Genomic DNA, 288358 nt, shown 5'->3' on the forward strand with positions numbered 1-288358 from the left:
GATGGTTACCAAGTGATCAGACAGGAACCGGTTGGGGCTGTGGTCTGAATGCCCTCCTCTGACATGATGTACGGATGTGTGCTGGTGCACCCGTGTTTGCGCGCATCACGGAGCCAGGCCCTCAGTTCAGCATGGAGCCCATGGCTTCTAGGGGCAGCTCTTGGGCCAGGAGACCAGGTACAAGATTGCTGGCCGGCATGAATGAGCGTGAACTGGGCTGGGAAGGTCCCCCAAGCTGCTCTCCTGACACTGTTGAGGACATAGGTGAAGCAGATGGGAGGGTGCTATGGGTGTGGGAAACAGAAAGATTTCTCCCAAGTTGTTCACCTCGCCCCCCACCACCTAAATAGGTTAGACTTAGGACACTGCTTGCAGCTAATGGTGAAAGTTACTTCCCTTGAGGCAACCAAATGCCAGACTGCTGTCTCCTCCCACCACAGGTGGGCCTGCTCCCTGCTGTTGGGGATAATGGGCTACTTCTCCCTGAGGCTTGCGGACCTTTAGCTTGGTTCCTGTAGGTGGATTCACACCCTACTGATAATGGTGTCTATCAGTTGAGCCAGGGAACAGGTCAAACCGGCTCTGTGACACCCAAAGATCAGCTGCCATCCTCTATCTAGGGTCCGCCCATCTTGCCACATGTGCACCCCAATCCCTCCTCTTCCTATTGTGTGGATACCCCTAGATCACCCCCTCCTATTACTGTACTACCTATAGCACAACCCCTTCCTGTGATGCATGTCTTCACCTGTAATTAGGGGACTTGCATGTCCCCAGAGAATATAAAAGCCTTGGTTAGCATTAAATCTCTCTCTCTCTCTCTCTCTCTCCTCCTCCTCCTCCTTTGACCTCTCCTCAGTTCCCCCTCTCCTCTCCCGTACTCACTCCCCTGTTCCCTTTCCCTTTGTCCTTCTTCCCCTCCCCCTCTCTCCACATGGACCACCAAGTGGGGCTGAGGTGAGCATGCTACTATGAAATGTGTCTGACTCCATTATTTCAATCTCTCTTCTATCTCTCATGCTCTTTATGACTTTACTATAATCTTTACTTGTTACCACTGTATAAGTACTGATGTGCTAGGGGCTGGATTCCTCTTGAAAATCTCTCCTGAACCTCAGTGCCCAGAGACCTGATGGATTGGTTGCTCATGTTTTTGATCTTCGTCTCTGAGTCAACTGATAACACATAACATAAGGTGCTGGGGAAAGGAGGGCCCCCAACAAATCATCACAGGTCCGGTAGGTGCAATTGTACAGCGATAATAAGTAAAGAGTATAGTAAAGTCATAGAGAGCATGAGAGATAGAAGAGAGATTGAAGTCATGGAGTCAGACACAATTCATGGTTGCATGCTCACCTCAGCCCCGCTTGGTGGTCCTCGCTGGGTGAGCCTGGGGCGAGAACAGGAGAGAGCCCCAACTTTATTGTCAACCAAGGGTTATATCTTGATTACAGGTCACCACACATTACAGGAAGGGGCAGTATAATAGGCATATACATCATAGGAAGGGGATGTACAATGACAGGAAGGGGAGGAGCTAGGGGTGTACACACGATAGGAAGGGGAGGAACTGGAGGTATACATGTGACAAGATGGGAGGACCCTAGATTCATGATGGCGGCCTAACCTTAGTCACCCTTGGGCGGGCTTGACCTCTCTGGGGTCTCCTACAAGGAAAGAGACAACTACTCTCCTTTTCAGAAGGGCGTGGGCCCTACTTGCTGTGGGATAAACAGTGGTGACCTATTCCTGATGCATACCTCCAAGTGTATTAGTCATTCGAAAGCAGTTAAGTTTGGCATATATTTGGGAGAGAGAACTTGGGAGAAATCCTTCTGTTTCCCACAATAAAGAACCCATGCTAAATCAGATTTTTGGTCTTTTGGAGACTGGTATGGTTAACCCCTGCCCTAAATCACATTGCTAGACTCTCCAGCAAGACCCACGGGCCTCAGACAAACAGAGACATCTCTCTTGGCATGGCCTAGAGATGCGTGGCTTGGACCCACCGATAGTTCCGTGGAAAAGAAGACTTCGCAATCTGCTCCCATGGAGCTTGCAGCCTAGGAAACCATATGGGGCCTTTCGGCTCTCTTATACATGATCACTCTGAGCTGGGATCAACTCAACGGCCAAAAATAATAACAGATTGTTTTCCAAAAGTCAAGGGCCATGGCAAAGTCTCTTTTTGGTCCAGATAAACTGCTTGCTATGGAGCTTCTATGGTCTATCAGCATTGTTCCCGTGGGATTAAAATGGGTGGGTCTTGCAGACATGACAGGCCACATGGACAGGTGTTCTCTCTCACCAGGAGCAGAGTGTTACTGCAATCCCAGGTATTTAGGGGCTTGTGAGGAGGTGGCTAATTTTGTTGTTGGTGCCTCTCATAAGGACCATCTCCTTAGGGCGCTGACCTCAGCACTTCCTGTGAGGAAGATGCCAGGCTTGGTCTGCGTGTGGCTGGGAGGGAAGGCTCCCAGCTGTTGTAGTGAGAGGATGCAGCTACTCACCGCCCCAGGAGGAGTTGCCAGCAGCGTAGTTCTGGGGAAGGAGCAAGGAGCTGAATCATCCATGAGCATCCTGGAGAAGGCCCGAACACAGTCCTTGAAGATCCAAATCTAACCCAGGAGTGTCTGGTACCTACTCCCGACTCTTGACTCCCAGGTCCCAACTCTCAAATTCCGATTCTGCTAGTGCAGCAGTTCTCAACCTGTGGGTCGTGACCCCTTTAGGGGGGGTGTCGAATGACCCTTTCACAGGAGTCACCTAAGACCAGCAATATTTCTGATGGTTGGGGGTCACCACAACATGAGGAACTTTATGAAAGGGTCGCAGCATTAGGAAGATTGAGAACCACTGTGTTAGTGGCTACCAGCTGGGCTCTGTGAGCTTTGATTACCCAGCTTTGGCCCTAGTGGACTTTACATGTGTTTGTGGGTCTCCCCGGGGCTTCAGTCCCTGCTGTTACTCATGGAAGGTGCAGAGGAACATATCTCAGAGATGGTGAGACTCCTCTCCAGACTTTAGTCCTTGCTCCGCCATTGGCTTGGGAGAGGCCCTGGCTGAGGCGGGGTGGGTGTTAGAGGTCTTAGTCACCTAGTGCTGCTACCTCGACAGCAACAATCTGGGCAAACAAAACACAAATGTGGGTTTCTTTCAACAGAGGGGTCTTGGTGACTTAGTGGTTAGGCATTGGGGTGCCAACCAAAAGGTAGCAGTTCGAAACCACCAGGTACTTCATGGGAGAAAGATGAGGCTTTCTACTTCTGTAAAGAATTACAGGGTTGGAAACCCACAGAGGCAGTTCTACCCTGTTCTGTAGGCTTGCCATGAGTCAGAATCTACTCGAGGGTGGGTAATTTTTTAGTTTGGGGGCTTTAAAGGACAGACTCTTATTTTCTCACAGCTCAGGAGGGGAGAAGTCTCAATGCAGGCTGGCACCAGGGAGAGGCCCTTCCTCGCTTAGTTCAGCTGCTTCACTGCCAGCAATCCTTGGCATCCCTGGGCTTGCAGATGCACTTGCTGTGTGTGTTCCCCCATGTATGTGTCTGATCTGCCTTTTTAGGACTCAGAAGTGATCAGGTGTATGATTCACCTGACTCCAGCAGGATCACATGAGTATAAGGGAAGACAAACCTCATCTTCAAATATGTGAAATCTACAGGTACTAGAGCATGCATATTCAACATATGGGCTTGTGGGACAGCTTTCCATCTCTAGGGAGCCCTGGTGGTGTAGTAGATTACGTATTGGGCTGCTAACCACAGGGTCAGTGGTTTGAACCCACCAACCCCTCTGTGGGAGAAACATGGGGCTTTTCAGCTCCTGTCAAGATTTACAACCTGGGAAACCCACAGGGCAGTGTATAAGACCAGGTGGATTAGAGAAACAAATCCAGCGACACTCATATCTGGATAAGAAAGAGCTTTATATCAAAGAGTAATTGTATATTAAGAAAATGTCCCAGCCCAGTCCAGATCAAGTCCATATGTCCAATATTAGCCCATAAGTCCCTCTTCAGACTCACACAACACATGCAATGGTGCAACATGCAGGGAGATCACAGCAAAGTCTGGTGGATCCAGTGGCATGGAAGCATCCCCAGGCCCTTGGAGGTCTCAGCGTGACTCAATGTGTCTTATCAACAGGAAGGTGAAGCAGAGTCTGTGGCTCGCCTCCAGGGGGAAAGAGAGGGCATTCCCCGAATTCTCAAGAAGGCCATGCCCACAAGGAGGCATCATCAGGCCATGACCTGATTGACAGGCTAGACTCCACCCCTACACTTATTTATCAAGTTGACTTGAAATTATGTAACCTCAGGCAGTTCTGCTCTGTCCTCCAGGGTTGCTATGATTAGCTCGATGGATGGCAATGAGTTTGGTTTTGTGTTTTTCCATCTGTAATAGGGTCCAACTATGAGTGCCAAGGGACTGGACGGCCCCTAACAACTGCAATCACCCCCACCACAGCAGGGACTAAACACTGCTCAGTTTGGGTGTCCAAGGAGTCTTAACGTCTTCTTCTCGGCCTCTGCTTTGCACACTCTACCTGGGTGGCAAGCTCCTTTAGACTACCAGCTGTGCTTGTTGCCTTCGGGACCCACGTTGTTGTTGTCAGGTGCCAGGGAGACGGCTCTGACCCACAGTGGCCCTCTGCACCACAGAATGAAACAGGGTCTGTCCTGCACCATCCTCACAACTGTGCCTGTACCTGAGCTACTGTGTCAGCCCATTTCCCCGAGGGCCTTCCCTTGGTTCACTGCCACTCCACTTTACCAAACAGGATGTCCTTCTCCAGGGACTGGTCTCTCCCAACAATATGTCAACAAGGTAGTCTTGCCATCCTTGCCTCTAAAGAGCATTCTGGCCTTACTTCTTTGGGACATACGAGGAGGCTTCAAATAGTTATTGGGGAAATTCCAGTCTCTTTTAATTTTATTTTTCCATGAGTATTTTGAAGGCCCGTCTTATTTAATATTTAGCACAGGCGTTACTGGATAAGTATTGGACTGCTAACTGCAAGGTTGGTGGTTCAAGCACACTAGCCGCTCCTTGGAGAAAGACGAGGCTATCAACTCCCCTAAAGATCTAGAGCCTGCATAAGGTCACAGTGAGTTGGAATCAACTCCATGACAGTCAGTTTGTTTGTTTAATTTTAGTTAAAATTAAAAATATAGTCTAAAAAATATATAGTCCTGGTGGCTGGGTAGTTAATTTAATCACTTGGCTTCTAACCCAAAGGCCAGCAGTTTGAGTTCACCGGACACTCCTTGGGAGAAAGACCTGGCAAGCTGCCTCCCTGTGAATGTTGGGTGCCCTGGAGGCAGTTTGACTCACGATGAACTGATGCAGCGTAGGAAGAAACGGCCTGGTCCTGCACCATCCTCGAAACTGTTGCTATGTCTGAGTCCATTGTTGTAGCCACTGTGTCAAAGCATCTTATTGAGGATCCTCCTGGTGGTGTAGTGGTTCTGTGTTGTGCCGCTAACCCCAAGGTCAGCAGTTCGAAACTACCAGCTTCTCCTGGTGAAGAGTTAGTCTCTGAAGCCCACAGGGACGGTTTACCTTGTTCTATAGGGGGTCACTATGAGTCAGAATTGAGGGCATGGCAGTGAGCTCTCTACTTTACCAAGCATCATGACTTCCTCCAGGGACTGATAGCTCCTGAAAGCATCCACATAAGTGAGATGAAATCTCGTCATCTACCCTTCTAAGGAGCATTCTGGCTGTACTTCTTCTAAGACAGACTTGGTCGTTCTTCTGGCAGTGTGGAATACATCCAATATTCTCCACCAACACCATAATGGAGAGGCATCCACTCTTCTTCGGGCTTCCTTATAAAGTGTCCACCTTTCTCATGGCTCGGGCTAGGGGCACCTTAGTCCTCACAGTTTTTATCTGTCAAGATTAGAGCCCAGGAAACTTTGTGGAGCAGCTGCACTCTGTCACACGGGGTGCTGTGTGTGGGAATTGCCTCTAGAAATGTAGTCACTTAATATAGCCCCTGTAGCCATAATCTCATTTGCTACAATCCCTTTGGTGATGTTATAAATTCTAGCCTCAGTGCCTATGGTAGTGACACAATCTGTTGTCAACTTGAGACTATTAAGAGTGAAGGGGTGGAGTTTAGCCTGTCAATCAGGTCACAGCTGGATGACCTCATTTGGAAGCCCTAAGGAGATAAATAGCTTGCTGGAGGCAGGGCACACACTCACGCCCTGTGAGACATTCCTGTTGACAAGACATATGGAGCTATGCTGATGGCAGCCAGAGCCCTGGAGCTGGAGGAGACACGTGAAGACTGACACCAGTGCTAAGATGAGTTGCTTCCACCACCACTGAATCCACAAGACCTCTACCCACTGGCCTGAGATCTTGCATTCAGCATCATTGCATGTGTTCTGTGAGTCTACAGAGGAACTTAAAGACTGGTATAGAAAATATGGGCTAATATTGGACTTATGGACTTGATCTGGAACAGGCTGGGATGTTTTCTTAAGATACAGTTATTCTTGGATATAAAGTTCTCTATTACACACATATGAGTGTCTATAAACGTGTTTCTCTAGTCAAACTTAGACAAATACAGTGCCAATGGTTATAATCCATTTTGAAGGGAGTTATCTGGGACAGAACTAAGGTGGGATGCATCTTTAGATCCTATTTTCCTGGAGGTGTGATTTAAATCCCTATCCTTTGTTTTCCTCGGGGGACTGGGTATGCTGAAAGAGAAAAAGCACTCCCCCATCAAAACCTTCCCTTTTGTGTGTGGCCTCTGCTTCTTGTACTGCGTCTATAGAAGCAAGAAGACCTGCTTGGACTTTTGGGCATATTTTGACGGTGGACCCTGCATTTGTCTCCCCTCTCCCCAATTTTTGAACTTGTGAATGAACAGCACCCACAACCACAGACATTGACTTAAAGTTTTATGCATTCTTTAAAAAACTTTAGTAGCTCATCTTATTATGGTTCTTACAGCTCGTATGTCAAGTTCAACATCAATTGTATCAAGCACGTTTGTACATATGTTGGGCTTTCTACTCCTGTAAAGAATTAGTCTCTGGAGCTCACAGGGGCAGTTCTGCACTGTCCTATAGGGTTGCAATGAGTTGGTATTGACTCCATGACAGTGAATTTTTAAAATTTGTTTTGGCTGTGGGTAACTTGTGGATTACAAAAGCCTTCATTCTCTCACTTTCTCATTTTAGAAATAATATGAAGCTATATAGTAATTTTTCCTGTTTAAAATTCAGTGTGAAAGTTATAAGACCGTCCTAAAACAATAACACTACTTCCCATCCCTTCCTCTGAGTCTCGTGTGGTTCTGAAGGAAACTGAGAATGAGCTATTTTGCTTTCTGAGCATTTCAGAGGTTAGAACAGGTCCAGGCGCTTTCTAAGGCTTGTTTAAAAACAATATTTCTATTTGCACTCTTTCTGAATTGCTTCAGAGACTTAAGAGTAGAGGCCAGTTTGCTACTCGGAGTCCATTTGGGCATTCACACATTGTGAATGCAATGCAATGGAGTCCAAAGAATGGTAATAGGTAGGATTGCGTCTGTGTAGAACACTGGTTCTCAACCTGTGGGTTGCGACCACCTTGGGGATCAAATGACCCTTTCACAGGGGTCACCCGGTTCATAACAGTAGCAAAATAACAGTGGTGAAGAAGCAACTAAAATAATTTTATGGTTTGGGGGTCACAACAACCTGAGGAACTGTATTAAAGGGTCACAGCCTTAGGAAGGTTGAGAACCGCTGCTGTAGGCACGACTTACTGAGCTTGGGAGTGGAACAGTAGTTCTGAAGACAATATTAGGCCACTTGACTGGGCAGTCGCAGGAAGCCACAATAGGGTGCAACAGGTAAAGAGGCGCTATTTGCACATTCTTGCTTCATCCTGGCCCCAGGCCCACGTCACAATGGCTTGTGAAGCAGGGCTGTGTGCAGTATTCATTTTATTGTGAGGATACATTGTGTTCTTTGCATCTGCAGTCTAGTGAGGTTGGGGGTGGGAGGCAGAAATGGCTGGCTGCAAATCCAGGTGTGCTTACCTGTGGCTGCCACTGGCTTGGCCCACAGCATCCCTTGCAGGTGTTGATGCCCCTTTCTGAATCCTCTTGGAGGGAGGGAGCCTCCCCACCTCCTTTCTCAGAAGCAGTTTGGTTTCTTGCGTCTAAAGCTGTCGCTGACTGGGGCTGAGATTCTCCAGAGCAGAGCCCTTGGGGATTGCACATGGTCAGTGCACTCAGCTGTGCACGGAAAGGCTGGAGGTTCATGTCCACTCTACTCAGAGGTGCCTTGGAAGAAAGGTGTATGGAACTACTTCTGGAAAACTGGTCACAGGAAAACCCCGTGGAGCAAAGTTTTGTTCTGACTCACTCGAGGGTGTCATGAGTCAGAACCAAGTCAACAGCAACTGGTTTTTGGTTTGCTTTTAAAAATGTTCTTCTCCCCTGAACTAACTACAAGCTTTTCTCTTGTGAAAAAAAAAAATGTTCTTCTCTGAGAGCTTTAGGAGAAGTCAAGTCTTTGTTGGAAAATGCTCGGAGGGGCGGGAGCTGCTGTTGTTGTTGGGGGCCAGGGTCACCTCAGATGCAGAGCATAGCCCCCCCTGAGAAGGCTGCGTGGGTGGGAAGACAGCCCAGAAGCAGCAGACCAGCCCCCCTCACTCTGTAGGCAGCTGGTCCTTCAGAAAAGTGGCTGTCACCTGTCACCTTGCCTCCTCATTCGGCTCAGCTGGAGGCCGAGATGGGATCAAAGAGCTACACAGCAGGAAGCTCTTTGCTGCTTCCCACAGGGCCAGGTGTCAGGCTCCCAAGAGCCTAGAATCTCTGGGGGGAGGGGGGGAACAGAGGTGGGGGGGCAGAGGGGGTGAGATCATTTCCCCAAAGCCTGGCCAGAATTTCTTCAGAAAGTGCACAAAAGCTGGCTGGTTCTTGGGCCGTGCTGAGGGGCTGAGCTTCAGGTGTCCTTAGGTGACAGTGGGGTGAAAGGGGCCATAGAAATGACCCAGAAACTCCTAGGGCTTCAGAATGCTCATCAGAACCACCAGCTCTTGGGATGACACTGCCAGACTTGGAATGTGTCCATCTTCCACTGTAAGGAAAACTCTTACAGAAATGGTGCCCGTCCCAGGAAGCTCCCTGGAGGGGATGCAGTGGTGTTCCTCATCCAGCCTGAGCCTCCCTCTGCAAGGTTGGGCTGGGAACAGCTTTCTTCAATGTGCTGCCCGATCTGCCTTCCACTAGGGGCCTGCTGCATTCTGGGTTCTGAAGGAAGGGGCCTAGCAGTCAGGGACCTGTGGGGTCTGTTCATGGGACCACACCTGTTTGGGAGTGAGGCCCCCTGGGGGGGTCAGCGGTCAGATGCTCTGCTGCTAACAGGACTTTGCCTCATGAATTCTGTTGCTTTGCTGTTAGGCACGTGCTCACTCAGGATCATTATGTCTTCATGGAAGCAGCCGGCCAATGCAGGGCTTCAAACCCAGTTCAGATCTCATTGAATCCCTGATGAGAATTTGCAGTCTACCCCAGATTATACAATCTGGATCTATATAAAACTCATCTGGGATCTTGTTAAAATGTGAATCCTGATGGTTTTCATTTGGGTTGGAAAGGCAAATTCTCAGTGGGGGGTTGGGGGTTGAATCCGAATGAACTGGTTCAAACTCACCCAGTGGCTCTGCAGGAGGAAGTTCTGGGATCTACCTCTGACAAGGTTTGGACCTAGGAAACCCTGTGGGGCAGCTCTACTCTGTTACATGAGTTCAAATCCACTGGGTGACACCCAACAACTCATGGGTCCACCCCCAGAGCTGGGGAGGGAAGAGGGAGCAGAACTGGAGGTAGACAGCAGTGCAGTTACAGTGGGCTGCCCTGGATGGGGCAAGGAGCCTGGTTTACACACAGCATAGACCAGTCATCTTATGTGAGACCTCCCCCAAGCTCAGCCCCAGCGAAAGACTCAGCTGCTTTCTGTGGACCACCACACTCCCAAGCAAGGGAGGGGACCTGGCCAGCACAGCACAGCCACACTCCGCCACAGCCCTTGTCCATGTGTCTAAGTCATCCAAGTGTAAGAGACCACACTGTCAAGGTGAGAGTGAGGTACAGGGAGACAGACAGCCATAACTGATAGGACGAAGGAGAGCAGAAACAGAAATCGCTTTCTTAGGGGGAGCTCCTAGACGAGGTTCCATGACCTAGGCCAATAGGTCAGGGAAGTCGTGTTCAGCAGCTGGGGGTGAGGGTTTTTAAAGGGGTGGTGAGGAATGTATGGCAATTATGGTGATTAGCATATGGGGTCTAGAAACTCCTAGAATTGCTTGTTGACTCCTTGCGGCTTTCTTTGAACCCAGAGCATCTGGTTTCACTGGTTATCTTATCTGGCACCATCTGCTGCTGACCTTCTGGGACATGCAGGGCAGCAAGTACAGGGCCCTGACCTGCTTCAGTTTAGTCCAAACATTACAATCTTTTTTAGAGATTAAAGGGGAATGTAGAGATATGATCTGGCTACTTCCTGCTGATAAGGGGCAATAGGGGTGGGGAAGGGAAATCCATGGGCTGTAATAGTCTGGACCAACATTGGCAGGTAGGGGGCTGTAAGGATGTAACAAGAGTTGGTTAGTAGTTAGATTGGATATGTCTTTCATTCATTCTTGAAGGAATTTAAAAGGACAAAGTCAAAAGTAACAGCAAGCAAATTACTACCAGGGGCCCTACCAGGGGCATGACATAATGGGGTTTGGGAACCAGGAGGTGGTCTCTGCGTTGCCCCAGTGGCGACTTTTGGTCTCTTCGGCCATGATTTTTAACACTTTAACATTTTGCTCAACCACTCCCGACTCATTAATTTGGTAGCAACACCTTTTCCTAGAAACATGCACACACCTCTCTTGTCAGCTGTTACCAGGTCCAATGCACAACGGTTCTGAAGGTTTACCTGTGCCAGGGACATAAGCTGTCGCTTTGAGGTGAGAGACTGAGGTGGAATCTATGACTAGCTTGAGTTGTTTGTTAAAGTTTGTGTTTGGAGCATTCTGTGCTCTAATGCTCTACTAGAACTCTCTGCCGCTGCCAGAGAGGAGGCAGAACTAAGGTTTACTAGGGCAGGTAGGAATACAGCTATGCTTTGCCTTACTAGTCCTGATTTATTACCATGATAACAGCACTTGAGCTGTCCCTGCAGGGAGGCTAGAGAAACTGGGATGGATTAGGAATGTTGCTCTTCTTGACCTTTGGGTGGGAGTAAATATGCCAATTCATATTGACCATGTAGGATGAGCTGAGGAGCTACATGGAGTAACTGGAAAACAAGGTCCTTCTTTGGAAAAATTTACACATTTACTTGTTTGCTTAGCTAAAGTTGGTGGTTGGATGTTCTTTTTGACCTAGCGTCTATCTAGGCCTGAATAGATAATAGCGGAGATAAGGGTGCCTTGGAGGGAGAGAGAAGTTGGGCCGTGTTTGCTTTTGAACTGTTTTAGGTGGGGCTGCGGGTAAAGGCAAATTAATGTTGACAAGCTGGGTTAAGGGGGATGGTGAAAAGGTATAATGGAGGGGGGAATGTGGGACAAAAGAGTATAGGGGTCAGGAACTACCCAGTGTATGGGGGTAACAGCTTTGTTAATAAGGCACAGATCCTGGACCAAGCGATCAGTACCACTTGGTTTCTTACTGGTCAGATTGGAGTGTTGCAGGGAAAGTGGGTGGAAGGAATGAGGTTGCTAGAAAGGAGGCATTGTATGACGGGTTAACATCGGGAAGCAATGGGGTCTGTAGGGCCAGTTCTTCCAGGTCGGGTGAAAGAAGGGGAAGGGACAGAGGTGCTGTGAGACCAAAAGTAAGGTGTAAGGAGGTTCCTAACTAATTTAAAATGTGTCGTCCCAATGTTAGATTGGGGGATGCAATGCGAGCTCACCTTGGGCGCACGAAGAATTACGACCAGTTGAGATGCAAACACGGCAAAAGGAGTTTTATTTTTCTAGCTCGAGCTAGGGCTTTTTTCCCTCCACTGCCCAGCGCAGTGGGGACCCAGCGTCCAAAGGGAATCAGCCCCGAGTTCTTTGTTCTCCAGGCTTTTATAGGGTTAGGGGGCAAGGGGCAGTCCAGGGTTATTATTCTTTAAATTGATTGGAGAATATTTCTGGTGCCAGTCTTGTCCGGCAGTGACTGGTCAGTAGGGTCGCGTGTGTCCTCCCGATTGGTCTGCTGACGGTGGGTGGTCGCCTGTTGGACACTGTGTCCCATTGGTCAGCGTGAGTCAGGTTACATCAGGCGGTGGTTTACGTCTGTTCCTGAAACTGAACCTTGGGCCTTTTCCAAGAAACCGAAACTTAGGCCAACCTCAAACTTTAGTTTTCCACAGCCTATTCAAGTTCTAACCCAGTTGAACTATACCTTGCCCCACACCCACAGAGGGACCAGGCACGAAAGGTTTACAAGAAAGGAATGAGTAAAGGGCTAGGACACCTGGGGCAGGTAGGCTTGCCATCCATATCCATGACCGAGATTGAGGAAGGACTGCCTAGCCCTGAAAATGAGGGCAGGTCAGAAAAGATAGCTTCTGTATAAGAAGGAAATTTACTCACCCAATACCTTGAACAGTACCTCAGACTTGGCGAGGGTGATGCGGGTCCAGTAAGGGTCTCCTTAGCCTTTGGCCAATCCCAGCAGGGCCAACAGCAGGTCAGGAATTTGAAGGACAGTTCCCCCCACGTGGAGATGCAAAGGGCCTGTCGCTTTTCCAAGGACAGTCGGACTTCCAGTGTCCGCTTTGACCAAATGCTGGGCAGGGTTTGGTTGGAGCTCTAGGCCTGGGGCACTTCTGTGACCAGTGCCCTTCTCCGCATTTGAGAAGCAGGCACCAGGTGGCTGTCGTTGTTCCCATACAACCTTGCCCCACGCTGCCCTTCTGGGCCATCGGGGGATCGCCGGCCGCAGGGCCTGCTACTAAGGCTTGGGTTTGAAAATTTACCTTCTGCCGGAACCAGGCTTCACGGACTGACTCTGCCTGCTCCTCAAGGCTGTTAAAAACCTTAAATGCCATATTCGCTAAATCTCAGACCGGGGTTTGAGGGCCTTTCTTGCGCTTTTTTAAGCTTTTAATGTTAAGCAGCTTTAAAAGGTGGCTGGATTGTGGTCAGGCTTTTGAGTGATCGTAAGTTTATTACAATTGACTTCTATATGGGAAATGGCCTGAAGCAAGCCAGGACACACTGAAGCATTTTATCACAGCAGGCACCCCTGTCCCTGCCTCCTTGGTTGTTAATTTGATAACTCTAACCAGGTTTTTGTCTGGGAACTGCCTAGGTCAGGGTTGGTCAAATGAACCTGGTCGGCGTGCTGCTGAACAGCGAGAAAAATGCATTCCTTCTTATCCGCGGTTAGGGTAGAGGAAAGGATGACACAAATATCATGCCAGGATAGGTTACAAGCTTGAGTTAAATATGAAAACTCCTTAATACAGGTGGTGGGGTCATTAGAAAAAGAGCCTGGATGCGTTTCAATCTGAGGTAAATCAGTAAGAGAAGGGAACATGAACCTGACCACTCTCAGCCCGGCCACTTTCCGGAGTGGACAGAGGAGAGGGGGTTTCTGAGATCCAGTGTGCTGGCTACCTGGCGAGGCAAGTGCAGTCTCAGGTTCCTCCAGCGAGGCAAGTGGATCGGGAGAAGAGGACGTGGGGGCTCCAAGTGGCCAGGGGGGTGAGGAGGAGGGGAGACAAGGTGCTCAGGTAGGTCTGAAAAAATAGACACCAGAAGGGGTGCAGAAGCAGGAGAGGAGGAATTTTCTTTAGTCAAGAGGACTTGGGAAGGGGAGCACGAAATACAGAGAAAGGGACGGGAGTGCTGAGAAAAGGCAGCCTGGACGTACAGAATCTCAGACTATTTGTGAGTTTACTGGCAGAAAATGTTGAGATTTCAGAGGATACTGAAATAAAAAGTGTGGCAGGTGATTAAAATTGTTACTTCCTGGAGCTTTCTGACCCCTTCCTCTTGCTGGTCTCAGGGGAGCAACCATGGATTTGCAGTTTCTCTATCTGGGAGAGGTCTGTCAGAGGCTGCGGGTGTTGGCTCAGAGGAGACTGAGCAGAGAGGGAGCCAGGAAGGGGAGAGAGGAGAAACTTCAGGGGGTCTTAGAGGTCTGGCTCTGAGGAGGGGATGGGTGTTGGGGGTGCAGTCGCCTCAGCCTTTGGGAGTTGAGGGGGTAGCGGAGGGAGGTAATGGTGAGAGACACCTAGAATATGGAGGAGGCCTAACTGGGGGCACAGACAAGGAGTCAGGGGGTTCAGAGAAAGATGAGGGGGAGTACTGTCAGGGGCCTGATTAAGAGAATGTTTGACGAAGAGATCTTGAGCAGGGTGACAGGTAGTAGAGAGGGAAGGGAGCAAAGAGAGAAAAAGACCTGAACATATGGGACTTCTGATTATTTGTGAGTTTGTTGATAAAAATTGTTGAGGTTGCGGAGTATGTTAAAATCAAAAGTGCTATTTTCTGGCTAGCACGACTCATTGTCCAATTGGTATTGAGGCCAAACTTGGTTACGGAAAAAGACCAGGCGTTTGAGGCGGAGATCAGGAGCCAAACCCAATTCAGTAAGGTTGGCAGTAGGCACCTCAAAGGACTGTCGTTGGGGGGTTGGGACAGAGGACTTAACTGCAGGGGGTACAGACAGAGAAGGGCGTTCCCTGGTCCTGTTCACACCCGTTAGTCAGAAAGCGGTCCAGTAACCCCGAGGGCATCCTGATCAGAGTTAGGGACCCAGGGGAGAGTCCTGGACTCTCCGAAACAGGAAGTTTCCCTGGCGCAGGCCTGCGGCTTTTGTCCAGCAGGCAGGGACCTTGGATCAGAGAGAGACACAATGGAAGCTGAGGAGGGAGGGGGGGCCCTGGCTTTATGGATGGTAAAAATGGAGGTTTGTCAGGGGCCTTTGTTCAGGTTGAGAGGAAGGGGAAGCAGAGCATTTTAGAGAAAGCACCGCAGAGCCGCAAATGCAAAACACACACACAGGTAGAAAAGGCTCAGACACACCCTCTGCGTTCCAGTCCAGGCAGGCGGTGCAGTGACTAGCAGACCTAGTGCTAGGAGTCCTGCTATCAGCAGGAATCCCAGGAGGCAAACACAGAGACAAAAGACTGGAGGCCACATGAGAGGAGATAGACACAGAGAAACTGACTTTTTCATCGCATCCCTTTCTGGGAAAGGCAGTTCTTTGCGGCTCCTCTTGGTACTAGGGTTGCAGGATAAACCCCCGCAGCGGCGCCATGCTCAGCTTCCTAGTGTACTTGTTTTCCAGGGCTTTCAGCTAGTTAGCCTCCCACGGACCCTAAGTTCCCGTATGACTTTGCTGGTCCTCAATGTTCAGAGTGATAAACAAGACAAACGAGACAGAACAAACACACACACACACACACACACACACACACACACACACACACAGATACTGTCCAGAAGTCGCTTGTTCAGACAGGCTCCGGAGGTTCGAGAGGAGAGGAGGGGTGGGCTGCGTCCCAGCCGAAGCAGGACCGGGACAGCATGGAGCCTGTGTCTCTACCTCTCCCGGGCTTCGGGCACTAAATGTAAAGGTGAAAGAGGTACAGGGAGACAGACAGACATAACTACAGGACAAGGGAGAGCAGAAACAGAAATCGCTTTCTTAGGGGGAGCTCCCAGATGAGGTTCCATGACCTAGGCCAACAGGTCAGTGAAGTCCTGCTCAGCAGCTGGGGGCGCGGGTTTTAAAAGTTTCACTGGTTATCTTATCTGGCGGTTATCTATCTGGTGCCCTCTGCTGCTGACCTTCTGGGACATGCAGGGAAGCATGTGCAGGGCCCTGACCTGCTTCAGCTTAGTCCAAACCCCCACACGTGGGGAATCAGTGTCCTCAGGCACATTGGCGAATTGGGCAGATTCGGAAATGGCATCAATTGTCAAAGCTGCTTAAATATCCTCACCGATTTTCTGCCTGCTGAATTGTCAGCTACTGATGGCAGGCGCCTTGCAATCTCCAACTATGTCGCCAGGGGGTTATTTATTTCTACTTGCCATTGTTCGGGTTTTTCGGCTCCCGAGTTTGGATGCTCTGCTGTCAGGCCCGTGAACTAGGTAGCCAGAATAGGGACTAAGGGGGGGCGGGGTTGTCTCCCCAAATGCCTGCCATGCCGCAGTAACAGAGCTGGAAAGAAATCAGGCACACATTCGACACCTATGGAAAAAATCCAAACTGAGCACATGCAGACTAAGCCTCCTAGGCCCCGGGACACCAACATGGGCACACCTACCATAGGGACCAGCGATGCCATCCCACAGGGAGGCCTAACTAAGCCAATATGGTCAGCCAGTACCCTCAACCATGCCTCCCAGCTAGAGGGCATAAATACAGGCCGCCGACAGGCCACCCCTTTTTGTCCTCTCTTATCCTGATTTCCTCTGCAGGCGGAGCGTGGGAGGCTCTCCTGCCACCTCTTGGGCCCTGGGAGCTCCCACTCAGGCCTCCCTCTTGACTGCTGGGATCCCCTACTTCCGCAAGCGTGGTTTCCTGCTCCTGTTCCTGTATTCTTTCCACGTAGTTTTTCTGTGTTCAGCTGGGGGATTGCGCGTGGTGCGGCAAGCCTCCTGCGCGGCCTTATACACTTTCCAGAAACAGGAAAACAGGAAACTCCCCTTTCCCTCATAAAGTCACGTGGATTACAAACGGGTCTGCCCCAAAGCAAGACCCTCGGTACCTCAATCCGGGAACGTAACACATGCACATTCCAGATGGCTGTGTGTCCCGGCAGCACCTGAGAGCACGTGTGCAGTGGAGTGTGCAGGTACGGAATGTCCGGAGCACGTGACTGCAGCAGACATCTGTGCCTCCTTTAACCGCTCTCCCAAGAGCAATCTTTCTGTGCTCTGTGCATGGGAACCAGAAATTGGGGTATGGGCGTATGTGCAATCTTCCTGTGCTGTGTTCACCGGGAACCAGAAATTGGTGTGTATGTGTGTGTGTGAGAGAGGGTTAGGAGGTGGGTATTTAAAATGCTAGAAAAAAAAGGTTAACAGTTACAACCAGAAGAGATGAACTAGTTCTGAGGATTTGACAAGGTTTCTCTAAAGTCTTTATTTATTTTACTTCGTGGAAAGGATCTGCAAATGGTAGACACAGCCCTGGCAGCATTCTCTTACTGACAAAGAGCTTAAATTCACACCCTTTAGCCTCTTTCAGAAAGGAGTGCTGGAAGTTAATAGCAAAGTGCCCGGCTGTCAACCAAAAGGTGGGCGGTTCAACTTATGACCCCATGGGAGAAATATCACCTGGCGATGTGCTCCTGTCAAGACAACAGAGGAGGTGACCCTATGGGGGCAGCTCCGCTTTGTCCTGTATGGTTGCCATGAGTCAGAATCGAATGGCAGCACCCGGCAGCAGTGTCCTTCAGAATCCCACAAGGTTGACCGCGAAGGTTTTATTATCCTGCCAAGTTCATCATTTAAAGGCACATGGCTGACAAAAATAAATACCACCATTAAAGAAAGGAGGATTCTGTGCTCCAAGGCCAAGGGATTGACTATTTTGCCCCCGGAAACTTTGTTTCTGTAGCGGATACAATAGCTCTCTATGTAGGCTCGGAACCATGTGATAACCCTAGCATTTTATTTGCTAGAGCTGGCTTTTGGAAGATGATTATTCTTCATAAAGCCAAGGCTGTTTTCTGTCTGGCTTCTGGACATGTACTGGCACTTTATGTGAATTTGCCCTCGCTTTGAGATGATTGAATGAACTCCTACTCACAACAAAGCCTTCATCACTTGCTGCAGCTTTGAAGTCAATGAAAGAGTCTTAGAGCCTAGCATGAAAGGAAGGCGAAATAAGCACTGTATGCACCTGTTGCCACATAACGGTTATGCACCGGGCTGCTAATCCCAAGGTGAGGAGTTTGAAATCACCAGCTGCTCTTCCTCCAGAGAAATACTCTGGTAAAGAGTTACCATCTCAGAAACCCACAGGAACAGTTCTACCATGTCCTGTAGGGTCCTGTACGCAATGAATGTCATTGAGTGGATGGCGGTGAGTTGAGAGCCTGTTGCAATTTATCTACCAGCTTGATTGAAAGACACTTAGGAATGGATCTCATTTACAGCCCAGGACTGCCAGTTGTTAGTTATGAGTTGAACTTTTCTTTGTTTGCCAAAATGTGCCCTGAGCTGGCTGAGTACTGAGATTTGCCAGCGGTAAGTCTCACCACGGAGAGTCCCTTCCATGGGAGCTGTAATGAGGTTTTCCTGATTTAAAGTTCAGGTTGATGTGCAGCATGGACATAGGCTACCTCAAAACCATTTGTACTCATTGAGTGCTTCCTTAGCATCTGCAGAAAGTTCGCTGATAATCTTTTGAAGCTTTACTTCCAAATTCATTGGCCTCATTAGCTTTTCCTGGTGGTCAGTGGCAAGTTTGGTTAGACAGTGTGACCAAAGTTGAGTTCCAGGCAATGGCTGCCTCTTTGAAAGCCTCCTTTTGAATTGTTTGCACCTACCTGGGAATCAGACTTGTACTTGGGGGCTTTGAAAATTGAGGAGAAAAATTCCATTGTCTTTCAATTCTAGCTTTTCTTGAACTTTTTTTTGAGTCCCTTCATATTTAATGGCACCTTTCCTTATTCCATTTATGTAAAGATCCAAAATATCTTATATACAAAAGCATACAAGCTTAATGGAGGAGCACGTTTTTTTGTGTGTATTTTCTAGAGCCTGTGTTTATGAAATGCTGTCACTTGAGAATGGAAGCAGAAGAGCTCATGGACTATATTGAGTGTGGGAAGCCGGAAGTGTCCAATGCTATTCATTCAGTCAATTTTCTAAAGGGAGATATGTCCAGAAGCAAGCATCAGTAGTATGTTAGTTTTCTAAAGAAGAAAAACCAGTGCTGATTCATAGCAAGAAAATGGCTCGCACAATTGTAGAAGCACCAAGTCCAAGTCCAAGTTCATGGGCCAGATGTTAAACCAGAGGTTTTTTTTTTCTTGACTCCGGTGCTTATGCAGGCTGACCAATAAGGAAGCAGGAAGACCAACAAGGAAGATCACAGACTGGTGGATATAGCGGTGGATGAATCCAAGGTCAGCAGGCTAGGCTTGTGAATGCAGAGTCCAATGAATCCATGATCAGCAGGTCAGATGGAAGGCTGCTGATGGCAAGATGTCAGGCTGTTGGCTCAAGCCCACAGAACCAGCGATCAATGAACCAGATGCAAGATCCAGACCGGCAAGAAACAAACAAGCTCTCCACAGATTCTATTTATATAAGAAGGCCACATCCCTGAGGAAACGTCCTTCTAATTGCCACAGGGCTGTGACCTGAGTCAGGGGATTACACTCTTAAACTCCCCAGGGAGAAAGATGAGGCTTTCTATTCTTGTCAAGAATTAGCAGTCTTGGAAATCCACAGGCACATTCTACCCTATCCCATAGGGTGGCTATAAGTTGGAATCAATTGGATTGCAGTGAGTTTAACTTTTTGGGTTTTAATCTTCTTAAAGTGTTGAAAAGCAAGGATGTTACTTTGAGAATTAAGGTACACCTGATCCCAGCCATGGTATTTTCAGTAACCTTGTATGATGTGAGAGTTGGATACTGAGTAAGAAAGACCAAAGAAGAATTGATGCACTTGGATTATGGTGCTGGAAGAGAACGTTGAATGCCAAAAGGGCAGACAAATCTGTCTTGGAAGAAACACAGGTAGGATACTCCTTAGACGCAAGGAGGGCAAGATTCGGCTCACACACTTTGGGCGTGTTGTCAGGAGGGACGAGGTCCTGAGAAGGACACCATGCTTGATCAAGTAGAGGGACAGAAGAGAGGAAGACCCTCGAGGGATCGACACATCGACTGCAATAGCGGGTTCAAGCGTAAGAACAATTGTGAGGATGGTGCAGGACTGGGCAGTGTTTCGTTTTGTTGAAGAGTCAGTATGGGTCGGAGCTGACTTGACGGCACCTAACAACAATCTCACCTAACAACAATCTCCCCTCAACTCCTTGGCTGCTCTCAGTTGATTCCATCAGGAAGTCGATTGCGTTATGTTAGGTCACATCATGGGGGATCACTGACAAACTCCTGAGACTCCTGGCCCAACCATGTTGATATGAAACCCAACTATCACAATAGTCGTTCAAAGTAGATCCCTTGGCTTTTTATTAAAGTGCAAACCACTGACTCTGCATATACTGCAGTGATCTCTAGTTAAAGCCTCCGGGATGCATGCATGTGTTCTTTGGCTGTGTCCATACTCATAAATTATTTGTTATTTATTGAATCTTTTATTTGTCCACTCCATCCTTCATGTTCCTTCATTCAGTCAACAAACAGTTTCTAAGCGTGTCTGGGGCCGAGACATACTGGAAATAAAGGGATGGACACAATTGTTGGACCTGTTGCCTGCCTACCAACGATCACCTAGTCTTGTTCCGGAGCCTGGCATCATAGTGGGAAGGGCTATCCCAGGAGCCACATTGTGATTGGTCTAACCCTGTCATGGCACCCCCCTCCTTTCTCCTTTCTGCCAATCATGGGACTGAATGTGGGTGGGGGGTGGGGTGGGGTGGGAGGGTGCACATGGTCAAGTTCTAGTCTCTGTACTACAGCATTGTCTGAGCTATTTGCAATTTGTTTCTTTTTTAGAAGGAGAAAAACAAGAAAGAAACAAGACCTGAGTTTCCTTTATTTCCCTGGTGCATTTTGGGAAAGAGGCAGTGCCTGGAGCACTTGTTCAACCCCTGTCCTAGAGCGGGAAAGCGAAGCTCCAGGTGGTCCAGAAGGATGGTCCAGTGGTAGTCTTTCCAAGCATTTACCTTGACTGGGAACTGGCTGGGAAGTTCTCCTGGTTGATGAAGTGGCACCAATGTTAGGTGCCATCTCTTAGGTGGTCGTGAGATGATACCGCCAAACATGGAATGAGATGTTCAGTTTGTCGGTGGTGTCAAGTGCATGGTGAAATGTGTGTGTTGGGCTAAGATCACACGGTTCAAATTCCTGTGAACAGACATCTAGCTCTATGTCCTTGACGGCTCCAAACCTCCATTTCTTTTCTGTTGAAAAAGGGTAACAATGGCCCTGGCCTTAGGGGCTGCTATGGGGTGAAATGTGGCAATCCTTCTCCAGGAAGGGAGAGGCTCTGGGTGTCCAGAGGGCCTGTGGCAGGTGGGCTTCCTGAGGCTGCCGGGCCCTGGCAGTTCCCCGGACAGGAAATGCACGAGTGTGTGGAAATACTGAATGGAGACAACATCACAATCTCTGAATAAAAACAAACCTGTGCTTCTTCACTCGGAGGCTCTGTTTAAGTTTCTCAGGGGGCTTAGGCCAGGGGTTCTTAGCTGGAGGAGACTTTGTCCCTTTAGGGACATTTAGCAGTATCTGGGGCATTTGGGGTTTTCCCAACGGGGGAGAGGCGGAGGTCGACTGGTGTCCGATCAGCTGAGGGTGCTGACAAAGTAGAGGTGCGATAGCTCTTTCCTCCCACAGAGCCACCAGGTGGTTTGACCCTCCCACCTTTGGGTTAGCAGCTGAGTCAACGGGGTTTCTCAAATAGCCACACCATCTGGTGTCAGGTGAGGGAGCCTGGACAGAGTTCCTGATGTTAGCTAGCAGCTTCTCAACCTTGAAAGCAGGGAGCTGGGGCCTACTCACCTGGAAAGATGCCCACACTGCATCTTAGACTTGTAAATTCACCAGATGCTCTGGTGGTCAATTTACCAGCTCAGCTTCTCCTCGGATCAAATACTCCTTTAGGCCTGGGATTTGCTGTAATTAAAACCCAAGGAGATTGAAATTTGTTTTCTCCTTGTTGGAGAAAAGCACACTCGATGCATGATTCGCATATTGCAATGAACCATGAAGTCCCTGACATGCTTCTCTTTGGCTTTTGCATGCTCCGTGATTCCCCCCTTGACTGCTTCCCCTCACCCGCTTATTTCTCAGTCTCCACTGACAGCTGAACTGCTCAAGAGCAGCTGGAGAGGCCCTCGGAACTGGCTGTGGGGATGGCAGAGGGGTAAGAGTGTTGGAGAGGGAGACACTGACGAGCGACACCATCACTCACAAGTCTTTCCATCCAGGGACCAGAGAGGAACTGGGGTGAGAGAAGTTGCCTTTCCATTTGGAAGGCTGCTCATCACGTAGGGAATATACTTCACAAGATGTTTTCTCAGCATTCGGCTCAGAGCAAACTGACTCTCTGTGCCAGAGACTGCAAGCTTGCCATTCCCGATCTCTACTGTCCCTTCTCCCATAAATCCAGGAAAATGGCACATGGCCACCCCGAGCCCTGGCGGTGCAATGTTTTAAGTACCAGACTGTAATGGAAAGGTGGGGGGTTCAAACCTATTTAATGGCTTCGCAGGAGAAAGATTGCGCAAGATAACCCATTGCTATTGAATTGATTCCAAATCTTAGTGACGCTATAGGACAGAGGAGAACTTCCCCATAGGGCTTTTAAGACTGTAATCTTGACAGAAGCAGACTGTTGCATCCTTCTGTAAGCAGAAGGTGGGTTTGAACTATCAATCTTTGTTGAGTAACTGAGCTCTTAAACCAGGGCACCACTGGGAACTCCTTCTGGGGATATTATTGCCTGGAAAGCCCTACGGAGCAGTTTTACCGGCCACGTGGGGTTATGATGAGTTGAAAATAGGCTCAGCTGCACCTTACAACAACGGCTCAGAGTAATTACTGGTACGGGCTCCCTTGCAGCTGGGTGTGTCCTTGTAATAAATTCTGGCCAGCAGGAAGGGTATGGAACTTCCAGCAATTTTTCCAAAGGGTGACCAGTGAATGCCCGACCTATGCCTTTAGTCTTTCCTCCCTCCTACTTCCTGCAAACAACTGTGGTAGCTGGATCCCTGACCAACCCCTTGGACCATGAGGACTAAGGCTACAGCCCGGACAGCAGTCCCGAGAGAACCTGGGCTCCTGCAGACGTACTGGCACAGCGTCGAAGACTTCCTTGAGAATGTGATGTCGCTCTAGGTGGTTTTATTCTTGTTTCCCGTCACGCTCGGCAAAATGCCATCCTAGCTGCACAGACCAAGGGAACACAGCTCCCATCTTGATCCCTTCCACTCTAGAGTCTATTTTTGTCAAGGAAGAAACTCACGGCTTTTAGAAGTGGGCCTCAGAGAGGCTCGGGGCTGCTGTCAAAGGAAATTGCCTTCGAAATGTCAGCGAAGAGGGACATCTTGAACTCTGCACAAAGTCAATACCCAAGGAATGTGTTAGTGCCATGAGGGGTGATTCAGGGCAAAGAAAACAACCACTGGGCACTTACCAGGATCCTGGAACTCTGCTGGGCTTAGTGGGAACCGGGGACGAGGAGAGTCGTGGTCACAGTGAACAATGATAGAAATAGACCAAGGCAATGGTTTTTCATATCATTAAAAGAGAAGTCTTTAATCCAAGAAAAATTAGTTCTTATGATGTGGCCCTCATGAAGTGATCACTAAAGATATGGGTGCTCTAGCAAAGTGTGAACAAACCAAAACCAAATCAAACCCAAACCCCAAACCAAACCCAAACCCAAACCCAAAACCAAACCAAACCCAAACCCCAAACCCAAACAGATGCGCTGCCATCAAGTAGACTCTGACTCACAGTGACTGTATAGGACAGGGTCTGGTGATTTCAAGCTGCTGATTGCAGCCCAGTGTACAACCACTATGCCACCAGGGCTCCTCGTGGTGAAGAAAGGCTTGTCTTAAAACCAGCATCTGTCTAAGTAAGACATCAGCTAAATCCTCAAGGAAGAGACACACCAGCTTGTGTGAGCTAAGGATTGTAAATAAAATCCAAGACCAGAGGAGGGACTAGTGTTAGAGCTTAAATTCTGAGAACCCAGTTTGTAGAAGACTAGAAATGAAAGCTAAAGTCCAAAATTCATTTGCAACATTCCCATTGGATTAAGCCTCCAGTGAATTTCCTCTGACCAGGGACCGGGGATGTGAATCGCCTTGCTTGCAGACAGAATACATTGGAAAGGGGACTAAAGCAGATGTAATTAGGTTAAAATTTAATACTTAATCATTTGTTCTCCCTTTTGACTCAATTAAAATTTGTCCTAGCTTTTATTAATTTCTGCTTTCTCTCTGATTAAGGTTTTTGTTTGTTTTTGTTAACGGTTGTTGGCTGTCTCTGGGAGAGATCAAGCCAGGTTAGGAGGAAGATAGGCCAGCTCAGAAGATTATGGCAACTGCAACTTGAGAGTCCAAGGGGGTAACCTTGATAGACTTTTCTCCAAGGCCACACGACAATCACAGGGGCTTTTGATGGAAATTTTAAAATAAAGTAGTGTTAAAAAGGCTAGGAAAGTAGCACCAGGGATTCCTCCCACCCCCATCAAGACAATGCTCTTGCTCCTTCTTCAAGTGTAGCAAGAGCTGTCCTGTGCAAGAACAAAAAATCATATCATGTGAATGAGGGGGAGTGCAGATTGGAGACCCAAAGCCCATCTGTGGGTAATGGAACATCCCCTTACAGAAGGGTCGTGGGGAGGAGATGAGCCAGTCAGGGTGCAGTGTAGCAACGATGAAACATACAACTTTCCTCTAATTTTTAAATGCTTCCTTCCCCCCACTATCATGATCCCAATTCTACCTTACAAATCTGGCTAGACCAGAGGATGTACACTGGTACAGATAGGAACTGGAAGCACAGGGAATCCAGGACAGATGATCCCTTCAGGAGCAGTGGTGAGAGTGGCGATATTGGCAGAGTGGGGTAAAAAAAGGAGAACCAATTATAAGGATCTACCTATAACCTCCTCCCTGGGGGATAGACAACAGAAAAGTGGGTGAAGGGAGGGAGGTGTCAGACAGTGTAAGACATGACAAAATAATAATTTATAAATTATCAAGGGTTCATGAGGGAGGGAGCTGGAGGGAGGGAGGAGAAAATGAGGAGCTGATACCAAGGGCTTAAGTGGAGAGCAAATGTTTTGAGAATGATGAGGGCAGCAAATGTGCAAATGTGCACGACACAATGAATGTATGTATGTGTGGATTGTGATGAGAGTTGTATGAACCCCCCAATAAAATGATTTAAAAAAGAATGTTGGGGAGCCTTACCTCACTCACCCTGCAGTCCCGATCATATCCGTTCAGTCTTTTTTGTTCCCCAAACTCAAAGGACATTGCAAGGGGTCCTGACACGAGTCCCCTGAGGATGGCCAGACCACCACTTTGTCGTGGTGTCACTTAGAGTGCCGAGCTGTTCCGGGAAAGAATAGAGGGATTCAAACACCGCCTTCCGAAGTGTGTGGACCTAGATGGAGGAAATGTCGAGAAACAACAGCTTCACATTTTGATAATGTTACTTAATAAAAGTTTCTGTGATTTCGTATCACCGCTTGTCTATCAGTTTGTTGACTGTGATGGTTTGTGTGTTGCCGGGATGCTGCACGCTATGTCATTGACAGATTACAGAGAAGGAATAGGCTGTCCGCTTATGAGCGATTAGCTACTGAAAACCTTACGAACTGAAACGGAATATGAAGATAAGCTCCTCAGGTCGGAAACCAAAACCAAACCAAACTCACTGCCAGCGAGTCAATTCTGGGATAGGATCTCATCTTAATTTGGATCCATAATCAATGCTCATGAAAGCAATAGTCAAAAAGAAAAAATCAAAGGATGGATTGCCGTGGGCAAATCTTCTTCACAAGACCTCTGTGAAGTGTTGAAGAGCAGGGATATCACTTTGAAGACCAAGGTGTGCCTGACTCAAGTTAGGACATTTTCAGCAGCCGCAGGTTCGTGTGAACATTGAACATTGATGGAGACCGTGAGGAGAATTATGGTGTCAGTAAAGAGTACTGAACACACCCCAGCGTGCCAGAAGCACAAACATGTGTTTTTTGAAAGAAGATCCAGCATGCTTCCTAGAGGGGGCTGAGGCTTTGTCTCATGCAGTTTGGACAGGTTATCAGGAGAAACCAGCCTCTGGAAAAGGAAGGATACCTGTGTCAGTCTGGGTCCTTTAGAGAAACAAATCCCCAGAAGCTCATGTATAAGAGAGAGTTTTATATAAAGGGTAAGGGCACATCAAGAAAACATCCCAATCCAGTGCTGCCCAAGCCCACAAGTCCAACATTAACCCATATGTCCGACACCAATCCACAAAGTTCTCCTCCATCTCACAAAACAGAGGCAATGATGTCAACTGCAGGAGGAAAGCTGAGTCAGTAGCTCAGTGTTGTCAGGGGTCTCCACATGGCTGCACCAGCACCCAGGACTGCATCGGCGTAGGTCCATGTGGCTTCTCAGGGTTGTCTTGCAGGAAGCGAAGCTTGCCAGCTAAAGCAGGGAACTGGCTAAGGCAGCTGCACCCTGGTGTGACCATCACAACACAAGAGACCCGAGAACTAGAAAGGCGAGGCTCACCGAGTCATCTATCCCTCCCCCCTTCAATTAACCCCACATGTGTTTATCGGCCAGGTTGGCACAATAAACTCACTACCTCAGCATCATTCTTGGCAAAGTTGAAGGGCAGCGAAGAGGAGGAAGACCTTCAGGGAGATGGATGGACACAGTGACTGCAGCAGTGAACTCCAGCAAAACAACAGGGTGAGTAGGTTGTCACCAGTGCTCTGTCTTGTGCACAGGGTCGCTATGAGACAGAACCTACTTGGCAGCACCTAATGACAACAACAAACAAAAACAACAGCATGATTTTCCAGCAAGGCTTTTTGGCTCACTCTCAAGTGTTATGTGACTCCAGGTTGTAGAAAATGGATGGAAAACCAACAGCTTGTTTCCAATGAAATACAATTAATTATTGCTCTAGGCCAGCGGTACCCAACCTGGGGTTTGAGGCCCCTTTGGGGGGTCGAACGACCCTTTCACAGGGGTCACCTAAGACCATATTTCTAATGATCTTAGGAACCGAGATACCACTCCTCTACCTGTCTCCAGGTGGGTCCCCCCACATACGGGGGTCACCACCACATGAGGAACGGTATTAAAGGATCGCAGCAATCGGAAGGTTGAGAACCACTGTCCTAGGCCTTGTGCTCCTTTAAGATCTAGCTATTGTAGAACCTGCAAAAGGCAGAATCTGTGTAAGACAGAAATCTATCAGAGACAAAAAACACAAAATAAAAACACTCGCAACAAAGATGCAACCAGCACTGAGTCAAAGGTGGAAGTCTCGTGATCCCTGGGAAAACCAGGCAGGCAGTCCCGCTGAGTTTAGGATCTCACAGGAACGAGCCTGACAACAGCAACTAGAAAGGTTTGATGGGAAATCGGAGGCCCGTGAGTGAGTTCTAACTCCTGCATCCCGAGGTCGGTTTCCATGGCTGTAACGCCATGAGGGCAGCCGGGCCCATGGGGGAGGGAGGACCTACTTTGCCAAGAAGGGCGAAGATGCCTGCAGAACCTCCACAATGTGGTCAAGGCCACCGAATTGTCCTGGTAGCAATTGCTGAATCACTCCCTCAACAACCATGAAAACAAAATGGGTTATAAAAATGAATCATGCCTTCGGGATAGCGAGGACTTGTTATGTCTCTTTGTAAATTTATTCCAGCATCTCTGATTGCCTTGTGCGCGCGCGCCTGCGCTCTGAATTCCCCTTTCGATGGAAGGATGGTAACGGCTGGGTGGTTTCTTCAATTACGAATGAGACAAATAAAACCTGTGATGCACGTTGTTCCTTTTCCATCTGCGGGAGAGCCATAGTTTGAACAGCTGGGCTCTCTAGCAGAATGAGGACCCTGGAATGCTGGGCTCTGCTCTACCTTGGGCTGGGGCTGCGATCCTGCAGTGTCCATGAAGTTGAATTATGGATGTTTTAGCTGAGATTTATCAGACCACACAAAGCACACCTATGCATGTTGGCAGCACACCACACGTACTTTCTGTTCCGTTTCCTTCTGCTTATGAGTCCATGAAGTCTTCCCCAAGCCACCAATCATAAGCCAAATATCCCACTGTGATAGTTCATTACCGCATGTTCGCCGTGGTCAAGGCACAGCAACGATTTGCTGATTGTCACGTGCAGATCTGCCTGGATAGATGACTTCTCTGCTGTGGGCCAGGTTTAGATAATTTCAAGATAGATAAGCAACCCGGCGGTGGGGTATCCTTGAAGGGAACCTCTGGGTACACGCTGGAGAATTTATTTCTTCTTATTTTAAAGGTTTTTTTGGTTGTTGTGAATTAGATGAAGGCTTGCAGAGGAGAGCATTGGTCTTAAATTCAACAATCCCTTTGCATTTTGCTGCATTGCATCGCTGCAGTCTCATCAGTGCTAACACCACTCAGCCACCTCCTTCCTCCCTGTGTTTTCTGCTGCATGACCCCTCTCTCCTAACCCTTTGGAACTTTGTCTTTGGGCAAAGGCTGGCCCTTGATCACTAATGGTCGATTATTCCAAGCGGTGCAGACCTCCCTATTATTACTGTGGCAGTTACATGATCTCCTGTCAACTTGAGCGAAGGGGGAGAGTCTAGCCTTTCAATCAGGTCATAGCCAATCAGGTGTCTGTGTGGGCATGGCCTTCTCCTGAGGATTCTGGGAACTCCTGTCTTCTCTTCCCTGGAGGTAGGCCACATTCTCTGCTTCGTCTTCCTGCCGACAAGCCACATGGAGCTATGCTGATGGAGCTAGAGCCCTGGAGCTGGAGGAGCCCCATGGAGAGACCCAGGCAAATGCTGAGATGCTTCCACAGCCACTGGATCCACAAGACTTTCCACCCACTGGCCTGTGATCTTCCCACATTTGGAGTCATTGCATGGGTTGCATGAGTCTGAAGAGGAATTTATAGATTGTTATTGGACATATGAGCTAATATCGGACTTATGGAGTTGATCTGGACTGGGCTAGAATGTTTTCTTAATATACAATTACTCTTTGATATAGATGTCTCTATTACACACATATGAGTGTCTCTGGATTTGTTTGTGTTGTCAACCCGGACTACCACATTACTGCTCCCCTTATAGAGCTGCTCTGCAGGAGAAAGATGTGACTTTCTACTCCTGTGAAGAGTAGAAACTCATAGAGGCAATTCCTGAGGGATTCCTGTAGAGTTCCGATGAGTTGACATCGACTTGATGGCAGTGAGGCTGTTCTTTAAAAAATAGTTTGGCTAAAGATTGAATCCTGGGAGTGATTTCAGTTCCACAGCTGAAGGCTAAGTAAGAACCATTGTTTCTGAGATTCCCTCAATCCCTATCTGACACATAGGCCCAGGCTAACTTATGATTTTGAGTAGAATGCTTTTGCAGAAAGAGGGGTTTGGGTGAGAAGTTTGAAACCACCAGCGTCTGTGTTGGAGAAGATGAGGCTCCTGCTCTGTAAAGAGTTGGCGACTGAGAAACCCAGAGGGGCAGGTCTGCCCTGTGCTATGGGGGGTCCCTGCCCAGAAGAGTTTGGTTGTTGGTGTGGTGGTGCCATCTAGTGGCGCTCGATGGCAGGGATGTAAGCAACATCTGAGTTCGGGTCCAGGGGACTCTTCCACCTGGTTACTAATTTTCCCTGTACCTGTCGGCACAGTGGGTTGATTATTGAAGTGCTCGCTGAAAGAGTGGGCGTGAGCCGAATAGCTACTCTGCAGGACGAAGACGAGGCTGTCTCGGGGGATTCACAGCCGAGGAAACCCCATGGGCACCTGTGCTGTAGGGTTGATGTGATTGGACCGCAGTGGGATTGGCTTTCTGTTATGGACACGTTCTTGCAGCCAGGCTCTCAACCTGCATCCTTTCCCCGCTTCATTGTAGCCTTTGCACGGACGCCAGCGTGATGGCCCTCAAACAGAGATCCCTGTCAGTTCTCAGGTGGAGTCTCTTCAACAACTGCTCTGTGCTGAAGTCTGCTCCCTCCCCCTCATCTACAGGGTCTCCCGGGTCTGGGCAACAGGTTGGAGCTGCCCAGCTGTACAGGGTGAGCTAGTTGGTGCTTCCAGCACTGTGGACACCGGCCTCTTCTGTGACCGCTCAGTGCTGCCGTGGTGCCAGGACAGCAGTCAGAGACAACTTGTAGGTGAGTGGGTGTGGCTGTGTGCCAACAAAACTTTTTTTTATACAAACGAGTGGTGGGCTGGAAAAGCCTATGCACCTGTTTCCTTGGCTGTTTAATTTTATTTTTCAATGTCAGTGTCTTCTCCTGGTTGACGCTGAAGTGGGAACCCCTGGGTCCAGCTCAGCCTGGTCGGGGGCATGGGGGGTGGCATATGGACTTCTTCCCAAAGTCTCAAGCGTCCCCAGTGGACAGCTTTGGGGACGCCCACTCTTGGGGCATGTTGGCATTGACAGGGTCTTAGGAGATTCTGTTTCTTCCGCTCTCCAGGCACCTGGCCTCTGATTCATTGTTTATCTGGGAGGATGCAACAAAAGGGCTAGAGCAATGGTTCTCAACCTGTGGGTCGCAACCCCTTTGGGGGTCGAATGATGCTTTCACAGGGTCACCTAAGACTGTCAGATAACATCTATTTCTGATGATCTTAGGAACTGAGACATCGCTCCTCTATCCGTCTCCAGGCAGGTCCACCCACATGCAGATAGCCCACATATGAGTACCAGGTGTGAAGACTGTTACCCATGCTACTCCATGCTTCAAGACAACATTTCATTGATTTGTCATTAGATATAAATATTTCACAATATATAATTACATATTGTTGCTGTGATTCATCACTATGCTTTCATGATGTTCAATTTGTAACAACGAAAATACATCCCGAATAGCAGATAGCACGACATGACGATTCATATCAGTAGTAAAATGACAGTGATGAAGTAGTAACGAAGATCATGCTCTGGTTAGGGGTCCCCCCACATGAGGAGCTGTATGGAAGGGTGGTGGCCTGAGGAAGGTGGAGAAGCACCGCCCTAGACTGTCACCCCCTCTCTGTAGCAGCTTTACGCACAGACTCGCCACCACGACGTTCTTTCACATGAAGAGACTCACAAAAACATCGTCCTTCTGTAACAGGCTAATGAGGCCGGTTTCACAAACTCCATGCCAACAACAAAAATCACATCTCTTTGGTTATTTCAGTGAAAAACAGCACCCAATCAAACCCACTGCCCGTGAGTCGATTCCAGAGCCCTGATGGCTTGTGGGTTACCCGTTGGGCTGCTCACTGCTAGGTCAGCAGTTCGAACCCACCAGCTGCCCCGCTGCAGACAGACGAAGCTTTCCCATCTCATACCAATGGTTACAGCCTCAGAAACCCACAGGACAGGCTCACTCTGTCCTATAGGGTTTTCACAAGTCAATCGATCATCGCAGATCATTTGTGCCATTACCTCTTTGTCTGAGACTCAGAGTAAGCCAGAGGTTAAATTATAGCTTCCGGTGAAGTGATCGCTGAACTAAAGTCACAGGACATGTTGGGGTTTGAACTCATCTCTCCGAGTCCCTGTGCGGCACAACATGGCTAACCACCTCGCCTGATAGCCCAAAGCTTGGGACTTCACATCCTCCCATGTGGTAAACTGAGGGCCGGGGTGAGAATGAAATGCAGCTAAATCCTCCATGCTCTTAATTACAGGTCCGGAAAGCTGGCTCCGGTGGGGGAAGGCTCTCAGGGTGATGAGCTATGAATAAATCTCCATATACATTCTCATGACTGAACACAGTCCCTCCAGTAAGCCCCATAAAGGAGCTGCCCTAAAAGAAGCATCATTCCTGCGTCTGCTTATTGCCTGTGCCTGGAGGTTGTCTGTAGAGAAGGGCAGTCAGGTTCATGGCCCCAACCCATGAAAATGTAGGGAACCCTCTTCTGATGTCTCTTGCTGATATTGAGCATAGATTGATTCCCTAGTTCAAGGTCAACTAGCACTAGGTTAGGACCATGACTCACCTCATTGCTTGTTTATTATGCTACCGCTTAGGCTACTACCCACGGACTGTGTAATGTGTTTGATGAATGATGTGTATGCCTTTTGAAAGATCTGGAAGCCACATTATGTGTACCCATTGGAAAATACATTCGGCTCTTGGTCCTGATATAGGGACAAGGAGCCCCTGTACCCTGCTGTCTATCTGTCTTTATTCTCCATAATTGCAAACTTGTTCCCGAGGACCCGTTCAACTGCTGGGGGACACTCCCAGAGGTACTTCAAAAGACAGGCATGGCGGTCTGCTTCCCACAGACCCCAACCTGGAAACCCCACAGAGCACAGTTCCACTGTGCACCGATCCCATGAGGAATGGAGCCCTAGGGGCCCAGTGTTTACAGGGTGGGCTGCTAACCTCAAGGTCAGCAGTTCAAAACAGGCAGCCACTCCAAAGGAGAAAGATGAGGCTTTCTACTCCCATAAAGAGTTAGTCTCGGAAACCCACAGCAGCGGTCCTCCCTGCCCCATAGGGTTGCTAGGCGTCATAGTAGACTCAATGGCAGTGAAGATTTTTTTGAGGGTGAGTCTGCTCACTAAAGATCTATAGTCTCAGGGTCGCTATGAGTCAGTCAACTGGATGGCAGGGAACGATGGCTTTGTCAACGTCTCCAAGATGCAGCCTCCTGATTGGTGGAGTGAGTGAGGGCAGAGGGTGCCAGCAGCCGGCTGAATGAGTTCTCCATCTCTCAGTCGGAGCCCACTGCGGGCATTCCCGGAGGTCAGGAAATGAATCACATCGGATTTCAACAGTCAAGTCCCATCTTTTGCCAGCTGCACGGAGATCCATGGATGCAGGTTTCCTATCTATCAGAAAAGCAGCGAGAGACCTTGGAAGAGCTTCCGATAAACAGCAGAGATGCCCTTGTTCGGGATTCCGATGGAGCAGGGACAGAGCGGGACGAGACTCCAGTTGTGAGCGCACCGCGCTGTGCCACCTCTGCTGGGTGATCTCTGTGCAGTGCCACGAGCCACCCCCGCAGCCTGGCCGGCACCTGCTGTGCAGGCTGCTCCCACTCAAATGCTCCCGTGGACCGCCAAGCGGAACCCCGCCCGCCCTGCGAACCTCCTCACCACTGCTCTCATCTTGGAGCCCATTGTTGGCCACCGTGCCAGCCCGCCAGGTTGAGGGCCTTGCTCTCTTCCCTGCCCCTGTACTTGACCAAGCATACGGCCCTCCTCCAGGGACCGGTCTCTCCTGGCAATCTGAGAAGGCGTCTTGACATCCGGCCTCCAAGGAGCCTCCTGGCTGTACTTCTTCCAAGACAGACTCCGTGCACTTTCCATATTCTCCTGCAGCACCGGCCTTCAAATGTGTGGAATATTTTTGCTGTCCCTCGTCCGTGTCCAGCTTTCCTATGCGTAGGAGATGATTGAAGCCGCATGGCCTGTGGCGCCAGGTGAATCTCCGTCTTCAGAGGCGCCTCCCTGCTCTTCAGCACCTTAAAGACATCTTGTCCCACAGACCTAGATGCCCAGAAATGCAGTGCGGGGACATCCCCAGAAAGACTTCTGCATTTCCCTGCCTCTGAATTGCTTGAGGGATGAGTCATTGTCACCTTAGCGGCAGTGTGGTGGCTTCTTCCACTTGGGGACTCTGGGCTGACCATTCACAAGGTCGAGTGTGGTGTGGGCGGTACTGCCTGGAGCTGCCATCAGTTCAGCGCCTGGCCCAGGGTGACCTCCTGAACTGATCGACGCCTCTTTGCCACTGTTGTGTGGCCAACAAAAGGTGTCAGAGGAACCCTGGTGGCACCAGCAGTTCCGTGCTGAGCTGCTAACGGAAAAGACGGCAGGCGAAACCCACAAGCGGCTCTGCTTCTGTAAAGGGGCACTCCGGCTCTGTCCACAGCCCTGTGCTAGGCTGGGTGATCAGAGACGCAAGTCAGAGACACTCATGTACGTGTAAGAAAGAGCTGTATATCAAGAAGTAACCTAATGTCGGGAAAAGAGCCCAGCCCAGTCCAGCTCAAGCCCCCAAGTCCTTTAGCAGTCTGTCAGCCCTCTTCCGACTCACACAGTCTGATTGCAGGAAATCCCAGGCCGGCGGGTGCAGATCCTGCGGATCCGAGGCTGGTGGAAACCGTGGCAGGGCTCCAGCAGCTCTCAGGGTGGCCGGCAAGCAGGAAGGTGAAGGCAGAGAGAGGTCAGGAGGTTCCGGAGGCCTCCTTATGAGAAGGCCATGCCCGCAAGGAGCCACCATCTGGCTGTGACCCGACTGACAGGCTACATGCCACCTCTACACATTTATATCTTCAAGTGGACATGAACTACTGTCACGACCACAAGCACCCTCCACTAGCAGCACAGCGCACCCTCCCTGGGTGCGAATGCAGGTAGTATGGGGACTGTGTGGCCTTGGGGAAGTGGCTTGACCTCTTTGGGCCTCAGTTTCTTCATTCATAAAATGGAGACCTCACTCCCCTAATAGATGTTCTGCTGAAGAAGGAGATGATGTAGGCAGACATTTCATGTGATGAGCATTATGCCAGCTGCCAATGTTAGGGTCCCAGACCTGGCTTTTCTTAGGCATCACCAACACGTGAGCCTACTGAGGACATGAAAGTAACCCAGATGTTGCTCTTATCCTGAGATAGGTCCAGCCACGTGCAAAGGCCCGTCCCCAGCAAGTCCGTTTGCAACGCACCTGCCTTTAGCTCCCGTCTTAGCCACCGGTGCTGCTATAAGAGAAGGCCCGCAAACGGGCCTTTACCGAGCAGTTTGTTGACTTCCTCACAGCTGGGAGCCTAGGAGGAGCCCTGGGGGTGTAGTAGCTTGCATGTTGGGCTGCTAACCACAAGATCAGTAGTTTGAAACCACTAGCCACTACCTATTAGAAAGGTGAGGCTTTCTACTCCTGTAAAGAATTACAAACGCAGCAGCAAGTCTCACCTGCCCTACAGGGTTGCTTTGAGTAGGATGCGACTTGGCAGTAAGTTTTTGGCTTGGAATAGACGAGGAGTTTGACAGACTTTGGACATGTGGTCAGGAGAAACCGGTGCCTGGAGAAGGACATCATGCTTAGTAAAGCGGAGGGCAGCGAAATAGAGGGAGACTTTCAACGACATGAATTGACCTAGTGGCTGCATCCGTGGGCTCAGGCAGAGGAAGGATCATGAGGGCGGGGCCGGGCCGGGCAGTGTTTTGTTCTGTGGCCCACGGAGTTGCTACGAGTCAGAATCTAGCAACCACTATCACCTGATAGGATTGAAAACACATGTTTTCGGAAGGACATAATTCAGTCGATTCCAGCTCCTTCCAAACACAATCATGAGCATCTGTGGACAGACGACTATTTATATCATCTCCTCGAATCTTCAACCCACAGAACCCCATGGGGGGCAGCAGGTCCCCCGGCATGTGGTTAGTGTGGGCCTGGGGCCAGATTGGAACCCAGGCAGCAGAGGTCTTGGAGGCTGTCCTCATCCGTCTAACTCCTCCCTCCCTCTTTGTTCCTCCATGGTGGAGCGCATGATCTGAGATGCCAGGAAGAACTGGCTCCTCAAACCAGGGCCCTCTGACTCCTTGCCCAGTGCTCCCTCCGTTGCCACCATTGTCCTGCCCTGCTCATGAAACGTGGCACCCAAAAGGGCAGTTGGGACCTCGCATCAGCTCCTCCCCAGCCTCTGCTCATTGTGACAGTGCCTGACCCTTTTCTACGCCAGCCAGATCAGAAGCCTAAGCCCCAGCTTAGGGAAAGCTCCTGTGAGGGACATCGGTTTGTCTGTCTGCTGCCTTTGAAGGAGCCCTGGCGGCAACCTGGGCTAGGCGTGGGGCTGCTAGCTGCAAGGTTGGTTCAAACCCACCAGCCGCTCCGCGGCAGAAAGACGAGGCTGTGTGCTCCCTGCAGGAAGCGTAGTGGGTTACATGTCGGGCGAGCAACCACAAGGGCAGCAACTTGAAACCATGCGCCGCTGTGTGGAGAAAGAGTGAGCAGTTCACAACCACCAGCTGCACCGTGGGAGGAAGATGAGGCTTTCTACTCCTGTAAAGATTTACAGTCTCAGCAACTCACAGAGGGCAGCTCTACCCTGTCCTCCGGGCCGCTGTGAGCCAGCATGACCTGATGGCAGTGTGGGTTTGGCTGGAAAAGAGGGGAATATGGCGCCACCATCTGGTCCAGTCATTTTTTACACTCGGGACCTTGGAAGAGAAATCGCTTCATTATTCATGGGGCTGGAGGGGCTGCGGGGGTAGTGGAGGGAGACAGTCCCCTGCCCATGCGGCCAGACCCTGGCCAGCGTGTGTGGCAGAGAAGCAGCTGTGCTTCTTCATTAAGGAGAGATTGAGCCAGAGGGGAGGGGAAAGCCAACTTTTTCTTGGCTCTCTGCCCCGAGGGTTGCCCGTGGTCATTTCAAGACCCAGTGGACTGGCTTCTAAAGGGTTCCTGTGAAACACAAGGTAAAGTTTTTGTTGATCAGTATCTGTCGGAGAGGAAATGAGTCTGTTGTCTGGGAGTAGGGTGGGTGGGGGATGATGCTCATTTTTCACATTCTAATGGCCTCGTGGCCATGCTCCTCATTAAAACAGGGCACGCCAGGAGCCAGTGGCTGGGGAGTTAATTACTGATCTGAGATAGCTTCAGAAACCACTGTCAGGGACTTGCCTCGCTGCAGATCATGACAATAACTGATAGCCAGAGACGGCAGTAAACAATAACATCCATCTAGCTCCAGAACAGGAAGGGGCTCAGAAGGCCTGGTGTAGAATCTTTTATGCCAGACAGTCGGTCCTGAAGAGTCACAGGGCCCCAAGACAGAGATGGGGGCTCAGGTGATGGCCCAGTGACTTAACCTTCAGGACCAACACCAATGTCCACTAAAACGTTAGCCATGTGTCTGGCCCTGACTGGGCAACAGGAGCCCTGGTTATAGGGATAGTTTTTCCCTCTCAAAACACACACACACACACACACACAGTTTGCTGCTGCTGTTGGTGGCCCTCAAGTCCATTCACAGCGACCTCATATGATAAAGTAGAACGGCCCCATAGGGTTTGCTGGGCTCTGGTCTTTACAGGAGCAGAATGCCTGTAAAGGTCGGCGGTCTGAACTTACCCTGGGGCCCTGCAGTAGAAAGGCTCAGCAGTCAGCCTAAGAAAGACCCCAGCCTTGGGACCTCTATGGGGCAATCTGCTCTGGCCTATGGGGTCCCTGTGAGTCAGAAAAGGAGTCCTGGTGGTGCAGTGGTTACTAACCATAAGGTCCACAGTTCAAACCCACCAGCCGCTCCAAGGGAGAAAGATGAGGCTTTCTACTCCTGTGAAGAGTTATACAGTCTTGAAAACCCACAGGGGCAGTTCTATCTGGTCCTATAGGGTCGCTACGAGTCGGCATCGGCTGAACAGCAGTGAGTTAATAAAGTTAATGGGTTGAAAACAAGACTCTATAGTACTTAACAACCAGATAACTTTTGGTCAATTCTTTAATTTATCTTTTATCTGTAACTATAATATCAAGTGAGAGTTACATGTTGGACTGCTTACTTACCATAAGGTCAGAGATAGACTGCTTTTTAAAATTTTTAAAAATGATTTTTATTTCTAAGACTGCTTCTTTAAGATGTTCAGCCTCAGAAACCCTGAGGAGCGGTTGGACTCCGTCCTATAGGTCACTGTGAGTTGGCATCAACTTGGCGGCAGTGGGCGGGTAGGTAGTCCATAGAAATGTAATTAGAGAATAAGAAAAAAAAACGTTAAATGATGAGTGGGATTTTTGGGGCTTATCCTGAGAAACTCAAGAGGATGGAAGCAAAGCAGTGTCACACAGGTGCACAGGCAGCTGGCTCACTGCCCACCTCCAGGGAGCACCATGCACAGCAGACTGCTTCCAAGATTGGCATCTCTGTTAGGACGGCTTTCCTAGCAAGTGGCCAAGAAATGCTTCTGGAGAAGAGGCTCTTGTGCAGTGGGGCGAGGGGCCACCTGGTCAGAACTGTCCCTAGGCAGGTGTCAAAGTCATGACCCAAGGGCCACATGTGGGCCACATATAGATGTTTAACTTTAAAGTGTGAGCCTTACATCATTCAAAGCAGAAGCTTTGAATTGTTTACCAACATATAGACATCAGATTCATTTGCATAAGAACCTGGATTTCTAGTTTCGCTCAGAAAAGAGACATTTGGGGGCTGCTTTTTGGCTTAACATGGAAGAGCTATAGCTGCTACAAACAGTTTCCTTGAGAATAGGATAGCCCTTCTTCTGTGACCATCACACCGAATGACATCCTTGCCCGTGAGTCAGCCCAGTGCCAGTCACTATGAGATATCCCACTTGACGTTAATGTTTCTTCCCTCATTAAGAGGGAAGTGATCATGTTCTTGTAGATATGAAACCCTGTGGAGACAATCTCTCTATCCATCCATCCATCCATCCATCCATCCATCCATCCACCCACTCACCCACCTAGAGCCATAATGGTTCAAGGGCTAGGCACTCGGCTGCTCATTGAAAGGTTGACAGTTCAAACCCACCCCATGGTTCCAGGGAAGAAAGATCTAGTGATCTGCTTCTGAAAAGCTTACAGGTCAGCAGACCCTATGGGGCAGTGCTCCTCTGTCACACAGGCAGCTCTGAGTCTGATTATATACAGAAAGACTCCCCAACAACATCAGTGTCATCATCATCATCAACATCAACATCAACAACAGCAACATCAACATCAACAACTACATCAACATCATCAACAACTACATCAACATCATCATCAGCATCAACTACATCAACATCATCAACAACTACATCAACATAAACAACAGCAGCAACATCCTCATTATCAACATCAACAACAGCAACATCATCAACATCAACAGCAGCAGCAGCAACAGCAACAACAGCCCATGGACATTGTGTGTTTCTTGAAGGGGACACTCTCCCTACAAGAGGAACTACAAAATACTGCCTCTAGAGTTGCAGTTCATACATGCACAGGTTTATGCCGAAGGAAACATGTTCAACCACGTCTCTGCCATCGGTGGATGGTTGTAGACAAGCTCTCCCAATTAATACTTTTGTCTTAGCCTTGTTAGGGCATTGGGGAAAAAATCCAATCAAACCAGTAGCTTCTGAGGATCTACCGGGCCAGGCAAGCTCACGAAAGGTCAGCTCAGAAGTCCTTTTCCAGAGACTTTTTGTGATCACATGTCTAAAGGGTCTGAGGCACAGCCTTGCTGCCCTGGCTTCTGAGCAGCATTCTGGCTGCACTTCTTCCAAGACAGGTTTGCTTGTTCTGTCAGTCCAGGGAAATGTCAATGCTTGGCCAACACCATAATTCAAGTGCCTCAAATCTCCTCCAGGTCTTCTTCACTCATTGTCCAACTTTCACATGCAGATGAGGCAAATGGAAATACCATGGCTGGAGTCAGGGGCACCTTAGTTCTTAAAGTAACATTTTTGTCCCTTAACAGTCCCTTAACAGAGGTCCTTATGCCGAAGTTTTGTCCAATGCTATGGTGTAGTGGTTACTACAATATCTGAGGTAGTTAGTTTATTGTGCCAACCAGGCTGATGAACACATGTGGGGTTAATTGAAGGGCGGAGAGATAAAATGTTTCCCCTGCCAGCTGAAGGCACACTGCTTCTGGTGGTCCGTCAAGACTGGTATGGAGAAGAAGGCATCAGCCGGATCAATAGCTGCATTCCAAGTACCAGGAGAAGTATTAATTTGCTCAAGCAATGAAATCACATCTGGAATGGCAGCTGCAATTGGAGTCACCACCTGGTTAAGTTTATGATAATCCACTGTCATTCTCCAGGATCCATCTGTCTTCTTTACAGGCCAAATAGGTGGCAGCAACTTGTGGAGCTGGGGCCATGTTCTCCAGGAAGCTGTACACACATCAGCTAAACCAGCGGCCAATATATGGTGCTGTGTCTCCACTAGCCAGAATTCATGGGTCCAGGAACCAAGGGGTGGAAGCTGGAGTGGCACCATTCACTATTACTCCTAGTGATCCACTTGCAGCATTTTTGCTTCTTGTTCCAGCAACCCTGCTCAGATTCTTCTTTCAGTGTCTCTGCATACAAGAGGTCGGGAAATTAACCCAACGAAGATTTGGGCACTCTCCACCTCAGTAAAATTTCTAGGGGTCCAGAGTGTGAGGCATGTCGAAATATTCCTACTAAAGTGAAGGATAAGCTATTGCATTTGTCCCCCAACGACTAAAGAGGAGACACAATGCCTAGTGGGCCTCTTTGGATTTTGGCAGAAATATCCCTCACTTGGGTTTTATACTTTGATCTGTTTATCAAGTAACACAAAAAGCCTCCAATTTTGAGTGGGGTCCAGAACAAGAAAAGGCTCTTAAACAGGTTCAGTCTGCCGTGTAAGCTGCTTTGCCACTGGGATCATATGATCCAGCTGACCCGATGGTGCTAGAGGTGTCAGTTGTAGATAAAGATGCAGTGTGGAGTCTTTGGCAGACCCCTACTGGTGAATCACAGCATAGACCATTGGGATTTTGGAGTAAAATCCTGCTGACTACCACATTTATCTCTCCACCCTTCAATTAACCCCACATACGTTTATCGGCCAGGTTGGCACAACAAACTAACTACCTCGATATCCCTCTTCTTGGAATTCAAAACTACCAGCAGCTCAGAGGGAGAAAGACTGGGCTTTTGACTCCTGTTAACAGTTACTGTCTTGTTCTCGGCATGGACAGTTAGTCAGCACGGACCCCATGGCAGTGAGTGAGCTAGGTTGTTTCTTGTCTTGGCTGCTGTTTCCATGATCACTGATTGTGGATCCAAGCGAGCTGAGTTCCTCAGCCATTTCTCCACTTCTTCACGATGCTGTCTGTTAGTCCAGTTGTAAGGATTTTTGTTTTCTTATGTTGAGCTGTGATCTCTTGGCTGAGTCTTTGATCTTCATCAGTAAGTGCTTCAGGTTCCCTTGGCTGTTAGCACACAAGCTGTGTCACATACATACCACAGAAGCTTCTTCTAATCCTGATGCCACGTTCGTCACATTGTCCACTTTCTCCACTGCTCAACACAGAGATTAAATAAGTACTGTGAAGGGGTACAACCCTAAGGCACACCTCTCCTGATTTCAGACCACGCCATAGCCTCCTTTTCTGTTGGAGCAACTGTCTCTTGATGGGCGTGTAAGTTCTGTGTAGGCATGATTCAGTGTTCCGGAATTCCTGTTTTTCTCAAGGCTCTCCATACTGCCATTTATCCCATGACCTCCTGTGCATCCCCTTGTTTCTTAGCTCTCTTCACTTTGTCCACAGGTAACTGCCGATCTTATGCTCTTCAGTGGTTAGTTATGCTGACACAATGCTCACCTCAGCTCCAGGCTGGAAGGGTGACTAAGAATTACAGTCCTGGGAGGGTCCCACCAGTCTCTATGCAACCAGTAAGCCTGGCATCTGTCCCCCATATCCCCCACTCTATCCAGGACCCCCTAACGGGACCCTCTTCAGAGCAGTTGGAAGTGATTTGTCATTGCCGCTGGCACAGGAAGTCCTGTAATGGTCTGATTCAAAATGGCCAAGACCTGTCAACTGAGTTCACATGGAAGAAGCACACTGTCATTGGTGTGACGTACACACACACGGGCAGAGAGGAGAGAGAATGTTTGCTGTGTTGCCAGGGCAAGAGGGAGGTTCCCTGATAGGGACACCAACTTGACAATACTAACCAACAACAACAGCAACAATAACAACAACAAGAGCTACATATGTTGCATGCTGCATGGTTGTGTAAGCTCCACCGGCTTTACTTCTCTAGAAAACCCAACCTAAGACACTGCAAGGTTGAAGCCTGTCAGAGAAGATGACAACAAAGAGTTTCCACTTAAAGGACAGGAGAGTGACAAACACTGACCTGGGAAAACAAGGCTGTCCATTGGCCTCTAGCTTCCATAGGGGTCACTGTGCATATTTCCCCTTCCCAAATAAGCCTCCCGGAACAGGGTATGCTGCCACCAGGCAACTACCTAGTTCCCCATCATGTGACCTAATTGCCGTGATCAGATCTTTCATTTGGAATGGCCGAGCATGGGCTTGCAGATGCTGCCATCTCTTCTGCACGGATTCATGGACATGCTTCTGTAACAAGGAGCTTCCTTCGATCCGCTGGCTTTATCTGGTTACCCTAGATGACAGCTCCTGCTAGAAAAGTTAATTCATTCTTATGAACTGGTGATTTTTAAAGTATGGCGGTGGAATTATAGTTAGCTCCCATGATGGCTCTCAGTGCTCGTGGAAGCAGCAGTCAAGAGATCAAATGACATGCTGCATAGGGCGACTCTGCTGTACAAGACCTCCTTAAAGTGGTAAAGAGCAAGGATGCCACTTTGAGGACTCAGAGGGGCCTGGTATTGTGCATCACGTCATATGCATATGGAAGTTGGGCACCGGATAAGGAAGATGGAAGAATTGATGCATTGAATTATGGTGGTGGGGAAGAATATTGAAAGTACCATGGGCTGCCAAAAGAACAACCAAGGCTGTCTTAGAAGAGGTACAGCCAGAATGCTCATTAGAAGCGAGGATGGCAAGATTTGGACTCACATACTTGGGACATGTTGTCAGGAGAGCCCGGTCCCTGGAAAAGGACATCCTGCTTCTAAAGTAGAATGGTAGCAAACGAAGAGGCAGACCCTCCACAAGATGCATGGACACAGGGGCTGCAACAATGGGCTCAAACATAAGAACAGTTGTGAGGATGGTGCCGGACTGGGCAGTGTTCTGTTCTGTTGTACTTGGAGTCACTGCGAGTCGATACCAATCTACGGCCCCTAACAACAACAACAACAACAACAACAACAATGATGGCAAGTAAGTTTCAAGATTGCGTGTATATCATGATAGACTCCTAGATTTCAATGCAATCACTGCATTTCAATCAATCACGACATTGCTCTTCTTGGTGTCCAGTGTTGGCCTTTGGGCGCCCCTTCAAGTTGGTTCCTCTGTCCTTCGAACATGAACCCATGGGTCAGGGGCTGTTTCCAAGCTTTCTGGTCCAGCATCATGCCCTTGCCTGTACCCCCCATTTTGCGCACAGTGGAAATGGTTGCCTGTGATTGCCTTGGAAAACCAGAATTGTTGGGGTAGGTGCGTTTAATATTCTGAAAGTTGACACCCTCCAAGGTGCACACCCATCTGAAACCCCACCCCCAACCCCTGCTCCCCTACATCATGGGAGTTCCAGGTCTCTCTCACCTTTGCCTCGCTCTTGAGATGCCCCAGCTCCATGATGTCTCCTGATCCTGTGAGTGAACACTATTTGAGGTTTCAATTTCTTTTTCTCTAATTAGTGATGTTGGGCATATTTTTATGTTTGTCACTTGAAGGTTTTCATCGTTTTCTTGCTTCCTATTAGCCTTTGCCCCTTTTAAATGGGTGGGTGGGAGTCACCGGTTTTAAAAAATGGACCTACCCACACCCTGAAACGTAGAACAAATGCTCACTTCTTACTCTGTATCAGATACCAAGGCTCTGCTGTTCTTCACTGCGTCCACTGGGTGTCACTGTTCGCCTGTTTAGAAAATAAGATTCTGCTTCTCTGGAAGGAAGTTTCCTGTGACTTGCTAGGGCATCAGCTCCTCAGAAGATGACCTCATTCTATAGGCAATTTAATGTCCAGTGCATAAATATTTTTCTTGGATGAGAATCAGATCAAAGCAGGGATGAGAATAGTTTGTCATCCTGCAGGGTGCATTATTGCGGATGCTCTTAGGTTCAAATTTACAACCTGATTATTCCATCTTCCTTCGGACCCATTTTAAGTTTCCCCTTCTGTTTACGTTGTTATTGTGAGTCTGTATGCGCGTGGTATGTGCTTTCTGTATATCAAATCCAGCACAAGTAAAGCTGTAGAATCAGTAGCTGGATGAATGGCTCCTTCGGGGCCTGGCATATCAGGGGAGGCTGGGGCTGGGGGAACAGGGAGCAAGTAACGGTTAGAACCAGAAAGAAGCAGCTGTCTGAAGTTGACGGTGATGATGGGTGTACGATTCTTCTTCATGCGACCGGACCATCAGCTTCCTGGTATGTGAATGCCGGGCCAGTTCAAGTGTTGGAAAACCAGGTCACACGCAAGGATTCCTTCTCTTGGTGCCTGAGGCTCCAGGAAGGACGTCATTCTTCCCTGTGTCAGGAGAACAGGCCGACTGAGGAGCCCCAGCCATGTGTAATCCCTCTATGCTCTCTACACGGATCTGCACCGACATCAAGACTCTTCGGCCTTGAGCAGATGAAATGCTTCCTCATGAGGGTCAAAGGGATGCCTGGAGATTGGTGGGATGCCGGGCACAGCAGGAGGTCCAGTGGTTCCCTTGCCCTTTCCAAGTCGTCTGTTTTCAGCCTGCACCAACATTGCCATTTGTCTCTTTGATATAAGTGGGTAAAAAGGGCACTGGGTGAAGTCTGGATTGAAGCCTGTTTTCGTGACCTGGTGAACATAAGAAGGAAATGGGGCTCGGGCCGGGGCCAGCCTCATGGTAGTTGGTTTTGCTTGATATTTATTTAATAGGGGCTTTCAGAGCTGCTGGGTCATTTTGAAGCTTGCGCCCATATAAACAAGTACATAAATGTTTCAAAATGGCAACTGAAAGGCCCAGCTTTCCCCAAGTCGAACCCGCCCAGAGCACCCTCCTCATCCCAGAGCATCCACCCCACCCCCGGGCAGATGGGAGGTGCCCCTCAATGAGACTCGTGACTCTTGGCACTACGCCTTGGGAATTTCTCCAGGCTTCCACTCTTAGCCCCTGTCCCCAAACCCAATAGCTTGCCCTGACCGCCTCAAGCCCTGCTTCCTTTCTAACTCCCTTGTCCTGGCTGGCTTTTGACCTCCAGCCTCAGCCTAGACTTTGGCTGTCTCCTGGCTCTGCACCCGCAACTTGACCGCCCTCCTGCCCCGGATCTAGGTTCTGGCTCCCCCAGGCCCTCTGAAACCTCCTACCAGCCCACGAGTGTCACGAGGCCTCGGGGGAGAAGGCTTTATATTTCTCAAGCACATGGGTTTCACATACGTGTGCGCGCGCGCGTGTGTGGTTGTGTTTGAAGTTTCCCCACAGGGAGAGGGGGCGGAGGGAAATTCAGGAAGTCAGGGAGCATCATGAGCCAGCCGACTCTTGTACCTGGTGACAGGAAGGGACGGTGACGCCACCGACCTGCAGCAGGTGAACTGGTGGCAGCCCTAAGATGCGCTCCAGACGAAGACATCAGAGGGAGGAGCCCCAGTGGCACAATGCTTCAGTGCTCGGCTGCTGATGAAAAGTCCACAGCTTGGGCCATCAGTGGCTCCACGGGGAAAAAACCCGTGGAAGGCCTTACTTTCCCAAACCCCACGGGGTCACTGGGAGGCAGCCTCAACTCAGTGACACCCAACAACCCAACAAGGACACCAGGGAAGGCTTCTTGTGTCACTCACTGTGAAAGGGACAGCTGGGCAGTGTATGATAAATTCAGCAAATAACCACTGACCACTTTCTAGTGGATCTGTGTTGGGTTGCAATCCTCTCGGTCAGCAGTTCAAAACCACCAACAGCTCCGTGGTAGGAAAACCGGGTTGTCTGCTCCCATTTACAGTTACAGTCTTGGGTACCCTAGCAGGTCACTATGAGTCAGCATTGACTCGATGGCAGTGAGTGTGTTTGACTTATAAACCCTTTGCCATTGAATGGCCACCAACTGCTAGGGGCCCTATAGGACAGCATAGAATTGCCACCCCGGCCTTTCCAGGCTGACGTCTTGTCGGAGGCAGATGCCACATCTCTCTCCTGGGGACCGGCGGGGAGGTTGGAATCAGCAGCCTTTGCGTTGGCAGCTGAATGGTTTAACGACCGTCTGCCAGGGCTCCGTTGCACACGACCGGGCCTGGCACAAATAAACACCAGGATGCCATCCCAGGCCTCCGGGAGTTAGCAATCACTCTCACCGGGAAGGCGAGGGGTGTGTTCATGGGACAACAAAAGACACAAACACAGGATGTGTTTAGAAGACCCCTCAGACACAAGCTTCTTTCCCCTGGCGACAGGCCAACCAGCACTTGGTCTTGGGGTCACGCTGTTCTTTCCCTTTCTCTCCCACTTGCTCTCTCCTTTCCGGGTCCTTGTCTGGGTTCCTTGGACTTTGTGATGGTGGGGGTTGCAGGACCGAGATGCCACCTGATGGTTGAGAGGCCGGGCCAAGCTCCTTAATGAAGTGCAGAGGGAAGCGGTGCTGTTGGGACTGCCTTGGATGGAGCAGGGAGGCACGGGGCTCTCGACAATGTCCAGATGCCCTTCAATATCAGGTGTCTGGGGGGGTGCATGTCCACAAGGGGGGTTTGCACCAGTTACACCTAGATGCTCCACGACACGCCTTGACCTTGGACCTGCTCAGGGACTGAACCCCACACGCCCCCGAGATTTATAAGGCTTCTGTGCAGAGCTTCACTCGCGGGCTCCCTTCTGGGGTTACAACTTGTTGCCTCCTAGCACCGTAGTGCTCCCCCTGGCCCCCTGAAATGCCCTTGACCCGGCCACTCTAGGAGAGGAGGGGAGAAAGGCGCAGCAACGAGATCAAAGCCATAGCATATGTGGTTCCCAGACCTTTTGAGAATAGAATCGGAAGAGGGCTGTGTGGCCACCTCACCAAGGTGCATGTGCACATGCATTTGTGAAATGGCATGAGATTCTGAGCCCACTGACCCCCGAGGCCCGTGCACTCATTAGCGGTGGAGTGGCCTGGGGTGACAGGGCTGTGGACAGGACCTGTCTGGGTGTCACCATGACCCAGGTACTAGCCCCTGTGCAGATCCCCACCGTGTGACAGGATTAGCAGAGAGCCCTACCTCCCATCCTCTTGTCACCGGTGCCTGATGGGAGAGGAGTGTGAGAAAGGGCACGGAGTCCTCCACCAGGGTCAGCAGCAGAGTGGTCCCTGTGAGCGGGCAGGGAAGGCCTCAGGGAGGAGCGGCTGTGGAGAGGAGCCCACCTTGTGGTGCGTAGAGCGTGAGGCACCCTTGAGGGGGAGGGTCGGCCCCATAAGGGAGATGGGCTGAGACTGGCCTATATGCATGTATGTAGCGAGCAGACTGGTTTGACGGAAATGGTGGCACTGGGGCCAAGGACAGGGACAGAGAAAGCAGGACCTCGAATGCCAAGGAGGTGGTCCTAGACTTCATCCTGAGGGCTGGTGTGTGTGTGTGTGTGTGTGTGTGTGTGTGTGTGTGTGCGCGCAGGGATGGGGCTGGAGAAGAGCAATCCTTTTTAAAACAATACTTCTGTGTTTGGGGGAAAGTTCACACAGTACATTAGGCCTCATGTAGCAATTAGCGGACAAATGGCCCAGAATCCTTGGCTCCATTTTTTCGCAACATTTGCGCCCTCTCAGGCATCCCCTCCTGGACGTTTCATGGGCAGTCATCTGGTTTCCCTGGGCCCTTGCTGCAGAGTAACTGCAGACCACCCGGTCTCCTAGAGATAGTTCTTAAAGGGAGCAGGGTTCTCATGGGCGGTAGTCATTATTTTATAAACCTACCTGGTGTGGAGCTGAGGGGCGACCTCAGGTCATAGTTCTGGTTCCAGGCTGAAGGAGTATCTCAGCACAAGCATCTCGAGGACTCCCCTGGTCACCACCACTCAGTAAGTCTGGGCTTTGTAAGCAGTTGGGTTCTGCCTCCACATTTCTCTCGCCCTCTAGCAGGACCCGCCATGGTAGCCTTAGTCGGAACGGTTGTTAGTGGTGGCTGGGCACCATCCAGTTCTTCTGGTCTCAGGGTAGATGAGGTGAAGACAACTCTGTAGCAAGGTCTGCTTATTACAGAAACCTCTACAGTAGGACAAGAGGTAGGGGACCCGGTGAGTGAGGCACATGGATGCTGCCTTCTGACTGCCTGGATTCCAATCCTGTCTCTGCTGTTTGTAGTGACATGGCTCAGTTTTCTCATCCACAGAATGAGAGTGTTTGGATTATCTACCTCATGGGATTCCTGTGCAGGTCAAGGAAATGGATTCTAAAATGTTAAGCAGTACCTACCACGTGTTACGTTCCTAATGATTATTAGTTATCATCTTGTTATTTCAAGGAGTCCCAGGGGTGCAATGGGGCTGTACATTAGGCTGCTAACCCCAAGGTAGGTGTTTCAAACCCACCAGCCACTTCTCAGGACAAAGATGAGGCAGTCTGCTCCCTTTACGATTTGCGTTCTCTTCTGCCCTACAGGGCTGCTATGAGTCTGATTTGACTCCATGGCTGTGGGTGGGCTATCAGAGAATGCCAAATGGACAAAGGGCAGAAAGAGGTCCTTGTCCCTAGTCTGTCTGCAGTCCTTCCCGCCTCCAGGCAGGAATCTGGCAATAATTCTTAGCAGCCCTTCCTTGGCCTCCCTTGCAGGCCATGCATGTTTTCTCCTGGTCACTAGTGAGTTATCATGCATGGTCCCTTGGTGTTGGCTTTTAACAGCAGAACCTGCTTCCTCCTACAGGTCTTTCTATAGAGAGGTCAATGTCACGCGTGCCCCACCCATGTGCTCCAGCAGTGCTAGCCTCTCTCCTTGCTCTCTGCAGAGCAAGTGAAGGTCACTTCCGGCCACCTCCCTCGCAAGCCTGTCTGAACCTACTGTGATCCCTCCTTGAAGGAGTTCATTTATTTTTGAAAGTGCACTCATCAAAACACGTTCCCCTTTAGCCATTTCTTCACTTGGCGACCAGTGACACCGGTCACATCGTGGGCAGTGGTGCTGGTTTCATAGTGAGCAGGGACAGCGCTTCCATTTTTCACATCATGTCAACAGTCTCCTGATTTCGACTCCAATAGTTTCCTCGAGACTCAGTGTCCCCTAACTTCTCCTCTGTGACTCGAGTTGCCATTCTTTGGGTATGTTATCAGGGAGATGTGCCTGGAGAAGGACATCCTGCTTGGTCAAGTACAGGGGGGGAAGGGGAAGAAAGACCCCGACGAGATGGACGGACACAATAGGCTGCAACAATAGACTCCCGCCTGACAATTGGGAGGATGGTGCCGGGCCGGGTGGCATTTGACTGTTGCACATGGGGCCATTGTGAGCCAGGAGTGACTCGATGCCACCTAACGACCATAGTCCCTTTGGTCTCATAAAGATAACCCTTGTTAAAGACACAGCACCGCAGGATGACATGCCTGCATATCGGAGCTGAACTATTTTTGGTTTTCGTGGTGGTGGTTTAAAGATGACTTCACCGGATAGTTGAATTTTAAACTTTCAAGAGTTATTGCTGGACCACGGTCTTGGCAATTTCTCCAGCCTCAATGGTTCCAGTAAGTCTGGATTCTTACCTCACCTTTTCACCAGATCAGGTCTTCTCCAGGAGAGTGTGGCTCCTTCAGTCTCCAGGCCGTTTTCCCCCCTTCGCGCCCACTGATTTTCTGTACCATTCGACCCTCACCTGGCTTGACAATAATCTTGGGCTCATCAAGGGCCAGCAGATCGGTTGCTGTAGAATACTAGTATCATCAATGGGCTACAGTGGGAGATCTGCCTACCCCTTGACTTTGGCTTTTACCACATGACTGGCTTTGGCCAATGGGACCCTAGCAGGTGTGATGAGGAACTTTAATGTCTGTTTGGGGTTGGAGCTGCCCTCCTGCTGAACTACTGTCTCTCTCCAGGAGCAGAACAGATTCTGGTAGCTGTTGGACCCAGGATGAGCAGACCTGGACTCAGTCGGCAGCCTGAAGCCAAGGTCAGTGAAATTCCTGAAAGAAATGTGGATTGTTGGTTGCTCATGATTTATGGCGTGACATCATCCTAAGCACAGCTGGTTAAGGCCATGAGTCTTCATTGCATTCTTAGCATATTCCAGAACCAAGGTCAACCAGGTTCCTTGCATTCATTCTCTCACTTAACTGTCCACAGCTCCCTGCGAGGTCGTTGTTAGCTGAGGGTCTGGTCCCCATGATCCTATGCTTTAGGTAAAGGGCCCGTACGTGAGTCCTGGTGGCTTTGTGGGTCAGGCCCTGGGCTGCAAACCGAAAGGTTCATGGATGAAACTCACCAGCTGCTCCAGGTGAGGAAGTGGGGGCGGTCTGCTCCCACGGGGGTTTATACCCTTCTGCTCTGCACAGGGTCTCTGTGCCAAGTCGATTCTGCCTCCTAGGGATGCTCTCAGGCAGAGGAGAACTACACCTGTGGATTTCCCAGACGGTTTACAGGAGTAGAAAGCCTTGTCTTTTTCTCTCGGAAAGACTGGTAGGTTTGAAAGGCTGACCTTGCGCTTAGCAGCCCAACACATTACCACTACGCCACCAGGAAGGGGGTCTTATTTCACAGCGGGCCTGTGGTGCCCTGGCTTTCTGGCGTCCAGAGGGATCTTCTGTGCCACTCAGCGCAGCTGCTATTGGTAGCATCTCTGAAACCACGGTGGGGCGGGGGCTGGGGCTCCAGGGCTCTTTGGAATTGTCTGGATCAAGCTCCACTGAATGGCGCTCCCTCCGAAACGCTACAGCAGCAGCAGCAGCAAGCGGTGTCCTGCGGACCAGGGCACTGCGCATGCGGCCTGAGGGAGCTTAAGGACTCTATAGAATGAATCTTCTCCCACCTGGTCCCAATCTCGGTGACTCAACATCCACTGCGCCCAGGACTTTTTGTCCTTCCCCTCCCCCTCGTGGCGTCCTCTCTCTCGTCTTCTACCTGCTTGTGGATTCTTGGTTTTCGGGCACGCGGTTGAATCAATTAATTGAGGGTTTGCAGAACCACAAGTGCAGTTATTAAAGGACGCATAATTAACTTCTCCAGACTAATTGAAAATTTTCATTTAGAAGGAGCAGCCAAGTGGCTCCTGGCTTTAGCAAGCTTTGTCACCATAAAAGGGCCCTCAAGAAAAGATGTTTGTAAAAGTGTGATTCATCAACCGGGAACCTCATCTTTGGGGAGAGCATGCCTGTCTCGTGTTAGCCCTCGTGGCCCTGTACCGTGCGGGTTGCCATGCCACGGAAAACAGTCATGAGAAATAGTGGGCCCGACGGAAAGATGGGCTTCTGTGATTTGAGGACCGGGTGGGTTTTGCTGGATCTCGAACACTGCCATTCCTTCCGGGGATAGTAATCCTTGAATTGCCCTCGGGCGCAGCCAGCAGTCCACTTCTTGGCCTGGGGTCTTTGAGCAGGGCCCTTCTAGCCCTTGGCTGCAAGGATGCACCTATGACCCAAGGACTCTCCAAGCTGGTGATTATGCTCCTGTGATTGGTCAAGGCTTGCCACGTGACTCCCCATCGGACCAATGAAGGCCCAGCTGAGACCTACAGTGGCGAAGGAGATGCTCGGTTTCAATTGGTGCCACTAAGGCGAGAAGTTAACAGAGATTGGCTCCCTGGCTTTTTGGGCAGCCATTATGCCACGAGAGAAAGCCAGTGTGCAGGAAGGAGGGACCATGGGGTAGACGACACAGCGGTCAATTGAGGGTCTGCATCCATGTGTGCTTACTTACTCTGACCTTAGGGCTTCTAATGATGGATGCCTGCGTGTTCACTTGTTTTCCTGCGCCCTCGTTGCCTTGGCTTTCTTCCTGTCCCGTTCTGACTCAGACGTCGAAAGCAGCAGTGATCCGATAAAGCCTTAGCTTTGGGCAACAATGCAGGGCTCACTCACTGCCAGTGAGTCCATTCAGACGCACATGACCCTGTAAGACAGAGCTGTCACACCTGAAACTTTCCCTTGCCTTCACAAAAATTCACTCTGATTACAAAAGTGCTTCTGCTGTGTGAATTCTTTCATCGCTGTGTAGCAAAGAACGGAGGTAATCCAATCCAGAAACCTAACTGAACTACCCCTTTGGGGTTTGTACACTGTCAGTCTTCACAGAAGCAGACAACCTCTGTTTTCTCCCAAGGAGCAGCTGGTGGATTCAAGCCGCTGACCTTTCTCTTAGCCCAATCTATCACCAGTACAGGCTGTGCTTATTGGTATGAAAACCCACAGGCTGTTAGCTGTTCCTAGGGGGCTTTGGTCATGGCCTTGGGACCCTTGGATGAACTCTGCATTTTGTAAAGGTGGGGATTCTCGTCGAGTGAGGCAAACAGACTCCTACCTCTAGAGGCATGGCTGTGACCTTGGCGTCTGCTGTCAGTGGACTTCAGTGTACAGTCCTTCTCCTCTGAGAGTGAGCGGAGAGTTTTAGGGGCCCTCGTTGCGGGTCACTCTTGAGTAGAACTCTTGCCCCGCACAGGGTTTTCAGAGGACGATTTTTGCCAGAACAGATTGCCAGGCCTTTCTTCCCAGGCACCTCGGGGGCAGATTTGACCCTTTCACCTTTTTTGGTTTGCACGCACCAGGGACTGGGGGGTCTTCCTTTACATCAACTCAAATGCTCAGCAGTCCTACAGGGCTGAGTAGAATGGCGCCCGAGGGTTTCTGAGAAGACACCTTCAGTGGCGTAGACAGCCTCATCTTTCTCCTGTGAGGGGCTGGTGGGTTTGAACCACTGACCTCCAACTTGTCAGCCCAACACTTAACCTGCCGAGCCACCAGGACTCCTTTGGCATTCCTTCGATGCTAAAAATGTTCTCTATTATCACATTAGGGAGAGGCAGTGCTCATTACTTACCGCATTTACTGGAGAATTGGGACAGCCAGATGGGACTGCTGACAGGTGCTGTCTGGAGTAGCATTTCCATCTGGATGCCTCTGCTACTTACTCGCGTAGCCCCATGATCAGGACACTGGTTTGGACCTCGTGCGGATGGTACTGGCAGCCGGGCTCAGAGCTGCAGCTACATCATGGGAGCATCCCCTGCCGCAGTGGCTGCAGGTGGCTTTACCATCCACTAGAGGGCACAAGTAGCAGCGGAGAGGTTTCCAAGGCAGGGCTTAACTTCTCACTAGAACACAATGCCCTAGAGTCCATTCTGACTCCTTGCTGCCCCAGAGGACAGAGTAGAACTGTCCCTGTGGGTTTCTGAAGCCTGTAAATCATTATGGGCGTAGAAAGCCTCAGCTTTCTCCTAGAGGGTGGCTGGTACCTTTGAACCGCTGACCTTGCAGTTAGCAGTCCAATATCCAATACGAACCCACTAAGTCATCAGAAAGACTCCTTCAGAAACACTTGGATGGTATAAAAACTGTATAAATTGGATACCCAAAATTGGGGGGATAAAGACATGAAGTAGTTGGCTTACAAACTTTCATAGGTGGGGGAGCATATTCACAGGATTATAGGATTAAGGTGTAGGTAGGTGCTACTTAATTGCAATTGTGAGGCTAAAGAATTATGTACACGTGTCAAGTTGGCAAGGGGTGGATTGATATAGTTAAAGTTTATTGTGCCAACCTGGCCAATAAACACATGTGGGGTTAATTGAAGGGGGGAGAGAGAAATGGCGTGGTGAGCCTCGCCTTTCTAGTTCTTGGGTCTCTTGCTTTGTGATGGTCGCACTAGGGTGCAGCTGCCTTAGACAGTTCCCTGCTTCAGCTTTCAATGCTCACTTCCTGCAATACATCTCTGAGGAGAAGCCACATAGACCTACCCCATTGCGGCTCTGGGTGCCGGAACACCCATGTGGAGACCACTGCCGTGCTGAGATGCTTACACACTCACTGACTTGGCTTTCCTCCTGCAGTCGGCATCATTGCGTCTGTTTTATGAGATGGAGGAGGACTTTGTGGACTGGTGTTTGACATATGGGTTAATGTTGGACTTGTGGGTTGGGCAGCACTAGGTTGGGATGTTATCTTGATGCGCACTTAGCCTTTATATAAAACTCTCTCTTATACATGAGTTTCTGTGGATTTGTTTCTCTAAAGTACCCAGACTAACACAGCTGTCCCCCAGGGACAGTTAAGGAGCAGATTGCCAGCTCTTTCAACCATAAAGTTGGTTTTGGATTATTGGCCGATCACATAGCTTTTGCACCCCAGGCTCCCGTGAATCTCCGGAGTCGCTGCTGTCAGGTGCAGTCAACTCTGCACCCCCAAAGGAAGCACCATCGGTGCTGCACCATCCTCCCATTTGTTATGTGTGAGCCCCTTGTTGCAATCACTGTGTCAGTGCATCTCTTCGGGGGTCGACCTCTTTGTCCCGGCCCCTCTTCTTTCGCAAGCATGATGCCCTGCTCCAGGGACTGGTCTCTCCTGATGACGCGTCCACAGCACTAAAGCGGAAGTTTTGTCTTCCTCGCTTCTAAGGAGCAGTCTGGCCCCACTTCTTCCCAGATAGATTTGCTTGTTCTTCTGGCAGTCCATGGTCCTTGGAATACTCTTATCTTCAAATGCATGGGTTCTTTTTGGGTCTTCCTTATTCATTGTCTGACTTTCATATGTGTACGAGGCAATTGAAGATATGGTGGCTTGTGTCAGGTGCACCTGAGTCCTTTAAGTGACATCTCTGCCTATTAGCCCTTTAAAGAGGTCTCGTGAAGCAGACTTGCCCACTGCAATGTGTCACTTGATTTCCTGACTGGCTGCTTCCACGAGCATTGATTGTGGATCCAAATAAAATGAACCACTTTCAACATCAATTTAATAATGGGTAGCTGATGAATAGTTGTTAAATGAGTAATGGATCGACTCAACTGTTATCTTCAATTTTGGGAAATTCTAAGATCCTGTGCACAGGTAGGTCCAGGAGGTAATTTAGCATACTGTTTATGTTTCTGGGATTTGGAACCAGATGGTCTGGGTTCAATCCTGGCCCCTCCACTTATAGGTGCCGCGTTAGGTAAATCTGCTGCACAAGACCACTTCAGAGTGCCGAAAAGCAAGGATAAGGATTTAGGTGCACCTGACCCAAGCCATGGTATTTTCAGTAGCCTCCTATTGATGTGAAAGTTGGACAGTGAATAAGGGAGACTGAAGCAGCAGCAGCGATGCATATGAATGACGGTGCTGGAGAAGAATATTGAAAGCACCATGGACTGCCGGAAGGACAAGCTGATCTGTCTTGGAAGACGTATTGCCAGAGTGCTCCTTAGAGGCAAGGGTGGTGAGACTTTGTCTCACATACTTTGGACATGTTGTCAGGAGAGACCAGTCCCTGGAGAAGGACATCGTGCTTGGTAAAGTGGAGGGACAGTAAAAAAGAGGAAAGGCCCTCAAGGAGCTGGGTTGACTCCATGGCTGCGTTAATGGGCGCAGGGGTAGAAACATAGGTGCCGATGGCACAGGTGTGGGCAGTGTTTTGTTCTGTTGCGCTGTGGGTTGGAATCCACTCGACGGCACCTAACAACAACCACTTACACACAAGATGACTTTGTACCAGGACCTTGACCTCTCTCAGCCTCAGTTTCCTCGCCTGTAAGGTGGAGATCCTGAAGGTCCATATCATTGGGTTGTGCCAGACATTGAAGGGATATGAGTGGGGAGACTTCCTATTGCTTACTCCCATTGTCCTCTCCTCATGCTCAAAGACACGCAGGGAGAGCCATGTATCATGCATGTTACCCTTCATCTCTTCATCACTGCCTAGGTCTGTGTCCCAGTGGGTGGCAGCTCCTGGGTGTTTTATCTGAGAAAGTGCTTGGGTTCCTAACACACCATTGGGTCACTGTTGTGTATTGATTGTGGGGCCTCCAGGGAAACGGCGGTGCTAAGGAGAGTCAGAGCTGCCCCATCTCCACACTCTCTTGTTCCCAGGCCTCTTAAAAGGAGCCATGCATCCTTGCTCTCCCCCCAGCTCACCGGACAAGGATGGGCAGGCAATACATCTCATAGGCAGATGGATTTCCAGGGAGTCCAGGGAAGAAAGAAGAGGTGGTGGAAAGGCAGCACAGTGAAGGGGCAGACTTCACCATGGACGCCTCCCCTTCTGCAGCTGCAGGAGGTGGGGCCCCTGAGCCCCATGGTTGGGAGATGCTAGGCAGGATATCCTCATACATTTTGGGGTTGCTCTCTGTTGAGGAGGCTGTAGTGTCATGGTGCACAGAGAATGGGGAACCACGAGTGGGTATATTGACAGGTGCTGACAGATATTAACTTCAGAACAGCCTACTGTGCAGTGACCAGTACTGGACTCAGGGTCAGGGCAGGTGGGCCCGTGACTCTCCACTGGCCACAGACCCACTGTGTCACATTGCCTTCTGGGCCCCATTTCTCTTTGTAAAATGGGCCCTGAACCCCAAACTCAACTGCCATAGATTCTGACTCATAGAGACACCAGAGGACAGAATAGGACTAGAGATGTGAGAGTAGAAAGCCTCCTCTTTCTCCCATGGAGAGGCTGGAGGGTTTGGTTAGCAGCTGTGGTTACATAACCTGTTGTCAATTTGAGACTTAAGAGTGAAGGGGTGGAGGTTAGCCTGTCAATCAGGTCGCAGCTTGATGACCTCATTTGGAGGTGTTGTAGGAGGGACACCGAGACATTCCTGTTGACAAGACACACGGAGCTATGCGAGATCCCTGGAGCTGAAGGAAGTACATGGAGACCCCTACCAGCACTGAGATGCTTACACTGCCACTGGATCCACAAGACTTCTACCTACTGGCTTGTGATCTTCCTGAATTTGGTGTCATTGCATGGCTGTGTGAGTCTAAAGAAGAATTTATGGGCTAGTATTGATATATGGGGTAATATAGGACTATCGACTGGGCTGGGGTGTTTTCTCAATGTTCAATTGCTCTTGTGCATAGAGTTCTCGCTTACACCCATATGAATCTGTTTCTCTAGTCCACCCAGACTAACACAGCGGCTGAGTGCTTAGTCCAATTAGGGCTCCTTGCAGCTTGCCTTGGTGTGCCAAAACAGCGGCTCACACTTACTCCGTCTGTTCCAGACACGACTTAAACCCCTTTATATGTATGGACTCCTTCCACCACAACCCTTCCCAACCACTCGTCGCCACTTGGCCGACAAAAAACCCAACACGGGTGGTTAAATAAGCTGAGGGCGGGGAATTGAACCCAAGCAGGTGGCCCAAAGGCATTGCAGTCCCAACCTCTCTGCCATGTTGGCTTCTCCTGTGTTGGGATGTCCATACTTGTGCGATGGGTGGTGGCACGAGGTGCCATCAAGTCAGTTCCGACTCATAGTGACCCTATTTATGTGCAGCACGGTGCAACCCACAGGGCCCCGTGCCAGCCTCACTAGGTCATGAGATCCAGACGGCACTGGGAAAGAGAGCTCTCCTGCTCGGGCACTGCCACGCTGGCACAAGGGTGCCTCCACATGGAGAGCCGCTGCTTGAGAGTGTGGCTGGGGCCAAGGAGAAATGGAGTGACAGAGAGTCTCCCGATGACATCACTACAAACCCTGAGCCCTGCCGTGTCCTGACTGTCCGTTAATTGAGCAGTGCTGTGGTTGGTAGGTGCTGACAAGTTGACTCCGACAAGGGAAAGAAACATTGCCCAGTCCTGCACCGTCTTCACCACATCTTAGGTTCGAGCCCATTGTTGCAGCCACGGTGTCAGTCCATCTCGTTGAGGGCCTTCCTCTTTTCCACTCCCCCTTCACTGCACCAAGCATGAAGTTCTTCTCCAGGGACTGGTCTCTCCTGGTAGCATGTCCAAAGTCTTCAAAATGCAGTCTCCCCATCCTTGCTTCTGAGGAGCCCTCTGCATGCACTTCTTCTAAGACAGCTTTGGATAAGCCCTTCCTAGGCTTCCAGCAGTTTGAACGGGGCCTCTGCCTCTTGAGATGGAAAACCTCGGGACATATACACACTGCATCACTGATCTGGACCCCCCAAATGAGTTGGTATAGTGTGGAAAGCTCATGTTTGCACCCTCAGGCCACTGGTCCAGACCAGGGTGTGCCAGGCTTGCCACTGTCGCCAAATGGGACCCGAGGCTCCTCTGTAGGACAGATGGCTGTGCTGCACATCGCAGATGTTTTCAGCCCCCCTGGCTTCTACTCACAAGTGCCCGTAGCCCACTGCCTCCCCTGGTGACCAGTAGAAATGTCTCCAGACAAAACCACCCCCAGTTCAAAACCACTGATCCGGATGATCTTACAATGGGTCTCCTGGTTTAGTGGGAATTATAGACTTGCTTCACCAGGAGCGAGCACTTGGGACCCTCTGAACTGTTTCCCTAAGTCATTGTGGTCACCAGCCATGGCCACACATCCAGGAGCCCTCATTGGGGCCCATCCAACCCCTAGCAGCAAGAGCTTTGTCTCTTGGGAGGGTGTGTGATGAGCTGGGCATCAGACACAGAAGGGCTGAGTCACTTAGCTCTGAAGCTGTCAAGGGCTTCCAGTAAGAGCCCTTGATCTATGACTACTGAGCTTGTCACTAGCGACAGCGATCAGCCGGCCACCTGGCATGCTGCTAAGAGCTCTGGCGGGAGCCGTGAGGCCACAGACGGGGCACAGATGGGAATGACATCCAACAAGATCCCTGAAGTCCCTGCCTCCCACAGCAATCTTCTATCTAAGCGGCCCCTTAACTAATCTCCAAGTCAACTACCCCTGTTCTTTGCCTAGCTGCTCCTGCTCAGCTGATATGCCACTTCTGCAGGAAGCTTTTCCTGATGTCCCACCCTGGTGGCACAATGATTGAGCACTCCGCTGCTAGCTGGAAGGTTGCTGGCTCTGGCCCCTGTAGAGGTGGCTCCCGTAGAGATGATCGCCAAGAAAATTCCATGGGGGCGGTTCTACGCCACCATGTAGGGCCATGAGGGCTTGAAATCCACTGGATGTGATGTAACAACAGCACAGCTGGAACTTGGAGTCTCATTTGTTCAACACACCTGTGCAATCGAGTTCTTGGGAGCACTCTTTACAATGGCCAACAGGTAGGGCCATCACCATCTGGGATGAATGGACTGCGTTGGTCCTGGTAGACTAGAGAAACAAATTAATAGATACGCAAATGTGTTCAAGAAAGAACTTTATATCAAAGAGTAAATGTATATTGAGAAAACACCCCAGGCCAGTCTAGCCCAAGTCTATTAAGTCCGATATTAGCCCATATGTCTGATACCAGTCTATAAATTCCTCTTCAGACTCACGAACACATGCAATGATGCTGAATGCAGGAAGATCACAGGCTAGTGGTGGAAAGTCTTGTGGAGCCACTCGTGGTAGAAGTATCTCAGCGCTGGTGTGGCTCTCCATGTGGCTTCTCCAGCTCTAGGGCTCTGGCTCTATCACTGTAGCTCCATGTGGCTTGTCAACAGGAATGTTTTACAGGGAATGTGGGTCTGGCCTCCAGTGAGCTATTTATCTCTGCAGCGCCTCCAAATGAGGTCATCAAGCTATGCCCTGATTGACAGGCTAACCTCCACATTTTCACTCTTACTAGTCTCAAATTGACACCAGATTATGTAACTACCACATGGACCAACACACGTGGTCTACTGCATGTGCACAATGGAATTCCACTCAGCCTCGGAGAGAAGGGAAACCCCGAGATGCCACAGTATGGAAGAACTCTGTGAGCATCGTGCTGGGCGACAGCAGCCAGTCGCCAAGGACAACTGCAGTGGGATAGCACAAAGGCAGGTCTCGCTCCGCTGTACTTCGCTTTATTGTCCTCCAGAGATTGCAGTTTTTATAAATGGAAGGTTTGGTGCAACTCAGTCCTACTCTACAACATGACTTGAAATTGGCCTGACGGCAGCAATCTTGAATCTTTGGGTAAAAGAGAACAGCTATCTGCCAGCGCGACCTCTCTCAATAATAGACAGTAAGTTATTGGGGGGCCGGATTCCTGTCTGGTAAACTGTGTGTTCTCTGCTTTGCTGCTAGGAGACCGAGCCGTGGTGCTGAATCCTGCCTTGGGCATTAGCATCAGCACTTGCTGATCGCTTATTCTGTGTGTGGCCCAGTGCTAAGCTCTCTCCTGTGATGTCCTGGGAGACAGGAACAGTTACTTTCATTTTGAAGGAGGCGCAGAGAGCTTAGGGGGGCAGGCCACAAGCCACAAGGCTTGCACACAGCAGGGCAGGTTTTGAATTTGAATTCTGTCTGATGCTAAAGACTCCTGGTCCTCACTTCCTTCCCAAACCACAACCCCCACGCACTACCACCAAATCCATTCTGACTCCTTGTGACCCTGTAGGCTGCAGAGCTGCCCCTCTGTGGGCTTCTAAGATGACAACTCTTTACAGAAGTAGAAAGCCTCATCTTTCTCCTGAAGAGGGGCTAGTGGTTACAAACTGCTGGTCCTGTGGTTAGCAGCCCAACATGCAACCCAGTATGTTACCAGCGCTCCCTTCTCACTTCTGTAGTTGGAAGGAATTCTGGATGGCCTCTGGCTCTGAGCCATCATCCTCTTCCAAGTAATTGCTGTACCTTAACCACCGGAGTAGGTGAGATTTAGGGTGGTAGGGGAATAAGGTAGGAGAAAACACCATTGTCATACCGTGGTGGCCTGTGGGTCCCTATGATGCTGGAAGCTATGTCACCGGTGCTTCAAATAACCAGCACGGTTGCCCATGGTGGGCAGATTGCAGTGGAGCGTCCATACTAAGACCAGGAAGACAAGCCTGGTGATCGTCTTTAAAATTAGCCAATGGGGAGCTTACGGATCACAATAGTACCTACGTTGAGGTGGACGATGAGCCCGTAGCTTGGACGGCATTCAAAACAATGGCCACAAGAAAGCACTGGGGCTTATCAATGCCGTGAAGACAGCGCCTGAGCAGCTAATGTGCACACGGGTCACTGCGGGAGGGGCAGGGAGGGGGACGGGACGGGCAGACTAGGCAGCAAATAACAAAATAACACAGTCGTGGCGACTCTGCTGCCCATACTAGTATTTAATCTTCGCCTCCAGGACAGCCGCTGCCAAGGGAGAGGTGTTCTTTCTTTGACAGCCCTTTCTGATTCTTAGAACAATGAAGTATTGATTCTTCCAGGGCATTAACCCAGCAGGTAAGTGTGAGGCAGTCATGAGAGTGGGCGTGTAGCTGCTACTGGCAAGGGAATGTTAGGCCTCAGTCGTCGGCAGCCCCAAGGGAAGCTGGTCAGGGCACCAGGGTGGACCGCCCTCATTCCTGGGCAGCGACGCCGTGCTGTGGGTAACAGACTGCGGGCACATCGGCAGGATGCTCTGGGTTGTACGACACCATCTCAACGTGGTCAGCGCGGCACAGGGCGTGCGCTGAGTCACACAAATGATGGGTCCTGACTGCAGGCAGAGCTGAGCCACGAGGCGCCATTTCTCTCCATTTACCGCTCTGCGGGTCTCGGTATTGCGTCACCTCCTTTACTCTCCAGTCCTATACGATCACAGCGCCGGTCTCGGGCAGCTCCAGGCTTAAGTGTCCCAATGGCAAGGAGGCCCTCACATGCTTGTCCTGGTGAGAGGACTCTGATCGGCTCTGCCAGGTCATGTGCTCAGCCCTGGACCAATTGCAGTGTTTGGTCAGGGGACTCTGATTGGCCAACTCGAGTCATGTGCTCTCCCTGCACGCACTCCACCTGACTGAGCTGTGTCCAGGTGAACGAGGGTGGGAAGGATGCTGTGCCAGAAAAGAGATCCCGGGAAGACAGATCAGTATTGTCCGCGGTAGATCGCACCGCCGTTCCCCGAACAGGGTCTTGCTTGGCGTTTCAGCTGCTGTCGAGTCTTCCGGACTCACCAGGACCCCACCGACAATAGAAGGACAGTGTACAGCCCTGTGCTGTCCCCTACACCTGGATGCAAGCCGGACTGTTGTGACCCACGAGGTTTTTCTCAGGCGGATTTTCCTTTTTTTAAAAACCATTTTATTGGGGGCTCGTACAACTCTTATCACAGTCCATACAGACACCCACCGTGTCAAGCACATTTGTACATTTGTTGCCATCATCTTTCTCAAAACATTTGCTTTTGACTTGAGCCCTTGGTATCAGTTCCTCATTTTCCCTCTCCCTCCCCCACCCTGTCCCCCTCACGAATCCTTGATAATTTATAAATTATTATTTTTTCATGTCTTACACTGACTGATGTCCCCCTTCACCCACTTTTCTGTTGTCCGTCCCCCATGGAGGGGATTATATGTAGATTCTTGTGATTGGTTCCCCCTTTCTCTCCCGCCTTCCCCTTACCCTCCTGGTATTGCTACTCTCATTATTGGTTCTGAGGGGCTTATCTGCCCTGGATTACCTGTGTTTCCAGTTATTATCTGTACCAGTGTACATCCTCTGGTCTAGCTGGATTTGTAAGGTAGAATTGGGATCATGATAGTAGGGGTGGGGTGGGGGTGGGGCAGAAGCATTAAAGAACTAGAGGAAAGTTGTATGTTTCATTGGTGCTATACTGTACCCTGATTGGCTTATCTCCTCCTTGGGACCCTTCTGTAAGGGTATGTCCAGTTGCCTACAGATGGGCTTTGGGTCTCCACTCTGCACTCCCCCATTTAAAATGATATGATTTTTTTTGTTCTGGGTCTTTGATGCCTGATACTTGATCCTATTGACACCTCGTGATCACACAGGCTGGTGTGCTTCTTCTGTGCGGCTTCTGAGCTAGATCCTGCTTGTTTATCTTCAAGCCTTTAAGACCCCAGATGCTATATTGCAGGCTGATTTTCAGAAAAAGATCACCAGGCCTTTCTTCCTAGTCTTTCTTAGTCTGGAACCTATTCAATATCCTAGCGACACACAAGCTTCAGTGGCGGGTGACTGCTGGCTCTACAAGGGGCACATTCGTGGGCTAGTAATGGAACCCAGGTCTCCTATAAGGAGGGTGGAGAAATCTACTACCAGCCTCCACTGCCCACTCATATTCTTGATTCAGGGCCTTAAATTTACCAGTAGGTATCTGACTGGACTCTCCCACGCCCTCCTCCCCAAACACTGTGGCGCTGGCCTTTTGAAATGGGGTATAGGCTGACTTCTAGTTCCTGCTCCTGTTTGAGAAAGTAAACATAGTCACATGGATTAAACAAAATGATAGTGGAAATTATTTCTCCCGTCCTAGTTCCCCTACTCCCTCCCCACAAAAGCAAAGCAAAGCAAAACAAAAACAAAACAACCAAACCTAACAAAAAACCAACAAAACAGATATGAACTTCTCATTCAGGAGCTTGTCTGTGCGTCTCCCAGTGGTGGCATTTTTATTCATCTAAACAACGTCATTTCCCCCTCTTTTAAAAATAAACACGTCTGGGAACTCTCTGTGTTATGGACCCCTGTTCCCACGTGTGCCCACGTCTGTTGTCTGGTGCGGAGGAACAGCGTCACCACAAGGGGTCCACTTTAGCAGACAGCATTTTACCCTCCTCACTGTCCGGGGCCAGCAGTCTGAATTCAGGGCTCTAGAAGGCAGCTTTCTCTCTGTCGCCTCTGGTCCTACTCTCTTCTGAGCTTGTGTGGAGGATGATTTTCCTGTGTCCTGGAATCTGGGCTTCTGGAATTTGCCCCTTTGATTTCTCAAAAGCCAGTGCTTCAAGGCACACCTCACACAAATACCGTTTCATTAACATTAATGAGGAAGACCATCCCCAAATGGGACTATAGTCACAGGTGGAAAAACCCCAAACCAGCCTCATGGGCCTCAAGTTCCTTCTGACTCATAACGACCCCAAAGAATCCCAGCAGAATCTCCTCTTGGAATTTCTGAGGCTTTAAATCCATGCCAGAGCAGGAAGCCTCAACTTTCTCTCTCAGAGAAGCTGGTGGGTTCCAGTCCCCGACTTTTGTGATCAGCAACTCTGCCGCCGGAGCTCCTTAACCACAAGCATCACGGTTAAGATTTACAACACATTTGTGTGTGTGTGTGATAATTCAATCCATATAGTTGGTAGTTCCTTTCATATTTGAAAGGACCCCTGGTGGTGGAGCGGTCACACATTGGGCAGCCAACGGCAAGGTCAGCAATTTGAAACCACCAGCGGCTCCTCTGGAGAAAGATGGGGCTTTCTACTCTAGTAAAGGGTTACAGTCTGATGAGTCAGCACCGGCTCGCTGGCAGTGGGTTTGGTTCTGCTGGGCTCACGGTTGAGTATAAAGTGCTTATCCATTCCTGCGCAGCATCCCAGGGATGGTGACAGAGACCGGTGATGTATGCAGCTGTGTCCGCTCGATGGACTGGCCCGGTTCTCAACCCGCTGCTCTTGGAAACACACCAAAGCAGACAGATCCTGCGCCTTCACTCTTGAGGGGTGCTATCAGTAAAGAATCCCTAAAATCGGAGCTGTTGGGACAAGACGGTGAACGCACTAACCATTTTAATAGAAATTGCCAAATCGCTACACCAGAGTGGTGCCAATGGGCGTCCCACCTGCCCGCCCTGGTACCCGCCACCTGCAGCCCCGCCACACAGACGCCAATGCTTTGCCTTTTACTCCTGGGTGGTGTAGGGATTGGGGTCTCATTGTGGTTTTTATATTCCTTCTAAAAGGAAACAGCCCAAGAGTGGGGGCCGCAGACGCTCCCAGGCGGCTTTGCGTGTGCGTTCGCTGCACCTTTTCAGGCCCGGGACTGGCTCTCACCGCACACGCTCACCTCGGGGACTCCGGCTGCCTCTGTGATTTGCAGGAGGGGCAGGGAGCAGGCGAATGGAGCCAGAGGGGAGAGGGAATCAAGAACGGCAGCAAACACAGCAATCATGAAAACAAACAAAGATGTTAGAAGAGTAATCAGGAAATTGAAAAAGAGAGCGCGGCTTGGGAGAGAAATGATGAACACGGAGCACTGCTGAGAAGGGAGAAAGAGGAGCCGTGGTCTCCCGCACTTTGGACAGACATGTGATCAGGTGAGACCCGTCCCTGGGGAAGGACATCAGGTTCTGTAAAGTAGAAGGTCAGCGCACAGAAGGAAGGCCCTTCCTCACATGGTCAGCACAGTGGCTGCAACAATGGGCTGGAACAGAACCACCAGTGGGAGGATGGCACTGGGCCAGGCAGTGTTTTGGTCTGTACTACATGGGTGTGCTAGTCTGGGTACTTTAGAGAAGCAAATCCATAGACACTCATGTATAAGAGATAGTTTTATATAAAGGTTAAGCGCACATCAAGAAAACATCCCAACCCAGTGTTGCCCAAGACCGCAAGTCCAACATTAACCCATATGTCCGACACCAATCCACAAAGTCCTCCTCCATCTCACAAAACAGATGCAATGATGCTGACTTCGGGAGGAAAGCAGAGTCAGTGAATGTGTGAGCATTTTAGTGCTGGCAGGGCTCTCCACACGGCTGCTCCATCACCCAGGGCTGCATTGGGGTAGGTCCATGTAGCTTCTCTTTGGGGATGTCTTGCAGGAAGTTATCCTTGCCAGCTGAAGCAGAGAACTGGCTAAGGCAGCTGCACCCTGATCCAACCATCACAAAGCAAGAGACCCAAGAACTAGAAAGTTGAGGCTCACCAAACCATTTATCCCTCTGCCCTTCAATTAACCCCACATGTGTTTATCGGCCAGGTTGGCACAATAAACTAACTACCTCAGTGGGATTTCTCTGAGTCAGAACCAACTGGACAGCACCTAACAGCAAACAAGAACACAGTTGAGGGGGGGTGAAGTGTGAGGTAGATGAGCTGGGGGCATACCTGCCGTGTTTCCCATAGAGAGTAGGTCATGCCATTGGACATGGGCATGCTCTCTCAGACCTGATGGCAAGGCAGTGTGGAGGGCCATGGCAAACTCCTGGAGGGGCTCTCCAACTCTGCAGGGGGGATTTACCATTCACATCTCAAAAACCTAACTCACCTCCATCAAATCAATTCCGAATCATGGCGACCTTATAGAGTGGGGCAGGGTAGAACTGCCCCTGTGAGTTTCTGAGACTGTAACTGTTCATGGGAGTACAAAGCCTCATCTTTCTCCCTTGCAGCAGCTGGTGGTTTTGAACTGCTGACCTCACAGCAGTCCAATGCATAACTACTGCACCACCAGGGTTCCACCATCAGGTGGGATTAAATGAGATAACACAAGTGGAGACGGAATCTGACTGGGGAAAAGTGTTTTATGGTCAAGAGTCATGAAGGCAGATGCACCAGAAAGCAAGCAAATGAAGTACCTTCTCTGAGAGCCCCAAGTCTGGAATCTATGTGTTCTGAGTTTGCTAAGGATCTGTAGAGTATTCTCTGAGGGCAGCAGGGGCCAGGCCCCTTTTCCGGAAACATTCTTATTTGCACATTTCTGGCAGAGAGCCAAGAAGGAAGGGGCTGTGAGTTTCCAAGACATGTAATTAGCTGTGATCGTTTTTCTAATTTTAAATGACTATTCACATCCATGTCTGGTGTCACGTCCATAGAGCTGCACACTTTTCCTTAAAGCAGGCCTTGAGAATTGTAGACAACTTCCCGACGTTCATCGGCTCCCAGTGAGTCATTCTCGTTACTAGACCAAAAGCCTTAGGCCGGGCAAGTGACGTTCTGGTTTTGATAACGTTGTTGTTGGCTGCTGTTGAGTCACTTCCAACTCAGGGCGACCTATGAACAAGAGAACTAAGCACTGCCTGGTCCGGCACCATCCTCACAGCTGTATCTTCGAGCCCCTTGTTGCAGTCTCTGTGTCTGTCCGCTCATCTTCCTCTTTTTCATTGGCTCTCTGCTTTCCCAAGCATGGCACCCTTTGCTAGGGCCTGGTCTCCCCTGATCACGCGTCCAAAGTGTGTGAGACAACGTCTCCCCATGTTGCTTTCTGAGGAGCATTCTGGCTGTACTTCTTCCGAGACAGATTGGTTTGCTCTCGTGGCAGTTCCTGGGATATTCAATGTTCTTCACTAATACCATAGTTCAAGTCTAGCAGTTCTTCTTTGGCCATCCTTCCTCCTTGTCCAGACTTCACGTGCATATGAAGTGATTGCAAGAGACCATGGCTAGGGGCAGGCTCACCTTGGTCTTCAGAATGACATCTTTGCTGGTTAACACTTTCAAGAGGTCTTGGCAACAGATTTTCAACGAGTGATCAAGCCAGGGGATGTCGATGCTTCACAAAGCTCTTTCCTCCCTAGCACCTTATCTCCTTCCACACTTCCCTCCCTCTTTTCCATGCGCAGGCTGCTCCCTGCACTGTTCTTGAGGTGAGCTGTCACTGAGTGGAGCGAACTCATGACAACCGTATGTACAACAGAACAAAGCAATGCTTGCCATCTTCTCAGTTGTGTGTTTGAGCAACTTGTAGCTCTTGTGTCAATCTACGATGTCCTTTCCAGCTACTAGTACATCCCGTTCTAATGGTGGTTGCTGTTGACTGTTCTAAGTGCTAGAAATATCCCATCCCTGCATGGACTTCACATTGTAGTTGACGCACCGGCCCAGGATCCAAGCTTCAAGGATTTATGTTGCACTGAATGGAAGGTGGCGAGTGCTGGGAAATAGAGCGGAGGGGCTATTTAGATGGAGGAACCCACAAAGGCCTTGGTGAGGGGTTGGCTTTTCAGCTAAGACTGGATGGGTGAGCAGGAGGCCATCTGGAGGTATGCAGGAGCCTTTGACTCATGCCAAGGCCCAGAGGTGAGAAGAGCTGGCCATTTGCACGAGCCTCCTGGACTGCTGGACCAGAGTCCTGCCAGCTGGCGGCTTACAATGTGAGCAATCTATGGTCCCACAGTTCTGGAGGTTGACCAGAAAACTCGGGCTCAATACCACCCTGTTGAATCCAATTCAGGGTGACCCTACAGGGAAGATTAGAACTGGGCGGGGGCAGGGGGCGGCATGTCTCTGAGGCTGTGACTGTTGGTGGGAGTAGAAAGCCCCTTCTTTCTCCCACGGGGCTGCTGGTGGTTTCAAACTGCTGATCTTGTGGATCAAAGCCCAATGTGTAACCACTCTACCCGCAGGTGTTGGCAAGGCCACTCTCTCTGAAGGTTCTAGCAGAGGGTCTTTCCTTACCTCTTCCAACTTCTGGTGGCTTTGGCAATGCTTGTCTGGTGGATGCATCATTCCGCCCTCATCTCTACCTGGCGGTCTTTCTTCTACGTGTCCTCTTGTTCAGCTTCTTCTACATTTCTTCTTGCAAAGTACGCGTTTGGATGGGATTAGGACCCAGTGCGATCTCATGTTAACAGACATCTTCAGAGACCCTATTTTCACTCAAGGCACATTCACAGGTACCATTGGGTTAGGGCTTCAAAGGGTCTTTTGGCGGGTCCACAGTCCCATACCTCGATGTGTGCTTAAGGGACAGGGTCCAGCAGGGACAACAGGGAGTGAGAAGGAGGGTCCTAGATGAAGCCAGAGCTGTCGGCAGCTCTGACTGTTTAACGGAGAGCTTCATTTGGTGTGGTCTGCAGCTTGGATCGTATTCCAAATATCATGGGATGCTAAAGTGAGGGCATGTACTTGACCTGGGGGTTGATTGGCACCCTGGGAAGAAAGAATTGGTCCTGGGGGTGGACATGGGCGGCTCATAGGTCCCTGCAAATAAGTGAACCCAGATACTTTATCTCTCTTAATGTGATATGTATGAAGGACATACATATCAGCGATTAAGGAAACTCCACAGACATACTGGATGATGTTTAGGAAACTCTAGTGAAAGGACTCAGGGTAGGACAGTAAACTATGGCGTAGACAGGAATGCTTTGGGTGGACCTGTTTGGAGGCTAGATTGAGGTCAATAACAGCTGAGTCCCAGGAGTCTCTGCTTTTCTAAGTTCTAGACAACCATCGCTGGGCAGGGGAGCTAACATGTCTGATGAGAGTGCAAACCAGCCAGAAGGGTCCCCTACCTGGAGTGCAGGGCAATCCAAGCTCTGCACACTGGTCTTTGAGAGAGAGAAAGGCGCTGTAGTGCAAAGTGCTGAGCAAGGGGCCAGGAGGAAGGTGCTTGAGTAACTGTGGGTTTTCATTTTTGGAGGGGTATGGGACATGATGCAGTTCCTAGCATTTCTTAGGAGACCTCATGCTTAAGCATTCTAGAGTGGATCAGGGTGCATGGTCAGTGACCACAAGTTCCAGGTTTAAAAAAATGATGCCCTTAGCATGTTCAGTGGGGGTGTTCTCGAGGTGACATGTCACGTCATAAGGTTGTCTTCATGATGTGGCTGGATCCAGCAGCACAGGCTTCGTGAACTTGAACTGGATACACGTGGCTTAGGCTGGTCTCAATGGTTATTATCAGCAAAACAACCATGAAAGAAGCAAGCCAGCCACATCACTTAGAGGGAATGTGTTAACCCCCACCTCCCACCTCCCTTATTTGCTCCTGGTCTCTTAAGTTTAGCCCAGTCTTGGTGAGCTTCCAATGCCCCCTTGGGTTGTGACAATCTCTTAATCATAAGCCACCAGGAACACCAAGTCCTCTGGCTGCTTCCTGCTGAGTGACCAGGAAGTTAGGGGCATGGCTAAGGAATTATCTGGCAGCCTGACTAGCTTGCTGCTGTTTTCATTATTTTTCATCCAGAGGGATTTCTAAAGGATACAGCCCACTAACTTACAACTGGCAAGCAATGAACTTGACCATTAAAAATCGAATGAAAGATGAGCCAGTAAGGGTGCTGGGTATTAATGATGAAACATATAACTTTCCTCTAGTTCTTAAATGCTTCCTCCCCCACTACTATCATGATCCCAATTCTATCTTACAAATCTGGCTAGACCAGAGGATGTACACTGGTACAGATAGCAACTGGAAACAGGGAATCCAGGACAGATGACTCCTTCAGGACCAGTGGTGAGAGTGGCAATGCCTGGAGGGTGGAGGGAATGTAGGGTAGAAAGGGGGAACTGATTACAAGAATCTACGTACATATAGCCTCCTCCCCGGGGGATAGACAGCAGAGAAGAGGGTGGGGGGAGACGTCAGACAGTGTAATATATGGAAAAATAATAATTTATGAATTATGAAGGATTCATGAGGGAGGGGGAGGGGGAAAGGAGGCGGAAAATGAGCAGCTGATATTAAGGGCTCAAGTAGAAGGCAAATATTTTGAGAATGATGATGGCAACAAATGTACATATGTGCTTGACACCATGGATGTATATATGATATGAATTGTGATAAGAATTGTACGAGCCCCCAATAAAATGATTAAAAACAACTTGAATGAAAAAGTCACAGAAAGTATTATGGCAGGAAAACCAGGAAGGGGACACCAGGGACACAGCCACTGGAGACTAAGGAACCATGACATAACCCATGACCGTCCCCCCCCCCCCCCCCATCTGCCTGGCTACTTCTGGAGAAGACTCCAATTGCCCAATGGGCTACCTTCTTCTTCTTGTCCAGAAGTGTTGACCCCTCCACAGCAAGAGGTGTTGGCTGTGGCACAAACTCCTCCGGTTTCTGCTGAAATTGATCGAGGACAATACAATTAGCCACCGCTACCCTAGCCCAGGGGTCTAATGCCTTTTGCTGAGCCCTGATCACATGGCCAGGGGGCATAGACAAGAACACAAATCGTGTCAGAAGGATTACGTATTGCCAGATACTCGAAAGATAGTCTACCCGCACCTCATAACTCAGTCATGGAGTCGAGTCCAGTGCTGGTGACTAGCACCCCACTGCTGCTATTCTTGAGGCCCACCTTCTTCTCTGAGGGCCAGCCATGTGGGTTTTGCACAAATCTGGTGAGGCTGCAGGGAAGGTCCCAGGGTGCATTTCCTTTCCGTCTGGGTGGCATTTAAACGTCTGAAAAGCAGCTATGATGGGTTCTCTGGGTATCTTGTCTGCATAAAATGGTGCATGCAGTTGGGGCAGAGAGTATGATGAGCAAGTGACCCATTGTCTCTCTTGTGCTTTGGTGGGCCGCACCGTGAGGTTGAAGTATTGGGTGCAGGTACAAGCCCTGCAGGTACCGAGGTGGATGAGCAAGGATGGGGTGCTCAGGAAGCAAAGAGCATGATGAGGAGGGATAACAGTGATCCCAACCTGCATGCGCTGGATGCAGCCGTTGGGCTCCGCAGCTGAGCTCTTTTGAAGAGAAGTTTTAGACAGTCAAGGAGGGACAGTCCCATGATGGTTGTCTTTTAGGGTCGTCATATTCCTGTAGGGAGTGTTCAGTCAGGGGCTGATTAACGGGGGAGTCACCATGCTGGGGCTCATCTAAGCCTAGAGCCCAATAAAGTTATTGATGAATGGGTCTCTGTGTGAGTCTGGGTTGACTAGAGAAACAAATCCAGAGACACTCATGTACAGGTAAGAGAGAACTTTATATCAAGAAATGATTATCAGTAAAACATCCCAGCCCAGTCCAGATCAAGTCCATAAGTTTGAGAGCAGCCCATAAGTCCGATATTAGACCATGGGTCCCTCTTCAGACTCACGCAGCATGGGCAATGATAGTGAATGCAGGAAGACCGCAGGCCAGTGAGTGGAAAGTCTTGTGGAAGCATCTCAGTGCTGACACTGCTCTCCATGGGGCTCCTCCAGCTCCAGGGCTCTGGCCGCCTTCAGTGTAGCTCCATGTGACTTGTCAATAGGAAAGTGTAGCAGAGAGAGTGTGTGTCCCACCTCCAGGGAGGAAGACATGAGTTCCCAGAATCCTCAGGAGAAGGCCATGCCCACACAGAGGCATGATTGGCTGTGATCTGATTGACAGGTTAGACTCCACCCCTTCGCTCAGGTTGACAGGAGATTTTGGAACTGCCAGTCTCCAAGAGCACATCACACGGTCCCATCGCTCTGGATGTAGCTGGCGTTGCGGTGTGTCTCCCCAGACCTGGAGTCCTCCCGATGGCTTGTAGCTGTGGGATGTACGAGACGCACAGAGGACGGGAAGCACATTGAGGGGGTGCAGACAGGGCCTGGAGGGGGCAGAGGACTCGGGGCATCTAATTCCTGAAGGCTTGACGTTTTTGTTTTATTTTTTTAACTTTGGAGTTTGTCAATGGAAGCTTCCAGAACCATCAGTTTGCTTTTCTTCCGGCGCCTCCTGCTCTGTGATAAAGTCATCGGAGTTCAAATGTGTGGGATCTCATCCCATGCCTCCTCCCCTTTCCCTCTGGAACTACCAGCGTTGCCTTCAAAATCGCTGCTTCCCTCGAATGAGGCCCGGGCCAATATCTCATTTAAGTGGCTTGGGAAGCCTTTGCTTTCAAGGTTGTTATAAATACAAAAACCTCTTGTGAAATGAATTTGTTTTTATGAATTCTTCACCATATCCGCGTTTCTTAGAGTAACCATGAAAAGCCAGGAGCGAGGAGCAGTTTTTCCTGGAAGAGAGACGAAACCGAGCGTTTTAGATTTCTCTATGAGAACACACAGGCTGTGGCCTTCAACTTGATAGAAAACACAGAGACAAGCAGACACAGCAGCTCTCAGACCAAAGTGAAACAAACAAAATATTGTATCTAGCTCGAAACTGAAGCGTGTGGAACACAATATAACACTGGAACCCAGCAGTCTGAACACGGAGCCATGGATCCTTTGAAACAATGAATCCAACTGCTATTGTGGCCCCACAGCAGGCCAGAGGGGCTGGCTTTTGCTTTTCTTCATGGGGCTCTATTTGGAAGAAACCTCTCAGTTCCTTAGGGTGCCTTAGAGGGGCTGCGAGCTGGGACTTTTTTGTCAGCACTGCCACCCTCCCATGTACCTCATCAAACAAGATGTAAACCCAAAGTATTTCCCAGAGTTCTGTTCAGCCACAGCACCTGATCAAAACTTGAATACGACCAGAAACAGACTAAAACCAGAACCCGCCCAGGACTCACCTTTACGGTCAAGAAAAAGGATGGAGACCACTCCAGGGCTTCCACCGCCCAGCGGTAAGTCCAGTCTAGCCAAACATCAACCTTCCGGAGCATACGTTATAGCCACCTCTATCCCAGCCCAGTGCTGCCAATCAACTTCGTATCCCATGACTCTCCTATGACAGAGTGACTCACCTTCTCGATGCCACGAATCAGGGTGTTTCCAGATTCTTAAAGAAAATCGTGTCAAAGGCTCCCTCCACCTCCGGAGGGAGACTCATGGTCCCTCCTGAACAGAAGGCTGGGGTGCCCTTAGAGTCAGGGGAGCAGTTCCATCTTCAGTTCTTGGGGCTGCTGGGCTCTGGGCAGGTAGAGAGATACCACGGCACCACAGCCCCACCTGGGGTGCCAATAGAATCAGTGATAAGGTAGATAAATGTGCACTTAAAAATGTCCTCCCCTTGTAAGACAAGTATTAATTAACAACAGAGCTTTTTTAAAAAATCATTTTATTGGGGGGTCATATGTCTTATCACAATCCATACATACATCAGTTGTGTAAAGCACATTTGTACATTCATTGCCCTCATCATTCTGAAAACATTTGCTCTCCATGTAAGCCCCTGGCATCAGCTCCTCATTTTCCCCCTCCCTCCCTGCTGCCCCCCTTCCTCATGAACCCTTGATAATTTATAAATTATTATTTTGTCATATCTTATACTGTCTGAGGTCTCCCTTCACCCACTTTTCACAACAGAGCTTTTGACAGCGGGAGAGAAATGCCCGTGGACAAGGACGCCGTGCTGGGTCAGGAGGAAGGAGGCAGGGCCTCAGTGGGACTGAGATGGGCGGATACGATGGCGGTGGCTACCATAAACAGCCTCACAGGTAGCAATGGTGAGGACGGTGCTGGGCCGGGTGGCTTTCCGTTCTGCTGTGTGTCAGGTCGCTGTGAGTCGGAACGGACTGGATTGCATCTAAGAACCGCAGCCAGGCCTGTCCGGCAGAGGTTGTCAACCTCTCCTCTACCTGGCATGTGCACATGGCTCTCAGAGCTAGTTATTTTTCAAACAAACGTAGAAACAAAATTGGTTGAAAAACGAGTCTGAAGTGGCACTGGATGAAGGTTTTCGACCTCATCCCGACCCCTACTTCCTTCCAAGAGCGGGTACTTCTGACAATATGGAAACTAGTGTCGACTAGTTACAGGGTACAGGAACGGAGTCAGAATCGACTCTGCAGCAGCAGCAGCAGCTGGTCTAGAAGCAGTTTGGTGCATGCTGTGGGAAACCTAAGGCCAGGTGAGGCCTTCCCTGCGGAGAAGATGTCTGGGAATGTTCTGCAATCCTTGAGGAGGAGCCTGCCTCCTTTGCTCACTCTTCCTGAAGGAGGAAATGAGCAGGGGAGTGTGGAGGAGTAACTCTTTAGAGCAGGGGTGGGCAGACTTGCTGGGTGAGTCAGGTGGTCCTATCTTGAAAGCAGCCCTGGATGAAAGGGAAACTGATGGAGGAGAGAGGCTGTGCTCCACCACCAGAGCTGCAGGTCCACATTGGGCCACCTCAGGGGAGGCTCATCCTGCATTAGAGATGAACCACGAAGACACTGGCCCCGCACGCTGCCGACGTGGGCACAGCTCCAGCCGAGCTCTGTACTTTCCAGACCACTTTCCTGGATCTATTATTGTTCATGGGAAAAACTCCTAGGGCTTGGAAGCAGCCAACATTCCACCAGAGCATCTGTGCTGTCCAGCCAGATGTCTACCGTGAGCTCCTGGCATTTCTAGTGTTCCTTCTAAGGCGCCCTCATGGTACAAAAAGAGGGAAGTGTTTAGCTGCTAACTGAAATGTTGGCAGTTCGAACCCACTTGATGGCTTTCTGGGAGAAAGTGCTGGCAATTCACTCTCCTGAAGATTATATCCCATACCTGGCGGTACAGTGCTTCTGCGTTGGGCTGCTAACTGCGAGGTTGGAAGTTAGAAACCGCGAGCTCCTCAGGAGAAAGACGGGGCTTTCTACACCTGTAAAGAGTTACAGTCTCAGAAACTCACAGGGGCAGTTCCACTCTGTCCTGATAGGTCATTATGAGTCGGCATCGACTCGATGGCAGTGAGTTTGGTGTGGGTTTGCAGAAGACCCTCTATCACAGCCACCCTGCGTGAGATTGACTCCACAGCCCCCGTGACAATTCTAGCACTGCTCTGTGTGCTTCCTGGAGGGTTCCAGGGCTGGCTTGGGGAAGGATGATAAGTTCCTGACACACTTCAGGGGTCTTCCCAAGCCTCTCTCCACAGGCCCTGGCCTAGTCATTCCAGATGGCCCAGCACTGGTGTCCTGTAGAGCTGTGCTTTATACTGGTAATCCCCAAAGTTTGCTATTTTAGCCTCACGCTGCTGGACCAGGAACTCTGTGTGTGTGTGTCTGAGAGAGAGAGAGAGAGAGAGAGAGAGAGAGAGAGAGAGAGAGAGAGAGAGAGAGAAAGAATCTTGCCAATCTTGAAGCGGGTACCTTTGAAAGGAGAGAGCTTTCTGAGCTCTCCTGGGCCGGTTCTGTCCAGATAATAGCAGCTTCTTTTGTGTTTGCTTAACATTTGGGCCTCTGCCAGGTAATTTGCCCATAAGCTATGCACAGAAGAGAAAAGAAACCATCCATCTAAAGTATTCAGATTTTGGCCTTAATTAAAATGCAGAATAAATATGTAAAGGCTAAAGAGCATGAATTATAGATACCGGGGTTTCTATAGTAAAACGGGTTTTCATCTATCGAAGTGCGGGTGTTTACGGCAGAGGGGATGGGCGTATACAAATCCGGGGAAGGCGATGTAATTACGGCTGTGTGTGCTTAGCAAGATGGGGAAGGATCCATTGTAAGAGACCGCAGCCTCTGCCACCTGTCTCATTTTACCGCCTCCACTGAGTTTTACCCCCACCAGCCCGGATTCTGTAAAGGGCTAATCCTAACCCTTGTTATTTAAATTGTTTCCGCAGGGCTGGAAAAGCCACCTTCTGCCTTTGAGAAAAAACAGTCTCACCTGGTTTCAGGAGAAAAGCCTTTTCCATTCTGTGTTCCTCCGCAGGATGATGGTGGCCCTGGTGCCTGGGAGGATGGAGGGCATGTGTGTGTGTGTGTGTGTGGGGTGGTGGTGATGGTGTTTCCCTGGGGGTGGAGGGTGGAAGCTTCCAGAGGCTGGGTGAAAGGCTGGAATCATACACAAAGTCAGACCCTGCAGATCTGCCTTGGAAGTCAGGGAGTTTGGAGGTGGCCAAGTACCTAAGAACTGAACTTCCCAATAGTCCAGGTGGAGGATGGATACAAAGAAAAAATTCAGCCCCGCAGGCCAATGTCTGTCTTTCTTCGGTTTTAATCTTTGAATCTGTTATTATTATTTTTTAATTGGGAATTAATACCCATATCATATAATTCCACAGTTGAGTCACATCAAGCAGTACTGTCAGGCCAATTTTATAAGTAGAATTTTTTTTAACATCCCAATTTTGCACAATTTGGTAGTAACTAGCACCTACATCATTAACTCATTATGGAAAGGATGTTAAACACAGTGCCTGGGGTGGGAGTGGGGGCAGGGGAGCACGCAGAGATGTAATTCAGGCGCAGATAGTCCTTGATTCGCAGTGTGCTAGAATTAATTCAGGATAACTGCACTGGGAATGTGTTCTGTTTTTATCCCGTCTTATTGGGGGACACATCTGAATGACGGTGCTGGCAAAGAGGACTGAAAGGACCACGGAATGCCCACAGGACAAACAAATCCGTCCTGGAGGAAGTACAGCCAGAATACTCCTTCCAGGCAAGCATGGTGAGACTTTGGGCGTGTTGGTCAAGAGAGGCCAGTCTCTGGCAAAGGACACCATCATGCTTGGCAAAGTAGAGGGCAGCCACTATGTCAATCTATCTCACCAAGGGCCTTCCTCTGCCTTCTACATAAGAGCCATTGGGAAGATGTGCTGCTGGCTCACTGTGGGGCCAGTGGGCTCCACCAGAGGAACAGTTGTGAGACTGGTGCGGGACTGGGCAGTGTTTGGGTCCATTGTACCCAGGATCGCTATGGGTCGGAACCGACTTGATGGCACCTACCAATAACAATGACAACAAGAGGAAGAACATTATTCATACTATGTTCTGGGTTCAGTGTTGCAGTACATCATTGGCTGCGATCAGCCTTAGCTGGGCATCTGCAGCTGTTGTGTATAGAGATAGTGACAATAAATAAAAGGCAATAATAGCGAAAACAACTAAAATGAAAAATGAAGGATTTGACTTTAAGTCAGAATCTCACATGACAGAGTCCTTGAAAGGCAGCCGGGGAACCCTGTTGTAGGTTGGGAATGACTGCCTCAACTTGTTCTTCCTTAACTCGGAAGAACAAGGGACTTACATGAAAACAAAAGTAAACTGAACTCACTATTATGTTGTGATTAGTTGGGGCGGGAGGAAAGTAACTTTTGGACACACACACACCCTTCTTCCAGAAAGCACTAGAAGCATCAAGAGATTGAGTCAACAGAACGTAATCCAACGTGACAACACAGTGAAACAAAGCCACCCCATGTGTGTAGAGAAGACACCACCAGCTCGTGACATAGAATCACAGTTCCTCCTTTGAGGGTCTCCCGGTGGCTATGATGGACGCAGGCAGAAACGGGGCTGTTGGTGGAATTGGTGAGTGAGTGAGAAGGCAGACTCTCTGAGACCACGCAGAACTGCCTAAGCCATGGCAGGGACTGAGGATGATTGTCTCTCCCCTGAGGTTTGGAGTCGGGGGATAAATATAATCTCCGACCAAGGGAAGAAGTTTGAGAGGATCACGTAATTCTAAGCTGCAGACGAAAAAGGCACAGCTATCCGGTAATTGTGGGGGCTGGTAGGTTTGCACACACAGGGTTGAAAGAAATGGCCAAACAGTCCTAACCGGGCCCGACCCTGCTCAGGTTCCCAGATCAGAATGGGTATGTACAGGTGGCATGGCCCCAGGCTGAAGATGGGTCTCTGGGGGCCAGCTTTAGCCTCTTCTGCTCCGCCACATGGGCCCCAGGTACCTGCCCTGCTTGGAATGTGGATTTGCGGATGGAGTCCTCAGGGAAAGAGAGAACGAAGCCTGGCTGTTGACGATGAGATGGGAGACTCCGTCAAGGTTTCAGCCTCGGAAACCGTGTCTGGATAGGGTCACTACGCACCGCATCAACTCCATGGTAGTGGGTTTTTGCTGCTCTTGTCATGCTAGTTTTTAGGTTGTGTGTGTGTGTCCCCTGCCTGCCACACCCATCTGAAGCAAACGGATACAGTGTCACTGTGAGGGCTTTTCTTTCACGCATCAGGAGAAGCCTCCTTGAAAGTGAGGAAGGCATACGGGGCCAGCAAACCCGGGCCCTCTGCTGATCCCGGCCTGCTGCCTGCTTTTGGGAATCTTAACATCTTCTTGGCATACAGCCACACTTCCTCATTCATGTCCTGCCTTCTGTGATGTTTAGTTGAGTTTTTTTTTTTTTTAACGGTTTACTGTGATCAGATTGAAAACTGACAGGACCCACTGGCTTTCCATTTAGCAATGAGGGCACATTTTGATCCTGGCCATTGATTGCCACCCCTTCAGTGGACCAGCCCTCTGCCCACATCCTCCCTGGCTCGGGCTTGCTTACCGGCCAGTTCAGGCCTCCTCTTCTCCGGTCCTGTCTGGCTTCTCTGATCTTTGAGTCTTGCCCGGGGGACTGTCTCTCAGGCCACTGGCCTGCTGTTGGTCACCCTAAGGAGACTGTATCCACCTGTATTCACCTGTGATGGCTCACCTTAGAAGTCTGCCTCTGTTTGAAAGTTGAGCCCTGGGGGTGAGTTCAGCCCCAGTCTTGAAGCGTGACCCAGGATGTTAGTCTCTTGGGGTTCCACCAGCCTCTATCAGGCCAATCGCTGTGACTACTCTTGAGCTTCCCTAGTGGAGTGCAGTCCTTGTAACAGACACGGTATGACCTGCGAAGTGTTGCCAGCTCCTGCTCTAGATGCTAAAGGCAGAAAAAAACATCTTCTTGAAAAAAGAAATCTGGAAATTTTACCTCCTGGAATCATTATAATCATCGATCCAGGAGGCATGTGTCCCCCCCACCCCCAATGTCACAGTCAATGCCTGGCATCCCAGGCCAGCCTATCGAACTGGCTGCTACTGCCGCAGGGCAATTGACAAGCATGGCACCCCTCTGTTTTCATTCCTGCCCCTCTTTGAAACAGAAACCACACAGTGGCAGGCAGTCCCTTTGCTCCTTAAGACATGATGAAGGTCAAGCTGGCAAGCTCCCCTTTGCCTTTGCAAGTGAAGTCCCCGGCTAAGTTAAGTGAAATATGTCAGGATCATCCTGTCCACCCCTGCCCCCCCCTTCCAGTCTCCAGTCATCATGAGAGGGTTTTGATGGCTCCCACAAACGGAGCTGTTCTCATGTCACGTGCAACAATTCCTGGTGTTTCCCCCCACCCCCACGCCCCCCACCATGTGTCACCCACCCTGCACCCCTCCCCCATCATGCGTTGCTTGGCCCGTTCCTTCCACAGGCAGAGTCCTGAGGGCTGAGACACCCGAAAGCTTGTCACCAACAGTCCAGGTTCCCCTTTATTCTCCGGCTTGTACCAACTGTCAGGCTTCTTGCCGGGTAATTACCATATATACAAACGTTCAAGATGCCAGCCCATATGGGATACCCCATAATTTTGCAGCCGCAGAACCAAACAGCTCGGTTCTGGATTGTGCCTCCTGTGAACTGTGTTTACCACATCTTAGCCGCCAAAGCACTGGAAATTGGAGCCTCGCATCCACAAACTTGCTTGGCAATTTCTTTTAACCCTGTGTGTGCACACACCTGCCGGTCCCCACGATGACGGCATGTTTGTGCCTCTCTGTCTGCAGCTTAAAATTATGTGATCCTCTCCAGCCTTCTCCCTCGGTTCAAGATGATTATTATTTCCTGCTCTCTCCAAACTGTAAAATGAAATCCCTGAAAAATAATAACCGGTGGAGGTAGGTGTAAAATATACAGCATCTTTAGCATCAAGGAGAACCTACAGTTTTGATAGCTTTAATTGGGTCCCTAAAGCAAAATTATTTCTGGAATAACCAAGGCATATTTCTTCAAACGTGGCAGACTTTGGCCTTAGGAAGTTTCTTTTAATTGTAATAGATCAAAATTACTGGCTGTTTACATAAGAACTGTTCTGTAGAGGATTATCTACTTAAGGTGTAATGTGTACTGAGAATGAATTGCAAATATAGAGCAAACTTAAAATTCAGACTTAGCATTTAGAGGTCATTCAAGTTCCTTAGATACTTGCATTTCTGTATTTATTTATATTTTTTATTTTGGTATTTACATGCACTTCTCCCCCCTCTTTCTTCCCTAGCGGTGTGGAAGGCCTTAGGAACGCTAGTTGTTTGGGCCAGCCTTGATTTGACAGCTGAGAAGGGTCCCCTTACTTGTGTCTAGGCATTCATTTGAAGTGCCTCTTTACCTGGGTCCAGGTAAGACGGAGCATTCTGAGCACTGGGCGGTGGAGACGGATCTGCTGCTGAGAGTGAACGTCCTCCGGAGCCCGCACCAACCACAGGGTGCAGATCTACTGCCACCCGCGGGCGGGGTGGGGGGGCACAAATCCATCAGAGCATAAAAGGTGGGGAAGGTGGGTGGTGGCTGAGGCCAAGGTCTGGAGGGCAGCCCCTCTTCTCCATCTCCACCTCTCGCCTCCAAGCACGGACACCCCGGGGGCTCAGTGTGAAGGCCATGGTGCCAGCTGTGTGTGGGTTTTCAGTCTCCTAATCATGTCTCTGACTTCATGTTTTGGGAAGCCCCTGGTTGTATTGGATGTGAAAGGAGCCCCGGGGCCCCGTGGCTTGTGCGTGGGGCTGCTGACCATCCGCAGGATAAGCAGTCTGGCCCCCAGGCAGCCCCACAAAGTAGGGAGCCATCCGGAGCAGGTCTGCTGTGTCCTGCAGTTGGTCGGGATTGGGTGTGGGGGACAAGCCTAGGTGCCAACCTTCTGCCACAAAAGCAGAGGACCTGGATCCTCCCTTACCTGCCCCAAGACCACCAGGGCGGGTTAATTCAGTGATTTTCAACCAGAGCCATTTAGCTGCCAGGGGATGTTTGGTAATATCGTGGGACATTTTTGGCCATGGCCCTTGGTTGGGGGTAGGGGCTGGGGCACTACTGTTTTCCAGGGGCTTGAGGTCAGAGATGTTTCAGGAGGCGACTTTCTGTCTCCAGGTGCTCACACGATGTTCCCCCTCACGAGGCTGTGCATGCTGACACCCTCACCACACATGCCTTTCCCTGTTCTCCAGGGGCTTGGCACATCCTTGTGGTCATTGTTGTTAGGTGCCGCCGGGTCAGCTCCGACTTATAGGGACCCCCATGTAGAACAGAAGAAACACTGCCCACTCCGCCCCATCTTCCCAGTGGGACTCGAGCTTGTTGCTGGTGTTGCTGCTGGTTGAACAGTCATTGCCACATCAATTTTGACACTTTTTCTTCTTCATTGTACTCATTATTTATGATTGAACTCTTGAATTGCATGATATGTGGAAACAATGCCAATAAAACTGTTAAAAATGGCTGGTGGTTAAAAAAAGAGAGAAAGAAATGACATGTTGTCTTGGGAGAATCTGCCACACAAGATCTCTTTAAGGTGTTACAGAGCAAAGGTGTCACTTTGAGGATTAAGGTGCCATTGACTTTGGCCATGGTAGCTCCTCATATACATGCGAACGCTTGACACTGAATGACGAAGGCCAGAGAGGAGTTGGTGCACTTGAATTATGTTGTTAGCAAAGAATATTGACAGCACCGTGGACTAGCAGAAGGACACACAAATAGGCCTTGGAGGAAGTACAACCAAGATGTTCCTTCGAAGCATAGATGGTGAGACTTTATGTCAATTACTTGGTGAAGATGTGTTATCGGGGGAGACCAGTCCTGGGAGATGGACATGGACTTCATGCTTGGCAAAGGAGAAGACCAGTGAAAAAGGATGACCCTCAGCGAGATGGACTGATACAGTGACTGGGCAGTGAACTCAAACATAACACCAATTATGAGGGTGGGGTGGAAACAGGCAGTGTTTTGTTCTGTTGTACGTCGGGTCACTATGAGTCAGAGCTGACTTGGTGGCACCTCATAACATTGGCTGTCTGAAAATTGAGCCACAGGGGCTGGGGCGATGGTGGCTTAAAGGGCTAAAGGGTGACTGAGGCCCACAGTCTGAAGGGTTCCGCCAGTCTCGATCAGACCCGTAGCTTGGTCTTTTTAAAAAATTTACTTTGAGTTTTGTTCTACATTTTTGGGGATCCCTTTCAGATCAGAGACTCTTTTGCTTGACCAAAGTAAACAAGGAGCTGTGGTTGAGTAATATCTGCTGCGCTGGGTTCACTGCCTCGATCTTCTCTCATTCAGAAGCCATTCAGGAATCAGCTACCAGATTTCTCTTTCTGAAGACACCGCTCTGATTGCGTTCTTTCCCCCCATTCAAGATCTACCCGTGGGGTTCTCCGCTTCACGCTCATTCCTAGACTTGAGCTGTGGGTATCAAAGGATGGCTGTCTGTCAACTAGGGGGTGGGGGGCTTGCATGTTGCCATGATGCGGGGGAAGCTCTGCAACAGTATTTCTCACACCGTAGTGTCACCCATGGAGGACAGGATTCAACGACACTTCCAAACTTGGAAGATAGGCTGGCTCATCGACTTCACAAAACTAGCCAATGGAACTTTGTGGATTGTGACAGAGTGAGGCCCATTGCAGTGATGCCCAATGAACCCGCCACACTGCAAGGCTCTGAAGATGCACAGTGGCCACACCAGCAGCAACACTGGCAAGCTCGAGTCCCACTGGGAAGATGGGGCGGAGTGGGCAGTGCTTCTTCTGTTCTACATGGGGGTCCCCATGAGTTGGAGCTGACCTGGCGGCACCTAACAACAATGACCACAGGATGTGCCAAGCCCCTGGAGAACAGGGAAAGGCATGTGCGATGAGGGTGCCAGCATGTGCAGCCTCGTGAGGGGGAACATGGACTAGGTGCCAGAACGGCTGCTGGGAACAGCAGGGAATGTGATGGCATTTGGACTTCACCCTATAGGCAAGAGGGGACACTGAGCGGCTCTGAGCCAGCTGTTGTTGTTGTTAGATTGCCATAGAGTCTGTTCCAACCAGTAGTGACTGTAGAAGTGCTGCCCGGTGCTGCGCCATCTTCCCGATTGTCCCCATGCTAGAGCCCATTGTAGCCACTATGGAAATCCATCTTGCTGAGGACCTTCCTCTATTTTACTGCCCCTCTGCGTTACCAAGCATGCTGTCCTTCTCCAGGGACTGGTCTCTCCTGACAACATGTCCACAGTACGTGAGATGAGCCTCCCCATCCTTGCTTCAGGAGCCCTCTGCCCGTGCTTCTGCCAAGACACTTCCAGCATCACAGTAACACACAGCTGCCGCAGTGCGGCAAACTCGCAGGCAAGCGGTGGCCAAACAGGTTGTGCAGGTGGAAAGCACTATTTTAAGAGTGCACTTTGTGCCTGCGTGCAGAGGGAGAAGAGGACTGTGGACGGCTTGCCCTCAGTCAGCCTGGTGACTGGAGACCTGCTTTTAGGTGGCGTGATGGGGACGGAAAGGAAGACCGAGTGAACCCTTCCAGAGAGGGAATGATCAACAGGACCTGGAGATTGCTCAGGGAGATGGCTTGAAATATTGAGAAGAACAAACAATTCTTGATTGTTGAGGAGTACAATGGCGAAGTGTGTGGATTCCCGAGCCAAGTGTGATCTTGGGCAAACACCCTTTTCTCTCTGTACCTCATTTTATTTGCCTGTAAAGTGGAAATAATAATTGTATCAACCTCACAGTGTTGTGTCGAGGATACAATGATGTCGTGTTAAGCAAGAGTTCAGCGGGATACCTAGCGTGATATGCACTAAACCCAAACCAAATTCAAGCCCAGTGCTGTCAAGCCAAGTCTATTCCTGTGTGGAGTTGCTTCTAACTCCTGGTGACCCTACGAGACAGAGGAGAACTGTCCTGCAGAAGTTCCCAGGCTGTCACATGCGGTCCGGAGAGACCAGTCCTTGGGGAAGGACATCACGCTCGGTAGAGTGGCGGGAGAGCGGGAAAAGTGGAAGACTCTCCACCAGATGGATGGACACCGTGGCCGCAGCAATGGACTCAGACATAAGGACAACTGTGGGGTTGGCACAGGGCTGGGCAGCATTGCGCTCTGTTGTGCCCGGAGTCTCCATGAGTTGGAACCAACTCGATGGCGTTGTCTGTACAACGATAACTCTTTAAGAAGCAGGCTGCACAGATAGAGAGGCTGGTGGGTTTCCATGACCAGCCTTTTGCTCAGCATCTGAGCACCTGGCCACTGCGCCACTAAGGAAAGAATGAATCTAACCAACCCACCCCCAGGGCCCAAGGTCATGTTTCCAAGGGTCAATGTTTACAGGAGCAGGCAGTCTCACCTTTCTCCTGAGGAGTGGTTGACATCCTTAGAGTTGGAGGGCAATGCCCAACACACCGTGCCACCAGGGCGCCTTTAAAGACGCACGGAGTAACAAAAGATGAGTGGTGGAGTACCTTCCAGCTATGGTCACTTTTAATCAGGACAGAACTCTGGATCAGGGGTAGGGGATGGCCATTCTCTTTTATTCTCCTTGTTCGGAGGAAAACCTCCAGGCTCAGAGAGGTTAGGTCCCTTGTCCGCTAACGCACATGCTGGAGTCGGAGCTCCAGCGGCCTTCCTTTGTCACTTGATGCTTGAAGAGCTCCATGGACCCCTGTTTTTACGTAGCTGCAGGCCGGCTGGCTGCGTGCCTAGGGTGCTGCACAGTTGCCTTCTGCCTGGCGGCTTTCAGTAGACCTGCTCTTTGCTCCGCCGTCCAGTCCACAGCGGACCGAGGAGAGGCGAGCACGGCAGGTGGGTGTCCAGCGCAGTGGTGCGGCGGGGACCCCAGCACACAGAGCGGATTGGCTGCTGGGCCTTGATCCGGAGGGAGAGTTCATCCAGCCAGGCTTCTCTGTACCCCGAGTTCTGCCCCTTGTGTTCTGCCCCGGAGCAGTCACAGGGTTTTTTTTCCTAAGCAATCCATAATGCCGTTCCAAACCTATTAACAGCTCTCAGCTTTGCTTATGGCCATCAGGAGGAGGTGGGAAGTTCGTCATTAACACACATGCGCGAGGCAGCAGCCACCCAGGAAGCTCCCGGCTCCTCCCAATTGCACGTGACACTCATGGGCGTGGGAGAGGGTGGGCTTCCTCACTTCATCTGTCCCCTGCCCCCCCCCCCACCCCGCCTCTCATGGAGGCACCCTCCTACATGGATACACACACTCACACCTCGGGGGTCCGATTTCCCGCCTCCTGCTGGACCAGGCAGCGAGCAGAGGTTTCCTCCACGCCGCCTCTCTTCCAGCCCGAGGAAGGCTGTGTTTTGAATTTGTACCACAGCCCTGCGTATTTGATGGGGGAGGACTCTCCGTGGGCTCTGAAGGTGGAGGAAGTGCACCGGCTGTGGTTGATGGGCATGAACTATGAATGACATGGAGACGTGGGTCCCAGCGAGCCGGCGCTTGTAGGTGAGTTTGCAGCAGCCTTTGCAAGAGTTCCTCTCTAGAGCCTTGTTTCAGGTCAGCCAGGAGAGGGACGGAACATCACGAAGCCAGTGAGAAATACGCACCTGAGAAGCCAGGAAGCCTCTGACTTTGTGGAGATGGGGAGGTGGCCTGTGGGACCGCAGAGCCTCGTGGGAAGGCGGTGGTGCTGGGCTTCATGTTCAAAATGCGTCTGTTGAGGTTGACAGAAATCGAAGTTTTGTTCTGGGAGCTGGGAGGAGAAGCACTGGGCAGCTCAGTGAACCAGACCTGGGACACCTTCTCACCTTCCTCCTCCTCCCCAGGGAGGTGCAAACAGTGAGGGCACTTGTGAGAGTTAGATTTGGCTCAACTGGGCTGAGTCAGGATTCTCCGTACTTTGGCCTAGTAATCTTGCCTGATCGGACAGAACCACAATGTAATGATGCCGTGATGGGATCTGCTGGCGGTAGCCACTGTGGGAGGAGTGGGGGAGCACAACCCCCTTATCAGGTCCCTGCTCTGATGACATTTCCTTAGTGCTGCGGACCTACTTCCTATATAAGTAAATTCCGTGGAGAGCGTGTTTGCTTCTTGTTGGTCCTGTGCATCTGTTTCAATGACCTCTAGCTCTTTGGATTGAGCCAATGGCTGCTATATTGCCTGCCCCAGGAGCCATCAACAGCCTTTAATCTGATCTACTAGTTGGCTTGTCTACCTTGGATTGATTGGCCTCTGCCTCCAGAAGCCTGGCCCACTGCTCTTGGTTTATTTGCCTGCGCCTCCACTAGCCTATGGTTGCCCCACTTCATCTCTCTGCTTCCTGCTTTGCCAACCTCTGAAGTCCTGCAAGCCAGGAGAAGCCTCCAGCTGAACTCCTGACTCATAGACTTGAATTGGATTGGATTTACCTAATCCTACACTTGTGTGAGCCATTTCCTAGATAGTATATGTCTATCTATCTAAACTAGATATGTATATAGGTCTATGCATAAGACAAATTCAAACTCAATGCCATCCAGTCATTTCTGATTCATAGCGACCTTATAGAATGGAGTAGAACTGCCCTTGTGAGTTTCCAAGATTATATATTTTAACAGGAGTAGAAATCCTTATCTTTCACCTGCTAGTGGCTAGTGGCTTCAAACTGCTGGCCTTTCACCAGAGTTCTGTCTTTCTCTCTAAACACACACACACACACGCACACGCACACGCACACGCACACGCACATGCACACACACACGCACACACACGCACACACACGCGCACACACACGCACACGCGCACACGCACACACGCACGCACGCACACACACGCACGCACGCACACACACACACACACACACGAGCTACAGAAATAAACCTCCAAATCAAAACAAAATACAAAACTGTATGGAGTGAGGGGGAGTGTGAAGTTGTTTGTTTTGGAGTCAGTGAGGTTATGGTAGTAGTGGTAGACTATTTTAATTTATTAAAAAATCATTTTATTGGGGGCTTGTACAACTCTTATCATAATCCATACATCCATCCATTGTGTCAAGCACATTTGTACATTTGTTTGCCATCATCATTCTCAAAACATTTGCTTTCTACTTGAGCCCTTGGTATCAGCTCCTCATTTTCTCCTTCCCTCTCTTTCCCTCCCCTCCCCTCCCTCCTTCCCGAACCTTTGATAATTTAGAAATTATTACTATTTTTTTCATGTCTTACACTGTCTGATGTCTCCCTTCACCTACTTTTCTGTTGTCCATCCCCCAGGGAAGAGGTTATAGGTAGATCATTGTGATTGGTTCCCCCTTTCTCACCTACCTACCCCTTACCCTCCTGGTATTGCTACTCTCATTATTGGTCCTTGGAGGCTTATCTGTCCTGGATTCCCTGTGTTTCCAGCTCTTATCTGTACCAATGTCCATCCTCTGGTTTAGCCAGATTTGTAAGGTAGAATTGGGATCATGATAGTGGGGGGAGGAAGCATTAAAGAACTAGAGGAAAGTTATATGTTTTATCAGTGCTATACTTAATCCTGATTGGCCCATCTGCTCCCTGAAACCCTTCTGTAAAGGGATGTCTAGTTGTCTACAGGGGATGTCTTTGGATTTCCACTCTGCACTCCCCTCATTCACAGTGATATCATTTTGTGTTCTTTGATGCCTGATACCTGATCCTATCAATACCTCATGATCACACAGTCTGGTGTGCTTCTTCCATGTGGGCTTTGTTGCATCTCAGCTTGATGGTCACTTGCTTATCTTCAAGCCTTTAAGACCCCAGACACTATACCCTTTGATAGCCTGGCACCATCAGCTGTCTTCACCATATTTGCTATGTGCTCACTTTGTTACTTCAGCCATTGTGTTTGGAAGGTGAGCATCATGGAATGCCAGTTTAATAGAACAAAGTGTCCTTGCATTGAGGGAGTACTTGAGTAGAGAGAGGCCCAATGTCCATATGCTACCTTAATACTAAACCTATAAATATATGCACATATATCTATTTCTCCATTGTCATATATAAATATATTTACACATGTACATGGCTGTATTTAGACGTCTATAAATGCCCTTTGCCTCCTAGCTCTTTCCTCTATTTCCTTTTACTTTCCTCTTGTTTCACTATCATGCTCAGCCTTCATTTGGGTTTAAGTAATTCCTCGCGGTTACATTACCCTTGATCAAGCTCTACCAGGTCTCCTACACCCTCCTCCCGACTGATTTTGGATCACTTGTTGTTGCCTTGTCCCTGGGTTTGTTAATATCCACATCCTCTCCCCCACCTCCTCCTCTCCCATGTTCCCCTAGAATAGTCAGTCACATTTTTTCTCCTTTGGATAGTTTATCCAGCATATCTTATCTAGGTAGACCTGCAGAAATAACAATATGCACAAAAAACAAGACATAGCAAAAGAAAACAACAAAAGAAAACAAAACAACAACAAAAAGAAACGCCTGTAAATAGTTCAAGGTCTGATTGTTTTCCAGTAGAGTCTGATAGGGTGCCACACCCTGGCCCCAAAGCCTATTTTTTGGTATTCCTTGGAACTTCCTTGCTTTCCTCCCCTTGCTGTTCTGTTGTATGTCCTTAGTGTTTTGCCTCAGTGTGGTGGGGTCAGATTGGTGCAATTCCCACACTGTGTCTCCAGTGTTGCCTGTATAATGCTATGGGTCAGTGAGGGACGCGGTGTCTTGTAGTGGGGCCAGCCCTATAGTCCTCTCTGTGCGTTGGCTGCTCTGAGCGGGAATATCATCCTCAGGGCTTGGTGGGCCAGGATGTGCTCCACTCTCTCTTCCTCTCCCTTCATTTGCTGCTGTGTGCTCTGATCGGATATTTCCTTCTCCCTGAGCTGTAGCTTCGGTGCTGTCCTCTGAAGTGACTTTTTCTGTGGGGAGTGGGGGCTGCCCATGTAGTTGGGATTGGGGCTGGTCTCTGAGACCTCTCTATTGCCTCCTTGCTTCACGCCGGTGTGTTGCATTCAGGGTAGACAATTTTTTAAAAAAGGATGGCAATCAGGTGAGCACTTGAAAAAATGCCATCAATGCCATTGAATTGTAAATGTGGAAGTGGTGCTGTGAATGTCTTCACCACGGTAAAAACCCACATGAAATCCCCATGTGGAACCCGGTTCCACTTGGGCATATGTAGGGAGCCATGAGTTGGAATCTACTCAGGCACAGCGGGATTTACCCCCCTCACTTTCCATAAAGAACCCTTCACTGTCTCTTGTGAATTTTACCTCCTTCAGATCTCGAACCTTCTGATGCCTGCCCACACTGCTCATTCTGGCTAAACTACCCATCTTCTCCCCTTATTCTCTTATCTTCTGCCCCCCCATCTCAATCTCTGGGCCCTCTGGTCCACCCCCTTCTGCAGCCAGAGTGATCCATTCACAATCAGAATTCACACCCACAAAGCCAGCATGGAGTACTCATTCTCGCCCTGTCCACCACATTCTTCCCGCTTTTGCCCCATTCCTCCCGTGGGCCATGACTCTGCCCACCAGTGGGCACTTGCGGTCCTGATTCTACAAGCTCTTTGTTTCTCTTCCCTTCTCTGAGGGCCCCTTCAGGAGTCAGCACGATGTGTTCAACAGATGTTTGTTGAGTGCCAGCGAGGTATTCTAGGTACTCTTAGTAGGAAAACGTACAACAAAACCCCTCCCCTTTCAGAGCTTGTGTTTTCTTAGCAAAGAGAGGCAAAGGGATACGCCACATCACTGAAGGTGGTGGTGAGTGAGGTGAGTTAAAGGGCAGGAAACGTGAGGGGCAGGGCGTAAAAAGACCGAGTGGAGGGAGGGCTACTTTTGGGGTTAAAGATGGTCTTCTCTGAGGAGGTGGCTTTCAAGACTTGAGTGAATGAAGCAAACAAAGCCTGGAGCCATGATTTCCTAAGGAAGTCTTCTCTGTCTGGGCCCATTGCTGGACCATGATCAGCTGTTAGTCACCTGTCAGTGTGTCTGCTGTGGTGGCTTGTGTGTTTCAGTGATGCTTGAAGCTATGCACTAGTGTTTCAAATATCAGCAGGGCAACCCATGGTGGACAGGTTCAGCGGAGCTTTTGTACGAAGGTAGACTGTGAAGGAATATAGGCATGGTGATCTCGCTACCTCTGATAACGAGCCAATGAAAGCCTCATGGATTATAATAGAACCCTGTCTGACTCCCTTGCTTTGGACATGTCATGGGGTGGGGTATAATCAATCTCTGGAAGGAAGACACTGTTTGGTGAAGTAGAGAGCCAGGGAGGTGAGGGAGACCCCTGGAAGAGATGCATTGGCACAAAACCCTCAGGGATGGAACATGCCCGTACTTTTGAGGATGACATAGGACCAGGCAATGTTTTGTTCTGCAGTACATAAGATCTCAGAATTAATTGGAGCAGGCAATCATTGATGGTAGTTGGAGTTTCTCTCTATATTTATGTATGACTCATGCGGTTATCTTCTGTCTCCCTAATAGATTTTCAGCTCTGTGAACTCACGAGCTATCATCTTCACTTTCTTTCTTTCTCAGTTATATTTCCAGTGCTATATCTGACATATAGAATATGCTAAAAATATTTGTGGAATGAATGAAGTTTCTAATATGGAAAGCCACAAATCCTGGCAGTTACTCCACTGCCCCCCAATCGCGGAAACAGCTGCCAAGAAATCGAGGATGTTCTGCATCAGGCAAACCTTCCACACAAGACTTCTTTCCCATGTTAAAGAGCAACGGCGAGGCCTAAGACACACCTGGCCCAAGTCATGGTATTTTCAGTCGTCTCATATGCACGTGAAAAGTGGACAATGAAAAAGAAGACCAGAGAACGAATGCCTTTGAATGTGATGTTGATGAGGAATCCTGAAAAGACTATGGCCTTCCAGAAGGGTTAGCACATCTGTCTTGAAGGAAGTGCAGCCTAGATGTGCTTTGAAGTGACGATGACTCCAGCACTTTGGGCATTTTGTCAGGAGAGACTGGCCCAGGGAGATGGAAAAGGACATCGTGTCTGGTAATGATGAAGGTCAATGAAAAGGAAGAAGTCCCAGGAAGAGACGGTGGACACCGTGGCTGTAATAATGGCCTCACACATAGCAAGACTGATCAGGGTGGTGCAGGAGAAGGTAGTGCTTTGTTTTTTCACATGTGGGGTTGCTCTAAGCTGGAACCGAATTGATGACACCTGCCAGCAACAATCCTCAGTGGTCCATCGATCCTCGGTGGTCCATCGATACTCGGTGGTCCATAGATCCTCAGTGGTCCATTGATCCTCAGTGGTTCATCGATACTCGGTGGTCCATAGACCCTCGGTGGTCCATTGATACTAAGTGGTCCATTGATACTCTGTGGTCCATTATTACTCAGTGGTCCATTGATACTTGGTGGTCCATCGATCCTTAGTGGTCCATCGAGCCTCAGTGGTCCTAAGTGGGAAGGTTGCCAAGCTCCCAGGGTCAGAGCCCTCTGGAGCACAGCCTCCCCTTCCTTCTGTGGCGGGTGCGTGGGCACTGCTCAGTGGGATGGCGTGGGGGTTGAGGCAGAAGGAAAGCAGAGCCTGTGCGTGGATTGGGCTGAATGACGTCTGCAGGAGGCAGATGTTGGGAACTCAGTAATGTGATCTCTTATGACTGAATCAGTTGGTGTTGAAATAAGCTCTTCGCCTTCCAAAGGGAAAGGAGTCTGTACGCTACAGCGTAGTATCACCACCCACTCACCCCATCTGCCTTTGTCTACAAACCGAGCAGGCAGATGAGGCGTTGAAAGAGCGGTGTGGTTTCAGAGGTTTGGGAGTGGGGTGGGGAGGGGGTGGGGGCGCGCTACCTGAATTCTTTTCTTGCGATGGCAAATGTTACATAAGCTGCATCATTTGCAGATCAGACTGGGAGGCCCAAACTGGGAGGCTCCCAGGGAGGACATTTGTCTGATAATGGGCTGAGAGCCAACACTCTGGGTGCCTTTTGTTATGGCAGGGGGTCTGAGTTGACGGGGGGGGGGGGGGGGAGGGGGGGAGGGGGAGGTTGGGGGGACTGCCTCTTCCTCTCAAGGCCCTCTGCAGACAGCATCTGCATTTCCAGAAGCATCGGCAGCATTTCAGAGCAATGACTCTAAGGACGGCCCGGGCGAGACCAGTCCCTGGGCAAAGATGCCGTGACGAATGCAGTCGAGGGTCAGCACAAAGGACAGAGGAAGCCCCTCCAGGAGTTGACTGGACACAGCGACTGTAACAATGGACTGAAACTTCACAGCAGTTGTGAGGATGGCACCGGACCAGGCGGTGTTCTCTCTCTGTGGGCACCGGCTTGCTGCACAAGGAGGCCCCAACTCGGGGCGCTGAACACTAGCAACAGACCCTTACGTAGCACATCACCTGGGTTTCAGACGTTTCTCTGCGACATGAGGTGCATTTGTTGGAACTGGGGAGAAATATGTCTCTTTTCAGATGCAGGCCAGGTAGCTGCCGTGCCCATGGTTGAAAAAAACGAATGAAAACATACCCACTCACTGCCATCAAGTCAATTCTGACTCATAGCAAGCCTAGAGGACAGAGTAGCTGGGCCTCTGTGGGTTTCTGAGTGTCACCTCCCAACTCCCGACCTGGCGGTTAGCGGTCCATGCAGAACCCACTCCGCCAGCGGCTCTCAATCTTCCTCCTGCTGCGACCATTTAACACAGTTTCTCACGTTGTGGTGACCCCGTATGTGGACGAAGGGAGGATGTAAATCAGGAAGCACCTCCGCCATCCTCCTTCCGCTTCTGTCCCGGACACATTGGTCCGTCCATTCCCAAAGACAGCTCTGTTTTAGATCCAGACTGATACCCCATCATGAGCCTTTCTGGAGCCTGAACAAAGGACTGAGAACACCCAGGGTCCCTCATGTGGCAGGCACAGCAAAAGGGCCGTTCCTTTCACTGAAATAATCAACAAGGTTCAATGATTTGAGCCCCCAACTATCGCTGGCCCTGCAGTATCAAATCAGCCCCATTCTCTGTTCTCCTGGTGTCCCTAGCAGAGACAGCTGTGTAAAAAGTAGCCACATAATTTAATTGGAGGGCTGATATGTGCTATAGAAGAAAAGCATTTGAGGTTTCAGTGGGTTGAAGAGGGACCGGTGCCTGTCGCAGTGGACTCAGCTCCGACTCATGGAGAGTCTGTGTGTCATTCTTTACCTTAAAACACAAGACAAAAACTTTGTATGGAGATTTGGGTAAAAGCTTACAGAACAAACTGGTTTCCACTGAACAATTCCTACAGGTTTTCTTTCATGAGCTCCATTGCAGTCCCTCCCCACCCACCGTCCCCTGGCAATGTAACTGCACTCTTCTCTGTATTTACGGCTTCCCTTTGCTCTTTTTTCTTATTCCTCTCTGCCTGCTGGGCCTTAAGAAGCCCTGGTGTTGCTGTCGGGTAAGTGCTGGATGCTAGCCCCAAGGTTGGTAGTTCAAACCCACCAACTGCTCCGCAGGAGAAAGATGAGGCTCTCTGCTCCCCCGTACAGATGAATAGTTTTTGCTGTTGTTATTGTTAGGTGACATGATGTACAACTGCCCTGCCCCGTCCTCACAATCGTTCTTAGGTTTGAGTTCGTTGTTGCAGCCACTGTATCAGGTCGTTGAGAGCCTTCTTCTCCTGTTTTTCCGCCCCTCCACTTACCAGCCTCAGATCCTTGTCCAGGGGATGGTCCTTCCTGTTAACACATCCCAAATACACGAGACAAAGTCTCGCCATCCATGCCTCTAAGGAGCATTCTGCTTGTACTTCTTCCAAGGTGGATTGGTTTGTTCTTTGGTGGCCCATGGGTGCTTTCGATACTCGTCACCAACACCAGAGCTCAAATGCATCGACTTTTTTTGGGTCCTCTTTCAAAACCCTCCATATCATCAATATGAATTGGAATCAACTTGATGGTAGTAGGGGAGGTGGAGGTTCAGAATTTTTAACTCTGGGCAGATGTTGTCCTTTTGATCTTGTACGGTTGATTCTTCTAGAGAGTGGTAACTCAAGATTGCTCTAAGCTGTTATTACTGACCTTACAGGTTTATCGATCACTTGGCTGAGAGTTAAACCCCAGGGGTGAGTTCAGTTCCAGGTCTAAAGGGTGTCGAAGATAGGCTCCATGAGGTTTTAACTGGCTGACTTTTAAGAAGTCTTTCTGGTGGCCTTGAACTTCCAGTTCACAGCCCAGCATGTTGCACCACCCAAGGGCAGGTGTAGGAGAAGACCTAGTATTATATTGGGCCATCTCATCAGCCTGGGTCTCTCGGAAGGAGGTATTTTTGAGATGGAGTTGATGAATTGACCAAGCACGAAGCACAACAAAAGAAGTGATCGGCTCACGGGGCTGAGACGTCCTGGTGGAAGTATAGTCTCAGGCGTGGCTTGATGTAGGAGTCCAGTTCAAGACTCAGACCGTTCCTCCTCTCCATTTCTCAATTCCATTTTCTTCTGCTGCATTCTACCCTCAGGAAGCCTCTCTCCTACTGGTGGACCCCCCCGATCTGGACCTTTCTTGAGGACCGGGCAGTCCTCACTGGGGAACCCTTGGTGCTCACGGACGAGGGTGAAGCAGGAAGCCCATACATGCTTGTTAACAATGAAGTCACATTCCTAACTGTAAAACGTTCTGTGGGTGACTTTGGCCCAGCACCTGCTTCAAGCTATACCTGAAGCTGGCTCTATTCCAGGGCTTTTATATCCTGAGCCAATATAGTTTATCTTTGATTGCTGGCTTGCTTGAGCAATCTCAAGTTGAATATCACTTCATCAAGGAATGTCACTTTGCCATTCAGTATAAGGCTGGCTCACTTTTAGACCTACTTATGCACTCCTATACTTTTCTTTCCTTCTTAGCAGTTGAAATTTCTCCTTAACAGACTCAGTTTGAATCTGCACCTTTTAATTGGAAGATAGACAGGGGTTGGCATACTACTACTTTTGGACAAAATTCAGCTGGGAATCTGTGCAAAGAAAGTTTTATTGGCACACAGCCATATCAGTTTTTTTATGTATCATGTAAGGGGCCCTGGTGGTGTAGTGGGTACACACTGGGCTGCAGACCACAAGGTCATCAGTTTTAAACCATGAACTGCTTGGTGGAAGAAGGCACGGCTTTCTACTTACATAAAGAATTACAATCTTTGAAGCGCATATGGGAAGTTCTACCTTGTCCTTTAGTGTCACCAGGAGTGAGAATCCATGATATGGCAGCGAGTGTGACTTTTGAAGGCGTCCTCTTGTGGTTGAACATACGATTCGTTCCTGTACAGAAAACGTGTGCTGGCTCTCTAAGACGCCCACTGTGCCTCTCTGACACCCTCCTTGCCGGGTGGGAATGTTTTCCCAAAGGCAAGTCAGCACTCTGAGGCATGTGCTCTCCTTAGGTGCATTTTGTCCACACAATCACACCCTTCTCCAAGGACCTTCTTTCTAGTCTTCCAGTGAGGAAGGGCCCTGCTAGTGCTTGGAGATAAGTGTTAGCTTACTAATCGCAAGGTTGGGGGTTCAAAACCACCAGCTGCTCCTTGGGAGGAAGCCCTCTGTTCCCGTCCCGACAGAAACCCTCACAGAGGGTCGCTGTGAATCCGCATCAACTGGATGGCAGGGGGCAAGTTTTGTTTTGTTTTCATCAGTAAGATCTCTGGGTATTGGAACAGTTCAGAGGTCAGCTGCTAACCAAAGAGCTGGTGGTTCAAACCTATCCAGGAGCCCTGGTGATCTGCTCCCATCAAGATCACAGTGAAGGAAGCTCTATGGGGCCATTCAACTCTGTTCCATGGGTCACGACGAGTCAGAATCGACTCTCCAACATCTGAGAACAGCGAACAATCATCAGGGAAACCAACTGAAGGGCCCCCAGGTGTGACAGTGCCCTTGTCCTGGTTGAAACCATTGCTTCGCTGGAGGACCCGAGGAAGAAGCTGCAGGAAAGCCTCTTTTCTTTAAGCATTTAAACATGCAGGCTGCGGGTGCATATTCCAATCTGTGCTTCAGAAGAGGAAAATAAACAGTACAAGAGCCAAATATGTATTAATTATGACTCATTTATTTAGTATCACTGAGGTGTAGTGAGCTATGCAGCAGGTAAATTGAAGAGGGAACAGGAGCTCCCAGTGCACTGCACTGGCAGTCTCAGAGACCTTAGTTACTTAGCTCGATGTTGGTGACTGACAAGCAGGAGCCTACAGGGGAGGGATGAGAAGACAGAGTTCAGAGAAAGAGCGATTCAGACACTACTTCAGGTCTGGGACTGCTTGCTCTCCATCTCTGGCACTCCTAGAAGTCCCTCAGGCAACCAGATTCCCACCTGGCCTTGTGGCAGCTACTTCATGAAGATTCCGAACTGCTCCGTGGGGACCCAAGACTGTCACATCCCAGGACCGACCGGTAAGCTCCATCTACCTCTTGCAGAGCAGCTGCTGGTTTCAATGGGCTGGCCTTGTGGCTAGCACCACACCACACAACCATCGTCGGGCCACCAGGCTTCTTGACCATCTCCAAGTGGTGGAAGGAAAGGTGCTTTTCTGGGCCCTTTTCAGAAGGATTTCAATGTGGGTGTGAGGTTTTCATATTTAAAAAAGAGCTGCGTTGGTTGTGAGAAGATGTTGTCTGTCGGGAGAGAGAGGAAAGAGACTGAGCAGGAGTTTATGCTCCAGTTTTCTTTTGCTGTTTTCAAGCACTTTAAATCGGGTGAGGGTTTACAGAGCAGATCACACACATGTGCTTTCATTCATTCACTGCCGCCCTCTCAGTACAGCATCAGTGACCTCACTTCCTCCCTGGGTCTCCTGTTTCCACAGCTCCTTACTGGCCAGTCTGAATTCCATCCTTGGGCAGGGCCTATCTTTTGAGCTCCTTTAAGGCGGACCTGCCCCACCTTGTGATACTGTTCTTCTTAAAGGCCTGCCTCCTGCTTTGCTGAAAACGGAGCTATGAAAGTAAGTTCATTTCCAGAGCTTCAGGGAGAGGAAGGACCACCGTCTCAGGGTTCCGCCTCTCTCTCCAGCCAGTAAGTCTGCTTTCTTTCACGAGTTTCATCCCACAGGTTTCTCCCACCCTCTCCAGGAACCTGCTGAAGTGGCCCCTTTGGTTTGCAGACCTTGTGTGTGCCCTGTACCAGGAAATCTAGGGACACTCAAAGCCACGTGGCCAACATGTGTGGAATCCCATGTCATTCCAGACAAGTTTCCTGCTGCCTGTAAAAAACGCATCTGACATCTGTGACTCCTGTATCTGAGGATGTTGAAGTTGAATGAATGACAGTGAGACAGTCCCAGGAAATGTATAAATGTGGTAGAAATTAAGAGTGCCGAGCCTGCCTTTTAAAGATACTGTTTTTAACACTGTCTTTGTGCCATTGTACTAAGTCCTATATACATGTTATCTATTCTATCCCATTCTCACTACTACCGAGTAATTGTGAGGCTCAGGTGGCTTGAGTAGCTTCCCCAGGGAGAAAGCAGCAGAGTGTGTGTGTGGGGGGGGCGGGGGGGGGTCTGGAATAGAGCCTCTCTGCTCTAAAGCTTTTTATCACCATCCTCTGTGGGGTGTGTTATAGCTTTCAGACCATCCCTGAAGGGACGGGTCTCACAGATGGCCGGTTGTTTAGACCTCTTTTCTAAGTATAGCCAGAGCCTGAACCTGGGCCTAGAGTTAAAAAAAAAAATCAATCTTGAGTTAATACACATATCATATCATTTCATAGTTCCATCATGTCAAGCAGAATTGTGCACTTGCTACCACAATCAGTTCCCAAACACTCTTTTTCTTCCCAGACTCCTTGACATTGTCTCCCTTTTACCCACCTACCACCAAAATCCTTGTTCTACTTGCTGTGGGCTCCTCAATCCTGGGTTTCATATACTGAAAAATAGAAAAACATGTAACACAACTTCAAGAGGGTGACCTCCAAATGAGATAACACTTCTGAGGCACACCCTCATGAACAAACAAAAACAAAAAGAAAGTTGTTGAAAACCAGACCTGGTCCTGCTTGCTTTAGAGGGGGGATCAACTGACCAAGTTTTAAGTGTTCAAGTCAGATTACGCCTCTGAACTTCTGTAGTCCTCTCTCCAACGCACGCTGTTTACTGACCACTTTCCTCCCCCTTCCACTGTGGGTTGAGGGAGTTCACCAGAAGTAGTCCCCACACTTGAATCTTGGGCTCCCACTGTCCTCTATGGCTTTCTGCAAACCAGATTCTCACAATTAGACTCTGATACTAATCCCTCCATTGACTTTGGGTTCTGTGCTTTACAATCCTTCGGTGACTGATGGCAGTGTACTCTTTCCATGTTAACTTGCTGACATCTCGCTTAGATAGCTTCTTCTTGGGAGACAAGCTTTTCAGACCCCAGACACTATTTTAAAAATTATTTATTTATTTATTTTATAAATCATTTTATTGGGAGTCCTTACAGTTCTTATAACAATCCATACATCAGTTGTACATTTGTTGCCAAAACAAATAATTAGAAAATAATTAGAGGTATAAGAATTAAAAATGAAGAGGTAAAACTACCACTATTTGGAAATGATTCCCTTTTTCTAGGTATACAATGAAATATAAAATTACTACAAAAAGAGAATTCAGTAAAGTAGTATGGAAAATAATTTACATAAATATAAACATTCAAATATCAACCAAACTATAAGACTCTAAAATAGTAACAAAGTCAAAATACTTAAAAGTTAACAAATATATTCAAAGGTAAAGAAAAAATAGCCTTTTTCAAAACATTTTCTTCCTACTTGAGCCCTTAGTATCAACTCCTCTTTTTTCCCCTCCCTCTCCTTCCTGCCTAATGAATTCTTGATAATTATAGATTATTATTATTTTCATATCTTACACTGTCCACTGTCTCCCTTCTTCCATGTTTCTGTTGTTTATCCCCCTTGGGAGTGGGGGTTATATGTGGATCATTGCAATCAGTTCCCCCTTTCTCCCCATTCTCCCCTCACCTTCCCCCTACCCTCATGGTATTGCTACTCCCATGATTGTTCCTGGGGGCTTTAATCTTGGATTCCATGTGTCAGAGCTACTATCTGTACCAATGTACATGTTCCAGTCTAGTTGGATTTGTAAGGTATACCTGGGATTATGATAGTGTCTGTGTGTGTGTGTGTGTGTGTGTGTGTGTGAGTGTGTGTGTGTGAGTGTGTGTGTGTGTGTGGTGTGTGTCTGTGTCTCTGTGTGTGTGTGTGAGTGTGTGTGTGAGTGTGTGTGTGTGAGTGTGTGTGTGAGTGTGTGTGTGTGAGTGTGTGTGAGTGTGTGTGTGTGTGGTGTGTGTCTGTGTCTCTGTGTGTGTGTGAGTGTGTGTGAGTGTGTGAGTGTGTGTGTGAGTGTGTCTGTGTCTCTGTGTGTATGTGTGTGAGTGTGTGTGTGTGTATAAACATGAAGGACTAGAGGAATGGTGTGTGTTTCATCGCTGCTATACTGCACCCTGGCTCCTTGTGGCCCTTTGGTGAGGGGATATCCAATTGTGTACAGATGGGTTTGGGGGTCTCCACTTTGATCCCCCTCATTTGCATTGATATGATTGTTTGTTTTGGATCTTCTGGTGCCTGATCCCTGATCCTGCTGATGATTCGTGATTACACAGGCTGGTGTGCTTCTTCCATGTGGACGTTGTTGCTTCTCTGCTAGATGGCCGCTAGCTTAATTTCAAACCTTTAAGACCCTAGGTGCTATATCTTTTAATAGTCAGGCACTATCAGCCTTCTTTACCTTTGCTTATGCACCCATTCTGCCCCAGAAACCATTTTATCTGGTAACTGGGCACCATCTAATTTCTTTGCCACATTTTGCTGTAGCACCAGAATCTTACATGTTGCCTTCCTGAGGGTGAGAATCAAGCAAGGCCATGATAAAAGAACATAAGTTGGAGCTAGGATTTAGTGCAAGCCCCAAACCCATTCCTGGATCTATGGTTTTGTTTGTTTGTTTTTGATCTGCCTATGACTCCCTTTCAAAACCTTATTGTTAATTTAGGGCAAGAGTCCCATCAACCACCCCCTGGGGGAGGTTAAAACCCTCCCCCAACAATGTCTTTGATTAGCCCCTGGTACCAACCTTCCCAATCCCTGTTGACAGAGGGATACTGGGCCCATGTAGGCCAACTGCACATCACAGTACCTGAGCCATTCACCTGTACAGAATTAATCCTTTCGTGGCTGGAGGCCACTTACACAAACAATGGGGCATAACCGTCAGGGAACTTTTTACCATAATAGTCACTGGGAATGTCAGCCACAGGTTTGCCGGAATAAGACATATCTTAATACAGCAGACAGCGCACTGTGGTAGTATGACCGTGTTTGTCCGCCTACCATCAGTTCAGCAATCCTGGTACAACTGTCTTCTGCTTCCTTAGACACCACACAAGTTCTGATTTAAGTCCTCAGGTTACAAGGGCGTCTGGGGTCGAGTCCAGTGGATCTCACTGATGCAGCTTCTGGAGCATGCCGTATGCCTTGAAGATCCAGGATTCAGTATCAGCCTTCTACTGCACCCGGCCTGGATCCCCAACATGCACTCAGAAGCTGGGGTCAATGTGGCCCACTCAGCACACATTACCAAAGATACTCCCCCCACTCTAGTGTCCCACAAAGCACTTTCAGTCATTCTTCCCTCCAATGGGAAGTCATGGGCCTAGGCTTTGAGTCCTGGTGGCGTAGTGGTTAGGCGTTGTGCTGCTAACTGCAAGGCCAGCAGTTTGAAACCACCAGGTGCTCTGGAGAGAAAGCTGGGGTTTTCTCCTCCCATAAAGAGTTACAGTGTTGGAAACTCAACAGGGCAACTCTGTGAGTGAGCATCGACTCAGAGGCAGCGAGTGTGGAGTCTGGCTATCCTTTGGGACAGAAGCCAGGGGATACCAGGCCCCTGGCTCTAACTCCAGTCCATCCTGCTCAGCTGTTCTACAGTAAATCTTACCAAGCATAACATGGACTTTAACCAGGACAAGGGCATTGTCACGCCTGGGGACCCTTTGGTTGGGTCCCCTAGCAATTGTTTGCTGTTCTCAGGAGCTGGCTGGGGAGTCGATTCTGACCCGCAGTGACCCATGGGACAGAGTTGAACGGCCCCATAGAGCTTCCTTCACTGTGATCTTGATGGGAGCAGATCACCAGGGCTCCTGCATGGGTTTGAACCACTAGCCTTTTGGTTAGCAGCTGACCTCTGAACTGTTCCAATACCCAGAGATCTTATTGATGAAAACAAACAAAACAAAACTCACCCCCCTGCCATCCAGTTGATGCGGATTCACAGCGACCCTCTGTGAGGGTTTCTGTCGGGACAGGAACAGAGGGCTTCCTCCCAAGGAGCAGCTGGTGGTTTTGAACCGCCAATCTTGTGATTAGCAACCTGACACTTATCCCAAAGCACTAGCAGGGCCCTTCCTCACTGGAAGACTAGAAAGAAGGTCCTTGGAGAAGGGAGTGATTGTGTGGACAAAACGCGCCTAAGGAGAGCAAATGCCTCAGAGTGCTGACTTGCCTTTGGGAAAACATTCCCACCCGGCAAGGAGGGTGTCAGAGAGGCACAGCAGGCGTCTTAGAGAGCCACACCCAGGACACACCCTTCTCAAAGTCCCTCCAGACGCTAACTAACAGCATCAGTAAACAGATCTACCTTGAGGGCGTCCAGTGGCAATCGTTATAAGGAGAAAACAAGTCACAAAAGCATCGTGCTTCCCACTCCGGCATCTTCAGGTAGAATGAGCTCTCGAGGGCGCTAAGGATTTTCAGGACAGTATTTGTTGAGGACTTCGATGGGTCACATCTTGCTGTTGACTCCTCAGGGTAATATTACAGCAGAGCAACGAACAGCCTCTCTCTTTGACGGGTGAGAAAAGTGAGGCTCAGCGAGGTTAAGGACATCCCACAAAGTCTCACAATGGACAAGTGCGGGGTTTGAACTCAGGGCTGTCCCGGGCTTGGCCATGGCCATCACTCTCTCACGTGTCCGGGACGCTTGGCTCCTGTCGGGACATGCACCATTGTTGAGCATGGTGTTGGGGTGGCCCCATGAAGGCCTGTGAAGTGTCTTATTCCCAGCAGCTGGCCATCAGGGAGGCAGTGAAGTAATTAACTTGTCTTCCCCGAAGGAGTTTTGTGTGGGGGGCAGTCTTCAGATGGGGTGCGGGAAGGCACTTGGCAAATTGCAAAAGGAAATGATGCTTCAAGATGAAAAATTGATGCACATTTATCAACTGTGGGGAACAGAAGAGCAGGCACCATCCATTCGGGGCATCGCCGGAGTCGGTTACAAGTTATCCTGACGATGACAATGGGCGTGTCCCTGGATCCTCATCGCTAGCCACAGCAGCCCCCGCACTGCCCCAGCCCCAGACGGGCTCCCTCTTGGTCAGATTTTTTCAATCTGATTTTGGAGAGATCCACGGGGGAGGCTGGCAGACACATGCATGTGCAGGCAACACGGCTTGAGATGATCTTTTAAGGCTGACTTGTGGTTTTCTCATTTAAAATGGTTTCCTGTGTACAAAATCCAGGGTAGACCAATCCATAGACAGTAACTAAATGAATGGTTGTTGGGGGTCTGGCAGGGGAGGTTGTGTGTGGGGGACAGGGAGCTCAGAGCAATGAGTACAAGAGTGAAGAAAATGTTTTAAAACGGACTATGGTGGTGACTGTACATCTCTTCTAAATAGGACTGAACAGCTACATTGGATGATATGTGAATTATATGCCAATAGAATGTTTAAAAATGCCATCAATTTGGGGATGCACCAGTTTTTAATCTATCATAAAGGGGAAAATGCTGTCAATTAAATTGACATAATGCTTTGTTAAAAGAAAAAGAGACTAATTTAAATGAAAGGGCATTGAAAAAAACACAGTATTGTGTGAGGGAAAGAGAGAGGATGGAAGAGCAGTTTGTCCCCCAAGGTTGGTCTTGTGACCGGAGTGGAGATGGGGCGTGCGTCGAGGTTGCGTCTCCCGTGACAAGGGTTAGGAAGCAGAAGTGGGACCCATGGGTGACCCACGGCAAGTTTGAGATCAACACAAAGCAATCTTTGTTCTTTTACTCGACTGTTCTGTGCTTGCAGGAGCCCCCGTGGCATCGTGGTTATGCATGGGGCTGTGACCCAAGGGTCAGCACTTCAAACCCACCAGCAGCTCCGCTGAGAAAGAGGCGGCTTCTTACTCCTGTGAAGATTTACTGTTTCTGAAACTCCCAGGGCAGTTCTACCCTGTCTCATGGGGTTGCTCTGCGTCAGTATCGACTCGGTAGCAGCGAGTTTGGTTTGGATCTTGTTTTTAAATGGCGTATCCAGTAGATGAAGAAGTGGAAGGACATGTTCTTACCCCCCTTCCCCTCATCCCCCAAACATGTCTTCCCAACTCCTGTAGTCAGAGCCAAACCCAACCCAACCCCACCCACTGCCACCGACCCCCTGCGACAGAGGCGAACAGCTTCTGGGGGGTTCAACCTTGTCAATCGTTATGGGAGCAGGCTGCCTGCTATTGCCTCCATAGGGTGGCTGGTGTCTTGAACTGCAGACCTTGTAGTTAGCAGCCCAACACTTAGCCCATGATGCCATCCGCTCAGAGGAGGGATGTACGGAGTGTGATGGGGTCAAAGCCATGTGTCTACTTGGTCTCATTAGCAGAGCTGCCGCAAGGATATTTGTATGCACATTTCAGTGTTAGGAAGTAAAATCGGCTTTAATAACGAAAAGCACAGAGGAGCTTCGCCACCAGCCATCCACTCAGACACCACACAACCCACTGAATGTTTTTCACAAGCAACTACCGCCTCTTCGGGACAGGGCAGTGTTCAACGTTGCTTCCCTGATGGCAGTGGGGGCTCACAGTGTCTGTGTGCCACGTGGCTCACCAGGTGACCTTTCAAGTCCTACCTGGACCCTAAGAGGTCGGTGTCAGGTCTTCCCCTGGGTTGCTGCCATGTCCTCATCTGCATTCCAGACGCCTCACTGCTGTGAACACTGGTTCTTGGCATTATGCTGCGTGTCAGCAGACAGTTTTCGCCATAAGCTGCCTGTTTCCATAGCCGGTAACACCATTTTAAGTCAACATACAGGGATGTATCTTGAAAATACATACCCGCTGGTGCATAAACGGGAGGAGAGCTAGTAATGATCTTTCTTGTGCTTCCTAGCCCCCCATCTTCTGGCTGCTTTTGCTCTCTGAAGGGACATGATTTTTTGCTGGGGTGCATACCCACCTTCCTCTTTTCTGTACCAAGCAGTGTTATGGATTGAGTTGTACCTGCCCCCAAAACGATGCTTTGTAACTCCTGAGCTCTTTTTATCTGTGGCTGTGAGGACCCCTGGTGGCTCAGTGGTTAAGCGCTTGGAAGCGAACCCAAAGGTGGGTGCTTGGAAGCTGCCAGGGGTGAAATTTCAGGCTTGCAGTGTGTTGGGTGGGTGGGTGGGGGGTGGGTGTTGGAGGAGTAGGGGGGTGGGAGGAAGAGCTGTAGCCTAGGTGGTGGTTGGCAAGTAACAGAACTGGACACAGCACACTTTAAAGGATGTGTCTGGATGCATATTCACGAGAGACAGGTGAGGCTTTCTGCTGTCTTAAGACTGACAGCCTTGGAAAACCGTATGAGGCAGTTCTAGCTACCCTGTCTTATAGGGTAGTCTCACATTGGAATAGACTCGACGGCACCCAAGCATGATCTCTGGGTGAGTCATCCCATATGGGAACAGGACTTCCTTGTGCATGTGAATGAGGCCCTGTTAGTGTGGGCTGTGCCATAAGCCGATCAGGCAGGGAAGCAGGCAGCACACATGCGGAAGACAGATGCTAGGCTCCATGGGGCTCAGGTGTGAGAAGCTGAAAGGAGGCAAGAGCCAACAGAGAGAGAGAGAGAGAGAGAGAGAGAGAGAGAGAGAGAGAGAGAGATCCCTGAGAGCATTGGACTTTTCTCACCTCCATGAGTGTGAGAGAATAATGTTCTGTTCATGAAAGCCCCGGATGTGATATTTCTGTTACAGCACCACTCACTCAGTGCCATCGAATCGATGGTGGCTCATTGTGACCCTGTAGAACGCGCTAGGACTGCTCCTGTAGGTATCTGAGGCTGTCAATCTTTACCAGAGCCCAAAGCCTCATCTTTCTCCCATGGAGTCACTGGTGGTTTTGAACTGCTGACCTTGAGGTGAACACCCCAATGTGTCCCTCACAGCACCATGCAAACAGGCAGAATCTGAGCAATGGTCAGGGGGAAACAAGAAACCAGGAGTTCAAGAGACCTAAGACAATTGTACACTGAGCCAAACAAACAGGAAAAGGGGAGGAGAGGAAACATGGACTTTCCAGGAGAGATTCCAGGAGGAGTGGGGGCTGGAGGAGTGAGTGGCAGAGCTGGGACAGAGGGTTGTGAGAGGGTGTTTCAATGTCTCTCTGAAGGACGAGGCCGTCGTCTGCCTGGGAGACCCCATGGGGCCCTTCTCCTGTCCTGTGGGGCTGCTTGGAGTTGGAGTGGATTTGTTGGGCATGTTTTTCTGTATTAAGCATACGAAGAATAGTCTTGGCTTTGTCAGGATGTCCAGGAGGGGGTACAAGTTGGAAAGGAGTGAATTGACATTAGCTGCATGCTTTGTTTGGTAGAGTGAAGGGGTGCCGGCAAAGAGGACGGGCCCTGACAAGATGGAGTGACGCAGTGACTTCCACAGTGGGCTCCGACGGAGAACGATGGTGAGGAGGGCGCAGGCCTGGGCTGCGTCTCTTCTGTTGTGCGTGGGAACCCTAGGAGTCGAATGGAAAACTGGAATGAAAAGACACTGATTTACCTACATACATTTGATGCCACCTTGTATAAAATTTAATATATATGCTTATTGTACATATATACATATATATGTGTATGTGTGTACTTATCTAACTCTATATCTATCAACCTATCCACCCATCCATTCATCCATCCATCTATCTATCTGTGGCTTTTCTGCAATTAATCAAAGGGCTGGGGGAGCCATTACGTCGCACCTGGCAGCTCCGTTTTTGACAGGGAATGCGGTCTGATACATCGGATGCTATTGTAGAGCTTGCCTTGTATTTATAGATCTCACAATGATTCGTGTCTCCACTGACATTTTGTTCATCTAGTCAGGATGGCAGGCACTAAGGGAGTTTGAAATTCCCTTCCTGGCTGTGGGGTGAAAAGTAAGGACATTTCTCTGTCCTACACATGTTCCAACACCCCCCTGACGCCATCTAATGGAGCAGAAGGGTATTCACAGAGGAGAGAACCGTGGTACTATGGCAGCTGGGCCCATGGAGCAGAGAAGGTGGGACTGGTCTATTGAAGTCAAGGAGCCTCAGGGAGCCCCGGAAAGCAACACCGAGAGAGGACTCATTGTCCTGATGCTGCTGACCTTGCACATTTGGTTCAGATGCTTTGGGGTCCTTAGAGGATTTCTGATGTGCCACATGGGTCATTGATGTAACCTGTCTGAGCCTCAGTTTCTCCATTTACAAATGGATGAGTGCTGCCTAGTGGTGTTGACCACACCATTGGCTAGTTTTCACTCATCTGTGCACTGATTCCATGGACAGCTCTCACTACGCGAAACAGCAAGATGCTGGCCACCTCCACATTGACTGATGAATGCTCAATACCTATCTCTCAGATAGAGAAAAAGCTAGTTAACCCGACCAAAGGAGCCCTCCTGGCATAGTGGGTACACATTGGGCGGCTATTCAGAAGGCCAGCCACTCAATACCCCCAGCCACTTTGCTGGAGAAAGGGGGACTTTTGACTCCCAGGCTCAAAAATTCACAGAGGCAGTTCTCCTCTGCCCTGCACGGTTGTTATGAGTCAGAATCGACTCGATGGCAGAGAGTTTGGCTTGAGGGTTGACCTATAGGCATGCTGGTGACCCAGGGGTTAAGTGTTTGGCTGCTAAATGAAACCTCGATGGCTTGGAGCCATCTGCCTGCCCTTGCTAGAAAGATGCAACGGTCTGCTTCCATACAGATTGACAGCCCTGGGAACCTTACGGGGAAGTTCTACTCTGTACTTGTAAGATCACTGTGTTCGGGTGGATTCCCTAGAGAAGAAAAACCAGCGATGCTTATAAATATAGAAAGAAATTTATATAGAGAAAATGGCGCACACAGTTGTATAAACGGGCAAGTCCAGTGCTGTTCAAGTCCATGGGTCAGGTGTTTATCCGGAGACTTCCGCTGACTTGCATGGCTGTGGGGTTGCTAGTGAATCAGGACGCAGGAAGACAAAGCAAGAAGACCACAGGCTAGTGAACGCAGAGGTGGGAAAAATCCAGGGCCAGCAGGTTCAATGCCAGGCGTCTGATGGATTCCTGAATTGTCAGGCAATATGGTGGGCTCTTGGCTCAAGTCCAAAGAACCAAGGGTTGACAAGGCAGGCATTGGAACAAAGCAGCAAGAAGCAAACCATCTCTCCCCAGAATCTGCTTATATAGGACATAAGCCTAACCCCAAAGGAAGTGTCACCAGGGCTGTGACTGGAGTGAGGGGGCTGCACTCCACCCCTCTCCTCCCACAACTTGGCTGCTCACAGCCGAGCTAATTATGACGTTGATTATATTACATTGGGTCATGTCATGACGTTGATTGTATTATGTTAGATCACGTTTGTGGGGGTGATTGTATTATGTTAGGTCATGTCATGGGGTGATTGTATTATGTTTGGTCATGTCATGATGTTGATTGTATTACGTTAGGTCACATCATGATGTTGATTGTATTATGTTAGATCACGTTTGTGGGGGTGATTGTATTATGTTAGGTCATGTCATGGGGTGATTGTATTATGTTTGGTCATGTCATGATGTTGATTGTATTACGTTAGGTCACATCATGATGTTGATTGTATTATGTTAGATCACGTCATGGGGTGATTGTATTATGTTAGGCCATGTCATGGGGGCTACCTAGGCCAGCCACTGAGCATCCCGGCTCAGCCAAGTTGACCCCAAACCCACCCATCACAGTTGAAGCGAGTTGGAATCAACTCAATGGCAACGAGGAGTCGGCTCTCATCGTCACTGGAGGAACGACACTGCATAATGGGCTGAGCTGACGTGGTGACAGAAAGTTTCTGAATATTCATGCTTCTCCCAGAGCAGAAGGGCACCATCAAGGCCAAGTCCTCCCTTCTCCTCAAGAGGAAATTAGAAATTAGGAGGAAAATTTGCACCTTTGGATCAATAGATGGCAAAATTTCAGCATCATAACCTTAAACCCGAGCAATTAACTTTGTTTGAAAAGGTCAGCGTGGTTGTGCTCGCCTCTTCTGACAAGCCAAGCTGTCCGACAGAACTCAGTTTAAATGAGAAACATCTTGGGCGAAGTTAATCAGATCCTTGTTTAGCCTGCCATCCAGCACGGAGTGGGTGGGGGTGGGGTGGAGGGGGGTGTCTTTGTCAAGATTCCTGCCGCTCCAGGGAGCTGTTAGAGTTTTCTTCATTTTTCTGAATCTAACCTGGCAATCTAGCCATGACCTATCAACGGCTTACTAAGAGAAGGAGCTAACTTCTGCGGGGTCTCCTCCAGGCTTGTTGCTGTGGCTAGGTGCCGTCCAGGCACCGTTGACTCACTGTGACCCCATGTGACAGAGTGGAACTGCCCAAAGGGCTTTTTTGGGAACCAGGTCAGCAGGGCTTCCTTCTCTGGAGATACGAGGTGGGCACCCATTGCTTTCTGCTTCACAGGACATGGCCGTTGTGCCACCAGGGCACCGAGCAGACTAGAAATCTCGTCATTGTCTCCACACGTCCATTTGGGTGAGGTGTAAATATCACTCATATTCTTATTTCAGGCAGAGAAAATCGTGAGTCCGAGAGAGTAAGCGACTTGTCCAAAGTTACACAGTAAGAGGGGGCCCCCTGAGAGAGCAAGTGTTGGTGGTTCAGACTCCTCTCTCATCGATGAGATTTTGCAGTGAGAAGATGGAGCTTAGGTTCCAGAGGGAAAGCTGAGCTGGTCTTCCACGCCATGGACAGGTCCTCACCGCCCTGAGTCATGCTTCACTGTTGTTTGGGCAGTGACTGCTTACCATTCCCATCTGGTGGAATGGAGAGAGACTCCCAGCACACTGTAGGCTTGCCGTGGCATGTGGAGGGTCTGGTCAAGAGGGAGAGGAGTTGATTTTAAAAAGCTACATCTGAGTGGCCAGCACGTTTCTCAGGCTCTTCCTGGAACCTGTCTCTCTACCTTGCTACTTGCATCTGCAATTTCCTGCGCATTTGTGGCTTTGGGGAAAGGTGTCCCTGAGTAACCACCTGGGCCAAAGAGACATTCGGGAGGAGCTTAGGCAAGTCCAGGGGATGAGGCTTGACTCGTTCTTCATGGCGCGTCCTCAGGCTATGCTGCCCTTAGCTGTAAACTTGTATCCCTAGGGCAGAGGCCAGAGAGATAGCAGGTCATGGGAGAGAGAGCACGGGCTTTGGAATCAACTGGGATCCAAGTTCAAATCCCAGCTTCTCCACTCTCCATCTGGGAAAATGACATCATCTCTCTGAGTATCAGCTTCCTTTCCCACAGGATTTAGATGATTCTTTTCCTTGCATGATTGTTGTGAATATAGAAAAATTATCCAGATGTCCCTAAAGTAGAGCTCTGGTGTGCACTAAATTGTGGGGACACACACCACTTAACAGTGCAGACAATGACTACTCATGGTAGTTACAGTTTGTTGGGGAGCCAGCGCCTTCAGGAGCCAGTTATAATGCAAGGTGATGCGTGCTTTTGTTGGGAAAGCATTTACAGAATATCTGAGCAGGGATAGCAGCTCCCTCCGAACCGGGGGTGTTGGCTATGAAGTGGACTACGAACCCTGCGGTCCGTCGTTTGAAACGACCAGCCACTCCGCAGGAGAAAGACGAAGCTTTCTACTCCTGTAGAGTAGAGTGACCGTCTCAGAAAGCTACAGGGACTGTTCTACTGTGTTCTCTAGGGTCTATCCTGTGAGTTGGAAATCAACTAGATGGCAGTGAGTTTAGTTTTGAAGTCACCTTCCAGGAGCCCTGTTGGCGTAGTGGGCGACACACTGGCTGTTCACTGTAGGGTCAGCAGTTTGGAACCACCAGCCGCTCCTTAGGAGAAAGATAAGACTTTCAACTACTGTAAAGAGTTACAGACTTGGAAACCCACAGAGGCAGCTCTGTTCAGTCATACGGGGTCACTATGAGTCGAAGATCAACTCGATGGCACCCCACAACAGCAGCGACTCAACTTCAGGGGGTTGGACTCAAGGCGAGCCTTCTGATCAGAGACCTGAAGGCAGAGCAGGAATGAACCGGAGGTGACAGGGTGATGGATGGCAGGAAGATTCACAGACGATGTGCATAAGACTGGAGCATAAGATCACGACCTTTGCTAAGATTTCCTGCTTACTGGGTCTCTCCATAGGTGTCTCTAGGAGTCTCGGAGTTTAAGAGGCCCAGTATTAGCACAGCAGGCTAACCATGGGGCTGCTGTCTGCTTTCATATAGATTCACAGACATGGGGACCACGAGGAGCAGTTTGAATCTGTTGTAAGGGTGGGAATTGCCCCCATGGCAGCGGGTTTGGTTTGGTTGAAGTGGCAGCTCCATTTTCTCACGGCCCAGGTGCGACATCTTGGCATCATCCTGGATGCCATCTTCAATGTCTTTTCTTCTTCCTCCACGACCCTTGGGCCTGCCTCCTTCACCACTTCCACCACTACCACCACGCACCACGACACCCTCCTCTTTGGTTGGGGCCATTTACAAGACGATCCTCAACTGTCCCCAGGCCTCCACCCCAGCCCCTACCATCCACTCTCTGCACATCTGAGCAAGCTGTTGGTAATGGCAGCTCTTCTGCTCAGACCTGTCCCGGAGCCAGCCGCCTTCTTCACCATAAATGCCAACATCCTCTCCCTCTGCTCTCCGGCCTGCCCTCTGAGCCCATCTGCCACTGTCCCCTCTTCCCTCCCCTCATGCCATGCAGGCTCCCTTCCTTCCCTCACTTGTGCTGGGCAGGTTCTTGTGGGCAGCCTCTGCAATCTCCGTGTATTTGCCGTTTGGTACCCTCTTCCCCTGCTCAGAGATCCCTTTGCTCCCACCTGCTCTCCCTTCCACCATCGTTGTCTTCTTCTGCCCAGCTCTTGGTGTTCTCCAGCCCATGTGTCCTGCTTATGGCCCATCTCCCCGACTCTCGTGCAGACTCCACGGGAGTGAAGAATTTCCCTGTTTAGTTCCCATTGTAACCTCGGCACAGAAGGTCCTCTGATCGCTCCTGTGCACCATGGACTGAACCCCATTTCCCAAGTCATCCAGATGTCCACCTTCAGAGTCCAGTACTATCCCCTCTGCTGGGAGCGCCCCAGCATTTCCAGCTCTCACCCCAGGCAGGTGGGTGCAGGGGGTGTGGGAACAAGACAGAGACGGTCAGTTGTGTGGGATGTGGGGCCTCTGTGGACATAGTAGAAGCAGTTACCGTTCCTACCCTGCTACTAGGACAAGAGCCCCCAAATTAGCTTTCTCCACAATCCTGAGAGTGATGTCTCTTAGACATTTCTGGGATTCTCAAGGAGGGCATCTTTACTTGGAATATAGGGGTTTGTCACGGCAAGATGAGAATTTTCTCAGCCCTCCTGCGTGAGATCGGAGGTCAGGCTAGCCTGCTTTTCCCCAGGGATGGCTGGCAGGCTCTGGAGAGCAGGGCATGGGTGTAGGAGGCACACGGAGGAGAATTGTTGCAGTACTTATTTCTTTCCCTGGGCACAAACCACAAGCCACAGCTGCTCGTGCGCAGGCCCGGGCTTCTGCCCAGCAGAGGATGAAGGGACGTGCCGTATCCCAGATGGGTAACCCTGGGTTACATAACAAGATGATTGTGACTGCGTTACTAGGTAGTTTTGGCATAAAATAAAATTGAATAACACAGTCAGCAAGTTGTTCTCTTTTCTATGCTCCCTTTAATGCTTCTGATTATAGGTGGGAGAAGGCGCTTTTGGTGCTTGACTGTTTGCCAACCTCCCTCCTTTATCAAGGAGCCAGCAAGCTGCAGCTCAGACCCTTGGACGGGCCGCAGGGCTTGGACCTCATCCCCAGGCTTGTTGGTGTGCATTGTGCTGGTCTTAATTGGTGCCTCCTATTGACGGCGAGCAAGGCTGGTCTTCCATTTGTGACGCAAACTCCAATTAAAAACACATTTCCTTCAGGAAGAAACGGAGTTGACTTCAGTCAAGCAGACCGAGTAAACAAGAGAGCAGCAGGTGGGACAGAGGCTGTGGAGCTTGGGGGAGGGGAGGATGCTGCCTAGGACCCAGGTGGAAGGCTGCCGGCCAAGCTGCACTCTTTGGGCTGAGCCATCCATCAGGTCATCTCTGGCTCCCTATCCTCTTTCCAGCTCATTATCACCTTCCAGTGACTTTGGACAGTGTCCACCAGTCAACCCTCTGCAAAGGAGCCAGACCCTGCAGCCTGCCTGCCCCTCTTCCCCCCTTGTCCTCAGCAAACTGCCATGACCTAATTACTCAGGTCTAAGTGGCCCTCTGTCAGCATTCAGGGACTCATTAAACCGACTTGGAGCGGCTGTAACTGTGGCATACAGCTCTGCCCTTTCTAAGAACTGCAATCTGAAGTCCAAACATGTTTCTGGTAATGTCACGATGCACACGCTCCCATTTTCTGGCCGTCCCTCCCTTGCACCTTTGCACATTCGAAAATCTGTCTGGGCAAGGCATGACCTTGGGAGGGGAACATTCAATGTGACAAGACTCTCCAACCAGTCTCACCCTCTGAATGCCACTGAAGTGCTCAGTATTGGCAGGGCTGGAACAAGCCGAGCGGTTCTTTGGAACCCCAATGTGGCACACAACTTAGGTAAGGAAGACTCCGGACGGCAGCCTGGCAGGATGACAGGTTGTGCCCATGCTTCTGGCACCACCGCCACCGGTGGGTCTGTTTGCTGAACTTGTCGTTTCTGAAACCCCCAGGCCTGCTGACAGTACACAGTGGCCCTTCGGTCTCATTGATCAACCGAACTGGAGATTTTGCTGATGGAGCCATTGTGGCCGTCACTGCCTGGGCCATCACTGTGCGGAAAGGCCCTCGGTTAATTCTGTTCTTCTTCCCCTCCTCCTGAAGTCATTGACAATGTACACACCAAAACACACACCCAGCCAACAGTTTCTACACATGCCGTTTAGCAACACTGATAGCATTCTTTGGGTTATACAACCACTCCCACCGCCCATTTGTGGGATGCCCTTCCCTCATTTACATGAACTCACTGCCCCCGCGGGTTTCATCTAATCTTTCCAGTTTCTGTTGTCAGTGAATCCTTACAGGTAGTTCTTAGAAGAGCATGAGCTCAAGGCAGACAACCTTTATTAGTTAAGCTACACTACGTTTTTGTTTTTTAATTTTCTCACTTATTAAGCTAAATTTGGTCATTTAAAAAGAGGGGCGTGTGGGGAAGACCAATATGGATATTAGAGGAGAATTGATTTGCTGAGGAACAAAGAGTAGTGGAAGCCAAAGGGAGAGAGGATGAAGCGAGAGATTTGAACAGATGATTTCAAAGGGTGGCTTAAGAAGACAAAGTAAAGTATTCAAATGAAATGTGCACACCTGGAGTTAGAAAGCTGACAGAGAAGAATACACACAACTTCTCATGCAGCAGAAACTGAAGAAAGAATTCAAGTCTTGAGTTGCAGCATTGAAGGATTCTATTGGCAAAATATTGAAGGATGCAGGAAGCCCCAAAGGAAAATGGGAGGAATGAACAGTCATCACACCAGAAAGATTTGGTTGATGCCCAGCCATTTGAGGAGGTAGCATAGGATCAAGAACTGATGGCACTGGAGGACAAGGTTCAAGCTGCACTGAAGGTCAGAGGCAAAAAGTGAATCCCCAGGAACTGGCAGAATGCCAGTGGAAACTTTGGTACTCAAGTTGGTAACTGGTCTATGCCAAGACATTTGGATGACAGCTATGCATCCGATCATCTGGAAGAGATCCATGCTTCTGCCCATTCCAAAGAAAGGTGACCCACAGGATGCAGAACAATATCATTAATATTACATGCAAATAATATTTTGATGAAGATAATGAAAAACACAATTGAAACAGTCCATCGACAGAGAGCTTCCAGAAATTCAAGCCTGATTTAGAATAAGTTGTAAAATGGGTGATATTATTGCTGTTATCAGAAACATGATTTTACCTGTGTTTTATTGACTATGTGAAGGCAATGGACTGTATTTGGGTCATAACAAATTATGGACAATATTGTGAAGAATGGGAAAACACTAAGTTGTGCTCATGTGGAACCTTGTACTTGGATCAAGAGGAAGTCAATTGAACAGAACAAGGGAATACTGTGTGGCTGAAAATCAGGGAAGGTACATGCCAGGGTTGAATTCTTTCACTGTACTCAGTTTGTATGCTGTGTAAGTCTACAATCTAAGGGGGTAAACTGTATGAGGAAAAATGTGGCATGATATTGGAGGCAGACCGGTTAACAACTTGTGATATGCAGATGACATGTTCTTGCTTGCTGAAGGTGAAGAGGATTTGAAGCGCTTTTTTGATGAAGACGAGATACAGCTTTCAATACGAATTACATCTTCACACAAAGAAAACAAGCGTCCTTCCAGCTGGACCAGTAAACAACATCATGATAAATGGAGAAAATATTGAAGGTGTCAAGGGTTTCATTTGACTTGAGTCCAATCAGGGCTCACAGAAGCAGAAGTCAGGAAATCAAAGAGGCCTTGCGTTGGGCACATCTTCTGTGACATATCTCTTTAAAGTGTAAAACAGCAAAGGTGTGACTTTGAAGATTAAGGTGTGCCTGATCAAAGGCATGGTATTTTCTATTGCATCGGATGCATGAGAAATCTGGTCAACAAATCAGGAAGAGTTGAGATAATTTATGCCTTAAATGATGATGTTGATGAAGAATGTTGAAGGTCCCATGGATTGCCAGAGAATAAAATCTGTCTTGGAAGAAGTACACCTGGAATGTTCCTTAGACGTGGATGACAAGACTTCATCTCATGTACTTGGGACCTGTCAGGGTCCAAAACGTGGATGACAAGACTTCATCTCCTGTACTTGGGACCTGTCAGGGTCCAAGATGTGGATGACAAGACATCATCTCATGTACTTGGGATCTGTCAGGGTCTACCCCTGAAGAAGGACATCATGTTTCCAGCCAAAAGAGGAAAACTGTCCAGGAGATGGATTGACATGGCTCAACCATGGGAACGATTGTGAGAGTGGCACTCGATTGGGCGGCACTTTGTGGTACATGTAGGATCCCTCGGAAGCAGAATCAGCTCTACAGAACTTAACAGCAATCAGTTAAACTGTTAAGGTTTCAGGAGTCATTTTTGAGTCCATGCTTCAGGATTATCTCAGGCAGGTAGCTTCAGGGGCTCATCCGACTTCGATGTCTTCAGAAAGTCCCTGAGAATTTGACCTTCTGCTTGACATTTTGCTCCTTGGAACCGAATCCTATGGAATCTTTGGTCAAACTGTCCAGTAGTGGGGAATAGGCACCATGCATTTTGTCTGGTCTCATGGCAAAGGAGACCATTGTTCATAGAGGCAACTAGTCACACATTCCACATCTTCATCCTATTCCTGTTTCTGCACAAGAATAGAGACAAATTAGTGTGAGGTGTTTGATTACACACAAGCAGCATTAGCAGCTAATCTTTTTTAAAAAGAAAATCATTATGACTATATCTATCACATGACTTTTGCCAATTCAGATTTTTCCAGTGGTACAATTTATTGACAGTACTTCTAATAATTGGCTGTGCAACCCTCCCTGTAATGTGAGTTTCCAATCACTGTTAGCCCGCTTCCTTTTCTCCTCCCTTCTCCTCTCGGTAACTGCTAACAAACTTTGTTCTCTGCACATTTGCCTTTTCTTGTCTTTTTATGTAAGTGAAGTTTTAGAATCTCTGTCCTTGTATTTTGTTCAGCACAATGTGTCTAAGCTCCACCCGTACGGTAGCATGTATCCTGACTTAATTTCCCCTACTGGCTGAGTACTAGTCCATTGACTGTATGTACCACATTTTACGTATCCCTTCAGCTACTGGTGGGCGTTTAGGTTGTTTCTACTTTGGCTGTTATGAGTCGTGCTGCAATGAACATTGGTGTACGTGTGTGTCTCTTTTTGAGTCTGATTTCAAGTCTCTTGGGTGTTTAGCTAGGATTTGAATTGCTGCTCACATAGTAGTTCAGCTTTTGTTTCTATGGAATCTCTGCACAATTTCCCACAACAGTTAGACCATTTTTTATTATCACCAACAGTGGATAAGGACTCCACTTTCCCCACAATCTTATCAATATTTCTTCCTTCCTTCCTTCCTTCCTTCCTTCCTTCCTTCCTTCCTTCCTTTCTTCCTTCCTTCCTTCTTTCCTTCCAATCTCAAACATCCTAGTGGGAAAGAAGTGCTCTCATTGTGGTTTTTGCTTTACCATCTCTCTGACAGCTAATGACACTGAGCATTTTTTCTCATACGTTTTGTGGCCATTTGAATATCTTTGGTGAAATGTCTATTCAAGTTCTTTGCCATTTTTATGATTGTGTTGTCTTTTTGTTGTTAAGCTATTAAGATTTCACACGCTTATTATTTGGTTCATAGACCTTTATTGGCTATATGACATCTGAGCATATTCTTTCTATTCACAAGCTTGTTTTTGCTTAGTCTTCTATGAATGCTCTGGTTTAGATTGCACGTTTAGCGACTTAATCCGTCTTGAATTTTTCAGGTATGGTGTGAGGCATAGATCTTGTTTCATTCTTGTGCATGTGGAAATCTGAAAATTTTCACCATTGTTTATTGAAGAAAGTCTGCTTTCCTCATTTAATGGATTTATCATCCCTTTCAAAAATCAGTTGACCATCAATGTTGGGTTCACTTTCTGGATTCTGAAATGTAGTTCATTAATATGTGTGTTCCTTGTCATACCAGTAACAGGCTGTTTTGATGGCTGTAGTTGTACATGAAACTCTCCAACCAAACTCACTACAAATTAGTCCATTCTGACGCACAAGGACAGAATAGAACTGCTGTTGAGGGGTTGAGGTGGAAAATCTTTACAGGAGCAGAAAGAGTCACCTGTCTCTCAAGGAGTGACTGGTGGGGTTGAACCACCAACCTCTCATTTAGCAGCTTTCTGAGCAATCCACAACACCCCCAGGGCTCCTTGTATTGTTATGATTGTTAGGTACCATGAAACTGGTTCTACCACAAAGCAAAACACTGCTTGGTCCTGTGTCATCCTCATAATTGTTTCCCTGTGGAGCCCGTTGATGTAGCCAGTGTGCCCTTCCATTCTGTGGAGGGCTTTCCTCTTTTTGCTGACCCTCTACCAAGAATGATGGCCTTCTCCAGGGACTGGTCTCCTCACTCAACACATCCAAAGCATGTAAGATGTCTTGCCATCCTTGCCTCTCAGGAGCAATTCTGGAATTCATGTCCAGAGCCCCAAAGCAACACAGAGAATGGTGGTGATTGCATCTAGGGGAGTCAAGGAGAAGATACAGCACAGAGGGGCTGACCTCTTCGAGCCTTCCTGACCTGTATTCATCATCGAGAGCTAGGTAACAGATTAGCACAAAACCTAGTGTCATCAAAAAGCAAAACCAGGAAATACCAAGCCCCCTCCAATTTATCATTGAGTGCCTTCAGTTCTTGACTACTCTGTTCTTTCTTTTTTCTGATTCCTCTTTCCCATTTCTTTGTTTTTTGCATGTTAATTTTGGAAGTATCTATTGACTTATCTTCAAGCTCACTAATTCCCCCCCCCACCTCCCCCTTTCGCTGTATCCTGCCTACTGATGATCCCTCAAAGGCATTCTTCATTTCTGTAGCAATATTTCTTTATTTCTAGAATTTCATACTGATTCTTTCTAAGAGTTTCCACCTCTCTGCTTACACTGGCCATCTGTTCTTACATGTTGTCTTTGTTTTCCATTAGCGCTTTAACATATTAATTATCGCTATTTGACATTCCCCGGCAGTCCCGACATCTGTGTCATATAACCGGGTCTGGTTCTGAGGCATACTTACTCTGGTTCTTCAGAACGTGTTTCTTCTAGCCTTTCCCCCAGTCTTGTAATTTTGTATCAAAAGCAGGGCATATGCTACGGAATATGAATAATAAATAATCTCTTAGTGTGATGATTTATGGCAATCTGACTAGGATTTGGGTTGTGTTCAATATTTTATGTAGTTGTAGATGACAGAGGCTTAAAATTTTTTCCAGAATCCTTGCTTTTGCCTGCCTTCTTAGAAAAATATATTTATATGGTTGCTGTTGATTATATACAAATATACACATCAGAACATAAGCCTAGTCAGTCGCTGCTGCATGTGCAGTTCACTGACATTCATTACGTTTGTCATGTGTGCAACCATTTTTACACTCCTTTTCTGACTTGTCTCCCCCCATTTGTATAACCTCACTGCCCCCTAAGGATCCGATCCAATCTTACAAGTCCTTGTCATTTTGGCCCCATAGAGATAGGTCTTAGAAGAGCATGATGTTGAAAGCAGAGCTTTTGAAAATTAAGCCTAACTATTGTCTGGTTTTAAGAAGACTTCAGGGGATACTTTTGGTTTAAATTTCAAAGATAATCTCAAGGGGGCATCTACCCTCCTTCTGTGAAGGGCTATAGTCTTGGAAACTCACAGGGGCAGTTCTATCCTACCCTACAGCAATGAGTATGGACTCAGTGTCAGTGAGTTTGTTTGGTATCTATTCTCCATGTCTCCAGAATGTCTACAGTACATGAGTATTTGAAACGAATGCTCTCTAGTTCCCTCCTTTTGTTCTGGATGCTTCTATACAATCTTTGATCAAAATGTTCAGCAACGCTAGCTATTCAGTTCTTCTGGTCTTATGGCAAAGGGGGCAGTTGTTCATGGAGGCAATTAGCAACATTCCACATCCTACTCCTATTTCTGACTCTTTTTCCCCTCTGTTGCTCCAGTGGAATAGAGACCCACTTGTTGTGCCTTGCAAGCTCTTAAGACTCCAGGTACTACATAGCAAATTTGGAGGTAGACCTTAAGTACTAAACATATTACTAGACCGGTTAACTGGGATGTCCCATGACTATGACCTTTGTCTGCCTACTTGAATGTGTGCTTCCCTAAGCAAAGAGCCTTTATGTTTTGCTGGTCTTTGGCTGCGATGATCTGGATTTGCGCGGTCTCTGCAGGCTTGGGAAAATTAGGTAGGGGTTTCCCCTGCAGGCTCAGTTCTCTGATAGGTCCTATAAAAGCTATTGATTTTCTGTATGACTAGCTTTGTGGTGGTGGTGGTTGTGAGAATAGTATTGATCACTTCCACACCCTTTATGGGTGCTAAAAATGTCAGCCAGTACACTGGCAATAATTTAAATAATAAGGAAGAGGTACGATTTTGTTTCTCCACCACTGAGTAGAGCTCGCTGTGGGCTAGAGAAACCTGAAGAATCCTGACGCGAAGGTTGTCTTCTAATTCACAGTCTCACACTCTGGGGCCTGGAGCAATCAGGTCAGGACAGTTCTTAGCTGCTGTGCTTGTGTCCTGGGTGTGGTTTTCACTCCATCAAGCTGCCTTTGGACCCAGGGCCTCAGATAGAAAACACCAGCTAGCAAAGCCACACTGCGAGCCGGTTTGCATAGCAATGAGATCTTCTTCATGCTGCCCTACCCTTGGCTGCCATGTGTCTGCGAACTACACTCTAAAACCCAGAGTCGGGAAGACTGGCTCCATGCTAAATGAGTCCACTGGGACGCACTCAGCAGAACGCCGAGGGGAGGGTGAGGAGAACCCTTTGTAAGGACATCTGTGAGTGGGTGAATGACTCACCAGGAGTGACATATGGACCTGCCCTTGTCACACTTCTTGTCCCTTTGGGGCTCGGACAGTGAGCTGAGTGGATCACCCAGACCCAACTCCTTGTGAAGAGCCCATTGGAAGAGGTCTCATCTGAGACCTTGCCTGAGGGAAGGCTCCTCTCCAAGGGAATGGTGTCCTCTGCAGTCACAGGAAAACACAAGCAAGGGTTGAGGTGGGACGAGCTCCCCACCTCCCACTGGCCCCGTGAAATGATGCCCAGGTGCTTGGCTGCCCGGACTTGTTAGATGGTGGGGTGCTCTTTTAATGATGCCAACAGCGACCAGTCAAAGGAGGAGAACTCGTCAGCATTCAAAGTTGGCTTTGGTTTCTACAAAGCAGATGATTTGCCAAAGAACCTTTGCCTCTTTGAGGTTGACCCTTGAGCAAGCCATTTGGCAACTGGGCATTGGATGTGGGTTCGGTGTCCTCCCTCATTCTGCATGCAAAGGCCTCGTTCCACTTTAACTGGAATGTCTTTGTGGGAGGGGCCCATGTGAGTTCTGGCTGGTGCCAGTGTCTCCTGAAGAGAGAAATGCGATCAAGAAAGCCATCCTCATCATTACCCACCCTTTTGTGTTTTAGGAGAGCCCTGGGGGTGGGATGGCTAATGCTTGGCTGGTACTCCAGTTCAAACCCACCAGCCGCTCCGTGGAGAGAGATGTGGTAATCTGCTTCCATCAAGATTGCAGCTTTGGAAACCCCATGAGACGTGTCTACTCTGACCTATAAGACTGCTGTGAGATGGGAGTGACTCCATGGCAATGGGTTTTTCTTTCTCTGCTTTAGCTATGACACTGGTTTGTAAACAAGACAGAGAGAAACCAACACTTGTGGTGAACTTAGCAAAAAAGGAAAGAAAAGAAAAAAGTTGAGCATAATTTTATTCTTTTAAAAAAATGAGGTGATACCCATGTCCTCTTGTTCTTTTAATTGTCCTCAAGTCGATTCCGACTCATGGTGACACCAGGTAAGCAGAGTACAACTGTGCTCCATAGCATTTTCAAGGCTGTGACCTTTGGGAAGCAGGTTTGAAGTACCAACCTTTTGGTGAGTAGTCCGGTACTTAAGCATTGTGCCCCCAGTGATTCCTTTCTGGGAAGCATGGTGGTTGTGTCCAGTGAATTGGTTTGCACTCATAGTGATCCTGATGATCACGGAATAGAACTTTGATGGAAGCGGATCGCCAGCACCTCCCTTCCATGGAGTCGCTGATGGATTTGAACCACTCACTGGTCTTTCAACTAGCAGCCTAGCCTTAGCCATTTAGCTTTGAGGGCTTTGTTCAATTTGTACAAGTGCTTTACCTCCCAAGCCGTCAGATGAGAGCTGTTTGAAGGAAGCGCTATCTCAGGGAAGTTAAATGTGAGGACCAGACATCGTACGAACCAGCCTGAGGAGGTGGAATCAATGGAGCCCTGGTGGTGATTCGAAATCCTTTCTGGTTTCTCTTGCCAATTTCTTGGTGTTTTTACTTTGTTCTTTCATCGTTCCTATCCCGCTTACTCTATGAATATGGCATGAATAGCCATGCACAAGGTTACTCCACTGTCTTTCCGGCCACCTCCAACAGTTCCTTCCATTGGCTATGTCTGAATGCCAGCTCCACCTTCCTGAGAGAGAGGTTCTGATTGGACAAGGTGTGCGCCCTGCTACAGCAAGGGGACCCTGTGGGTGGGATGCATGTCAGAGAGAGGAGGCCTGTTCTTGAAAGGTCCCCCCTACACTGGAAATGATAAACGAGTCTTCATTTTTAATATTAACCCATTTTACAGATGAGGAAATGGAGACTCTGCTTTCCTTCTCATGGCCCCTAAACTCATATTAAAAAAATGCTTGGAGATCATTGTAAGGAAACCACTTTATTTTGGATATGAATTGGCGCCCTTCACATTGCAGCTGTTTTTGAAGAAGGTTATCTTTTGCTAACCAAGATGCATTGTTTAGCAAAAATCATTTTACTATGTAATTTTGTCAAAAAATAATCAAGAGACACACTAAGGTGCGAGTAAATGAAAGTAGAATCTTAGTACAAAGAGAGTAAGTCCTGCAATAATCCGGAGCAGTATGTCATCATGAACCTCTCTGGCACTTCTGCTTTGGGAGAAAAATAAAAAAGTAAGGCGTAGACAAAACCAAACTCACTGCCACCAAATCAATGCTGACTAGTAGTGACTTTCTTATAGGACAGGGTAGAACTGCCTCTGTAAGTTTCTGAGACTGTAACTCTTTGAGAGTAGAAAGCCTACTCTTTCTCTTGAGGAGTGGCCAGTGGTTTCAAACCGGTGACCTTGCAGTCAGTAGCCCAAATGCATAACCACTACACCACCACAGCTCCCAAGAAATGGACAACGAAGGAATAAAACTTTTTCCTAGAAGTCAAAGCCAACCCTTTTGACCCCAAATTCAAGGTATCCCAAGACCTTTTATACAGACCAAGCTGCATGAAAGCAAACCAGAACTCTAGCTCAGCATAGACTTGTGTTGTTAAGAAGAAAATGAAAGAACCCACTGTGATCGAGTTGATTCTGACCCATAGCAGCCATAGAGGGCCTAGTAGAATGGCCCGTAGGGTTTCCAAAACTGTTCATCTTTACTGGAGCAGACAACTTCGTTTATCTTCCTGAAATCCTGGTGGATTTGAACTGCCAAACTTGCACTTCGCAGCCCAACAGTTAACTCACAGTGCCACCCAGAAGCTGTTGTAAGTTCTAAGCAGGGCTCTCCATGAAGTGTACCCCAAACCAAGCCAACTCCACTGTCATAGAGTGGATCCTGGCTCACAGTGACCATACACATGTTTTCAGAGACTGTAAGTCTCTGTGGGAGTCATCATTCTTCCTCAGAGCAGCTGGGGGATTTGAACTGCTTACCTTGTAGTTAGTAGGTATTTGCAGAGTGGCGAAGAATGGAGAGTCAATTTACAGATGGAGAACATTGCAGATGAACATAAGGAACAATCAAAACTCATGTTTGAGTAACACTAGGGCGGCACCTTTTTCCCCCTTGTTGAGTTCTATATTCTGCAAAGAGGCTGTTATTCTCAGTCAGGGGCCGTCACATTGGTTCCCACTGATTGCGACCCCTATGTTCAACAGAAAGACACACGGCTGCCCTGCTCCACCCTCACAAGTGTAGTTATATTTGAGTTAATCGCTGCAGCCACTGTGTCAAAAAGATCCAGGGTCATACTCTTTTCCCATTGATGGTCTACTCACCAAGCATGTTGTTCTTTCCCAGAGACTGACTGCTCCTGATAACAGGGCCAACGCACACGAGATGAAGTCTCATAGTCCTGGCTTCTGAGAAGCCATCTGACAGTACTTCCTCCAAGACACAGGTACCTGTACTTGGGTATTCCTGGCACTTCCAGTATTCTCCACCAACACCATAATCCAAATGCATTGATTCTTCTGGGGTATTCCTTAATCATTGTCCAGCTTTCCCATGTATATGAGACTATTCACAGTGCAGTAGCTTGGATCAGGCACACCTTAATCCAGTGTTGGGAGAGTAGACTGTTGCACTCTGTCTCTCTCTCTCTCTCTCTGTCAACTTCAGATCTGACTTTTACATCTCTGGTTTTCCTCCTCTGATGAACCAGTCATTGTGCTTTTATTTTTCTTCTCCCCTGAAGTCATCTTTGAGATCTTCCATATTTGATGACAATTCCCAGATTCTGAGCTAGACTGTATTTTGATCTTTCCAATAAAATTCATTTCGGTGAAAACGATACACAACCAAAGGACAGCCCATGTCAATCATCTCTCCGTGTACAATTCAGTGGCATGGATTTCATTCTTTAAGTCAAGCGCTCTGTGTGAGATCCAGTTGACACGGATTTTGATTTTTGAGAAATTCATTGGGAACAATGGATGGGTTGGCAGTTTCAGGCAGCACGACTCCTTTCATTCCTACCAAGGGAGCAGCATTCAGGCAACATTCAGACATTGCCTTTACTGTTAGCCATTTGTCTGGAATGTTGAACAATTCCCTGTCTCTGGTTGATGGGGTCTTATGGTGGAGTGGTTGCCTGTGGTCTTCTGACTCATTCTTTCTAGACTCTCCCAGGTTACCCTTCCAGAAGTTGAGATAGGATGACCACGGTGAAACTTCCATGTCACGTAATTAGATCCAATTCTCACCGGTCAATTTGAGGAGGCATAAAAAGAGGAGCTGTCGTGGTGGAGATGGTTACATGAGCAACTCAAAGGGTTGGCAGTTCTAATCAACCCTGCGACTCCCTGGGAGAAGGTCTGCTCCTATAAGGCTGTTGTGGCTGTTGCTAGGGGTCCTCGAGTCGGTTTGGGCTCATAATGACTCTGTGTGCAGCAGAGTGAAACACCGCCCGTGCCTGCACTGCTTTCACAATAATTCTTATGCTTGAGCCCATTGGGGTAGCAACCTTGGCAATCCATCTTGTTGAGGGCTTTCCGTTATAAAGATTACAGCCAAGAAATCCCTGTAAGTTTGCTCTACTCTATCACACAGAGCCACTGAGTTAAAACAGATTCTGGAACCTAACCACCACCACCACCACCACCACCACCACCACCACCACCACCACCACCACCACCACCACCACCACCACCACCACCATAACAACAACGACAACGACAACAACAACATATGAATGAGTCGAAAGGAAGCAAGCTCAGGGCAGCTGATGTAAACTCCCTTGGTGGACAATGAAACGGGACCCCTCATCCCTTCAATTCAGATGAGAATCTTGTTTTCAATGTTTGAACCAGTCATGTTCTCCTTTCCTCTTCCGTGGCTGACTAGGTTACAAATCTTCTAGCGCTAAGAAATACGAGGAACGGACCTGGAATTGGACAGGATTTGCATTTCTAAGTAGTTGGGAACGATGTTAGTTGCTGTTTTTAAGCACTGATTAGAATAGTAGACAGGAAAGGTACTGACATCATAGCTCACTCTAGTTTGCTTTTGTTCCACTCCAAGTTTCTTCTTTTGAAGACACTTACCTTTTTTCAAATTACTGTGCTGGACTGGGCTCTCTTTTCATAAGTTACAGACACTCCAGGAGTTTTGTTTTTTTTAATGAATACATCGATGGCATCCTTGTTTATACTTAGCAGCCGGTCCCAAATTACCATGCAAAGTAAACCCTGCTTTAAAGAACCTTTGTTCTCCTTTTTTATTTTGTGGTCTGACTCCGAGAGCTTTATCCACCACCCATCTACCAGTCTGCGGTAGGGTGGGAGCTATGGAGTGCTTTGAAGTCACTTCAGTAATAACAACTCACACAGACAGAAGAGCAATCTGCTCACTTAAGAAGGAACCCTGAGCATTGTTTCTGGGAACTGTAGAATTCAGTTCTAAGTGTACGGCAAGTGGATAAAAACATCTGCAAAAATGTTTATAACGGTTTGCACTTTGTGTATGTATTGGCTACATGATGTACTAGAATTTATTCCCGACAACATCAGAAAATATGAGACTGGCATTCTGTATAAATTGAGATGAATCTCCCTGGTTGTAAAAAAGGCTCTCTGCTGTAGCACATGGTTAAGCACTCTCTCAAGGCATTGACAGTTTTCATCAACCCAGTGGCCCCATGGGACAAGGGCGTGGTGATTTGCTCCCCTAAAGATTACAGCCTAGAAAACCCTATGGGACAATTCTGCTTTGTCACATACCCGGGGCCACCATGAGTTGAAACCAACTTACAGTGCCTCACAACAAGAACAATACAAATGAAACAGTCAGAAGGAAGAGACGTCATAGCAGCTGATGTCTACCCCACTGGTTCCCGTCTGCTGGGGGTGATGACTCTGATCCACTCTGCTTAACACATTAAAGATCAGATATATTTTTACCAACTTACCCACGTGGTTGTGTATTTTTCCGGCTGTTAGTTGTTTTTTTGTGTGTGCAATAAACCATGAATGGGTTTACATCTCATCAACTTTTTATCATATTTATTTATAACTTTCATTTTTTGAATATAAAACATCTCACATAATGAAACAATATTGTGCGATGTATGCAGAACATTGTTACTTTTATGAACTATAATCTTCATGAAATTATAAACTTCTTGTAAAAATAATCCACATAATCCATATTACTTTGAAAAATTAGAAGAATTAGGGCTAAGAATTTCTTCATGTCTTTTTGTGTAACGGGAGACCACTTGAGCGATTTAGAGGGTGTTTTACATTTCACTGAGGTTTGATCATGATAAGTGCACAACTCCTTGCAAAACAATCCAAACAAACAGGAACTATCGTATATACCCATGTATAAGCTGAGTTTTTCAGACAAAAATGTGCTGAAAAACTGGGGTTCCGCTTGTACACAGGTCAGTGGTACCCCAGCGAGGTGTAACATCTTGAGGGTGATTGCCGTTCCTCCACTGTTCATTCAAAGCCCCGCTGACACTGCAGGGCTTCGAATGTTTGTTGACTCACATCTAACCAATCAGAGCCGTCCTATGACGTGGACGGCTCCAATTTGCAGAAGCACCCATAGTGATTCACTTACATAGTGATTCACTTACGCCGGCAGCTGAACTGGTAAGGAAGGATGTGTCTGTGGCTGCGCTCCGTCTCTCCACTCTGGTCTGTGTGTTAATTCACATCCTGCATTTCCCACCCTAGGCTTATACTCGAGTCGACCAGTTTTTCTGGTTTCCCAGGTAATAATTAGGTACCTCGGCTTATACCCGGGTCGGCTTATATTCGAGTATATACGGTATTTGGTTTAACCAAAATGCACTAAAATGCTAAATAAACAAAAGAACATGACGACAATTGAGTTTGATACATTTACTACTATATAAACACCTAAATAGATGAAATAGTTAAAATATATTCAAGCAGATGGCATCTGAACACATTGTGTACAAATCACGAGTTGTCTCGTGATCCGCCCGTAACAGATGGTGCGTGAAGCATGAGTAAACTTGGGACCTGTCCGCCATGTGTGAAGAATAATGACATGCCTCCAGTCGTCTCGTTGCTGGTGTTTTTCATATAGTCAGGACTTCAGGTCCCCTTTAGGTAGTGTTCTTTCTGTGTCCTCCACACAAGTACTTACCGTATATACTCAAATATAAGCTGACCTGAGTATAAACCGAGGCACCTAATTATTACCTGGGAAACCAGAAAAATGGATTGACTTGAGTATAAGCCTAGGGTGGAAAATGCAGAAGCTATTGGTGAGTTTCAATTATCAAAACAAATGAAAATAAAATTACTAAAAATTGAGGCATCAGTAGGGTAATGTATTTAAATATTTATTTTAAGTAAAAAACATAAATAAAAGGACAAGTCATTTAACATTAGTAAACCAGCACAGCAAGTAGAAAATAGGATAAACAAAAACAGTAAGGTATCAACAATGATACCTTAAGAGTACTATTCCCTGAGCTCAATCAGCAAGCAAGCTAAAATGTAAAGAATTAAAATCCTTCAAAACTGGATTCCTCATCATCATCCATATCCCAATGCAGAGCTTCAGCTGGTGTGAGGTCATCATAGACGCTGTCCTCACTGAGATTGCCGTCATCACCATCACTGCTGTCATTTTCATACAAAGCGCAGTCTTCACTGCCATCCACAGCATTACTAATACTACATTTCTGGAAGGCACGTCGCACCATGTCTTCTGGAATGTCTTCCCATGCATCTTGAACCCACTTTGCTATTAACTCTATGTCGGGCTTCATGAGATTTCCTCCTTTTGTTAGTTGGGCTTGACCAGATGACATCCATTCATGCCACATCCTTCGCACACGGTCTTTAAAAGGCTTATTCAAAGATACACACCATAGAACGGCTCTGATTGGTTAGATGTGAGTAAACAAACATTCAAAGCCCTGCAGTGTCAGTGGGGCTTTGAATGAACAGCGGAGAATGGCAATCACCCACGAGATAACGGGTGCTTGTCCAGTTACCTGTGTGTGTGTGTGTGTGTGGGGGGGTGTCAGCGAGATGTTACACTGAACCGTGTATAAGCCGAACCCCAGTGCTGAAAAACTCGACTTATACACGTGTACATATGGTACTTTACTTCGGATCATTTGAGATGGAATTCCTCTCTCGATGGACCTAGCCCAAACCTTTGGAAACCGTCTTAGTTTCCTAGTGCTGCTGACACCGTGGGAGCTTCAAAGAAGAGCTGGTTATTGTCTCCCAGGTCAGGGGGCAGGAGCCCAGAGCCAGGCAGTCACTGCGGGGAAGAGCATTTTCTCTCTCTTGGCTCTGCAGGAAGATTGTTGGATTTTGGGGTTTCTGATCCTCAGCTCTTGGGGGATCTTTATGTGGCATTTACCTTTGCTCTTTTGTGGCCTTTTACAAATTCGGATCCTTTGTAACTCAGGTGATTGGGTTTAGACCACAGTCTACAGTGACGTGGCCGCCGTGTAACAAAGACTGTCCTGTTCTCAGCCAGGAAAGCATCCAGAGGTATGTTGTGGTTGCTGTGTGTCCCTGGCTGTCACAGAGTCTGCAATCAACCACGGACCAGAGGTTGGGGAACGAAGATGGTGATGGGCTTCCATAAAGGTCCCAGACTAGAATGCCCCAGGGAGCAGCGCTACTCCGTAGCACGCGGGGTCACCAAGAGCCACAGAAAAGTCTCAGGAGCAATGAGATCTCAGAATCTAGTGTCAGCTGGTGGCCGGTAGACCAGAAAGACCACTGGGCAGGGAGCCACAGAGACCTCGGTCTCAGCTTGAGCTAGGTGGAAAGGGGGGCATCCTTTCCCTTCCCAGAGCCCAGTTTTCCCCACCGTGGGGTGAGGCACATTACCAACCCCTCCCCAGGCTGTTGTGAGGAAGAATAAACTCAAACCAAACACACTGCCATGGAGTTGATTCTGATTCCCAGCGAGCCTGTAGTATGGAGCAGACCTTCCCAAGCGGGTTCCCTAGACTGCCATCTTTACAGGAGAGATCTCCAGACATTTTCTCTTGGGAAGTTGTAGCGAGTTCTAACAGCTGACCTTGCAGTTAGCAACCAAGCCTTTAACTATTATATCACCAGGGATCTATTCCGCAGGTGTCAGGGTAGGATCCCAACACATATTTCGAGGGGACACAGTTCCATCCTCAACGAACTCTCACTCTTTGATTTTTTTAAAACATGAACCTCTATCTCGAAGGTGTGCGTTTTCTGAGTTCCTGGGGCCAGCCACAGGGAGAAACGTGCAAACCTCTGGGTCTCAGTGAAGATGGGCCACGTTACTCAGCGCACAGCCCTCAGTTCCTGGAGACTTAAGAGACGTTCTTTCTCTGTCACTCAGGCCTCATGTGCCATGAGGGGTGGCAGGCACCTCTGCTCCACAGAGTCACTCAGGATCCCAGGCTGATGAAGGTACCACTGTTTAGTGGCTGTACCATTGGGCACACATGGCCTCCTCTGCTGGCCTGGTGGAGGAGAGAAATCCTTGAGGACTGAGTCTGATCTTTTCCCTACTTAAGCCACAAACGATGCACATGATGTCTGCTTATACTTCGCTGGTTGTTCCTAAGGAGTTTTATGGCCCTGGCACAAATTTGAGAAAAATGAAAACTTGCCATTCTGGTTGTAATTCTTGTGACTGTCAGAGAACTTCGACACGATACTCCACGCTATTTGTGCACATTTGCTGGGTGCCACCGAGGCGGCGCCAACTCACAGCAGCCCCATGCACCAAAGAATTAAGTGCTACCTAGCCTTGTGCCGTTCTCACAACCCCTGCAGCGTGTGAGACCGCGGCTGCAGCCAGCGTCGCTCCAGCTCCTTGAGGCCCTTACTCTTTTTCAGGGACCCTCGATTTCTTCAAGCATGCTGTCCTTCTCCAGGGAGCGGTCTGTCCCTGGATCAGAAGACTAGTCCCTCCCGAAAACACGTCCAGAAGAAGCAGCACAAAGTCTTGCCATTCTTGCTTCTCAGAAACACTTTGGGTCTACTTCCTGCATGATAGATTTGCTTGTTCTCCTGGCGCTCTGTGGCATACTCAATGTCCTTTGCTGACACCATAATTCAGTTCTTCTTTGGGCCTCCTTTGTTGTTGTCCAGCTTTCGCACCAGGTGAGGTCACTGAAGGGTTAAATGTCAGGGTTCAAGGTGATTGTGCTGGTTCCAAAGAGCCAGGTGTAGACCCTGAATCCCAGAATGTCCAAACATCAGCCTTTAAGAGAGGGCTTCAAAAAGTTCGCAGGGGGCAAAAGGACTGGAAAGAATGGAATTTTCCCACAAACTTTCTTACATTTCACACGGAAGTCTCACCATCTCTGGGTCTTGTGGTCATCTTAGTGGTTGAGAATGCTAGCCCTAAGCAGACTTGTTGATTAATGAAAAGCCAGTGTAGGACGACTCTCTGGTTCAAGCACTTCTAGGAGAAATGTGTCTCCTTGTGCCTCTTTCCAGAATACTGGCTTTCCTCCAAGGCACGATGGCAGTAAGGCAGTTTTTGCACCTCCGACTTCACCTGTGGACACATTCACCTCCAGCAGGAAAGAAGGAGGGGCCTCAAGACTCCTGAGATTCAGCCTCATTAGGCCATGGGTCCATACCCCAACTATTTGGGTGGGGGAGCATGCTGATTGGCTCATGCCCTGCTCTGGGGCCCAGTGGGTATGAAGACAAGGATGTGGGTTCCCACTTTCATCAGAAGATGAGGATGCAAGTGAGGACAGACCACCAGCATGCCACTGAGTGTGCGTTTTCAGCCCTTCTCATTTACCTGAAGCAAGTGCCAGATCCTTGAGCTCGGGCCATCCTACACACCTGAACCTCCCACCATCTCTGGTAATTAAGCAATTAGTGTCTGTTTACATGGAGCTGAGTCTCCAAATACAGAAGGGAAGTAGACTTTGGCTCAACTTTCACCCCGTTGACAATCTTGTGGAGAGTAAATAGGAGAGGATACAACACTGAACTAAAAAAGAGGGGAGGGGATGAGGATGGGAGTTGGTTGTCATGGCAACTCTCTAGAATGAACTTACCTCTTTTTGAGTATTTATTCAAATCTATTGATTAAATGAGAGGGGAAGCGCTACCTCCAGCTACCTCCTGTCTTTCCCTGAGAAACCCAAGTGACCTCTGGAAGGCTGGATCAAGGTAATGTGAATCCATATATCCTTCTGTGCCCACACCCCATGTCTTCCGGAAACTGACTCCTGCTATATTAGGTTGGTGAAGATTGAAAGCCAGGTAAACCACCTGACTGATTTTTTGGGGGGGGCGTGGGGTTGGGGGGTGGTGGCATTTAGTTGGACCAAGCCCCAGTCCAGGTAAGACATTTAAGAAATTAGTTGTTTAGTTGGCTTTATTATATACTACCCATTAAATATAGGAAACCAAACCCAACCCATTACAATTGAGTTGATGTTGACTCATAGCTACCCTTTCTAGAGACTCTACATTCTTAGAGCAGTCTACGGTCTTATCTGTGAGGCTGAGCAGCTAACTGTTGACCACATCATCACCAGGGATCCGTGTCAGTTAAATATACAGCATATACACAGCTTTCAAATTAAAAATAAAAACACACACAATAGGTTTACCTGCAGTGTTTTATTCATTCTTAGGCAAGGCCAATTACCCAGGGAATAAATGTGAGGTTGTTTGTGGTATGTCTTTGTGATTTTGCTGTGGTAGAGATTTCCAGGCTCAATTATACCTGGGTTTCCTCCTCTTGCACATATGGGAGGGGTAACCTTTCCAGTGTGCCTCAAAGCTTGTGTCATATAGCTAACCCTAGCCGAAGAAAGGCGACCAGAAGTGATATATGAGTCACTTGCCATATAAGGTATTTAAGAACTAGTGTGCACAGATACCAAGGAGATGGGTCCTGGATCCCTGAGTCACTCCATGGAGAAGAGTTCACAGGACAGTGGCTTAGACTTACACTGGAATATAGGAAGTAAAGAAAGAAACTTTTTTTTTTACTTGAAATTCATCTTTATTCCCCGAAACTTTTTTTTAAATGTTAAGCAACTTCTGTCTCAGATTGATTAGGTATTAAAGTTAAGCATCTAACTTAGCTTGATGGAATACTTTTATATCTCTTTAAAATTTTTTTAATTTACTATTTTACTTTTACATCTTGAATGTTTGAGGGTTTCTTCTCTAACTTGTTTCGGTCCTCCTTCCAGATAAAACTGTAGCAGTATAGATACAAGTTCTAGTTTATAAAGGAGCAATAAGGTGGGTTTGGCTATGGCCAGAGCACACCCTAGCAATAAGCGTAGTGGTTTTGAACTAGGGCCAGCAAACTATGGCCCATGGGCCCAATTTGGCCATGACATATGTTTATGAATACAGTTTTCTAGGAAGACAGTCTTGTCCATTCACTTAGGGATTGCTGATGGCTGTTTATGCTACAATAGCAGAATTGCAGAGTTAGAATAAAGGCTATCTGGCCCACAGAACTGAGTATATTGGTCATCTTTCCCCACTGGGATCTAGGGCCAGGAAGGCAAGGGCTTTGTTCTTCTTATTGCCGAGTGGTTGGGGTTATAGAACCTGGTGGAGGCTGGGGTTCTTGGAGCCTCAAATCTGTGGCTTCTGAGAGATCTGCTGGTCTCTGCTTCTGGAGTCTAATGCTGGTGAACTCCTGGTCTGCCATCTTGTCTAAGGGCACTGGCTGGCAGCGTTCCCTCATTGAGCCAGTCATTCTTGGTTCTCACCAATACCCACTTTGGCCATATTTTCCACCCAGCTCCTTGCCTGTGTCATTTACCCTGTACTGTCCATGTTCAGGTTGGATCCATGTTGAGACTGGATCGAGCTTGGATTTCCCCTCTACGATTCACACAGACCTTTGGTGAAGTGGAGGGGTGGTGAAAAAGAGGGAGGCCTCGACGAGATGGATTGACACAGTAGCTGCATTAAAGGGTTCAGGCACAGGAACCAGTGTGAGGATGGCACAGGATTGTCCTGTTTCATTCTCTTGTGTAGAGGGTCCCTTTCGTTCAGAGCTCGGAACAACAACGCCATTTGCACAGACTGCCTTTTCTGTGAGTTCCAGACAAGTTAGTTGGCTAGTGTTCAGTTGTGTTTTAAGAACAAATAGCATGGAATCGTTTTCAGCACTGAGGGATCACGGAGTCAGCCAACTTCTTCAGGGGCACACAGGAGGCCCACACACTTTTAGGGGCCCATGAATATGGGTCAACACTAGTCATTTTCCCTTTCTTCCTCTCCCCTCAAATTATCCATGTATCCAGGTTTCTATCTATTATCCATTTGGTTCCGTGTATTACCCTTCCTTGACTTTTTGTCATTGTGGTCTCATACAATATCTGTCTTCTTGTGGTTGACTGACTTCACTCAGCATAGCGCCCTGCAGGGTCCTCCACATTGGGCTGTGTTTCACAGATTCATTGTCACCCTGTTTATGTTGCACAGAAGAGCTGGTGAACCCATGGGCAAAATCACGAACTAGATTACAAACCCACTGCTAAGTCATGTTGTTGATTTTGTTAGGTGACCTCTGGTTGGTTCTGAAACACAGTGACCCCAGGAACAGCAGAATGAGACACGATGAGTCCTGTCCTATCCCCACGATTGTTAGCTTAGAGCCCATCATTGAAGCCCCTGTGTCCACCCATCTCAACGATGGTCTTCTTTTTCATGGTCTCTCTGCTTCACCAAGCACAATGTCTTTTTCCAGGGACTAGCCTCTCCTGATAACATGTCCGAACTATAGGAGTTAAAGTCTTGTCCCGCTCGCTTCTAAGGAGCAGTCACATGGCTGTACTTGTTCCAAAGTAGTGACTCATAGTGACCCTGTGTAACTTTCCTAGGCTTTCAAGTCTTTATGGGATCAGACCGCCCCGTCTTCCTCCATTGGAAGGGCAGGTGGGTTATGGTTATGTCTAAGTGGCACCAGGGACCCTTCACTGTATGATAGATATGCATTCATTTGGGTGAAGGGAAAGGCAACATCTAACAAGGGGTTGACCAACACAAAGTGACTAAAGAAAATAAAGATTTAGAGAGGTGCACAAAAATTAAAGACATTGAAGATAAATACCAATATAGCACAATCCTGCATTATCGGGGATTGCAAATATCAATCTGCAAGTGCACCCACAGGCAGACAGATAATGAGCAGGTATGAGTGGATGAAAGGAATTACACTCATGACCATCTATAGGTTTGGCATATGGCATTTCTATAGACATGTTTGTGCTATTAGCATACCTATGTTTCTGATGCAGCAAAGAGGAGGCTAAAGAATTTAAACTTCTTAGCTATAACCGGATAATGAATCACTGGGGGCTCGAGACTATAGTTTCTGGGAAGATTAAGTTCAATTAGCACTACATAGTTCAAAAGGATAATGTCCTACATTCTGCTTTGCTGACTGGGATCTTAAAGCTTGGGGCCAGCCATCTAAGTGTCCCCATTGGTCAGTCTCTCTCAGTCTGGAAAAAAAGATGAGTGAAAAAAATGAAAGACACATGGAAACAATTAGTCCAAAGGACTACTGGACCATGCAAACCTCAGTCTCCGCTGTCACAAGACTGGAAGACCTAGATGGTGCCTGCTACCACTGCTGACAGCTTTGAAAGGGAGCATGATAGAGGGTCCTAGAATCCCCTCACAGAAGGGTCACAAGAAGGGATGAGTCAACCAGGGAGCAGTGTAGCACTGATGAAACACACAATACTCCTCTGGTTCTTTGAGGCTTCCTCACCCCCCACTATCATGACCCCAGTCCTGCCTTTCAGTTTGGGCTAGACCAGAGCATGTACACTGGTACAGATGAGAGCTCATGACACATGGAATCCAGGTCAGATAACCCCCCAGGAACAGAAATGGGAGTAGCGATACCAGGAGGGTAGGCAAAAGGTGGAGGTAGGACGGGAAGAAGGGGGAACCGATCACAGTGATTTATGCATTAACACCCCCATGAGGGGGATGAACAACAGAAACGTGGGTGAAGGGAGACAGCGTAAGATATGAAAACAGTAATAATTTATAATTTATCAAGGGTCACACGAGGGTGAGGGTGGGGAGAATGGGGAGGGAGAAAAGAGCTCAAGTAGAAAGGAAATGATGATGGCAACATATATACAAATGTGCTTGATACAATTGATGTATAGGTTGTTATAAGAGCTGTAAGAGCCCGCAATAAAATGATTTAAAAAAACCAGTGTCCTAGATAGAGTGGGAGCAAAATGAGGAGCAAAACTTAAATTCATAAGAAAGACCAACCAGATTTTACTGGTCTGGCAGAGACTGGTAGCACTCCTGAGACGATGGCCTTTGGTCACTCTTTAGGCCTGTAATGAAAAGAAACAACACTAGCAACAACAAAAGGAAATATCCTGGTGTTCATTTTTAAAAAGTAAGATCACAAATGAATATCGCAATAAGGGATTGATCATAATGACCCATGCCTAGATGACAGCTGCCTTAGTATCAGTGAGATCTCATTCCTAGTGTGATGCTGAGGGAAGCTGCCTGACGCCTGCAGCGGTCATCCTGGGGCCTGGTCACAACAGCCACCTCGCTGTCACTCAGCAGCATACACCCCTCGCCTGGAGTGGCAGGCGGGGCCAACCGTGCCATTGCTGCCTCTCCCTCTATCCCCAGTGAGCGGCTTTGGCTGCGTGAAACTGACGGTGATCATTGGGATATTACTCTGTGTTCTCTGGCATTGTTGGTACTTGGAAGGGGCCTGGAAACGTGACACTAACACTCTCTTCTGGCGGGCACAGAGGATCGGTTGAGACTGTGATGGAGATAGATGTTGGAAGAATAAGAGGGAGCTTTAAACCGTTTGTGAAAAAAAAAAAATGGAATGAAAAGATACTGAAACGTTTCCATCAACTTTTTGAAGACACCCTCCCTCTGTCCCCAATATCTACATCTTTTTTTGGGGTGTTGATAGAGTTTCTTCTTGATTGGCTCACGGGGAGAAATTGCTCCACAGACCAGAACATGTTCATTTTCAGCGCTCCCGGTGTTGTGGTGTTTTTCTTTTGCTTTTTAAAATTGTGGTACAAATGATACATAGGGGGATAGGGAGCCTTAGTGGTGGTGTGGTAGAGGGCTTAGCCGCTAACTGAAAGGTTGGTGGTTCAGACCCAGCCAGTGGCACTATGAAAAGGACACCTCCTAGAAAACTCAGCTGGAAACAACCAGTCACTCCCCAGAGAGAGATGAAGCTTTCTACTCCCGCACAGAAGCCCACAGTGGCAGTTCTGTGCTGGCCTGTTGGGTCTATGAGTCAGAATCGACTTGATGGCAGGGAGCTGGGCTTGGTGTTTGCTTTGGTGGTGTATCCACGGGAGAAAGACAGACATAGTACTCGCATGAAGCGTCACGGTCTCAGAAACTCATGGGGCAGTTCTACCTGGTCTCATAGGGTTGCTAATGAGTTGTCATCGACTCAATGGCAGTGAACTTGGTTCTTGGTTTGGTGGCATAGTGGGCAGGAGTAGGATTGTGGTGGCTCTGACCCATTGGGGCCCTCAGCACAACAGAATGAAACACTGCCCAGTCTTGTACCATCCTCGCAATTGTTTCTGTGACCGAACCCACTGATGCACCCACTGTGTCCATCCATCTCTTCAAGAACCTTCCTGTCTTTTGTTGCCCCCCCACTTTACCAAACATGATGTCCTTCTCCAGGGACTAATCAGACACCCACAGGGACAGTTTGACTCTGACCTATGTGGTTGCTTTGAGTCAGAATCAACTCGATGGCAGTGAGTTCATTTTTTTGGCTTGAGCACATAGTGGGTTACAAGTTGGGTTGCTAACCACAAGGTCAGCAGTTTGAATCCATCAGTTGTTCTGTAGGAGAAAGATGAGGCTTTTTGCTCTTGTAAAGAGCTACCGTCTCAGACACTCATCGGGGCAGTTCTATCTCATCCTACAGGGTCACTAGGAGTCGGAATGGGCTCGATGGCTGTGAGTCTGTTTTTGTTTTTATTTTTCCCCAGTGATGTTTGTCTAGTTTTGGGGGAGGTTTTAATTTTTAACACTTCTCTGGGCCTGCCATTCTGGAAGCATGGGTGGGCTTCTGAATTCTCTGGACTCTGGTATCCAGTGTGTAACTAGGACCAAGAGTCACCAATGTAGAGACCAGGAGGCTGAGGGGGCCTCTGGACAAAGGCATATGTTTGTCGTGTGCTCCTGGCTGTCCTGTGTAGAACCAAGATGCACCAGAAGGGACGTAAAGAGCGGGCAGTATGTGAGTGGTGATGTTCCTCATGGTGACCCCATGCAATGCCTTGCATTACCGTGCGGGCGGCTCTGCGGGAGGAACCGTGCAGGTACTGGGCAGAGCTTTACACAGGCATTAGTTTGCTTAACCCTTTCAACAAACCTGTGAGGCAGGTGCTATTGTAATCTGAGTGATTTAACTCAGTCAGCCATCGGATGCGTCTGACCCATAAAGGCCCTACAGGACACAGTAGGACTGTGCCATGGGGCTTCTAAGGCTGTAATGCATATGGAACTAGATGGCCCCATCTCTCTAGCTTGGAGCCACTGGGTGGATTTGAACCACCCATCTTTTGGTTGGCAAGCGAGTACTTAACCACTGCATCACCAAGGTTGCTTAAAGCTGCTGGATGGGGGATAAGTATGTCAGGCAGACTGTTGGGCCCAGCATGAGTTGGGTTCCAACCATAGCGCCCTGCTTCTCTGCCGACCGTGCGCTCCTCTTTGCTTGTGGATCCCTGCCGAACCCTGAGATCTTCTCTCAAATACTGCTTCCTCAGCCAAGAATGACCTGACTTTCTGAGTCGATTGGCTGCTGTTGTTAGTTGCCACCTACCTCTCCATCTCAGGTCGCCACCACGCACTCCACGAGGGGCTTTCAAAAGTGTCTCCAGGAAAATTTCATTATCTCTTAATTCTGAGAACTTTGGGAAGCCTTGTCCTAACCCCACCCATGCCTGGTTCTGTGCCACCCCCACAATGAGTCGTAAATCAAACTGTTGTGATTGGTTGGGCTGGCTGGGCTGGTTTTCAGGAGTCGATTGCTAGGCCTTTCTTCCATCCGTCTTCTTCTGGGAGACCCCCTGAAGCCTCGGCAGCATCCCGGCAGCACGGCAGCCTCCTCTGACCGTGCACCCAGGGCCTGGGGCTGAGGATTGAACCTCTCAGGGTAGGTCACATCCCCCTAGAAGATCCTCTCCTGAGACATTTGCTTCTAAAATCACCCTGGGGGTTTCTGATGGTTTGTGTCATTGCTGATTAACATCTCTCAGCTCTCAGCTCAGAGCCTGTGGCAGTTGAATCGTTCTATGGCCACATGACACTCCTGGCTAAGGGTGGAGTCAAACTTGATGACACCTCCTTGGGGGTGTGGCCTTTTGCAGGAGAGTGAAGGACTCTGGAAACAGCTGTTCTCTATGTGACTTCACCTTCCTGCTTGCTGGGACTCTGCCACTGACCCTGTCAGCTGTCAGTGCTCTGCCACGTTTCCACTGACTTCAGATCCACGTGACCATGCACCCACTTGCCTGTGATCTTCCTGCTTCCTGACTCACACTTTTATGTCACTGGCACGTGGCTTCAAGAGTCTCACGAAGGACTTAGGGACTAGCAATGGACTGATAGACTTGAGCAGGACTGGGCTGGGGCACCTTCTTGATATATATCTATTTCTTGATATAAAGCTGTTTCTTGGGCCATAGATGGGTGTCACTGGATTTGTTGCTCTCGATGACCCAGCCTAACACAGGGCCTGATGCCGACTGGTCACTCAATCAGAGTTTGTGGAATAAGTGAAAGAGGAACAAGAATGTTTGAAGCCAGCTCAAGAGATGTAGGACTGCTAGCTTCCGGGAGGGGTCTCCAGACAGAGACTGAAGAGGTGTGGCTTTTCTTCCTGTCTCCATAGCTCTGGAAAGTTCTATCCTCCTGCTTGTCCCTGTGCACTTGCTTCAATTATCCTCAGACCTTCTGGCCAGTGTCCTCTGCTCCAGCATCTTTTGGCCTGGGATGGCCACTCCATCCTTCTAAATCACTCTTTTTGCTTTAGAAGTGGTTAATGATGGACTCATATGCCCAATGTCTTAAGCCTGGCCCCTCACTTCAAGCTGGGCTACATCAGTCACAGGCATGAATCAACCCTGGGTAGCTACCTGGGCTTAGATAACCATCAGTGGCGGGATGACATGGTGGTCTCGGTCACGCAGCACACATGTAGACCTCTAGGGAAGCCAGGTCTGCAGGCAGGATGTCTTCCATCTGAAGGCGTGGTCAGGCCATGTGAGAAATGCTTCCACAAGCTGCTCAAAGCTCAGCTTCTTTGAGTAGCTCAGCTCTATTTTAACAGTGGAGAGTCCTGGGATGGTACACATGGTCAACCCCCTCAACGGCTCACTGGAAGACTGGAGGTTTGTGCCCACTAAGAGGCACCTCTGAAGAAAGGCTTGACAATTGCTCCGAAAGAGTAGCCATTGGCAGCCTGATTGGAGCACAGCTCTGCTGTGACACTCCATGAGTCAGAGCGGACTGGACAGGAAGGGGTGACAGTGGGGGTTTGTAGTCGAAAGAAGCAACAAAGGGAATTTGAACCTGAAAGATGACATGAGAAAAATGGACATTTTCTGTCAAATAGATGTAGACTATTTTTGTTGTTACTATTATTCTCATGGAAGAAAGATGGGGCTTTCTATCCCCGTAAAGAGTTAGTTTCAGAAACTCACAGTGTAGTTCTACCTTGACCTGTAGAGTCATGTGAGTCAGCAGAGACACAATGGCTGTGAATTTGGATTTTTGGTTTTTATGATCTTCGTAGGAGGGTCTGGTCTTATGGTGTCTCGTGGTGATTTCACGAGTCAGAATGGACTCCGTGGCCATGAGCTTTTCATAGGGTTTAGACCAGCGGTTCTCAACCTTCCTCATGCTGTGACCGTTTCATACAGTTCCTCATGTGGCGGTGACCCCCCTAATCATAACATTTGTGTTGATACTTCATCCTTGTAATTTTGCTACTGTTATGAATCAGGCAACCCCTGTGAAAGGGTCATTCGACCCCCAAAGGGGTCTCGACCCACAGGTTGAGAACCGTGGTGTAGATTCTCACCTTCCATTTTAGTTTGCAGGCAGTTCACTGTTATCAGCGTTCCTGTGGGGTGCCTTCTTTTGAGTCTAGTGATGGTGTGAACTCAGGCTCAGGGAGCGTCCTGCGGGACACGTGGTCAAGGGGGAAAAGTTAAGAAGGGATCTTGACGGAATTACAAGCACAGTGATAAGCATGTGTTATTGACTTTGCCACTTGGCCAGTCCAATCAAGAACAATCACCAAGGTTTGAGGTTATAATCCCGCCAGTCAGCTTAGTCCAAGTGGTCTTACTCTGCGTGGCTCAGGTTCTTTGGGAATTCGGAGGAGCAGTTTGCTGAGTGTCACTGATCTTTTCAGCCCTTCTGGAGAAGGTAGGGGTGTGTGTGTGTGTGTGTGTGTGTGTGTGTGTGTGTGTGTGTGTGTGTGTGAGAGAGAGAGAGAGAGAGAGAGTGTGTGTGTGTGTGTGTTGGGGGTAAGCAGAGAAGGAGGAAGTACCTTATCAATTGTGCTGTACTTCCTGGTATCCAAGTCATCCCTGTAATCCTTGGCCTCTGATTTCTTTCTTATGTTTTGCTTTTCATTTTAGCTTAATTAAACTACTTAAGTTTTATCACCGCCAAGGTCATATATGGCTATTGTCATGTCCACACAAACCCACTTCTTAGAAGTTAATCACTCAACATTTTGACATGTGTCTTGATGAACCTTTTCAACATACATACAAATCTACACCTGCTGATGAGATTTCATTTTTAAATGAGAACCCTGTCACAACTCCCTTTCCCCTTCTCAAAATAGGAGTGGCATATTTCCATGTGAATATGGGGTTTTCTACTTCATCAAATGTCCAGGTAACATCTCATGATATTCTAGAATTTACTAACTGTTCCCATCTGGATGGACATGCAAGAGGCTGCTCCTTAAAAAAAAAGTGCTGTACAAACTGACCCTATAATATATATTTTTAATTTATTTTTAAAAAGCATGCTTATCCATCAGTATAAATGAAACATCTCACGGTCCAACTCACCAGCCAGGCCCAGCAATAGGTCTGGGAATTGGTCGGTGGAGCTGTTGACATCCTCCCACGGCTTCACTTTGATTTTGTGGCCAGCAAACCCAGCCACAAAAGTCCAATGTGTCCCTTAAGTGGAGCGGGCATTGTGTGCAGCATTTCTTTGCTTAATTACCTCTGAGTCACTTGTCATCATCCTAATAAAAATGTACACCCATCCACGTGAGTGCGTAATCACATTAACTGCAAGGGGCAGAGCTGTCGGAGAGAGGGACAAGGTGAGGATGCTAACTGCCGGGCCTTGTTTAGAATCGAAAACACTCTTCCGACAGTGGCAATGAGGCTCTGCCGGAGAGCCGTGGGTGGGGGATCATCCAGTGCACCCGTGGGTGATCCTTGTTTGAACATGAAGGGGGTACAGCTAGGAAAGATGAGAAGGAGGGGAAACATACTTAGTATCACCCCACTTACCGTCTTTTTATGATATTCCGGGCAATCACTTCTTTAAAAAAATGCGCAGGTCTATTGGTGGTGTAGAGATTAAATGTGTGGCAGCCACCTGAAAGGCTGGTGCTTCAAATCAGCTTCAAGGAGCTTCAAAGAACTTCCAGGGAGAAAAGATGGGGGTTAGGTGGGGTGGGGAATCTGCTCCCATAGAGATTACAGACTAAGCCTAGGCCATGCAATGTTCTAACCTGCTCCCCCAGGTGTTGAGGTAGTGTGCCTACATATTTACTGTAAACTATTGATTATGCCCTAACTAGAGCATCTTCAAAATGACCTCAAGAGAGGTGGCCTCCCTCCAGAAGGCATGTTTCCCAGGTTATGGGGAGAGGGAGAAAATCAAGGAATCCCTGCCACATAACAGTGTGCTATGGTCATCCCAAATCAGCAGCAGGAACAACAACAGAAGATAGATGAGGAGACTCTACATGTTAATTCGACTTTGTCACAGGCAAGGGGTTGTTATGAGTTGGAATGGATTCAACAGCACCCAGCAGCAACAAGGCTCTAGCTCAACAGAAACCCACTGTCTTCTCAGTCCATTCTTGGGACTGGGAAACTAGGGGTGAACCAAGAAGTAGACTCTGTCCTCATGGGGGTTCCGTTCTAGTCCCGGAGACGGACCATCAAATCTAGAGCCTGCACCATGCCCGTCACCTGTGCAGTGATGACAGAGAGTGCAGAGAGGCACAGGGCTGGATGGTGTGTGGTTAGGGAGACCCCTTTGGTGGTGGGATTGTTCGGTAGGAAGTGGGACAGGCAGGTATCCCATGTGTGAAGTGTGAGAGTTCCTGGTGGATCTCTGCAGACTGGATCCTTGGGGATTCATTTCTTTGTAGGGAAGAGGCTTCTTTGTGTACTTTTCATTCAGTGTCCCATCCTTGGTGTCCCTAGAATGTGGCTCCCCGGCGTTGCTGCTGTGGCCACTGAATGAAGTGCAACTCTTAGAGATCTCATGCAGAAGCGAAGAGCAGATTGCCAGGACATTGTCCCGAGAAGCTGCTGGTGGGTTCAAACCATGGACCTTTGAGTTTGACCAGTACCACCACCAGGCCTTCCTTCTTGTGGTCCATCAACCACCAGTTCTCCTTATCGACATTGGTCATTGGCTACCATGTTGGATGGCAACATACAGAGCATTTCTATGTTTGTGGGAAATTCTGTTGGATGCTGTTGGGTAAGCATTGGCCTGCTAACTTCAGGACAGCAGTTTGGACCCATTAGCTGCTCATAAGGAGAAAATCGAGGATCATTGTTCCCATGAAGATTTATAGCAGCGGTTCTCAACCTGTGGGTCGCAACCCCTTTGGGTGGTCAAACGACTCTTTCACAGGGGTCGCCGGATTCCTCACAGTAGCAAAATGACAGTGATGAAGTAGCAACGGAAATAATTTTATGGTTGGGGGTCACCACACCATGAGGAACTGTATGAAAGGGTCGCGGCATCAGGAAGGTTGAGAACCACTGCAGTAGAGGGTCATGCTGTGAGTCAGACTAGATTTGATAGCAGTGCATTTCCCTTTTCTGTCTGAATGCACGACAGCCATCAACAGCAATGATGAAAACAGCAATGGCCATGGGAGTGGTAAGGATACTGCTATTGTTTATCAGATACTGGGCGCAGACTGTATATCAGGCTCTTTACATGTGTTATCGGGTGCAAGCCTCATTAAACTTTAACTCGGAGGGTCACGTAATCTACCAAAGAGAAGGCAATCAGAAGACGGTGCATCTGAGCTGCACGGTCTCAGCTGACATGCACGCCCATGTTCGGAGACACTGCACTCCTGTGGTGGTATGCGACATCATGTTGATTCCTGCTCAGTGCAGAGCAGACCCGCCCTCATAGGGTTTCCAGCACTATCCATCTTTACAGAGAGATCGCCGGGCCTTTCTCCTGTAGAGCAGCTGGTAGGTTTGAACCACCGACCTTTGGGTTAGCGGTTGAACACTGTGCCACTGTTTCCAAGGGATCGTTTCCATCCCAGAAGGGGATGCCAAGGGGATGGCTCGTGAGGAGGTGAATTTTGATGTCACGGCAAAACCAGTAGGATAGTCATTCCAATTTACCCATTCTTTCAGTGTGGGTGGCCTTCCTGTAGCCAAAGGGATTCCCACCGAAACAACAACGAGCGATTTTAGGATGACTTTGCTCAGTGTACCCGCTGCTGACTGCTGGGGAGTAGGGACAGCTTTACAAATGCCGTGTCCGCGAGGCACTTCCTGGGGCGGTGGAAAGACTAGGTTTTGAAAATGATGGCGGCAACATATGTACAAATGCGCTTGATTCAGTAGATCACATGGGTTGTCATAGGAGGAGCTGTAAGAGTCCGGCATAAAATGATTTATTAAGAAAGGAAAGAGTAAGCTCACTGGTTACAGGTGGTGGTGTTTAGTCACACATACGGAGGCTTTATTTCAAACTTGCTTCAATGTGAGTGGCTGCGGTTTGTCGTGAGAAGGAAAATGTGTAACAGGTGCGCACCAGCGGCTCCTGCAGAAACTGCCCTCCCATCCTGGCATTTCAGAGCCCAGACTCGCCCACTCTGCAGCCTCTGCATCTGTGACTCAGCTGCCAGGGGATCCGATTCTTACCTTCCAGCATATTTTAGCTTGCCCTCCAGTCATTTTAGGGGTGAGTGCAGGGAGGGAGAGTAGGAAGGAGAACAGCCAGCCACGGGGCTAGTCCCCGGGACAGTGACTCTCAGAGGGATGACACCTCATCTTCACTGCGGTCCTGTAAGGAAGGCGGCTCGGGCCCTTCGGAGCAGTCGTTTTGTTTTCAGGTGCAGTCCAGAGTGAAGCAGCGCCTGGTCCTGCGCCAGCTGAGAAGGGTTGTTAGGTGTGAGCCCATTGTTGTAGCCACTGTGTCGACCCGCCTTATCGAGGGTCTTCCTCGTTCTCTCTGACCCTCGCCTTTACCAAGCATGTCTTCTGCTAGGGACTGATCTCTCCTGACAACACGTTCAAAGCACCTAAGACAAGACATCACGGCCCTTGCTTGTTGTGCAAGGTGCTGCTAAGGCCTTGCCTTCCATGTAGCAGCCCAGGGCTTTAACTTCGGCACCCTCTGACCTTTATCCCACCCAGGAAGACTGGAGAAGCATTCTTGTTCAGTCCCTATTGGGTCAAGCACATAGCAGTGGGCGAGACGAGACTTTTATCGTTGTCGCTGGGAGGTGCCGTCGAGTCGATTCTGGCTCATAGCAACCCTGTGTACATACGGGACTGTATGTGCATACAGGTATGTACATACAGGTACATACAGAAAGAAACACGGCCCAGTGCGGCCCACCCTCACAGGTGTTGTGACCTCTATGAGCCAAGCACAACCGGAGAGAACTGAAGACCAGCCACCTAGGAGAGAAGTCAAAGGGAAGTCTTGAGCCAGTAAGAAATCAATACCGGACAGCAAGATGGATCCACTCGAGAGACTGAAGAAGACCAGCAAGGGTGGCATAGTGTGTAGGAGGTGGGATGCTAACCGTGAGATCAGCAGTTCCAAACCATCAGCCACTCCACAGGAGAAAGATGAGGCTTTAGCACTGCACTATAGGCTCTACATGGATCAAATGCCAATAAAACTGTTTAAAAAAAATAAAAGAGGTACAAGCTGGGAAACCCATAGTGGCAGGCCTACGCTGCCCTATGGCGTTGCCATGAGTCAGAAATGACTCACCAACGGTGAGTTTGGTTTTGGGAAGAGGAGCTGTGTGGTCACAGTGGCTGCCATGGTGGCCTCAAACCTAACAACAGCGAGGAGGGTGCAGGCCTAGTAGTGTTTCATTGGCTTGCACGTAGGGGGGGGGGCGATAAGTCAGAGCTGACTTGATGACACCTGCTAGAGGCAGCAGCAATGTCAGGTAGAAGGAGGCCAGGCAGTGTGGGGGGTTAAGGGCTGAGCTGCCTACTGCGATGTTGACCTACTGGAAGCCGCTCGGCGATTCCCGAGATCCAGAATCTGACAGTGTTCCACTGCTATCCCTAAGGAGCTGCCTCCACGAGGGCTTGCAACACAATGTCAGAAAACCCAAATTCTCACCACGAGACCAGTCGGCACATCAGGATAAACGGAGAAAAGCCTGACGTTGACAAGAGGCCATCTTGCATGGATCCGAGGGCTGCTCAGGGAAGCCGCAGTCAAGAGTTCAAAGGACACATTGCATTGGGTCAACCTGCTGCACACGGTCCCATTCAAGGGTTCCAGGAAGACGAGGCCTTCTGCTCCCGTAAAGATTCAGTCTTGAAAACCCCAAGGAGCCGTTCCCTGTCTTACAGGGTTGGGATGGACGCGATGGCAGTTTTTACTGTGGTCGTAGAATAGCTCGTAGAGTCCTAGGTGGTGAAAATGGTTGCTTTCATCTATAAACCAACAGTTGATGGTTTGAATCTGCCCAGAGGTGCCACAGAAGACAATCCTGGAAGTCCTGGATTACAGTCAAGAACATGAGAACATCCCACTGAGCGCTTCTGCGCTGCAACATACAGGGCCGCTACCAGTGGAAAAGTCCCCAGGCGGTGTAGTGCAAACTGGACCCCATGGCTACGACCAGCACCACCACCACCACCTCTACCATCTCCACCTCCACCTCCACCTCCATCACCACTACCACTACCACCACCATCTCCACCACTGCCACCACCACCATCACCACCACCTCTACCATCTCCACCTCCACCTCCATCACCACTACCACTACCACCACCATCTCCACCACTGCCACCACCACCATCACCACCACCTCTACCATCTCCATCTCCACCTCCACCTCCATCACCACTACCACTACCACCACCATCTCCACCACTGCCACCACCACCATCACCACCACCTCTACCATCTCCACCTCCACCTCCATCACCACTACCACTAACTACCACCATCTCCACCACCGCCGCCACCACCATCACCACCATCTCCACCACTGCCACCACCACCATCACCACCACCTCTACCATCTCCACCTCCATCTCCACCACCACCACCTCCACCCCCATCACCACTACCACTACCACCACCACCATCTCCACCATTGCCACCACCTCCACCACCATCTCTACTACCAACACCTTCTCTACCTCCACCACCACCACCATCTCTACCTCCACCACCACCTCTACCATCTCCACCACCTCCACCACCACCACCACCACCTCCACCACCATCTCTACCTTCACCACCACCACCACCACCACCACCACCATCTCTACCTCCACCACCACCTCTACCATCTCCACCTCAACCTCCATCACCACTACCACTAACTACCACCATCTCCACCACTGCCACCACCACCATCTCCATCATCTCCACCACCGCCACCACCACCATCTCCACCATCTCCACCACCGCCACCACCACCACCACCACCATCTCCACCACCGCCACCACCACCATCTCCACCATCTCCACCACCGCCACCACCACCATCACCACCATCTCCACCACCACCTCCACCACCACCACCTCCACCACCACCACCTCCACCACCACCACCACTACCACCTCCACCACCACCACCATCTCTACCTCCACCACCACCTCTACTATCTCCACCTCCACCTCCATCACCACTACCACCACCATCTCCAGCACTGCCACCACCACCATCTCTACTACCAACACCTCTACCTCCACCACCACCACCACCACCACCACCACCACCACCACCACCTCCACCTCCACCTCCATCACCATCATCTCTACCTCTACCACCACCACCACCTCTACTATCTCCACCTCCATCACCACTACCACCACCATCTCCACCACTGCCACCACCACCACCATCACCACCATCTCCACCACCACCACCACCACCACCTCTACTATCTCCACCTTCACCTCCATCACCACCATCTCTACCTCTACCACCACCACCACCACCACCACCTCTACCATCTCCACCTCCACCTCCATCACCACTATCACCTCCATCTCCACCACCACCACTGCCACCATCTCCACCACCACCACCACCACCACCATCTCCACTACCTCCACCTGCACCTGCACCTCCACCTCCGCCTCCACCACCACCACTACCACCTAGTAGTTATCCAAGGAGTGCTTGTTGGATGGAAACAAACCCTCAGAGTAATAGCTGCCATTAGAGGGAACCCATCAGGAGAATTGGCTTTTGCTGGTGTCTAGACACAGTTCCACTCACCAGAACAGAGTACACGGCAGCAGCAATGGGAAGATAAGGGACAGGAAATTAAATATTAATGAACAGTCAGCAAGAGAAGGGTTGGAGTTCAGAGAGAACTCTGTGTCTTTGGGCAAAGGCTTCATTCCCTCATCTCCACCCGCCCAGCCCCTGCTCTCCCCTTCCCCTGAAGAGAATCCTTCATGCTTTGTTTAAAACCAAATCGCTGTGTGCTGACCCTGCAGTAATTCTCTCATCACTTCCTGAGTTTCCTTTGAAGCGTGTTCCCCGTGGACGTGTGGAATTTCTCCTTTGGGTCCAAGGCTGGGACCCCTCTAATGATAGGAAGATTTCCAAGGTCTGTGAATCTGGACTTCGCAGCCACACTTTCCTATTTTTTTGGTTCCTTTGTCACTGAAACCCATCAATCAGATGCTATTAAAGAGCCTGATGCAACAGCAGAAATTCACTCTACAGGAAAAGAGTCTTTCCCTGTTAAACAAACAAACAAAGTAACCCTAAAAGAAACCCCTCTCTGATCTTAATATTGCTGTTTTGTGCTCTAATGATCCAACCTTCAATTCAAGATGCCACCTGGCTGCGTTATTCAGAAGCAGTGGATTTGATCCCTGCCTTCCCACGTTGAAAACCCAGGGACTCCCAAACAGCATGAAACTCATTTGCAGGCAGGCAGATTGCTAACAGCCTCTCTGCTGTCTGGCCCAGGCTTCAAAGCTGCCCGGGGCAGGGCTCTTATTCTGATCACATAGAGCCCCACAGAGGGGAGCGGGGTGTGTGGGTGTGCTCCCTCGCCTCCATCTCCCACTGGCTGCTCGGTGGCACAGAGATGACAGGTAAGGTTGGGGTCGTTCCACGCTGTCCTATAGTCGGTTGCTATGGGTCAGTGGCTGTGGGCCTGGTCCTTTCACCACAAGGAGCCCTGGTGGCACCGTGGTCACAGCAGCTTCCTGCTAAATGAAAGGTCTGTGGTTTGAACTGGAACTGCATTAAGGTCTCTTGGCACTTTCTCCACTGCTTAGTCACGCATTCAAAGGGGGTCTGGGAGTTATAGATACACATACACATCTGATACACACCAACCCCCCCAAACCAAACCAAACTCACTGTCCTGGGATCAATTCTGACTCAGAGAGACCCATTAACACCAGATAGGACAGCCCCTACAGGTGTCCAAGACTAATTCTTTACTGCAGTAGAAAACCTCATCTTTCTCAAAAGGAGCATCGGGTGGTTTTGAACTGCTGACCTTGAGGTTAGCAGTCCAACACATAACTCCCCAAGCCTCCATGGCTCCTTTTTGGTTGCTGTCATATGTTTGAGATGAATTTGTTTCTTACAGTTTTCTTTTCTTAAGCCCCTCAGACCAATATTTTTGGACATATTGTCAGGAGAGACCAGTTCCTGGAGAAGGACATGATGGTGGGTAAAGTGGTGGGTGGTGAGAGAGAGCAAGGCCCTCGGCCAGGTGGACGGACACAGTGGCTGCAGCCGTGGGCTCAGGCTTAAGAATCATTGTGAGAACAGCACAGAACCAGCAGTATTTTGGTCCGTTGTGAGGCGGGTCGCTCTGAGTCGGAACCGACTTGATGACTCGATGGCACGGGACACCAAGGACAACAACAGACCAATATTTCGGTCTGACCTGTAGGAATATGGAGGGATTTAGTCTTTCATTGTGGCTTTTAAAGAAGCACACATCTCAACTAACGAAATCAACAATAGCCCGTTAACACCCGCCCCCACTGTAATTCTGGTTTTGTCTCCCATCCTGCCTCCTTCCTTCCTTAATAACCTATCCCTTCCCTCTCCCTGTGCCTACCCTGCCCCCTGCCCCCTGTATTCTATTCCAGTGTTTCCCAAAGTAGGCGATACTGTCCCTTGTTAGGCTTGGGGGTAGGTGGGAATGATCCCAGGGAACTGCGAAAACAGAAACCCACACTTTATGAAATCTGAACTAAAGTATGAAAGCTTTTACTTGCCAGGGGCTGCTGAGGCTTTTTTTCCCCCCTGAAAAGAGTAGGCCAAATAAGAGTAGAATCTCTCTCTCTCTCTCTCTCTCACACACACACACACACACACACACGTAGGTATGTGAATATGTGTTCTGTCTTAGCTATCTGCAATGTAACTTCTTTCTAAAGTGTCAGCTTCTTAAAAGAGACCCAGTCTGAGTGTGGGAATTGCACCTGACCTGATCCCACCACACTGAGGCAAATCACTGGGGGAGTGCAGCGGAACAGCAAGGGAATGGAGTGGCAAGGTCCCCAGGGAATGCTGAAAGTGGACTTCGGGGCCAGGGCGTGGTGCCCCAACAGACTGGACTGGAAAACGCTCCTAAGGGCCAGCAAATGATCCCTGAACTAACTACAAGCTTTTCTCTTGTGAAATGTTTTATTCTGTTCTTTGTCAGTGGTTTGTTTTTGTTGTTTTGTTGTCTGGTTGTATACTGTTGCTTTGTTTTCCTCTGTCTTGTTTTCGTGCATGTTAGTGACTCCACAGGTCTGTCTGAATAGGACAGGCTGGATGAACTATCTGGAGGAAAAATAACGGGACCGACAGTTTTGGGGGGACTTGGGGTGGGGGGGTAGGGGGGTGTAAGGAAGTGGTGTTAACAAACCCAGGGACAAGGGAAAAACATGGGACCCCAAATGGTAGAGAAGTGGGAGTGGCAGGCCTGCTGGGAAATGATCAAGGGTAAGGTTGCTTAGAGAAGAGGTATACTCTAGCCCAGGTGGCGATGAAGCATGGTAGTAGGGCAGGAGGAAAGTCAAGGGAGATGGAGGAAAGAGCTAGGAGTCAAAGGGCATTCATGGAGGTCTAGACAAAGACATGTACATGCAAATATATATAGGAGGATGGGGAAATAGATCTATGTGTCTATATTTATAGGTCAAGTATTAAGGTGGCGGAAGGACCTTGGGCCTCTACTCAAACACTCCCTCAATGCATGAATACCTTCTTTTATTAAATTGGAACTCTATGATGCTCACTCTCCCGACACAACGGCTGGAGCCAAAGTGTGTGAACAAGTAAATGTGGTGAAGAAAGCTGATGGTGCCCGGCTATCGAAAGAGATAGTGACTGGGGTCTTAAAGGCTTGAAGATAAACAAGTGGCCATCTAGCTCAGAAGCAACAAAGTCCACATGGAAGAACACACCAGCCTGAGTGAGCGAGTGGTCCCAAAGGGATCAGTTACCAGGCATCAAAGAACAAAAAATCATATCATTGACTGCACACCTCCATGATAGGATCGCTGAAGACAAATGGGTGCATAAGCAAATGTGGTGAAGAAAGCTGATGGTGCCCGGCTATCAAAAGAGATAGTGTCTGGGGTCTTAAAGGCTTGAAGGTGAACAAGCGGCCATCTAGCTCAGAAGCAAATAAGCCCACATGGAAGAAGCACACCGGCCAGTGCGATCACGAGGTGCCCAAGGGACCAGGTATAAGGCATCATGCAAAAAAAAAAAAAAGATATAAGTGTGTGTATGTATGTGTATATATGTGTATATGTATATATGTATGTATGTATATGTATATATATATCATATTAAATGAAGGGGGAAGTTCAGAGTGGAGACCCAAGGCCCAAGTGTCGACCAATGGAGATCCCCTCATAGAGGGGTTTAGGAGAGGAGATGGGTTAATTAGGGTGTGAGGTAGTATCGATGAAGAACACAGCTTTCCCCCGGATCCTGGATGCTTCCTCCCCCCAACTACCATGATCCGAATTCTACCTTGCAGGGCTGGATAGGACAGAGGCTGTACACTGGTGCATATGAGGGTTGGAGGTACAGGGAATCCAGGGTGGATGATACCTTCAGGACCAAGGGTGTGAGGGACGATGCTGGGAGAGTGGAGGGTGAGTTGGTTGGAAAGGGGGAACTGATTACAAGGATCCACATGTGACCTCTTCCCTGGGAGAGGGACAGCAGAGAAGGGGGGAAGGGAGACTCCGGATAGGGCAAGATATGACAAAACAACGATGTATAAATTACCAAGGGCATATGAGGGAGGGGGGAAGGGGGAGGGAGGAGGGGGAAAAAAAGAGGACCTGATGCAAGGGGCTTAAGTGGAGAGCAAATGCCTTGAGAATGATTGGGGCAGGGAATGTATGGATGTGCTTTATACAATTGATGTATGTATATGTATGGATTGTGGTAAGAGTTGTATGAGTCCCTAATAAAATGTAAAAGAAGAAAAGAGAAAAAAAAAAAAAGAGACCCAGTCTGAAGGCAAATGGAAAACAGATAGAACACATTTGTAGAATTTTTATCATCTAAATATTCATTTAAATGTTTTTCTCCAGGAATTGTTCCATCCCCTTACATGGAGCTATGCAAATATTCTGATAAAATATCCATGTAATGTTCTGATAAACACTCTGTTACTTTCCTGAAAGATGAATTTAGAAACATACTCATTATTGTTTAAAAAACAAACAAACCCCAAACACGTTTTGCATGGTAAGGAAATCTTGAATTTTACATGTTCTTACTGGGCTCAAACCTCAGTTATTAGCCTATGCAGAGTCATATCAGGCAGGATGTCCTGTGAAACAGACAATGGAAACAGACAATGGAAAAACAAAACCCACTTGATATATACGCTAACACTTTTTGTGTTCGATAAATATAAATATTTCTGGTATTTTTGTGTGCTTACTCTGTTAGTGTTATATTAAAAGTATGCTGGATTGTGTCCATGTGTTCACAGAGTATACTTTGCAGTTAAAGTTGAAAATAATATGGTTTATAAAACTGAAGGCTGACTCTCTGCAAAAGCTTTGCAGTAACTGGACTGAATTCATTGTGACGGGTCAACCTCTCTGGTTCCCTTGCTTTTGTGCATCGTCTGGGACTGGAGTGCCCATTGGTGGTCTACCAGCACAGGCACAAGAGCATACCCTTGTGACTGTCCATGGTGTGTTAGGTTGGGTTGCCTTGGGAAAGAAGACCAGTGGCACTCATAAGAAGGAACTTTAGCTCCAGAAGTCAGGCATCCCAGCCAGTCCAACTCAAGTTCCTTGGCCGGATGCTCTGGGGACTCACATAGGTGCAGACCACTGACGCAGAAAGGTGAAGCAGGAAGCAGAGAAATTACAGACTGGAGGGTTCAGAGTCTCGTGGGAAACATGGCAGGGCATGGACAACTCCCAGGAGGCAGACACAGAGTCCCAGCAAGCAGGAAGGCCAAGGAGTCCCCGCTGGGTCTCATAGAAGAAGCCCACACTCCAAGGAGCCATCATCAGACTGTGACCTCATTGATAAGGTTGGACTCCACCCCTACATTTTCATATAGGTAGCAAGTTGACATCAAATCTAACTGCCACGCATGGCAAGAAGCACTGCTGGACCTCCAGGCTGGTATTGGTGGATCAGTAGATGTGGATGTAAGAGATGGTTCTCTCAAAGTGGGTCGGAGACTTCCTATCAATATAACCCATCCTTGCCCAGTCACTGCTCATGCGGGGTCCAGTGGCATATCCGGTCACTACCACTAGAGTTAGACTCCACACCACACCTCCACCTCTTGTTTATTAGAAAGGAAGAATACACTCTCACAAGATTTTCTAAGATACGGAGTTTCAGTTAAGCAGGAGGGGGCTATAGGAGAAGATGTCAGTGAAGGCGGTGAGGTGACCGGGGCTCGTGGCGTCCACAGCCTTGTGAGTGAGGGCTCTTCTAGTTCTGGGGGGATGTCCTCACCACAGGAGCTGCTGTTAGTTGCCCTGCCAGTTCACACTGTGTTCCACGGTGGTGCCCACTTATCCTTGTGTCCTGTGTGCTTGGCATCGATAGACCTTGGCTTTGGACAACCAGTGCCCATTTTGTCCTTGCACTAAGCATATGCTTACCATGCTCACTTTGGGTGATCCAATCTAGTCGGAACCCACCAGGCACCCGAGAGGAGAAAGATGAGGCAATCTGTGTCTGTGAAGACTTACAGCCATACAAGCCCTGGGAAGCAATTCTACACTGCCCTGTAGGATCCTATGGGTTGGAATCAACTCCCTAGAATTGGGTTTGCTTTGGGTCTGTTTCCAAACCTAGAAGACCCTGGTCATCCTCAGCCTGCCTTTGAAACTCCCTTAATCATGTTTGACTGTAAATCGTTTCAGCCATCGGTAGGAGGCAGAAAACCCACAGACAGGCCAACAAACCAATCAATAGTCAAACAAAGCAGTGAAGCTAGTGAAGGGGCTGGAGCTGCCTCAAACCTGCTTTGCTCGCTTTCCCAGAATGCAGTGCCAATAGCCCCAGCAATCATGCTGCTGGCTGCCTTGGCATTGAAGCGATCAGTTATGCAGGTGTTCTAATGCGATTAAAGTTCATCTATTTTGTGCCATTTTCCTCCCATCATGAGAGTTGAGGCTCTCTAAACCCCCAAAGACATGGGATTATTTTAGATATTTATAATTTCTATAAATGTCTCCTTTGGGAGCGTTGGACAACTTTATATAGAGAACTGTTTAGCAACGTACTTATTTGCTTTAGCTGGGACATTTTCTTCTTGATTAAAGGATTCATTTATTCAAGGCTTGTGACTGAACTGAACTATGATTTCTGTGTTTCAGCTATTAAAGCAGAAAATTCAAGCATGCAAACTGCTAAACAGCTAGGCATTTGCGGTGACATTAGACTATCTTGTGGCCATCACGAACTCCCCAAAGGAGAAGGCTGTGGGGAAGGGGGGTGGGGGAGGATGCCGATGGATTCTGATTCTCTTCCTTCTGTGGGAGTGAGTTCAGACCCCCTGCTGCTGCATGGGGGAGTTGTGGGGTATCTCAGAAGGCACCATTCTGCCAGACACACTCCAAATTCCTACTGCAAACATACTAGCTACCCGAATGGAAGTTCTGCTTTCAGATGTGAGGAAATGATGTTTGGCTATAAGCCAAAAGCAGCCATTAGATCTGGGTCTTGTTCCGGTTACCTGCCCCGCATCTACCTTCTCTTCTCTCTTTTTGGTCCTCTTTCCTGTCACTTAAGTCATCCTCATTGCCCGCCCCCTTTTCTTTTCTTCTTCCTCATCTCCTCTTGTCCTTCTCATTTATTAAGTTCCTACAATATGCCAGGAACTCCCTAGGTAGAATCAACACTTGGTTCTGGGTAACAACACTTGGTTCTTCACCAGTAGGTTGGTGGTTCAAGTCTATGTAGAGGAGCCTTGGAAGAAAGTCCTGGCAATGTACCTCTGAGCAATCAATCAGCTGTTGAAACCACTATGGAGTGCATTGCTGCTCTGAGAAACTTGGGGCCACCATGAGTTGGAATCAACTCCACAGCAGCTGTTTCGTTCTTGTTTGCTTGAAGTACATGGACATACCATTGAGTAAAACACAGTCCCTGCCCTCAGGAGACTGACAGTCTAGTCAGGGCGACATACGTGGGAGCTTCAAAGATGTAGAAAAATTATGTTATCTTTTAACTTCTTGAAGCCCCCACATATACATTATAAGATGATTGGCAGATCTTAAGAACACCAGGTACTGTGTAAAGTGGAGAATGGGGCAGAGTGGACATGCTTCCAAAGATGGCGCTCAGGGGAGGTCCACATGATGAGGTGAACTTTGGAGACAAGTTGGAGAGTGGGCCACGAGATGAGTTTATGCTTGATGGGCCTGAGGATGCGAAAGGAGGACAGCACGGCTGGAAAACAAGGGAGATCAAGGGAGAGGGGGTTGATTGTCTTAGGCTGGGTTCTCTAGAGAAGATTATGTATGTCCATGTAGAAATTTACATAAAAATGGGTCACACTGTTGTAGAATCAGGCAAATTCCAAGTCCAGGCTGGTTCCAAGTCCATGGATGAGATATTAGGATGGAGGCTTCTCCTGACTTGAGTAGCTGCTGTAGGGGCTGATGAACTCTAGATTGGCAGAAAGATGACCTGCTGGTGACTGCAGAGGTGTATTAAGGACATCTGGTCAGGTGGCAAGCTACTGATGATTCCAAGCACCAGCAGGCAACATGGTAGGTCATTGGTTCAAGTCCAAAGAACCAGAGGTTGATGAGCCAGATACAATATCCAGACCCAGTAAAAAGCAGGCAAGATTTCCCAGAACATCCACTTATATTGGAAGCAGGTCACATCCCTGAGGAAACTGTCTTTCAATTGATTGCATCATGGGTTTGATCTAAGTAAGAGTGTTGTTTTCCATCCAATCTTTGACAACTCCTTGGCTGCCGGTAGAAGATCCCACTGTAGAGACAATCGCATTGTGGTAGTCCACATCGTGTGTGTGATTACAAGCCTTGACTGCCAAACCACGGACCTGCGATCACAGTGAGTGAGAGCGGTTCTTGATGAGACCAGGAGTTAGCCAGGGGTCAGATCATGTGGGCCTTTGTAGGCCTGAGTATGATTTTCAGATTTGACTTTAAGCATGGTAGAAATCCATTGAAGAGTTAAGAGAAGAGTAGCAAACTGACCATATTTGTATTTCAAAGAAGGAGCTCCAGTGGCACCGTCGGGTAAGCATCGGACTGCTAATCTCCATGTGGGCGTTTCAAAACCACCAGCCTCTCGGAGGAGGCAGACAATACTGTCTGATTTTATGATGATTCACAGCCTTGGAAACCCTAGAGAGGTCAGAACTGACCTCAGTGAGTCAGATTGACTCAATGGCAGTAGGATTTTTTGGTTTGGTATTTGATAAGGAATTTTTGTTTGCTGATTATTAACAACATTTTCTAAACATGGTCTCTGCTTCTGGAACCTGTTTGAATCCCCCCAAAACAATCCATTTGCAGTGGAAACCACAGTAGACAATGTAGAATTTCCTGGGGATTTCATAGGACAGGTTTGAGAGAGTCTGTGTCCGTGACTTCTGTGTTAGTCTGGGTAGACTAGAGAAAAAAATTCATAGACACTCATATGTGTATAAAAAAGAGCTTTATATACAAGAGCAGTTGAATATTGAGCAAACATCCCAGCCCAGTCCAGATTAAGTCCATAACTCCAATATTAGCCATATGTCCAATACCAATGTATAAAGTCCTCTTCAGACTCATGAAACACAGGCAATGATGCCAAATGCAGGATGATCACAGGCCAGTAGGTGCAAAGTTTTGTGGATCCAGTGGTGGCAGGAGCATCTCAGTGCTGGTGTGGGTCTCCACGTGGCTCCTCTAGCTCCCAGGGCACGGAGGTTCTATCAGCGTAGTGCTGTGTGTCTTGTCAGTAAAGCATCTCAGGGAGTCAGCTGAGAAAGTGTCTCCCACCTCCAAGGAGGAAATACAGGAGTTCTCAGAATCCTCAGGAGAAGGCCAGGTCCACACGGATGCCTCATTGGCTTGACCCGATTGACAGATTGGACTCCACCCTTTCACTCTTAATCCTCTCAAATACCAAATTGACACTAGACTATGGAACTACCATACTTTTAAGACCTGTGAAGGAACTGAGATTTTTATACTTTGTCCAAGCTGACAAGTGGCTTACACAGCCGCATGGAGGCTGGCACAGGACAATAAACTCGTGGGCCAAAGATGAAGGAGCGCTTATTAATCAGTATACTGCTACAACCATTTAGGGATGGTCATCAGCAAAAGGTTACTTGCATGTGACATTAATGATATTGTCCGATAATTTCTGCCTTCTGTTGGGTCACCTTTCTTTGGAATGGACACAAATACAGATCTTTTCCAGTTTTCGGGTCAGACAGCTCTCTTCCAGATTTCCTGTGTAGACAAACGAGTCTTTCCAGTGCAGCATTAACTTATTGAACCACTTCAATTGGTATTCTATCAATTCCTGGAGCCCTGATTTTCCCTAAAGTCTTCAGTGCAGCTTGGGTTTATCCCTTGGTTCTTGTCCGTATCCAGGTCTTGAACACTGGGCTTGCTTCACATCATTTAAGGCCATCTCTGCTTTTAGGAAGCTGCTTGTCAACCAGTTGTATTTTGAGTGCCATAAACCCAAGGGACTCATCTTCTGGCATCCTATCAACCACTGGTGCTTGTAGACCCAAGTCTCTGAAAGCCAGAGGTGAAGCGGAGTGCTGCCCAGAGGCCAAGCATGCCATGATGATGTTTACATGGGGGACTCCTGCAGAGCGCCCTTCCTGAGCTGAGTTTCTGCTGCCATCTTTGGAAGTCACTCAAAGGCCTGAAATCTGCTGCACCTGGCTTAGACTGGAGGGCTTCAGAGACCCTTTTCAACCTAACAATATGACGACTCTCTGAAAAGCAAGCACAGTGGTTTAGCCTTTGGCTGCTAAGCAAAATGTTGTCGGCGTGAGCCCACCAGCTGCTCCGAGGGAGAAAGATGTGGCAGTGTGTGTCTGCAGGAATCACAGCCTTGAAAACACACTGGGCAGTTACACTCTGCCAAATAGGGCTGCTATGAATGGGATGGCAATGGGTTTGGGTTGGGTTTGGTAAGGACACTGAGTTCCTTTCAATGCGTGTCACTTATGAATTCTTAATTAATTCCCTTGCTGGCTTATCTTGCAAGTAGCAGCAGACTTCTTTGTTCTCCCTCTCTCTGGAAGCCTGGACGTTTCCCTTGCACGCCAGAATTTACCCTAGAAAACGTTAACTCACCGCGTGAAGTTTCCCTCCCAGAGCAGTAGTAATGGGAGGTGAGCTCCCGATCCCGACAGAAGCACTGAATACAGATTCTCCAAGCCGCCTTGAACTTTTAAGAATAATACCAAATTATACCTTGTCTGTAAATAGGAGATGCGTTTCTCCCCCGCTCCCTCCTTCAGCCCTTCCCTTCCCGTGCTTTCCACAGACTTTAATATACGAGTGAGTGATTTATAACACTACTGACAAAGCTGCAACACAGCTTGAAATTTTTTATAACGGCTGTAATACCACATCTATCATAATGAAAAATGTCCACAGAATCATTTTTCTGCCAAAGAACATCTTCCCCGGTCCTATTAAGAACTTGCTATCTACATGAACACTGCATATTGCTGAAACACATTGCTTTTCAACGGCCTCGAAGGGTGGGGACCGAGCCCAGCCTTTGCAGTGACTAAAATCCCAATCAGTCGCCATCAATTAAGATGTTGTTGGTGGCGACTCGGCGGAGAACAGGAAAACCAAAGGCGGGGAGATGAGATGGAGGGGAAATGTATTCTTTTGTAAAAACTAATTTTGCCAGGATATTACGGAGTCTGGCAGTTGGATGGATTTAGATCCATTGTGCTTTCAGTTCTTGTCACATTTACCTAGGAGCTATCAACTTCCTGCTGTTCCCAATTTTTAAAAGCATATAATAGTTCTGCCTGCCTGTTATTACTGCATTCTATTTGTAGTTATCTTGGTTTCGAGGAAGAGAGAAGAACGTCACCTTGATTCGTGCCCTTGTTCAACAAACGTGTTGGCGCTCACTTGAGCCGGCCACGCTGCCCGAGGGACAGAGGGAACTTGCAGGTGCTCTGGGGTGTTAGGTGAGCAGCTGTGCCTTCCCACTCATGGCAGTCTCTGCCAAGGCGGAGGACCGCCACCAGCTCTGTGGTCTTCACCTTCTGGCCGTGGAAGGCCCCGCCATGGCTTTGGACATGAGGACATGGCCGCAAAGTGGTTGGGTCTGGGCCCTCACTGGAAACCCATTTTCATTCCCTCTGCCTGCAAAACAGCTTCAAAATAGTGACTTGAGGTGAATTCTTTAGGAATTTTTAGTCTGACACCTCTGGAGGGAGGGTTTTCTAATAAGAGGTTTTAAAATGTTGTTCACCACAGGTTGTTTATCTGCAAAACAGGCAACTCAAGACGAACTCACTGATCTTGAGTCTATTCTGACTCAGTGACGCCAGAGATCAGACTGGATCTGCCCTTGTGGGTTTCTAAGACTGGAAATCTTCACCGGAGTAGGAAGCCCCATCTTTCTCCCAATAAGCAGCTGCTGGTCTTGAACTACTGACCTTGTGGTTAGCAAGCCAAGGTGTAACCACTACATCCCCGGGGCTCCTGGCATAAACCAAAAATCAAACCCACTGCCTGTGAGTCTGTCTGGACTCATAGCGACAGAGCAGAGCAGCTTCATCTGGTTGTTGAGGTTGTAAATCTTCACAGAAGCAGACTGCCTCGTCTTTCTCCTTCAGAGAAGCTGGTGGGTTTGAAACACCAACCTTATGGTCTGCAGTCTGAAGCTTAGCCCAAGGTGCCACGAGAGCTCTTTGCAACATAAGCCAGGCTGGAATATTTCAGTGCAAATGCAGTATTCATCGTTCAATTCCTCGATAGAAAGGCTGGGCCGTGGGTTCAGTCATTTTCCTAGCATCCTTTTTCTCCCACCAGTGAGGACGCCACACACGGCCTTTGGCAGTGAACCAATTGGCTGACGATTAGAAGCCACACAACGGCTCTGGGGGAGCAAGGCCGGAGACTCGTTTCTGAAAAGGTGGCAGCCAAGAAAACACGGGTGAGCAGTTGGACACTGTCCTACCGTGCCACTTTGAGCCAACAGTTGACTCGATGGCATGCAGTAAGACTCATTCTTGACTCCTCTGTTTACTCAGCTGTAAAACGAGATACTTGCTCTTCTGAGCCCGTGCCTCCCCACCCCGGCCCTGATGCTAACGCCTTTGCCCGTAGTTGAAAGGTCTGAAATGCGGTTTGGTGGCAAATGTGTCACGAGGAAGATGGGGGGTTGGTCTTCCTTGACTCCCCAGCATCCTCTCCGTGGCGGTTATGGTATAGCTCAGGGGTCAGCAGACTTTTGAGAAGGAAGAGCCAATCCCGGACTGCTCAACAACTTAAAAATGATCCGAGATCCATAAATACATTTTTACAAATAAATGAAGTCACCCTTATCTAAATAATACTCTTTAAACGAAACTATGATAGTTTTATTTTCATTTTCTGGCTGGCTGGAGAGCCCAAGTTGCCAAGAAAGCAGGGGAAACGTTTCCGCTGTCCTTGGTGCTGAACTCCATGTTGCCACCGGGTACTCATTTCAATGCCTGAAAGCCTTTCATTCAAGCACCAGCAAGCCCCAAACAACAGATATTGGGAGAATGCCATGATAGGGTTTAAAAAAATCCTGATCATTTTATGTAAAAAACATGAGATTTCAGAAAAAGATCGTGACACATCCCACCGTTGTGTGCATTGTCTGTATACTCTCTGGAATGTTCTAGTCCAGTGGTTCTCAACCTTCCTGATGCTGCGATCTTTTAATACAGTTCACCATGTTGTGGTGACCCCCAATCATAAAAATTATTTTCGTTGCTACTTCATAACTGTAATTTTGCAACTTTTATGAATCATAATGCAAATATCTGATATGTAGGGTGTATTTTCATTTTGACAAATTGAGCATAATTATAGTGATTAATCACAAAACAATATGTAATTATATATTGTGAAATACTTATTTCTAATGACAAATGAAATTTTATCTTGAAGCATGGTGTAGCATGGGTAACAGTCTCAATATAACAACAGTAACCTACATTGCTACATTTTGTGACAGCATGGGTAAAAAGCCAACTTCAGTGGGAAGGTTGAGATAGCTTCTTTCTCACCAGATCAGCATATCTGCATATAGGTGGACCCACCTGGAGATGGACAGAGGAGCGGTGTTTAGGTTCCTAAGACCATCGGAAATATGTGTTTTCTGATGGCCTTAGGTAGCCCCTGTGAAAGGGTTGTTAGACCCTCAAAGGGGTCGTGACCCACAGGTTGAGAACCGCTGCGCTAATCTTTATATTCTTGCTTTTGTCAGGTGCCCCGAGTCCATTCCCTGCACACAACAGGACAGAACTCCGTCCCTCCCCATGCGCCTCACACTGCACAGTTGTGGTTGTGTTTGAATGACATTTGCTACTCTTATTTTTCTCCCTGCATTTGGGAACATCTCTGTGCATCCCCAGTTCTACAATGGCGGCCATATTAGGCGTCTCTCATTAAGTTTCACTCATTCAGGAGGTCTGTGGATCCTGAGCCAGTATCTAGGAAGAAAGACCTGACAATCTACTTCCCCAAACCAGCTAAGGAAAGGCCGGCAGGTAACCACGATCTGTTTAGAACCAGATCTGAAGCCAACCATGGGGCGGGCCAAGGACTTGGTCTTGTTGAGAGTGGGAGTTCCTGTGAGTCAGGGCTTGACTCAATGACCAACTGCCCACAACAATTAGTAAGACACAGCACACAGAACACTGAGCATGTCTGTGTGTAACCTATTTTACTTCATGCATACTTCCTACAGTTAGGAGCTCCGGTGGAGTAGTGGGTTATACATTGAGCTGCCATCCACAGTGTCATTGGTTCAAACCCACCAGATGCTTCTTGGGAGAAGGAGGAGGTTGGTTCCTCTTAAAGCTTTAAAATTTCATTCTCCCAACAGGGCAACTCTATTCTGTCCTTGTGGGTGACTGTGAGTCACAGTCCACTCAGTATCAGTGAATTTGGTTTTGGTTTATACCTTCTAACAATGGGCCTCCTATCCTCTGCTCGAGATGGATTCAGTCTCCAGTTTACTGCAAATAGCTGTGTTTCCGATGATTATTTTCTCTTACATGCCAGTTCTCGGAGGCTCTGTTTACAGTTTTACAAAAGTTAGGTGCCATTGTCCTATTTCAGAAGGACAAGGAAGGCACACTATTTTATACCTGTATTCATCCACCTGTTGTATATGTAAATAAATAAAGGTCAGGTTGTATGGCTATAAGGATTCTCTACTGCTTCTGTCTTTCACCCTGCATCATAAATATTACTACATGTCATTCATTCTCTATGAAAACTCTATTTTTTCACCAGCGGTGTTTTATAAAGTTCTATGAAGCAGAGCTGTACAGGGCTTGGGAAACCGCCAACACCAGCTCCCACCACAGGCTTCACCCAAGAGAAGCAGCCCCAGGCATCACACTAGGGGTGCGTTCGCTACACGGTTGACCAAATGCAGCACGCTAAGTTTGAAGTGGATAATTTTGTGTGGCCCTCAAATGAGGTCGTAGATATCCAACTGACCCTTGGAAGGAAAAAACAAGTTTCACTTCCCTGTTAGGAAGACACTGGGTTGTGCTTAACTATTCCTGTATGGTCAGGCATTTGACTTTTTAAATTCGTTCAGCCTGAGGTTTTGGTTCATTTCTGATGACGTCTTTAGGAGCCGGTCCAGGAAACTTAGGGAAAGGGGAGAAGGGATGGAAGACCCACTAGACGTATTAGCAATTGCCGCTGTGCTCACAGTATGTACAGCTGTGGAAGCCTTGCCAAGTCATGACATAGACTGTTTCTATCATCCCAGGAAAGGGGCCCTGGCGGTATAGTGGTCATGCACTGGGCTGCAATCCACATGGTCGGCAGTTTGAAACTGCCAGCTGCTCCTTGGGAGAAAGACTGGGCTTTCTACTCCTGTAAACAGTTACAGTCTTGGGAACCCACAGGGCGGTTGCTATGAGTCAGCGTTGACTTGATGGCAGTGAGAGTGAGAGTGTATCACTCCAGGAAGTTCCCCTTTGCACCTTTGAAAACACCCTCTCCCCAGCTCCAAGCACAGACAGTGTCAGATTCGCTCTCTGTGCTGCCTTTGGCCTTTTCTATGGTATCACACAAGTAAGTCCTGCTCGGGCACACAGAGCCTCCTGCATCTGCCTGCTTTCGCTCTGGAGCCTTGACCCTGCTGGTGTTTGCATGCTGGTTAGTCTTTCTCTTGGTGAGTCCTGTCCTACTGGCTGTATAACCCCAACCAAACTCACTGCCATTGAGTTGCTGCTGACTCAGAGTGACCCTGTAAGACAGGAGAGAACTGACCCTTCTCCTTTGGTGGTTTTGAACTGCTGATCTTGCAGTTAGCAGCCCAACTCGTAACCACTGTACCACCAGGGTACCTGATAGGTTGAATGCATTTGCTTCTTCCATCCACCCCCTCTGCTGGACACTTTGCTGTTTTTGGTGATCCTGCAACTGCCACGGGCATTCTTGTACATGTCTCTCTTGTGACCACGTGTTTCCATCTGTCTCCAGGAGGGAAATGCCTGGAGATTGCTGGGCCACGTGAGTTGCTTCTTTACAAGATGGTGATAACATTTCGCATCCCCACCAACACTGACTGAGAATTCTGGCTGCTCCACAGTCGGGGCTTGATCATTTGTAATTTTTATTTGTAAATATACACTTAGTACTTTTCCCAGTGGTGTCCCATTCGATGAGCTGTAACACACTTCTCTGATAAGTAAGGGTGTGAAACAGAGGTAAACAGGATCAATTTTCCCCATTCATCTATTTTGTTTATTTTAAGGCAATTCTTAAAGGCATGTGCTCCCTTTTCATATGTATTTATTTTGGCCTTTTCATTGCATTGTGAGAGTTATTCTGGAAATAATTGCCTTATCGGATTAGTATATTTTCAACATTTTCTTTTTCCTCTTTGTGGCGTGCTTTCATTTACTCAACAGTGTCTTTTGAAGAGCCTCACAGCGACTATAGAACAGAGTAGAAGTGCCCCTGTGGGTTTCCAAGACTAACTGTGTATAGAAGTAGAAGGTTCAAAACGTGCTGTCCTTGAGTTGATTCTGCCCCATGGCAGCTCCAGAGGGAAGGGTAGAATTGCCCACGTGGGTTTCTAAGACTGTAACTCTTTACAGGCGTGGAAAACCCCATCTTTCTGCTGTGAAGCAGCTAGTGGTTTTGAACTGCCGACCTTGTGATTGGCAGTTCAATGTGTAACCCACTAGGTCACCAGGGCAGACTTGCTCCAATTGGCAGTGAGGTTGAGTTTCTGTTTTATGAAGAGCCAGTGTTTTCACCTGGCTCAAGTCCAACATATGATGTGTTATCTTTTCTAGCTCATGCTTTTGCGCTAAATCTGAGACATTTTCGCCTCACTCAGTGCCATCATAAGACTAGCTGCTTATGTTTTCTGTTAGAGATGTCATTATTTTACTTCTCACCTTTAGATCTGGGTCTAGTTTGAGTTTGCGTGTGCATGCTGTGAGGTAATGCATAAAATCATTTTAAAAATGGGGATATTTGGTTGCTCCAGCACCATCCACTGAGAATATGATTATTTCCCCATCAAGTTACCTTTGCACATTTGTTTGAGGGTCAGTTGTGCATAGATGTGAGTCTATTTCTGGAATATCTATTCCACTTCATTGATATCTATGAAGGCAAGTCAGTAAGTATTGCTATAAAATCATAGAAATCGTTGTTAAACAGAAATGCCAAATGTGAAGTTATTATTTCTTGACACATCTTCCGTCTAGGTGTACAGACTTCTGAAGGCAGTGTTTCTGTCTCTTGAACCCTTCCCTGAAGAATCCCGCCCTCTCTGACTTAGGCAGTTATGGTATCCTCCAGGGACTCAAATTGGGTTTCTTTCAGATATTTACTTTTAGTTTGGAGAACATCAAGAAAGGGTAGGACAGGGCTTAGGACGTATGGGGTAAGGTTTCTCAGGGAAATTCTTGTAAAATGGCTTTTGAAGAATGGGCAGATGCCTGGTTGTGATGGAAACAAAAATTCTGGGAGTAACTTTCTGGCCTTTTTCTTACCAATGCAGTTTTCAATTTTCTTAAAACCTTTTCACAAAAGCCCCTGTGATTGTCATGTTCTTCCAGAAAAATCTATCGCGCTTCCCCCTTTGGAATTCTGAGAAGCAGTCACCATCACGTGAGCCGGCCTCTCTGCATTGAATAGCGCTGTCCAGCGGTTCTCCTGGGAAGCCTCTGCTTCTCTGTGAAGGCACCTGAATGAGGAGAAGGTGCCCTGGTGGGGTTGGGGCTGGGCTTTGCGTTGCTCAGTGCAAGCTCAGCAGTTCAACCTCAGCTTACAGCACCTGCTAATGGGGGAGTAAGATGAAGCTTTCTGCTCCCCCAAGATATCCAGTCTTGCAAACCCCACATAAGGTGGCTGTGAGGCCAAATGGACTCACTGGAAGGGGCTACATGGAGGTGAAGGAGCGTGTAGTACTGAGAGAACTCGTCTACAGGCCTGTGCTGATGACAGAGACATGTTTATGCAGCATGATTTAGAACGAACCTATGCGTGTATGAACTGCAACCCTGGCAGCATTATTTTTTGCCTCGTCCTCTTAGGAAAATATCTATTATTACACAAATACCACCCAGCGCCACCTTGTCCTCATTATTGTGTAGAGGAACCTTGTAGGGCAGAATAGAATAGGTCCTTAAAATGGATTCTGAGACTGTAAATCTTTTTTTTAATTAATCATTTTATTGGGGGGACTCTTACAAATTTGACAACAATCCATTATTCAATAGTATTACGCACACTTGTACATATGTTGCCATCAACATTTCCAAAAACAATTTCTTTCTACTTGAGCCCTTGGTATCAGCTCCTCTTTTTTCCCCTCCCTCCACCCTCCACCCATGTGAATCCTTGATCATTATATAATATTATTGTTATTTCGTGGACTGTAAATCTTAATGGGAGCAGAAAGCCGCATCTTTCTCCTGCAGAGTGGCTGGTGGGTTTGAACCAGTGACCATTCCATTAGCCCAACATCACTTAACTCACTGCATCACCAGAACTCCTTTCCTTAGGTCCAGAGGGTTCTTTAGTTTGGTGTAAACTTGGTCTCATTGCTAATGTGATGCCCCTCTGAGCATTCTATCCAGTGCTGTGGCATCATGAGGTGGGCAACCCCCTTCTCAGACCTTTGTAAGTGCTGAAATGGTTCTTCCTCCATCGGGCCAATATTTATTCCTGGGCCTCAGATCGTGTCTGTGGGCAGCAGCTTAGTATAGGACAACCCCAAAACCCAACCCACTGCCATCCAGTCTATTCTGACTCATAATGACCCTCTGTAGGTTTCAGAGACAATATATCTTTGTTTGGAAGCAGACAGCCTCATCTTTTGCCTACAGAGCGACAGGTGGGTTTGAACCAACAACCCAGTCCAACGCTTGCTTGACAGCGCCACCAGTGCTCCAGAGGAAGACAAGGGGCTACTTACGGATCTTTGGAGCTGATAATTTGACCCCAAACTAAGGCTACTTTGACCTGTGTTTTGGCACCTCAGTGCCAGGGCCCCTCTGGGTTTCCCGTTCCCTCAGTGCATTCTGGGAACTGCCCCCAGAAAGCTAGCCCAGTATGCTGGCAGAGCTAGCTGTGTTTGTTTCCCCACCCCCACTGCGCATCCTGTTGCCCACTGTCTGCAAGCCATTGCGTGTCATGTTTTGTTTATTTTCTAGATTTAAAAAATCATTTTATTGGGGGGCTCGTACAACTCTTATCACAATCCATCCATCCATCCATCCATTGTGTCAAGCCCATTTGTACATATGTTGCCCTCATATTTTCTAGATTTTTAATGGGAGAAGTAAGTCTGGTCCTTTTGACTCCACATGAGCTGGACACAAGAGCCCCTGTTAAGTTTTTTCTTTCTTTCTTTAAACAGAAAGAAAAAGAATGTATCTTCTTTGGACCTAGTAGGCCCACAAGTCATCTTTTCCTTGAGGACACACCTATAACTCAGGGCTGGGAACAAAAATTATTAGAGGTTTTCAACTCAGTGACCCAATTCAGCCGTGTTAGAAGATACGCCTTGTTTTGCTTTGTTTAGAAATGAAGAATGTCTTCCCCCAGGATCCCTGGGCTTTTCACTGCTTATTTTGTGAAGGGCCCAACTACTCTCTATGGTCTCCCTACCCAGACCCGAGGGAGAAGGCCTCTGGAGGGCTCTCTTTGTTTTTCAAGAAGCACACTCTATGGAGTGATACAGCCCATCTCAGCCAATGAAAGCAGCCCAGTATCCCACGAGATGCACCCCCTCCCCGCCCCACGGGATGAGCCCCCACCCTGCCCCAAGGGATGAACCCCCCCTTCACCAAGGCATGAGACCCCCAAACTCTGCCCCCTGGGCAGCAACATTGCAGCATGTCCTGAAACCCCCATAACTACCATGGAAAATGTTCAATATGCATACGCAACATTTTAAATTGAAATCCTGCCCAATCGGGATTCATGAAATAGTGGTGGTGTTTTCAGGTTCCCTTGGGATAACACAGAGGGACACCTGTAACTATTCCACTCTGTGCTGAGGGAGCCAACGAGGGCCTTCCCAGAGGGGAGCTCACTTCACCTTCCTGGGAGGAGACATGGGAGGCCCCTCTCCTGGTCTGTTCTACCGCACAGCTCTTCCGTCAGTGCAGGTGGACTGCGACTCGCACCTCCTGACTCTATAGCAATGTTTGAAGTTCTTGGGACCATTTTTCAGAGTTGTTGTTGGTTTTGTGTTGTTGCTCCTCTCTCCTCCCCCCAATCCCCACCCCCAGTCTTGAAAGTTGAAAAATATATCAGCGGAAGAAACCTGAGATTTATTCTGACAAGAGCTGCAGAATGTAGCTCGGTGATGTCAGCGAACGGTGATGAATAACGGAGATGTGCCTGTAGCCACTCACAGGGATGAACTATCGCCCCGGACACCGCGATACATGGGAACCCCTCTTGCCCCCACAATCAGCTATGGGGCAGATTTCTGCACAGCATTGGAACACATGCTCTGGCTCACCGTCTATTAATATTACTGCTTAATTAGAAGCAGGTTGGGGTGGTGGTAGTGTCGTAAACCTGTCTCAAGTCAAGGCGATGCATTTACTGCAGGATCTAATTTAGAAGGATGAAGGAGACCTTTATCGGCTGTCGGAAAGTGGTGATGGAATGGAGGAACTCTGTAGGGACATTCTGGCGCACATTGTATTAAAAAAAAGAATCATTGAAATCAACCTCGCTCTAAGGAAAGCTCTGAAATCTTTAAAACTTTCAAATCTCTGAAATTGTTTCACCATGTCAGAGCTCATATTAAGGTGGAAGGGCCTTGGCGGGGTGTTCTGGAATGCTCTCTTGATTTAATAGATGGGGGAATGAAATGCTTTCAATTAGCACTTGGATCTTTCTCATAAAGTATTATTTAGAACAAACGGGGTTCAGAGACCTTTATAAAAGAAGAAAGTTCAAACCCTTTCCACGGATTCAGAAGCCTGGGTGGAAAAAAAAAAGGGTAACCCTGAGAACTTGAATCTTTCTCTGATGCGATGGATTCGGCCAAGAATTTGATGAGGCTGGGACAACCTCCAGTGACCTGTATCTGAACGAAGCTGCAAGATTAAGAGAGTCTGCAATCAGAGACATTTAATTGTGTTTGATGGGGGAACGACATATTCATGCGGCACAGAAGAGGTGTAAATGCTTTTCTGGGGGCTCCAAATGGTGGGAGCTGCAGGCCAATAAACAGCAGCGGCTGGGATTGGTTTCTGGGCAGAGCTTTTCCTTGTCCCAGGTGTCTCCCCACACCTCCTTCAGGGGGCCTGTTTCTTCACAAAGAAAGCACATGCCACGTGGTGCTTAGTGCTCTAGCACTGACCAGTGACTAGCTGATGAGGCTGGATTCACACGTGGGCGTGTGTGCTGACAGAGAGAGGTGTCCCCTGCGCTCTGCTCTCCTCACATCTCAGATGCCACCCGGCCAGCCACGCTCTAGGCACTTCACGTATCTCGACACCTTCCTCCTCACAATGGCTCTGGGGTCCGCCAGCACCCTGACTTTTCCTGCTGAGCAGGCGAGGACACCACCCGCACGGAGGGTGCCCCAGCAAAGCTCACACAGACTGGAGGTCACTCAGCCCATGGCCATGGGACTGGGCTCAAGCACCCAGGTGGGGGTGGGGGTCGGGTGGGGGGATAGGTTTCCAGATTGAGCCCTGGTCTCCGGCCCTGGAGAGACTGACTGACCAAACCCAGGGGCTCTTCTGTGGGAAGGAAACCCTCAAGGTGGCACAGCCATGGTGAGCACCTGTCAGGGCCTCTCGTTGACGGCTGGTAGCAGAGACGGTACATATCGTGGCTCAACCCAAACAGGTAGGTATTGTTGGGATGCAATTCTCAACGGGTCCTTGGCATAGCTAGCTCTCTCTCTCTCTCTCTCTCTCTCTCTCTCTGTCTCTCTCTCTCTCTGTCTCTCTCTCTCTCTCTGTGTGTGTGACACTGACAACTGCTCTCCCAGAGTGGCTTCTCTAGGACAGTTGTGGCAAAAGCGCTTTGGAAGGCAGAGTATTTTCTTCTGGGATTCAGAGTAGATTGGTTACCTTTCAGCCTAACAAAGCTGATGTGTCTCTCTCTTAAGGGTCCGGCAGGTGTTCTTACACCTCATTGTAGAGAATTGGGGTATCCTAAGTTTGGGGCGCTCCTCGTTGTACTGGAAGAACAAGGCACGGCCGACATGGCCATGAAGCCCGTGCTGCTTGCCGTGGTGCGGGAGAGCCACTGCTTTGTCTGAGGCTCGGGGGTTTGTATCTTCTGCCAGCACCCAGGAAGCACCTGTTATCTTGCAAGTAGCATGAAACGTTGGCCTCTCCACGCTGGTTGGTGGTAGTTTTTCTTGCTCTCGGGTCAAAGAGGCTGGGGGTGGGCCGAGCAGGCTTGGCATAGGAGCCTCAGAAAGTTGCCTGGCACTCTGGCTCTTTCCGGCTCTTGGCTCCACCCACTGTAACATTCCTTAAGGCCATAAGCTTTCAGCTGTGGCTCCTGCCGTGATGTCCTTCTTCCGGGAGTAGCTTGTAGGAAAGAGGCAACAAGAGCGAGCTTTCACCACGTCCCTCAAAATCCCTTCGGTGTGTATCTCTGCAGCCACTTTCAGTTCCAAGCAGGGCTGGGAGACGTGGCCTTTTTGACTGGGCACCATTTCACTCTGAATATAATCGGTGTCCTATCACAATGAATAAAGGAGAATGGATTTCGGCCAAGCAGCCGGCCACACCAACTGTGGCAATGCCGATGAAGTACTGGGTGATAAGTAGAACTGGGTTGTTTTGCATGAAGATTTCCAGCATAACTAAATATTTTATTCCAACACCAACCCCCCGTTCTCTTTAAAAAATGCAAAGTAGATTGGATGAAGGTAGACTTTGTTATTGCACGCACGTCCGGCCTCTAATAGAGACCCGTGTGTGCACAGAGCATGTGGTGGTTGAAACTGTGGGCTAATGACCATTTGGAAGGTAGCAGTTGCCTCTGGACATGCTTGTGCACCAATAATGACCCATGTGAGCCATTAATTGGCAAGAGCTGCCCGATCTCTAGGTCCCGTTTCATAAACAGAATATCAACAAAGGCTGCCAGGGCCGTGCTAATGGTGTCCTTGGATGAAGCCATTGCATTTGGTTTGGGAAGGAGACTTGAGGTGAGAAGACACATGGGTTCTCACAGTGAGCCTGTGAGAAGCAAGCTCCCTCAGCCGGGAGGAATAATCGATGCTGCTCTTTCTGGCCCTGCTAGGGGGCTCAGGGCGGATGGTCAGTGCCAACATCTTTGATTGGTTTTCGTTTGGATGGCTCTGCTGTATTCTCTGCCTCATGTTAGCATCTCAGAAGACTTTCCCCCCTTGGGTTGGAAAACCATGATGCCAACATAGCATTCGAAGTAGGTGACTTTACTGGGTGTCTAGTGTGTGCCGTGGAGTCCCTAGACAGTACAAATTGTTAATGCCCACTGAAAAGCTGACAGTTCAAGTCCAACCCAGAGTGTCTTGGAAGAAAAGCCTGGTGATCTACTTCCAAGAAACCAACCACTGAAAACCCCGTGGGCACAGTTGTATGCTGACACACCTGAGTCCAAGCCAATGTTGACGCACCAAGGATTTTAACACCTGCTACTCCCAGTGCACCCGAGAAGTCTTCTTACAAAACGTACAGGAGAAATGAGGATGGTGAGGTTTTGTCCTACGCATGTTGGGCGTGTTCTCAGAAGAGACTACTGTCTGGAAAAGGACATCCCGCTTGGTGAAGCGGAGGGTCGGCGCAGACGAGGCAGACCATCAAGGAGATGGATGGATGGCGGCGACGATGCGCTCAAACACAGCCACGTGGATGAGGACAGTTTTGTGGTGCATAGGATCACCGAGCCAGGACTGTCTCCACAGCACCCAACACAAACTCCCTTGGTGTTTTGCACAATTACCTTATTTAATCTCGAAGACATCCCCACGAAGCTGGTGCTATTATCGACCCAACGACACTCAAGTGTAATCAATGTAAAGAGGCTATAGACTTTGTTAGTCCAAGGAGGCAAAAGGCAGGGATGGGAGCATGGGCTGAGATGCAAGTATGTGCCCGAGACTCCAATTGTGACCATTACATTATAAAGATGCACAGAGCTACGAGGTTCTTCCATTCTTCTCCTTTCCGTCCTTCCGTCCTTCCTGCCTTCTTTTAACTTTCTTTGCATCTTTCTTCCCTTTCTTTCTTATCTTTTTCAACAACGAACAGTGAAAGGACCCTTAACATCATCATTATTTTCAATTTTCCTTCCAATATTGTTTACATGACATCATACACAATTATCGTGAGTGTGTGTGTGTTTTTAGGTGTCGTGGAGTTGGTTCTGTGTCACAGTGGCCCCAGGCATCCCCAGCCTGTGTCATTCTCGCAATTGTTCTTATGTTTGTGCTGATTGTCGCAGCCACTGTGGCCATCCATCTTGTCAACCGCTCCCTCTGGTTCTACTGCCCTGCTACTTTCCTAAGCGTGCTGTCCTTCTCCAGGGACTGGGCTCCCTTGACAACATGTCCAAAGTACATGAGATAAAATCCTGCTATCCTTGCCTCCAAAGAGCATGTTGGCTGTACTTCAACCAAGATTTTATACACACACACACACAATACATACGTACATATATTATATATCTCTATAAAATGCATTCTATATAGAATGTGTATAACATCGTGTGTGTGTGTGTGTGTGTGTGTGTGATGCATGCAGTGTCTGTCATTGAGTACCCAGTGCTAGGGGCTGGCCGGCTAGATGGTGGTGCGTGAGAACATCGTGTCCCTCTTTTCGTGCAGCAGACCTGTCATTGTGCATTCTGTTCCTCTTTCACAACATTATAGCCAAAGTCATTCCCATGTTGCTATGCTCTTCCATAATTATCATTTTTAATGTTCTCCTAGTATTCTATCATACTGATGCATCATAATTACCGTCAACATTACATTACTGTTGAGCAATTAGGTTGTCTCTGGTTATTTGCTATTATAGATAACAAGCATCTTTAAGCCTTTTCTGGAAGAAAAAAAATATAGATGACCCTGTATGAAATGTCTTTGTGCCTATAGTTTCACTCTCTGCTAAATTTTTACCCATTAGGGAAAATTCCCTAGAGTATAGTTATTTGGTTGGTAGGCAAATCCATTTGGGTAACTTTGGAGACATGTTAATAATTTAACACTTCTTCTGCACAAGACTCTAGCAGGTGCCTGACCATAGTGTGCCGTTTAATCTTCATGACAACCTGGGAAGGTAGGTAAGAGCACTCACACTTTACAGATGAAGAGACAGGATCACAGAGGGATTTAAGCAACTATCCCCCAGTTGTTATCTGCTAGACGAGGGCTCTGATCCAAGCCTCATAAGGGCTAGAGGCCAGCCTCCTGGGCACAGTATCCAGTTTGCCTCCACTCACTCATTTTTTTGTTTCAAACTTTGATGTTGGGAAGCTGTAGCAGAGATTTACTTGAAATAGGCAACTCCCCACATTTGTCTTCTGTGATTGAACTAGAGAAGCTAATCATGAGCGGACATCAGGAGGCTTCAACATGGTAGTCACCAGGCAGCAGCAACAGCAAAGAGACGCTGAAAAATTCAGGCCAGTCTGGGTGATTCCAATTCTCATCCCTCACCTGGACCTTTTCACGTGGAACATTGAGACCAGGTGCTTTGAGGAACCGAGCTGATGGAGTAATCTAGAGGGAGCCCCTGGCCAAGTCTTCCTTCCCTCCTGCCCTCCTCCTCACTCTCTCTTCCTTCTTGCTTCCTTTCTTCCCACTCTCCCACCTCCCTTTCTCCTTCCTTTCCATTGCTCCTTACCTTTTGACTCTTTCCTTTTCACTCCTCCTTTCCCTCTCCCTTCTATCCATGTACCCATGCATCCTGAGTACTTTCAAAGGTCATATGCTATCCTAAGTACATTGATATGTACTAAAATCCCATTTTCTTTGCCACAACTACACTAGGTAGGTACGACTGCGGTCCTTGGAGCTCCAAGGTGGCACACACTCTGAATGCTTTCGGCTCTTGGTGGTTCGAGTCCTCCCAGAGGTGGCACAGAAACAAGGCCTGGTGATCATCTCCTGGAAAAACCAGCCCTTGGAGACTGTTTGGAGCACAATGCTGCTGAGAGGCTGCATACAGCTTCATCAGGAATTGGACTCAAGTTGAAGGCACCTGGTGGCAGGTAGAGTCCTTAGTTCAGACTAAGAAATAAAAGTCCAGACAGGGTAAATCCAGGCCTCGGTTGATTGACTCTAAAATTCTGACGCTGAAGCACCAGGGCACAATTCTTGCCCGAGGAACTGTGATTCAGGAATTACTGAGAACTCATAGACTGTTCTAGGGAGAAAGGGAAGTCAGGCTGCAGTAAGCAAGCATTCCTGATATTTTCTAGAGAGATCTCGGAAGACAGGCCCCGCACCTCCAACTCCTCAGTCAATTGCCGTGATTTCCTTTCTTATTTGTAGTAAATGTTCACTTTTGCATTTTTCAGGTTTCTTTTCTTTTCTTTTTTCTTAAAGGAGGTTCTCCATGTGTGTCAGTTTCTGGCCCCCACAACATTTGTGACCCGGAGTGTGACTTTGCCGGTTGACTTTTAAGGACTCCCCAGCATGTTCACATGGGAGGTGCGCTCGCGTGGCACATTCCTTGTTGAGTAAAACAGCCGTGCTTTACAATGTCTGGGCTTTAACCTCCCGGAACCTTGCCCACGAAAAGACGTGGTGGCTTAGTCATAGTGAAAACCCGCTTCCACGTCTAATCGCAGGTTAGAAGGCAGAAAGAGCACGATCTTCAAAGGCAGATGGGCTATTTAGTAGCTGAGTGGTTTTGAGCCACCACCCAAGCAACCAACCAACCTCCCACCCACCCAAGCAAGCAAGCAACACCCCCCCCCAACAAATCAACCACCCACCCACGCAAGCAACAACCCCCAAACCAAACCCACTGCCATCCTGTCAATTGTGATTTATAGTGATCCCATATGTGACAGAATACAGCCTCCTCGCATGGTCTTTTCATCTGTAATCTTTATGGGAGGTGATCACTAGGCCTTTCTTCCTTAGTGCAGCTGGGTGGGCTAGAACTGCCAGCCTTTAGATTAGTACTCAAGCACAAGACAGGTGCACCACCCAGAGACCTCCGTGAGGTGAATACAGTGACTCAACCATGTAGCCTCACCTAAAGCAGCCAGACCTCTCAGGAAGTGTCAGGTTTCCATCTATCAGCTAGAGACCTGGAAGATGGAGTGTGCCTAGCAGGTTTTCTGCCTCGAGACTAAATCGACATTGCCAGAATACGCTTCCTCGTCACTCTTCTCATCACCAGCTGGCAGGAGTCTCCAGCTTGTTGTCTAACCTCTGGGTCTTGAACTTGCAAAAACCCCAACAAAAACCAAAATCATAGCCAGTGAGTCGATGCTGATTCAAAGGGACCCTGTAAGTCAGAGGAGAACTCCTCCTGTGAGTTACTGAAACTGTAAGCTCTTTATGGGGTAGACAGCCCTGCCGTCCTCCCTCAGGACAGATGATGTCTGCCATCCGCTGACCTTGAGATTAGCAGCCCCAATGCATAAGCACTACATGTCCTTGTCGTGTTGAATACTAAGGTGCGCCTGACCCACACCATGTTTGGTTTTTCGTTTCATTTTCAATCACCTCACATGGATGTGTAAGTTGGATGCTGGATAAGGAAGACTGAAGAAGAGTGGAAGCATTTGGTTTGCGGTGCTGGTGAAGAACACTGAGAGGACCAGAAACTGCCAAAAGAACAAACAAGTCTGGCTTGGAAGATGTTCTGCCAGAATGCTCCTTAGAAGCAAGGATGACAAGACTCCGTCTCACATGCTTTGGGCATGTTGTCAGGAGAGACCAGCCCCAGAAGGACATCATACTTGGTACAATAGGAGGGCAGTGAAAAAGTGGCAACCCCTTGATGAGACAGACTGACAGAGTGGCTGCCACAGTGGACTCTAGCCCAAGAACAATCGTGAGGATGACACAGGACTGGATGGCGTGCCCTTCTATTGCACAGAATCACGATGGGTCAGAACCACCTAGATAGCCTCTACTCACCACCATCCCCCCACTGCCACCTCCACTGCCTCCACCACCACTTCTACCTTCACCTTTACCACCACCTCCACCACCATCTTGACCTCCATCTTCACTACCTCCACCTCCACCACCACCACCACCACCTCCACTACCTCCACCTCCACCATTTCCACCACCACCTCCACCACCAACACCACCAACACCTCCACCACCAACACCACCAACACCACCTCCACCAACACCTTCTCCACCTCCACCTCCACCCTCTCCACCATCACCTCCACCACCTCCACTTCCACCTCCACTGCCACCGCCACCGCCAGCGCCACCTCCACCTCCACCTCCACCACCTCCACCACTGCCTCCGCCTCCGCCTCCACCTCTACCACCTCCACCTCCTCCACCACCTCCACCTCCACCTTCACCTCTACCAGCTCCACCTCCTCCACCACCTCCACCTCCACCTCCACCTCCACCCCCACCACCACCTCCACCACCTCCACCACCTCCACCACCACAGGAATCCTTTCCCTCAAGTAAACCTCACTGGCTCCATTTCTGTAAGAACTCTGGGTAGGGGCAGGGAAGACTAGAGGTGTGTCTGTTGATAGTGGGGGTGACAGGAAAGGGGAAGAAACGCCCCATGCCTCTACAGCCCCCCCAGGGTGTCAACACCTTGCCTGTGCTGGGTTTCAATTCTACCTGCAGCTCCCATGACTCTGGCACTTTGACAGGCGGCCGTAAGCCCTGTGAGTCTCATTCCTCTCGGCTGGGGAATGGGGATAAAGGCAGTGGCAGCCTCATCAGGTCACTGCGGACCGGGAAGAGGCTGGCCCCTGAGAAACACTTGGCAGGTAAGAGCTGTTCAAGCAATGGCAGTATTCATGATTGCTTCAAGGAAGACCAGTTCCCTACTCATGACTGAGTTGTTAGGCAGCTTCTCTTCAGCTGTCATTTCTTTCAGATTCCTTCTCCTCAAACAAACAAAAAGCCTCATGTAATTAATTCGTTACTTAGTTAATTCACAGTGTTCTGTGGTTGTTTGGTGCCAGCAAGTCAGTCTGATCCATAGCAACTCCGTGCGTGACTGAACAAAACATCAGCCAGGCCTGCGCCATCCCGACAATCACCGTGATGTTGGAACCCGTGGTGGCATCTAGTTGACGGCCTTCCTCCTTCTTTCTGACCCTTGGCTCTACCAACTACGATGCCCCTTTGCAAGGACCAGTCTCTCCTGATAACATGCCCTAGTACGTGGGACCAGGTCTCATCATTCCTGAATCCCAGCAACATCCTGCCTGTACGTCCTCCAAACACATAGTCAATCAATCATTGATTACATCATGATTGAGTACCTTATGCGCTGGACCTTATGGGGTATCTTGGGGTCCAGTAGAAGCAAAACTGATCCTGCCCAAACTTCAAGGTAGTCCACTGGGAGAAGTTTTAAGAATGACATCCCTTCCTGCCTCACTTTGCTAAATAAACATGGACTGTTTAATTGGAGATTGAAGCAGCGACTGCAGAAACTCTGGAGTGATGAACTTCAATGACCAGGAGGGTCAAGTGGGCCCTTTGGGTTTTGTTGATACTAAATGTTCAGAGTAGATCAGCATTGGTACATACGTTTTCCTTTGATCAGATTAATTAAACATCCTTCCTGCCAAATAAGCATGAGCCTGACATAATTACAGTACTAAATGCTTTCCACATTAACGCAGCAACGCTAAAAGCTGTGGGGGCTGGAGAGCCAACCTCCCTTTCTCTTACTCATTAAATGGATGGAAACCAAACCTCCAAATAAAGCCCACTGTCACTGAGCCAATTCCAGCTCCCTCTGACCCTACACAGGGTTACTGAGGCTGGAGCTCTTTTTCGAGCAGGCAGCCTCATCCCTCTCCTGAGGAGTGGCTGGTGGATTTGAATTGCTGACTTGGTGGTTAGGAGACCGCTGTGTAACCCATCACGGCATGAGGGCTTCGTGGATAGGAACAGACCCTGTTAAAGAGCTCAGCCTTGGCTGGAGGGCGGAAGTGCGTTATCTGTCCTGGTGTTAGGCAGGCCTATTCCTGCTCCTTAAACCGGCCAGAGGAGATGTGCCAGGGAGTCATTTTATTCTACTGGCCACGTTCATGGCAGAAGGGTCTCATCTCTGAGCAGGTCATGCTTTGCATTGCAAGAGAATCTACAAGCTCAAAAATATCTATCACAACAAAAGGGTGAAATTACCATGCTCATAATAATGATCATCATCACTATTTTGCATTTCTCAGGAACAATGTTGGGAGCAGGCAGCTGACCACTGGTCCCTTATCTGTAATTCCATATTCACTTGTCCGCTTGTGGAATCCAGGTGTGGTTGTACGTGAACTGTTGAGAAGAGGGTGGGTGGTCCTTCAGTGATGTTCTCACTAATCTTGAATGAGAGGCATGATCCCTAAGAGGTCAAAGGGCACTCTCCATGGAGTACTTTGAGACTTTGGGTCACAGACACCAAGGAAATAAACTACATGTGCGGTCTTTCCAGATGGACACTTGCAAAGCGGTTAGGAGAGCAGGCGATGGACTCCGTCGGACTTTGGGCTCTGACATTTGCAGCTGTGTGACCTTTGCCGGATCACTTACTGCTGACCCTCATCCTGCTTCCACACAGGCCTCCAAGGTTCAAGTCAGATAACATGATCTTAAAACTATCTGGGCACAGAGGAAGCCTTCAGAAGTAATTGTTGCCTGATTGACTGAAAAATCAAAAAACAAACAAACAAAATCAACCCAGGAATAAATAAGTAGAAGCAGAACCAGGAGGTCCATCATGAAGCTGCAAGGAGAAGGCAGGGACTTGTTTCCACTTGGTGACTTGCTTGCTCGAGAGTGGCTGTGGAGTTCGCAGGCCCAGGGCAAGATGACAAAGTGGGCCCTTGTTAGAGAGCTGATCCCAGGTCCAGATGGCAGCAGATGCTCATTAAAGCAGGGATGGGCTTCTCTGAACACGGCTCCCTTTACATGTCATGAACCCATGAAGTCATCCTTGCCAAGGTTTAAATAGCGCCATCCACGGATTCGCCCACTTTACAAAGGTTTCTTGGACTCTTTGTGATTGGTGCAAACAAGCAAACAAAATCAGGGCTGCTGAGTTGACTGCAACTCATAGCAACCCTGTAAGACAGAGTAGAATTGTCCCTTGTGGGCTCCCGAGACTTTATGTGAGTAGAAAGCCCACTCTTTTCCCCATGAAGTGGCAGATGGTTTAGAACTGCTGACCTTGAGGAGAGCAGCTGAATGTCTACACCACCGGGGCTCCTGGTTGATGCAAAGACTTTCAAAATATCAGAAATGTGTGTGTGTGTGTGTGTGTGTGTGTGTGTGTTTTAGCACATGTTATAAAGGCCTGGCTTTCTGCTTCCATTTTAGGAAGCTTATTTCAACATAAAACTGGTTTCTTTTTTATTGACTGTGACAATGTGATTAGAAGAAAAACACCCTGTCGTGAATTCCTGTGTTCTCTCTCTTTCTATGTAGCTTGGAAATCAGTTTCCATATCCTTACAAAGCAGTGTCATCGCTACCCCTCATAAAGGCGATAACAACAATCTGTATATATCAAAGGTCTAGCATGCTTGATAGGAGTCTCATGACGCCACAACTCCCAGAGTAGGCAGAGAGCCCTGGTGGCACAGTGGGTAAAATGCTCAACTACTAACCAAGAGGTCAGTGGTTCAACCCCCATGACCATTCCACTGGAGAAAGCTGTGGCTGTCTGCTTCCATAGAGGTTCAATGGGGGCAGTTTGTTTCTGCCCTACAGGCTCACTATGAGTTGGAATCAACCCAACGGCTGTGGGCGTTGACCTGCAGTAGGAGAGCTGAGGCTGTCTAATGACAAGGGGTGAAATCGGCACTGATGCTCACTCTTCCTTCTCCTAATGATCCTTTTCCCAGTGAAAGTCACTGCCAATTCAAAGGCACAAGGACATTATTTCTCCCAGCAGTTTCATCTGTTTCGAGATATTTCAGCTGGTTAAGACTGGTGCTAATGAGGCCAAGGTCATGAGCCTGAGCTCTATCTAGGGCAATTACTTAACCTCCAAAAGGAAAACACAAACAAACAACACCCCCAACTCCAGGCTACACCTGCCTTCCTGGGCAGCCTGTTCATACCAGGGGATCATGTGGGGATATGTGGCTAAAATGACAAATTGGGCAGCTTGCTGGAATGTCCGATGTGTGTAGCTCATGGGCTTCCTTCCCAAGCTGTTGGCAGATATCACTAATTGAGTTTGAAAATCTTCCTTCCTCAGTTCAGAAATAACATCAGAGTCTTTCTGAACATAGTGTTCTGCCACAACGGAATTCAAATTACAGCCAGTAGGGCAAATCTGGCCCACCGGCTAGTTTTGTAAATAAAGTTTTATTGGAACAGAGTCCCACTGGTTGGGACTGTACTGCAATAGCAGAGGAGAGGAATGGCAGAAAGTGTGTGACTCACCAGCCCTCAGTGTTTCCCATCTGGTCCTTGAAGGCTATGTTTGTTGACCTTGGCTCCAGGTGGTCACTGAGTCAAGAAGAGCAGACACAGGTATTGCTATCTCTTCTTCATCTCTGGATTTAGGTGTATGGTTCTTGGTCCCACAAGTCCAATGGACATTGGATAAGAAAATGCATTTGAAGCAGGGTGTTGGTCAAGACCATCTAATGGGCTGTGGATGGCCAGCAGAACAAGGACTCTGGTGGAGGAAGCTCAGGCAGCACGGTCCTTGGAAGTGAGGATGGAAGATGTTAGCTCGCTCACATATTTTGGACATGTGATTAGGAGGGACCAGCGCCAAGGGAAGAAAAGAACACTGTGCTTGGTAAAGTAGAGGGGACGGTAAGCGGGTGGGGCGGGGCAAGGAAGACTGCCTGATGAGGTGAACTTACATAGTGGCTGCAACAATGGGCTCAAGCATCACGACAATTGTGAGGATGGGAAGACACAGGCTAGTGTTTCCTTCTGCTGTGTATGTCATTTCACCGTGGGTCAGAGGCAATCCGCAGCACCTTCGCATTACAAAACGCTTCTTGTTTTTAGGTAAAGACGTTAGCTGGAGAAAGGCCCATCCTCAGTCTATCCTGCACTCATTTTGAAATAAAAGAATTATGTGTTATTTGTTTTCGGTATATTTATTTTTAGCAGCCAGCCTGGCATGGGAAGTGGAGAAGCTTCAGACTGGTACTTAAAGAGCAACAGCGTCTCATAAAAATGAAAGTCTTAGGGTTTTGCCTGTGAATCCCACCAGTGGTCAATGTATCCAATACAATTTAATTACACCAAGGACAAGTCTGTTGAACAAGAGATAGAAGCGTGTGTCCTATGGTAGAAAAAAAACAACCAGTCTCCCTCCTTTGGGTATAAAGAGGGCAACAACTCTTTATTTTGGATTTTCTAAACCCTTTCACTGTTCCTCTCCGATATTCCCCAAGAAACCGCCTGTTCTGTGTGGCTGGAGAACCTCCATTCAGACTTGGTTCATTCACCGTGTCTTCCAAAAGCTGCACTATTTGATCCACGGCTGCCTATCTGCATAATTTCTAGTTAATTGAAAGAGCCTCAAAGGGATTGGGCTTAGTTGCCTGGGGCAGAGAGAGAGAAAATCATTTGCATGTATTCAGAATCAATGTTTCCTGAAGATAAGAAGTCCATCTCATGGTGGGCTTTGGGGTGTGCAGGCTGTGGTTTTGATTTTCAAAGGGGCTAGAGGTGACTTGGATCGTGAGCAGGTAAGTGGTGGGAAAGAGGCGCACCTGGGAACCAAAGGAAGATGCCCTCACTGTCCATCTGGGGGTGACCATTTGTTCTGATTTCTTTGCCCCCAAAGTCCTCTGAAGAGGCCTACTTTTTGTCCTTTGGCTGCAGACAAAGGCTGTTCTTTTATTCTGCTTAGAGTGTCTCATTTCCCTGGACGAGCCGGAGCCTCCCTACACGTGGGACTCCTCCTGACCTCTGGGGAGGCTGTTGTTGGGTTCTACCTCGCAGTGCGTGCGTCTCAGTGCAGTCGAGTGGAGTTCTGCCCAGTGCTGCGCCAGCCCCACAGCATCGCTATGCTGGAGCTCGTCGTGGCAGCCCAGTGTCACTCGTCTCATGGAGGGGCTTCCTCCTTCACGCTGCTTTCCTACTTTACCTACATGGCATGACATCCGTCTCCACGGTTAGTCCCTCCTGATAGTGTGAGGCAAAAGTCTGGTCATCCGCACTTGTGAGGTGCGTTCTGGTACTTGCAAGGTGCATTCTGGCCCCTGTAAGGTGCATTCTTGCCCCTGTTAGATGCATTCTGGTACTTATTTGTAAGGTGCATTCTGGTACTTATAAGGTGCATTCTGGTATTTGTAAGGTGTGTTCTGGTACTTATTTGTAAGGTGCATTCTGGCCCCTGTAAGGTGCATTCTGGCCCCTGTAAGGTGCATTCTGGTACTTACTTGTAAGGTGCATTCTGGTACTTGTAAGGTACATTCTGGCAAGACCGATTTGTGTGTCCCTCTCCCAGGTGATATTTGTTGCCAACAAAAAACCAAACCAAATTCACTGCCATCAAGTCAATTCTGACTCAAGACAACCCTATCAGACAGAGTAGACCTGCCCCTGTCAGTTTTCAAGACTGTGACTCTTTACTGGGGTAGAAAGCCCTGTCTTTCTCTTGAGGAGTGGTTTCAAACTGCCTACCTTGGGGTTAGCAGCCTAACACATAACCACTACACCACCAGGGCTGCCAACACTAATGCTAATCCAATTGCGTGGACTCTTTGTCAGTCTTCCTTATTCATTGTCCAGCTTCCATATGCATATGAGGTGAGGGAAAACACCTGCTTCCCTCAGGCTCTCCTTAGTCCTCAAGGTGGCAGCTTTGAGTTTTAACACTTCAAAGAAGTCTTTTGGCAGCAGGATTGGCCAAGGCAATCCATTACTCTTTTCCATGATCACTTCGATCTTAGCGTTTCTCACGCATGCTGCTGCTTATTGGTTGTCGCGCTTGATCTTCATTATAAAGTGCTTCAAGCCATTGTGGCCTTCAGCAAGCAAGATTGTGTCATCTGCACATCACAGCTTCTTAATGGACGCTCCTCCCTTCCTGATGCTACCTTCTCCATATAGCCCCGCTCCTCAAATGACTTGCTCAGCAAATGGGTTGAATCAGTGTGGCAAAAGCATAGTCCTGACACATGCCTTTCCTGATTTTAAGCCATGTAGTCTCCCCTTATTTCGTTTGCACGACAATCTAATGTCCCTGGCCATAGGCATTGCTCGAGGAAGGGACATATCCTGCAAACGTGTCCTTTTAGAGAGAAGTCCTTATGTACAAAGCACCAGGAGGAGCATTTATTTTCCTCATCTTGAATCTGGGCTGACATATTCCATGGTCCAGCGGGGACCATAGGTTAAGGCCAATGGAAGAGAGCACGGGGCTGAAAGGCAGAGAGAACCCCCTGACGTCTTGGAGCCCCGGAGACAGCCATGCTCCGAGCCTCCCTGGATTCTTTAGTCCGGTAAACCAACCCTTTGTCTTTTGTGCTTAACTCAGGTGGGTTTTCTGTCATTGCATTCTCGACATGAAGTGCGCCAACTTTGTAAAAGTCGCGGAAAGAAGACATGATTCTGGGAAAATAATTCCAGGATCATTTGCCTTAGACTTTCACCCTCCCCTGATTTCTAGGGTATTTTATAGAGTCTATCTGTCCCTTGGTATGCCCTGTGTAGAGATCAAATGGAAAGACATGTGGAAATCCAATGCACTAATCAACACTATAGTTTGATAACTTGCTGGCAATTTTCTGTGGATCATTAAATTCCCCAAATATGAAACTTCTTCATTGATATGTGCATCATGTAAAATAGCCCTGAACAAAATCGCTATTTCCATGGTATTCAGATCCCTGAGGCCCCGAACAGTATTTGTGCTGGTCATAATAATTTTTTTTCTGTTTCTACCTTGTGCTTAATTCTGTAGCCTTGAGTGGTCTTCTGCGTTTCATGTAATGATTTCTGTAAAATCATGTGTATAGTTGTGTGTGTGTGTGCTTGCCAACATACAGATACTTTGCTTATTTTTAATTTCTTTCCTGACTGCCTTTCTTCCCTACCTCATTTGGCAATCAGAAGAGAGCCTGCCACAGTTGTCAACACCAGAGAAGCATTAATATTCCACTAGGTTACTAGGGAGGATACCTCATGTAGAGAAATCATTGCTCTTTGTAACCTTGGAGAAACCTAAAAGATAGATGATAAAGAATAATTGCTTTTAGACAAACTTTGGAAATTTTATTATCTCCAGCACCCAGCTACACCTTAAACTGGCCATACAGTTCGGGCCCATAAATTGTAGAAACGCTTTCCCAGTACCACCCCACACTTCCCTATCCCTTGAGAACTCCCATCTGACACCATAGTAATATCTGTATTATATGATTGAGCAGGGTTCTCAAGCAAGATCGGAGAGATCTTCTCACTGCTATATCTCCCTCCCGCTCCTCCCAATCCTCTTTGGAGCATTGGCATCTGTCCAATAGCATTATGGTGCCTGTCTGACGTGTCATTTGTCTAACATTCCCCCCCCCCCTACTTTGGCAGCAGCATCTTTGTAGACCACCTCTCCCCACTCTTATCCATGTGGTGGCCCCGTCTCACCATCTCTCAGGATGGTCCCATGACTCAGTTGTGAGCAATCACGGCCTTTCATTCCCTTGACCCTGGTGCTTGACTCACGAATAAACCCACGTTCTCCACTCGTCCAACCTGAGTAAATTCCAGGACTTCTGAAACCATCATGAAGAAAGCTGCATCTCTGTATGGTTACTGAGCATGGCGCTATTATGAGCCATTTTGCCACTCCTGAGAATTAAATCAATGTAAAGGGAAACAGAGCTGACATTGTTTGAACCCCGAGGTCTAGCTCTTCCTGAAGCCAGACCTGTCACCCCAGACTTTTCAGTTAGGTGAGTCAATAAATAACTTTTTTTCCCCCTTTTTCTTTTTCTTAAGCTTCTCTGAATTGGATTTCTGTCACTTGTGGCCAAAAGAGCCTTGAGTTATACAAGCAATCAGAGAACCTAGCTTTATTTGCTAGGGTCTCTCACCTGTGTCCAGCACAAGTCAGCAAATGGAATACTTGGAATTACTTTGGCAGGGACCAAAGGAAATGTGAAAGGCAATTTAACACAAAAGGAGTAGGGTAACTCTGTGAAGCTCCATTTCAGTAGACAAGGAAATGCAGCCAGAGCAACTAGGAGTCTAAAGAATACCATATATTCTCGTGTATAAGCAGACCCGAATATCAGCCGAGGCACCTAATTTTACCACAAAAACTGCACCAAACAAATGTGCTGAAACACTTGGTTTTACACGAGTATAGATGGTAACTAGGGAGCTTGGCATCTACACAGATTCTCGTCAAAGATGCCGTGACAGTCAGACTTATTTCAGATCCGTGTAAGTGGATGCTTCCTTGGTGCAGGCTTCCTGATTCTTCCACAATAATTGAACTGGTCTTGCCTACTGGAGACATGTATCAGCTGTCCCAAAGCTAGTTCCTCTAAGGTAGGGTCCACACCTCTCTCTACCAGCTCTACTAGCACCCAAGCACACCTTAAGCTGCACACCCGAACTACGTATTCATGTTTGTGAACAAGAGCTTTGGAGCTGAGGAGATTCAAGTTGGAGTCGGGGAGATTCAAGTTGGAGTCCCTGCTCTGTCGCTTGCGGGTCACATAACCTTGGGCAAGCAACTTCCTAATCCCAAGCCTCGGTTGCCTCCTCTGTACACCTCAACAGGCATGCGCACATGCCTCTTGGGCCATGGTGTGGATGAAATAGGACCATTCACTCTTTCAGCTGCATGCATCCAATGCTCTTGAGCCGTGGCTAGCCCAGAAGGGTACTTAGTAAGTGAGCAGAGTCACCGGCAGCACTTGATCCTGAACTGCTTGTACAAGGCCATTTGTAGCAAACAGGTTGTCTTGGGAGGTGGAGATGAAGTACCCCTCCGGAGCAGAAGGAGAGGTTTTCTTGCCATCTAACGCCATGAAGGTAATGTCTCCTTCTGAGACAAAGGTTGGTCATGTTTCATCAAAGCCTTTTGTAGAAGATTGGAGTTTCCTATGTTGGGTCTCTGGTCTTAATCACAAACCCAGTGCTTGCATGTGGGATCATTTGATGGTTTTGGGGGGTGGGTGAGGATCCATCACCTCTCGGACGGCACCTCTAGCATCTGTTGCTGTTTTGTCACAATTGTTTTAGATAATGACGACTATTATCATCCCCCCACGGACCTTGAGTTGATGCTGAATCACAGCAACCCCATCTGACAGAGGGGAGTGACTGATGGGCTCAGACTGCCCACCCACCTTTCCGACAACAGTGGGCCTTACATCACTGGGCCACTGGGGCTCTTTAATGATTATTGTTAATCAAATACTACCTGTAAACATGTGGATGATGAGAACTGCTAGGGCGACTAGCTTCTGTTTATTGAATGCGTCCTCTTTCCCAGACTGCACAGGTGATTCCATTCCATTCTTGCAGCAAAAAATAGGGCTCGGCATTTTCAGGAACGATTCAACAAATGAGGAAATGGGGGCCTCGGGGAGGGTAAAGCTTGGCTTAAGGTCCTGCAGCCAAGAAGAGACAGAGATGGGGATAAAACCCAGGCTGGTCTGATTTTGAGCCTGAAGCCTCTTCACGATGCAAGCAGTGTCCTATACACTCAAACTATGGCTCATGGGCCGGCATCATTGGTGTCGTTGCATGGGAGCTTGCTAGGAATGCAGCATCTTAGGCTCCAAACCAGATCTACTAAAGTCTATTTGCATTTTCACAAGATCCCCACGCGATTCCTACATACACTGAGCCTGCGCAGCATTTTGCTATGGGACTCTGAACCTCTGAATCCCAATACTCATCAAATGTGGATTACTCCAGCATTGTGGCCATCTTGATGTGGGAAGTCGGTGACAATTCCTACTGATTTTTCCAATGGGAATAGGACTGTACTTATGAACAGGTTTAAGAGATGAATATGATGTGTTCTCTCCTGCAACGAACGTTTTCTGACTCCCCCAAAGCTACCTCCTCTAATTTTCTTAGGAAATGAGGTAAATGACTTTGGGGGCATTGGTCAATTCCTGACCAGCTGATAATTGAGCTGTTTGAAAATGAGATTTGGACCATTCTGTGGTTGATCTGGTTCCAACATTACAGACATGGTTTATGGGTCAGAATTCTTGATGGGTTCAGAATTACTTTAATTATGTGAAATTTGAGGTATCGATTGAATCCAAATCCCCTCACAAAACAAAACAGAACTTGCTTTTCAGAAAACTCCATGCTACTTGGAAATGTTTATACAAAGGGAAAAAACTTGATTTATAGGATCCGTTTCTCTTTCTTACCTCCCCCATTAGTTTTTACCGCTGTAAGTTTTAAAGAGTATCCATGGCTTAAAGGCTCCTCACACAGTCTCTCCCTTGAACTTTTTAGATGGAAAAAAAGGTGGGGTGGGGAGTAGATAAATAAAAGTCACCATGAAGTTTTACATCTTAACCAGAAGCTCTAGTCTGTTCAGGATGAGGAAGTTGGTGGAAGGGAATTCTAAAGACTTGGGTTTGGTTCCTACATAGCAAGGTGGTCAGCTGCTTTACCCTTCCCTTGCCTGAAAGTAAAATGAGCTTCCTAATCCTGCCTGCGTCTTAGGACTGATAGGAAGATCAAACAACTCTCTGAAATGTGTAGAGCTCTTAGAGAAGCACTAAACAGACATTGAACCTCATTATAAACACATCCTCAGGAATCATCTAACACAGACTCACTGAGCACTAGGCTCCCGGGTCTGTCAGATCACCTATAGTTGTGAATTCCCGAAGGGGGAGCTTACTGATCAGGACAGAGGACAGCTGGCTGGCTGGCTGGCTGAATAGCTGCTGTCTGTTGGCTCTGATTTATGGTCATCTTATGTATAACATTAGAACATGTCGTCCATCCCTGGGTCGTTCTCACAATCCCTGACTTGTTCAAGTCCATTGTTACAGTTGTTGTGTCACTATACTCGCTCTCCCTTGTTAGCCTACTGCTTCACCAAATATATGTCCCTCTCCAGTAACTGGTCCCTCTTGATGACATGCACAGGAGTTCTGGTAGCATAGTAGTTAATGTGTTGGCCTGCTAACAACAGGTCAGAAGTTCTAAATCACTAGCCACTCTTTGGGAGAAAAATGAAACCTTATACGCCCATAAAGAGTCACTGTCTCAGAAACCCACAGAGGGCAGTTCTAATTTGTCCTATAGGGTCACTATGAGTCAGAATCGCCTTGATGGCAGTGAGTTTGGTTTTTTGATTTGGATGACAAGTCCAAAGCAAGTGAGTCAGACAATGTTCTATTGCAGTCCCTGAGTTTTGCCTTGGCTGATTTTCTGAATTAGTTCCAAGAAGAAGTTCTTAGAAATCATTTTCTAGGCCTTTCTTTCCAGTCTGTCTTAGTTTGGAAGCTCTGCTGGAGCCTGCCCACTCTGAGGGACCAGTTGAATTACCAGTAGCATAGCTTCCAGAATCACAGAAATATATAAGCCATCATAGTATTTCACACTGATAGACTGGTGGTGGAGAAAACTGGCAATGGCTCCCAAGTGCACCAACGGTAACTTATACAAGTCTTGACACAAGGCTGGTATTCTCCATTGCATCACATACATGTGAAAGTTGGACATTGCATAAGACACCGTGGAAGAATCGACGCATTTGAATTGTGCTGGAGAAGAATACTGCAAGTACCATGGACTGCCAAAGGACAACCTGATCTATATTGGAAGAAGTAAGGCCAGAATGCTTCTTAGAGGCAAGGATGGCAAGACTTTCATCTTACATCCTTTGGATGTGTCGTGAAAGACCAGTCCCTGGAGAAGGGCAGCATGCTTGGTAAAGTAGATGGACATTGAAAAGGAGGAAGGCCATCAAGGAGATGGATTGACACAGTGGCTGCATTAATGGGCTCGGGCACAGGAAAAATGAGGAGGATGGCAGAGGCTCACGCAGGGCTTCATTCTGTTGTGCATAGGGTCGCTATGGGTTGGGGCCGACTCAAAGATGACACCCTAACAACATCAACAAGGATAGCCTGTGGGCAAATTCTGCCTCTGCTGAGTATCTAGCACAAATAACCTAACTCTCTGGGCTTTACTTGCTTTTTCTGTACATGGGAATAGTAGTTTGACTGTGGAAGTCTTGTTAATGATTTCATGAAAACACACATAAAGCCCGACCTGCAATAGACTCCCTCACACAGAGTGAATACTCAATGGCTGATCTTGTCACTAATCCCATCCCTTTGTGCCATGCTGATCCTATCAGGACCTATGCCCCTACCCACCATCAATTCTCATCAAAAGCAAAGTTAAAACAAACGTCAAAGGGGTTTTCTGGCAAGGACACAAAGATGATAAATGAACACAAGGCTTGGGGACATTTCACATTTTAATATTTTTTGTGTGGATTAATTTTCAGTTAATGTCTGGGCTGTAAAGTGGTGCTGATAGCAATAAAAGAAGAAACAGAAATAATAAATGTCCACCAATCACAGAGAATGCAATAAAATGTTCCACAAGGATGGTGATGCCGCTCCCATGGCTTCCAATTGGCATCTTCTATTATCTGCTTAAACCATATCATCTGGTAAATGGAAAAATGTCACTTACAAACACAGAACAAATGGGGGAGGGGGAGCCCAACAACAAAATTAAGTCATCTGAAGCCAGTCTAGGAATGTCCTGAATTTTAAAACTTTAGGAGCTAATTGGACTCAAGATGCATTGCAGGATATGACCTCAGGACAGGTAGCATCACACTGGGCAGAGGCACAGAGAGAGGCCAGGGGAAGGAAGGAGTAGCCTCTTGGATTTAGTGGTCAGGAAACCCGCCCCCCCCCGCCCCCTGAGAAAATGATCTTGAGATATGGATGAAATGAGAGAGGGGGGGGGCGGGATTGCAGACAACTAAGGGGAAGAGCCGTGCAGAGTCCCTGTGGTCAGACAATGCTCAGAGTGTTGGACAGACACTCAGAAAGGACCAGGAGCAGGAAAAGAGTGACCAATAGCATTAGTGCCGGGCAGTGGACCAAATGAGAATGTGGCAGTCAACCTGGTCTGGTAGTTGGACAAGATGCTGAGTTTCCCCAAGCCTCTAGTCTTCACCTGCAGAGTAGACCAAGGACACTGATGTGGTTCTCGTGAAGAATAACGGTGGCTGGTTTGCAGAGCAGTCTGGTAAAGACCTTGGAGGGTAGCAGGTGCTCAGAGGTTGTAACTGAAAAACAAAACAAGACTGTTGTGGTGAATTAAGTGCTATCCAGTTGACTTCACCTCATAGAGAAACCCCGTGATAGCAAAACTTTCCTGTAGGCTTGTCTTAGCTATAATCTTTATGGGAGCTGACCACCAGATCTTTCTCCCAAAGAGGGGAAGAAACCAACCTTTCAATTAGCAACTGGGTGCTTAATCATTGTGCCAGGAGGGCTCTTTGTAGGTTGAGTAAACCACAAACGTAACCAATTGCTATGGAGTCTATTCTGGATCCTATTGACCTTACATAGGATCTCCAAAAATTGTATATCTTTATGCGACTTGACAGTGTCATCTTCCCCGCTGCCCCCCCCCCCCAAGCAGCTGCTGGATTTGAACTGCCAACTTTATAGTTAGCAGCCTAGTGTTCAATCCACAGAACCAACAGGGTTCCCCTTTAGGTTGGAAAGTGATCCACAGAATGTTATGTCCAAACTGTCACTTTGGGTACTGGTGCATGTGACCTTTTTTGGAAATAAGATGTTTGTAGATATAATTAAGCTAAAGATCTTGAGTTAGGCTCTCCCTGGATTCAGGGCGGACCCTAAATCTAATGAGTATCTTCATCTCACTGATATCGAGTCGATTTCAGCTCATCGTGGCCCTATAACCAGGTAGAACTGCCTCTGTGGGTTTCTGAGACGACAACTCTTTACAGGAGTAGAAAGATTCATCTTTCTCCCATGGAGCCACTGAGGGTTTCAAACTACTGACCTTGTGGGTAGCAGTCCAACTTGTAACCACTACACCACCAGGGCTCTCATCCTTATAAAAAGTAGGAAAGGGGAGATACACAGATACAGCCATGTGAAGTCAGAGTGATGCTTCTACAAGCCAGGGAGCATTTCAGAGGTGAGGAAGGATACTTTGATCTCAGACTTCTAGTCCCCAGGACTCTGAGAGAATACATGTTTCTAATGGTAAGCAACCAAGTTCATAGTAGTTTCTTGCATATCCCTAAGAAAAGAATGCACAAAGATAACCAACCCAATCCCTAAATCCATTCAGGTGTTTTGTATTCATTTTATATTTAAGTGCAAGGCTGTGTGGCCACAAAGGTAAGTTCATTGACACTTTTGTCCTTAAGGAACTCCCAAACTAGTAGAGGTGACAAGGGAGATAAGGGTAGGAAAATAGGATTTGAACTCCATAGGGGATTTAAAACTCTCTGAAGTCCTTTTTTTTTTTTTAACAACAGCAACAACAACAACAGTCTTTTGGTGTGTTTTTGGTGAATGTTTACACAGCAATTTAGGTTCCCCATCAACAGTTTCTATACAAGTAGTCCAGTGACATTGGTCACATTCTTCACACTATATGAGTGTTCTCATGACTTCTCCTCAGGGCTGACAGTTTCCTCTCATTCTATCAGGGTTCTTCTGCTGTGGCCTTGATTGAGTGGATGGTAGTGGAAGCTGGGCACCAGGCAGCTCTTCGGGTCTTCGGTTCAGGTGGACTATATGTGCCATAGACCAATCTATTCCTTGGGTCTTTTGTTTCCTTCTTTCTCTTTCACTCTGGACATGTAGAGACCAGTAGATGTATCTTTGGTGGCCACTTACAAGTTTTAAAGACCCTAGACACTATTTGTTTAGGTATGTATATATATGCAAATGCAACAAGGAAGCAGATGGATTTTGTGCCTCTACTTAAATCTTATCCAAGTTCAAGAACGGTTTGTTCTAATAATGCAGCATTGTATGATACTCACCTTCCTGACACAATTGCTGAAGACAAAAGGGGTATATAAACAAATGTGGTGAAGAAAGCTGATGGTGCCCAGCTATCAAAAGATATAGCATCTGAGGTCTGAAAGGCTTGTAGTTTAACAAGCGGTCAACAGGAAGCAACAAAGCCCACATGGAGGAAGTACACACCAGCCTGTGTGATCATGAAGTGTCAATGGGAGGAGATATTAGAAGTTCAAAAACCAGCAACCAAATCAATGTGACAGGGCGTGGATGTAGTCGAGACCCAAAACTTACCTATAAAATAATTGGACAGTCCCTGTCAGAAGGGCCACACAGAAGGGTTGATAAATCCAGGGTGTGGTATAGCACTGATGAACCCCACAACTATCCTCTAGTTCTTTAATAATTTCCTCCCCTTACTATTATGGTTTTTATTTGTTTTACCTCATTAATGATGTTTGATTTGCCTATGTTCATTTGTATATTTAAGATGGTTCGATACATGATAGTCAAGATAGCTAACCCTTCAGCAACAGTAACAGGAGTAATGGTTCCCTGGGGGCACAGGAAGAAAGGGGGTGCGAGGGGGCGGATAGGGAGCTGATAGCAGTGGTGACTGTATTATCCCAGTACATGGGGTTGAACAACAGAATTGTATGTGAATGGATATATTGGATTGTGTAAGATATGGCATAAACAATAACAAAAAATCTATTATAGGAAATTTTAAAAAGGGTTCCTGGGGTGTAGGGTGGGGTAGGGAGGGGATAAAGGGGAGCTGATATCAAGAAGTTCAAGAAGAAAGAAAATGTTTTGAAACTGATTGTGATAACAATTGTGCTCTACTGCTCAATGTGATTGAACTATGGAATGTTATGATATCTGTAAGAGTTCCCAATAGAATGACTAAAAACAAAAAGACCCAGACGCTATTCACCAAACTAGGATGTAGACCTGAGCTTTATCAGCTCCATGATGCCAGTTGATGGAGGTGCCCCATGAGGCTAACAACTTAATCCTTCAAACCCAGGAACCTCATCCCTCAAGGTGTTTGGCGAGGTCCAAGAAGTAGCCATACGCGTGTCCTTTGCCAAAGCCTTCGCTGTCTCGTGGGGATCTTTTCATTTCTGAGAAGCCGGATCTTGCCGGAGCTGCCATAGTCTCAGACAGTGAATTGACATCTGAATGGACTTCGTATCTGCGCTTTGGAGATTTTATAACTAACCTTTTCAGGATCTGATTAGCAAAGTGTGTGGGGTGCATCTATGAACTCTCGGTCTTCTAGGCTTTATCATGGAATCGGGGAAAGTCAGGGCACCGTCATCCGATGTGGTGAATAAACAAAAGGATGCTGAGTGACACCAGAGGACGGGTTAGCTACGACATTCTGCAGAACAGCTTTTCTATGCATGCATTTTCCCCAGTGACGGGCAGCTGCTCTTAAAAAACAGCGCGTGTTACTGAGGCTAGAAATACGTTTGGATCTTTAAAATCGCATGGCCTGAGAACACACACAAGATGGGAAATGTGCTCAGAAAATAAACATTCTCCAAAGGATGAGGCCTAGAGACCCCGCTGTCCAAAATGCGCTCAAATGTATTGACAATGTGGTGATACGGTGATGACTATAAAGCTATATGACTGACTCTGTAGCAAAACCCACTGCTACGCAATCGGTTCTGAATTACGGAAGCCCTATGGGCTTGGGAAGCATCCAGTGCCTCAAAGAGTTTCTTCATTGAAGGTTGTCAGTTCTTTCTTCTGGGTGTGTTTGAACTGCCTGCCATTCAGATAACACCTGAGAGCTTAGCTATTGTGCTACCAGGCCTCTGTGAGCTTTACCAAACATCCCAAACTCCATACATGAAAAGGGACGCAGCGCTCTGTTGGGATATCTTTGGGAAAAGGTGCCTGCACTTGGAGAGGAGTTGGACTCTGGAATGAATTAAACTTTTAGGTATAAGTGCGTTTTCTTAGGTTTAGAGTCTATTGATCTTCTTAAATTAGGAAAGACCCTGAAACCCTCAGAACTACCAAGAACCACTGATTTAGAAGCTAAACTCATAAAAACCAAGGGCAACCCTATAAGACAGACCAGAACTACCCCTGTGGTTTATGAAGCTCTCGATCTTTACCGGAGGACAACACCTCATCTTTGTCCCAGGGAGTGGCTTACTGGGTTTGAACTGCTTACCTTGCAGTTAGCAACCCAATGCATAACCCGTTATGCCACCAGGACAAAGATTGAATCCCTTCTCTATTTTGGGGGGAAGTGGGTTAAATGTATGGAAAGGGCCAGAAGTCATTTGGGGTCCTGTCTAATGACTTGAATGCCTGAGTGGTATCCCAACTTAAACAGCTTAAATGGAACTTCATCTCTTGTTCATGACTTTATACCCAACTTGAGGTGGAGGCTCAGAGATGGTCACAGAAGGGTGTGAGTTTTGAAAGGTCTGAGACTTATGCCTGGAGGACCCATGCTAAAATGCGCACACACACACACAACACACCTTGTTCACCAGTGTTCCCAGCAGCACTTTTCACCGTAGTCGAAGTGTGGAGACAACGGAACTGTCCATAAGCGCTGAATGGGTAAGCACAGCGTGGTCATACACACATGGGCAGGACTCAGCCCTAAAGGGTAAAGAAGTCCTGGTATGTGGGACAATGTGAAGGAGCCTTGAAAACATTCTACTGAGCACAGTGAGTCAATTGCAAAAGGACAAGTTTGGGGCCATCTTGTTTATATGAAATAAGCAAAAGATATAGGAGCCAAAAATGACGGGTGGCTACCAGGGATCGAGGTGCTCCTAGGTGGTGTGTAATTATTAGCCGGAGTTTGGCAATTCAAATCTACCCAGATAGACTTCTAAAGGCCACAGCCGCGAAACCCTCTGAAGCAGGTCTGCTGTGCACAGATAAGGCCACCATGAGTCAGAACAGACTAGATGGCAACTAACACAAACAACAACCAGAGGGGCGGGAGGGGGAGAGCCCCTCAACAAAACAAAACAACACTCAAGCTGTCATGTCAATTCTGACTCACAGAGACCCTGAAGGACTGCGGAGAACTGCCTTTGTGAGTTTCTGAGGCTGTAAATCTTCATGGGAGAAGAAAGCCTCGCCTTTCTCCTGCGGGGCAACTGGTGGGTCCACACTGTTGACTTTGTGGTTAACAGACTGAAAGCTTTTGAAAAATAGTTTTATTTTATTTTTAAATCATTTTATTGGGGGCTCGTACAATTCTTATCACAAAAAATAGTTTTATTGACATATATGAATAATTCATGTATCATACAATTCAATGATTTAAATACATTGAAAAGAGCTGTGCAATCGTTGCCACATTTTAGAGCATTTTCTTCATTTTTGTATCATGATTATTAGCTCCCCAGTTGCTCCTCAGCTCCCCCTGCCCTAACACTAAGAAACTATTTATCGATACTACCTCACACCCTAATTAACCCATCTCCTCTCCTAAGCCCCTCTATGAGGGGATCTCCATTGGCCGACACTTGGGCCTTGGGTCTCCACTCTGCACTTCCCCCTTCATTTAATATAATATATATATACACATACATATATACATATACACATATATACACATACATACACACACTTATATCTTTTTTTTTTTTGCATGATGCCTTATATCTGGTCCCTTGGGCACCTCGTGATCGCACTGGCCGGTGTGCTTCTTCCATGTGGGCTTATTTGTTTCTGAGCGAGATGGCTGCTTGTTCACCTTCAAGCCTTTAAGACCCCAGACACTATCTCTTTTGATAGCTGGGCACCATCAGCTTTCTTCACCACATTTGCTTATAAATTACCAAGGGCATATGAGGGAGGGGGGAAAGGGGAGGGAGGGGAAAAAAAAAAGAGGACCTGATGCAAGGGGCTTAAGTGGAGAGCAAATGCCTTGAGAATGATTGGGGCAGGGAATGTATGGATGTGCTTTATACAATTGATGTATGTATATGTATGGATTGTGGTAAGAGTTGTTGGAGTCCCTAATAAAATGTAAAAGAAGAAAAGAGAAAAAATGATTAGGGCAAAGACTGTACAGATGTGCTTTATACAATTGATGTATGTATATGTATGAACTGTGAAAAGAATTGTATCAGCCCCAATAAATTGTTAAAAAAAAAATAAAGTTGGAGCGCAATCCTAAAGTGAAAAAAAAAAAGAAACTATTTAAACTATTTAGGACCTGGTTAATATTTCTATAGATTTACCTATCCTGAATTTCATATAAAGTAAATCATGCTGAAAACCCTAACAATGACAAAATAAAACACAGAAAAGCCTCGATTCCAGAGACAGCAGAAGATAATGGAAACTATAATGAATTAAAAATGTATTGAAAGGAAAAACAAATGATAATATGTTAAATTGTAATCTAACTATAACTTCATTCATCTATGCCAAAAAATTGGAAAGGCAGCTACTTGGCTATTGGACTGGAAGAGATCCATATTTATACTTAATCTGAGGAAAGGTGACCCAATAGAATATAAAATATACATGTTGTAGAATAATTTCATGGATATCATATGCAAGTAAAATGTTGCTGAAGATCATCCAATGATGACTGCAGCAGTACATTGACAGGGAGTTGCCAGGTGTTCCAGCTGGGTCCAGAAGAGCACTTGGCACAAGGAATGTTATTGCTGATATCAGATGGATCTTGGCTGAAAACATAGAATCCCAGAACAATGCTTATGTGTGTTTTATTAATTATGCATTCAACTGTGTGGATCATAACAAACTATGGCTAGCCTTGAGAATAATGAGAATTCCAAACACTTAGTTGTGCTTATTCAGAGTCTGTAGATGAATTGAGACAGTGGTAGGGACAGAATAAGGGAACACTGCATGATTTTAAATCAGGAAAGGTGTCCTTCAGGGTTGTATCCTCTCACCATACGTATTCAATCTACATGCGGAGCAAATAATCAGAGAAGCTGCCTTATATGAAGAAGAGTGTGGTGTCAGGATTGGAGGAAGATTTATTAATAACCTGTGCTATGCAGATGACACCACCTTGCTTCCTGAAAGCTAGGAGGACTTACAACACTTGCTGATGAAGATCAAAGATTTCAGCCTTCAGTATGGATTGCAACTCCATGTAAAGAAAACAAAGATTCTCACAAATGGACCAAAAGATAACAGCCTTGTGTTAGGCTGAGTTGACTAGAGAAACAACCCCAGTGACACTCATATATGTGTAAGAGAGAGCTTTATATCAAGAAGTGATTATATATCAAGAAAACATCCCAGCCCAGTCAAACTCAAGTCCATAAGTCAGATACAAGTCCATAAGTCTCTCTTCAGACTCATGCAGCCACATGCAATGATGCAGAATGCAGGAAGGTCGTAGGTTGGTGGGTGCAAAGTTCTGTGGATCCAAGAGTGGTGGTGGTAACATCGAAGGGCTCTGGCCACAATCAGGATCAGTCAGCAGGAAGGTTCAGGTAGATAAGGGGAGGTTCTCAGGGACTTCCTTATTATGAGAAGGCCATGCCCACAAGGAGGCAGCATCAGGCTGTGACTTGATTGGCAGGTTAAAATACCACCCCTACACTTTATATATTTTCAAGTTGACATAAAATTATATAATGACCACAAGCATGATACAGCGAAGATATTGAAGTGGTCAAAGATTTTTATCCTGCTTGGACACACAATCAATGCTCACGGAAGCAGCAGTCAAGAGATTAAAGAATGTACTACCTTAGGTGAATCTGCTGCATAAGACCCCTTGAAAGTGGACAACAGAACAGTGGGTGAAGGGAGACGTCAGACAGTGTAAGATAGGGCAAAATAATAATTTATAAATTATCAAGGTTTCATGAGGGAGAGGAGGCTGGGGAGAGAGGGGGAAAAAGGAGGAGCTGATGCCAAGGGCTTAAGTGGAGAGCAAATGTTTTGAGAATGATGAGGGCAACCAATGTACAAATGTCCTTTACACAATTGATGTATGTATGGATTGTGATAAGAGTTCTATGAGCCCCCAATAAAATGATTTAAAAAAAAAAGCAAGGCTGTTACTTTGTGGACTAAGGTGTGCCAGGGCATCTTCCATAGCCTCCTATGCATGTGAAAGTTGGACACTGACTAGGGAAGATCAATGGAGCATAAATGCATTTGAATAAATAAACAATTAGTGCTGGTGAAGAATATTGACAGCACCTCGCACTGTCAAAAGAACAAACAAATCTGACTTGGGAGCAGTACAACTAGAATGCTCCTTAGAAGCAAGAATGGTGAGACTTCATCTCACGTGCTTTGGAGAGACTAGTCCCCGGAGAAGGACCCCATGCTCGTTAAAGGAGGAAGGCCCTGATTGCAACAATAAACTCAAACATAAGAGCAACTATGAAGGGAGCAGGGTCAGATGGTGTTTCATTCTGTTGCAAAAGGGTCGCCCTGAGTCAGAACCAACTTGACAGCACTTAACAATAACAACGCATCTTCAGTAATCCACTTTTTAATGAGCTCCGTCTGAGGGCAAGACTGTTCACATCCCTCATTAACGGTCCAAGGAAATCAAATGGGGCCTTAATCTGCATGGGGACTCTGCAAATAGATGTTAGGTTTTCATTGTCATCCATAGTCTTATGCCGAGTTCTCAGAATTTAAGCTCTAATACAATTCTCTCTTCCGATGTTAGATCTTATTCACAATCCTTGGATCACACACTGGTGTGCTCCTTCCATATGGGACTTGGCTGACACATCACTTATATGGCTTCCTTTTTTAAGATATGTCTTTAAGACCCCAGATGCTATTCTTTATGCCAGCCTGGCACCTTCTGATTTCCCCAGCACGCTTTTCCATTACCCATATATTTAGTGATCGCATCATGAGGGAAAGTCCTGAGCAGAGCTACATTGGAGGTATAAATTGTTCTTAGACTAGAGCAACCATCCTTTAAACCATTCTACCACAAGGGCTTCCACTTTTCCTTTGGAGGGATAAAACAGGAAAGCTGAAACAGGACACACACAGCGTAAGTCAGGGAATGTTGCTTCTAAGTTTCCAGTTCAAACATGCTTATGTTTATTCCAAACAACACATGTTTAAACACGTATCAGTGATCAATGGTTGACTACAGAAAGTTTTCTCAGTCATGTATTTAGTCTTACTCTCATTAGGGTGCCTTCCAAAAATGATCCAAGCAAAAATGTGTCTTGCTAGGGCATCTGCTGGCCCAGGTTAATTCACGGTGGACAGGCCAGCTCAGAAGGTTATGGCAGCTGGTATGGGGATTCCAAAGAGTTAATACAGTTAGAATTTTCTGCAGGACACAAGATGATTGTGGGGGCTTCTTATGAAGATTTTGGAAAATTGAAAACGACATTGCTAAGAGAAAGGCCAGGAAATGCTTCCCCCATCATGACAACACTCCCACTCATTCTTTGAGGATTGCACCAGACTGTCCTGGGAAACCTTGTCCCATTCACTCCCCACCCCAGCCCTGACCTAGCCCTTCAGATTTCTTTTGTTCACCAAACTAAAAAAAAAATTTGGCAAGGCACATGATTTGAGCTGTTCAAGGCTGCCCATGCTGCCTTTTTGATGTGGTGCAAATCCAAGAGTGCGGGATTCTTCAGGGAAGGGGAAGAGAGATGGGAGCACTGGCATCCACAATAAAATACCAAAAAGATTAAGGTGCCATATCCCATATGTCATTCTTTTTTTTCTTTTTAAAAACATCTTATAGTGATTTGGGTAAAGGATTAAAACACAAGAAATCAGTTGTTCACCCAATAACTCAAACACATTTGTTTCATGTCTTTGATTGCCACCCCAAATGTAATCTCACATATCTCTCTTCTTCCCTGTCCCAAATATGATTCAACATGAAATCACATGTCCCCCCACCCCCCAAAAGTGTATAGACTTAGATGTAGGACGTTGCAAACAATCACACTTCGCATTTTGCTATTTTTATTCAATAAAGGTTTCTCTGATTTTGTAGCAATCCTTTTCAACTGGCCCGCATTTGGAAGAAAGGGTCATCTGTGGGGGATGATGAATCACTGTGCTGATAAGAATAACAGCTAGTAATTTTTGAATGCTAGCAATGTTGTAGGCACTGTGTTAAGTGCTTTATCTAATCTTTCCACCAACACTAGGGAGCAAGTACTTTTGTTCTCTCCATTTTTATAAATGAGGATAACCAATAACCAAGCTTATTACCATCGAGTCAATTTTGAATCATAGCGACCCTATAGAGCAGCGGTTCTCAACTTTCCTAATGTCTCAACTCTTTTATGTGGTGGTGACCCCCAACCATAAAATTATTTTCATTGATACTTCATAACTGTCATTTTGCTACTGTTATGAATCGGGGGACCCCTGTGAAAGGGTCATTCGACCCCCAAAGAGGTCACAACCCACAGATCACTGCTATGCAGGGTTTCTGAGGCTATAAATCTTTACCACAGCAGATGGCCTCATTTTTTCCCCCTGAAAGGGGCTGGTGGGTTTGAACCACTGACCTTGTAGTTTGCAGTCAAACACTTACCTCACAGCACCACCAGAGCGCCTTCATCAAAAAGAATGCGGAGACCTTATTGTTGTTAGTTGCTGTCACGTTGCCTTTGGTCCGATGGCAACATTATGTTGAACAGAATAAAACACTACTTGATCCTGGGTCTGCTTGGATCCACTGTTTTGGTTATTATGTCAATTCATTACATTAGGGCTTCCCCTCATTTATGTGACTCTTTACTAAGGATGGTGTTCTTTTCTTTTCGATTAATCTTTTCTGATGATGTGCCCAAAGTAAGTGAGCTGCTCTCTTGCAATCTTTGCTGCCAAAGGAGCATTCTGATTGTATGGTTTCTGAGATAGTGAAGGTTGATTGTGCCAACCTGGCCGATAGACACATGTGGGATCAACTGAAGGGCGGAGAGATAAATGGCTCAGTGAGCCTTACATTGCTAGTTCTCGTGTCTCTTGCTTTCTGATGGTCGGACCAGGGTGCATCTGCCTTAGCCAGTTCCCTGCTTCAGCTGGCAAGGCTAACTTCCTAAAGCATCCCTGAGGAGAAGCCATGTGGACCTACCCTGATGCAGCCCTGGGTGCTGGAGCAGCCGTGTGGAGAACCCTGCCAGTGCTGATATGCTTACATGCTCACCGACTGGGCTTTCCTCCTGAAGTCAGCATCATTGCGTGTGTTTTGTGAGATTGAGGAGGACCTTGTAGATTGGTGTCGAACATATGGGTTAATGTTGGATGTATGGGCTTGGACAGCACTGGGTTGGGATGTTTTCTTAATGTACACTTACCCTTTATATAAAATTCTCTCCTGGCCCACCAAGCCTGGAGGACGATATCCCTGCTCAGAGCAGCCAATGCACAGAGAGGACCATATGGCTGGCCCCACTATGAGACACGACATCCCTCACTGACTCAGCCCTACAGGGAACAACACGGGAGACACAGTGTGGTAATTGCACCCAATCTGACCCCACCACACCAAGGCAAAACACTAAGGGCATGCAACAGAACAGCAAGGGAAGCAGAGCAAGGAAGTCCTGAGTCCTGATGGCATCCCATCAGACTCTACCAGAAAACACTCGTAAAGGTCAACAAACAGACCTTGAACAACTTACAGACTTTTTTTTTTTGCATTGTTTTTTTTTGTTGTTGTCATTTGTTTTCTTTGGTCACTTTGTCTTGTTTTTGTGTGTGCATATTATTATCTCTGCAGGTCTCTTTAGATAAGATAGGCTGGATAAACAATCTGGAGGAGAAAACAATGGAACCGATGGTTCAGGGGGACATGGGAGAGGTGGACATGGGGGAAAGGAAGTGGTGTTAACAAACCCAGGGACAAGGGAACACCAAGTGATCCAAAATCAGTGGTGAGGAAGGTGAAAGAGTCCTGGTACAGATTGATTAAGGGCAACCGAGAAGGGTTGATTAAGGGTAAACAAGAAGAATTACTGAAACCCAAATGAAGGCTGAGCATGATAGTGGGATAGAGGAAAGTAAAAGGAAATAGAGGAAAGAACTAGGAGACAAAGGACATTTATAGAGGTCAAATAAAGGCATGTATATATGTAAATATATTTATATATGATGATGGGGAAACAGATCTATGTGCATATATTTATAGGTTTCATATTAAAGGTAGCAGATGGACATTGGGCTCCACTTAAGTACTCCCTCAATGCAAGAATACTTTGTTCTATTAGACTGGCATTCCATCATGCTCACCTTCCCAACACGATCACTGAAGACAAATGTGTGCATAAGCAAATGTGGTGAAGAAAGCTGATGGTGCCCGGTTATCAAAAGATATAGCATCTAGGGTCTTAAAGGCTTGAAGGTAAACAAGCAGCCATCTAGCTAAGAAGCAACAAAGCCCACATGGAAGAAAGCACACTAGCCTGTGTGATCATGAGGTGTTGAAGGGATCAGGTACTAGGCATCAAAGAACAAAAAATCATATCATTGTGAATGAGGGGGAGTGAAGATTGGTGACCCAAAGCCCATCTGTAGGCAGCTGGACATCCACTTCCAGAAGGGTCTCCGGGAGGAGATGAGCCAGTCAGGGTTCAGTGTTGCAACGATGAAACATACAACTTTCCTCTAGTTCTTAAATGCTTCCTCCCTGCCCCCACACGCACTATCATGATCCCAAGTCTACCTTACAAATCCAGCTAAACCAGAGGCTGTACACTGGTACAGATAGGAACTGGAAACACAGGGAATCCAGGACAGATGAATCCCTCAGGGCCAGTGGTGAGAGTGGCAATACTGGGAGGGTGGAAGGAAGGTGAGATAGAAAGGAGGAACTGATGACAAGATTCTACATATAACCTCTTCCCTGGGGGATAGACAGCAGAAAGTGGGTATAGGCTGGGAGATGTCAGACAGTGTAAGATATGAAAAAATGATAATAATTTATAAATTATCAAGGGCTCATGAGGGAGGGGGAGTGGGGAGGGAAGGGAAAAATGAGCGGATACCAAGGGCTCAAGTAGAAAGCAAATGTTTTGAGAAAGATGATGGCAACAAATGTACAAATGTGGTTGACACAATGTATGTATGTATGTATGTATGTATGTGTTGTGATAAGAGTTTTGTGGGCCCCCAATAAAACAATTAAAAAATAAAATTCTCTCTTATACATATGAGTTTTTGTGGATTTGTATCCCTAGTTTACCCAGACTAACACAGTTTCTAAGACTGATTCGATTGTTCTGCTGGCCATCTAAGGTCTAGTCAGTGTCTTTCATCAACCTCACAGTTAAAATGCATCGATTTTTCTTTAATCTTTTTTTTTTGAGGGGTGGGTGGGTATCCAGCTTCCACATGCATGTATAAGGTGATTGGAAAGACCATGGTTTCGGTCAGGTGCACCTTAGTCATGAAGGCGACTTTGATGAGATTTACCAAAAACCCTAACTCACTACCACTGAGTCAATTCTGATTCAATGTCACTCGATGGGACAGAGTAGAACCGCCCCTGTGGGTTTCCAAGGCTGTCACTCTTTATGGGAGTAGACAGCCTCATCTTTCTCCTGAAGATTGGCTGGTGGTTTTGAACTGCTGACCTTGCAGTTAGAAGCCCAGTGAGTAACCGTTTTGCCACCAGGGCTTAGGTCACTGAAATTGACATAGCTGGTATGAGATGTAGTCAGAATTTGACTTGCTACGTTTCATCAATATTGTCACTGCCTAAAAGAAATGTGTATCAATTCAACTGAAAAGAAAAAAGAAAAAATCCTGAACAAAAAACAAGTCCATGGGTTCTCTTGGTTCTATTCAAGTTTTTGTAAAGTTCAGAGAAGTCATTCTCCCTGGAGTGAGCGAGGCACACGTCACCACATGAACTTAATTCCTAAAGTTAGCAATTTCCGTTTTCTTCTTGGCAACTGATTTCTTACAAAAAATATCATGCTCACCAAAATACTGCTGCTTTCTCATTTCCAATGCTGTTAACAAGAAAATTTGCTGCTATTTTAAGAATTTTCTTACAATATTGTCAAGAATTGCTGCCTTCCTTTTCAACATATAATTTTCTCATTATAAACATCCTTTGATTTCTCACTCTCTCAAACTTCCTCTCTTCTGGTCTTGGAACGACACATTGTTGATGCTGATGGTAATGACGACAAAGAAGATTGTGCCATTGCTTCCAAAAACGTTCCCCCAAAGGTTAAAACTAAATTAGAGACATCCAGGCGTAGGAAAGAACTTCACAAAGTTCATGGGGGAAAATTTCTATTATCTTTTAATACCACTTTTCATGAACTTTTTTGAAGCCCCCTTTGTGTATTGTCCTCATAAACTTTATCAGAGAATGGGAATCATCTGCACTCCAGACTCTCCAAAGGACCACCCCTCTTATCATGCTTTTGGCCCAAGGTTCTTGATCTTGGAACCATTTTGCGTTTCTTTTAAGTTTTGTTGATTTAAGTCATCATTTAGCCATTTGTCTGTGCGAGTTAAAAACCCCCAATGGAGGTGAGAGAAGATAATAGAAAAGACAGCAAGCAGATAAGAGATCCTGTTTCACTGTGGACCATGCGTTGCTAGAGCCCCTTTGTCAAAGGAGAGGATGACTATCATTTTGTTCAACTGTAGCAATTGAGGAGGACCTGCTGATGAAGGTCAAAGGTCAAGTCTTCAGCATGGATTGCAACTTGATGTAAAGAAAACAGAGCATCACAACTCAGCCAGTAAACAACAGCATCATAGGATACAGAGAAAAGATTGACGTTGTCAAGGACTTAATTTTACTTGGATCCACAATCAGTGCTCAGGGAAGCGGAAGTCAAATCAAATGACTCGTTGCATTGGGCAAATCTACTACATAAAACATCTTTAACGTTTTGAAGAGGAGGATGTCACTTTGAGGGTAACGTGACACCTAACCTGAGCCAGGGCATTTTCAATCACCTCAAGCACATGAAAGTTGGACATTGCATAAGGAAGATTGGAGAGGAATCAATAGGATTGAATTATGGGACTAGCCAAGAATGTTGACAGTACCATGGGCTGCTAGAAGATCAAACAAATCTGTCTTGGAGGAAATACAGCCAGAGTGCTCAAGATTCCATCTCCCCCTACTTTGGATAGGTATCAAGAGAGACCAGTCCCTGGAAAATGACTTTACGCTTGGTAAAGTAGAGGGTCAGAGGAAAGAAGGAAGACGTTCAATGAATTGGATCGATCCATTACATTGTAACTACAACAATGGATTCACACAGCAACAATTGTGAGGCTGGCACAATATCCGGCAATGTTTCTTTTCAGTTTACAGAGGGTCTTTGAGTTGGAACCACTCCCTGTCACATAGACCTGGCAGCCTCAGCCCCACAAAAGAAATGTCAAGCCAATTGGTACCCAGAGAACGTTCTGAAAAAGTTTTGCCTTTCTGTTTATTTCCTTGAAGGCCACATGCTGGAGGTTGACCAAGGCTGGTGGTCACGTGGATTTCCGTTGTAATGTTCACCAGGCAACATCCCTTCTATTAGTGTCCTCAGTCATTGTCAGGACATCATTTTTTCATTTGGTTTAATTTTCAATTACATAGAAGAAAATAAACACATTCATCGTGAAACAGATTCAAGAACACTAAAGCACACTGAATGACACTCCCCAGCCTCCCCCATCCTACCTCGAGCCTATGGTAGACAGACTAACTCCCACATCCCAAAGAAGTATTCCCTCTGCTTCTAGTTTCTGGAAGAGATTGTGAAGATTTAGTACCATTTTGTTCTTAAATGTTTGGAAGAACTCTCCAATGGATTTATCTGGGCCTGGGATTTCCATTTGGGGTTGCTTTTAATTAGTGATTTATTTTCTCAGATAGACATAGGCCTATTCAGAGCCTCTCCTTTTCCCATGTGAGTTTTGGTAGTACGTACCTTTCAAGCAATTGATCCATTTCATCAAATTATCACATTTGGAGCAATAAATTTGTTCATTGTAGGAATGTATATTTTACCACTTGGTTTTAGCTTTGTGTTTAAATTTATTTTAGAGTCTACTATATAGGTTTCCAAACTTATTTGGCCTATTACCCTGTTTTTAGGGAAAAAAAAGTACTCAGTGCCCCCGGCAACAAAAAACTCTTATGCTGAAGCACAGAATCCAGGATCAATTGCATCTTTCATGTCCAAAGTAAGTGAAACATGTCCAAAATATATGAGGCAGTCTTGCCATCCTTGCTTATACGGAGCATCCTGGCCGGGCTGCTTCCTCTTTGTTCTCTTGGCAGCCCATGGTATCTTCAATATGCTCCACTAGCTCCATAATTCAAATGCATCAATGTGTCTTTGGTGATCCTAATTCAACGTCCAGTTTTCACATGTATATGAGGAGATTGAAAACGCCATAACTTGGGCCAGGGGCGTCTTAGCTTTCAAAGTAATAGTCTTGCATCTCAACAGTGTAAAGAGGTCTCGTGTAGTAGATTCACACAACACACTGCATCGTTTGAGCTCTTGGTTGATCTTTCCATCAGCATTGATTGTGGATCCAAGCAAGACAAAGTCCTTTGGCACAATGGTGTTGGGCCTAGAAACCATTTAGCAGAGGTATTTAAGTCTGATAGTAGAAGCCCATTCTGGGTTAAATGCCTACATTAGGGAGCTTGTCTCGTCTATAGCCTTCTTCTCTGTCTCTGCTGCTTTGTATTAAGGTGGGAGAATTTCCTTTCATTAAGATTATTTTTGAAATCAAGGCCAAAGAAAATGCGTGCAGTTAATAACCTCCTTGTTTTACAAGCTGCAAGCTTGGGGAAGCTGCAGTTCTGTACAGAATCCCAATGAAAAATGCAAATGAGGCAAATTCAAGCGGGATGTATTTATTTTTAAACCCCTCCAACCTTTTCGTTTTTGACATCTCTGTGACTGCTCTGTGAACTCTGTCTTTCTTGTCCTGGGAAAGTGTTTGTGAAGTTTTAATTTGAGGATAGAAGAACTTGTGAAATGATCCACTTCTCCGGAAGTAGTACAAGCCAGAGAGAACCTGGCTCCTCAGAATCGGATGTGAGGGCATCTCTTTCCGCTCTTCTGAGCACACTGCCAACTCCCCTTCAGTCAGGCTCACCCTGTTCATGGTTCTCTGCCCGCTGCTGTCAGCTCCGGCTCAGAATGACCACAGATGCTTAGAGTACAGTCGAGTTTCACAGCGTGTGCAGGGTCTTCGGGCTTATGGAAGTAGCTCGTCAAGGTTGTCTCCCAAGGTGCTTGGCATAGGAGGGGGTTTGGCCCGAGATGCCAACCAGACTCCATTTCCTTACTTTGCTCTGATTTTGAGCTGACTTCCAAAAGTCAACTAGCCAGCACACCTCAGGAAGCCCCTTCCTCTCACAGCATGCTCCCAGAGTTCTCTCCGGCTGGGCCTCAAAATATGCACACACATTAAGTCGTTAAATGACTCACACTTTATTACAAACAAAATAATGTTTTCGGGGTGACGGCATGATGGTGTAAATGTCAACCCATCAGAATTGTCTTCTTGTAAGTTCCTGGAGCCTCTGTATTTCAGCTCTGGGAACAGTCATTTCACTGTGCTTTGTTGTGTTTAGGGGCCACCGAGTCGCTTCCCATTCGCACAGACCAATCCCAGGGACAACGCAATGAAGTCTGCAGCATCCTCGCAATTGTGCTTCTGTTTGAGCCCATTGTTGCAGCCACTGCATCCATCCATCTCGCCGAGAGTCTTCCTGTTGGTCACTGCCTCTGATTTACCAAGCACAATGTCCTTCTCCCTGGAATGGTCTCTCCTGACAACATGTCCAAAAGGTGTGAGAAGATGTGTCACCATCCTTGCCTCTAAAGAGCATTCTGGTTGTAATTCTTCCAAGACAGATTTGCTTGTTCTTTGGGCAGAGCATGGCATCTTGGGTACTCTTCACCAGCATCATCATTCAAATGCCTTGATTCTTCTTTGGTCTTCCTTATTCACTGCCCAACTTGCACATGCACGTGGGGTGATTGAAAATGCCATGGCTTGGGTCGGGCAAGGTTCAGCCCTCCCAGTAGCATCCTTGGTTTTCAAGAGGTTGTATGCAGCAAATTTATCTAATACAATGAGCGACTTGAGCTTTTGACTGCTGCTTCCATGAGCACTGATTGTGGAGCCAAGTAAGATGAAATCCTTCACACCTTCAATCTTTGACCCATTTTTCCTGATGTTATTTATTGGTCTAGTTGTGAGGATTTGGGTATGAATCAGCATTGATTTGATGGCAGAGAACGTGGTATATGTGCGTATTTTGCATGAAGTTGTAATTCATATTGAAGGCTGCAATCCTTGATCTGCCTCAGCAATAGCTCAAGTTCTCCTTATTTTCAGCAAGCAAGATTATGTCATCTGCATCTTGCAGTTTGTGAATAAGCCTCCCTCCAATCCTGATGCTGAGTTCTGCTTTCTATAATCCAGCTTCTTTGATGATTTTCTCAGCATACAGATCGATCAAACCTTGTGAGAGCGCACCTTCCTGATCTTAAACCAGGCAGTATTCCCTTGTTCTGTTCTCACAGCTGCCCCTTGGTGTGGAGGCTCTGCATGAGCACCATCAGGTGCTCTGGAAGCCCCCTTCTTGTCAAGACGCTCCATAGTTTGTTATGAGTCACACTGTCTAACGCAAAACTTTAGTGAGTCTTTTCAGGGTACTGTGTGGTCCCAGATCATGTGTTCCTTCCATAAATGGTTTAATTTTAGCAGAAGCTCCAGTTTGATCTCTGAAAAATCCAAGCCACTGAAATTACGATAATATGGGCAGAAGGTTGGATCTTAACAGCCTAGATCAAGGACAACAATTCACTTAACATTCTAAGTGGTAACAGCAGACAATGAACTTGGCATTCTGTTGGAGATGCTTGCCATGTTTGATCCGGACATATGTTTTCCCATCGCAGTAGCAACCCCCCACCATTCCACCCCTGGTGCAGTGTACTTGGCAACTTGGACAAAGGAACCCTTTGCACCTTTGGTGTTCTTTACTCTGTTCTCCAAGAAGAGAAGCACAAAAGTCATTACCCAAAGTAATAAGAAGCAACAGATAATTATAAATTGATATTAAATCTCGCTGATCCACATTTTATTAGCTGCTGGGTTGGGAGTACAGGGATGTCTCTTGCATTGTGAGGCTTCAGATTTTATCTTGGAGTATGACAACTTTCGAATCCTGGTAGGATGCGGATGGTCATCCCAGTGAATTGTTTCTCAAATGTGGATGGTATAGAGTTTGTGTGCACAAACAGTGAGAGCATTTCACAATGTCTTTCACCAGTGACTTCCATTTGCTGGAATGCTTTAGGAAAAGTTATTGTGGGGCAAAGGTGGTCACAAGTAATATCTAGAACTCTCCATTTAGCTCCATATTCCCATACTTTTCCATTTGCTGGGTTTTCAGGTGAAGGAGGCCTGCTGGTATACTGGTTATGTGTTGGGCTTCAATCCACATGGTTGGCAGTTCGAGGCTACCAGCAGCTCCACAGGAAAAAGATTGGGCTTTCTACTCCCATTAACAGTTAGTCTTGGAAACCTACGGGGGGATCAGCATGGACTCAATGGTAGTGTGTTGGATTTTGGCTTGGTGTTATCAGGTGCTGTCAAGTCTATGTTGACTCATGGTGGCCTCAGGGATTATACAAGAGTTAGAAGTGAACCAGAGGGAGTTCTTGGCTGTCATCCTCATAGAAGCAGATTCTTCTCCTGCTGGGTGGGCTTAACCTGTCCTTCTAGTTAACCGAAAACTGTTTGGTGCACCACACAGGCCCTATTATTCCTAGCTAGAGATGATCATACAAAATGCTTCATCTTGAAGCATCCTGTTGACTTGATGGATGAGGAAACTGATACTTAGGGATGGGAAGTGAATTTCTGCAGTCACATAATCACTGAGTGGAGATTGGAACATGGATGTTATGAGTCTTGAGGCCAACTGTGGCTCATTCATTGATCGACTGATTCATCGATGTTAGTTAGTGTAGACTAGGCTCTAGAGAAGGGGCTCTGGTGGTAAAATGTTAGTGTAGACTAGGCTCTAGGGAAGGGGCTCTGGTGGTAAAATGGTTAAGCAGGGGTCCTCAAAGTACAGCCCATGGGCCACATGCGGACTGCCAAGGACATTTATCTGGCCGGCTGGGTGTTTTTGCTGCCGTTTGCCCATCCTGCTTAGCAGCTGACTCATCCAGTGTGCATAGGAATTTGTTCATAGTTTTTTTTTTAACTATAGTCTGGCCCTCCAACAGTCTGAGGGACAGTGAACTGGCCCCATTTAAATAGTTTGAGGACCCCTGGTTAAGAGGTGGGCTCTTGACTGAAAAGGCAGTGGTTCAAACCCACAAGCTGTTCAATGGGAGAAAATGGTGGAAATCGGTTTCTATAAAGATTTACAGCCTTGGAAACATTAGGAGGCAGTTCTGCTCTGTCCTGTAGGATCATTGTCAATTGAAATCTACTCAGTGGAATAGGTTTGGTTTTGAGTTTTGACAACTCTCTTAAGGAGCCCTAGTGGAGCAATGGTTAAGCACTCAGTTGCTAACTGAGAAGACAATGATTCAAACCCACAAGCTGCTCCTCAGGAGGAGGAAAACATGTCAGTCTCCTCTTGTAAAGATTATAGCATTGGAAAGACAACGGGGAAGTTCTACTCTGTCCAATATGATTTGGGGGTTCTAGAGATCTGTTGCACAAGACCTCTTCAAAGCATTAAAGAGAAAAGATGTCATTTTGAAGACTAAAGTGTGTCTGACCCAAGCTATGTCTTAATTAGTGTCCACTATTTTAACTTTCTAGTTTCTAATATCCATTGCAATGGCTACATGGAAACTCACAAACAAAATTCATGCTTAAAAGATTTATTAAGGAAGTTAACAAGTTACACAGTCAGTGAGAAATGATCAGGGTTGTTGTTTACCAGGACATGTTACTAAGTTTCAGGTCTGGACATACCAGAGGGACTCTGCAGAATTCAGTCCAGGAGAGTTGCTTAGAGGGAAATTCAACAAACTGGCATGCAGAAAGAGCATCATAAAGATAAGTAGGCACAGACCCATAAGGTTTTGAGGGGCTGGAGGCTTTTGGCTTACAACAGTGGAGGCAGGCTAGGGCTTGACCTTAACCCCACCACTGTCTCTGCTGGAGTTGGGACCATTTGGAGCCCGCAAGGGGGCTTAATCTCAACACAGACAAATTTTGCTGCTGCCTGCCTTGGAGCAGGGACTAAAACACTTGCAGCTCCACAGACAGGAATCTGTACTCAGCTACCTTGTTACTTTTGTTTCCCTCTCTTCTCTCTATTCCCCCACAGTCTTGGAGGCCTGTGCTGGGCCTTTTTCTCAACACAGGCACAGCTTGATACTACCACCTTGGGGCGGTGACTAAACCCTTGCAGCTCCACAGGAGGGGATCAGGACTCAGCTACACTCTTACTTTTGTCTCACTCTCTTCTCTATATCCCCACACAGTCTCAGCAGGCTTACTTTTAATTTTTTCTCCTCTTTGTCTCTTTCCTGTTTTCTCACACTCCACTGGTGCCCTCCAGACCATGCCCCTTGACCTAGGGCATTTATACCTGCGCCATACCCAGCTAGTTGAGCTCCACCCTTGAAACTAGCCTGAGGCTGGGGAAAGCCCTGCCAACTTCCACCAGGAGATACTCCGCCCACCTTCTTACTGGGGAATTCCTGCCTGTGTGCCTAGGGGCCTAAGGCAGCTCATCCAACACTTGTCAGCATTCCAAGCTGCTGTAGGAACCTCTGCCTAACCTCCGCAACACCAAAGCAAGCAACCCACCAGCCTTCTGCGGCATTCCACTGAGAGGGAAGCAACAGGAAGATAAAGTGGTAGGTTAATTCCATAGTGAAATTAGCTATAGGCAGTTTGAAAAACATTCCTACAAGTCTCCCAGAGAGAGCCAGTGCTCTTCCACTCCCTGGAAAATGGCACCTGGCTCCTCTAAAACAACGCAATGCAAATAGCCATCAGCCCCAACGACCTCAACGAAAAAATGGGAGAAACAAAAGGCAATGGCAGAAGATGTCCCTAACATAACGAAATGCATAGAAGAAGCAGACATTGAGCTGCCACAGAAAGAAAATTTCAGAATGCTACTTGGAGTCATACGGGATATGAGGGAAACAATACAGAAAAAGGATGAAATGATAGAGGAGATAAAGGCCATACACCAAAAGGAAATACAGGAGTTTAGGGAGGAGATAACAAAAACCAGTAGCAGAAACACAGACCTCGAGAATCGACTGGAGGAAGCAGAGAACGACATTAGTGACCTGGAGGACAGTCAAGCAAACTTTAACAAACGCGAACAAAATCTAATAAGATCATCAGAGAAGCTGAAGAAAACTTAAGAGCTATGTCTGATGCTATGAAGTGGAAAAAACATTAGAATTATTGACTTACAGGAGGAAGACACAACAAAGAAGTCATCTGCAACAATGGTGAGAGAATTCTTGGAGGAAAATTTCCCCAGCTTAATGAATGAAAACCAGGCAACCATTCAGGAGGCTGAAAGAACACTAGACAGACTGAATCCCAAGAAAGTCAACAATTCACATAATATTTAAACTATCCAACTTTGAGGAAAAGGAGAAAATCATGAGAGCATCTAGGGAAAAGCAAATAGTCACATATAAAGGTTCCTAAATAGGAATATGCTCAGACTTATCAGCAGTAACTATGAAGAGGAGGCGAGAGTGGAGTAAAGTATTCCAAAAATTGGAGGAAAACAATGCAAACCCAAGAATACTCTACCCAGGCAAATTATTGATCAAGATAGATGGAGACGTAAGAGTCTTCCTAGACAAGGAAAAACTCAAAGAATACGTTAGAAGAAACCCAACCCTACAGAAGATCCTTGCCAATCCAGTATGGGCAGAAGAACAAGAGACCGCCACATAGAACATCCTAACCCAGAGGGCAACACAAAGAAAACAAACCCCAAGATAGCATTGGCTTAACGATGGAAAGAAGTCAAGAATGACACACACACACAACACACTAATGAGAAAGGAAAGTAGGAAAACACCCAATGCAAAAGGTATAAGATGACATCATAGAGTCCACAGATGGAGATAACAACCCTGAATAGAAATGGCCTGAACTCAGGCATTAAAAGACTGAGACTAGCAGACTGGCTTAGAAAACACCACCCATCAATCTGCTGCCTACAGGAGACACAGTTCAAGGGTACAGACAAAAATGGGCTGAGAATCAAAGGCTGGAGAAAAGTATACCAAGCAAACAACAATTCAAAAAAAAAAAAAAGCAGGGGTTGCAATCCTAATCTCAGATAAAATTGACCTCAACGTGCAAACCATAAAAAGAGATAAGGAGGGACACTATATAATTCTGAAGGGAATGGTAGACAAAGAACCACTAAGCATTGTAAACATACGGTATATTCCACGAACGAGAGACCCGCTGATTACATCAACCAAACACTCCAGAAGATGAAAACATAAATCACAGCCTCAACAATTTTAGTGGGTGACTTCAATACACTGCTCTCTGACAAAGATAGATCACAGGAAAAGAAACTCAGCAAGGAGGCTAACACTATAATTAGACAATTTGACCCTATAGATATTTACAGCGTTTTTCAACCAAATAAAAAAAATCACACTCTTCTCAATCCCACATGGCACATATTGGAAGATAGGCCAAATGCTGGGACATAAGGTGAATCTACATAAATTTAAGCACATTGATAACATACAGACCTCTCTCTGACCACTGTTCCATAAGGCTGGAAATCAAAAGGAGGATGAAGAAAACAAGAGCAAATAATTGGAGGATGAATAACTCTCTACTGCAAAAGGAGTGCGTACTGGCGCAGATCAGAGATGAAATTAAGAAATTTCTAGAAACCAACGAGGATGAGCACACAATGTCCCAAAACTTATGGGAGATAGCAAAGGTAGTTATCAGAGGAAGCTTCATAGCAATACATGCACACCTGAGAAAGGAAGAGAGACTCATGATTGATATGAATTTCCAACAACTAAAGCAGAGTCAGCAGGACAATCCTACTATAAGCAAAAGAAAAGAAATTATAAAACCAGGGCTGAGATTTAGGAGCGGGAAAATAAGAACACTATGGAAAAAATTAATGCTGCTAAAAGTTGGCTCTTTGAAAGGATAAACAGAATCGACAGACCACTGGCAAACCTAAGCGAAGAAAGGAGAGAACAAATTTCAATAGCAAGAATGAGGGATAAAACAGACCCTAATGAAATAAAAAGGATAATTACACAGTGCTATGAGGATTATACTCCAATGAATTCAACAACTTGAAAGACATGGACATATTCTTAGAAAAACAATCCCTCCCTAGACTGTCCCCAAAGGATGTCAAGAATCTCAACAGACCCATAACAATAGAAGAAATAGACATGGTTATTAAGGGATTACCAACAGTGAGGTACTACCTAACACCGGCAAAAAGAGCCCAATTAAAAAAACCAGAAAGCAACAAATGTTGGAGGGGCTGTGAGGAGACAGGAACTCTCATCCACTGCTGGCGGACCTGTAACTATGTACAGCCACTATGGAAATTGATCTGGAAATATCTAAAACAAATGGGAATCGAGTTTCCATATGACCCAGCCATCTCCCTACTCGGCAGATACCCAGAAGAGGTAAGAAACAAACCAAGGCCAGCCATCTGTGCTCCAGTGTTCATTGTGGCACAGTTCACAATTGCAAGGAGTTGGAAACAACCCAAATTTCCATCAACTGATGATTGGATTAAAAAGCTGTGGTACACGCATACAATGGAGTACTATGCATCGCTAAAAAGCAGTGAGGAACGTATGAAGCACATCGCTGCATGGGAAGAACTGGAGGAAAGCATTCTAAGCAAAGTAAGCAAAGCACAAAAGGACACGTACAACACGAGTCTGCTGAGGTAAGCTTTAAAAAAATAATGCAAAAGGGGCATAGGGGAAAAGCTACTGTATATAAACATTCTTGGGGTGAGGACCAGGTAATGTGGCAGGTATCAGACAAAATACAGGGTACATATGGTAGACAACTAAAAAAGAGGCGGGGAAAGGGAAAACAATAGAAATAGGTAGCGGGGGCACAGGGCAACAATCCACCCACCTTCTTATCAGACCTACGCAGGAAAAGGTCATTTGGTGGGAGTTAGCGACTTTGGCTAGAAGCACCTCATTAAATCATTCACTGCCCCTGCACGATGGTATTTTCAGTTGCTTCCTATGCACATGAGAGCTGGAAGAAATCAGAGGAATCTAGGCATTTGAATTATGATGTTGCCAAAGAATATTGGCCGGACTATGGACTGACAGAAGAACAAAATAGCAACTTGGAGGAAGAGGAAGTAGAACCAGGATGTGCCTTAGAGGATGTTGAGATTTCTCCCCCTATGCCTCAGGAGAGACCGGTCCCTGGAAAGGGGCATCATGCTTGGTAAGGTCAAAGGGCAGTGTAAAAGGGGGAGACCCTTGATGAGACGGATTGGCAGAGTGCATGCAACCAATGGTTGAAACATAATAACCATCGTGAGGAGGATGCAGGACCACCAGTGTTTCTGTTGTACTTTGGGTTGCTATGAGTCAGAAGGACACCTAACAACAACAACAACAAACAAAAATCATTATTGAATAAAAAGACCAGGTTCCCAACTTCATGCAAGTTTTCTCACTAGTGCAAGAAATAGAAGACAATAAAGCTAGTAACATCAGTAACTTCCTTGATCAGATGTATGATTAGCAGGTATGGTCAGTAGGTGGTGCAAATGGACAATCTCTAGAAAGGTTTGCAGCTTGACCTCACGCAGAGGAGCTTCCGCAGAGAGTCCTGGAGATCTGCTTCCAAAGGATCAGAGTCTTGTAAACCCTACAGAGAAGTTCTATTTTTAATTCTGGGGGGCAGATGAGGACCGTGAGTCCCCCAGAGATCCATCAGGAAGAAGGGAGTTTGGGCTGGTAACCGCGACCGTTCCAAAAGGCAGCTCTTCCTGTCCAAACAGAAAGAACTGAAGAATAAGAGTGACATTGGGGGCGTGGACCATTTTTGGCAAGGTTCATTCACAGCCACACAGAGAATTGTAAGAACAAAGCCCTCCTTTGTATCCCAAAGAGCTACTACCACAGCCTACCTCAGTGGCAACTGCAGCAAGGACTAGACCAGTGTTTCACGAACTGCACTGCTTCTTGGCTGACAGTCACCATGGTGAGAAGGGTCTGATTCATGGGACTTCATTTATAAGAGAACAAAGAGTCTGTTTCAGTGGTCACCTAGTCTTGGAGTTTTGGCTTTGGCTTGTAAAATCTCCCGGGATGGACACTTTGAATTTAATAAGTCTCTTAGCTTTTCTGGACATGCCACGGAATGACCCCCAGGTGTGAGAGAGGAAGACTGGACTCCGTTCGCATCTAAGCCGTGGGAGCCTGACTGGTAAATAACGTGTAGTCTTGGGTTGTGTAGGCGATGCGTATAAGGTGGCTTCCACACAGTCGTGAAACGAATTAAAAATAGTTGAAGTTTCCGCCATGAACGTTTGGAAGCACCTCATATAGTTGTAGCGTCCGTTGCAGTTAATGAAGTTATTTGTACTTGTTTGTTGGAGACGGACCTTAGCACAACTAAATGAAATCAGTGGGGAGAGAATGATTTTTCCATTTTCCCCATATTCCAAATACTGTGCTTATTCTTACGGGAAGGAGAACCCAATGTGACCCAGACGAGGTGCAGCGGACCATCAGGTGATCCAGGAGGAACTAAGGAAAAACTCGAACAGGAGTCACAATGGCTGAGTGCAGCCAGACAGGCCTAGGTGCATGACTCTCGGTCTTCGGAGGACCCAGTTGTAGTTGCCGTTGAGTTGATTTGACTCACATGGGTTTGTGTATAGCTATCGTTCATAGAGTCATCAATGGCTGATATTTTGAAAGCCAGTCTTCTGGGCTTTCCTCTCATGCCTCTATGTGGATTCAAACTTTCAACCCTTTGGTTAACAGCTGTGCGTTTGACTGATGACACTATCCAGGAGCTCCATTTTTGAAGGAGAAGTGAATTCTGGCTGAAGGAAGCAAAGAAATCCTTGCAAAAAGAAATTCAGATCAACATGGCTCCATTAAACCAGCTCTATTCCCCCACCCCCACCCCCCACCCCCCACCCCCGCCGCCCGGCTAATGCCTGTTCTAGAAACGCTGTGAAAACTGAGCTCAGTTTAATACTCTCCATTCTGGGTTTAGCCTGAGTCTCATGCCTAAAGCTCTTCTCCAACTTGGTGAATTTTTGTATCCACTTCCCATATGATCCTTGACTTTGGATGGGAGTTATACCATGTTATCTTTATGTTTATGACCCAACTTCTTTGTCATAGTCAATCCTATTTCAGGAATGAGTCATGTCACATCTCTCCTGATGGGACACTGGGCTCTTTTCTTCTCAGTTATCAAGTTCATCTCCAAAAGTAACCTTCCCCCTTTACTTATTACAAGTTCCTGTCTTGAGAGCAGAGGCTTGTGCAGTGTTTAAGCTGGGCCTTATGACAATTTCACTGCTCGAGTACCGAGAGAGCTATCCCAAAGAAGTTATCATGCTGCATCACCTGTGCATTATGTAATAAAGAATCCAAGGATTCTCCCCCATAAGAAACTTTAAACCTAAGCTGTCAATATCCACAATCAATTAGTTGATCCATTCATTCCATTCATTTAATTAAAAACAAGATTGAGTTCCTGCTGTGTGCTAGGCACTGTGCTAGGCACTAAGTACTAAGACAATGACACGGACCAAGATAGATGGGTCCTTTGTTCTCAGGAATTTAAAAATGTGCAGGAGAGAAAGGTAGCCTGAGTTTGGTAGGCTCAAGGCCAACCACGAGGCCCACGAAGATGGTGCAGGGCTGGGTTGAGTTTTGCTCTGTCGCACACAAGCAGTCGGAGCTGACTCAGTGGCAAATGGCAACCCAATGGTGATTGTGACATAGGAGACAACAATAAAACGGAGTGGGTCTTGGAGGAGGGGGTCTTCCTGGGGTGTTGGTGGGAGTTTGTGAGGAAATGGGATTCATGGACCTGAGGAAAATGTAGACAGTGCCTGTTGTGGTGAGATCTTTTTTGGGCCCATGAAATGAAAGGGGAAAAAAAGTAAAAGGAAGTTGTTTTGACATATGGTTCATATGCCATACACGTCCAGAGCTCAGCTGTATTAAAAGGAGCTGTGCAGACATCACCAAAATCTGTTCCAGAATATTTTCTTCCCTCTTGTATTCTTGATTAGCTCCCCACCCCCACCCCCACCCCCATGCCCCCAATAAGCCCTTAATCCAGTTACTATCTCTATAGTTTCACCCATCCTGGACTAGGTATACTGGAAAACATACAAAAAAGAAAATGAAAAACAAACAAAACTGATACTTAGATCTTATGCCAAACTGATGGTACTTGTGTGGAGGGAGGGGTGGAGTCCAACCTATCAATTAGCTGGTAGCCTGGTGATGCCTCCTTGGGAGTGTGGCCTTTTTTTATCAAAGAGACACTGGGAATCGCTTTCTCTGGCTCCTCATCCTCCTTGCTTGCTGGGCTTCTGTAAACCATCTGGGGAGCTGTAGGGGCCCTGCCATGTTCCCATGACCTTGGATCCATGAGACCCTGCCCCTACTAGCCTGCGATCCCCCTGCTTCCTGCCTCACCTTCCTGCCTCACCTATCAGCCTGCAGCCACCTGACTCTGAAGAGGCCTCTGGCTGGCCTCAGACCCTTCGGCTCGAGTTGGACTGGGCTAGGATGTCTTCTTGCTTTCAAATGACTTCTTGATATAAAGCTCTCTCTTACACATACACGAGTGTTCCTGGTTTTGTTCCCCTAGACAACACAGCTGAACACAGCAGCCAAAAGAGATAGAGGGTCGGGCCAGGAACCACTTAGGGCCAAGGGCGCACACAAGCTCAAAGTGGGATGGGATTGTCAAGGTTCCTTGCAGAGGACGCTAATCCACTTCTGTGAGTGAAACACCGAGGAGGACGGGTAGAGGATGGGAGACTGCACTGAGGCTGGGGAGAGAGCAGTAGGGTGGGCACCGGAGCACAGGTCGAGACTTACAGGTAATGGGAAGGAAGCTCATGAAAGATCTTCATGAGAGGAATGGTGAGGCCGTGCCTGCATTTGAAATGCCTCTGTGCCATCATCGAGGAGTGGATTCAGGGAGGGGTGCCTGGGAGCTCCTCAGAACCCAGGTGAGAGATGGTGCTGGCCAAGACCAGCATGATGGACATGGAGTGCATGTGGAGGCTGCCAGCCTTCTCAGCGGACATTGCTGGCATCCATGCAGAAAGAGTACCCTTTCCCACACTTATCTGTTGCAAATGATCCGTGCTTCTGCCAACCTTCCTCTCCACCGTCGAGTTACGCCTTGTGCTGCAGACGTAGGATCGCACAAGGCCTTATGGATTCCTCAGAAAGTTCACCCTTCAGAACTTTCCAACCAAAGTGGGGAAAACTGAAAGAGAACTTCAAGCACCTGACAGGAAGGGGATGTTCAAGGCGGCTCAGAAAGCCTTGAAAACCCAGGGAAGCGAACGTGGAGGAGAATCTCAAAGAGCAATTGAAGTTCCCTGACCCTTCCTGTTTCCATGTTTCATCTATCAGACAGGACACCCGTACCTCAAAACCAAAGCGAACTGACTGCGGTAGATCCTCTGTGTGAAGACGGCCTCACCCATTTCCCTTTGGGAACGCCCCCCCCGCCCCCCAAAAAACCCCACCTAGCATACATCTGTAGCCCAACAGATGAGCATATGCTTGGCTTCTTCCAGGATGTGTGTGTGAGTTTGTGCAGAACTTGTGAATAACTCCTGGCCTAAAAAAATTTTTTTTCTCCTTTCTTTTTGTCATGACAGTGTTTCCATAGCAATCTGAACTTAAATTTTCTGGAGCCGATTTTGATGGGCTTTGCCCAAATATGTGAACTCATTCATCTCGCATGCGTCTGGTTTCTGCAGCACTAGCTTGCCTTCAAGGAAACACTAGGTAGACTGGGCCAGTCATCTTTGGAGTAGCACCTTTGGGTCCTACAGACATCTTTCAAGGACAGGACATCCTGCTATCAATATCGGTGACTTCGTCTCCTCTCCTTGGTTGATCCTCGCAGGCAACAGATCTGAGGGAGCTGCAGTCAGCAAGGATCTGCCTTTTTTTTTTATGGTCAACAATTTGGGAAGCTACGGCCATTTTGATGCCATTTCATCATTTTAATTGCTTTTGCTTGTGGCATGTATTTCTCCCTCAACCCATTTGGGCTAAGGTCACTGCTGTTGTTGGATGCTATAAGCAGATCTGGCTCATCTAGTGACCCCATGACTAACGGTTCTTTCTACGGTAGAGCCACCGCATGGCTTCAAACCACCAACCTTTTGTTAGCAGCCAGTACTTCTTTTCCCTCCAAAGATCACTTTGAACCCACACTGCCTTTTCTTTCACTGCAGTGAGGCAGATTGGGTTCTTTATTCACACGCCCTTCTCATTGCTTTTGGTTAGTGCTGAGAATATGAAATGACCATTAGGCAAATACTCATTTCAGGTGAAATAAATCACAACCCAACCCTGTTACCATTCAGTCGATTCTCACCCAATGGGATAGAACAGAACTTACTGACACAGATCCTGACCTACAGGACAGAGTAGAATTGCTCTACCGAGTCCCCAAAGCCACACATCTGTATGGAAGCAGCTTGCTGCACTGTCTCCTCTTTCTGACTAACCTCATCACAAGGCAGACAATACATTTGCCTTTGTATTATTATTATTTACCGTCTCTTAAGGTTCAATGCAAAACCTTACTTCACAGATTACAGTTATCAGAAAAAGAAACTCACTCGGTTCCCTTAAGTATGAAAAGGACGGATGGGTTCCATTTTGGCACAAAGGCCAGATGTGGGGTGAACTTGTGGATGAGTGGGCACAGATACCAGGAGGAAAGATTCATCTCCCTTTCTCTGCTTCTTTAGATTGGCCTGATTGCCAGACTCTGTTGACTAAGACCCTTACTCTCAGCTGGCCTCCATTCCTGCCCTGCTGGGTGCCTGACTCTAGAAGCAAAGGCAGGATCGATCACTTCTCTTTCGCCTCCACCTATAAGTCTTCCTGGAGCCACTGTGGTTAGTGTCTCTTGGATGACATGCTCATCTTTGACTCAACTGCTGTGCTGGCCATGAGCATGCCACGTTAGGCCACGATGAGCTGTGATTGTGTCACCGGTTCATTTGTGGGCCCAGGAGAAGGGTGTTCTGCTCTGCATCAGCCCTGTCAATAGAGATAGTGCTGGCAGAGTGCCAGAAGGGTTTCCAGGGAGAGACAAGTGCTTGAGATGCAGATGCCCCCCATTCTCAGCAACCGCCATTGAGTTCAAGGAGCCCTTCTCCCCCATTTTCAAAATAGAAATATCTCCACACCCGGCTGAGCCTTGGCATCGCTGAGGAAGCTTTAAAATTCCCAGGCCCTGTGATCCGAACATTAGAGTCAGGCCACTGGAGCTATAGCGACTTAAAAGTTTCTCAGGTGTCCCTGAAGAAGATCTTACTTTGAGAACCACAGGTGAGTACAATTCTAGTGGGTGGCAAGGTAGAGAATCTAAAAGGGAAGATGAGATGGTGCTCAGTATAAGGGCTAATCAAAAGTATCACTACCAGGGTTCCAGTTCCTACATCTACAGATTTATCCCAAACAAAGCGTGTTTCAAGCATGGTCTCTGTCATCACTGGATGGCTGCATACAACCTCCCCCCCCCCCACCAGTAACACATGTGTTCTAGTCTTGTTAGGGTGCCTTTAAAAAATGTTCAATCAAAACTTCCGAGGGGGATCTGCTGGGCCAGTTAATCCAAGCTCAGAAGGTTATAGTGACTATTTGGTGGGAATTCCCAAGGGACAATCATGACAAATGTTCTCAAAGGACACAGGACCTTTCCAAGGGCTTATGATGAAGACATTTTCAGAAAATCGAAACCTCTGTTGGTGAGAAAAAGGCCAGGAAAGTTACACCCAGGAATGTTTTTTTCCCCTTTTCGTTCATGACTACAACATACGTGCTCATGGTCTGAGAGTAGTGAGGGATGTCTTAGGAGAATTGCATTGGGAAACCCTACTGCTCCGCCCTCCAGCCCCAGTCTCGCCTCTTCAGATGTCTTTTTGTTCCCCAAACTCAAAGATTATTGGAAAGGCACAGGGTTAGAGTTGCTTGAGGATGCTAAGACTGTGGTTTTGACATGGCATGAATCTAAGAGCTCAGAGCTTTGTGGGAAGGGTGACAGCGATGGAAACACTGGCTTCAGACGTGTACAGACCCAGATGCAGAAAATGTTGAAAAATTAGAGCCTCTCCTTTTTCATGTTTATTTTTTTAGTTCTCAAACTGATATATTTATTCTTTGTCTGCTTAAAGAAGTTTTTTTTGGTAGATTTTTCTTTTTAAATCATTTTATTGGGGGCTCTTTTTCATGTTTTTTTTGTTTTGTTTAATAAAGGTTTTTATGACTTTGTAGTAATTCCTTTTCACTTATCCCCATATACTTTCAGAATGCAATATTTACTTGCACTCCAATTATCAAGAAATTGTAGTTTATTTGGGGGTACATATTGTCTACTTCTTATGCTGATGGAGAGTCTAGAGCTGAAGGACAGAGATCAGAAGTGTAGCAGACGATGATGTTAAGTGAAGAATGACCGAGCCATGGAAAGCAAGGTCAACACAGGTAGTGGAGATTTGCCTCCTTAGGAGCCAGCAGTATCCGAACCCCTTTCTAGGCTTGGTGGATTGCATAGCTTGTGAGTCTTGGTGTGAAGAACAAGGTATTCATTTCCTAGGGCTGTCATTCCACAGCACCACAATGTCTGTGGCCTTAAAGAAGAGAAGCATATTGTCTCACAGTTGTGGAGGCTAGTAGTTTAAATTTGGGGGTAAGCAGAGTCAGGGACTCCCTGAAGGCTGTAGGGGAAGATCCTTATCTCTTGGCTTCTGGCATCCTCAAGAATTTCTTGGCTTATAGCAACATCTTCTCATGGACATTTTTATCTGTGTGTGTCTTTGTGTCTCCTCTCCAATATAAATGCACCAAGGACTGGAACTCAGCCTGCTTCAGCATGATCTCATAGTAATGGAGGACACCTTTAAAGACCCTCAAACAAACAAGGGCATGTTCCCACTCACAGTGACCTCGTCTGTGCAGGTAGAATTTAGATTCCCAAGGCTGTGACCTTAAAGAAGGAGATCTCTTGACCTCGCTTCCAAGGCATTTTGCATCACACCCAGGAATTTTCTCTCTAAATACATACATATTTAAATAGATAATCATATATTTATCATAAATTATGATAGATTTATACAAACTTAAATAGAAGTATATTTGCACATATGTACTTCACTCTTTCAATTCCATTTTTCACAAACTTTTTAAGCTTACTCCTGTGTATATGTATACATATATGCACACATGTATTTATACATATATTTAATTTTTAATCACCACTTTAAAAAAAAAAAGAAAAGAGAAAGAACAGTGCATTTCCAACAGTCTCAGCAACATTTGAGTTTCATACCCTGGCTTAACTCATGCTAGGCACTAACTAAATATTGGCTGGATGGAGTATAAAACGAGGACCTTGAGGGCTTAGAACTTGAAATAAATCTACAATAAAAGCAGGACCCCCAACCTTAGAAGCCCCAAATGTCAATAACTCCATCCTCCAGGCTCTCTTGCAGCTAGGACTTTGATGTAGTTTCCACCAATGAGATGTACCACCCTAAGACTTTGATTCAGGAGGTTCTGACCCTAAATAGGAAAACAGAAGCAGGTGAGAACAAGGTAGCATATGTTGGAGCAGGAAAGTCAGAGGTGATCCGAGTGCTTCTTTGAGACTGAGGGCAATAGCTGAGCTGGACTTTCCATACAAGTCAAGCTTAGTGACTGTCCGAGTCAACAGAGTACGGGCAGGCGAGGTGGCTTTCAGTGAGCATATATTCTTCTCCAAGTAGCGCACCCTAATTTCCAGCAACGTTCTATTTAAAGCTATGGAGGACCTGCACTCTTGTAGAAGTCAGATGGGAAATAGCGTATCCTGAAGATACGCTCCTTAAAGACAGACCAAGTTCCAAAGATATTTCAAGCAGGCAGTCCTTTTGGATAGCTCCAAATTAACAACAGCAACAAACTAGTTGCCAGCCTCAAAAATGGAAGGGTTTCATCCCCCAAATCTGAACTTGTGACTTCTGTTGAAAAAATCCAGTATCTGACATTACTAGGTTCTTACACGTTTAATAGCAGCTGCTTACTGGAGAGGAGGCAAACACGCTCCACCTTTCTGTAGCCATCCCCTGCTGTGCTTGACCTCAGTATCCACAGGATGCTTATTTGTACGCCATGAAAACAGCCTCTGGTATTTGCATAGAAAAGGAGTTGCCTATGGGATGCTCAGTTGTCTGCAGGCTGTCATAGAAGATTAGAGGATAAGCTTTCAGGGGTGCCACCAGGACAAACACCCCAACTCTGCTGACAGCTCTGGGTCCAGCCAGACATGGTGATTGTGGTTTCCCAGTCACCGGTAATAGCTTTTTCCCATGTGCATGCTGGTGCTGGTCCCTGTCCCCACCTGTGCCACTTTCACAAGAAGGGATTCTGTGAGCTCCCCCACCTTACCAGCTTATAACTCAGGGTCTCTGTGGAAGGGTCCCCAGACACCAGGAGGAGGCAGCCCAAAAGAATAGTGCATCCTGCTCATGGTGATGGAAACATTTGGAAAAGGATAGGGGCAATGGTTGCCTAATGAGATGAATTTAATGTCATGGGATTGGTTATGGAAAAAGATGTTGAAATGGCACATTTTTGTTATCGATATACTTATCATGCCATGGAGGGGCAGTGAAAAAGAGACCCTCGACAAGATGGGTCGGCACTGTGGGCTCAAACGTAAGAACAATTGTGAAGATGGTGTAGGACCAGGTAGAGTTTTGTTCATGGGTCACTATGAGTCGGAACTGACTTGAGGGCAACAAATATGTATGTGCCTACACACACACACACACACACACACACACGGCTATTCATTGTCACTAATTGCCACTGAGTTGTTTCAAAGTCAAGGTGAGAGCCGAGCAGAATTTGGGTCTTCATGGTTGTGACCTTTCAGAGCAGGTCACCTGGCCTGCCGTCCAAGGCATCTTGAGGTGTCTTTGAACCGTCCACTGTTGGCACCACCAAGGAACATTCTCTCCCCGTTTCTCTCTTCCATTTTGCCATACAGTTTTGTACCACACATAGATAGGTACAGATATTTGTATGCTTTTCAACACCACTGCACAACAGGAAAGCAAAGAGAAAGAACGGTGCATTCCCACAGCAGCCTCGCCTAATTCCCACGAGGCACAAATCCCACTGGGCACTAATGAACCAGTGACTGTACGGAGTATAAAACTAGGACCTTGAGGGGGAAAATAATGGGAAGAGGATTTGAAAAGAAGAAAAGCAGAGTGAATGTGGGAAGGCAAGAGGGGAGAGCGTGGGATTGGGCCTCAAAGAGGACAGAGGCGGAGTGACTCATGCCTTCAAAGGCGTTTGCTCTAAAGCACAGCTCATCTGTTTCCTCATCCAGGTTGCTTTTCTTCTCTAGTTTTTGGCAAAGACACTACAAAGCCCATGCAGGACCCTGTGAAATTCCTTTTTTCCCCCCCGGTCAGAAAATATTGGACCTAGCCCAGAAGTGGTTCAGCTCAACCAATCGCCAAGACACCAGCTGCCTAAGTGATGAGTCGACCCATCCAAGAGGTAGTTATTTAGCCAACAGACAGATGGCGAAGGAAGTGAAGTCGGCTGGTGTGTTGTTTGTCATCCCGGAGGCTCTCTGCCAGCAGAGAGCACGAGAAGCCAACCGATTCAGAAGCCATGGCCCACTACCTTGGGTCTATTCCTGGAATCCTGCAGGTACCCAATTAGCAGGCAAAGGACAAAGCGGGCCGACTTTGTTTTACAGCCTAGCGCTAGCAGAGACAGCCTCCTAGCATTTGTGGTCAATAGGGAAGTGGCTGCACTGGGAGCGGGAGCCAGCAAACGGTCCTCATCCCCCAGCATGATAAACTGGAGATTAAGGGGCAGCTGGGAAAATGGGTGTCCAAGGGAAGGAAGGGCTACTTGCAGCTGTTCTTCCAGAAACGCATGAAATTCCTAAGAACAGAGTGTGGCTTGTGGTATAGCATAAAGGATTAGTGAGATTTAACAGAAAAAGTAAATTCATCTTCAAAACTGCCGTGGTTTACAAAGGCAAATGCGCTCAGCAAAGGAGCCAAAGTTAGCAGCTGTGCCTTGTCACTTGATTCCTTCCTTGGACAGAATTTGGACACGCCTGTCCTGGGTGTTGGGAATGCATGTAAGCAAGTCGGCCTTCATGGAGCTTATCCTGCATTGGAGACGATTGGCTGGTGGTGGCGCTGTTGAGTCGATTTTGATTCCTAGCCACATCATGTGACCAATGTAGAACTGCTCCACAGGGTTTCCTAGGTGTCATCTTTAGGAAAGTGGAAGCCATGTCATTCTCCTCCAGAGCAGATGGTGGGTTTGAACCTCAGACCTTTCTGAGCACTTGGCCTCTGTTTTATCAGGGATCCTTGGTAGGCAGATCCCACCCACTGCATTAGAGCCGATTCAGACTCACAGCGACCCTATAGGACAGAGTTGAACTGTGTGGTAGTTACATAACCTGGTGTCAATTTGAGAGGATTATGAGTGAAGGGGTGGAGTCTGGCCTGTCAATCAAGATATAACCATTGAGGCCCCTGTGTGGGTATCACCTTCTCCTGAGAATTCTGGGTACTCCTGTATTTCCTCCTTGGAGGCAGGAGAGACTCTCTCTGTTCACTCCCTGAGAGATGCTCTACTGACAAGATACATGGCATTACACTCTGGGAGCTGGAGAAGCCACATGGACCTACCCTGACACACCAGACATCTGGAGCCAGGGAAGCCATGTGGAGACCCCTGCCAGAGGTGAGATGCTTACACCACCACTGGATCCACAGGACTTCCAACCCACTGGCCTGTGATCCCCCTCCATTCAGCATCATTGTATGTATTTCCTGAGTCTGAAGAAGACTTTATAGATTGGTATCAGACATAGGGACTAATATTGGACTTATGGACTTGATCTGGACTGGGCTGGGATGTTTTCTCAATATTCAACTACTCGTGTATATAAACCTCTTTCCTATATACAAACAAATGTCTATGAATTTGTTTCTCTAGTCTACCCAGACTAAGACAAACTGCTTCCCAGAGTTTCTGAGACTATAAAGCTTTACAGGAGCAGAAAGCTTCATTTTCTCCCCTTGGATTGGCTGGTGGGCTTGAACTGACAGCCTTTCATTAGCAGCCCGATGCATAACTTTGAGTAGGAAGAAAACAAGACAAAGAACAAGATAAATGAATGTAAGCTTTCAGCTCTGGTAAGTGGTACACATAGGTCCTAATGGAATCAGATCACTTGTCATCTAAATGTGTATGTGTGTTGCTATTGTTGTTAGGGACCATTGAGTCAGTTCCAACTTATAGCGACCCTATGTATAACAGAAGGAAATACCACTCAGTCTTGTATTACCTCACAATTGTTATATTTGTCTTCTTTATTTAATGTTCAACTTTCACACGCATATGAGGTCATTGAGAATACCATGGCTTAGGTCAGGTGAACCTTAGACCTCAAAGTCATATGTATATAATAGCAGAGGTATCACATATAATACACCACATGTGTGTACATGTGTGTACATGTGTGTATGTATATATACACACACACACATACTAAAGGTACATGTCATCTCCCCCTCTTGATTTTATGGTCAGTAGCTTTTATTAACACAGTCCCTGAGTGGCACAAACTTGAATGCTCTTGACCTTGAACCAAAAGTTTGGATAACTGATTCCACCCAGAAGCACCACGAAAGAAAGGTTTGGTGATCTGTGTCTGGGAAATTGGCCATTAAAGACCATAAGGAGCCCAGGTGCTACTCCGACACACACAGGGCTTCTTAAGTTGGAATGGCCCCGACGTCCACTGATTTCGTTTGGTTTAACAACTATGAAAACTTCCATCGTCTCTCTGCTGTAGTTCATTCTCACTGGCCCTCTACGGACACTGATTGTCCTAGAAATAGTTTCCCCTGTGAGTGTAGTGCCATCAACTCACAAGAAACAGCATTCTAGAAGTCCTGACACTTTTGTGTCAACTTACCCAACACCCCACCAGATCTAGGGGCAAGTCAGACATGAAGAAGGGCACCTGGCAACCACCACACACAATTCTGCTGCTTACTAGCTCAGCCACCAAAGCCACTCTGGCCTCCGCTTCCTTATCTGTAAAGCGGAGTAATGAGACTGACCTTCCAGAAGGTCAGGGGCAATAAGGGCAAGAAGTTGCCCACAGTTGAATTTTCCCAGGCATGGAGCATGGTGGTAAAGTGGACACAACCAAATACTAATGGGTTAGCTGCACCAAGAACCAGTGCATAAAGGACAAATAACCTAAGTGGACTGGCCCTCCCGGACCCACTGGGGTTTCTCACCCTCAGTCTCAGATCACCAGGAGAGCTACCCAGTCTGTTGATCCTTGACTGTCCAAACATTCTGCGGAAGCTTTGGCTGAGCCTCCAAGGAAGGGGTTGGCTTGTGTTGAGGGGCCACGAGGTAGGACAATACTCCTTTTAAACACTACACACACCCTCAGCGATGAAAGACACACACAGAGGAGAGGCCGTGGGCCTCCGGAGGACCTGCGGTACAGCAGCTTTTGCTTCTGTCTCTTGTTCACTTGGGGCAGGTGCTCATTGAAGGGAAATTGACAAAAGTTACCTATTGGATTCCAGTCGTCTATTTTCTTTTCTTCCCCAACAGTTTCATTGGCAAGTAATTTACATGTCATATAATTCAATAGTTCAATCTTTCAGTCATGTCAAGGAGAATTGTAGCATCACTGCCACATCAATTTTAGAGCACCCCCCTCCCATGGTTGGGTCTCCTCTAGGATGAGTTATGCAATCACAATCCATTCTAGTGCTCCCTCCCTGCTCCCGCCATTATTTACTCCCCAAATCCCCCTAACAACCTCCCCCCATTCCCTATAACCCCCTGTATCAGTTATCCTCATTATGCATCCACTTCTCCTGTGCTTCACAGCTGGGAGACCCAACTGAAAACAATAAAAAACAAAATTGTGCTAAGGTGGAAAGGATCAGAACATAATAGTATACAGACAAAAATACAAATAACTCACGAGAAGGAAAAGATATCCCCAACAACATTCAAAAAGCCAGGGAAGAAATGTCTGTCATGGAACCAGTAAGAGATACTTGCACCCGGAGCAGATTCAGGTCTTGTCTGTAGCGTGGTCCACTGGCCGATATCAAGGTTGATCCAGCATAATCAGGATGACAGTGGTTTCTGCCTGCTAGTTAGGCTGCTCCAGACTTTGGCCTGCGGCTAGAGTGGATCTGCCAGTGACTCACTCTGACTAGATGCTCTGCGGATGGGTTTTCAAGTTCTTTCTTTTGCTTCCCGCAAAACACACGTGGTTAAACTCAGCAAAGCTAACAGTGTCTAGGGCTCTTCAGCTGCTGAAGAAATAGAGTACCAGCTCCTGAAGACACTTCCGTCTGGTGTTCAGCATTGCTGACAGCCCTCAGTACTTAGTGACTGCCATCTTTTTCTCCCATCTCTACCAGCCTTTCTGATTCTTCTGTCGTGGTGATGGCCATTTCTGCTCAGCTCTCCTTGACTTGGGATGGGCCCTGGTGCCAAAAGATCAGTGGTTTGAATCGACTTTGAGAGAAAGATGTGATTGGCTTCCATAAAAATGACAGGCTTGAAAACTGCAGTTCTATGCTGACTCAGAGAGTCAGAATCCACTTGATGTCACTAGGCTTGGCTCTTGATTGTCTATATAATTTCCACTTTCCTAATTCCATCTATTTCTGCTAAATGCTTTGTATTAGTCTGGGTATATTAGAGAAACAAATCCACAGAAACTCATATGTATGAGAGAATTTTATATAAAGGGTAAGTGCACATCAATAAAACATCCCAACCCAGTGCTGCCCAAGCCCACAAGTCCAACATTAACCCATTAACCCATATGTTCAACACCAATCCACAAAGTCCTCCTCCATCTCACAAAACAGACACAATGATGACAACTGCAGGAGGAAAGCCGAGTCAGTGAACGTGTAAGCATCTCAGCGCTGGTAGGGGTCTCCACACAGCTGCTCCAGCACCCGGGGCTGCATCGGAGTAGGTCCATATGGCTTCTCCTCAGGGATGTCTTACAAGAAGTGAGTCTTGTCAGCTAAAGCAGGGAACTGGCTAAGGCAGCTGCACCCTGGTCTGACCATCAGAAACAAGAGACCCGAGAACTAGAAAGGTAAGGTTCACTGAGCCATTTATCTCTCCGCCCTTCAATTAACCCCACATGTGTTTATCGGCCAGGTTGGCACAATAAACTAACTACCTCATGCTTCTTTCAGATACTCTGAGTGGCCAAACCCAGTGATTAAGAGAGTGGGGGAGAAATAAATAAAATGGAATTCTTTGTCCAGCCTCCGTATGAAGCTCACAGACCTACCTGGTGCCTTCATTTCCTTCAAGACCTTCAGCAATGCAGGCTGGTTGGAGATGAACTCACACCTGTCATAGCACTTGAGAAGTTGGGCATTCCCCCAGAACAGAAAACTTGGGCTTTGATGATTGCCTCTGTGCTAGAGTCCCAAACTTGGATTCCTTCTTGCATTGGGCACTGTGAGAATGGCGTGGGTGCAGTGCCTGACCTCCTCTGACTTCACAAGAGGGATGAAGAATCAAATTCAACATCAGTCCAAGGCGGGTCCTTATGAGGCAGATGTCAGATTTGCCTCATCTTTTACCTTCTTTACCAGTTCTGTCACCAACTATCCCTCTGTCAGCACTCTCTACTTCTTTGCTTCATTTGATCGCTCATTCAAATGACCACACAGAACTCATAGATACTACTCACAGGGGTGGGATTTGTTCAGGAACTTAACAGGAAGTTCAGGATCAGAAAGGCCCAGCATACAGTTCTTCCATCAATATAGCCTCTTAGCTATGCCTGCAGGCATGGCCCTTTCTTGTCTTCCTCCTCAAGGCTCCTTTGGCAAGTAACAAAGCTCTCTTAGTGCTGATGATAGATGCCCAGAGGGCATTCCATATCCCAAAGTTGCTCTGCTCCATGGGTCAGCAAACTCAGCTCCCCCAGTGAAGTGCCTGAAGGTAACCTACTCTGCAAGTGAGCCTCCTGCCTGAAAGCCCTCAACTTTCTCTTCCTCTTCCCAGCCAATGCCTGTCTTGTGCTCTCAGCACTGCTGCCTCTGCCGCTTATACTGCTGCACAGTCTCCTGCATAGAGGATGCTCAGCATGTGGGGATCCTGGGGTCCAAAGGGCACATTGCACTCTCAGCTCTTCCTTCTTCAGGACAGGGTAATCCCCCTGTTCCTACTTCTGAGATGGCTCCTTTTACACACAGCAGGAGGGCAAGACTGACCAATCACTAGTTAGTGTTTCCAGTTTCTACAATCACCATGAACCCTGTTAATAGTCACCCCCAACTGACTCACACGATCCTATCAGTGTCTCTCCCCATTTTCTCTTACCCAGATCCATCAAGGAAATAGAAAACACACCCAACTTCTGTGGCCATTGCCACGACCCTTCCCCCATCTCAGTCCTTTGATGGGAGTGACAATGAATCTAGTCAGAATCCCTGCACCACAGACAGGTTCTGTGCACCCCCTGCCGGCCAGCAGTTGCTGAGGCTTGGCCCACTGTGCTTTGGCTGCTAGGCCGGAGTCATTTGCAGAGCACACCAATGCATGACAATAATTGCTACCTTTTGTGAGCACCTCCCATATTAAGTCCTCCGCTTACAACAAGCTACAGACTGGCAACTATTTTAGGATTGTAATTTTCCTGGCTGAAGGTAGGTGTGTGACTTGTTCTGGGCCATAGAGCAGGTGAGAAGTGGAGCTGACTCTGTAACCGCGGGGCTAACCAGGTTCACACAGCCTGGCTGCGGCTGCTGGATGCAGCCAACAAGGTGCTGTGGGGGTGAGAGCACCTGGGTGCAAGTGACTAGCACAGACCCGCACTTCTTGGCCAGAGAATGTGTCCCCTGATCACTGTTACACTCAAGAGCCGGACCCTACACTCCAGGCACTCCTGATCCATGCAGCTAATGTGGCCAGGCTCCTATCTGTGCCCAACACTAAGACTTTTCTAGGCATTAAAAAAAAAAATTAAAAAAAAAAAAGACCAGAGGTGGTGGAGTGCAGTCTGTCTCATGGTGACCCGAGGTGAGTGGAACTGTGCTCTCTGGAGATGCAAATAAACATAGCACCACATTTTCCAATTCAGCATTCTTTCACACGTACAATTCTGGGGCACTGGTTCCTCTATCAGGCTGTACAATCATCACCAGTGTCCACTGCCAAAAGCCTCGTCTCCATAAGCAGAAACTCAATGCTTCCTAACCGATACACCCTACTCCCCACCACCCCCACTTCATCTTGCTCCAGGAAGCCACTCATCAATGTTGCACATCTTTGCTCTTTTGTGGTCGACTCCCTTCACTCGGCATCGTGTTTCCAATGGCTGATTCTCGGGGTAGAACACAGGGTCTCACTTCTTACTTGCTTTTAGGTGGGCTTGATTCCCCAGCCTTCCAGTGAGCAGCTGAAATGATTAGTTGCACTACCCAGAGACTGCCTAGGGACTAATCAACTCTAGCGATGGCAATGAGTGAGCCACTGTAGGACCATAAAAGGCTGAACTAGCCCTGGAATGTAATCACAAGATGTGATGTTACTCATGAACATTACCAGTTGTCATGGAGTTTTAAGTGTATTCAGGAGCCCTTGAATACATAGTGGGTTACAAGATGGGTTTCCACCTGCAAGGTTGGCAATTTAAAAACACCAACTGCTCTGTGGGAGAGAAAGAGGAGTCTTTCTACTCCTGAAAAGAGTTACAGTCTCAGAAACCCACAGGAGCAGGTCTACTCTGTTCTACAGGGCTTCTGTGAATCAGAATCGACTGAATGGCAGGGGATTTCAATGCTGGTTCCTTTTATCTCCAAACTTTAAGTTTGAATTATGAAAAAGTTCATGTGGTGGATTCCTATTGAATGATCCTCCCAGTACTCCAACCACAAGGACTGCTAACTACAAATTTGGTGGTTCAAACCCACCAATTGCTTCACAGAAGAAAGATGAGGCTATCTTTGTGATTAAGGACTCACTGTCTCAGAATCTTCATATACAGTCACTATGAGTCAGAGTTGACTCCGTGGCAGTGGATTTTAACCATGAGTCACAATGCGATCTAGGGTTCAGTGTGAAGGAAAAAAATCTTCACAACTTGACAAACAATATTATGATAAACAGATTAAAGTGGTCACGGATTTCATTTTTCTTGGATTCACAATCAATGCTCATGGAAACAGCAGTGAAGAAATCAAACAATATACTGGACAAGTCCCCCCCCCCCCCAAAAAAAAACACCTCTTCAAAGTATTAAAGAGCAAGGATGCCACTTTGAAGACGAGAGTGTACCTGACCCAGGTCATGATATTTTTAACAGCCTCATTCATATGCACGTGAACATTTACAATATGAGGAGGACTGCAGAAGAACTAGTGCATTTGAATTATGGTGTTGGCGAAGACTCCTGAAAGTACCACGGAGTATCATAAGAACAAACAATGCTTTATTGGAGGAAGTACAGCCAGACTCCCCCTTAGAAGTGAGGATGGCAAGACTTTGTCTCACATACTTTGGCCATGTCATCAGGAGGGACCAGTCCCTGGACATCATGCTTCCTGAAGTAGAGAGTCAGAGAAAAAGAGAAAGACCCTCTGCAGACGGCTTGCCACTGTGGCTGCCACAGGGAGCTCAAACAACAACTGTGAGGGTGGGGCAGGGCCAGGGCCAGGCGGTGTCTCATTCTGCTGTGCCCATGGTTGCCACGTGTCGGAACGGACTCAATGGCACCTCAGAACATCAGCAGCAGCAGCAGCAACAACAACAACAACAGCAAGCCTCTGCTATTCGTGAGATGTTGATAATCCCAGGAAAACAGAAATAAATCAATAACTTCAAAAAGCTGTGACAAGGGACAAACATAGGGCATTAGAGGAAGGTCACTAAGAGTCATTACAATCTGTCTGCAACCATGACCAAGACATTTTACAGCTTTAGATCTTGTTGGTCAATGTGATGATTGAATGAAACCATCTTAAACAATTTTTTTGACTTCTGAAATCAATCTTCAAAACAAAGCACTGCAATTCTTCCCCATGTTTGATCTACTTTTTGCATTAATCTCATCTTCAAATAAGTCAATAGTTTGGCCGACTGCAGAGGGAGCCATGAGGACGGACTCAGCACAGCACTAGATCTTTCCCGTCCGTCTATACTGGTTGTTCACAGCACCCTTTCTATGCAAACTGCTCACCTTTTCTCAGAGAATAATGCATGATTGTGTTGATGGCCACGACTATAGGGAGCGAAGGTAATTAAGTGACTCAGTGGACCTTAGCCTGTGTATGCTACAAACCTGGCAGCCAGTCTCTCCCCCACGCCCTCTCTGTTTTCCACCTCTCCACTGCTGATCTAAGTCGGTGCCCGATAGCTGATGTATGGGGTCTTCTTTTATTCAAGCACAGGATTATATTTAGGCAAAGTCTGAAAGCTGAATGCCTTGTGTGCTGAATACCTCCTTGTATATGTTTTCTTCAGAAACAGAAAACCCGTCATGGGTCTTTACGGTCTTGGGCTAACTTGAAACTCGTTGCAAGTCGTGGGATGTGTGGGATAACAGTCATTCAATTTACCAGCCTCAAGAGGAGGGTGCTGCTTTCCTATGCAAGACCAGTTCAGATTCTGACTTACTTTGAGGGTCCCCCCAACATAAGTTTGAAAGGAACTTGAACGTCATTGAAAACTCCATGTCCACTTCAGTTTTGCCTTTCCTCCTTTTATAGCCTCTCAGCCTACTCATGACCTTCCCATGGGTAGAAATTAGCAACTAGAGACTCATTTGTCACTCCCTGTCTCTCAGAAGGACCCAGCTTCCACAATGGACTCTGTCCCCAGTGGGTTGGCTTTCTCACTTCTTGTAACACTTTCCCTAAAACCCACTGCTGTTGAGCTGTTTCTAATTCATAGTGACCCTATAGGACAGAGAAGAATTGCTTCCTAGTGGTTTCAAGGCTGGAAATTTGTCTCCTGTAATTGGGACATGTTATTAGGAGAGACCAATATTTACATGTTTGGTAAAGTAGAACACTCACTGCCATAGAGTTGATTCTGACCCATAGCGACCCTATGGAACAGAGTAGAACTGCCCCTGTGGGTTTCCCAAAACAGGAAATCCTGATGGGAATAGAAAGCTTCAGTTGGTTCCCAAAGAACTACTTGTGGTTTCCAACTGCTGACCATGTGGCTAATAGGCTGATCTATTACCCACCAGGCCAGAAATGACTTTGGGAAAGTAGAGGTTCAACACAAAAAGAAGAAAACCCTCACTGAGACATATTAACACAGTGGCTGCAACATTGGCCTCAAGCATAATAACAATCGTGAGGATGGCACAGGACTGGGACAACAACAATCTTTATGAAAACAGATCACTGGTTCTTTTCCCCATAGAACAACTGGTAGGTTTGAATTACTGACCATCTGATTAGCAGCTAAGAACTAAACCACTGGCCTAAAAGGAACTCAAAAGCCAAACTCCCTGCCATCAAGTTGATTCTGATTTATAGTGACCCTATAGGACAGGGTAGAACCATCTGTGAGGTTTTCCAAAACAGTAACTCTTTAGGGAAATAGTAAGCCTTGTCTTTCTCCCATGGAGTGACTGGTGGTTTTGAACTTCTGACCTTATGGTTAGCATCCCAACTCGTAACCACTATGTCATCAGGGCTCCATGACCCCTTAATAGTAAGGCCAGTTCCAGAGACCAGTAAGACCATCACTATCAGGATCTAGTGATTCCTGGATGCCAAGCTGGTATCTCATTTGGATTCAGGAGAGAGAAAAATCTAACAGCTTCAGCTCATGAGGCAGAGTCAGGTCACACAAGTCATGTGCTTAAGGGGATGGAATGAATTGACCCTTTGAACTCAGAGAGCATCCATCCCTGTCTAACCAGCTGTGGGGTCAAAAGCAGACAGAACCATGTGGCTCACAATATTACATGGATTCTGTTAGAAGGAGTCTATAAAAATGTCTCACATCCTCAAAACATCCAACATAGAGGAAATGCCCCTTTGTAGGAGCACATGCTCCATCCCCAATCACACAGAATGCTCTCATTAGTTAGGACTAATGAAACGCCTGCAGGCTTCCCCAAGAGAGATTCCCTTAATCCAGTTTATACTAGGAGGTGAATGACGGCCAAGCACATTCTATCTGGAAGCATTCCTTCCCTCCACAATCAATTGTTGAGTCCCAGGTAGGAGCACTCAGCTAGGTTTGTGGGCAAGGGGTGGCTACAAAATGAGTCCTTTGGGTGAAGGACAAAGGAAGGATGCAGGGAGGAGTTTTGTTAAGTCAGTTCTAACAGGAAAAAAGATGCCTGGGAAGAAAAGGATGCCCAGCGGATACCTGGAGGTTGGTGGGACAAACAGGAACCCTGGTGGCGCTGTTGGGTAAGTCTTGGGTCTTCCTTTCAAACCCACCAGCTGCTCCTTGGGAGAGACATGATGCTGTCTGACCCTGTGAAGATTTACAATCTTGGGAACCCTTAGTAGGGTCGCTATGAGTCAGAATGGACATGATGACAGCGAGTGAGTGGGCAATCGAGCGGACGAGTGGACAGGTTTTTTTCTCAAGGTCCTCTTGGTCCAGACGTTAGTTACGGATGAAAAGGCAGAGGGCCGAGTAGCCTTTCTGTGGAGGTGAGGGTGCTGTTCCCAGGGCACTGGTCCCCCACTGCTCTGCAGTAGTCTAGTATTACCTGAAGGCTGGAGTTGACAGCCAACCTGTGACAAATAATGTGGCAGGGGCTGGTGGTCTGTCAATTAGGGCTGAGGCTGGTCCCATACTGCCAAGCCTGGAGCCCCGGGGGGCCAGATATCACCTCTTTAATGGCTGGGTTATTGGGAGGTGGGAGGGGAGATAACCGACCAGTAGGAACACCTCCTCCTTTGACAATTAGAACGTCATTGATTGTCTTGATGCAATCCCTGACCCTTTCTTTGGGGCGAGGAGCCGACTGGAGTCAGAGCTGGCTTTTCTGGTGGAGGGTCTGGGGTGGCTCCCCCCAGCCCCCATGCAGGAAGGACAGGGAGCCAAGCCCCAGAGAATTCCACGACTATCCCTCCAATTTATACTTACTCTGCAACTTCCAGGATCCTTTCCTCTGCACCAGGCAGGGGCTGGCGGATGGGGGTGCTGCGGGAATTAAAGACACAGCACCTGCCCTCTGGCAGTGTGGAGTGACATGACCCCCAAATCACAGAACTGCAGAGCCGATCGATCAGGGTCTCCGCTGAGATCCGCTCTCAGAGGGTGTAGGCGACTTGGACAAGTTCACGCAGAGATCCAGAGCAGAGATAAGCCCTTACCTACCCGCTAGGGCACAGCGGATGCTACGTCTTGCCAATCAGAGGACAAGGTGGGAGCGGTGGCATAAGGAGGCAGTGGAGCTTAGGAGAGGGACAGCGGTGCTCTATACTCAGGAGAGGGGCTGGCGTTTTGGGGGCAGTGCGGTTTCTTAGGACCTATTCTTGTGAGTTCACTGTCTCCACTTTTTTCTTTCTTTCTTTCATTTTTTTCCCCCCTGGCTTTGCCTGGGGTGGATTCAGACAGTAGGTGGAGAGATGCGCCGCTGCGGCTTCCTCATCTTCTCTTAGCCAAACAGAAGCCTTCCGAAACCTCCTCCTCGCGGGCCCACTGGCTTCCACCCGTCCCGAGGCTTCCCTGAGCTCGCCAGGCCCGAGAACCCAGTGGGGCGGGCTCGGGGCCCTGCGGGCTCCCAGACTCCAGACAGCACGCCGCGGGGTCGTCTCCCCTCATCCTCCGCCCTGAGGGCGCTGGGCGGCCCGTGCCGGTGCTGGGGACTGGGGAGACACGCAGGCCGTCCCCGTCGCTGGCTCCCACCCAGGAGGGGACGCACGGGCGCGGAGCCAGCCAAGCACAGGGCTGGGAGCGCCTCGCTGGACAGCACCCTCCGCTGAGCGCGCCTTGGGGCGCCGCGGGGCTTCCGAGCTCGCCAGCCACCTAGCCAGCCAGCCATGGCGCGCGCCCAGCCTTCTCCGGGTTGGTGACGTCTCGGGCGGGAGCGGCTGCGCTGGGGTCACCGGCGCTTCTCCTTCTCCCTGGAGCCAGCGGGCCGAGCAGTGGGCAGAGCCGGCAGCCGCCGCGCTCCTATAAATAGCGGTCGTGTGCCCGCTCGCGCTCCCCGGCGGCGCGAGGAGAAAGTTGTGCGCAGGGACCCAGACGCGCGGCGGAGCAGTGGGAGCCCCTCCGGCGGAGCCGCCAGCGCCCAGCGTCCTGGACCGGAGCCCGCGGATCGGCGCAGCCTGTGCGGAGACCCAGCGAGCCGCGGTTAAGTCCGAGCGACGCCCGGGTTCCGGGCATCGTCGATCCAGCCAAAGTGGGAGTCGCTCGCTCGCGGGGAACACGGCCTCCCGTTCTTCGCCGTCCGAGGACACCTGCCCGTGGGGTGGGATCCGCTTCTGCCGCCAGCCAGCCCGGCCCGGCCCGCCGCCCGCCCCCGCGGAGCTCCGCTTTTCCTCCGCGCTCCTCCAGGCTCTGAGCAAGCGTCACCTGGGCGGGCAGGGGGTTGGGTTTGGGGGGAGGAGGGCGGCGAGAATTTATTGTCTTCCCTTTCTCTTTTCCTGATCGGTCTGCATGCGAGGGTCTGGTGACTTTTAGATGTTTGGGAACCAGGGAGGGTGCAGGGGCCCGCGGGAGGGCTGATCCTTGGGCGGAGGAAGGTGTCGTAGGGGCTTCTGCATGCGCTCCTTAAAGGACAAAGGTAGCCGAGCCAGCGCGCCAGCGAAGCCAGACTTGGACTGGAAACCACAGAACCGCGGGAAGTGCGCGCGCCGCCGCCGCCGTGCCTGCGGCGCTGTCCCTCTAGCCGCCGGCCGCCGCCCGAGCTCAGGGGTCCGCGGCCAGCGGGCAGCGCGGGCGAGAGGGAGCGCCAGCCGCCGGCTCACCATGGGCGCCGGGCGCCGGGCGCTGTCCGCGGGGCTGACCCTGCTGCTGGTGCTCACGGTGCCAGGGCAGCCGGTGTGGGCACAGAACGACACGGAGCCCATCGTCCTGGAGGGCAAATGCCTGGTGGTGTGCGACTCCAACCCGGCCACGGACTCCAAGGGCTCTTCGTCCTCGCCGCTGGGCATCTCGGTCCGGGCGGCCAACTCCAAGGTGGCCTTCTCGGCCGTGCGGAGCACCAACCACGAGCCGTCGGAGATGAGCAACAAGACCAGGATCATTTACTTCGATCAGGTCAGACTTCCAGAGGAGCAGGGCTCTGGGGAGGTTGGGGAGGGGGCGGCGTCCAAGGGGTTGCTGGCACCTGGCTACCTCCTGAGGCTCCACTGGTCCTTTTAAGATATTAGGGGTCTTGTAGCCACTCACCTCCCCAGCTTATCTGGGTGGTCTCAAACTTCCCATAACGCTTTCCTCCTAACTCCCTCCTGGGCTCTCAGGAGACACTGCCAGGAGGTCCAGGGAGGCCCCAAGCATGAGCCTGGCAGAGGGAGCACAGGACAAGTTTTACAGCAACAGGTCCCCTGAGCTGATGAAATCTAGTCCCAAGGTCTGGCAGCCTCTGGGCCAGAGCATGGCCACTTGACCCAGACTTCTCAGGTGCCGCTCAGAGGATCCCCAGTGTACCCTCAGGGCTGCCTGATCAATGTTCCAGCTGCTTCCCCAGGGGGAGAAGCTCTCCACCAAGCTGCAGGTACCCCGCAGAGGTTGAAAGGGGTGGCTGTGGGTCAGATTCCTCCCCCCTCCCCCCCTGCCCCCTTTCTGCCCTGGCCCAGGTGTCCAGGTACTTGGAGAAAAGTTGCTGAGCATGAGGAAGGGAGAGGGACTGGGCAACTGAGGGGAGCTCCCCTAGGGATCCTCAGGGCATTGCTTCTGGGTTCCTGCACTGCTCTTCTCCAGGACACTCCCGAGGTGCTGGGGGGATGCAGGGCTTTGGGGATGCCCACAGGGACTCCGGAGGAACTGATGGAAGCAGGTTCTCCTGTCGCAGACCGGGAGCTCTCTGGGAATCTGACCTGAGGTAAAACCCTGTAATACCAGCTTTGCAGTTAGTCAGGATTCTTCAGGAGCAGGAAGAGAGGGCAGGGGTGCTGCCTTCAGCCTGGACAGCACCTGGGGCCTTTTAAAAATCGCTAAGTCACAGGTCTCCCTTGTAGGGGAACCCCATGTGCAGGAGTAGGGGTTGTGTGCTGTCCCATGATACGCCTGGCCAGGGATGAAGTAGCTTTTGCATCCCTTGTTACTGCACCCCTCCAGCTGGCCAAAGACAGAGAAAGCCTCTCTGGGGTTTGCTACTGGACTGCCTTCACTGTAAAAGGATCGGCGCCCCTTGGGGTGTTTGGTGCAGTATTTTCCATCTCGCTAGAAAGGAAGGCCACCAGCATGGCTGGCTGGTCTATGTTCAGATGCACTAATTAGATGCAGGAATACACGGGGCGCTGGCCCGGCCTCTCCCTGGGGGAGGGGGGCACTTGTTTCAATGACCTTTCTGTGGATTAGAAGAGATGGGGTTGTTCTTCTGATTTGGGAGCTATGCATCTTAGAGCAAACCAGACACATTTCCTTATAACTCCCCAATGTGCCTGGATGCGCTAATTGCAGCGTAGAGTCAACATCCAGCCTGATGTGTCTTCAGCACTAATCAGCCATTTCCATTATTGCTAATGAGTTATGCTGCTTGTGTGTGAGTCAGGAAATCCCTGCTAAGCACCTCAAATGATTTTAAATGTGCTTGAAAAAAAATCCCCCTTAAAGCCTCTCAGCAGGGCTACTTGCCCAGCTGGTAACTGGTTGTTGAAAGACCATTGATCATCAGCTCAGAGAAAAGTCATGAGATGCTTCTTTGAGAAAAGTCGAGATCTAGGAATAAAATTGTACACACCCATGTGCGTGGGGCATTGAGCCTGTAGTTAAGGCGTGGTGCTGTCTGCTACACCTCCCTCACTTTCACCTGTATCTCCTGTTTTGCTCAGATGTAATCATACTTTTATTTAATTTTTTTAGGGCGTTATGCAAGATGCTTGGAAAGGTATTAAGGAGGGCCAGAACACTGTGTTTAGAAGAGATTGTAGCAGATGCTTTCGGGGCATGGGAGACTTATTTCTATAGAGATATCGGATTATCTTTGGATGTCATATATAGATTTTTTATCAGAGGAATATGAAATCCCTAGCTATTTTATGCATCTCCTCTGAACACACATTTCCCCTTTGCTCTTCAGGAAGGGACAGAGTTATCTGAGATTTGAAAACGGAGCTTAAGTGGCCACTTCTCGAAATAGAGCATTGGTTTCATAACGAGTAGAGCCAGGCTGGATATCCTGGAATTCAGGATGTGTGGTTGCTTTCTTGGGCATCAGTGCCTTATAGGACTCCACCACCCCATTCCTCGTTTTGACCCTTCAACTTTAATAACGAGCACGTGATTGATAGAAAGCGCCTGGAAAACACTGGCAGGGACTTGAGAAAACCACCTGTTTTACAGGCTGCTCTTATCGGCGCTCACCTCTGGCAGTCTATCAAAATTGGGTCATTGCCAGAATATTATAATTAAAGTCTAGGTGGCATAGAACTGGGGGTAGGGAGAAATGGCCATGGCATCTTTGGAGAGGGTTGGCAGATACCCAAGGAGGTCAGGCATTCAGATCACTTTGTGCACCAGCTGATCAGTCCTGGATTATGTCACACGGCGGAAGGGTGGGGGTGGGCTCTGCCTCTGTGATGTGTCCAGGACCGACTGCAGAGAGTGCATGGATGCCGATTGGCTGGCATGGAAATGTCACGTGTGGACAGTGCGAAGGGTTGCAGATGGTGGGAACGTAAATATATGGCAGAAGCCTCTGAGCTGACTCTCAAGGTAAAGTTGTAGTTCTGAACCTTCATACAACACCTAGATGTTCCCACCACCATCGGGCCTTGCGGAAATTGAGGTATGAATTCAAGGAAGCATTTTGTTATTATTTTTTTCTGGGCATTTAGAGGGCAGAAGAATAGTCCAATACACAAACCCATTTCCAACAAAGAGGAGAAGACGGAGCTAGATGTTTTATTCTCGATGAATTCTTAAGCTGGTGTGGCTAGGCAAGGCAGAAACAAAGGAAAGAGGAAGGAGGGAGGAAGGAAAGATTTGGTTTGCTTACAGAGAGAACATTGTCCTGATTTACTGTGGTCTGCGATTTTTATTTGTAGATCCTGGTGAATGTGGGTAATTTTTTCACACTGGAGTCAGTCTTTGTGGCACCAAGGAAAGGAATATACAGCTTCAGCTTCCACGTCATTAAAGTCTACCAGAGCCAGACCATCCAGGTATGTGTCTGACTCCTCCTCCTCCATCCTCACACACGGTGCTCACCTGCAGTGGCATTTGCATGGCAAGTAGAATCATGGGCTCTATGGTTTCTTTTCAAACAGATACATTTCCAAAAATTTCCCCCTCATAACCTTGATTAATGTGTGTGACCCAAAGCTTACAGCAAAAGAACCACTTGACATTCGTACCTTAATCATAACAAGACATTTAAAAAACATGGTTTAGTCCAAGTTTGGTGACACAAATCTTTTTGTACAGACACATTTTCATTCCATGTGTATGGGGGAAAAACGAGTTTAAGCTTGTAAGGCAAACAATGGTGAGACTAGCAGGATTTTATACAAATATATACTAAATAAATACAATAACTGATATCAGTGTTTCAAACCCTGAGATGAAATTAACCATTAAGAAGAAACATTTGAAGGAATGAATAGTCAATAAGCTTTGGAGAAAGCACGTGCTGTGCTACTCCTGTAAGTAGATTACTTTCAGTTATTGTGATCTGGTGAATTCTGATCACTTGCAATTCCACAGTGAATACTTACATAGCTTGTGTTGTACTTCTCATGCCCTAACCATGACCTGTAATGTAAAGGGCAACCATAGGCCTAGTCTCCACACAATTTAATTATATGAATCCCAGTCGCTAATTACAACACCCATATGTGGGTATGGAATTCAAGGAAACTTTTTTTCATCATCTGCTCAAGACTTAGATAGTATGTCATGCCCATGCCAAGAAGAGACCACACACTCATCTACCACTCTTGCATATTCTAGAGCATGGATACATCGATCAGCCTCAAGGGTAATTAATTCAACGTCACTTTCTTCCCTCCATTTTATTAGGAGCTAATATATATCATATCATTTCATAGTTCAATCACATCAAGCAGTATTGTACAACTGCTACCACCATCAGTGTCCAAAGATTCCCTTGTCTCTTGAACTCCTTGATCAATATCACGTTCATCCTATATCTAGGGAATGCATTCACTTCCATGCAAGACCGTTTCTCAACTTGTGTCCTGTTTCACATCAACCTTATGATGCAGAGAGGCAAACACAAATTTTGAGTTGAGCATTTGCTACATGCAAGATACTAAAATCTCCAGCAGCAGTGGCGAATATTATTTCTAATGCATATTTCTTTCTTTTTATTTTTTGAGTTACAACATAATTTTATTGGGGGCTCATACAGCTTTTATCACAATCCATCCATCCACCCATTGTGCCCAGCACATTTGCTAATGCACATTTCTTATCAGAAAAAACTATAAAAGAAATCCCAGCACATGAGCGTGTGCACGTGCATGTGCGCACACACGCACCTCCCCCATCCTCCCAACCCCTACTTCTTCAAAGCCATCAAGTGAATTACGACTCACAGCTGCCCTGGAGGACAGAGAAGAACTATTCCCAAGGGGTTCTGACAAGGTAAATTTCTATAGGGGCAGGCATCAGCCATAGTCTCTTGCAGAGCGGACTGGTGGATTTGACCTGCTGACCTTGAAGTTAGCACACAACTCAAAACCCACTGGACCACCAGGACTTCAATACCACCACCACCACCACCACCACCACCACCACCACCACACACACACACACACACACACACACACACACACACACACACACACCACCCCCATTCATTCAAATAATCTCTCAGGGGGAGGCATGTCACTGCTTCCCAGGAACCTGCAAGGAGCTTGGCGCCGGGCTTCATAGTTTGGGGTTTATCGGGTTAGTGGGCGCTGACTCGCTTTGTATCTGCACCCTGGAAACACAGGCTGGCTGCACTCTTGAAGGCAGCCGTAGCATGCAAGAGGTAAATACAGGAGTACGCTTAACTTATGTGCCGAACGGACACCAATCTTCCCACGGGAAGGCCGTGCTCTGTGGATTGTATTCTTTTGTAAACATGTAAAGACCTTCCTATGGGAGACATTGAAAATAAAATAAAATAACCCCCAAAACAAAAGCCCAACCAGCTCAGCTGGCATGCTAAGTACAGACAACACAGCTAGCTAATAGGAAAGGGTAGAGATGTGGCCCACAAACACTTCTTGAGCTCGGGTCTAGCCTGCTCAGGTGTGCCCCATCATCCACACACAGCCCTCCCTTCCGGCGGAACTCACCACCGACTCTTTCCCCTGTAGGTGAACCTGATGCTGAATGGTAAGCCAGTCATATCTGCCTTCGCTGGGGATAAGGATGTAACTCGTGAAGCGGCCACGAACGGAGTCCTACTCTACCTGGATAAGGAGGACAAGGTTTACCTGAAACTGGAGAAAGGGAATTTGGTTGGAGGCTGGCAGTATTCCACCTTCTCTGGCTTCCTGGTGTTTCCCCTATAGGACTCGGTTTCTCCATTGTCATGATACAGATGAGGAGCAGCCTGCCCTGAGCTATCTGAAGACCATGGTTTTTGATTTTTTTTTCCCCATCACCAGACGACTTTCCCCGCCCGCCCCTACCTTTGCCTCCCCCACCCCCTTGGTTTCTCATGGGTGAACATGGATTCTCATTAAGGATTCCAGGCCTGTCTGAACCTGTCCCGAGCTTCACAAATGATTTGTGTGTGCGTGTCCGTCTCTTTGGGTTTGGACTCCGGGCAGACATTCCCTTGATCTATGCTTATGTGTTAACCCGTCACAAGCTGTCTGCGAGGTTTATTTTCAACTTTCGTCTCCTGGAATCACTGAATTTGTGGCTGGTACGGGGTTTGCCTTCCTTCTTTCTCAAAGACTTGGCAACCGGCTCTAAGCATTAGAGAGCCCTCTGAGCTCCGGCTTCAGTCGATGGTTCGTGTGTTATTGCCAAAGAACTGTATGCTGTGTTGATCTATTGGCTCCATTTGTTTCTGTTCCCTCGGAGTTGGTTGGTTTGGTTCTCTTGAAGTATCTGGGAATTGCTCTTCCCTGCTGGGTCTTATGTCTTCTCAATGTATCGGGGCAATGAATGGCTTGCTCGCAAATTCCCTTTGAAATCGCCAACATGACTTCCCTTAAAAAGAAAAAGGAAAAAAAAAAAGAATGCTTCATAGTTGTATTTTAATTATATATGTGAAAGAGTCATATTTTCCAAATTATATTTTCTAATAGGAAGAATAGATCATAATTCTGACAAGGAGAAAGTTGCTTACCCAAGTTCTAAGTGCTCAGTCTCCAAACCTTGGCAAAAAAGCTCTCCTCCGTGGGAAATCTCCGACTTTATTGCTCAACTTTAATTAACATGATTGATAATAACCACTTTATTAAAAACCTAAGGGATTCCCCCCCGCCCCCCTCAGACGTGGCCACTTTATTAACTGGAGATGGGATGCCCTTGTTTTTAATTATACCTATTTTTCAAACCTTCCGTCTGTTGTGTTTGAAGTATCATCTGGTTTTGCCTTAACTCCTCAAATTGTATATATTTATTTGGCTAGCTAATAGTCAATCCAAATATCCCATGTTGAAACTTAGTGCAATATATTATTTTGTCTTTTGTACTAGTCATATGAATTCATAAAAATTATTTATGTCCCAAAAAATTATTTATGTCTGTTATATAATAAAAGTTCATATATGTTAGTTGAATTGCTTGGTCTTTTTGGTTTGGAAATGTGTTTTTTACATGATATATTCCTACCCTTCTTCTCTCCCTCTATTTCTGAGTTTCAGTTTTTCCCCCCTGAACTTTAAGCAGAACTTTGTGAGATGTCAGGTAGTATCCTGTGAATTGTTATAGGAAATCTTTGCTGTGTTTAATCCATTTGAATTCAAGAGTTGTGAGCTTGCCAAAAGAGAATCAATGAACTAAGGGCACTCTCTCTCTAGCAGGACTTATTGTTTGAAAGTTAACTTACAAACATGCCCCCAAATATCATGAGAGTTCTCAGTGCATGAACGATGAGGGTCGAGTAAAAAGACTGATCTTGTTACATGCTCAGTGATTTGGGGGAAAGTTCTGCCCTTTTTTCAAGACTAAATGACCGCACAGGTGATGTTGCTTGGCTGCTTCTTTTCAGGAGACCTGTCATGGCAGATGTCCCACTTGGAGATGGGGCTCAATTTCCTTGCCCATCGTCAATTAAAACAAGTTTGGGGAGCCCAGCGTTTGTCCCCAGGGCGATTGGGGGAGGCTTTCCAGATCCTCTGGAAGAACCACACTGGTGTGCCTTCCAGTAGAACAGAACCGTCACCAAATCAAAACAAGCATTTGTTGTAAAAAGAGTCATCTCCTTCCCTCCAAAGGATCCTCTGCAAATGTTGGCACTGGAGCCTTGCTGTGCTGCTTGGCAAATTCTCCCCCAGATGGCCTTCAGTCACCAACCTTCCCCCTCTTTGTGACTGTGTACTGTGCAGGACATGATTGCAGAGAGGGATCCTACAGGGTGATGGCATCTGACTGTGAGGAAGTTTGTATGTGCCTGGGCCTCCTCAGCCCCACTTTGTGTCTATACATTGCAAACACGTGACTAAGTCTTGGGTCACGACACCATTCGTCTTTTCTTGGCAAAATGCCTCTGGTGTGTTGGAATTCTCCGTAGACACATGTGACATGGGTCAGGAAAAGTTGGATGACTCTCAAAATACGCTAGTGTAGACACGAGTCTTGGCTAAACTGGTTGGAGTCACCTTCTGGACATTGCCCTTGGTTTTCTGGAGTTTTAAGATGAAACTTGGCAAAGGGCTTAACTTTGATGGCTAATGGACAATGCAAAATCCACTCAAAACCCTTAAGAGAAAAATCTTCTTGGAAAGACACTGAAACGGTGTCTCTCCAGGGTGGGCGATGACCTGCTACTGTGTGATCCTGTTGAAGAGAAGTCAGAATGAGAGTCTTAGAAATTGATCCTAACCAGGCTTTAGAAAGTACACAGGTCAGTCAAAAAATATTGCTACTGTGGTTCCAGTTCATACCTCCACAGGTTAATTCAAAACGAACGATGCTTAATCATGTTCATGCTATAAGAGAATGACTGCAGGGAAGTTCTCTTTGTAATAAAGTTATCATTGTCTCTTTAGATGAAGGTCTCATAAAAACCCTGGGGTTCTGCCAAGCCAGTTCAATTCAAAACAGACAGCTCAGTTCAGAAGGTCATGGCTACTGTTTTGTTTGGATTTCAAAGGGGGCATGCTAATGGATTTCTTGAAGGACATAGAATGCTCATGGGGGAAGTTTCCTGAAAATTGAAATCTGCTTGGGGAGGAAAAGACCAGGAAAGTTGTACCCAGGAACTCTGTGTTTTTAATAACAATGTGCTTGCTTATTCTTGGACGATAAGGAGTGACCTACACAGAATTCACTGGGAACCCTCACTCCATCCATCCTCCAGCCCCGATCTTCCTTCTTTCAGACTTCTCCCCCACTTTGCCCCCAAACCCAAAGAACATTGAAAAGTAACATGGTTTGCATTGCTCAAGGATGCCAAAGACTGGCGTTTTGATGTAATGTAAATGGTTGAGGACAGAATGTTTTAGAGGAAGTGTTAGGTGAAAACGCTGCCTTCAGAGGTGTGTAGCTTTACGTTTTGCTAATTTTTTTGTTTAATAAAGTTTTCTTTGACTTTGTAGCAATAGTTTTTTACTTACTCTTGTAAGTCTAAGCTCAAACATAGTACCCAAAAAAATAAGATGGCAGGAAGGGAAAGAAAGCTACAAAGGAGGGATTCAGCCAGAAGAGCATAGAGGTTGGAACTAGGAAGGCATCCTAGAACCTTTAGGAATCAGCTCTGTGATCTGGCTGCTTCTCCTTTCTGAGCATCAGGTTTTCATCTTTTAAATAAGAAATAGTTTGTGGTGAAAACTAGACAAGACATGTAATTTCTTCATGCCACCATATCTATGCTCTCAATATCTAGTCACATATGTAGCACATTGCAAGGGTAATTTTATCAATCTCAATTAAATCATTGAGTCCATTTGGACTCATGGGGGTCTCTTACCTGTGAGATTAGACCTGGGCTCCACAGGGTTTCCATAGCTGTGACGGCTGAGTGGCGGATATCCAGGACTTTCTTTGGAGCTGCCTCTGAGTGTGCTACTGTCTGCAGCACCCAGGATGCCTTCATGCTGGTCGAGGCATCTATTTTAAGATTGAAAATAGTAACTTGCTCAAAAGACTTCATTGTCTAGTGACATCAAGTTTTTTTTTTTTTTTTTTACTCCTATCAAAGCCCATGCAGCAGAATAGGGCACCTCCAGAGGGTTTCCAAAGCTGTAACATTTGGGGAGCAGGTCTCCAAGTGAAGAATTGGCAGTTGTATCCCCAAGGCTCCTTTGATTAAAAAAATATATATATAGAAGTCAAAACAAAAAAATACAAAACAGAAAATTGGAAAAAGACTTAGGACAGAAAAATAATTAGTTCAGGTAAAATGTTCATGAGCCCATAAGCTCAACTGGGGGCCTATCTTATGCCTCAGAGGAGAGGAGCAACACAAGCACAGGAGCTATGGAGACTGGCAGGCAGGAGGGAAGGCCGTTGAATTTGATCAGGGCAGGTTGGAGAGCATGAGGCTGTGGGGTTAGGATTTCTACAAATATAGGCTGCACCTCTCAGCCTGGGCTAGGACTCAAAGATAGCTTTCAGAAATCGCCAGGTCCACAGAAATGCGAATTGAACGCCGCATTTGCATTGGCCCTGTCCAAATCCATCAATGCCAGCCCTATCGCTTTCTACATGCCCCCTATCGTCTTTGACTGGTCCTTGATCTATTCATCTGCAAAGGCAAGCAAGTGCCCGTGGCAAGCAATTTCCTCCTGAAAGAATCCCACGAAGACAAAATGGAAGGAGACAAAGAGCTCGCGTCCAACCTCTCATGGCTTGCTTCTGCCCACGGTTCCAGATTCTGTGAGACTAACCTCAAAGGCATGCCAAATTTTGCTTTTTGTAGTTCTCGATTGTTTTCACCTTACTTGTTTACTTGCCTTCTTTCTTTCTGGCAACTTGGATCGCTGCAAGTTTTCTTTTGGCCTCTACTTGCTAGCAGCCTAGGAGAGCAGTGCTAAGGAGGCCTGATCATGTAGTCGTGAAGCAAAAGATCAGTGGTTCAAGCCCATCAGCTGCTCTGCTGGAGGAATGACCTGGCATCTGTTCCCATAAAGATGACAGCCTAGACAGTCCTGTGGTGCAGCTCTTCTCCTCTGTCCAATAGTGACATCATGAGCCAGAAGGAGTTGCCTGGAGAGCAACTCTCCCCACCTTATCGAGCACATTACTGCTTTCAATCGTGAAGTTGGTACCTTCAACCAGGGCTGATTAAATTTACCTATGACAGGGAAAGCACTTGACTAGGTTTTGAGTTTATACATATGATAAACATTTTCCACCCTCTCTGAACATCAAACAAAACTGGAATTTTTGCGAAGATCAATGAAAAAATCATCAAGTTCATTCTTACTCATAGTGATCCTATAAAGGGTTTCTGAGGCTGAAAATTTCCATGGGAGCAGAAAACCTCATCTTTCTCCCTTGGAGCAGTTGTTGTGTTTGAACTGCTGACCTTGTGGTTAGCAGCCCAACACTTAATCCATGACAGCAGGAGGAGCAATGAAGACCTAAAAATATGGTTCCCCCTCAGCTTGAGACTGGAGGTTCTGGGCTTTATGCAAATAAATACCTTGCCCACTGAAACCATTAGTCCCCAGTGGTGTAGCCCACTGAGTACAGCAAGGGTCCCAGGTGGTTGAGCTAATGCACATACAGAAGTAACGAGCACAGGACAGGGTGGTGACGTGAGAGAAGAGGGTTCTATTTGAACAATTTTATTGACATATCATTCACATGTAGTATAACTCCATGGTTCCATCATATTGAAGGAATTGTGCAACCGTCACTACAATAGATTTGGGCACATTTTCTTCTTTCTGGTTCTCATTGCTATCAGCTCCCTACTTCCCTCTACCCTTCTCTGCCATGGCCCCGAGACGGTTGATCCAGTTTCTATCTCTATAGATTTACCTCCCCTGGATTTCATCTGCAGAAAAATACACGAAGCAAAAATAACAACAAAGCCCCAACAACAATGACAAAATAGGATAGAAAAGCCTCAATAGAAAAAAACGCAGAAAACAGTAAGAACTAGAACAAATTTAAACTGGGTCAGAAGGGAGAACAAATGATAAGGTATTAATCTTCACCTCACGACATCTGCATGAATCCGCTGCCTAATCCACTCTGTCTGGTAGCATGGGTACTCACTTGCCTGGCCAATGGTCAGAGGGGTTTCCTGGAGAGTTCATCCACGTGGGGGCCCTGCAAATGGACTTTGGGCTTTCCCTGTCATTGATAGCCTTCTGCAAAGTGGATCCTCAGAATTTAAGCTCCAGTGCCATTCTCTCTTCTGGACTTGGAGTTTATTATTTACCAGCGTTGGGTCACACAAGCAGGTGTGCTTCTTCCATGTGAACTTACTGGCACCTGAGATAAATGGCTGCCTATTTTAGGATCAACCTTTACAACCCAGATGCTATTCTTTCTGATATCTGGGCACCATCTGATTTCTACCTGACACTTTACCATAGCACCCATACCTTTGGTGATCTCTTTCTGAAGGCACCTATTGAGGGCCATGTCATTAGAGATACTTGTTCTTAGATTAGGGCTATGATTAACTATGAGCAAAAACGTCATTTGTATATCTATGGTTCATATATGTCCCTGGTTCACTTTAGAGACATCCTTATTTTGTAGGGGACCATTATAAACCATCCCCATGTGGCACGAGGTAATTTTATTGATAGCACCATTAACTTAGCTAAGGATACAGAATTTAAAATGCTGTTGAGAAAGGGAAAGTATCATGTATAGGACAGCTTGATAGACTAAACTACAAGGACTGTTGACTTGTGCAGATTAAAAACTTAAGTGACTGGACACAATTTATGGAAACAATGAGGGATAGAGTTATGGCAAAACTTGAGAGTCTTAGGGTGACTTTCAGAGTTTGTGGGGCTGAAGTAGAATCCTCCTAAGTGATCTTGTTTGGTGGCATTGATGAGGAGTGTTGCCAGGGGGTGGGGGGAGGGGATTCAAGACATTGACTTCTGAGCAAGTAAAAGCCTTCTGTTATTAAAAAATAAAACAAAAACAAACAAACAAAACACAAGTAAACAAACAAAAACCAGTTCCTCTGGAGCCAATTCTGACTCATGGTTCTCTGGACATCGGAATCAGCTGTGCTCCAGAGCTTCCATGCCTGACTTGGAGGCAGATTATCAGGCCTTTCTTCTGAGGGGCCTTTGTTTGGACTTGGATCTCCAACTTTTCAGTTAGCAGCCAGTTGAATGACCTAGGGACTCCACCCCATTTGATATGGATATATCTTTAAAAAAATCATTTTATTGGGGGATCGTAGAGCTCTAATCACAATCCATCCATCCATCCATCCATCCATCCATCCATCCATTGTGTCAAGCATATTTATACTTATGTTGCCATCATCATTTTCGTAACATTTTCTTTCTACTTGAGCCCTTAAGTATCAGATCATCACCACCAAACCCCACACCACCCCACCCCATGATTCTGAGACCAGAAGTTTACCAAGCTCTGTCTTTAAAACCCAAAGACCACCTCCATCAGAATTACCTGAGCTTGCACTTACCATCTGCAGTCTACCGCATCCTCCAAGTAGCTTCTATTACTCACTTCTGTCTAGGGCAGAGAGTATATCTCCTTTGCAGTGATCCAGGGCTACATACATGCCCCTCTCATTTTTTTGCACCTTTAGACTCAGACAAAGGCAAGTAGCCCAAGGCATCTTCACCTGTGAGTTGGATCTGCTTGTTCTATGAGGGGAAGAGGCTGGAGGGACGAACTGCCGGAAAAATTTACCTGGGGAAAGGATGTTGCAAACTTTTGCATGGAAGCCAAGGGAAGTCACCCAGAGAAAGAAGCTGTCTGGGGAGAAGAGAAAGCTGGCCATGAGACTCCTCATTTTGTCAACATTGGCTCAGAAATAAAGATGTAGTTACATCTTGCTTTTCTTCGCAATTGAAGTGATCCTCCTCCAGGGATTGCAATATCTCGTTCTAAGCACACTTGGAATTTGGCTTGCAAAGACATTGCACCATTGAGTAAGTGTGTGTGTGTGTGTGTGTGTGTGTGTGTGTGAGAGAGAGAGAGAGAGAGAGAGAGAGAGAGAGAGAGAGAGAGAGAGAGACTTAGAACAAGAGAGGCTATGAGAGACAGGAAGGAGGGAAAGAGCAGGACAGAGAGGAGGGGAGGGAAGGAGAGAGAGAATATGAATATTGACAGCAGAATCAATAAAAAAGAAACCAAACGGAACTCATTGCCATCCAGTCAAAGCCTTTCAACAGCACCAACATTTCTAGGAGTCTCGTTAGTATACTTCACATTCATGTAAGGACAGAAGTCTTTCTCAATGTTTTGGTCAAATTAGTCATTTGTATGTCCACTGGGTGCTATTTACACTGAGAAAACACATTTCCTTCTTTCCTATGAGGTTTGCATTTTGAGCCTGACTCTCCAAGCCCTGGGGTTTTTGAGGACACCTTATAGGCCCTTCATCTTGAGATTCCAAGGGGTCCGGGGTGGGGGTGGGGGGCACATAGCAGATCACTGCCAGCAGTGAGGGGTGAAGTGAGCTCTCTGCTTTCCTGTGGACCAGAGATCAGCTTGTCAAGGAGCAATCATGTTCGGATTATTCTTTCCCCTGATGGTAAAATTCATCTAGCAAAACATTTGCCAACTCAATTTTTACAGGATCGTTTTCTTGACATTGGCCGTGCTTATCATGTTGAATAGTTCTTACCACTATCATTTTCCAAATAACCTTACCCCTGTTGATTACCAATGAAAAGAAACTCAAGGACCCCTGGTGGCACAATGGTTAAGTGCTCAGCTGCTAACCCAAAGATTGGAGGTTAGAGGCCACTCAGTGTTTGTTCTCATAGGACAAAGGTCTGCTTCTGTAAAGATTTCAAAACAAACAAACAAACAAACAAACAAAAAACCAAACTCACTGCCATCAGGTCAATTCTGACTCACAGAGGCCCTATAGGACAGAGTAGATCTGCTCTTGTGAGTTTCTGAGGCTGTTGACCTTTATGGGAGCATCAAGCCTCATATTTTTCCAGAGGAGGGACTTATACATTTGAACTGTGGATCTTCTAGTTAGCAGTCCAATGTGTAACCCACTAGGCCACCAGATGACTAGAAACCCCATTCTAAACTTTGTTACACAGGGTTACTAAAAATCTGAATCAACTGCTTAAACCCCCAAACCAACCAACCAACCAACCAACCAACCTCATTGCCTTTGAGTTGATGCTGATTCATGATGGCCCTATAGGACAGGGTAGAACTGCTCCTGTGAGTTTCTGAGACTGTAACTCTTTATGGGAAAGAAAATCCCATCTTTCTCCCTCAGAGTGGCTGGTGGTTTTGAACTGCTGACCTTTCTGATTGCAGTACACCATGTAACCACTATGCCACCCAGGGCTTCCTACCATTAGTATCCACCAATAACAACAGAAAATCAATGTCCCTCAAGCAAGGATGCCTCCTCCTCCTTCCCTCCAGACCTTACCTTGGTTTCTGCATTTGCTGAATTGGATCTAGATGGTCTCCTGTAAGCAGCTTCAGAGGGAATTTGCCCCTTTGTGGTTGGCATTGGGTTCACTCCCGTTGTGGCAGGCTCCCTGTTTTGACTGGACAGTTATCGTTTCCCCGGTAAAATGGGCTGATCTGAATCTCAGCTCTCAGGATGGAGTTGAAGAGCTCCTTCTCCTCCTGTGAGTTGCATTGGGCTCTGTTCTCCTTGGTTTCTTCGCTATTTAGAAACCTGTCACCAGACCGGAGCATCTCTCTTCACATAACTGGCTTGGTACTTGAAGTGTTAGCATATTTAACACTACCGGGAATAATTTTCAAGATTGTCTCTGAAAACAAACAAACAAACAAACAAAAGCAGCAGCAGCAGCAGCAAAAGACTCATGTAAGAAACCTTGAAATGAGGGAAGATTGGTCAGTGTAAGACATGAAAAAATAATAATAATTTATAAATTATCAAGGGTTCCTGAGGGAGGGAGGGAGGGAGGGGACAAATGAAGAGCTGATACCAAGGGCTCAAGTAGAAAGAAAACGTTTGGAAAATGATGGCAACTAATGTACAAATATGCTTGACACAAAGTATGGATGTATGGATTGTGATAAGAGCTGTATGAGCCCCAATAAAATTACTTTTTTTAAATCAAAGAAGCCTTCAAAGGAACAATTGACAAGGAGCTGGAGAAATTCAACCAAATGAGGAAACAAACAAATAACCAAAAATGAAGCATTGAAATCAGATGCAATGCTTAAAATGGAAAAGCTGAAAGTGGATTCTGGTCTTGTTGATGTAGCTTCTTTTATATTCCCTCCCCACCCTCATGCCCTGCATGATAAGGTTCTCTCTAGGCAGGTAGAAGAATCCCAGATCACAAGCAAAGATTCCGGCTCCTCCTCATTAAGGTGACTTTTAAAATGTGGGCAGTGTCAGAATGCCTGCTGGATTCTGCCCTTCAACTTCTTGGCCAGACTGATTGGAAGGGAAAAAATGTTACAGAAGTAGTCGGGTAACTTCCCTCCAGGGAGAGGACCGCCCCACACTTCAGCATTTCAGTAATTCCAGGAAGCCTGTTCAGAGCTTGGAAAGAAGCCACAGCTAGCTAGCCTCCAGGGGCTGGGAGATTTAGGAGCTGCAACTGGCTGGTCTCTTGGGAGACAAGCCTTTGCCCCTTTCCCCTCCTGACGAGATAAGATAATATTCTGTCCATATCCATAAAGGGAAATACCGACTCCATAAGGGCCATTAAAGTTCTTTTGTGCATGTGCAGGGCTTCTTATCCCTTGGCTGTGCATTGGTTGTTAAAAGTAAAAGGAACTATCAAGTCCAAGCCTTGATTCCTGAAAATTGGCACAATGCTATGAGTTAGAAATTGAGCAAGACACAGAAAAGTCAGAGGTGATTTTCTGAGAAAGAATGGCCAGAACCTTCTCTTGGGGGTTTGGGTACATCAACACCCTCCCTCCTGCACTTCCTATGTATTACTGAGTACACTCAGTGGCACAAACAGTTAAATGTCTATGTTCACTTATTGACTGAGAGGTTGGCAGTTCAAATCCACTCAGGAGTGCCTTGAAAGAAGGTGTGGTATCAGCTCCTCATTTTCCCCTCCCTCCCTTCCTCCCTTTTCCCTCCCTCCCTCCCTCCCTCCCTCATGAACCCTTGATACTTTATAAATTATTATTATTTTTTCATGTCTTACACTGTCCAATGTCTCCCTTCAGTCACTTTTCTGTTGTCTATTCCCCCAGGAGGGGGTTATATGAAGATCTTTGTGATCAGTTCCCCTTTCTCTCCAACCTTCTCCTTACCCTCCTGGTATCATTACTCTCATTTTTGGTCCTGAGGGGTTAATCTGTCCTGATTCCCTATGTTTCCAGCTCTGATCTGTACCAGTGTACATGCTCTGTTCTAGCCAGATCTGTAAGGTAGAATTGGGATCATGATAGTGGAGGTGGGGTGGGTGGGGGGAGGAAGCATTAAAGAACTAAAGGAAAGTTGTTATGCTTCATCGGTGCTATACTGTACCCACACTAGCTCATTTCCTCCCCACAACCCTTCTGTAAGGGGATGCCCCATTACCTATAGATGGGCTTTGGGTCTCCATTCCGCACTCCCCCTCATTCACAATGATATGATTTTGTGTTCTTTGATGCCTGATACCTGATCCTATCGACACCTTGTGATCACACAGGCTGGTGTGCTTTATTGCACTTTATTGCTTCTCAGCTAGATGGTCACTTGCTTATCTTCAAGCCTTTAAGACCCAAGACACTATATCATTTGATAGCTGGGCACCATCAGTTTTCTTCACCACATTTGCTTATGCACCTGCTTTGTCTTCAGCGATCATGTTAGAAAGGTGAGCATCATGGAATGCCAGTTTAATAGAACAAAGTGTTCTTGCATTGCAGGAGTACTTGAGTAGAGGCAAATGTCCATCTGCTACCTTAATACTAAATCTAAAAATATATGCACATAGATCTATTTCCCCACCATCATATATGAATATATGAGGAGCTGATACCTGGGGCTCAAGTAGAAAGAAAATGTTTTGCGAATGATGATAACAACAAATGTACAAATGTGTTTGACACCATGGATGGATGTATGGATTGTGATAAGAGTTAAACAAGCCCCCAATAAAATGATTAAAAGAAACCCAAAACTAAACTAAAAAACAAAAATAAAAGAAAGGTGTGGTCATCTGTTTTGGAAAATCTTAAAATCTGGAGGGAGCAGCTCTACTCTGCCCACGTGGACTCACCGTGAGTTAGTGTCGACTCAGCATCAACTCTTGTCACCTGCACTCTGCGCATTGTGTCTCCTCTGTCATCATCCCTGCCGGCTGCAAACCTCTTGGCAAGGACCTGTGCAGTTTGTGGGGCGAAATGCTGCTCACTGGGAAACAGAGTGCGGTGGGCATGTTTATTGACCTCCAGGGTCTTCGGTGTTTTCAAGCAGCAGCCTGCTGTCACCAACATCTCTTCCTCAATAATGCTCCTTCAGAGTCAACCACAACCCACGGCTACAGAGTGGATGACAGCTCATAGCAACCCTGTGGAACAGGGTAGAACTGCCTTGGTGAGTTTCAGAGATTGCAATCTTGTGGAAATAGAGCAGATCAGCTGGAGGTTTCGATCTGCTGACCTTTCAGATCACAGCCCAATTCATGACCATGACGCCACCAGAGTCAAGGCCTGTTAAGCCAGTAAAGAAACATACAATGGGATTTAGGAAAGTTTGTGGAAAAATTCCATTCTTTTGTTACTCTGATTTCCAGGTATCTTTTGAAGCCTTCTGATACAGGGCTACCACACAGAATTGCTGGGATTCTACAAGACTTCATCCCAGTGGTGCGCCATCTATATCACAGACCCTGTAGATTTATTTGTGAATTTGTTACCACAATATTCTGGCAGAAGGTAGTCAACTATCATGAGAAGAGATTGACTTTCTTTGGATACACAGAAGAATCTTGAGTCAAGGAGATCCTCTCTCACATCTCTACACAAAGGGCTCAAGGCTCAGAGGAATCCTGGAGTGAAGGAGAGGCTCACTATCCTAAATGGAGTCCATGAAGTGTAGGCTTCAGAACAACGTCTTTGGCTGTGGGAAGTGAAGCATTGGGTTGACATGCCACTGGTGTTTGTGGGAAGATGGAAACGATGGCTCAGCATCCCATCCCAGCTCACTTGAGCCTGTTGGAATGCAGGCCTAGTCCATCCAGACCACAAGAAGATTTTATCAACACCTGGGCCTGGAGTGGTGGTGGTGATGATGGTGGTGGAAGTAGTGGTGATGGTGGAGGTGGTGGAGGTGACAGTGGTGGAGGTTTTGCTGGAGCTGGTGGTGCTGTTGGTGGAGGTACTAGTTGTGATGAAGCAAACATATTCTCCATGTGAGTCAATCCGTTGCTGTGGGCTAATCAACACAACTTTCTGAACCAGTTAGAGCAGCGGTTCTCAACTTGTGGGTCACGACCCCTTTAAGCATTGAATTATCCTTTCACAAGGGTCACCGGAATCCTAACAATAGCAAAATGACAGTGATGAAGTAGCAATGAAAATAATGTTATGGTTGGGGGTCACCGTAACACGAGGTATGAAAGGGTTGAGGCATTAGGAAGGTTGAGAACCACTGAGTTAGAGGATTAAACCTGAATCCATACATGCAAGTTTTCAAGGAAAACAACTCTTTGAAACATCCCTAAGTTTGCACTTCCTCTAAGGCCCCTCTCCATCTCTGGAGGAGGGAGTCCTGCTTGATAAAGTGAAGGGTCAGGGAAGTGGAGGAAGACGGTCAAGGAGACGACATGACACAGTGGCTGTAGCAATGCGCTGAAACACAGCAATGGTTGTGAGGAGGGGCAGGAGGGGGCGGGGTTTGTTCTTGTGCTTAGAGTCACCATGAGTCAGAAGGCAACTTGGTAGCACTTAACAACAAGAAAACCCCTCTCTCCTCCCCACATCCAGTTTGCATTCGTTGGGAGAAAACGTCTCAGTGATTCTTTACCCCCAATTCTCCCGCATGAGCTTGGGCAGGAGTAACAGGGTCTTATGAACTGTGGGCAGCAGAACAGCCAGCTTGGTGATGAGGCTGAGAAGATGATGGCTGAATGGCTGGAAATCCTATCAGCTATTGGTGGGTACCCTGTCACCCATTCCTCTTGAAGGGACAAGTAAAATATGGGAGGGGAAGAAGAAAGAGGAAAGAAGGAGAACTCTTTGTTTTCTTTTAAAAATAATTTTATTGGGGGCTTGTACAACTCTTATCACAATCCATCCATCCATTGTGTCAAGCACATTTGTTGCTATCATCATTTTCAAAACATTTTCTTTCTACTTGAGCCCTTGGTATCAGCTCATTCCCCCACCCTCCCTCCTTCATGAACCCTTGATAAATTATAAATTATTATTTTTTTCATGTCTTACACTGACTGATGTCTCCTTTCACCCACTTTTCTGTTGTCCATCCCCTGGGAGGGTATTATATATAGATCATGGTGATCAATTCCCCCTTTCTCCTCCCACCTTCTCCTTACTCTCCTGGTATCACTACTCTCAATATTGGCCCTGAAGGGTTTATCTCTCCTGGATTCCCTGTGTTTCCAGCTCTTATCTGTACCAATGTACATGCTCTGGTCTAGCCAGATTTGTAAGGTAGAATCGGGGTCATGATAGTGGTGGGGGGAGGGGAGGAGGGGCGAGAGGAAGCATTGAAGAACTAGAGGAAAGGTGTATGTTTCATTGGTGCTATACTCACCTTGACTGATTCGTCTCGTCTTTGTGACCTTTTTGTAAGGGGATGTTCAATTCTCTATAAATGGGCTTTGGGTCTCCATTCTACACTCCCTCTCACGAGGAATGCTTATTTTACTAAAACTTTCTCCCTCCAGCTTGGCATGGAACTGACATGGGCCTGGGCCAAGTTGCCCTTGGCTCTGTGGTAGTGCCCTGTCTTCCTGAGCCTTTTCCAGACCATGGGACACTCAGCCTAGTATCCATTAGGTGTCCTTACTGCTGGAACCTGGATGCACAACTCAAGTGATGAAAGCTTAAGTCTCCATGGAGAACCTTCCTTTCAGAAAAAAATCAAAGTTCCCCTGATGTTACTGGAAGGACTTCTCTTGTGGCCCTGGGGTTGGGTGGTGTGGGGGCATAGCTTCTGGAAGAATCTGGCTCACATTGGGTTAGCATGTTGGTTTCATGATCATCTCCACCTGCAGACATTTGATTTTTGTGAATTTGTTACAGCAGGCGAGGCGTGTCAAGGAAATGTTCCAGAAGGAACTGTGCTTCTAGGAATGTCCATGAGGGATGCACTTACTGCCTCAACCTTGCTGGCTGCTAGAAAGCAAAGGGCTGAGATTGGGTGAGGGCTGTACCAGCGCAACCCTAGAGCATCTTGGCCAAGTGAACCATCGGGTGAAGATGGTGCCATCTGCCCATGTATATGCACCACTTACTGTCACTTCCAATCCTGGGGACCCCATATGTGTTAGAGCAGAACTGGCCTCCACAGGGTTTTCAGTGGATGATGCTTCAGATTTAGACCACCAAGCTTTCCCTTTGAGGGTCCTGGACAGACCTGACCTTATCATTGCTGGTTACAGCCAAATGCTTACCTTTCCGTGTCACCCGTAGGTTTCATGTCTACTCTTCCAAATTGCTGCTGTTCCTTTGAACCCATATTGACAGTTCTTCGAATAGAGCTCAAGGCGCCCCCACCCTCTACCTTAACACAAGTTAAGCTAAATGATTGTTTGCTTTTAAGAACACCTCAGGTGATATTTTTGGTTTAAGGTTTAAAAATTGTCTTGATAAGAGCGTTGGGCCCTCCTCATGTCTCCATGGCTTCAGGAAATCTAGATTCCCCTCGAATTTGAATTTCTGTTCTGTATTTTCCCCCGTTTGATTCATAGTCTTCTATAGAATCTTTGCTCTGGAGAAACAGCAGTGGTTCTTATCTATCTAAGAGTGCTAGATTATTTGGAAGGTTGCTTTTGGGTTTTGAGGGGCATATGAAGTTTGTGAGAGAACTTAGGGACATCCTCCCCCAACACTCAGAACTTTGACTCCTGAGGTGGGCGGGCCCTAGGAGATCTGCATCTTGACCAGCACCTGGGGGGTTCTCATCAATTGGTACTTCTATACAATATTTCAAAGGTTCTTATTTGAATGAAAATACATTCTGGCACTTTTGAAGTGCCAACATTACACAAAGATATTTTTAATATTATGGTAATGAATGCTTGTTATGCCATGACCTAATGTCTTCTGCATGTAGCCACTAGATTTAAACTGAATGATCTTTAAGTTCCCAACCTAAAAAGTCACATCTGTTTGAATAATTTTCCTAGTGGTTCATCCCCCCCCCCATCCCGCCCCCCTTCTTTAATGATTAGTCAAACGAATGCATGCTTGATTAAAATTTGCAAATGACACTGTCACATGGTGGCTAAGATCAGGGGTTCTCGCTCTCTCTGCTGACTTCACTAGTCATCCCTGACTTATTGCACCCAATGTTGGAGCTTTCCCCAATGTTGGATCTCTCCCCCTACGTTTGGATGAAGTCCCCCACATCTTCTCTGTTTCCTGCAGTTTCTCCAGGCCACTCCAATGGCTACCAACACATTGGAGATATTGTGTCAGGTTCTCTGACTTAGCATCAGTGATTCGTGATGCTGTCAGGTAAGCATTGGACTGCTAACCTCAATGTCTACAGTTCAAACCCTCCAGCCACTTCGTGGGAAACATGTGGCTATTTGCTTCCATAAAGATTTATGGTCTTGGAAACCCCCAGAAACAGTTCTCTCTGTCCTATAGGGTCAGTAAGAGTTGGAATCCCCTCTCTGACAGTGAGAATGAGTAAGAACAGGCACTATGGCAGTGGGGGTACATTTGGTCCTAAACTGAAGGTTGGTGGTGACAGCCAAGAAAACCCTATGGAGCAGCTCTGTGCTGTCCACACATCATGGGTTTGCCATGAACCAGAACCAATTCGGTGGCAATGGGTCCAACTCAGAGCGGTTGTTCCTGCAGCGATGTTTCAGAGATTGCCATTTAACACCCAGGTTTTCACTGAGAATGCACAACAATGGTCTTGCCCCAATTCCAAAGTAGAATCATTTTATATATATATATATAAACAACTTGCTACAGCTTGTCAACCAAAGTGCCTTGTTGCTGTTGTAGTCCCTGATGTTTGGACCCCAGAGAGTAGACTGACTGCCTCCTCCTGCAGCTTCCTCAGCTAGGTGGTCTCCACAGGGGTCTTCCTGCTCCTAAATATGCAGGACATGAGGAGTGGCTTATTTACTCTCCCTACCCCTAGCCCCAGAGAGAAAAAAACCGAATGGAGTCAGAGAGAGAGAGAGAGAGAGAGCGCACAGAGACACTGACCTCCTGGCTTCCTACGTGCTGGAAATTCTTGCTGAATATGGGCAAATCCTAAATTGTTCTGAGCAGAGCTAAGGAAATTGGCTGGGGCTGCCAATGATTTCGTGCTGGCCAGACAAGCATATATAATAGCCTGCTAATTATGAGGCTACAAGGTTTCTCCCGAGGAAGACCCTACTTACTCTCTGTGCAACAGGCAACGCCAGGCAAGCAGGATGCCTTGGGTGTCTGATCACCCTCAGTCCCACGCATTGCCCGTCTGCAGCTGTGTGCTCTTCAGTGAACCAAGACACCAACTGCACCTGAAGAAGCATGAAAGACAGACAGGACGACGCATGCTGTTGACAATGTTTTCTCATTATATGGAGCCCTATCACAAGCTGCCCGCATGTTTGGCTGATCTTTCTAATGTTACCGAGTCTCCTTCTCTCGGGCATTTGTTCACTGATTGATGCAGCAGAATTTGAAGATGCTATGAGGGTTGAAGCTGGATGTGAGGGATACCTCACATCTCCCTCGTTCACTGCAAGCCTCAACACAGTAAGGGGTCTATTGCTATCTATTGATAATGGAAACCATGACTGAAGGTGTGCCAAGTCATTCCTCCACCCTCACAGTGCTGTGACTTCATTGTTGGGTGGCCTTTGAGAATGAGGTTGACCCTTTAGCATTGGTGGCAGGTTTCCTTCTTGGATCATCACACTGCCCACCCAGCATTTCTGATTCTCTCTCCTTTCAGGCACATGGATGTGCCATAGGGCCAACTTATGGCGAGGAGTCAGGATTCGGCCAATACGATGAGAGGGGAAGTAATGAGTGCCTCTTTATGGAAGACCCTTCAAAGCCCAACTTCCATTCCCCATGCCCCTGCCTTTCTCCTGAAGTGACTACGAAAGAACATTCTGGAATGTCTTCATCCAGCTGTAATGACCATGATCCCCCCTGCCAACCTGTGCTGGGTGTATAGTGTCAACAAGCACAAACTCTTGCTGCGCACAGATTTATATGCTGTACTTGCTGGAATGGGCCCTCGTCCATCCCGATGAAGCACTTCTTAAATGAATCAAAACAAAGCAAAGCATCATCTTCAGGGCCCTGCTGTACGCTTGCTTGCAGGGAATAATTAGCAGATGAGAAGAGGGGTGTGTGGACTATGACCTCGGGAGGAGAGCGGAACAAAGGAGCAAGAATGAGCTGACTCCAAATTTTCTCTAGGCATGAAAATTATTGCAACCAGGAAATGCCATCAAGCCCGACAAAGCCTACCCTGAGATGGGTTCAGCATAGCAAGTGATAGGCTTGACTGACAAGCCTCTCATCCCTCCCCTCATCTCTGTGATGATCAAAATGATGAAGTGCACCCCATTCTTCAGAAGCCCTCTTTGAAGGCTGCCCCACAGCTCTGCACACATCCACCCTCCTTGCTCTGTGCAAATGATCCGTGCTGGAATCAGTCACACCAAAGGCCAGTGAGTATTTGACTAGACGCTCTAGCTCGAGTCTCTTCTCCTCAGGCAGTTTTTCACTGGATAGAGGGAATGGGTGTGACAAGACTGGTCTGGGCATTACGGATGCTCACTCTTGTGGATGGGGTAGGAGAGTCACGATGGCATGATGGCCATTTTTGTGACCACACACTGGGCAGAGTGGGTTATCTTTTTCCTGTGGGCACCACATCATTTCTACCAAATGAAAGATCCTATATCAAGCCAGACTAGGAAGAAAAGTATAGAGGTCTCCTTTCAAAAACGGTCCGGCAGACACACTATGAGCACCTAAGAGTTGGATCAGAACATCAGGTGGTTTACAGTGCTGGGAATAGCACAGTCAAGAGGAAGGGCGTTGCATTCATTGTCCAAAAAGACCTTTCAAAATCAATCCTGAAGTACAATGCTCTCTGTGATAGGATAGGATAACACCTATTCACATTCAAGGAGATCCAATCAATCCAATCATTACTCAACTTTACACTCCAACCACCAAAGCTAAAGATTCAGAAATTGAAGAATTCTACAAGTCTCCTCTGTCTGAAACTGAGCAAAGAGGCGATCAAGATGCATCGATCATTATTGGTAACTGGATTGCAGAAGTTGGAAACAAAGAGGAAGGGACAGTAGTTGGAAAATGTGGCCTTGCTGATGGGATTGAAGCTAGAGATCGCATGACAGAATTTTGCAAGACTGACAACATCATCACAAATACCTTTTTTCAACAGCACAACAGACAACTCTACACATGGACTACTCCAAATGGAACACAGGCATCAAATGGACTCTATATGAGGGAGGAGACAATGGAGGAGCTCAATATCAGCAGCTAAAACCAGTCCATGGACTGACTATGGAACGGACAGAGCCAAAATACAACCTTGAGTAGATCCCACTCAAACTTTGAGAGCAGATTTTCAGCATGGGTTTCATGTGTCTGGCTCACAGGCTCTCCAGAGGCTGAAATTTAGATGTCAGTTGAGGCTTAGGTCTCATCTGAAGGCTTGGCTGGAGATGAATCCATTTTTCAACTCGCTCATGTGATTGTTGGCAGTACTGTGCACCTCAAGGGTGGATGGAGAGGGGTTCTAAAATCCTGATTGGCTGTTGGTATGGAGGCCGTTGTACGTCATTTGACCCTGCCCCCTTCCAACACGGCAGTTTGCTTCCTCAAAGCTAGGTAGGTAAGAGAGAGGGTGCCCAGCCAGGGGAAAGTCACAAACGTTCACAATTTGTGTTTGAAGTGGCAGCCAATCATTTTTACCACACATATTCTGTTCATTACAAACACGCCACTGGGTCTGGATTGCACACAGGGGAGAGGATTATATTAGACACCCCGGAGGTGGAGATATTGTGGAACATCTCTGAAAGCTTCTTACTCCCATATCAGGAAACTACTCTTATCACACCAGGAAGCTACTATCATATCAGGAAGCTACTTCAAATCAAGAAGCTACTATCAATCTCCTGAGAAGATTTTAACTTCGAAAAAAGGAATGTGAAAGCAACAAAATATCCTCTGTTGGAAAATCTCATTCAAAAGTCAAGATTTCCCAGATTGTGTTCCAGTATCACAGCAAATGTAAGCCAACATTCTCCAATATCTATGTGTCTTGTTCCTGAAACACGATCCCTTACAGTTGGCAGGTCCTCTAGCTATCAAGGAAGGTGTTGGTGAATAATAATAATAATAATAATAATAATAATAATAATAATAATAATAGGAATAGATAGGGTTCACACCCAGGGTGCATGGAAAAGAAATGGGGCTTAATCCTTCATGCCCCAGCAGTTAATTCCGGTGAATTCAAGAAGATGACAGGCCTCACGAAGTTGGTTCTTCCGGCTCACCAGCTAGAAGGCTCCAGGACACCAACAAAGATCATCGAGGGCATGTTGGAATGACTGAGTTTTCACAGGGACATTGAAACATTATACCATCGATGGAATGGCATTTTTCAGAATTACATTCAAGGACAGGACTCACGAAGTTGGAAAAGGATGATTTTGAGAAAGCATTCGCTGAGGAATGATAACACGGCGTGGTCCACCACAGCCTCTAGGGCTCAGTCCTACAGTTGCCTCGGTTTCCAGGAGTGCCAAGATGCTAGTCTGCAGAGTGGCATTGCTCAGGACAACGGAGTAGAGCGAAGTGAACTTGGTTCCCGCTGCGAATGAAAAAGCTCTAAAGAGGAGGACATGCTGGAGCAAAGACAGACTGGGGGCGCGGAGTGGGGAAGCCCCTTTTGGGCAAGCTCCCCCTTTATAACATCCCCGAGAAAATTGTCTGTTGACCACTAACCCTTTGTTGGAACTACTCAGGGTAGGCTTTGTCGGTCTTGATGGCTTGAGGTAAAGAGGAGAGTGAGATGCTGCTGGGAAAGGCATAAGATAAAAACGTAGTGAAAAAATGGGATATTTTGCTTCCTATATATTTGTCAACCTTTATTCAACAAATCAAATACTATTAGCCAATCCGCTGATTGCTGGGAGCACCGGGGTGAGCAAGACAGATGTACATAGACCCAGCCCGGAGTTAATGAAAGTATGAATAGACCAAATGGAAAGAAAAAAATTCCCCCAGATACTCTGATTAGATTAGCTATAACCAGGGGCAAGAGTACCCTTGGAGAAACCATTGTTAGCCAGCCAAATGTGTGTGTGTGTGTGTGTGTGTGTGTGTGTGTGTATGTGTGTGTGTGTAATAACCAGAGGGGATGTGTGGGCTGGAATATGGTTTATTAAGTACCCCAAGTGGCTTGCTCTGAAGTCCTCCTTTGTGGGGGCGACGATGACACAGTCTGCAGTTGGTGGGGGCTGCAAAACCTGGCTCCTGTTGTTCCCGTGCCCTGCCCAGAGCCCATAGGTTCACCAGCCTGCAGGTTGGCGAACAAGGTAATGAGATTCCTCCCTCCCTCCTGTTTGTACAACCCAGCCTTGACTGGTGGCCCCTCCTCTCCAGAAGACCCAAGTCATACATTTTTAATTGGAGTTTTTCAGCCAAAGAGCACACTGGCTTGCTGCCCAACTCATGGGTGAAGATGTCGAGAGAGAAACCCTCACCTTCTGTCCTGCTGGCAGCAAATGAAAACAAACCACTCTCCCTCTCCCAGCTGCCTCTTCTGCTCCACAGGCCAGCTCTATTTAAAGCATTGGCTGCTTCACAGCTTTCAAGCCAAGGGACAAAAATGGACTGGTTAGCCTCTGGCTATCTCTGGTGACTGTAATCTGGGGATGGTTGTCGAAGGTACTCCTTGCCCCCAGCCCCTCCATCTCCCACCTCTGGCCCTTGGCAAGCTCAGTTTAAAACTAGTGGCTGCGGCGGTCTTGGCTGGTGTGTGTGTGCCGGAGGAGTTGGGGAGCTTGTAAGCGTTCCCCAAAGCAATCAGTCAGTGTGATTTAAAACCACAGTTAATAACATTTATTTCTAATTCTTTAAAGCCATCTTTAAAGGAAAATAAAGCCTGCAACCTGCCCAGCTCCCCATAGGAACAATCTCTCTTCGGCTGCGCCGGGTAATTCAATTATGATGGGTAAGGTTGTACAGTCATAGTGAAAGAGAGAGGAGGGCAGGGAAAGAAAGAGGCAGGAGGAGGGAGAGCAGACCTGCCAGCAGCTGTCATCTGTCTCGTGAAAAGTAAAAAGTGCTTACCCGGGCTCAGATAGTCCATCCTACCTGCTTTATTAAATAAATGTAGTATTTCACTCTGAGAAGGAGACCTTTAGAAGATCAGGAAAATCTTGCAGGCTCTGAAATGGAATAAAGATTGATTTATGGGCAGGTTGGCTTGTGCGTGTGTGTGTGTGTGTGTGTGTGTGTGTGTGTGTGTGTTTCTTCCTCCCGCCACAGAGAATGTTAGCGGAGACACCAGATTCATTTTTAAAGACCCAGCAAAGGAGTCAGGGGTTGGGACTCTGGGGCTTTATTGATCTTACGTAAGAGCTGCAGGATCGTAGGACTGATGGCATGGCGGGAGAGTTCAACTCTGAGGGCAAGGCGCCATTGTTGCCAGATGTAATGCCCAGGTGGGTCAAGGGTCGGGGCTGGGACCTATCAGGCAGATGGTATTGAGGAATGGTAGCTATTTGTGAAATCAAGAGTGTTAGTCCTTTGTTTGCTTGTGTGGTTTCAGAGCCTGCCTTGGATCAAAGTTAGTGTAAAACTGCTCTCTCCGTTGGGATCATTTTCATTGCTGAGGACGACGGAAAGGCAAATTAAGTTGTTTTGATTTAAAGATAAATTATCTCAAGGAGACAAACATTTCTGGGAGGGTAAGCATCAAGTATGGCTGGATCCAGGTTCTTAAGTGACAGCAACAAGATTGCCCCCACCCCGCCCCCTATCTCTTGGCCCTACTTCTATAGGACTTATTTCATTTTCTGAAAGGTTCTCTCCTGAGGTGGCCCCAATTTCAGACTTCATATTCCCACACCTTCCATAGCTCATCTCCAGCAGGAAAAGAGAGTTATTTTTTGAATGAGGATTCTTAGGTTTTAGGGATTTACCCTGGTTCAATCAACTTGGATCGAGTTTTCCAGCCTGACAAAAATCGTTATGGCCAGGGGGATGGGATTAGGCTGGTCAGCACACTCACCCCTCTGCCCAGCTTTAGATGGACTCACCCCCCCCCCCCACACACACACAACCGTCAGCTTCTTGGACTGAGCGTGGGGCAGGGGTGACTCTACAAGGAAAATAAATCACCATCAAAGGGTATGTGTCAGTCTGGTTACTTTAGCGAAACAAATTCACAGAAACACATGTATAAGAGAGAGTTTTATATAAAGGATAAAGGCACATCGAGAAAACACCTCAACCCAGTGCTGCCCAAGCCCACAAGTCCAACATTAACCCATCTGTCCAACACCAATCCACAAAGTCCTCCTCCATCTCACAGAACAGATGCAGTGATGCCGACTGCAGGAGGAAAGCCGAGTCAGTGAATGTGTAAGCATCTCAGCGCTGGCAGGGGTCTCCATGTGACTCCTCCAGTTTCCAGGGCTGCATCAGGGTGGGTCCATGTGGCTTCTCCTCAGGGACGTCTCACACGGAGTCAGCCTTGTCCGTAGAGTCTCCAAGGGAATGAACTGAGATAGTGTCTCCTGCCTCCAAGAAGGAATACTGTCTTTCCCAGAATTCCCAGGAGAAGGCCATGCCCACACAGATTGGCTATCTCATTGGCTATCTCCAGATTGGCAGGCTGGACTCCACCCTAGACTCTTCATCCTCAAATTGACACCAGATTAGGCGAAGACCACAGGTCTGCTTTGGGCTGGGTCTGCTCTGAGAGTGGCTACTCACATCTGTAAATCAACTGAAAGGAAAGCCATCTACAACGACTGATTGCAAGAATCGAATAGCGTCAGCCCCAGATGTGTGGCTTCATTAGGCCAGTTCTGTTTCAGACCTGTTGTTAGGTGCTTTGGTACATTATCTTATATTATCACATAGGTCTATGGGACAGGTTCTGTCTTAATGCCTACTTCTCAGGTGGGCCAACTGAAGCTCAAAGAAGATAAGGAAGCTGCCCAAAGTCACCCAGCTTACAAGCCATGGAGCTTGGGATTCCAATCACCCCTAACCCCCACTTTGTACTGCCACGAAACTCGCCATCCCCTAGAGGCGCTATAGGACAGGGTAGAACTGACCCTGTGGGCTTGGGAGACAGAAACTCTATGGGAGCACAAAGCCTCTTCGTTCTCCTGAGGAGCAGCTGGTGGCTTTAAACTGCTGACCTTGCGGTTAGCAGCCCCACGCCTAACCACGATGCCACCGCGTCTCCTCATTGTACTATCATGCAAAAAACAAAATGAAAAACTCACTGCCGCTGAGTCAATTCCAACTCCCTGTTACCCTGTCCGACAAGGTAGATCTGCTCCCAGGGAGTTTCCCAGGCTTCTACTCTTCGCAGGAGTAGAAGGCCTGGTCTTCCTCACGAGGTGCTGCTCTTGGCTTTGAACTACTGACCTTACAGTCAACAGCACAAGACATGATCCATTATCCATCAGGGCTTCTGTCATAGAGGTGGTTTGGGGTCTCTCTCTTCATCAGTGATTTTTGATAATGGAGCAAATACTTCACACTTACGAAGCTGTGCTGTGTACCACAATCTGGTGGGAATGGGCATGCAGTGGCGACAATGACAGGCATGGTCTCTACTGCCGATTAGTCCCTGATGGTGTGGGGGGGGGGGGGCTCCAGTCACCCAGGCGCTCCAGGAAGGGGTGGGGGGTAGGGTAGGAAAAATCAGGGGAAGAGCTGATGCATTCGACTCTGGAGAGAAATGGTGGCCATATGGGTCAGGTGTCTGAGAAACATCTCACTGGTAGACCTCTGGTAAACCAAGCAGCCTCTGTTACTCTTGGGCTCTTCAAACCACCCCCCCCACTGCCATCGAGCCAACGCCAACCTATTGCAATCCTAAATGTCCAGGAAGAACTGCCCCTGTGAGTGTCTGAGACCTTAACTGTTTATGGGAGTAGAAAGCCCTGTCTTTCTTCTGAGAATCGGCTGGCGGTTTGAACTGCTGACTTTGTGAATCTCAGCCCAGCCCGTAACCACGACACCACCAGGCCTCCTCTCTTGGGCTCTTAGGGGACAGTTTTTCCCAGTGCCCCCTTGGCAGAGATGGAATCCCTGAAATGCTTGACTAGGTCTCTGACTCCCTGGGAGGTGGCTGGCGCACCCTGAGAGGGCTGCCATGGGAGTAGCTCCAGGAATGGCAGGCAAAGAAGCACAGGTTAAGCACCAAGTCCCCGAGGTGGTTGGTGTGCAGCTGCCTCAACGCCATATGGTCAAGTGATTGGGTGAAAGTAAGGGCCTTCAAAGCTTCTGCCCAGAGCAATGCAGCCTTCAAACGGGTGGTCCCAGACATAGATGTGCCAGGTCCGAGGGCTGCAAACCCAAGGACCCACATACAGCTGGAGGGTGACACCCCCATGGGAGAAGAAGGCTGGCTATCAGCAACTCGGTCCCAGTCTCTCCCATTCACTCACTCCTGCTAGCGGTATGGCTGCAGAGATGGCTATTGCTAGGAGCAGATTACCCAACAAGCAAGGTAAGCACGGGCTTCCTCATGCTTGCTTACTGACTGTAGCAAAAAATCGCACACTTTTTTTTAACTATAGCAGAGATTTTGCTTTGAGATCTGACTGACAGCTCTCTCCCTTCCAATCCCATGGCACCGTCCTACAGAATCAAAACCTCTTTTCAGCCCTACAAACCCTGACAGACGGGAGTGCCCTGTCAGCAGGGCAAGCACGGGATTACTTATGCTTACCCATCTGTCCTAGACAGTTTCCCATGGGTCTCATCGCAGACGCAGTGGGAACCATTCATGTCCAATGGCCCGAGATCTTAAGGACCGTGATTCATGATGACTGTATGTGTAACAGCAAAGCGTTGCCCAGTCCTGTGTCCCTATCTGATGCTGTTGGCATGTTCGAGCCCATTGTTGTCTCCTCTAGCACTGTATATCAGGTAATAATCTGCAGTGATCCATCGGGTGTTCACTGGCTATGTTTTGGAAGTACATCACCTGGCCTTTCTTCCTTGTCTTCATCTGGAAGCTCTGCTAAAGCCTGTTCACCCTGCATGGCCTTGCTGGCTTATGAACTACTGGTGGCACATACTTCAGCAACATAGCAGTCCACAAGCTCCTGCAGCAGGACACACTGACAGACAGGTGGAGGGGCCCTGGTGGCCTAGTGGCCTGGACGCCACCCTGCTGATTCTAAGGTCACTGATTTTAACTCACTGGTTTCTTTGTGGGGGAAAAAAAAAGAGAGACGAAGTTGTCTTCTTTGGCAAAGATTTACAGCCTTGGAAAACCAAAATCGGGCAGTTTTACTGTCCTATGGGATCACTAGGAGTTGGACCATGAATCTGGTTTGGGGTTTTGGAAGTATACTTCAAAGGTGTGGGAGCCACATCTGACCTCCAGCTTTCAAGGCCACAATGCAGAAGTCAGACATGTCTCCATCTACCATCCTTTCTCACCCTCTTGTGACACCAACCATCCCTCCCGTGGTCCTCTGCTTCTGTGGCTTGGCTGGACAATTCATTGCAGTGGCCACACGGAACTCACAGGCAATGCTCATGATTCTGGAGCCTGCTAGCGAGCTCACGGACTATAATTCAGGAGAGAAATGTACAGGACAAAGTTGCTCAGTCAGGGAAGTTTCTTCTCTGCTGTGCCCACAGACCACTTGGCTGGGTCTCTGCCCCATTCAGGCAATGTGACAAAGCTCTATTAGGGATGCCCCAAGGACTTGCCATTCCATTCCAAGCTTCACGCAAAGGCATTCAGCTCCAACTCCACTGATCAGCAAATCCAGCTCCCTCCGTTAAGTGCCCAGAGGCACCCTACTCCACAAGCCAGTCTCTGACAACTGCCACCGTGGCCGGAGTTGCTTTGCAGCAAGAAATACAAACAGCAGACGTTATTCGAGGGTGGCTTGAAGATTCACATCTGCTGTGGCAACAGCACTGACCCCAAAGCACTCAACTCTATTTGCTCTTTGGGTTGGGAAGTCCTGGTTCTGCCGCCAGTGCTCCTCTGTCATGCCCTTGGTGTCACAGCCATCCCCTGACCCAAAGAGGTTCAGGGTTCAGGATCTTGAGCTCCAAAGGGCAGGCGCCATTCCTGGCTCTCCTCTCTCACAGGTAGCGAGGTACCCTACCACTTCCTGCTTCTGAGGTGACCCAGTTTTACCCAGCCGGATGACACTCGCTACTCGCCCTGCTAACAGTCACTTATGGTTGGACCATTTAATCCAGTCAGGATCTTCCTTCACTTTCTTACCCAGACCCACCTGGAAAACGAAGGTCATTTTAGAAGAGCCATGTGAAATAACTCACGGCATTACAGGAATCTAGCTTGGGAAGTGGCGGGGGGGGGGGGGGGGGAGGGAGGACGGTTTCCTAAAGCGTGGGAAGGTCTCGGTCCTGGGTGGGGGAGTGGGGTGCTGGTGGTGAGGAGTGGAGGTGGTCTAGGCTGAGGAGGGATTTGACAGGAACAATGATAGTCACCCAATGACCAGAATTCTGGGCCAATCCTTAATGTCCCTTGGACCTGTTGGGATGTTCCGTTTCAGTTCTGCTTTAAATAAAACTGCTAATCACAGGTGATTTCCAAGTGTCTCTTCTATTAGGGCCCTTTCACTAGCTCTGTTTGACACACGGTTTAAGAGAAATGTAGTGACATTAGCATATTTAAGAGAAATTCCACTGGGAGACAGTTGGGAAAAAGTCATTAATATAACAGAGAGGAAGGAAAAGACATTTCTGGGCAATCTCCACCTTCAGATGCCTATTTCTGCTGGCAGTATTTTGACCTTTCTGTTCTATTTATTTAAAAAATTAAATTTTCGACTGAATTCAGTCCTTCACAATGGGGAACTCTGTTACCGCTGCCCCGAGCCAAAGCACAATGCAGTCTTTGCTGGCTCCTTCTCAGGAAGCTCATGCAATAGCTTCTGGACTGCGCTAGACTGCCCCTAGCGAACCCCAGTCAGCCCAAACACCCCAACCCCAACCGGAATACTGCACTGTAAACCCTGGTTCTTCCTGCTGAGAAGTAGCAATGGCGATGTGGACAGGAGACAGCAGGCATTGTAGCCACGGTCTGCTTTCAGGCTGGCAGTGTCTGTACGCCATCCTCAGAGAAGCAGCTGGCGTACACCTCACAAAGCTCCCACCCGCTTTGCTCATGGCATAGTCCTGCGCACCAGTCTCCAGGGGCTCCTGCTGCTTCCTTTCACGCCACCCTCTCTGCTCCCAACACATGGGCCTTTGAGTTCTCTGCACATGCAGTCCCTCTGACCTAGGGTGGCCAGCCACCCCAATTTGCATGGGACTCGGCGGGGATTGTGTTTTGTCTCCTCCTCCCTGTCTATGTTTTCAGCTACTGAGTTCCATCCTTCAGGGCGATGGCCACACAGAATTCACCTAGGATGAGAGGGTTTTTTTACGGAAGTTTGCAGGTTACGAGGCAGGTGAGACATGCTTAGGATAGAGATGCTCAGCCAGGGCACGTTAAGGTCTGCGAATAAATGCTCCTAGGACACATAACTGTGCCATAAGCCTCAACCCGAAGGCAGCCTGCTCAAACGCTGTGAATCAGCGAACCCAGCTCCCCCAATGAAGTGCCCAGCGGCACCCCACTCCACAAGCTAGCCTTCTGCCTAAAGATATTCAGATGCCCTTGCTCTGTCGACTGGGAAGTCCGCCATCTGTCCCATGCTCTGGCTCCTGGTTCTGCTGCGGCTCCTCTGCCACCTCTCCGAGGTTGTCACAGCTCTCCTCTGGATCCAGGAGGCTCCACAGGATGTGCTCCATGCCTGGCTTTTGCTGGTTGTGAAATCCCCTTCCTGCCTCTAAGAGAATTCATTTTATATGCAGCAGGCTGGCAATCATAATGTATCCTGTTGACAATGACCCACAGGTGAATCCTAGTCATGTCTTCACCCACCTTTTAACTCAGATCCTTGCAGGACAAGTTCATTTGGTGGGAGTCACAGAGACCGTGGGTAAAGGGCCATGTTACATAATCTACAGTTGCTGCAGGGTTTTCCAATTTTCAGTATTAAAACTGGGAGAATCCCGGGCCAAGTGAGAGGACTTGAGCACCTTCTTAACTCTCTCTACCATGGTGGTGTAGCGAGTTACACAGTGGACTGCTACAGGAGAGAGGCTTTCTGCTGTAAATGTTTACAGAAATTCACAGCGAGCAGTTCTAGTCTGTCCTACAGGGTTGCCAAGAGTCAGAGTCAACTCGATGGCAGTCAGCTTGGTTTTAGAGCCTCACTCTTGCTGTGGCTCTCAGCAGGGCCACTGCTTCCAGGAAGTCTTCCATGAACACCCGGGCTAGATTCAAACACATAGCCTGCCAGCTTTGGATGACTTTTCTCTGGAGCCTTTATTTGCGTTTTAATCTCCAGGTAATGTGAATCAAGTAAAACTAAGAGTCACCTTTCTCTACAAGGGGACGGTGCAGAGGGTCTGGGATGTCAGCTGGCAGCATAGCAGGGAACAGAAGTGACGACACAGTGCTTAGTGTGTCCCCGGTGCTCAGTACCCAGGCAGTGAAGGAGCCTGTTTGTGAGCTAGCTGTATGAACACCGTGTGTCTTACGTACTCATTCATGCTTAACCTAAAGCAGGTCTTGCATTTTGATGAGCTTCAAAGGGTCAGGCATCTGGGAAGGTGGCTTCTAAACTCACATGGCTGATAGAGCTCCACATGGCTTCTCATCTGCCAGGATATGTCTTACACTATGCCATTTTCATCCCACCCCACCCCTGGGCGCTAGATGGTAATGTGGTTCCCATTTCACAGATCTGAAAATTGAGGCTTGGTGAGGCTGCTCAGGTGTTGACAGCCACCTTACTGGGAGACCAATTTTCTTCCTTTAACGATTTTGAAAAATTGTGAATTAGATGGGGGTTTTACATTTCAGATCACCCCTTTTGTGTTTAAACTACTTATCACCTACCCTGGATAGCTTCACCTCTCCTGCCCCGCCCCAGCTTGGACTTCTCGCCTCTCTCCGGTGCGCTGCTGCCTCTCCCTCCACCCAAAGTTCATACCTGCCCCACGGCATGGATCGACCTGGAGAATATTGTGCTGAGTGAAATCAGTCAATCACAAAAGGACAAATGTTTATGAAACCACCAGCAAAAGAGGGAAAATGGTCAAGACCAAAGACTCTCATGGCAAGGGGCACAGACTTTGGAAGTTTCCATGGCAGGGAGAGACGAAGCAATAGGCTAGAGAGTGAAGCGGACCTTGGATTTGGAGCACGTCCTCTTTCAAAACGCCCCAGGGACATCTAACTCTTCATCACGCTGTGAATGTGAAGTTTTCCGAGTGCTCAGGTCACTAGGGGAGGAGGTAATTGGCACATTTTCAAGAAGAATGATGTTTGTTGTTGTTGAGACCATATACAGCAAGACAGCCCAATTCAACAAAGGCTGCAGGTGCAATTCAGAGACATTGACGTGCTTCAAGGTGGGCCACCATCGTCACACTCAGTTCTCCCCCCCTGACATCGACACACCACGCCCAAGCTTCCTGTCTCACTGGCCATTGAGCGTACTGTGTCTCCTAGTCACCTGAGAGGGTTTCTAAGTCCCTCGTCTTCCTAGGAGCAGATGGCCTCCCCAGTCTCCCAGGAGGACCATCTGGTGGGTTTGCTGGCTGACCATGTGGTTAGCCACCCAACGGCTGACCCTTTGCACTAGTGGCACTCCATTGGTATTGAATAATCATGTAGCAGAATGCACGCCATTTCAACACCGTCCCCGTGGATGATTCAGTGACATGAATTGTGTTCCTCGTGTTACAAAACCAGCACCATGATCTATTTCTTACGATTTCCATCCCCTTTGACACAAAGAAACGCAGTGTCCTCTAAGCAATGAGCTCCCCCCTCAACCTACACACACCATTTCCCTCCCTCGCCTCCATCCCCAGTAACTCAAACAGCAGACTGAGGTCTGAATATGCCTGCCTTCTGTAGACATTCCGTGGGAGTGGAGTTACGCATTGTGTGCCCTTTTGTGACGGGCGTATTTCCCTCCATGTGATGCTTCCAAGCTTCATCCGTGCAGTGGTATGCCTCGGGAGGGACGCCGTTGCTCCTTATGGCCAAGTAATAATCTGCTGGCTGAAGGGAGTATCACATTTTGCTTATCCTTTCATGTGTGTGTGTGTGTGTGTGGACACTTTAATCTGTGTGGCCGCGGAAAGCTCTCCTGGGAAAAGGACGCCTGAGCAAGATTTGAGGAGGTCGGGGAGGGAGTCATGTGCACACTTGTGGAAGGACCCTCCAGGCAGGGAGCAGCAGGCTCCGAGAGCTGAAAGGACAGCAAGGAGACCAGATGGCCGGAGGGTGGAAAGGCACGAAGGGAAGGAGCAGGGAATGAGGCCTGAGAAGGACATCAGGGGCTGCTCACCTAACACCTTTCTGATCCTGGTTAGGAACTTGGCTCCTACTGGGAGGTAGGTGAGAACGCTTGGAGGATCTGGGACAGAGGAGCGAGCTGATCCAGTTCACATGGGGACAGAGGAGAGATCTGCCCCTGTTAACATGGGAGCAAAAGGCAGATCCAATCCAGGTAACCTGGGGCAAAATGATGGCCGTCTAGGCGCTGGGACACATCAGACAGCCTTCAGACTGAACACAGCAAGTCGAGGTGTTGTGTGGTCTGTTTGGAAAGAGCCATTTGTTCTTTGAGCACATACATGGGCGCCCTCTTGGCTTCCGACCTAATGCCCACCTGCCTTCTGGCCAGCCTGCCCTCTGAGGGTTTCCATTCTAGGGATGGAGCCAGATCAAAAATAAGGACAACTGTCCCTTGCTGTCCACAGGGGATGGGTTCTGGGATGCCCCACAGCTACCAACATCTGTGGGTGCTGAAATCCCTTTTACCAAACAAGGTGAGTGCGGTGTGATTGCACTGAACACGCCCTCTCAGATGGAAAGGGAAAGTGTTGCTCATGAGTTGCTGTTTAGGATCCACGTTTTCACAGAAATAAAGGGTGCACAGCACCCAGGAGGGAGCTCCGGGGACACAGGAGGAGCTCTGCTTGAACCCCAAGTGGTGCAGGGAGACAGGGCACCAGGGAAATGATGGGGGCCGAAGCACCACACCCATGTTGCACTGCATCTACATGATTCAGCAGTGTCTGGCACTGTGGAATTTCTAAGCAATGGTTTGCTAACCACAAGGTCAGTGGTTCAAACCTACCAGCTGCTTCACAGGAAACAGATGAGACTGTCTGCTTTCATAATGAATTACAGTCTGAGAACCGCTCTATAGCCTTGCTGTGAGTTTTTCATGAGTTAGATGGAAGTTGGTTTGGTTGCTCTCACGAGCAGCAGTTGAGAAATCAAAGGACATTTCAGTGGGTCTATCTGCTGCACAGACCTCTTTAAAGTGCCGAAGAGCAAGGATGTTGCTTTGAGGATACGATGTGCCTGACAGGATCTGTGGTAGTCATCCCTTCACATGGTTTTGTACACTGGACCTCAAATAGGAGAACTAGGGAAGAATTGATATGGATGAAGAGTATTGGAATAACTGTGGACTTCCAGAAAAACCAACAAATCCGTTGGAGGGCGTGCAGCCAGAATGCTCCTTAGAAGCAAAGATGGCAAGACTTCATCTCACGTGCTTTGGACAGGCTGTCAGGAGAGGCCGGTTCCTGAAGAAGGACGTCATGCTTAGTTAAGTAGAGGGGTAGGGCAAAGAGAGGACACTGTCCAGGAGTTAGATAGACACAGTGCCTGAGACAAGGGGCTCAACAGAGCAACATATGGGAGGATGTCCCAGGACAGAGCCACGTTTTGTCTTGTGGTACGGAGTCAGTAGAGTCAGTACATAACAATAACAGCAATGCGCATATGGGGCTTCAACGAGCGCATGGGTGGAAAATTCGAATGAAAGACAATGAGATTTTCCCACCAAGTTTTTAAGCCCTATCATGTTATATATGAATGCAATATTATGCAAATTGTTATTAATATATAATTATACATTGTGTTATGCAAAATTGCTGTTTGACTAAAAACTATTTTTTACATTTAATTATATATTAATTATTTCACACATGTGAAAGTTGGACATCGAATAGGAGAACCAGAGAAAATATATATTAATATACATTATACAAAGTTACTCTTTGACTAAAAGCTACTTTTAACATTGAAGTCTTTTAAAAGGGAGTCAGGATCTTTCCTAGTGTCTTAGTTGCTCTTTCCTAAAGACCTCTGCTGAGGGGCTGAACCAGGGAGATGGGGGTGGGGGATAAGCTGTCTGTCAGTGCGCCCCCACACTCAGAGGTGCCCTGAAGATGGTGGATGAGACTGTGCTCAAACCCCACCCCTCCCACTTGCTCTGTCGGACGTTGGACAAAATCACCATCTTTTTGAGCTGTACTTCGTTCATGTCAAGTGGGCACAGTGGTGATTAATTGGGTTGGTCCCGAGCCTTCAAGGACATGTGACATGCTGCAGGGGTGACCGTTTAGCATAGCGATGGTCCTATGCATAAGCCCCCCTATTCATGTTGGCCCTTACTTTTCTGCTCATTACTAGCTGCCTTTCACTCCATGGGCAGGGTGCAGAAGGCATTGCCCACAGTGGGGGCAGCTGGGGAAGATGCCTTTTCATTTTCTAGCTGACCTTCTGCCATCTTTTAAGGGTGAGCATGGATTTCGGAGTCCAGATTCTATTTGTTAGCTGTGGTGTGTGTGTGTGTGTGTGTGTGTGTGTGTGTGTGTTGGGGGCGCGGGCAGGCGGAGCATGGAGGGTGCATGTAACTCAAGATATAGTACTTACAATTATTACTCCCATGGCCAGCCGGAAATAGGGCAGGGATGACTATTGCTCGGCATGCCACATGTGACTTCCTGTGTCAGCTGCGGCTGCATCCCTCCCTCACGATGGGGGGCTTAACGTCCCCGGTGACGCTGAGGTTCAGTTCCCACAAATAGCACTGTCAGAGTGAAAAATAGGCACATGCATTCACTCTTGACTGGAGTTCATGCTTGAACTCAGAGTGAGAGAGATGAGATGGCCAGCATGGCTCTCGTTGCCACCCTAGCAGCTCCCCTCTGCCTCCTGGGGAAGGGTCAGTCCAGCTGGCAAATGGAAAGATGTGTTTCCGTGCCTTTGATGTGGAAAGGAGAGAGGGTACTCTGGGGGCTGAGGTTTCCAGAATGACGCTGGACAGGAAACTTCAGGCAGCGTTGATCCATCTCCCTCCTCTATAGCTCCGCTGTGGGGTGGGCTTCTCGGATGGAGGGGAGAACAGAAGGCTCTTACCTGCAAGGAGGGTCCTAGTACCTTGCATGGCAGGGCACTCAGGCAAAACGAACGCGTTCTCATGTAATTGTAATAATCGTTGCTGTGTTCATTCTCTGTGCCACTGGCAGTTACATTTATGGCAGCTTGATGTAGGAAAGTGTTGGGGTGGCATCAGGTCACAGCCTGATCGTGCCTCCTTGTGGGCGTGGCCTTCTCATAAGGGGGGCCCTGGGAACCTCCCTTTCTCCCCCTTCACCTTCCTGCTTGCTGACCACCCCGAGAGCCGCCAAAGCCCTGCTATGCTTCCACCAACCTTGGATCCACAGGACTTCGCACCCACTGGCCTGTGATCCTCCTACATTTTGCATCATTGCACGTGGCTGTGTGAGTCTGAAGAAGGACTTATGGACTAGTACTGGATTTATGGACTTAAGTTGGACTGGGCTGCGATGCTTTCTTTACATACAATGGCTTCTTGATATAAAGCTCTTTCTTACACACACGCGGCGTCACTGGACCTCACACCATTATACGTTAGATGTGTGGCAGTTCTTGTCATCTTTAACCCCCTCCTACCTGCTTTATCCTCTCCCCTGCATTGTTTAGACTCTAAAGGGTAATGCAGGTAGGATGGGCCTTTAAAGAAGAAAGGTATTGCTGCCTGCTGGAATGTGGATGGTCTTGAGGGATGAGAAACAGAAATGCTTCTAAAAGCAGGTGGGATGTGTGCCTATATTTATAGGTTTAGTATTAAGGAAGCAGATGGACATTGGGCTTCCACTCAAGTACTTCTTCAATACAAGAACACTTTGTTCTATTAAACTGGCATTCTATGATGCTCACCTTCCCAACACGATCGCTGAAGATGAATGTGTGCATAAGCAAATGTGGTGAAGAAAGCTGATGGTGCCCAGTTATCAAAAGATATAGCGTCTTAAAGGCTTGAAGGTAAAACAAGCAACCATCTAGCTCAGAAGAAACAAAGCCCACATGGAAGAAGCACACCAGCCTATGTGATCACAAGGTGTCAAAGTGACCAGGTATCAGATAGCAAAGAACAAAAAAGTTATATCATTATGAATGAGGGGTGCAGATTGGGGAGCCAAAATCCATCTGTAGGCAACTGGCCATCCCTTTGCAGAAGGGTTGCGGGGAGGAGACGAGCGGGGAGGAGATGAACCAGTCAGGGTGTAGTGTAAGAATGATAAAACACACAACTTTCCTTTAGTTCTTAAATGTTTCCTCACCACCCCCCACTATCATGATACCAATTCTACCTTACAAATCTGGCTAGACCAGAAGATGGACACTGGTACATATAGGAACTGGAAACACAGGGAATCCAGGTCAGATGATCGCTTCAGGCCTAGTGGTGAGAGTGGTGATACCAGGAGGGTGGAGGGAGACGGGGTAGAAAGGTGGGGACTGATGACAAGGATCTACATATGACCTCCTCCCTGGGGTATGGGCAACAGAAAAGTGGGTGAAGGGAGACATTGTACAGTGTAAGACATGACAAAATAATAATAATTTATATATTCTCAAGGGTTCATGAGGGAGGGGGGCATGAGGAGGAAGGGAAAAAAACAAGGAGCTGATACCAAGGGCTCAAGTTGAAAGCAAATGCTTTGAGAATGATGAGGGCAACAAATGTACAAATGTGCTTGACACAATGGATGTATGTATGGATTGTGATAAGAGTTGTGTGAGCCTCAAATAAAATGATTTAAAAAAAACAGGTGGGATTTCCAGAGGTCCTTGGCTAATGGGCAGTAGGGAATGTGTGACAACGGGAGGCGGGAGAACCGACCCTGAGAGCGGAAGCCTCGTGGGTGTGTGTAGGACAGTCAGCCTTGCAGAGGCTCGGGTTCCAGGAAGGGGCGTGATGGGAAGTAAGGTGAGAATTACAGATCCCACCTGAGCCTCGGAGGGCGGTGGATGCAAGGATGAGAGATGGCAGGATTGAATCTCAGGGTCAGTGGCTCATAAACTTCTTCTGCCTGACACGTCTGATGGATGGCGTTCATATCAGCAACTCTCCCTGAGGAGAGAACCAGGGCTACACACCATCCGATGCAATTCCACTCTTTCCTCTCCCATTCCAGGCAGGACATCACCAGCCAAGTGAGCGAGGATGACATTTCCAGAGGGATGAATCCCATTGGATTCACTCAGAAACAAATCAGATATTGCCCAACTTTGGAGACCTGACCATTTTCAGGCAGTAAATTATTCCATGCCATAGCTCAGTGGAGCAACTGTGAACGCACTTGACTCATCCAAAGGCTGGAGGGTCTTCTCCACCCAGAGACTCCCGGGAGACTGCCCTGTCAATCTGCACAGGGCCACTCCAACACACATAAGGTGGCCAGAAGTGGGGCTCTGCTCACTAGCAGCTGGTGCTAGAGTCTGTGATAGTTGTGAAGATGACCCAGAGGTCAGATTGCCTGGGTTTGATTTCTGACTCTCACTCGTTCTACCCGAGTGACCCCGTGAATCTTATGCGGCCCCTCTGTGCCTTCATGTCCTCACCTGTAAAATGGGAGAATTCACAGTTCCCGAGTCACAGGATGGTTGGGCGGACCAGATGGAGTGGAGTGTTGCATGGTCTGGGTCTGGCACAGAGTGGCACTTACAGATGTTAGCTCGCCCGGTCTCTGAGGCACACACACACCTGCAGGTGTTGGGCATCTCTGCTCTCAGCACTAGGGACGGCCCGGCGCGTGTGGAGCAGAGGGTCGCGGTCGGAGAGCGGGTAGGCGACGAAGAATGAGGTGCAGCATGAATGCTCTGCATTGATTAATGCTTTCATCCACTGTTTTAGAGATAAATCCTGATTTAAAAAAGGGGGGGGGGATGTGGCATGGAATTTAAGTTCATATAGAATCCAGACTTCTGAAGCCATTGAGCCTGGATAAAACTCCCAAACTTTCACCCTAAAGAAATCCAAACAAACAAATGCCCCCTCCCCACCCTCCCCCCAAGTTTACTGACATCAACTTTATTCCAACCCACAGTAAGCTGTATGGCGGAATGGAGTGGGGTGTAAGAGACCCACGGGCTCTATGAAGCCCATGAAATCATCAAGACTGCAGAGCTGCAGTTCCAGCCACCACACTCTCAAAACTCAAACTCACCGCCACCAAGTTGATACCGAGGTCGCACAGCAACCCTGTAGGACAGGGTAGAATCGCCTCTGGGAGGTTCGGTGAAGGTAACTCTACAGGAGTAGAAAGCCTCGTCTTTCTCCCACAGGGCAGCTGGTGGATGTGAACTGAGACCTTACTGTTAGCCACCCAGTACTTAAGCACTATACCCCCAGGGATCCTGCCATCACACTAGGGGTGAATTGTTTGATCTGTTTAGGCTTGGAGTCCTGTTGTAAATATCCAAATGGCCCTTGGCAAGGAAAAAAAAAAAAAAAGATCCCTCACCTCTACTCTATGTTGTTTCTGAGATAGCTTGATCTTTTTCCCCTGGGGCACCTGGTAGGTTTTGAACCACTTAGTGGTTAGCAGTTCAGCACCTAACTCAGTACCACTATAGGTCCTTAGCTCAAGTGCTAATTTAGCTTCATTAGCAACGAATGTCTGCCTTGAGCATGATGCTCTTTGGGGACTTCTGGGACCAAATGGACAGAGCGGCTGCAGTGGTGAGAGATGAAGCCTGGGGGGCAGTGGGTTGATGTTGATGGGGGAGGAGTTCTTTGGAAAAGGAGGGTGAGAACACAGTTCCCACTTTACAGGACATCATCAATGGCCATGAACTGTACACATGGCAATTGTAGAAGCCCTGTCGTTCTGCCGTGTGCATTCTCAACCACAAATGAAACTTTGTTATCTATTTATTTTCCAACAGTTTTATTGGCATCTAGGTCACCTGTCATACAATTCTATAGTTTAGTCCCATCACGAAGAGCTGTACAATCATCACCACAATCCGTTTTAGAACATTCTCTTCACTCTTGAACTCATCATGATTAGCTCCCCACCTCCCCGCAACCTCCCCTGCTATGCCCCAAGGGACCCTGAATCCACTGACTGCCTCTATAGATTTACCTACTCTGGATCAACTGAAATTATTTAAAAAAATATTCCCCCCAAGGGTGACGAACAACAGAAACATGGGTGAAGAGAGACAGTGAATGGTTAAAGATATGAAAATAATAATTTATCAAGGGTTCATGAGGGCGAGAGGGGGGAGAAGGGAAGAAAAAAATCAAGGAGCTGAGGAGCTGATACCAAGGGCTCAAGTAGAAAACCTTTGAAAGGATGATGGCAACATATGTCCAAATGTTCTTGACACACTGGAGGTATGGATTGTTGTCAGAGCTATAAGAGGCCCCGATAAAACGATGAAAGAAAGAAAAGCTAGAGAGGGAGTGAGCAGGGCTCTGGAGCCAGCTTAGGTCTGAATCTTCACTTCACTCACTACTTACTGATGGGCACCTTGGGTAAGAAGAGTGAATCCTCCAAGCCTCAGACCCATCCTGTCCATCAAAGGCAAGAACAATCATGCCAACTCCCCAGACTGGGCGTGGTGGTTCAGGAGGATGTAGGCAGACCCCTGGGCACATTACTTTTGCTATATCTTTTTGTATAGCAAAGGGCCACACCTGACAGTGCCAAACTGTTATTGCACACTGTCAATTCTGACTCATACCCACCCAACAGGACAGAGTGGAACTGCCCACAGGGTTCCCAAGGCTGCCCTCCTGAGGACATCAGAGGGCTACATCTTCTTTCTGGCTCTGGGTTTGAACCCCAGGTTAGCAGTAGAATACGCATACCAACCGTGCTATCAGGACTCGTGTTAATTATCTCACAGGCTCTGTGGGTCAGGAGTTCCAACCCAGCCTAGGCGAGTGCTCGGTAGGGCTGCCCTCAGCACCTGGGCCAGGTCTGGGCTTTCATTGGAAGGCTCAATGGGGGAAGCTCTACTTAGCACACTGGGTTCCTGGTAGAATTCAGTCCGCCATGTCTGTTAGCTGGAGGCAGCCCGCAGCGCTCACTCTTGCTGACCCACGGCCTCCCTCGGTGTTTTCACACGGGTCTCCCTTAAAAGGACCAAAGGCTTCACAAAAGCCAGCGAAGGAAAAGAAAGTTCTTTTTGACAACATGGCATTACACGCTCATATGCATTGCGATTTTGACACACAGTGTCCACACCAAACCCAACCCTTGGAACGGAGTAGAGATGGCCAAGGTTGCAAATCTCTACAGAAGCAGATTGCTACTTTTCCTCCCTCAGCGGGTGGTGGGTTTAACCCACTGACCTTTCAGTTAGCAGCCCAATGCCCCAGAGTCACTGGGGCTTCTGCTAATGTGATCACAAGTGTGCAATCCCATCCCGTCCTGTCATCATCATCCCCTTGGCTGTACGCCTTTGGTTAACAGGCAGACCAGAGGTCTACCCCCTCACATGCACATGAACACCAGAATCTGGGCGTCCTGAGGGCCCCCTCCAAGTCTCTCTTTCACACACTCAACAGACAGCTAATTAAGTCTTACTTTAACAAGTTTCTTTGGCAAGTGGACAGCATCTCGGGCGCAGGGCCCATTTCCTTGGTATCCACAGCCCAGCACTGCCCTCGGAGGGCTACCATCAAGAACCCTTTGGGTGAATGGCAAAGGTCAATTTCCCAAGATGCTTCTGGTGCCCAATCACTAGGCGCGTGTGGTTTGCCACGATACTGCCCAAGTCCCTTTAGGTTACGTGTGCTGCAGGAACCCAACAACCCCGGACATGAGATCGTAGTCCATGGTGGAGTGGCTGGGGGGATTCCCTTGTTTCCACTCACGGAGGAACCACCAGTGGCTGGAACATTGTGGGGAGCTGTGGTAAGAGGGGCAGCGGGGACTCTCAAAGGTCTCCACAAAGAATGACTTGACCCCACTGCTCTTCACACTATTTCTGTTCATACTCACTAGCAGCACTAATTCCACGGGTCCACCATGCACCAGGGGATGTGACAGTGCTCTCAGACCCACGCACTATCGACCATCCCAGAGGACAAGTGAAGGGACGAATCCAAGGACATGTGGAGTAGCTAGCTGGGTGCTGCGTCAGTGGGCTGGGCCTTCTCCCTCGATAGTTCTCCAGCGCCAGTGTCTACCCTTCTCTCCTGCTCTGTGCCCCAGGAGGTCAGCCTCCACGCACTGCATCCCCAGCTGTATTGGTTTCCTGAGGCTGTCAAAAGAACCCACTGAAAACTAGCGCCTTCCTTGTAGCAGGAGAAAGAGGAGGCTGTCTGCTCCTATAAGGGTTGACCATCTCAGAAACCCTCATGAGCAATTCTTCCCTGTCCTTGGTAGGAGTCAGAATCGAATCGAATTGGATCAATGGCCGGCCATGAACTTGGGTGACTTGCAACAGCAGAAATCTACTCTCACACAGTTCTGGAGGAGGCCAAAAGTCTAAAATCAAGGTGTGGGCAGGTCCCTGCTCCCTCTGAAGGCTCCCAAAGAGAAGCCTTCCTGGCCTCTTCCAGCTTCTGGGGGTTGGCAGCATTCCTTGGCTTGTAGCTGCATCTCCTGGTTTGTGGACTCCATCATCACATGGCCTCTTCTCTCTGTGAACCTGTGCCTGTTCTTACAAGAACACCAGTCATTAGAAGTTGAGTCTTCTCTAATCTTGTATGACCTTCACCTTACCTCAATCACATCTGCAAGGCTTTGTTATCAAATAAGGTCCAGGTCACCAGCACTAAGATTAGCACTTAAAACAGGCTTTACATAAATTGCACCAATCAGCCCCTAATCCGCCTGACCTCTCACTGTGGGTTGGGTTCTGCCCAAAGAGGCTTGAGTAGGAGTTGGGTTCCATATCTTCTTCTCTGGCCAAGCTCATGTTGGCAGCTGCTTTGCTATAGGAAGACTCTTCTGTCCATGGTGTGTCCACAGCTCCCTCTACTTGCACCTCCCATTTTAGAGCCAAACACATGCCCCCCCCCAGCTCCCCCAACCCCCCCCCAACCCCCCCTTTGCCAGACCCTGGCTGATTTACTATCCTGCTTCCCCACCTGCCGCCACCACAGCCCCCACCCCCACCCCGCCCAGAGCTTTGCAAAGAATCCCTTCATTTCCCTTTGATCCCATTACCCATCCAATCCTAGGATCCTGGCCCACTGACCGGCTCCGGCTCTCTGTCTTTTGGCAACAATGGAATGAAGCACACACTTTATCTGAGCCGCATGGTTTGCCATGAAGTTATACGCAGGCCACCATCAGTCATTATGCTAAGGACATTCCAGCAAACACACTGACCAGATCCGCTGGCCGAGTCCATTTCAGACCTCGTTTTTATGGGAAGATTTCTGTCCAGCGGTCTCTCAGCCGTAAGCTCTTCCAATGGTTTTTATGGGCACCTATTTCCTGTGACAGTAAATGCTAAAGGTTGGTTCTATCTGGCCTGTCCATCTAGCTTCCCCGAGCTCCAAGTCCATGGTGAGGACTAAGGAGGCCACAGCGGCCTCATCAATTGCTTGAAGGGCCCCAATCCTTCGCTTGTCCCCTTTGTGGGACAGTGCGGAATACATTTTCTTGTCCCCTGACCTGGCGTCCATCTGTGGGGTTCGCTCTGCTTGCTAATGGAGTGTGGGGATCAAGGTCTTAAAAAGTTCTGTGTGATTTGCCCTGTCTGCTGCCCCCCTGACCATCGCCAGGAGGATGGCAGGCCTGTGGACCAGGTCACTCTGCCCTTCCTATTCCAGTCTAGGTCAACCCACCCCAGACGTGTCTGCGAGCTCAGCTCAGATCAGTGGAGGCACTTGGCTGTCACGGCCCGCAACACTGGGAGAGCAGACGATGGACGGCTCGTCGTACAGACTTAGGATGGCCCTTGTCACCTGGCTCAGGTGGGGAAGGAAATGAAAGGCGAGTCCATCTCTTGCTCTTTATTCCTCACTGTCAGGCCCAGGCCCAGTTGCTGCTGAGTCATTTCCGGTTCGTGGGTGTCAAAAAGAACTATGCGCCATGGGGGTTTTGGTGGCTGGCGGCTCATCCATAGACTGCCAGGCCTTTCTTCTGAGGCACCTCTGGGTGTCCTGGAAAGACCAACCTTTCAATTAGCAGCTGAACACTTAACCCATTTCCCAAGCACATAGGAAAAACCCAGGACCCGTGGAAGGTCCTGGGTTTGTCCTGGTTTAGTCTGTCTCTACTCCCTCCCTCCCTCACTACGGCTCACAGGTCAGGGCAGCGCACAACCATGAATGAGACCAGGCCCCCTGGGTGGGGCAAATGGCCAATGTGCTGGACTGCTCACTGCAAGGTGGAAGGTTCTAGTCCACCCAAGGCACCTTGGAGGAAAGGTCTGGCAATCTACTATGAAAAACCCCTGGGAACTCAGTTCTATTCAGACACATGGGGTCGCCACGCATGGGAGTCAGGTAATTGGTAGCACTTGGTTGTGTGTGTTCCTTTTTGTTGGGTGCTGTTTTGATTCAAATTGAAACACCGCCTGGTCCTGTGTCATCCTCACAATGGTTCTTAAGTCCATGCCCACTGTTACCGCCACATTTTGCCGTGACTGACAAGCTTCCATGCTAAGCAGAGGGCTTTCAGGGGCTTCTTCCTCAGGCGTGGACAGCCTCATCCTTCTGCAGAGTCTGGAAGCTCTGCTGAAACCTGCTCACCTTGGGTGGCCCTGCTGACATTTAAAATGCCAGTGACATAGCTTCCAGCCTCAAAGCAACACCCACGTCACCACGGGACGACACGCTGGCAGACAAGTGGTGGATTTGTGGCCTGCTAAGGCCTCAGACGGCATGACTATGTTTAACCACATGTTTTCATTACAAGTGGAGGACAATCAGATTGACCACAAGCAGATAACGAGAATGTACTGACCCCTGTGGCTGAGAGGGCGGGACACATTAGGCAAGCGGGGTCCAGTGTCACTGGGACTTGGGGTACGTTCATATTCCCACACTGCCTTCTTCTCGACCATTTTTCTGCCCTGGCCTGGCTCCATCCCCAGAAGGCCCCTGGCAGAACATCGCTTCCCACTGTCCCCACAAGGCTTGTCCCGGGATAGACCAGAATCAACTGTTCATCTCAGAACCAGCCCAGCCCAGGGGCAGAGCCTGGAGCACATGTATGTCCCAGGAGCCTGGATGGGGGAGGGGGGGCAGACGACGAGTGGGGCGGGGTCAGCCTCTCAACCCACCCACCTGAGAGTGAGGAGGTGAGGTTTTCAAGTGGGAAAACAAAAAGACAACACCGTTCTACTCTCAGCAGAAGAGGGAATGCAGCGCCCATTCGATGATGTTACACTCGGCCAATGTCTCTTAAACGTTGGTCTCTCCGGATGGCAGGCAGGCTGCAGGAAGGCCTCCCCCCTGCTCCACCTCGAGTCTGCTCCACTCACCTCTAGAGTCCAGAACTCCTCTGGCACTCGCGCATCATAGGAGATGAAAGCCAGACTTCTTGGATGAATAAATGAATGCACCGCGTAGTCTCACGGGAGAAGATTCAGGTAAGGTGTGACTAAACTCAATGAGTCAGATGGGATTTTGGAGGACAGGAAAGGCAGGTCATTATGATTACGGTTATTAAGGTACGATGCTGTTGTGGTTAGGCCCGGATGCATCACTTCTGACTCCTCGTGACCCCAGGTGTCGGAGAACAAGGGCCTCAGAGCACCCCCGCTCTCCACTCTGTGGAAGCAGATCACCAGGCCTTCTTCCCAGGAGCCAGCCACTGGGTGGGCGCAAACTCCCAATCCTTCACTTAGCATCCAGGAACTTCACTCTTATGCCACTTTCCTAAGGCACTGCGCCAACATGCAATTCATGTGTGATTTCATTGCAGGCTTTGGGGGAAGTAATAGCAGCAACAGAGACACTCTGCCTCCCCGTTTCCCCTCTTCCCTGTGGTGTTACCACCTGCCAAACCCCAAACCAAACTCACTGCCAGCAAGTGAATCCCGACTCCTCACGATGCTACAGGACAGGGGAGAAGTGCCTCTGTGGGTTTCCGAGACTGTAACTTTTTATAGGAATAGAAAGCCGTGTCTTTCTCCCCGAGGGTTGGCTGGTGGTTTTGAACTGCTGACTTTGCAGTTAGCAGCCCAATGCATA

General features: G+C 47.8%; 1 protein-coding gene across 1 annotated transcript; it reads left to right on the forward strand.

Moving 5' to 3' along the window:
* The first annotated feature begins 238148 nt into the window (after positions 1 to 238148).
* Positions 238149 to 243871, forward strand: CBLN4 (cerebellin 4 precursor). Its single transcript, XM_075527851.1, has 3 exons — positions 238149 to 238439; positions 241391 to 241507; positions 243674 to 243871. Exons 1-3 carry the CDS (start codon positions 238149 to 238151, stop codon positions 243869 to 243871), a joined length of 606 nt encoding a protein of 201 aa, XP_075383966.1.
* Positions 243872 to 288358: the final 44487 nt, after the last annotated feature.

Source organism: Tenrec ecaudatus, chromosome 12 (assembly GCF_050624435.1).
Source record: "Tenrec ecaudatus isolate mTenEca1 chromosome 12, mTenEca1.hap1, whole genome shotgun sequence".
Classification (NCBI taxonomy): Eukaryota; Metazoa; Chordata; class Mammalia; order Afrosoricida; family Tenrecidae; genus Tenrec; species Tenrec ecaudatus.

Bases quoted from the DNA above. Each gene is read 5' to 3' on its own strand.
- CBLN4 (XM_075527851.1), top strand. From the start codon at position 238,149: ATGGGCGCCGGGCGCCGGGCGCTGTCCGCGGGGCTGACCCTGCTGCTG. The intron at 238,440-241,390 runs GTCAGACTTCCA...TTTTATTTGTAG, and splicing joins GGATCATTTACTTCGATCAG to ATCCTGGTGAATGTGGGTAA. The intron at 241,508-243,673 runs GTATGTGTCTGA...TTTCCCCTGTAG, and splicing joins ACCAGAGCCAGACCATCCAG to GTGAACCTGATGCTGAATGG.